Source organism: Festucalex cinctus, chromosome 17 (assembly GCF_051991245.1).
Source record: "Festucalex cinctus isolate MCC-2025b chromosome 17, RoL_Fcin_1.0, whole genome shotgun sequence".
Lineage (NCBI taxonomy): Eukaryota > Metazoa > Chordata > Actinopteri > Syngnathiformes > Syngnathidae > Festucalex > Festucalex cinctus.
Genome location: NC_135427.1, coordinates 8,005,143 through 8,220,060, shown reverse-complemented (window position 1 = coordinate 8,220,060; position 214,918 = coordinate 8,005,143). Strand labels below are relative to the sequence as shown.

General features: G+C 39.8%; 11 protein-coding genes, 1 long non-coding RNA gene and 5 other non-coding genes across 33 annotated transcripts; 9 read left to right on the top strand and 8 right to left on the bottom strand.

Moving 5' to 3' along the window:
• Positions 1–5,303: 5,303 nt before the first annotated feature.
• jmjd1cb (jumonji domain containing 1Cb) lies at positions 5,304–71,482 on the bottom strand. 3 transcript variants are annotated; one of them, XM_077502689.1, is made up of 31 exons: positions 71,100–71,482; positions 43,479–43,676; positions 32,700–32,813; positions 27,623–27,728; positions 27,413–27,537; positions 27,145–27,288; positions 26,158–26,199; positions 24,913–25,183; positions 24,184–24,729; positions 23,770–24,106; positions 22,254–23,187; positions 21,981–22,172; positions 20,884–21,056; positions 20,634–20,781; positions 17,894–20,282; positions 16,784–16,985; positions 15,667–15,881; positions 14,921–15,073; positions 14,510–14,599; positions 14,089–14,213; positions 12,653–12,878; positions 12,349–12,560; positions 11,834–12,157; positions 11,577–11,745; positions 11,399–11,489; positions 11,191–11,321; positions 10,565–10,687; positions 10,254–10,393; positions 7,398–7,574; positions 6,780–6,911; positions 5,304–6,692 (listed from the first exon to the last, which is right to left on the bottom strand). In XM_077502689.1, the coding sequence occupies exons 1-31, from the start codon at positions 71,253–71,255 to the stop codon at positions 6,594–6,596; spliced, it is 8,484 nt and encodes a 2,827-aa protein (XP_077358815.1). In that variant the 5' UTR covers positions 71,256–71,482; the 3' UTR covers positions 5,304–6,593. The 3 variants fall into 3 exon arrangements, with proteins under 3 accessions (XP_077358815.1, XP_077358816.1, XP_077358817.1); XM_077502690.1 differs by lacking the exons at positions 43,479–43,676; positions 71,100–71,482 and adding an exon at positions 36,578–36,868; XM_077502691.1 differs by lacking the exons at positions 43,479–43,676; positions 71,100–71,482 and adding an exon at positions 36,395–36,536.
• reep3b (receptor accessory protein 3b) lies at positions 7,401–85,459 on the top strand. 6 transcript variants are annotated; one of them, XM_077502696.1, is made up of 9 exons: positions 7,401–7,629; positions 9,336–9,447; positions 77,198–77,270; positions 78,594–78,670; positions 80,483–80,603; positions 80,698–80,811; positions 82,705–82,855; positions 83,716–83,849; positions 83,944–85,459. In XM_077502696.1, exons 2-9 carry the CDS (start codon positions 9,350–9,352, stop codon positions 84,013–84,015), a joined length of 840 nt encoding a protein of 279 aa, XP_077358822.1. In that variant the 5' UTR covers positions 7,401–7,629; positions 9,336–9,349; the 3' UTR covers positions 84,016–85,459. The 6 variants fall into 6 exon arrangements, with proteins under 6 accessions (XP_077358822.1, XP_077358820.1, XP_077358819.1 ...); XM_077502694.1 differs by having other exon boundaries at positions 7,401–8,869; XM_077502698.1 differs by adding an exon at positions 41,765–41,835 and having other exon boundaries at positions 7,406–9,447.
• A 1,328-nt stretch (positions 85,460–86,787) lies between these two features.
• On the top strand, positions 86,788–93,260 carry galk1 (galactokinase 1). Its single transcript, XM_077503750.1, has 8 exons — positions 86,788–87,057; positions 87,136–87,358; positions 88,207–88,326; positions 88,858–88,993; positions 90,202–90,383; positions 90,564–90,714; positions 91,772–91,934; positions 92,362–93,260. The coding sequence occupies exons 1-8, from the start codon at positions 86,893–86,895 to the stop codon at positions 92,434–92,436; spliced, it is 1,215 nt and encodes a 404-aa protein (XP_077359876.1). The 5' UTR covers positions 86,788–86,892; the 3' UTR covers positions 92,437–93,260.
• A 478-nt stretch (positions 93,261–93,738) lies between these two features.
• Positions 93,739–112,003, top strand: llgl2 (LLGL scribble cell polarity complex component 2). 2 transcript variants are annotated; one of them, XM_077502269.1, is made up of 26 exons: positions 93,739–93,969; positions 96,835–96,949; positions 97,932–98,029; positions 98,624–98,705; positions 98,823–98,938; positions 99,503–99,661; positions 100,314–100,476; positions 100,571–100,700; positions 100,794–100,848; positions 102,302–102,456; positions 102,652–102,863; positions 103,494–103,561; positions 103,678–103,831; positions 103,977–104,081; positions 104,322–104,417; positions 105,146–105,342; positions 105,944–106,091; positions 106,821–106,968; positions 107,046–107,162; positions 107,301–107,467; positions 107,587–107,851; positions 108,033–108,183; positions 108,261–108,289; positions 108,470–108,517; positions 109,083–109,129; positions 109,584–112,003. In XM_077502269.1, the coding sequence occupies exons 2-25, from the start codon at positions 96,875–96,877 to the stop codon at positions 109,127–109,129; spliced, it is 2,985 nt and encodes a 994-aa protein (XP_077358395.1). In that variant the 5' UTR covers positions 93,739–93,969; positions 96,835–96,874; the 3' UTR covers positions 109,584–112,003. The 2 variants fall into 2 exon arrangements, with proteins under 2 accessions (XP_077358395.1, XP_077358397.1); XM_077502271.1 differs by lacking the exon at positions 108,470–108,517.
• Positions 112,004–112,132: 129 nt separating this feature from the next.
• Positions 112,133–132,379, top strand: myo15b (myosin XVB). The gene is made up of 42 exons (XM_077502268.1): positions 112,133–113,062; positions 113,160–113,217; positions 113,305–113,429; positions 114,575–114,670; positions 114,749–114,984; positions 115,627–115,796; positions 116,043–116,115; positions 116,235–116,411; positions 116,513–116,622; positions 116,801–116,862; positions 117,275–117,359; positions 118,090–118,122; positions 118,671–118,751; positions 119,977–120,074; positions 120,183–120,344; positions 120,718–120,793; positions 120,934–121,062; positions 121,196–121,346; positions 121,693–121,783; positions 121,854–122,103; positions 122,763–122,869; positions 123,068–123,127; positions 123,251–123,326; positions 123,726–123,835; positions 124,332–124,447; positions 124,562–124,703; positions 124,788–124,899; positions 125,900–126,308; positions 127,218–127,281; positions 127,362–127,434; positions 127,512–127,588; positions 127,671–127,747; positions 128,022–128,152; positions 128,400–128,494; positions 128,628–128,705; positions 128,875–128,971; positions 129,137–129,285; positions 130,039–130,169; positions 130,625–130,758; positions 130,835–130,968; positions 131,759–131,899; positions 132,105–132,379. The coding sequence occupies exons 1-42, from the start codon at positions 113,060–113,062 to the stop codon at positions 132,189–132,191; spliced, it is 4,866 nt and encodes a 1,621-aa protein (XP_077358394.1). The 5' UTR covers positions 112,133–113,059; the 3' UTR covers positions 132,192–132,379.
• Positions 132,380–133,463: 1,084 nt separating this feature from the next.
• Positions 133,464–153,125, top strand: tmem94 (transmembrane protein 94). Of its 4 annotated transcripts, none has more exons than XR_013279466.1 (32): positions 133,464–133,626; positions 134,858–135,010; positions 135,260–135,379; positions 135,535–135,662; positions 136,169–136,305; positions 137,297–137,502; positions 138,236–138,387; positions 138,597–138,699; positions 138,800–138,886; positions 139,104–139,220; positions 139,757–139,813; positions 140,081–140,185; positions 141,092–141,265; positions 141,861–142,058; positions 142,661–142,973; positions 143,083–143,256; positions 143,636–143,738; positions 144,509–144,717; positions 145,111–145,292; positions 145,862–145,994; positions 146,112–146,227; positions 146,391–146,490; positions 147,512–147,620; positions 148,774–148,963; positions 149,345–149,422; positions 149,496–149,581; positions 149,680–149,761; positions 149,877–150,040; positions 150,174–150,268; positions 150,576–150,669; positions 150,981–152,205; positions 152,310–152,457. XR_013279466.1 is itself a non-coding variant. In XM_077502647.1 (32 exons), the coding sequence occupies exons 2-32, from the start codon at positions 134,984–134,986 to the stop codon at positions 152,793–152,795; spliced, it is 4,083 nt and encodes a 1,360-aa protein (XP_077358773.1). In that variant the 5' UTR covers positions 133,464–133,626; positions 134,858–134,983; the 3' UTR covers positions 152,796–153,125. The 4 variants fall into 4 exon arrangements, 2 of the variants coding, with proteins under 2 accessions (XP_077358773.1, XP_077358775.1); XR_013279467.1 differs by having other exon boundaries at positions 150,981–152,209; XM_077502647.1 differs by lacking the exon at positions 150,981–152,205 and adding an exon at positions 152,723–153,125 and having other exon boundaries at positions 152,310–152,480.
• Positions 153,126–153,217: 92 nt separating this feature from the next.
• Positions 153,218–163,232, top strand: mbtd1 (mbt domain containing 1). 2 transcript variants are annotated; one of them, XM_077503161.1, is made up of 17 exons: positions 153,218–154,074; positions 155,374–155,578; positions 155,870–156,003; positions 156,078–156,192; positions 156,637–156,719; positions 156,907–157,024; positions 157,615–157,749; positions 157,844–157,932; positions 158,523–158,757; positions 159,516–159,571; positions 159,851–159,955; positions 160,025–160,172; positions 160,335–160,417; positions 160,802–161,036; positions 161,408–161,479; positions 161,947–162,099; positions 162,814–163,232. In XM_077503161.1, exons 1-17 carry the CDS (start codon positions 154,054–154,056, stop codon positions 162,927–162,929), a joined length of 2,103 nt encoding a protein of 700 aa, XP_077359287.1. In that variant the 5' UTR covers positions 153,218–154,053; the 3' UTR covers positions 162,930–163,232. The 2 variants fall into 2 exon arrangements, with proteins under 2 accessions (XP_077359287.1, XP_077359288.1); XM_077503162.1 differs by lacking the exon at positions 153,218–154,074 and adding an exon at positions 154,640–154,880.
• Positions 163,233–166,653: 3,421 nt separating this feature from the next.
• LOC144004723 (uncharacterized) lies at positions 166,654–190,366 on the top strand. Its single transcript, XR_013279432.1, has 8 exons — positions 166,654–166,684; positions 177,144–177,308; positions 177,872–177,988; positions 178,080–178,160; positions 187,220–189,389; positions 189,963–190,053; positions 190,114–190,189; positions 190,279–190,366. It is a non-coding gene; the product is annotated as an uncharacterized LOC144004723 (long non-coding RNA).
• LOC144004720 (hemoglobin subunit beta-1-like) lies at positions 172,352–173,135 on the top strand. Its single transcript, XM_077502176.1, has 3 exons — positions 172,352–172,518; positions 172,606–172,828; positions 172,924–173,135. The coding sequence occupies exons 1-3, from the start codon at positions 172,427–172,429 to the stop codon at positions 173,050–173,052; spliced, it is 444 nt and encodes a 147-aa protein (XP_077358302.1). The 5' UTR covers positions 172,352–172,426; the 3' UTR covers positions 173,053–173,135.
• LOC144004721 (hemoglobin subunit beta-1-like) lies at positions 174,581–175,341 on the top strand. Its single transcript, XM_077502177.1, has 3 exons — positions 174,581–174,743; positions 174,810–175,032; positions 175,130–175,341. Exons 1-3 carry the CDS (start codon positions 174,652–174,654, stop codon positions 175,256–175,258), a joined length of 444 nt encoding a protein of 147 aa, XP_077358303.1. The 5' UTR covers positions 174,581–174,651; the 3' UTR covers positions 175,259–175,341.
• On the bottom strand, positions 175,982–179,837 carry hbae4 (hemoglobin alpha embryonic-4). Its single transcript, XM_077502178.1, has 3 exons — positions 179,526–179,837; positions 176,713–176,917; positions 175,982–176,198 (listed from the first exon to the last, which is right to left on the bottom strand). The coding sequence occupies exons 1-3, from the start codon at positions 179,615–179,617 to the stop codon at positions 176,070–176,072; spliced, it is 426 nt and encodes a 141-aa protein (XP_077358304.1). The 5' UTR covers positions 179,618–179,837; the 3' UTR covers positions 175,982–176,069.
• rhbdf1b (rhomboid 5 homolog 1b (Drosophila)) lies at positions 182,378–197,104 on the bottom strand. 5 transcript variants are annotated; one of them, XM_077502168.1, is made up of 20 exons: positions 196,975–197,104; positions 195,718–195,844; positions 194,853–194,983; positions 194,509–194,655; positions 190,515–190,755; positions 189,179–189,385; positions 188,348–188,470; positions 188,116–188,258; positions 187,510–187,752; positions 187,285–187,396; positions 187,101–187,175; positions 186,042–186,203; positions 185,868–185,968; positions 185,721–185,784; positions 185,523–185,617; positions 185,090–185,165; positions 184,574–184,674; positions 184,157–184,310; positions 182,964–183,187; positions 182,378–182,870 (listed from the first exon to the last, which is right to left on the bottom strand). In XM_077502168.1, exons 2-20 carry the CDS (start codon positions 195,811–195,813, stop codon positions 182,675–182,677), a joined length of 2,691 nt encoding a protein of 896 aa, XP_077358294.1. In that variant the 5' UTR covers positions 195,814–195,844; positions 196,975–197,104; the 3' UTR covers positions 182,378–182,674. The 5 variants fall into 5 exon arrangements, with proteins under 5 accessions (XP_077358294.1, XP_077358295.1, XP_077358298.1 ...); XM_077502169.1 differs by lacking the exon at positions 187,101–187,175; XM_077502172.1 differs by lacking the exon at positions 194,509–194,655.
• On the bottom strand, positions 188,980–189,051 carry trnaa-cgc (transfer RNA alanine (anticodon CGC)). The gene has a single exon. It is a non-coding gene; the product is annotated as a tRNA-Ala (tRNA).
• Positions 197,105–197,637: 533 nt separating the features above from the next.
• On the bottom strand, positions 197,638–197,731 carry trnai-uau (transfer RNA isoleucine (anticodon UAU)). The gene is made up of 2 exons: positions 197,694–197,731; positions 197,638–197,673 (listed from the first exon to the last, which is right to left on the bottom strand). It is a non-coding gene; the product is annotated as a tRNA-Ile (tRNA).
• A 344-nt stretch (positions 197,732–198,075) lies between these two features.
• Positions 198,076–198,169, bottom strand: trnai-uau (transfer RNA isoleucine (anticodon UAU)). The gene is made up of 2 exons: positions 198,132–198,169; positions 198,076–198,111 (listed from the first exon to the last, which is right to left on the bottom strand). It is a non-coding gene; the product is annotated as a tRNA-Ile (tRNA).
• Positions 198,170–198,970: 801 nt separating this feature from the next.
• trnai-uau (transfer RNA isoleucine (anticodon UAU)) lies at positions 198,971–199,064 on the bottom strand. The gene is made up of 2 exons: positions 199,027–199,064; positions 198,971–199,006 (listed from the first exon to the last, which is right to left on the bottom strand). It is a non-coding gene; the product is annotated as a tRNA-Ile (tRNA).
• Positions 199,065–200,124: 1,060 nt separating this feature from the next.
• On the bottom strand, positions 200,125–200,218 carry trnai-uau (transfer RNA isoleucine (anticodon UAU)). The gene is made up of 2 exons: positions 200,181–200,218; positions 200,125–200,160 (listed from the first exon to the last, which is right to left on the bottom strand). It is a non-coding gene; the product is annotated as a tRNA-Ile (tRNA).
• Between the last annotated feature and the right edge of the window lie 14,700 nt (positions 200,219–214,918).

Genomic DNA, 214,918 nt, shown 5'->3' with positions numbered 1-214,918 from the left:
TCTGCCCTTAACTTAAACCTCCCCCCACCCAAACATACACAACGCACGCACACGCACCTCCTCTCCTCTCCTCTCGTTCCCCTCTGCCCTCAACTTAAACCCTCACCCCAATCTTACCCCAGCCATCTCAACCTAGCACATCAAAACAGTCGTTGCCACATTACCTATCACCCACGTACACAAACCCTCATCTACATATACTGACAATCTTTTTCAAATTTTCAAATGACACCTTTCAAGCCCGAATCACAAAATATATGAGAGAAATTTCTGATTCTTTTTAAATAGAGTATTTATTGGTCCTTTTGAACAAACATTTTTTATTTTTTTTTTTGAAAATCAACTTCCACATATGACTTTTGATTTCGTGTCATATTTGATACATCCAGTCACACAATGCTTTTAAAGGGATTCTTCACTTATTTAGCCCATTATAGCAATAAAAAGGTAATATTTTGTCAATAATTAATTTGATACTTTCACTATTTTTCACGTACAATTAGCACATTTAAAAACACATTTTGCAACTTGCGGTCGACTGAAAATGACATCACAAGGGCTCAGGTAACCACTCACAGCTCTCACCTGTTTTCTAGGTTTGGTCATGTGACATTAACAAGCCGAGCTGTGATTGGTTACCAGAGCCCTTGTGATGTCATTTTCAGTCGATGACAAGTTGCAAAATGTCTTTTTAAAGGTACTAATTGTACATGACAAATAATGAAAATATCAAATTTATTATAGGCAAAATGTTTGACTGACAAAAATGGCTAAATAAGAAAAGTATCCCTTTAAATTTGTAAGTAAGCTTTATTTGTATAGCACAAAATTTTAAGGAAATGATAAAAAGGGTGCCTCTTTTTTTCAGCAATCTAGTGATGTCACAAATGTCTTACTCATTGATCAAAACGTTTTGATTTTAGATTGGTTTGTACCAAGTATTGAGAGCAAATCATAAAATAGCAAAATAAAGATTAGAGTTTGTCACTTTATCGTTACAATGACCACATGGACAGCACTGAGTTTTTTTATTTTTTATTATTATTTTCTCGGGAAATTCAAAGATGTTCAGAGAGGTATTCTAATATAAAGATGACAACATAATTTGACGTGCCTTTTGCAATTTAATTTGGAGAGGGGAAAAAAAAAAGCATGAATAAAGGGAAATAATCATCTGTGGCAAAAGCTTCAGTGGCTCAGTTGGTCAATGAGAACAACAAGAACCTGTGGCTCACTTTTTTTTTTTTTTTTTTTTTTTTACAAGGTGCAAATGGAAGATTGCTGCGCTCAAACACGCACATACTTGGAGCCAGCTGTTGTTAGCGCGAGTTCATGATGGTGAAGACACGGCAGGGGGCTGCGACCTCCACACACTGCAATCTGATAGTGGAGGCGGGGCCGGGCCGGGCAGGGGCGGGGCTGGGCGGGAGGTCTCGGCATGCGTCTGATGTTGAACTTTATTCCGGGCCTCACTTTTCACTTAGAAAACTCATAATAGTGGACGAAAAGGTCAGATGGTTTTATTTGTGTGGAAGAAATGCAATCGAAGCACGTTACAAGAACGATCTTTTTTTTTTTTTTTGGTAAGTTGTTTTTTCTTTGAAAAATGTCAATAATACGGAAGTGTAGAGCTGCCATTGGAGTAAACATTTTTGGCTGGCTAGAGCATACAGAAGTCTTTGTTGCAGCCTCTCGACGGTTGCAGAAATGGTAGTTATTACACAAACGGCCAGCAGGTGGCAGCAGAGCAAAGGAGATCAACCAGGGCCATGTCGAAAAAAAGCTCAGTTACTTACAATTTAAAATAGATTTGTGATAACTGATGTAACTTAGCTCTCTTCTAATGCTAATTGCTTGCTGCTGAGGTCAAAATGAGTTTTGAGGCCAAAAAATATATAAAAACAATTGATCACTATCCGCCATTTTGATTGTTTACGTTTGCCTCGAACACTTTCAGGTCGGAACTGGGGAAAAACCAACTCGCATATATCCGACTTCCGACCATCCTCGAATGCAGCATTAGGTCGATAGAGTGGAACACAGAGTTCAAAGCAAACACGGTGAAGCGGCATTTAACTGTTATGCTGCACACAAAGGGAATAAGCTGCCAACGGAAAGTGTAGACGCTTTTAAATCCAGGTCAGGCCCCTGGACTTTGATTTGATTCCAATTCCTTGGAGGTTCCACTCAACTTACAACTTGTGAACCACTTAGACTGGAACGCAAGCTCCAAGCCGCCTCCAATTGACAATGAAGTGAGGCAGAGTGCGCGTGTGTGGTCCGCGCCATTCTGCAGGTACATGCGTATTGTACTGCTTGTCATCGGTCTGTCGCGAAAGGCTTTTTAGGCTCAGACGGGGAGGAGAAGCAGGAAGCTGCCCGCTGTCGACGCGCACGATTTATGACACCTCGTCTTTCTTTGAAGACTCGCTCCTGTTTGCGCGCACGGACCCGAGCCGAGTCTCGCCCCAACGTACGCGCGATCGACCGGCGTCAGTTCACCAAAACGCGGTTTGACTCAAACTGCATTTAAAACTTGATGCGTGCGATGGACATCGAAATGCAAAATGCTGAAATTAGCGTAGGGAGTTCTGCGATAGTGGAAAATCAGTTTACGTTACGAGTGACCTAAAGTTGAACCCTCAAGAAACATCCACTCCTTGGATTTCGGATGCACGCGCACACATGCACGAGTTAATGTGTTATTGTGTTAAAAAGCCATTAACGCGGAGACATGCGGAGTTCACAAGTGATAAGGAAGGTTCGAAAAACAGAAAAAAGAAATTGCACACGTTTGAGTATCCGGCGATACAATAAATACATAGAAAATCAAATCAAGCTGCTCGTTACTGTTGGATAGAAAAAAAACAAAAACTAAAAGGACGAATATGAAAGTGTAAGCTCGAGAATGACCTCTGCCTGAACTCGCTCGGTGAACTGCTGCCTCCATGTACTCCAGTTAACCTATCACGCTCACATGCGCACACGCACACACACCGAGTGGAGACTTCTATAATGGGGAGCAGGATAATATGTGTTTCCAGTTAAGCTTTGAAAGTATGAATGGGCGCTGATCCCAGAATGAAGTCACGTCAGCGAACGACTCCCGTCTCTCTTGCTCGCTCGCCCTCGCGCGATACACGCAATTGCTCAAATGTGTTAGCGTTATGTTGTGCTCATTTGACTGGAAGAATTTGCATTTAACATTACTGACGTGGTTTTATCTCGACGACAGTATCACACTAAATGGAAACTCAATTAAAACCTGTCAAACGTAGAGAGGCGAATAATTTAAATATGGATGTAATCGCAAATACAACTTTCTCCTCGAGACAGGGGAACAGGAATTACTTGCTGAAAACCAAATTAAAGTCCCTAATTCTTAAACCTTTAATGACAAGAATATGTATGGAAGCCCAAAAGTGTCAAAATTCAATTTATAAAAAAGGCCTTTTTGAAATAACTATATACTAATAACTAGGGGTGTTAAAAAAAATCGATTCGGCGATATATCGCGATACTACATCGCGCGATTCTCGAATCGATTCAATAATCGGCAGAATCGATTTTTTTTTTTTTTTTTTTTTTTTTTTTTTTTTTTTTTTTTTTTTTAGGATTCACACCTTGAGCATGGAAGAATGTTGTATGAACGGAACATTAAGCCTTAATATTTTATTTTAATGCTGTTCAAACATGAAACAGATTACAACCTCTATAAGACTGAAATTTCAGATAAATAAATAATACATTTTCATATAAATCTTACACTCTACAAGCTTACTGATTAGTATTTTCTGAATTTGAATGAAAAAAAATCGCAACAATCGACTTATAAATTCGTATCGGGATTAATCGGCATCGAATCGAATCGTGACCTGTGAATCGTGATACGAATCGAATCGTCAGGTACTAGGCAATTCACACCCCTACTAATAACTATTAAATTGTAAGTGAGGCGTTAGTATTATATGAAAAATGTTCATACTGTTCTTTAATATGTAAAAATTATTTTATTTTGATTAAACATTTCACAATGATTATTTTAATGTCATACTTTAAAATAATAATAATAATAATGACATTTAATTTATTTTTCACGGTTTTATAAGATAAGAAAACTTTGTTTTACAAAGTCAGTTTTTATTTCATAATGTCCTTTTCCACAATAGTCTTCTTTTCCATAATGGCGTTTTCCAGCCGAATGACTTGGTCTGTCAATCAAAGTCAGTGGGCGGGACCACCTTTTTGAGACCTCGATCGCCGTGACGCCCACTCCGGAGCCTGACGGAGAAGTTTAACGAGGCCTTTCCGTTATGATCCGATTCTAAACGATTAGCTACTTCTTGGAGTACTTATGAAAAGTGACTTATATCCCGCATCCATGATTTAGCAAGCATGTGACCCCCGCGGCTCCTCATCAGGCGCTAAACTCTCCGCTCGTGAATCGATAGTGCAAGTGCTGCTGCTCATGTCTGTATAAGGGACTCAGCCAATCACGTAACTGGCTCCGCAACATGTCATTTGATTGACAGACCAAGTCATTCGGGCTGGAAAACGCCATAATGTAAACGAAGACCATTGTACAAAAGGACATTATGAAATTAAATCTTGACTTTGTAAAAAAAAAAAAATAAATCTTATAAAACCTTGAAAATAAATTAAATGTCATTATTTAAAAAAAAAGTATGACGTTAAAATAATCATTTTGAAATATTTAATCAAAAATAATATATATATATATATATATATATATATAATTTATATTTTTGTATTTATGTCGATTTGTGTCAGTGCAGTTATAAGCCATATATCTATCTATCTATCTATATATATCTATCTATCTATCTATCTATCTATCTATCTATCTATCTATCTATCTATCTATCTATCTATCTATCTATCTATCTATATATATATATATATATATATATATATATATATATATATACATATTATATTCATAAATTGATTCCAAGCAATTGTCACATTACTACTCAAAAATGATATTTGATCTGAGAATATAGCAATACTAAAGTATGGTTATAGTTTGTGAAACTTGCAGTCACTTTCTTGGGGATTTATTAAAAAACGCTAGCATGCTGTGGACTCAAACAAGGAACAAACTGAATTACACCGCCATCTAGTGGCAATGATGTAAAAGTGCAAGTATTGAGCCTTATTCGAAACGAGTTATTTCTGCAAGTTTGCCAGGGGGATTTCTAGCATTACTGCATGTATTAAACAAATCTGCCCCATCACGCAATCTACTGAATCACATGACAGCACTCAAGTCCAAAAGAAGCAAAAAGACAAGATTTTTTTGTTTGTTTGTTTTCATTTGATAAATCCATTTTAATGGAAAATGTAAAACCCCATTTGGACTTCATTTTACAAAGCATTGTAACACACTTGAAAATTTTGAATTGAAGCAAGACATGTTTTATAAAAATACCTCAGTCAATGTATATATGTATATATTTACACTTTATAGTTAGTTTTTTTTTTAATCTTTTGACTTCAGAAGTTCAACAAAGTAAATCTCAACAAAATGAAAATGAATTATTTTCTTAAATAAATTACATCTTTTTTGTAAATGTCTGTTTTACAGGGAATACTTTTTTTTTTTTTCATTAAATGCAAAACTGTATGAGCAATTATTATTTTTTTCTATACATAATACAACTTTAGACAGTCTTTACAAGAGTTTGGCAGTTCATCTTGAAAAAATGTATTTATGGCATGAGGACATTAGCATTTCCCAAAGTTACAGGCATTAGCTGGTGCATGTGTGCGTCCTCCATCACAGTAGAACCGTATAACACTGAAAACCACGGAGAAGCGAAACAAAGCGGGGGGGAAGAAACAACTGTACAAATCACATTTACATAATGCTTTTTTTGATCTCATTAACATCACATTTATACAAAGCTATAAAATAAATACATCTTCACTGAGTAAAACAAAGTGACAGAACAAAAAAGGAAACAGACGAGGAGACTGCTGACTTAGACAGCTCGTGATTTTTGCTTTGCATTTCCCCCCCTCACATTTTGTTTTTTTTTTTTAGATCCCCCCCCCACCGCCGACCATCAGAAATGACGGTCTTGAAGTTGCCTGCTGCTGGTGATGCTTTTGTAATCAGCAAAATAATAATAATAATTTCAAGAAATGTACTGTATGGGCTCTTGCTGCAGATTTCTTAACCTGTGGTTCAACAGTGCAGGACGCCAGCACCTTCAGTCTTGTCCTGTCGCCCAAACCAGCACGTCGGCTCACGTGAAAAGTCCCACTTAACAAGTCAGTGGCTATGATAAGGCTCCCAACGCTCTCTTTCCCAACATTCTGTTTTATTGACTTTTTTTTGTTGATTTTTTGTTGTCTTTATGATCAATGTAACAGCGGCGTTTTTAACCCCCAGTCTGTCCAGTAGACCCGCCTCTTTTTGAGTTATCACCTCTTGGCACGAAAGGTTTAAGGGGTAAACGTGTGGATTTTCGCCTCTTGCCAGCGACGTGAGTCTCCCCCAGGATCGCGTGAAGCAGCATTCCTTCCTGCAATCACACGACGGCGTCGGTGTGCGCGATGGGACTCGGTTAGGAATTTTCTTCGTCGTCCTCCTCCTCCTCCTCCGAAACGCTCCTTTTCAAGGAACTCACGGCCTCTTTCACACAGTGGTACAGGATGTTCTTCACCTGGGAGGCAAAAGAAGCAATATTCAGCCGTAAGTAAGCGCGAGTGACGAAATAACACAATTTGAAAGGACTGATTTCCACACTCACCTGCAGTTTGTCTTCATAGTTGACTTCTTCATGGTTGGGCCTGAGCTGCTGGGTCAGGTGGAAGGAGTTGGCCACATGCTCGGGAGACACAAAGTCGTTGATGACTTGAACACAGCTGTGAAGGTTCTGGACCTGACGCACAACAAAGATGAGTCAATAAGACGACAACCCCCAAATTTCTTGACAATAATCATGTTCTATGCAGCCACAGTTGTCTAAATATGGTATTCTGGTTAATATTGCCTGAGCGGAATATGAGGTAAGCAGCAAAATCTAGCAGTTTTTATCAGTAATAGAAGTTGGCCATTTTGCCACTTGCTTTCTCAGGTAACAACCAATCACAGCTCAGTTTCTAGAAACAGGTGAACTGTGATTGGTCATTGCCAGAGCCCCGAGCAACTGTGATGTCATCTTCAGTCGACAGCAAGTGGCAAAATGGCCGCCCCCTGAGATAGATAAAAAAAAAAAAAAAAAAAGTCTGAATTTTGCTTTCTAACTCGTAGTGTTAATCATAATGTCATGTTTAGATTAGTAAGGTCACATATATTATTGTCAAGATATGTTTAAAGGGTACTTTGTCATTTTAACGAGTAAACAAAATTGTGTGCGCGTGTTTACCTGATGCATGGAGCCGGCTGGTATGAGAACAGAATCTCCCAGGAATTGAACAACGGTCCAACCCTGCACCCCGTGCTCATCCAATAGCTGCTGCCGCTGTTTCTTGCTCAGGTACCAGCCCTGCTCCCTGATTGGATCCTGGTCCACGGAAACATCCAATCCCTGCTCCTTACACAGCTAACGCGGTCATGGCGGCGCATTTCAATGGAGGGAGAGAAGGAGAGGAAAACAGGTTGAAATTTGGGAAAAAAAAGATGGAGGGGATAGATGACAAATGTATAACACCAGAAACAATGTCAATGATAATGATGGTGCGTAAAATGGGGTCCCCATAACTGGAAGGTCCACTGTTCGATTCCCGCTCCCCTCCAAGTCATCTATCCACTGTGAAGTGTCTTTGAGTGCACATATAGATCTGATCCATTATTATTATTATTAAATTCACTCTTAATACTGTGAGCTGCAAAAATGCAACATGGATCAGATTATAATAACGGCATGTTGTTATAACAAAAACAGTTTTTACCAATGTAATTTTTTTTCCATACTAGTCTATGTGTGAAATGTTGGCCGTCACGACCATTTTAAAAACTCGTTGACCGCTAAAAACGTTTCACGACATATGATAAAATCCCAAAGAATGCCGCCATAAACGTTAAATGACGTTTACTACGTTGTTGTTGTTTTTTTTCCTCTCAATGGGCAGTGAAATGTCTTGTGCAGCACTGCTTCATCATTGTGAAATCAAAAACACCCACTTTATGTGGCCAGCAGATGGCAGCATTGTATCTCTTTTTAATGGGCTCCCCATGAAGCAAATTACAATGAAACATGACGGGTGACGTCACATTAAATCTAATTCACAGAGCGTCACGAAACAAAAAATATATATGTCAAAGTCACTGTTGTGCACAAAATGTATCTTTTTACAAAACGTGTTTTCTCTTATTTTTTTTTTCCATTTTCGCTTTATGTAACTGCCCGTGCGGACCATATTACACATTCAGTCAAAAAAAGTATTTAAAAATAAATATGTATCTATCTCTATATATATATGTAACCCGGAAGTGCTGCACCGGCCCCTGCGCACTGGCGACGTGCTTGACGGAAGTGGGCAGCGGTCAGCATTAGCAGCTAGCAGCAAGCAGCAGAGCACTTACAGGACGCGCTAAAATGGCGGGAAAACGATCCAAACCATATCATTTTCACCCAGAGTAGGAGGAAGATTATTTTTTTGTTTATTATAAATTCAAAACCCGTCTGTTTAATCTGCAAGGGAACAGTGGCGTTGGCGAAGAAAGGAAATCTGGAGCGGCACTTTAAAACTCACCACGGGAGCTACGACAAGGAAGTACCGACCAAAACCGCATCACGCACTGCGAAAGTGCGAATTTGAAAGCATAGCAAGCAATTTTTTTTTTTTTACAAAACCGAAGACCAAGTCTAAAGCCGCAACTATTGCTTCCTATCGCGTAAGTCACGTTCTTGCTAAACACAAGAAGCCATTCAGAGACGGGGAAATTGTTAAGGAAGCTTTTCTCGAAGCAGCGGATAGCCTTTTTTTTATGACTTTCTTTTTTTTTATGACTTTAAAAATAAATCTGAGATTCTAAAGGCCATCAACGAAGTGCAACTTTCCTGAGAGGCGTTTTACTGACTTTGCCTCAAATGAGCCTGTAGCCAGCTATATGTGTTTTCCATTTGCTAAAAATATTGATGTTGGCGACATTGCTGCCAAAGTGAAAACACTTTTTGACATGGAAATCTCCGCACTTGAGGATGAGATTCTGACCTTGCAAAATGACATTGAGATGAAAGCCAGATCAACATTTGCTCAACCTTGGAGAGCATGTCAAGTTCTGGAAACTGCTGGTGGAGGAGAAGTATGCCAACCTTAGAAGATGTGCCTTAAACCTGACCGCTCTTTTTTTTCTACAGATGAGTAATGACCAATGACCACCTTGTTGCCTGCCTACTCCTTGCAACCAGCACCGATACTCCTGATTACGAGAAGCTCGCTGCCTCCTCCCAGTGTCAGTCTCCCACTAAGGTAGGAAGTGATTTCCTTTTTTTTTTTTTTTTTTTTTTTTTTTTTTTAAACTCAGCGCTATACTTGTCTTGTATATGCCCCCCCCCCCCCCCCCCCCCGTATCTTTCATATTAAGGCCAGTTATTATTCATTATGGAGTTTGCCAAGTGTGTGTTGCATGAGTGAGATCAGAAGAGCGCTATCTGATGTCTAAGTGGTTTGTAAAACAACACGAAAAAAAGTGTTGTGAGGTTACAGCAGGCTGGAAAAGATGTGTGAGAGTTTGCGATGTTGACACTGAAGTGGTAGATCTTTGGAGCTTGGCGAGTTGAAAAGTAGATCTTGGGTCAAAAAAAGGTTGGGCACCCTTGCCTTACACTGAAAAATTCACCTTATTTATTCAATGATCCTTGTACTTCAGAGAGACTTGTACATGAAAAAATATACCAGGGATATATATAATTTCGCAGACACCCACAAGAGGGCACCCTAGACTTGCACACCGATATCTCCTACTCCTTAACAAATGCCCCCAAAAAGAAAATCTCGAAGCTGCAAGTAGTGAACCTTCATTGCGAAAGCATATCTCACCCCAGTTCAGGATGTTCTCTATTCTTTTATTGATGTTATTATAACTTGCCTTCCAAGATGAGATAATGTCTGTTTTTGATCAAGTAGTTGTAAAAATTAATTGCACTCTATTATTATTCTCTTCACCACAAGATGGTAAAAATTTCTACACGTTGTCAATTGAAATGACTGCTTTAAGAATTCTGTGTGATGATGAATGAAATCCGTATTTCAAGCGTCTTCTTCATGTTTCTTACCTTGTACAAGAATTGCCGGACTTTGTCCATGTCTTTGTTGAGGTAGATGTGCCACAGTGCCCCCGGTGTTTCACTGGAGTCTTTCAGCCTCTTCCGAACCCCCTCGTCCAGATTGTCCTCTTCCAGACGCTTTAACACTCCTGCAGCCACACGTATTAAAAAAAAACGACATTCATACATTCCATCTATTTAGGTTGTTCTATAAAACCAATTCATTACTTCTTAGTAGGGCCCGACCGATATGCATTTTTTGAGGCCGTTTCCTATGAGAAGTAAACCATCCAAAATAATGAACAGTGTTTGTATTTTACCAGTTTTGGACAAGACTCCGTTGCCTTTGGCCACTCCGACATATACGAGAATAGAGACCACGTCTGAGACTTCTACGTGTAAGTTGGCAGTCCCAAAGTCCTGGTCCTGAGATGCAGCTACACCTACAAAATTAGCGAAGAATTAGAACGACAAATAAATGTTCAAAGAGAATCACAACATATTCTATATGTATACGACGGCTATTCGGCTTTGCGATCAAATTTCCAGATGAACTTCAGTTTTACAGGTGAAATTCATTTGACCGTCGAAAACACGGGTCTCAAACTCACTCCTGGAAGGGCCGCACCGCAGTCCTGCATGTTTTCGAGGTTTCTCTCCTCAAACACAGCTGAATCATATAATGAGGATCACGATCAGGTTCCTGCAGAGCTTGCTAATGAATCAGGTGTGTTTGAGGAGGGAAACCTCACAAACATGCAGGACTGCAGCCCTCGAGGACTGGAGTTTCAGACCTGTGCTCTCAAATTTGAAGTGCATGTCCAGCTAGTTCAGTGTTGTTCTCTACTTTGCATTTAAACAGTCATCTTGCTGTTTACATTTTGAGATCGTACGACCAAGGCGCCACCGAAATACTGATCATCTGATTTATTTCATGAGGCCTTACCATAGGCACAGCAGAGTCTCGGTCCCAAATCTGGCCTGACGAAGAACGACGGCAGATGAGATGCTAGGTTCAGGCTTCCTTCTGGATCAGAGTACTCAGGCAGCGGAAGGTTCTTCATTAAATCATCATACCTGGGGGAGGGATATAAATAGAGATGATTTCTTCCCTTATATCTTATCCAGAAATGTATGAAAGTGCGCGTCCGGACCTTGAAGGCATGAGAGCCATGAACTCCTCTCCGGAAGGCCAGTCCTTCAGTCTGTAAACCACAGGTTCCCCATCCTTGGACTTGAGTCGTTCTTAACAAGTTAGAGGATCTTCGTTAGACTCATTTTTTGTTGTTGTTGTTTTCAATACCCAATCAAAAGGTCGTTGCTTGAACTCACTGGTGATGTCTTCAAATCCATCCCAGAACTCCTTGATTCCTGAGTTGGAGACCACTTGGTCTTTACAATTGAGAAGGTCTCCCTGATGGTCTGCAAACTCCTGATTGAAAGAGTCCGCTTTCCACAGAGTGGCATTCAGACGCTTGTGGATCCCGGACACCAACACAGGCTGTAACAAAAACAAACAAACATGCAAATGACATCTTAAAGATGATACATGTCATGCCAATACAATAAGGAACACAAATGACACGTACCTGGCCCTGTTTCCAGCTTTCTCTAAAGAGCTTCCAGTTATTCTGGTTACGGTGATCTTTGAGCCAAAGTAGTCGTCCGTTATTTAGCCAGCAGTGGGGAATATCTGGGTACTGACTGGATGAATCCTCTGCAGTCTTCTTGTCCGTTTTGCCGTCTTCCGGCACGGCAGGTGCCGGGTTGCCGTTGTTGACAGGGGCGACCGGCTCTTGCTTGATTGACAGCTTTGTGGTGATAGTTTGGCGACTGGCGGGGATTTTGTTCTCAACAACTGATGCGATGATGTCATCTAGGATATTAGGCATGGTCCGTCCGCCTTTGCCCGTCTTGAAAAAGGTACACAATAGATTTCTGGTGATTTTTTTCTGACAATTTTTTTCATTTTTTTTTTTTTTTTTTTTTGACGAATCTGTTACTGACACAGTATTAATACTCAATAATGTCAAATTGCACAAGCAGAGTGACCGTCATCTCCTGGAATACAGGATGATATCTGAAATAATGCTGTTGTGTGCACCTGTGAGGGAGTTGAATAGACCGGCGCAAAGGCGATTCCAGCATCAGTTGAGCCCAGTTTCAGCTTTCCTGCAGTGGTGGTGAGCAGATCTCTGAGAGTGGAGCCCTGCTCCGTACTGTTGCCAATCAGTGATGTGGTTTTACATTGCTGCAGAACCTCTAGGCTGTCCCCTTCTTTCACAGATTTCCCCAGTATCGTAGAGTCTTTGTTTTCTGTTTGAAAATGGAACACGTCACAAAAACATGAACCTTTCAAGTGGTATTCCAATGCACCAGAAGTATTCCGGAGTCATTCGGATACTTGCCTTTCTTTTCCTCTCTGGATTTCTGCTCTGCTAGGTCAGCCAGGAAATGCAGAGGCGACTGGGACTCTGGCGGGGTAGCCGCACTTCCCGCATCGCTGCCCGGACTTCTTCCTCCTCCTCCGTTGGTCTCGACTTTCGTTCCTCCTTGATCAGAGTTCTGTTGACAGCGTGGCTCCGTCTTCACCAGCGACAGTTTGTTGCTATGGTTCAGAACATTCTGCAGTACCTGGCAATGTCAAAGTCAATATCAAAGGTTTGGTTTTGAGAAATTCTTGCAGGTAAAAGCCTCCTTTAGTATGTCTTTGACCGCCATTTAGTAAAATCACGATGTATGCTGCCATTTTTTATTTTTATTTTTTTAATATATCAGTAGTCAGTACAACGTCCAAGTGCAGCGCATGAGTTGTGAAATCAAAAACTCAAAACGAGTTAAAATGCTCGAAATCCGCTGGCATTGGGGGTTGTTTTTCGATAACATGTGGCAGTAAAAGAGTGAAGGTCTATGAATGGAACATGTTTCAATCATAATTGCATTTATTACACTAAGCAAGTGAGTTATTCACTTTGATGGTTTCTTATGTAATGCAGTGGTATCCGCTTTGTCTGCCCAGTTGACAAATTCATTATTTTTAAATCATACATCACTATGTTAATTAATAATCCATGCTGAAAATGTATTAAAAGATTCAGAACAATTTACGTTTGCAGCGCCACACAAATTCGTAGGTTGCAATAATTGCACCATAGCAATAATTGAAAAAGCTGCCAATTAATTTTCTACCACTTACTGACTGACTTTGGGTGAAAGGCAAAAAGTACAACCTGGACTTTCTGCTGCACATTCACATGGCACGCTGACATCCCTTAAAATTGAATGTGAGAATGCTTCACTGCATTCTCCTATTATTTACAGCAGCAAAGAACATATGCATTTAACTAGACTAAGTGCAATTTCTGGAGAAATTGTGTGGGAATGCTGAAAGCTGAATGCATGTGGAATGCTTATGCGGTAAATTGAGGGATAAATTATGAAATGATGACCTCCTGGTTACTGGACAATGCGCTTTACCAACTATGCCAACGAGCAGTATCAGACACATGGTAATGATGATACGTTATACGTATGGAAGTGGGCGTGGAAAGTGACAATTAGAAAAAGTTCACTGTCTGTCCCATTGAAAATGAATGGGGAAAAGTTGATATTTAACGTTGAATTGTGCAAATACTGTAAGTAATGTGGAATCAGACGATATATACCCCGGGAAGTGTGAATTTTTTTTTAAGCAAGTTGAAATTTGAATAGTGTAAATTGGAAGTATCGTTTGAGAGTTTTTACACGGCAAAAAAAAAAAGTGTGGAGAATAAAAATCACAATAGCATAATTGTGGGAATGCTTCATCATTCCCACAATTATTAAGATAAGCATAAGACTGTACCTGCGAAACTCCATTGGTGTTTGGTAGCTTGCTGAGGAGATTGTGTTTGCTGGCGCATGCACAATGCAGTTTGATGTTGTGCTTTTCTCTCAGTGAATGCATGGAGGACACTAAATCAGCCAGGACTGGAAAATAATAACAGAGATGAGAAATAAGCTTCATTGTAGCAAATACGGACATTTGGCTGGCGCAAGTGAGCTTATAATATGCTAGGAACAACAATAATTTGTTCACTATGTATGTTTTTAAATGATGCGATACATGAACATAACTGAATTGTTTAGTTCATTTATGTTGTATTTATTCTCTAACGATCTATACGGCTTTTTTTGCCACACACGCTATTGCCGCACTTGTATGACACAAGCTATCTATCAGTTATCACCATCTTGCGTAATATTGAAAGATGACGAATTGTTACCTGTGCCAGGTATGATCTGCGTTGGCATGAGGTGTTTGTGATCATGAGGCTGGCCTTTGACACATTTCAGCCAGCCATATAGTTCTTTATCTGACAACAACAACAAAAAAAGAAAGAAAAATATTAACTTACACTGTAAACAGCCCCAAATGACACAAATATGACTTTCAGATTGCTTTAATGGACTATTTCACTTCAATTAAGGCTTTTTTTTTTTTTTTTTTTTTTTTTTTTTTTTTTTTTTTTTTTGTGAAAGCTCTTTAATGCGCCGTCGCTAGTGCGTGGGTTTGCAACACAAAGAAATCTCAACTTTGGTTATTTCCCTGTCGACTCATTTGACCTGTTAAGTGGACACATTTGGCCTTTTTTTTTTTTCCCCCCCTCTCATCTGCTTTGCAGTATCCAACTGACCTTTGGAGCTCCTTCTTTCCTTGGCCTTGTAGCAGTCCAGGCAGACAACAAAGCCGCATTTCTGACAGACCCAGTGGATGTTGAATAGTGTTGCCTCACAGGCATCGCACATCTCCCTCACCCCCTTAACGGCGCGCTTCCACACAAGCTTGGCTGAAACGAACACAAAGATTGGTTGAAGCAAAACGTGTTGAAAGAGTCGTACAAGATATAGAGTTGTCCCTCGCCATATTGTGTTATTTTTGCGGCTTCGCTCTATTGTAGATTTATTATTTTTTTTTAATCATGCAAATCTATTTTCAGAGAGTTTTTGCTGTAGTGCACGATTTTGGGTTGAGCATTTGTCCATATGGACGATTTTTACTCCAGATTTATGTTGCATTCAGTTTAAAATAAAATAAAGTTCAGCTTTAATCTAAAGTTTGGGAGAATTTCACACTTGGAAAATAAGCTAATGTGTTGGCGCGCTCTTCCAGTGGCACTTAACACGCAGACTAGCTAGCTAACGGTTCACTCATAAGGCCAGGCCCCGCCTTTAAGACACAGTATGAATTAAAGTCACAGATGCTGCACTTCAGAAAATAAAGACAGTGAGCCCAAGTAGAAATAATAACTGCACCTCTCTATATAATGAAATATATGGTTGCTAATTCACAGATCTCCATCTATAGTTGTGGGACGTAAGCATAATATTAAAAGGAGGGCCGAGTGTAATCCCAATGTGAGTGATTGTGAGGGCAACACACCATCCTTTTTGAGCCAGGACGCTGCCGTATTCTCCATCAGGACCATCTGACAGAACATGTCTCCTATGAAGCTGAGGATGTACTTGGCCGTGGTTTGGTCCAGGTGACTGTCCTCCATTGCTCCAGGGATCCACAGAGCAAGGGCCTCATCGTCAAACTGTTCTGGTGTGGAAAAACCATCCATTCGGATGACTCCGTTTTTACTGTAGGAAAGCCTGAAAAGGGGGAAAAAATATATATGCTTACTATAATCCATATATATATTTCTTGAATCCAGACATCATTGTACAAAATATGTCAAGTTTGCATGTACTTTGCACGTTTGTTCCTGATAATCTGGCTTCCTTCTGCATTCCAAATATAAGCATGTAAGGTTAGTTGAAGAAAAAATGTCCATGTGAGTGTGAACAGTTGTGTCCTGTGACACATGTATAGACAGGGGAGCCCGAAAGGGGGATTGCAGTCGCAGCAGGTCTACAGTGAGGAAAGATTACAAGAGCAGCAAATCCTCTGACAGATTTACACAGTTTGACCCCTGACTGCAAATGTTGCTGTTTATCCATCTACAGAGCCTGTTTAATGGGGCAAGAAAGGACAAGCAAAACATAAAAAAAAAAAATACATTTATGTATGGACAGCTTCATGATTTTTAAAGATTGGATTTAACATATCAACTCCTTCCTAAAATAACGGCCTACATCATTTTTCATAAAAGACGAAAATCTGAACCAGATACTTATATTTGCAGTATCAATCATTTCATTTCAGCGGTAGAATTAAATAACCTATTTAACCAAGGAAGTTGCCAATTTCACCAGAGGTGGTCAGCATCATGAGGAGAAAAAGGAAGAAAAAAAAGAAAAAAAGTCAAAAGATGGCTTGGGTCATTATTTTAAGCCTCTAAAGCGTATGAACGACTGTTAGCCGACAAGCTAGCTGGTGGCTATTGCTTCTCGTCGTGGAAAATAATACCCTAACGACTTGGCGGGATATATTCCAGACACCGGATATTTTCCATCTACAGGGACTTTATCACTGCCTAAAATGTAGGTTGGATTTGTGTAAATACATGTCCTGCTTTTTGATAGATAAATAATCACTCATCGTATACCCTTACCGTCTGAAATAGTAGAAACGACAAAACACGGGAGAATGTGCTGGCTCTTCGCCTTTCTTGCTGCGGATGACCCTGCACTCGCGACACTTTTGCAGATTGGGTCCGATTTCTGCACAAGAATCATCCTGGAGAAAAGACTCCCCCGTTTGCTTCAGCTTCTTCACCTTGCGCCAGTCCTTCAGGACAGAACGCGGGATGCCATCTGGAAAGAAGAAGAAAAATAAATCTTTTATTTATAGTAATTGAAACCTTAAAATATGCCATTCGTTCAATGATGGAATTTTAGTGTTTTAAAAATTGTGTCCTGTACATGGCATCCTCTTATGCATTCTTGAAATCTGCTTTTGAGATTCCTCATTGACCACTGCAACATTTCAGCTGAGATCGCTGGAATTCCATCATTGTTTCTTAAAAGGCATATTTTAAGGTTTCAATTACTATATTAAAATATTTATTTTTCTTCCATCACTCTTGGTTTTATTGCATTGTTAAAATGTTCCTGTTTTTTTTGGAGTCACCCTGAAACACAACAGATGACCTCAGGGTTCCGGTAAATGTTTTCCACTCGGAAGACTTTTTTTTCCTCAGTTCATGCCATTGTGGTGACTTACCCTAAGATATGATTCCCGCAACTGTTTTTTTTCCTCTCATTTCATTATCGTGCATCCTTAATAAAAACATATTTCTAAATACACAACTTATATAAAATTACTACAACTACTATTACTAGTAACTACTAGTTACGTAATTACTTTGTAATTTTAACATAATGTATCCTTCAAATTCCTTCATCGGCATTCAGCTATGAGCATTCCTACGTAATTTCTCCAGAAATTTCACTTAGTCTTCCATAGCCAAAATGCGCACTTTTCTTTTTTCAATATGCTTCGAAATCCACTCCCTCCAAGCATAAAAACGTTTTTGGAAATTTGGGGACTTTTTTTCCGGCGTTTCCATTCAGTTTTTTTTTGCAATTCTTGAAAATTTGACTAAAAATAAGTGGATAAAAACCCATCTAATGAGTCATTCGTCACTAACGTCACAAACTGACTAATTTTATATGTGTGCATCTACAAACATTAGACAAATCATTTGCTATATTAGACTTACTGCTACTGGCCAGTTTGAGCTTGGTTTTCTCTTTTGCAGATCTAAAGATGCCGTTGGGTTTCACATCATCCTCGTCCTTTTCATTGTCTCCTTTTTTCTTGGCCATATCATTCTGTTTCTTCTTGTAGGTCGGTTTGGGCTGACGCTTGGCCCTGCCCTCCATCTTGCTCTCGCTGGCGTCAGAGTCGTCTGCCCCGCTCTCTGAAGCCGACTCGTATGTTCGCTTGCTTCCTCTCCTTAGTGAAGAAGACGCTTTCCTTTCCTCGCCAACTGTTGCCTTCTCCTCAGAGAGCTTCTCTCGTTCTGCTTTGTTTGCAGCGTCCTTGCTCAGCTCCACCTCATTGGATGTGGAGGCGCTGAGATTGACAGTACATGGTTTGATCATTTCTGTCATTGTTGTGGTGCTGGTGACGCCGGGCGATTTCTCGGGTTTCGTACTAACCGGGCTTACAGTAGCAGTCGTGTTCCGATCCTCCTCGGAGTGCCTCGTTAACCAGGCTTTCTTCAGTTTGTGATAATTACTGGCCTGCCCGCCGCTTGTGGGAGCAGGCCCGGCGGACTGGCCATTGTGAAGGGGGCTTGATTTCCCTGGCGTTGTTCTGCCACTTGTTGAGTTGCTGCTACTGCTATCCGCTGAAGATGAGGTTTGACTAGGCGGAGGAGTGGAGTTGTGAGTTTTGTCAGCGGGATCCACAATAAGAGATGAGTATCCGGTTGCGGCAGACGTGGGAACAGTGCAGAGGTTGCTTTTGGATTGGGCTGCTGCCAATGCAGCTTTGTGCTTTTTGAGGTGAACAAAAGAGGGTGAGTAAGCCTGACCAGTGCCAGGACAAGGGCTAGGTTTTGGGGTGAGATTAGGGCTGGGTTGAGGTGTGCCAGGTTGACTAGGAGGAGGCAAAGATCCTCCCGGAGATGAGGTACGCTGCTCATGATGAGATGATACCGAGTAACCCTGCTCAGGGGTCGTTGCCTCACTTCTACTTTGTATAGATGGAGACATTGCAGTCCTATGAACAGAGTTAGTAGTACCGGCTCCCACAACCCCCTGCATGGGCCTAAGTGAGGTCTTTTTATATTGGACGTACATGTCATCCAGGTTAGAGTTGGCTTGAATAACTCTATTAGCGCCATGGTCTCTTGAACGCTCTCCCGCTTTTTGACCTTCCCCCTCAAGTTTAGCTGAGCAAAACCCCGCCAAAGATAATTCCTTAGCACCAGATTTGTTTGCAGGATTGTCAAACTTAACAGACGTCGGTGGGCGTACAATGACGGATGCCATTGCGGCTTGGGGTTTATCTCGCGACACTCCTTTCTCTCCAAAGAAGAGCGCTTGTCTGTCTTGACCAACTCTCCACCCGCCTGATGATGTCATATTCTCAACGCTGACAGCTGAGGCAACAATGGCAGTATTTCCATGACCTTTTACATCCCTGAGTTCGGGCAGTAGCGTGGGAGGCTTTTGTTGCTCGACTGATGTTTTGCTACCAGCCGCTGCTAAGGTAACTGGCTGGATAGGTGTGAGAGTTGGTGGAGACAGGCGTCCACCATAGCCAGTTCTCTCCTGTTCCTTCTCCCGTTCCTTTTCTCGCTCTCTGTCCGCGGCCTCTTTACGTTCAAGCGCATGCTGAGTGGGTGGATGGAAGACGGGAGCTCTGTGAAGAGATGGCATTGCCCTGAGGTTGTGTTGCTGCTGCTGCTGCTGCTGCTGCTGCTGAGGGTGGTGGTGGTGGTGGTGATGGTGGTGATGAGGAGGAGGAGGAGGAGGAGGGTGGTGGTTAGATACTGACGAGGAAGATGTAGAGGAGGAAGGAGAAATAGCAGGGCTGCAGCGCTCCATCCTTTCTACACCTGTGTGGTGTTGATGTTGGGCTAGCGTAACCTGCTGGCTGAGCTGCTCAGTAATTTTCCCTGCAAGACCCTCGCCGCCCTCTGGATGGTGCTTAATTAGGGGAGGTGGCCTCGAGATGGACACCTTGGCGTTGTAGTTGCCTAGCGACAGAGCAGGCTGACTTGAAACAGCTGCTCCAATACTGGCCACAACCCCTTGAGCTCCAACTGACACTTTCTTATAGTAAGAACTGAGATCTTTGGAAGGGTACAATCTTGGGGGCTCATTTATAACACTGTTGGACAAAGTGGTAAAATAGTTGCTCTTTTCTGGCTGGATAATATGGGGATGTGCGTGGCCCGCTTTTGGGCTAAGGGAGGCAAGAGCTGGTATCCTGACAGGAAAGGCGGGATCTCGGCCCCGCTCTCGATCCCTTTCGATCCCAGGTTCACTTGAACGTTGAATTTTGGCAGTGAAAGGTGCCACCTCGATGCTCTCCTTCAGAATTTGCCGATTCTCTTCTTTGTACTTACTGGCTCGCTCCGCTGCCTGAACAGCATCCTTGGAAAGAAAACACGTTAGATGTTAGTTAACTTTTAAAATGTACAAAATAAAACAGGTTAAACAAGGAGACAAGTGGTGCATACTGTAGCTATATTGGTCAAAATAAATGTAAAGGGTTGCATGGTCACTTTCAGAACGAGTATGAGCCGATTTTGAGTACCTTCTGAATCCAAATACCATACCCCAAACCGTTCGGGGGCGTGGTTTGCTAAAGGTCAATTGACTTTCGTGATATACGTCTACTGGCCAACTCATGAGAAGTAATCTAATGAGATCTTAATTGACACATTTAATCAGTATTATTCTGAACCACATTCCAAGTTGAATCTGTATTTAAGCGTAGTTTACCTGTGTATTAGCCAGCCGCGCCTTGTTGTGGGCATCCAAGTAGAGGCGGTGAAGCTGTGCATCTTTCCTGCTGTCTGTTGATTCTTGTTTCAGGTGGGCCAACGTCAAGTTTCTTATTGGATCCGCAAAGCCTCTCTTATCCAAATCTCTAAATCAAGAAAAGTAAGATGTTGCCTTGTGTTTTTCCACAGAATGAGCTTGATTTCAGCTTGTCTCTGACAAAAAGCAAAAATGTATTGTCTCGACTCACTCTTTACGAATATCCACGCTAATCTTTGACAGTGGCGGGCTAGCGTGCGTGTTGATTTTAACAGATGGGCGGTGGGGATCAGCACTGGCTGGTCTTACAGGGACGTGACTCAGCAAACCCAAACTGTCACTTGCACTACCGACAGCTTGATGCAACCATGGACTGGTTGTGTTCTGGACATGGAAAGCACATTGCAAAACAAAGAATCACATTTGTAAATTAAAAAATACAAATTCTCTTTGATATATGTGAATATTACAAAACAAAAATTGATTACCACATTTTTCGGACTATGTCACATTTTTTTTTTACATAGCTTGGCTGGTCCTATGACTGATAGTCAAGTGCTACTTGTATATTTTAAAATTAGAGCTCGGACTGGCACTCAAAGTCCTTGTTCCCTAATCGTTGTCTTTCTGTGCATTGCCACAACCTTTTTCAACTAGCATTAATGCACCACAAGTATTTTCCAACAGCCAAACTACAGTAGAAGATATAATGGAAGAAGAAGAAATAGTAACAGTAGTCATGCATCACCACTGATGGCCACCTTCTTTATAGTATGCTAAAGAAGGTTGTGGTGAGGCACGGAAATTAGATACCAACCACCAAAAGAAAGTAGAAGAAATGGAAGCACAAGAAGAAAAAATTGAAGATGGCAACTATTGTGTGACATAGCTACAACCGCTAACATACAGCATCCACAACATAGATTTACTGTTTACACCAATAAAAGACAATACCCAACCAGGATTCTACCATTGACCACAAGCAACACGGGATTATAATTAATTAAGGTAAGCCATTTTAAAGTAAAGCGGAAAAAACGTTGGAAGTTTCATCCAACTGGTCAGTAATGACAAAGATCTCAACCAAAGTTAGCCTCTACTGTCTTATGTCTACTGTCTTGTCTTTATATTGAAGACAAAACTGAAGATATTAAGTCCTACAAAAAATTCAGTACATTTCAGTACTTCCTTAACGGGCAAAAGGTGAAGGTAACACAAAACTCTTCCTTTAAAAATCAGACAAACAAACAAACAAAAAACCTCAATCAGTCTTACAGGCATGCCCCAAAAGTCCAAAAGTAAACACACCTTTCGGAGAGACACCTCAGAATTAACAGCAACTGAATTTTCAGGGTGAACCCATTTAGCTGTGGGGGGGAGGTTGAGTCCTTGTTGGTAGGAACTTGGTGTTCCATTGGGATACTGCCAAATGATGGGGTAGAGGCCCAAACCTGCAGCTCCAGTATGCGGCTGGGTGAGTAGAGGAGGGGCTCCCTGACCCTGGAAATATGCAAAGGGGTTTTAGTTGACCAATGAAAAACAAGTGGGGGGTATGAGAAATAAATGCCCCTGAAGGCAGACCTGTAGGAACTGCTGTTGATGTGCAGCTCCCGGGTGAGGTAGGGCAAGGTGACCTAAACCTCCCGGGGAGTCCAACTGCGGGTGGCCCCCCAGGAGAGACGCTGTGTGAGGAGGAGGAGGCATGGCTGAGAGAACCCCGGGGGGTAGAAGGTGTGGGTGAGGTAAGGCAGAGGTGTGAGGAGGAGCAAGGAGGTGGGAGGCAGCGTGCGGGTGTGACGAAGGGGTGAGGCAAGGGGAGTGGGGCGATGGCGAGTGGAGGCCGTGTAGGTGAGGATGGAGATATGCCGCCACATGGTTAGAGGAGACGGTGGCGGAGGAAGAGTTTTCATTGTCTGAGCAGATCAGAGCTGGGTCCCTGTAAACAGTGAATGTCTCATTCTTATTGATAATTAGAGGGCTGTTGCTGCTGATAGTACTGCCCCCACCTGACTCTGAGTGAGCTGGTATTGGCTTAAAACCCGATCGAGGAGGCTCAGTTGTTTCTACTTTACTGGACAAACGACCTGATGGAGGGGACGAGGTATCGCAATATCTTGGGATTTTATGTTTCGAAACCTCTGGAGAGGTATTGGGTTTAGGTTTTGTTGAACTATCTACGAGGCCTAAGTTGGGCTTAGACTTGATATGGTTTGCTGGACTCGTGCTAGGGTACAGATGGCTCTGAGAGTTGTTGGGGTGCTGGGCTTTTTGTTTGACGGAGTCGAGGGGAGCTGGGCTAGGGTTTATTTTGGTTTTTGTCAAGTCAGTGGAAAGGACAGTGTTCATCTTGTCAGGGTGTGGCTGTTGATGTTTGCTTTGCTCCTCAGATAAAGATGGACTCTTGATGCCGGACGTGTAGTGTTGCTGTTGATGATGTTGATGAAGAAAAGGATGGGGAATGACTGATTTGTCCTTGTCTGTCAGCATCAGATTATCAGCCATTGATGTTACAGGTCTGGAAGAACACAAGAAGATTTTTTTTTTTCTTAGCTTGCCGTTGTCATCTAAACATTGAGAACAACAAATGAATCCGGAACATTGAAAGTACCGGGTGCAAGGATTCTATGCTTCTAAATAATGTATGACACTGAACAAAGTACAGACTAATGGAAGACTCCTGTTTCAATGTTTGCTGGTCAAGATTGAATATCTGTTTTTCTTTTGCGATCTGATATTCTGTTGGGGAACTTAACTCATTCACTGGCAGCCATTTTCACTGAAGCAACCGCCTTTTTTGACTGCGAGCTGCCCTGCTCATAGTCACTGAGCTGAGCTGCAAAAACAGACTGAGGCGATCGAATCTGGTGCGCGCGTGATGAATAAAAAATGCATTTATAATGAAGTAAAAATCATACCAAAAATGAAAAAAACCCAAAAGAAAACGAAAAGATATATGTAATTAACGTGAATCTTTTTTTTTTTTTTTTATTAACCCGGATTTCCATTATCGCGAGTCATTTTTGGAACGTAACACCCGCGATAAATGAGAGAACAATGTGCTGTAATATTTTTAGAACAACATTCTTTCCGTTCTCACCTGATAGCTTCCGAAGAAGAAAACTCCGCCTTATTTAAACTCCGGCTTGCTATCACACCACCTCCTATTAGACCCTGCTGCATGGCAGGGTCAGTTTCTGTCCTTCGGCCACCTTCCGAGGGTGAAGGTGAAGAAGGAACAGGAGGTGAGGAGACGGGGGATGGATGCAAGGTGAGGTAAGGTGAGAGGGCCGTGGACTCCGCCTTCTGCGAGGCCAGCAGGGCCGACACGGCCTCGGAACTCTCTTGATGCACGGTGGCCTGTGCGTCATCTGTGATGTCAATCACGCCACTGCCGTGGAGGTGGGGCAAGAAAGGCGTCTGACATCGAGTTGAGGCTGTAAGAATCGAACGCTGATCAATAGGTTGTAAATCGTCAGACGGCTGAGAGTTGACATGAGTGAGTGCAATTTACCTTTCACAGTGTTCTTGCTACTCTCTATTATGGTAGCCTGGATGGGGTCGGACGTAAGAGGCGTCTGTTGCCGTGGAGATTGGCTGATCTGCGTCACTGCCACCAATTCCTCCTCCTCTTTTGTGATCATTTTGCTTGATTCCTTCGCCGCCTTCTTGCCATCCTCTGTCGATTGAAGCTCCGCCCATGGGGATAAGCAACCAATGTGAGATGAGGAATCATTCACTTTGGCGGCCTGCATCAGCGTCTTCTCCTCGTCCTCCGTTTTCGAAACGTTTGCTTTCGTATCACTGCCGCGAGTCTTGAATTCGTTCTCAGAGTTTGGCTCGGAGGAGGACGACGAAGACGAGGAGGAAGAGGATGACGATGAGGACGACGAAGAAGAGCACGACGAATGGGCCATCCTCTTGTGCGGGTTTTCGGAGTCACTGCTCTCTGAGAAGTCCGACGTCATGTCTGTCTTCAGTCTCTTTAGACCGATCTTCTTCTCGTCATCTTCACCCTTCCTGCGTTTGTTTACTGCCTGTTTGGCCTTCGACTTTGAGTCTGCGGGATAAAAGAAACAAGATTCACTAGTCATCTTTTTAAAAAAATAATATCGGTACTTGCAACAGCGGCCGATATTGCTATCGGCTGCCATCTTGTGACCTTTTTACTAGTCAGGAACGAGAAATGAGAAGAATAGAAAATTGCCATTAATTTAATGTCATTTTAAGGAAAAAGCCTCACCTTTGCCGACAGCTTCTTCCCTCCTGTCCCGGTCGTCCTCTGCAACGCTGCTATCGGATCCTTTTCTCCGGGACGAGCGAGAGCCGCGCTGCTCCCTCTGTTCCCGTCCGTTGCCGCTGGGAGAATGGTGCGACTGGCTGGATGTTTGCTGGCTTTGCAGTGACTGACTCTGCTGTTGGGAGGCCAGCGTCCCTTGGGAACTCTTTGGGCTGGGGCCCGATGATGTCATGATCGGACGGGGGCTGTTTGCTTGGGCGCGCGTATAATGACTCTGTAAGAAGGGAAGAGTGGGGAAACATCATTCGTTAGCAAAAGCAGGATGCAGACGTTAGCGCTAACGTACAAGTTCAGATACTAAAATATTACACATTTTTTTATGCTTCTCTCACTTCCTGTTCATAAGTCCAAAACAGAAGCCAGCAACGTTCCTTGTGACTCAATCAGCCAGCGATGTGTAACCCCCACCTTGGAGATCTTTGATGTGTTTTTCGTGATACTGACGAATAACTGTAATTTGTCTTGTCAGAAATCTTACTAAATTGTTCTTCCAGTTAGTCAAAGTTTGTGTCATCATTACGCATAGTTTTCAAGGTACCACATTTGTAACGTTGTCACTCATTGCGTGTACATGGTAATCATTACGCAGCCAAGCTCTTCCTGAGCAACAATTGGACTAACTACAACTTTAGAGAGAAGGTTATTTCTTGGATAAAGTGGCCTAAATAAGTAATTTATTAACATAAGAAAAAACAAAAAAAAACCTTTAGGGTCAAACAATGACTAGCGAGAATCATTTGGATGAACACTGTGGCAAAGCACACATTGTCTTATTATAGTAACATTTTATTTTGCATTAGTAGGTTAACCAGGGGTGTCAAAAGTGGGCCGGATCAGGCCGGCAAAGAGTTTTAATCCGGCCTGCAAGATGGGGGTGTGATATCCAAACATCAACATAACTACTAACAAACACATATATCGTTTAACTTCGTTAAATACCTGTGAGGTAAACTTATTGTTGGTAAATCCTTGTTTTTTTTTTTGTTTTGTCAAGGAACACAGAACAGTGTAGTCGGACTACTGCACGATCGATTAAATGAAGTGCAGTAAGTGTTACAAGGACCGTTTGGAACAGTGAAGCCTGTTTTAGCTAACTATGAGCTAGCTGTGATCATCAACAAAGCGCATGTGTGAAGGTGGAGGTGGACACAAGGAGCTTGGGGGTGGTGGTGATGGGTGGGGGGGTACCTGAGTGTTAGCAGTGATCCCGCCGGGTCGCCCTCCCGCCATCTTTAACATGTAAACAAAAGGGGGAGGGGGGACAAACAAAAACAGTGAAATAAATCAAAAGAAAATGTGAGATAAAGAGATTGTCAAATCAATTTTTTTTTTTAAATTTTTATTCTGAAAATAATATGTTCTGTGCGAATCAGGGTGGACTTCATTGACGTGAAAGACGATATTAATCAGAATACCATGTTTAGAATATCGGGGGTACATATTGTAAAGAAAATGTTGACTTGACTTCCCCTTTGAGGCAGTAAAACAAATCGATAGCCGAATATTTTATGGAAGGTCAACCAATTTCTGACTAAATAACAAGCCATGTGTGACTGAACATCAGTAATTAATAATTTTTGGCAGTAATTTCAATTATTGTCTTGTGAACAAAAATACATTATTAGTTGAGTCACATTTTAGTCTAGTCCGATCACTTTTTTTTTTGTTAACAATCAATAATAATATTCATATTTATTAAGAAATTGCAACAAATATAGTTTTAACAAAAATACTGTATGTGACCTTAATTATCAAACAAGAAAAACAAAAATATGATAGCTTGACAAGCACCCATCTTTGATTTAAGCCTTTTGATCTTTCTCTCATGCACAAATATGATATGATATAGTATCTGTACTATTGGGTGTGTTTTTATGCCAAGTTTACATGCATCAGCCTACAAAAATTGAGTCCAATGACTTAAACGAAAAAGATCTTAAAGGGATACTTTACTTATGTAGCCATTTTTGGCAGTCAAACATTAATATTTTGCCTATAATAAATTTGATATTTTCATTATTTTTCATGTGCAATTAGTACTTTTTAAAAAGACATTTTGCAACTTGCTGTCGACTGAAAATGACATCACAAAGGCTCAGGTAACCAATCACAAAATGTAAATATTTTTCAGTAGGAATTTTCAAATCTAACGAATAGCTTTAAATGTGTACTCACATGGGCAGAATTGTTGTTCTGACTGGATCGCGACCTTCGTCTGGAGGTGATGCCAATGTTTTCTCCTTTGAGTAGGGAATGAACCACATCATCCAGAAAAGTCATCTGGATCATGGATGGATCCACATTCTGAGGCTCGAGCACCTAAAAAATGACAACGCAGACCTGAATGACTGCTTTGATATTTTACGTTTGTTTGATGAACTGCTCATCTGTAACGCACGTTCCAATTAGAGGCGCTGTAGAAAACGGATGGATGTGAGGGTACCTGATCATTCATAACGACCATGTTTCGGCTAAAGAGGTCGTGATGTGTAATGATGCCTGTGAACCACTGGGTGGCCGAGTCTTGTCTGTACACACGCACGCGGTAGCCATTCAATGAATAGGGACCTAAATGGGACAGGAAATGTGTTCAATAGTATATTATAAAGAGTAGAATTCCTTCTTGAATACGGCACATACTAGGCCAGCTTACCTTGCATAAAAATCTCCTGCACTTTCTGGTCTTTGAGCCAACCCTTCAATTCCTCATGGAGTTGAGGATTATCTCTTAACACTGGATTCTGACTGTCCACCTCATCCTGAAAGATAAACAAAACGAATGTCAGCGTGTCAAACGCAACATAGTCTGTATCTACAACGTCGATTTAACAACTGATGTTGCTTCATTGTTTACTGCGCAAGACAACACAGTCCCCCTCGCAATCGTCATGGTACAGTCAAAGCTCGGTTTTTCGAACGCTTCTGTTCTCGACCGAATCGGTTTTCGACCAGAAAATTAGAGAATTTTATGTCTCAGAACTCGTCCAAAAAAAATCGTCTCTCGACCAAGCCGAGCGTACCTGAACGTCGCGCGACTCTCTCGGAGGCCGAGCTAACTCGAATGCTTCCTCTGTAGCACAGTCGTATTCACTGTTCGTTTGGAGCAGACCTGTTCATTGTTATTTACGCAAATCTGACTGTTTTTTGCATCATGGGTCCAAAGAAAGCAAGTGCATTTTTTTTTTCCATCATTTTATATAGGATATCTTCTATTAAAATAAAACAGTGTCTATTTCTACCCTTTTTTATTTATGGTAAACAGTAGGGGTGTTAAAAAAAATCGATTCGGCGATATATCGCGATACTACATCGCGCGATTCTCGAATCGATTTAAAAAAAAATCGATTTTTTATTTTTTTTTTTTATTTTTATTTTTTATTTTTATTTTTTATTTTTTAAGAGCTCAGAATTGTTCATTCGGTAGTCTTACCGATTCAACGTCTTATCATCATTGCCTTTTTTTTTTTTTTTTTTTTTTTTTGTGTGTGTGTGTGAATCGATTTTTAAACTTCCATTTTTAATGGTAAAATATTCAACAAAACGTCTGACTTCGGGTTAGGATTCACACCTTGAGCATGGAAGATGGAAGAATGTTATATGAACGGAACATTAAGCCTTAATATTTTATTTTAATGCTGTTCAAACATGAAACAGATTACAACCTCTATAAGACTGAAATTTCAGATAAATAAATAATACATTTTCATATAAATCTTACACTCTACAAGCTTACTGATTAGTATTTTCGAAATTTGAATGGAAAAAATTCGCAACAATCGACTTATAAATTCGTATCGGGATTAACCGGTATCGAATCGAATCGTGACCTGTGAATCGTGATACGAATCGAATCGTCAGGTACTAGGCAATTCACACCCCTAGTAAACAGTATACAGTGCAGTTTATGGTGTAAAATATTAAGCAAAGGTGTGTCTCCGTTAAAGGAGTTAATTTGTGGAATAACTTGGGAACTGAACTGAAAAGATGTAATTCACTTGTTGAATTTAAAAGAATGTTTAAAAGTAAAGTTCAATATTATTATTTAAATCAGATATGAGTTAAGAAGATTGTAGAAATGATTTATTCATTTACTTATTTTTCTTTGATGTATTAATATGAGTGTAATGAAATTTGTATATATGTGTTACTATTGTGTATTTTTATTTTTCTATTTATTTTATTTTTTTATACGAGTAGCATTATATTTTCTTTTATTAAAAATGTAATTTATTATAAATAAGTGATAGGATATGAAGAATAAGGGGTAGGACTGGATAAGTTTTCAACTTCTTCCTACTCCCTTGAACATATACATAGATATTTATTGGATGTTTCTTTTATTTTATTATTTTTTTTATTTTTAACTTTATGTGTTTATATAATTATACGTGTATATATGCATATGTTCAATAAACTTCAAACTTCAAACTTCAAATAGGAAAAAAGAAAAAAAAAAACTTGATAAATTTTTTTAGACTTGTGGAACGGATTAAAATTATTTACATTAATTATAAAGGGAAAAATTGTTTCGGATTTCGAACAATTCGCTTTTGGAACAGCCTTCTGGAACGGATTATGTTTGAAAACCGAGGTTTGACTGTAATATCAAACAAAAAGACAAAGAAAACATTTAACTATAAAGCTAGCACCCTAATATGCAGAAAACGTATGTTCACTTGGGCAGGTCCATCGAGTAGTTGGGAAATTCAGTAGGGAAAAATGTGTAAATTGTCATAAAAGCAAAACTCAGCCTTATTTGCAAAACATTGTTTGAGTTTCCGGGCGATTCACACGACAACGCAAAGCTGCAGGACTCGTGGATGATGCAAGTGGCAGGAAGAGCAGATTAGGAGAAGTCTGGCTTTCATTTCACCCTCCCGGTGTCTCTCCCTCTGCAGTGTTCTACTTTCTCATCTTTGTTCAGCTCCAAATTAAAAGCAAGCACAACACACTAAAAATAGCAGACTGGAATGCAGCCGTGTGGAGGTCACTATCCTATATACATATATTTTGTGCACGTTTACAGTTTGTTGTTGTGAAGTGAATCCAGTCTCAGCTAATTATAATTCTCAACCACGCATAAAATGAACCTTCTCTGTCTAGACGGAATAAAAATGCTACGTTTGAGATCGAGTTCTTTTGCAGGAAGATGTTTTTTTTGGTTCACTCGGTTTTACATGGACTGATGCAGCGTATCGATTTTCTCAGCAGAGCTGTGCCAATACTCGGGCTGGTCAATCACAGTCAATTGGCAATTGTCCGACCTGAATAAAAGAATTGATCACCCCAACTGATCTGCCCAACTTACAAATCACTTTCAAGGTTTATAAAGCAATGTTTTACTTTGTATTATTGGCATTGTGAAACACGTTCAACCATTGACTTTGGAATGTCTGACCCCAATTATGGACTAAAATCACAGCACAGCGATAAATTAAGTGACATACCAGAAAGTTGAACCTTTTGAAGATTTTTTTTTTTTTTTTTTTTTTTTTTGAGGTTTTACATTTCTTTCAACAAAAATTGATGAGAAAAATATGCGCCCAAGTGCCATGCCATGCATAATGTCACAGGAGGCCTCAGATAACCTTGCAAGGTTCAGGCTAGTGCTGTCACGAAAGAATATTTTTAGAATCGACTTGCCACATTTATCTAAATTTTGCATTACTGTACAAAAAAAAAAAAAAAACCCACAACATTTTCCCCCGATTACTGTTTATTTACCAGTTGATTGGTGTTTATTTTGTACTTCGTATTCATTCGTTTAGTGACAGGCATGCACATGGCAGCCAAACTAGTATTACACCTGTCCAAAACCTGAGATCATAAACGGCACGATGTATGTATGTTACAAAAAAAAAAAAAAAATGAAACCACTTGTACGTCATGTGTCAGACGATTGGATTCAGCCCTAGTTTGTGAGTTGTTTTTAATCACAGGTTATTTATTTGTGTTTGTTTTCGGCAAAAATTGGAATCGGCAGGTCAGACTTTTTAAAAGATCGGTGATCGGCCGGAAAATTGTGATCGGTGCACCCCTATATTAAGAACTTTCTTCCAGAACCAATTAATTTCATACGCAGAGGTACCACTGTATTGGTCATGTACCAAAATTATTTGTTGACCGCCAAAAGTAAGTCAATATTTTGGGTGCCGATCTGAGTATAAATCACAAGACACGCCAAATTGAAAAAAAAAAGTGAGACTTATCGTCTGAAAAATACTGTAATACCGACGAATAATCACACATTTTCAGTCATTTCCGCAAGCATTGACTGCAGCAATCTGAAATAAAAAGTGAGACTCTCACTCAATTGAGGCTCCCACTTATATACATGCTTAAGAAGCAGGCCGGGTTGACCCCCTTCAACAGTGACTTCATTGTACAGTTTATGCCAAACAGATTTTAGCCCCCCCTCACAATTCCTCGCTCCAGTCTTCCCGACCGACTGGAAAAACAGAGAGGGGAGTGGCCACACTTTCCTTGCTGTGCGTGTTTGTGTGTGTGAGACAGAGTGAGTAAGAGGACGACTGTTTTTACAGCTCGGGGGTTCAAAGGTCTCCAGAATAGGCAGCTCTGTGTGGAGAGTGTGTGTGTTGTGCATGTGATGTGAGAGTGAGCAAATGGGGGTAGAGTGTACAAACCCTTACTGCTGACTCCATGGTTTAGCCAAGCTCGCACAAAGAGTTGAGAAACAGTCCCCCAAAGTATTCGATTTTTTTTTTTTCCTCTCTGTTTCTAGCATCTGTTTTGAATTTGTCAGTACACCGAGAGCAACAATGTTAGCAATAAAAGTCATTGTCTAACATCTGAACAACTTTCAATACGATAAACGCCATCAGTTCTCCTCATCAGGAAACATTGGGAGTCCAGAGGACAGTGGGTTTGTGTTGTGGTCTGTGGCTCGAGCTTCAAGGGGACGTCGTTCATTTACTGAACCGGCTGAATGGTCGTCAGGCCGGTCCAATACCGCTCCCGCATTGACACGACATTTGAACACATTCCAACTTAAAACAACTCATAAATATTGGTCAGATCCTTTACTTGGGTCAAAAAATTGTCATCTCACATATATATATTTAAGAAAAAAGAAAAAGTTGATTAACCCATAAAGTGGATTGGTCCATTTTTGATCCATAATTGGGTTACTTTTGACCCAACTTTTTAGCATGCATGGGAGAAACTTAAGTGTTATATTGCCTATTGAAAATCTGATTTAAAAAACAAAAAACCTTCAAATTCAAGTAAAACAGTATAACTTCACTATTTCTCAATATATCTCTACAAAAGACAGACAATTTACTTGGCCATATTGAATTCTAATTCCTTATGAAAATGACCCACTTCAAAATCATAAAAGTTTATTTTTAAGCAAACGGAAAACAATGAAGCGAAATTATTCAAACAGAAAAATATGAAGCCATAATGTCATTTAGAAAATAGAACGTGTCAGCCTTGGTTGCCATGGTAACAAGGGACCGCAATAGTTTTCTGTGATTTCACTCGTTAACGCTGAGCTGCTCGATGGATTTGAGACTTTTGCACCTAACTGAATGGTTCGGGTCCTGAACATGTTCAAGAAAGGAGATCTGCAAACTTTGGTCAACCAGTGGAAGCCAGAGTTTGAAGTAAACATGGTAAAGCTGCGTTTAACTGTTGCGCTGCACACACATTCAATACGCTGCCAACGGAAGTCAATTACTACTGAAATGTTTGGTGGTTTTATATACCTGGTATGGTTGGTAGGCTGAATGGTCAGGCAAGAAGTCCAAATGTCTGTCGAGTAAGAATTCCACCGCTGTTACTGATGACAACAGGCTCTTGCCCACCACTGGCTTAAACGCCTGCACGGGAAGAAAAAACACACACACAATTTGGTCAACAAGTAAACAAAAACAAAGTTGCATTATTATGAGAACGAGGACTTGAGAAGACACGATGATGAAGTCAGTAGACCAAATGTCATTTTTTTAAATCATGGGGTAATAGACGGCCAAAATGAAATTACATCACCTAAAAAAAAAAACTAGAAAAGCACAAATGGAGACATGAAGAGTCATAGCAAAAAGCAGTCTAGATGGGAAGGGAGAGGAAAGGAGCTCCAGAGTGATGAATAAATGAATGAAAAGAGGAAGTCTGACAGTTCAAAGGCAGTATGCTCCACTCTGATGATGCATATTTAATATACAGTCCATCAATCGGCAAACACAGCACCAGTGGCTTTATATATTTTTTTCTTCGCAGCTAAATGGCAACGTGCAAACCAATCATAAAGGACGATTAAACCAAACTCGGTTATTATTAACTAGTAATGAACACAAATTTTAAATCAATAAGTTGTCATTTGAGGTCAGAAATCATGATTAACTTGATGCAAAAAAAAATCGATAAATAAAGATAAAGTTAATTTAAATGTTTTGTAACGGTGTCGTCTGCACGTTCTGTTCTGACGTGCAATGAATCTTTGCACTGACCAAAAAACAAAAACACAAAACAAAACAAAAACAGCAACGGGACAGCAACACTTTTTGGCACTGCGGTTTTTTTTGTGTGTGTTTTGAACACTGATTTTGTAGAGACATAGTTTGCTCCTTTGTAAACTGCTGTGTTGTCTTGAGGATTTGCTAAATGTCAGTCAAATGCAATAAAAATAAATATTACAGTGAAAGTCACGACCACATTAACTAGCAGTCATGCTATGTGATCAAGTTCAGTTTAGTGAACGTGTTAGAATAATTTCACACAGAATGTGAATATAAATATAGTTAGCATGACTCGTGATGTCAACTGGAAGTCTAGTATATGGTTGCGCAACTGTCCCGTATAACCCGGGACGCCCCCGTGTTTTAGGCTAAATTGTTACGTCTCGTACGGGACCTCAAAAGTCCTGTAAAATAATTATCGTTTTTTGGCCCCCGATACTGATTCCGATACCCAGCTTTGCGGTATCGGCGATACCGATACCGAAGGTTTTTTTTTTCCTCAACATGAAAAAGCTGTCCTGCCATTGGTTCAGAGCATTCAAGGGCCAACAGGATATCTTAAATCGGCATGCGGTGAACATGTCCTCGTCAAATCCATCACTCAAAGCTGTTGTATCGTCAAGCGAATAAAACAACTTTTTTTTCCTTCTTTTATTTGTCCTTTGTTGGTTGGCAAACTGCATAGATATCTAAACTGTTTTAGACATTGTAACCGCCACCGAGAGTGCACATATTGCAATGACCTTGGGTGCATCCGTCGTAGGACTGCATGCACCAAAACATGACGTCCGAACAAAGACGGTTTGGGACGAATACGTAAACCATTACACCCCTAAGTGAGCATGTGTAAGCAAGGGTTGCTGTTGCTATGATTTTATGGTTGCATAACAAGGTCAGTCTGTCATGGAGCCATGAGAGGGGGGGGGGGGACACATGACCGTTGTGACCCCGCCTTCAAACACCCATGGGAGGCAGGGTCATGTTGTGCAGTCAACAAAAAATATGGTGGTTGTGTGCGCGTAACGGGGTGCGTGTCCTTGTGTGTGTCTGTGACTCTATTTCTGTCCGTCAACAGATACTTCCAGCCTTACAGTGGCAGCACTCGGTAGCCCGGGGAATTCATAACTTTTTCATCTGAGGGCCACATACAGAAAATCAGACGGACGCTATGTTATGAAGAGAAAATTGTCTTTAGTCCTAAAAATTGTACAAATCATCTTTTTGTGCTTTTGCATATTTAGCCTCACAGTGCAGAGGTCGTGGGGTTGAATTCAGGCTCTGGCCTTCCTGCAGGCATTGTAGGTTCACAGAACACCAAATTGTCCGCAGGTGTGGTTGTGAACGATTGTTCGTCTATACGCGTCCCGCGATTGGTTGCCAATCAGTTCAGCGTGTACGCCGCCTGATGCATGAAGACTGCTGGGATAGGCTCCAGCACCCACCCGCCATCCTTGTAAGGATAAGCAGTTCGGACAATAGACGGGCGGATGACTTAATTCATGATCCCACTTAATGATATGGAGTATTTTGATGTTGAGCAGAAAGAAAGTTTTGAGCAAACTTCCATTTTAAGTCCACTGTACTCAACAACCCACACGTATGATTCATCATTTCCTCAGTTCTCTATTATTATTACGGTGCTTTTTTTTTTTTTTTTAACACAAATGACAGTTTAACTGGTGTAGATGGAGTTTTTTTTTGTTTTTGCTTTTAATCCAAACTTCTAAATATACTTTGTTTTTGTTGCGGCAGTTTCTTGTTTTACCACATGAACATCACAAGAGGTCATTTGCGAGAAAACAGGAAACACCCTTGAGAGACATTACATGAAAGTCGCTCATATTCAGGATGTAGACAGTCGTGATGTAAAAAGCTGTTCAGACATTTGGTTATTGAACAAAATTACAGTTTTGTTTTGTTTGTTTTTTTTGGCAGACTGGCAGCAGAACAAAATGAGTGGACGTTCTCTATGTGGGTCACAGTAAAACAGCTGCTTTCCATGACACACACACACACACAGGTTGTACTGTAATCTGCTTATTGCTCTAATACGAAATGACCAGAGTTGTCAAAACACAGCTGCTCTGCCTCTCGCGGCACAAGAAATCAATGCACAATTAAATACCATCGTACTCTCTCATGCACATCCGATGTGGTTTGCATGATACTGTACGTGGTCAGAGAGGAGGTGAATTTAAATTAGCCAAAAATATGTCTATAATAAACTGCAAGTAAACACTCCATGTGGTGTAATGTGAATAAATTCACAACTTTATAAATAACCATTGTTATACAAACAAAACTCTCTAATAATAAGATAATAAGATTTAGGAAACGTTAAGGTGCAGACATATATTTGAGCAGGGTGATCAAGTACCTGCATGCACATATTCACTTGAAAATCTCATTTGATTTAAACGTGCAACTACAACAACACTTATTTCTCATTAATTAATGTGGTGAGAGTTACAGAAGTCCCAGAAGCAGCACAAACCGACAACTTACAAATGAGTTGCAAAATGAACATATCAACAACACATTCAGTAAATAATAATAATAATAAAAAAAGTACTAACACGGTTCTGGCTTGCATAGCTAGCTAGCTATGATCAATTCATCATTCATATGAAATGACTTGGCAATTGACTGTAGGATTTATTGACGTATGATGAACTAATAGAACAGACCAGACAATGCAGAGCATATGATCTTGACAAGCTAAGTATGTACAAAAACATTTCTTTTCTTTTCTTTTTTAAAAAAAACATCCTGAGAGAGGATATTTGTGGTGGGACTAGAGTCGATAGAGAAGCTTGTGAATTACATTTGAGTCACGCTTCCACTGAAAATCCCCTTTTTTCTTTTTTTTTTATACAGCTTCAGTCGCTATTGCTTTGTAAACGCGCATACGGAATAAAAACAAGCAGTAAAACACAACTCACGTTTTGGTTATTTCATCATTTGTCTGTAGAGAGCTTTTTTTTGCTAAATGACACGCCGATACAATAAAGTCTGTCCTTGGAAACGGCTTCACTTTAGTACGTAATTCTGTGGCACGGTTTAAATTCCTCTGACTTAAAAGAAGACTGCGATCAGTTGCAAAGGAACCAAAACTGCCAGATTACCTCTCTCCCTCGTCTTCAAACAACATCAAGAAGCGATGGCTTGTGAAGAAAGAACCTTGGAAAAACCCCAAAAGCTTTTGCACTAAGCAAAAGAGAGAAGCAGAAATACAAGACAGGGTGATGAGGGTATAAAAGGCAGAGGAAGAAAAAAAAAAAGTGGTTTCCTCTTCTGGTAAAAAAAAAAAAAGACAGATGGCCAAGAGGGAGAGAAAGCGAAGCGGAGGACAAGCTATAGAGCCGACATTTTAACGGCTGCTGACGCAAGGAGCAAGAGAGGGAATGGGCGAGAGAGGCGAGAGGGAGAGGGAGGGACCGAAGAAGTGAGGCTTGGCCAACAGCACACGTTTCCCCTCTGCTGGCTTGCTTTCTTACTCACCGCATTCTTTGACTCGCTCTCTTTCACTTTGTCCCACTGCCTCAGAGCTCTTACCATTCACTACTCACATTTCGACTACCCTGCATTCATCGACTTTCATCCACCTCATTCCCGAGGGCTCTGATGTTGAAACAATTGTGGGGGCGCAACTTCCTGTAAGGCGCCCCGAAGTAGCAGTGAGCCATTTGTTACAACACCTTTTGGACTTGTGCAACCAGCTGCCATGTCAAACAAAAAAGGCTAGTTCCGGTCCATTCCGGAAATTGTGCACACAGTTCACGTCAAGGCGTTACAATAAGGTGGCTATACGTATGCAATCGTCCGCCGCCATTAAGGCAGCTATGCTTCAAGTGACATGACCTAAAGACATCCCCATACTAAGTAATGGTTAACCCAATGCCAACATTGTCTACTCAGTTGCTGTTTATATGATGATATGACACTTGTTTATCTCCATTTGCTATCTGACATCTATTTTCAACGCAGATTGTCCTTTGCAGGGTCATGGGGAAGTTGGAGCCGGTCCTAGGTGGGATACATAACATTTCCTTAATGTCATAGGCAAACTGAAAATGCACGATAATATCTCTTTTTCTGATTTAAAAACGTAATAAAAAACAAGCCATCCAGCCGGATCATCCCTTAAGCTCTTAAATCAACAGAAGAATATACAAGCGCAAGTTCAAGATCAGTGTGACCATGTTATCCCTTATCAAAGTTACCATTTGTTGTTTTCACAGCTTACAACGCTGAACTCGTTTTCAAAATGGCGAATGAATGTCCGAGAAGGGATTGCGTTCAACTTCAGACTTCCGAGTTCACAATGCATTCTTACAAATTTCTATTTTCAGGTAACTTTTAAAGATACCCTCAAATGAAATGTTCCCTTTTTGGGGGGGTTTGGTCATAAATATGCCTGACAAAGTCCCCAAGTTGTAAGATAAGTGATCCAGGTTTCCCTTTTCAATGGCCGTTCGTATCAAAGTAGGCCAAATAGCACTTTCAAATGGGCTGTTTTAGCAGGTCGGTTTTACACGTCACTAGCTCCGAAGTCCACCCTCACAATTTGGAGAGTTGGAATGATCCAAAAACATTTTCATCATGTACAGACTGTAAAATAAAAGCATGACTTGCTTTAGTTTGCAGTTGTAAAATGAACTCAGCTCCCACAGTGAGTTTATAAACAACACTCACTGTCTACACTTTGAAAAATTGATTATCACATCAATGGACCACCAAAAAGGTGGGCGGGGGGGGTCAAATGTATGCCATACAATATTTGCCAAATAGGCCTTATTTAATTCCCAAGTTACTTTAAAAACATTTGAACACTTTATAATATGAATGAGTTGCATTCTGCATATCATTGTTGTTGCAGCCCGACATTTGACAAAGCTTCTTTTGGCTCCAGCTGCAGGGCTTGTTTTATCAAATATTTGTCTGGAGGTCACAGAGATGAGAAGTCCCCACGATATCAACACATCCAGCCGACAGATGGATGTTTTATCCAGATAAAACGGGACATAACACTTAAAAATCCAAAGTCACACTGACACGTTACTGTCAAGGCGTATACTGTAAATTATGCTTATGCTCATTGTGATGAAGACAACTTCAAGAACAGGAAGGTGACATTACCGATAAAAAGGCAGCGATCACAAGGTACAAATATTGGAAATGGTGGTTGTGATTCTGTTTATCTTTCATAGAAAGTATGATGATGATCATGATAATTATGGACGACCAAAGTGCAGGTGTCACCAGCCATCGGCATGCCATGCGAATCGTAGCATGCAGGGATTGTTTTTTTGACAATATTGTCATCTGAACATAGCATTTTTCAAAAGCACAGAACAAAAAACAAAAAAAATCTGATTTGTATTCAATCGTTGTCATGTAAACAATACACGAGTCCAGATCAAATTGCCTGTGCCTAGGAGATGAATCTTTTTTTTTTTGTGCTCCTCTTGCCGGTAAAAGGTAAGCTATAATTAAACATGCACACACAGATCACCAGGAGATTACGCCGGCAAGGCTCCATCTGCTCACGGGGGAGGCAACGCAAGGAGAGACAGAGCACATGCTTGGTATACGAGGTGGGGTGTTGCCACTTTCAACTAAACTATCGTACTGTTCGAATCCCAAAGTAACTCGTGAGGAAATCGCGTGTGGTCGTATGCCACCAGCTACTTCAATGGAAGGCAAATAAGTGTTGGTATAGAAGCTTAAATGACAGACGGAAGATTTCCTAGAGGCAGCTCTCAATGGAAGAAAAAAAAAAAAAAAAGCTGCAGATGATGACACACACATTGCAACGTTCTCTTGATATCAAAAAGCGAGCCAGTGACCAGATGACAAGATGTCTGCTGATAGATACTTGAGAGTGTGTGTCATATTTCGTATGAAAGACGGCCACTGTTGCTAGGTAACATGGTCTGTAGACAGTGAAAAGAAGGAGAGAGTTATGATAAAATACATGGATGGTTAATCTTGATATAGGATCATTCAGTTTTTACCCCCAAAAGTGGACAAGGGCAGTCGACTTCCCCTCCATTGATTTAAATGAGGGTAATCGCTGCATTCCTCAACTGGCTACCATTGGCAATTATTTTGCTGATCTAATGATGAGCACACCCTTGGAACATCGAGTATTTACGTCATGTTTAATGGTCTATGAATTTGCAGTCGTTTAAATTTACGTTTGTGACTTTATTAACTCATTTGCTCTCAAAGACGTATAAATATGTTCTATTTGAAATGTTTTAAGTCTCCCAAAGACATATTTATACTTTTTTTTTTTTTTTAATGCTAGAGCATAGAGAAGGCTTTGATGCAGTCTCTCAAACTGCAAAGAACGGTTGAATAAATGGTAGTTACTACACAAACGGCCAGTAGGTGGCAACAGAGTATAAAAGACATATTGAAAAAAGCTAATTTACTCAAAATTCTGAATAGATTTGTGAATAATGATGAAACTTAGCTATATTCTAATGCCAATTGCTGCACAATGGAAACAAATAGACAGATAGAAACATACTTTTTGTTCCTGATGAAAGAAGAGACGTTAAATCTTTCTTTTGGTAGCTTCCATGTTTTTATAGCAATAGAAGACAATAGGGGTGTGAATTGCCTCGTACCTGACGATTCGATCCGTATCACGATTCATAGGTCACGATTCGATTCAATACCGATTAATCCCGAGATGAATTTCCAATTGATTGTAGGGATTTTTTTTTTTTTTACTCAATTTTAGAAAATACCATTCAGTAAACTTGTACATGTACACTGTAAGATTTGTATGAAAATGTATTATTTATTGATCCGAAACTTCCGTTTTATAACTTTTAACAAACAGGTTGTAACCTTATTCATGTTAAAACGGCATTGAAATAAAATATTAAGGTTTAAAGTTCCATTAATATAACATTCTTCCATGCTCAAGGTATGAAAGTTAGACATTTTGTTGAATATTTTTCCATCAAAAATGGATATTAAAAAATCGATTCGGCTGCCTATTGAATCGATTTGAGAATTGTGTGCTGTAGTATCGCGATATATTGCCGAATCGATTTTTTTTAACACCCCTAGAAGACAATATTCTGTGGGCCTTGCACAATCAGTCAAAATACAGGAAAACGGCCAGGAGCGAAGAGAATTGCTTCTTGTGAAAACGGTTGGGAGTGAATGAGTTAACATGGCGGATCTGTGTGTTTGGGCAGCACTTGCATTGGCAATATGTTGACAAATTAAATTTGTATCTATGACATGGTTACATTTTTCTAATTACACATATCAGGGTTGAGCGACTTGAGCAAAACGATCGTCAGTGTGTCTCTTGAATCCAACCTCTGTGTGGTCAAGATGTGAAATGCTTAAAAATAGGACTTCATGCTCACGTTCTGCAGATATTTGTGTGGCAAAATGCTCTCTTCAAAAAAACAAACAAAAAAAAAACAGAGGAAAGTCAGCAGCTGCAATTGCGAAGAGATATGTCTGGAATAAATACTGAACTTTCTTTTCGTTCTCCAACAGGAAAATGAGCAGCTTTAGGGACTTTTATGGAAAATATTGTTCCCTGTAATTGTAATTTGTCTTTTAAAAGTTCATCAACAATGCAATTTTGAGTTCGGTACCGACTGACTGGTAAGAAAAGAGCATCTCCATTCGTAGGGGGCTGACAATGACATTAAAAAGAATCCCGGTTTTAAAAAAAACGTTTTATTTTGTCTAGGGTCATTCATGCCCAATCATAAAGAATGATGTCAACACTCTCCTGTGCCCTTGGATGTCGTCTGGTCATTGGGATTCACATTGTGTCATTGATGGGAGTCTGCACTGAGCTTCCCTAATGAGTTAACCCACTGCTCAGTGCTTGCAGAGAAATGATGTAATATGTGGATCAGCCATGTAATCTCTCTCTCACTCCATCCCCCCCCTCGCTCACGCACACACAAGAACGGCATCAAGGTTAGCATTAGCTTAGCGGGTGCTGGGAAAACTCGCAAAACAATGAAGAAAACTTGCTGGCTTTCGGTCTTGAGGAGGCCTGTCTGATTTTAGGGATATTAAAACTGCCACAATATCGTCGTCGTCATGTTCACGATACTACACATCTGTTTGTTATGATTTTTTTGACAGAACAACAGTATGAAGGGGGCCTAATACTTTTCATTTATTTTTGTGATTGCACCATTCCAAAACGTGGACATTGATTATTTGATTCAAATCTATGACTAGCATACGACAATGTATGTGATATCAGAAAGTGATCTCACACTCTCACAGGAGAATTCGTTTTGTGTGCATTTCAGTGAGAGCGTATGTAGGAGGGGAGCGTGTCAACACAGACTGCAAGTTAGCGACTCGAGAGAAGAACAAACTGGTGAGCAAACGTGAACGTGTGAGTAGGACGTCTGAGTCACTGTGTGAGTGTGTGACTGTGAAGAGAAACAAAAATGGAAAAGGATTTATGTGATTAAGTACATGACATTTTTTTTTTTTTGGTTTTAAACCTGATCGGAATATCTCTGTCAAAAGGAGTGACGGGTGTTGAGAATTTGTTTTCGATTGAAATACATTTGTTAAGTGGGGGTTGAAAGTCATGCTGCCACAAATGATTCAATTTGATGACCAATCAGTCACCCGTTATTTTTGCGGTTCATCAACCGCAACCGGATCATCGGTAAATTATCGCACAAGCAAGCGCTGCTCTTGTATAATCATTATTAGCTTCCACCTTGAAGTGTTTAATGAAGGGATTTGCAAACAAAATAAAGACAATAATCATATTCATTCATCTTCTAATAAACTTTCCTGGCATGCGTTATGATGAAAATGAAAAATTACACTCTCTTCTTTTATCCAAAATAAGAAATAAAACAAAAAGATTTCTACTAAAAATTTAGCCCAAAAAGTGGAGAAAACAAGTTTTTTGTTTTTTTGTTTTTGTGAAAATGCATTTAAATGCAATTACGACTACTATGCTAATAACTTTTGCTTCCACGATGCCTCAAGCAATCAACAACCTTTTCTTTTATAAAATACAAACAACAATGAACATGTGCTTTTGACGACAAAGTGTCAAAACAATCAATCACCAGTGTAAGATTTGACAAACGTTACCAATTATGCACGTTATTCAATAATTTAAACACTCTGTCATCTTTGCTCTCTTTTTAGATACTCTTTGTAGTGGATTTGACATGACAAACACTTTGACCAATCACAGTGTGCTTGAAATGTCATATTTAGACCCTTAGCATTTCCCCCAATGAGGTTATTTTCAAGCCTTTTTTTTTTTCTTTTCTTTTGAGTTAATTTTTCATCTTTCGGTGCCGTTGTTGGATTTCCATTTGCTGTTGCTATGGCAACAGCAGCAGTGTACGAATGAGGGAACAAATACGAGTGGAGGAGTCAGGCGAAAAGAACCATTAAAAAAAAGGTGGAACAACAAAGTGAATCTTTTATCAATTTCTGATCATGTGTCTATGAGCAAGCAGTTTAATAACGCACTGTTTTTCATAATCATCTTAAGTATACCCTACTGAATATGGAGGGAAATATGTGATTCTGCGGAGTTGTTCAATCACATTGCGATAAACTTATCTGCATCATTCCAAAAAAATGTTGACACTATTTATGTATACACACTGAAATGTATTTTACTACTTTCACTGCATGAGAAAAACTGATGAGAGCTATGAAGCAAAACTAGTTGAAACATTACTATGACTCAAAGTCAGATAAAACATCAACACACGTTGCATAGCAGAAATAACCAAACAAAACAGCTTGTAAACATGCCATCAACACAATCATCCTCACATGGCTTCACTCCACAAATGTTAAATAATGATATGGCAAGGCTGCCACTTTCCAAGACAACCATAATGCTCCCGGAAATGCACTTAATACAATTTAAAACGGCCTTCAAAGGTGGCAACGCGGTGAACATGCAGAGCCAGTGGGAACGCTGACTGTTGTGGCGGCTGTGTCATTTCTATAAATAGCAAACAAAGTTCTTACCAGGGCAGGCCACTGTATGTGTTTGGCCTTGATTCCCTGCAGCAGTCCACCTACTCCTCCACCTGCTCCCGCTCCTCCTGCTCCTTCCTTTCTCTTGGCCCAGACCAGCTGGTGCTCGAGTAGAAACAGCTGGAAATCGTCATAGACCTTCACCCACTCTCTCTTCTCCCACTCCTGGTCATCAAATTCCACGTAGACCTGCAACACACGACACAAACGGATCAACATCACAAACAAAACATCTGGCATTTGCGATTAGTCATGTCTACAAGCGATGAATGTCGTGGCGTTATGACCTCACAAACTAATCCTGATCAAGTTTTCACATAAACAAGTAGATGATGTAAAAGGCGAAAATATGAGGACTTTTAACTCATCCACTCCCGGCTGCTTTACTGGATTTTGACTGATTCTGCAAGTCCCACAGAATATTGTGGTCTATTGCTATAAAAACATGGAACCTATCAAAAGAAAGATTACAGTCTCTTCTTTTACCAGGAAAAAAAAAAGGTTTTGCAGCAATTAGCATTAGAATATAGCTAGGTTTCATCATTATTCACATTCCTGGTGAAAACAGTGTCAAAAAGAGCTTGTTGCAACATGGCCCTGGCTGAGCTCCTTTGCGCTTTTGCCACCTGTTGGCCATTTGTGTAATAACTACCATTTCTTCAACCGTTCTCTTTAGTTCAGAGGCTGCATTAAAGCCTTCTGTATGCTCTAACATTAAAAAAACAAAAAACAAACACACAAACATAAATATGTCTTTGGGACACTTAAAACATTTAAAATAGAACATATTTATACATTTTGGGGAGTTGGGGGGGGCAGATTTATCGAAATAGTTTAATTATCCCATGAATGCAACTGCATTACGAAAAAAAAATTCCTGATAGCAACCCGCTGGTTGCTATCAGGAATGACTCCATTCAGGCCAACTAAACAGTATTTATTAGGGTATGTAATGATGTATATGGGTAAGTACCAATATCCATACCTAATGCTATTAAGCCTATACCTGCCTTTACTTGAAGGTATTGGAACACGCAACAGCAGCCGATACAGCCAAACTCTTGTGGCTGTTTTAGAAATCAAAAACTAGAAGTTAGAAGAATAGAACACTGCCGTTAAATTAATGAAATTTTAAGGGAAAATTGGGATATATAATAGGCCCAATTTCGAATGTGCAGTAGAACCGTGATTGATGAATGTCAGTTACTGTCATCGCAGTGATTTTCTTAAAATAACACCCAGATTTTCACAAATATAAATTCTTGATTTTGAAAAATGTTCACTTTATATCACATTAGACTATTTAGGAAAATGAACAAAAACAGCAAAAGATGAATGAATGAGTATATTTTTGTCCATAACACTGTAGTGTATTATATACACATCTGTCTGGAGTCTTTAAGCATGCACAAGCTATCAGCTCCTCATTGTACAGTCGTGCCATGTCCTTTCATTTCCCTGCCCACCTTCCTTCCCCCCCACATCTCACATCCATAGGCAGAGAGCGAGCATGCAACAGAGATCAGCGGGTGCATCTCAAATCAGTCCCCCCCCCCCCCCCTTTGCTGTATCGCACTACTGCAGTCAAACGAGTAATCACTCTTAAGCCAGCAGACAGAAGCGACAGTACGTCAGTCTGTCCTTTGTTTACTGTTCCTGCTGCCTCTCCCCCGTTTGTCATTTACCTCCATCTATCCTTCAACTCTTCCAATCTTGGGCATTACACACCGCATCTCCATCTCCTCTGAATATTGATCAATTTATTCTGTCGTCAAAACTGTCAGTCTCACAGCACAACATAAAAAAAAAAAAAAAAACGGTTGCAGAAACTAGCCAACATTTTGGTTGTGTCCCCGTCACAATACAGGTGTAAAATATAGAGTGCGAGCAGAGCGTCCTGGATGGAGAGGGCAAGGTTGTCCAGCATGGATGACAGCTTAGCCATCATCCGCCTGGCTGCTGCTGGGTCGCGTATGTCCAGAGAGTAACCCAGGACACAGATGACCCCCCCCCCCCCCCCCCCCCTTCACCTGTTTTGTTTGTCCATCCTCTTTTTGTCTGCCAAAAAAATGACGCATGCAAACACCAAGTTGTAAAGTTTCTTTAGGAGTAAATCCCCCTGAACAATGACGGTCCCCAGGCTCCTGTAATGATAGATTTATTCCTATTTTTTGCTCTGTATCAATAGTTTCATAAAATCACTGCTTGTACTGTACATTGGCTTGTACCCCTGCACGACAACCTAAGGAAAAGTTTTCATTTTTAGTTTGTAATAGCTTACTTTTAACCACCGAGATGCCTGTTGGCCTACGGCAAAATACTGAGGGCCAAATCCACTCAATGTTTGTGTAGCTTTTGCACAGCGCTAACCGCTATAAATGGAGCAATATAGGAGCGTCTAATCCACAAAGCACGCTCAGATAAGGATATTATTACTAACTGCACTGCCAACCAGATTGCTCCCCGGTGCAACGGTGTATTTATTTAAAGACAATACCACACATCGCCTGCTTTCACAAACATATGCAGACTCCCCACATTCATATATCAAATGTGAGAAAATAAATGTCATTTATAGGAACGAAAAAGTCTAAACTGGATATCTCTTTTTTTTTTTTTTTTTTTTTTCCTGAAGTGCAAAAGAAGGTGAAGAAGCAGTCACGTTATACTGAACAAATACTCAAATCAAGCAACCACTGGCAAAACCTAGCTTAATAAAACCTTTGCTTTGAATATAGAATTTATACCAAAAAAGATGTTTGTAGCCGGCAACAAAAGAGCAGTTTGCAAAGGTTACATGTAGTAATTTGCTGCCTGACAGTCACTTCGAGGCTTTCAATATTCAGCTTGAAATGTATAAGAATGTAGTCCAAATATGACCTTAGCAATTGTGTATAGACACGCACGCATTTGCACACACACACATACGCACACATTACTGTCTGACATGCACATTAGTGACTCACGTCTTTATGACCTCATCACAATCAGCGAGTAACCGAGCGACTGACCCTCGAGTGTGATGACCAGCGAGTCTACTGTGGTCTGTCCGCATGCATTGTTGTACCCAGCTTAGAAAACATACATGCGACAAGAATGATAAAACTGTCTGTTGCTATAGTAACTGGAGGCAGCAGCCAGCAACGGCTTCACACACACAGTGAGCAGGTACAACAGACAAAAAAAAAAAAGAAAGAAAAAGAACAAAGGAAAATGGAAAACTGCACAAGCATTACTTGTGATGAAAGTTCGGGCTGGGTGATAATTCAAAATCAATACAAAATGTAGGATGTGGCTTTACTTCATTTGATTTCGTGACTAGTCGCCTCAGTGCAACTCTGCAATCACGTTATATTGTGCATACGAACATGACCAAGCATCTTTAATAAATGGATACTTGGCGTACAAGTAAAGCTAGCTAGCTAGCTAGCTAGCTAGCTAGTTAACGAGCTAGCTTTGACCCTCAGCATCACACGTCACAGGGAAGTAAAACAATATGACAATAAGGAGTAGGGTGTGCTTATAAACAAAAAAAATAAAATAAAATCAATACAGCAACATATTGCAGGCCTCTTTGCAACACGTATTGATACGGGAGGCATCAGAATCGATATTGCACATTCATTCAGAGTAGAGCTGGGAAAAAAAAAAAAAAAATCGACCTCGTCAACTTGGTCGACTTTGCCGTGTCCGCGTGGGTTTTCTCCGGGTGCTCCGGTCTCCTCCCACATTCCAAAGACATGCTTGGCAGGTTCATTGGGTGCTCCGAATCGTCCCTTAGGTGTGCTTGTGAGTGCGAGTGGTTGTTCGTCTCTGTTTGCCCTGCGATTGGCTGGCGACCAGTTCAGGGTGTCCCCTTTTTTTTTTTTTTTTTTTTGATTGTTTACAAAATGAGTAGAATATCACGCTAGAATAAATGACAGAATAACCCTTGATATAGCTCGACAATATAATGGCTGTATCTATCTCCGAACAAAAGTCGAAGCAGTTCTGAGGAAGGACGTCTTCATTGCATGGCTATAAATAAATCTCTCGATATTCTAGGGCATGTTTCTCGCTTTCCATTTTATAGGATGGATTTTACTACCCCGTCCGCATTGGTTGTTTGCTTTCAGGTCTCGTGTTCATTGGCTGCGAGCTGCTGTCGTGCAGCCAGCCAGAAAACTGCTCTGGAGTCGTGAGTGACGGGCAGATTATACATCACCGCGCTGCCGCTCACATGCTCTCATAAATGTAGAGGGGTCAAAAGCGTCTTGAACTTGGAATGACAGCAAACAAATGAGGCGATACACACACAAGATCGCTGCCAAAAATGAAGATGTGAAACACCGGATGGGGTTGATTCATCGATGTCAAAAACAAGTCTGATGATGTGATAATCTTAACATCATAGAACAAAATGTAGACTTAAATAACAAAAATTGGGTGCCCTAAGACTTTTGCACAATACAGGAAATATATATATAATTGAAAAGTTGTTTTAAGTCTACCCAAATATTTTCTTTAGGGATGCACGATAATATCGGTGGCCTATAATTAGGGGTGTGCCAAAAAAAATCGATTCATAATGAAGTATTATGAAGTTATAAGGATGTTAATCCCTTTCATATGTATTTGTGTTACCAGTAATTGAGTTTGTTTAACCCCATTTATGTTGGTCTATAATTTATATAATTTTTTTATTTATTTCTTTTTTTAAAACAAACCATAACTTTAAGTTGTGTGTAAAATAATGACTTATACGACGATTCCGTGTACGTTACATTACTCATCTGCGGAACTGCTTGTGAAATTACAAATTTAGATATTTGATTGTGGCTGGCTGATTAATTGGTCCGACATTACAATTTTTTCTTTTAACTTTACAAAGTCGTCTCGTGGGCCGGATGAAACCCCTTTGCGGGCCTGATCCGGCCTACGGGCCGTATGTTTGACACCCCTGCTTTAATGTCATGAAACCGAACCAATGGGTCGAGTCCTACATGTGGTTTTGCTTAAAATAACAATCTGCAAGCTTTTGAGAAGGTTACGGCTACAACATGCGACAGGACAGAGAAGAATAAAGTAGCTGTTGTGAGGGTTCACCGGTATGTAAATAATTTCAGGCAGAGAGAAAGAGACACAGACCGAGAGAGAGAGCGAGCGAGCGTGCACATGAGCTGAAGTAATAGTCAATGACAGCATGAAGAGACATTCCCGTTCCTACAAGGTCATACCAGGAAACGAGGGGAAGAATGAGCAAACAGAGAGAAGAAAGCAGAAAATACTCGCTCGACGGAGGAGGGATAAACGCAACAAGATTGAGAGCAAGAGAGTGGCAACGTAAACAGCCTTCAGCAGCGTGATGTGAACCCCCCCCCACACACCCCTTCAACTCCTCTTCATCTCCTCATATGAAGGATGTGTGAGCCCAGGAGAGAAGAGGGAGGGAGAGGTGAGAGCAAAAGAGGGAAGGAAAAGGCACATCCAAAAATAGCCCAATGTTGTTTCAGACGCATTCCTGGGAAAATACTGGCTAAAACATGCACCTCCAAAGTCATGCACAAATGCTTTTCATTTTAGGCCTTTCCTGATGCATTTTTTTTTTTTTTTGCCAAGCTACCAGTGATGTAACGATATCCAAACATAACGATACGATATTATCACGATATGAAGTAGGGGTGTGCCAAGAAAAATCAATTCATAAAAGAATCGAGATTCTCATTCATTAATCGAATCGATATTTAATATCCAAAAATCGATTTTATTTAAATTAGAAATGAAGAAGAAGAAGGGGAAAAGGCAGTTGTAGCCCACATGCTGTTTTTGTGGAAAAAGGCACTTCAAATATAAAATTAATAAATTTAAGAGAAATCAACAAACGGGACATTCTCTGCCTCTCTCGCTCGCTCTCGCTCACTCTCATGATAATAACATTCTATTAATAGCAGAGTTGTACTGAGACAATCGTTGAGTGAAATCTAGGCCAGCAGCTGCATAGTCTGGGAAGATCCAGAGTCTCTCCCCAACTCAACACCTTCACAGTCCATGATAGAAATCCAATCAAAAAATCAGTAAAATAACATTCGCAGAGATGTTTCTCAGGGTAACAGTTATACCCTAATATATGTACTTTACTTAATACAATATTGGCATAGCGAAACATTCAAACAATTCAAAAGGTTTTAAAGTTTACAATACACAAACTACAAATTAGGGGTGGGCGATATGGTAAAAAATGTCATACCACGAAATGTGATTAATCCGGTTAAAAAAAATGAAATCGTTTGACAGCTCTAAGAAATATACATTGTGTATTTAAAGAAATCACATAACTTTGCCTTACGAAAGTCTGCCGTATTAATGCTAACACAATACAAAACGTAACACTTGTTAGCGACTTACCGTTTTACCGTTTTTTATTTTAATGTTGTTTTGCCTGCCTCTGCAGGCATTTTTGTGAAATTAATTATATTTCTATCAAAACCTGTTTTCCGTCCGATAGGCTGATTTAATCACGACACTTCCTGTTTATCGTGTGCAGTCCACGACATCGGCTAAACGACACACTAGCTTACATGTTTACAGCCATTGTGGCAGCCCAAAATTTTACCCTTGCAGTTTTTTGTTTTTTTTTTGCAATGTATTTGTTGTACATTTTACACTTATGGTAGGACTCGAAGCATATTTGTATTCGTTCACTTTGCAAAGAATTATCTTCTTATTTATCTGTTATCGCCATCGGCACTTTCTAAATTATTGGTTTATCAGTATCGGTTGAAAATAGCATTAACGTGCATCCTTAATTTAAAATGTTCATGAACCCACCAGGGTACTTTTTATTTTTTTATTTTTTTTTTTTCGACTGGTCCAACTTCGAAGGCAGAAAAATAACAGGAAAACCTGCAATACATAAATGTGATGGTGTATTATGATTTCCCTCATTTTATTTCTGGTTCAGGCACATATCTTTTTTTATTTTTTTCTTCACCTCGTGTCTGCACTGTTTACATTGCAAATGTACTTTGTCCTTCAGTGTGACGTTTTAGCATGATGAGTGGCACATAAAATGATTCGATATAATATTGTCATGTTCCTATCAAAGGTTATTATGCTTTGCTTTGATTGCAGTTGGGCAATGAATAATTACATGTTCACGCTGCACGTTTGGCCCACAAGAAGGTGACAACATCGCGATTATAAAGAACAAAACAAAGTTAATGATACCAGGAGGCATGCACCTGATTCTTAATGGGATGATAACGGTAACGTGAGTCTTAATTGCCTGGTGCCCGCTCCAGCATCTTTCGACTCATTATGATTTTAATCAGACACGTTCCTTATGATTGTGGAACCTGTATTTCAGACCACAAATGAAGAATCAAGCAATACATATTCTTGCCAATAATGTCGGCCTGATGTATGACAAATCTTAGTATTTTACAAGAACAAAACTCTAGATAGGCAGACGGAGGTGGTGGTCCCCCGATTTAATAAGGGAGACGGGAGGGTATGTTCCAACTAAAAGTGGAACACATAACTCAGCCGCCCTGGTAGGATCTATTTCGGGGTTCTGGAGTGGCGTGTCCACTGCAAAGTGGAATCGCAGAAGGAGCAAGTGTGGTTTTCAACCTTGCTGACGAGTCGCAGTCGTAAGCAGTGTTTTCTACTTTACAATTCTCTCTTTTATTTACTTTACTAACTCATTCCAAACTGTTTTTGTCAATAGTTTATTGAGGGAAAAATATTTTCAATTTCGATTGTGGTGTAAAGCGCTGTTCATACACCATTTGTAAAGTAACCGAGGCTGTTCATTACCATTTATGTTTACATTCATTGCACTATTAAATAAAAATTGCACTATTTCAATTGAATCCTGTTCAGAAAGCTTAGTTGGCTTAAGATGTTGTTTTTTTTCTTTTACGATTTTATATACATTTTAAATATGTTTTAAATTTTACAAAAATGTTCAGAAATGTGAAGATTCGTCTAATCATGTATAAAAATAAAATAAAATAAAATCGAGATCGTGAATTTATTTTTTAAAGAATCGTGATATGACATTTTTAGCATATAAATACCCGTCACGAGGATGCGTTATGTGGAAGACACTTCTGGGATGCTTTCATCTCATTGATTGTTCAGAGCTGAAGCAGACACCTGATCAGTATCAACCTATCTGCAAGTCCCTCATACAATTTCTCTTATTAATAATTTACGTGATACAAGGTCATATTTCAATGCACACGCATACTCTTGCATCACTGTTCCAATAATAAAACAGATACTTGTCTATTTTCTACTTCACTCTTAGTCAAAAAATAAAATCCCTGGGTTATGCCTATGCAGACAATTATTGACGATATAGTATCGTTAGAGATGTGACCCGCAATGAGGATAAAAAAAATCAAAAAAATCAGAGCCATTGCACAAGCATTACCATAGTCAACCATTTGAAATGCCCAGAAGAAAAACAAAAAAAAACACTATGTTGAAGAGGTAGCCCAAAGAAAACAGCAGCTGTTGACCACAGAAACCTTTTGAGACAACGAGAGCTACAAAAAAAAGACGCTAAAATTTTTTAGTGACATAATCAACAAGCTGCAGAGGGGAGAAGTGAAGGCCGCGTGACCATGAACTGAAGTACTGATACAACAGTAGAAGAAGCAAGACGAAAAAGAAGGTCAGACTACAATTTGCAGAAAGGTACAAAGTCAAGTCTCAAAGTCTGGAACAAAATTGGAAGGACTGATGAGGCACGATTAACCTTCACCGGAGTCGTGAAAAGAACAAGACGTGTTTCTCCCTGTGATCCTAAACATACGAGCTCGTCTGTGAAAGTCAGTGTCAGTCGTGTCGAGCTAATTGACCCGAAGTGACATCAGCGGCACCATGCAAGGCTGCAGTTACACTTTAGGCCAGAGGTGGAAGTCACGAGTAAAAAAGTGACCACCACTGCAGTGCACCTCAGCATTGCTACTTGCTAGCTAGCACCGATAGCCACTAAAAACTGGAGCCTCCGCTAAATGGTGACCACAGCCGCCATACAAAACAATGTCAGCCTAGTTTAACTTTTTTTTTAGCGGCCTCAATTGGCGGAATGAACGCGATTTCAGGACGACGTTGACATCAGAAGTAACAGTTTGTGATGGCAATTAACTCTTACTGCCACACGTTATCAAGAAACAACCCCCAATGCCAGCGGATTGCGACCATTTTAATTCATTTTTCGAAGCAAACAGAATATTGTGTTCTTTTGCTACATATACAACATGGGTACCACATGAAAGATCGCATTCCATTCTTTCATTAGAAAAAAAAAGTATGTTTCTAGTAATCACCATTTGAAAATAGGTCATTTGAGTGACATTGAGCGAAAATTGAAAAGAAAAGATACATTTTCTCCATAACAGTGATATTTCTTTGTTTAGTGACGCTCCGTCAAATTTGGTTTAATGTTACAAAGTAGGGGTGTGAATTGCCTAGTACCCGACGATTCGATTCGTATCACCTTTCACAGGTCACGATTCGATTCGATACCGATTAATCCCGATACGAATTTATAAGTCGATTGTTGCGATTTTTTTCATTCAAATTTAGAAAATACTAATCAGTAAACTTGTAGAGTGTAAGATTTATATGAAAATGTATTATTTATTTATCTGAAATTACAGTCTTATAGAGGTTGTAATCTGTTTCATGTTTGAACAGCATTAAAATAAAATATTAAGGCTTAATGTTCCGTTCATATAACATTCTTCCATGCTCAAGGTGTGAATCCTAAAAAAAAAAAAAAAAAAAAAAAAAATCGATTCTGCCAATTATTGAATCGATTCGAGAATCGCGCGATGTAGTATCGCGATATATCGCCGAATCGATTTTTTTTTAACACCCCTATTACAAAGGCTTTGATCATTCACGTCAGCCTTCAAAACATTCTATTTTATCAGATTGCGTCATGTTTCATTGTAATTCGCAGCTCTAGTTAGGGCCCGAGCAGCTCCCGCTGCGAGGTTAAATAAACTTGATCTACATATGTGATTTGGTAAGTATTATTTTGAAGCTACTTTTCTCACTGTGTTCGACACACAAGAATGCTGACACACAGACGCTCGCGCGCGCTCACACACACCCTCACGTCACATGCTCAAGTTTGGAGGCCAACGCGGACAGACAGCAAGAGCATTGTGTGCATGTGAATTGAAAGCAGCCACAGTGAGCCATCATCAGACAGACTCATCAAGGAGAACAGTTCAGAGTCTTTCGTGGGAATATATCCCAACCCTGACCTGGATCATGCCGTTATTTTGGCTATCTGTACTGTTACAAACAGGTGGGAAACATCTTTTCAAAGAACATTTGGTTCATGATTTCACTGCTTTTAGCAGTTAGCGTTTGTATTTTTAATATTTTTACACGTTGCTTTTTGTGTGTTCATTACACATTGCACGTAAACAAAGAGACCGTGCATCCACGGAGAAAATCACAACCAGTTTGTGCACACTTACGCATGCAGTGGTGAGAAAAATCGCATTCATGTTGTATCAAAATTATTGCGCTACCTTTTCACTTTGTTGGCGCGACAATTATCGACATTATCTGCACAGCAGTCGTCGTATTACTACAACTACCGGTCACTTTCTCTTTCCTTGATGACTCGCCTTATTTTCACAGCTGTCATAACTTTATCATACTATATTATATATCAAAATCATCGAACTCGGTTCATTACTGCCATTTTGATACAAGGTACCGTTACCAACATGTCAATACTTTTTGATGCTTTTCAATACATTCTCAAATAAAAAGAGAATGCAAAAAAAACGACATTATGTACTGACTTTATTTACAGATCGATCAGTCGACAGAATAAAATGCCACAAATACAATCTTTCTATTGCACAAAATTTTAAAATGAATTTAAAAAAAAAATATTTCAAACACTAACATGTACTTATACTGCACTTTAAAAGAACAGTGTCAGAATTCAAAATACGAGGCTTTTCTTATTGCACTTCACTAGTATTCAATTAAAAGTATTGCTATACATAATCAAAATGAGTTATGCACATGAAATTAATGTATTATTTTTTTAGCACGAAAACGTAGTATACTGTATGCAACACTCCATGTGTGCTGTTCTTCTTTCAACGTCAACCTGCATGCTAAATTCTTATAACGGGAGTTAATATTTTTAAATGCTTACATTTCCTTGCTTTGTCCCAAAAAACAATCGTGGTTTCAAATATTGCCAAAATAATCGTGATTATTTTTTTCCCATAATCGAGCAGCCCTAATATGTCATATGTCATATTTCTGTTTCATTCGTACATCCATGCACTCGTCTTGACGGTTCATTTCATTTGCGCTTATTATAGCGTCGCATTTGATGTTTTGAGAAGGTGGCATATTAAAATGAATCAAATTCCGAATTGTCTAGTCGACCCTACTCTCGTCTTGTCTCTCACTCTACACGCGCTCACCTCCCGACTCTGTTTGTTTGTTTGTCTGTCTGTCTGTCTTTCTCTGCGAGATGGTTTGAGGTCAAGTGGCTCACGTGTCTTCGTCTCCTGCTACAGCATGTGGGCTTGAAATTCCACCATCCCACCGTTTCAAATTGCATGTTTCCTGGCTCGTAAACAAGAGTGCACGCACACACCGTCTGCCACTGACACAACACACAATACAACTGTTTGATCCACGTCCAATAAAAAATAAAAAATAAATTAAAAAAAATCGGTCAAATCACGCTGGGTCCAAATTTTCAAATAGGAATTTATTTGTTATTAAAACTGCCACAATATCGTCGTCGTCATGTTCACAATATTTAAAAGGAACACATCTGTTAAAAAAAAAAAAAAAAGTCAGGTTGATTTCCATGTGTGCAGTTCTAGCACCCTCTAGTGACTAGTTTATTAGTGCAATTTAATTTTCATGAGGGATGTTTTGGCCTGGACTACAGAAATGTGACACAGAGCAAGCTAACAACTGAAGAGCTTTGCAACAGCGAGCAGAGTAAAGGCTTGGAACATTTATTCTTACTTCATGCAGAGAAAACAGAAACACGAGCAGGCTGAGCTCACTATGAACAGGTTTGTGCAGATATTTGTGTATGCTGCCTCTTTAATGTGTGAGAGCGTGTACACGCATGTACGTCTTTGGCAGCCATTCAGACATCTGCTCTGAAGGTCAAGTTTCACTTTTGGAGTCAAACAATGTCGAAACGAGCACACCGCTCCCTGACTTCATCTCTTGCACTCGGGGACACGTACATACGAGTTTGTGTCTGATTATGCACACGAGGGCTGCACGATATTGGAAAAACATGCGATATGCGATATAGTTGCTGAACATAGCGATATCGATATTATTGCGATATTTAACATGTACCTAAAGAAATTACATTTTTATGATCTAATGCATGAATTACATTTTTTTTCATGTGGCAAAATAATCAAACTCAATGTATTGGCAATGCACATTTTCGTTAAGTACACTGTCTTCCAACTATGTTTTACATTTGCATTATTAGGGTTGGAACACCCATGGAACTCGGGGCGTGGAAACCAAATACAAAGAGAGGGTGAGGAGGGGATTTTTTTTTTCTTTTTTCAGAGGGTGCAGTAGTGACTTGTATCAGTCAGTTCCTCTCCTCGAACTGACGCCCCCCCCCCCCCCCCTTTTTTTTTTTTTTTGTCATGTTTAATAAATGTCAAACAGGTCAACCTGACAGTCTGACTGGTCAAATCCAGATAAAAGCATAAAATCCCATATCAAACTTATTGCACGTCTTTGCGATATGCATATTGCATAGGCCAATATCGCGATATCAATATTTTTTCGATACATTGTGCAGCCCTAACGAACACATGTAGAAAGACGATTGATTCTAACGCACGCACGCTGACAAATCCTGAATGTTTTTGAACTTTTGTTCACATAGCCAGTCACAGAAACGCGTACAAGACTGCGTCAATAAATACGAGCTTGCAAAATACATCAAGTTCAGCTCCGATTACTGACGAGGCAACATCGCATAATATTCTCGGGACAACAAAAAAAAGCTCGTGTTACAACGTCGAGTCAAACAAATGTTTCATAAGACAACATGTGCACCCCCGCAGAGACATTAGATCATGTTCGTGTAGAATGCATACACGCACTTGGGCACTCCTACTTCGCATTGGAATGACCTTCGACCCCTCAGAGGGGTGCGTTCTCACTGGAGGGCATGATGCCCAATTCCGATTTTTTTTTTTTTTTTTTTTTTGTTAAATCTGATTTTGTTCGTTGTTTTTTTTTTTGCACTCAAACAACGAAGCAAATGTGACTTCTCATGTGAATGCAAAGCAATGACATTGAGTGACGTGCACAAAAAACAAAACAAAAAAACAACAACGTCATGTGGCAGGGTTGACAAAAGTTAATATGGTTCCGAATGTAAAGGGCTCTTTTTTTTTTTCTTTTTTTTTTTTTCCATCTCATAATGCCTCATAAAGTCTCAAGGTGGGAGGAGATCGAAATATTTTGGGGAAATGAGGCGACGCTTATCGACCCGCTCATTTCATTGAGACATCTAAAAACTGTCAAACAAATCACGCGAGTGTCTGACTGTGGCAACCCCTGATCGGACGAGCAGGAAGTCACAACAACGATCTCTCTCTTCGGGTGCGCCATGCGCTGCTGCGGGACGCAATTGACATTTGAGTCGACACAATCAACAGTGCACAAACCAGAAGTCGTAACAATATGCTTCTGTTAAGTCAACAGGAACGTTGGACTTTACACACCAACAAAAATCCTTACAAACACAACATGTTCACCAATGCACACAAATGGGCCCTATTTCTGTACCTGGTGCACTTCAGATGAAAAAAAATACAGTGGTACCTCTACTTACGAACGTCCCTTCATCCGAAATTTTCTAAAAAAAATAAAAAAAATAAAATGACCCCCAGCCATCCGACCTCCCACAAAGAAATAAACAAAAGTTGACCAAAAGAAGCAAAGCTTTCCAAGTCAAGTTCGGAGACCTATTTTCGTTTCACTGAAAACAAAAAGCGTTTGGCATCCAAATGATCCAGGAACGTGTTTGTTTGAGTAACCACTACAAGTTGCCATCACCACAGTGCTTCTTTATCCATTCACAAATCTAATTACACCGCAGGGAATGCTGTGCAACAGCCGCATTTGATTGTGTGACACTCCTAACAGCGGTTTTGCCCTAAAGGCATGTCACGTTTGATTTGTTATTTTGTTCATTTTCTTTCTAATCGCTCTTCCTCCAAAACTCCGCCTTGAAAGTCAATATATGTAACGTGCCCTTATGTCAGGTGATGGAGGAGGACAAACTGGGGAAAAAAAAAAAGTCATACTGGAAAGACTGGCTGCTATGACCAAGTGAATCCTCAAATACGACGCACAAAAACAGAATTTCAAATCCATAATTTGTCTCTTTTAATTTCAACCTTCATCGCAAAACTAAAATGTACTTTTGGCAATTTTTGGCCAAAAATTTTCAGTGGCTGAAATTTTGGTGAAATTTCGGGGCCTTCCATTGTAAAATTTATTTATTTATTTATTTTTAATTAAAGGCCCAGTATGCCGGTTTCACTCAGGAAAATGCACTTTTTAAATACAGGATGTACACACTTGAACTTTCAGTCTACACATCTGGGTTTATGTTAATCTTTGGTGGTGATTTTGAAACCGGCAGACTGTGCCTTTAAATAAATGAATTGCATTAATGCATGTACTACGTAGAAGCAAGGCATTAGAATCAACCAAATAATAACAATAACTTCGAAACAACAAGACAATTTGTTTGAAGACCTTGTCGTAAAAGTGGGCAAAAATATTGTAACTCTCCAGGAGAATACAACAACAAAATATTAAGGTCCCCGTGTAAGAAATCCTTGTTCACACAATTATAATTAGTGAGAGTGATGCAAGAAGCAAACCAAAAGGTATAATGAGGATAACTACTGTAGTCCGTGACTGCGAAAGAGAGAGATCATTGTTGAGAGTCAGCACTGACAATGAGTTCTTAACTATTTGTAACAAGAGTTAGCTTGTTTAATTGTGGATGGCGTTCCGGCCGAGACATGTCAAATACCAAGTCGTGGTTTCAGCAACATGAGCTTCTGTACACAAAATCGTTTTCAGCATTCCAAGCGATCGGTATGCAGCCAACCTTTGTTGTTTTGTTTATTTGTAAAATGATTGCTTTCATTACAATTACTTTGGTGATGCGCCCGGAAGAGCATATGACATAAAACATTTTGCAAGCGAAACATGAGAATCACAAACTTGACATTGACACCGGGATCGGTTGTGTAACTGTTGGTTAACAAACGCAAAGAAGGTCCGGTTTGATACGAGGATTTGAAAGAAACGGAAGTTTGGGAGTGTTGGACTGAGAGGTGATAGGTTGCATGGATGCCCAATCACCGACAAAGGTCGAGCTTTCGGATATGATGCAAAGAAGAAAGTTTTGTGTGCAAGGGACCACATGTGAAAGGCGAGACGATGTACTGCAGGAGTGTTAAATCTGTTTTATTACGAGATGGATAGAAGGATGAATGGAGTCTGAAAGAAGAATGTTGTCGACGTGAAACCAGAGTCAGACAGGGTTGATGATTGTAAAGGGAGAAATTGTGTGATGATTAATAATGTCGTCCGTGGTTTTGCCCGACTGGTGGGATGCGAGCTGGAGGGGAAGAATCACGTTTCAAAGTACAGACAGACCAAAATGTGACACATTAAGCCTTAATATTTTATTTCAATGCTGTTCAAACATGAAAGTGTCTGTTAAATACAGTGGCTCACAGTTTTAAGGCGGAAGTTTCAGATAAATAATACATTTTTCATGCAAATCTTACAGTGTGCAAGTTTACTTTTTAGTATTTTCTAAATTTGAGAGAGAAAAAAATCTCAATCGACTTGTAAATTCATATCGGGATTAATCGTGATACGAATTGAATCGTGACCTATGAATCATGTCTGGTAAATGGTTAAATATATAATATTTTGTCAACAGCACTTTAGAACAGCTGAAGCCGTTGTGACGGCGCCATAAAAACAAAGTTGAGCTGACTAGAAACTACATCATCAATATATCTTTTAAAATATGAAATCGGCCCAAATTAAAGAACTAAATAGTTCCGGTTGATCAAATCAGACGAACAGTTGAATACTGTCTGTAATTGTGTTCTCTCTGCACGACTCAGTTTTGCTGTAATCCAGCAGCAAGGGGGTTAAACTGTGTGCAGCGGGTGAACTCAAAGGAACTGGCCTTCACGTGGCTAAGTCGCTGTTGCTATGGGAGAGAAGCCAGACGGAGCAGAAAGAACAACCCTCTCTCTCTCTCTCTCTCTCTCGGTCGCTCTCTCACGTTCCAATTTTCTGTCTCGTCCGCGTACCCTGCTACACTGCAATCCTAAAAAAAAAAAAAAGCTGCGGATAATGACGACGCAACACTTTCGCCTTCATTCTCTTTAATATTCACTTTCTTACTTCAACTCTCTCGCTTTCTGATTCTATCTACATAAATGTCTTTTTGTTTTTCACTATGCGTATTTTTATCTTACGCTTTGCTCTGATGATTTTTTTTTTTTTTTGCACACTCCTGGCATTCCCCCGATGAGCTTCAAGATAAAGTCACCTGAAATGGTTTTCCGACAGTATTGAAGGAGTTCCCAGAGGTGAGAATGCCACGAGTGTGCAAAGCAGTAATCAGAAAACAAAACAAAACAAAAAACAAACTTGAATCTTAAATCATGTTTTCAAATTTTTTTGTGTTTTTCATTCTTAGTTTTGATGCCTACAGTGAGAACATAAATAGTAATGAGAACATGAAATGACTTGATTACACGAGCTCATGGTTACTATGCCTAATCAAAGCCATTTCTAAGGTTTGCAGTCATTAAACTGCTGTTTTGTCAAATGTATTTGGTGAAAAATGAAAACATTTTGATGATTCTTCGTTGTTTTTTTTTTAATCCAATGTAATACATACAAACACTTCATACAGATTTATGAGTCACTCCAAATATGCGGCGGCGCGCTCGAGGGTGGTTGCGGCGGAGACGTGCTTGGAATGATGATCATGTTTACATCTGCAAAGTTTTGAAGAGGAACACTTTAATTTAATCCCATTTGAAATATGAAGCAAATTGGACATGTGTGGCGATAGTCATAATGATACGAAGTATTGGTGCCGATACCAAGCCCTATTCTCAGGCAGCGTACTCACGAAGTGCGAAAATATTTTGTCCCCAGTAGCTTATTTCACTCTAGACTCCTACAGGCATCTATTGGAATGTAATATTCCGTTTATGACAAGCATACCAGTAAGTGAATTACTCCAGACTGAGAGTCAACTAGTGTCAGCGAGCATGTCAGACAGATATGTCACAAAAACAGGTGAGGTAACGTTGCATTGACCCTGACCAGATAAGAACAAGTTTAGCTGACACACAGACGGATTGTTGCGCAAGAGCTGTTTTCACAAATCCGAGTGAGAGCAAGCAAATGAATAGTTTGGAAAAGGGTAGACATTTGAAAGAAACATAAAAAAATAAAATATTCGACAAATGTGTCGTCAATTCCATTGAGGTAAACATAGCAAAAAGTGCTTTAGGAGGTCACCAGTTCCAAACAACTTGTGCCAGCATCCACGTTACTGTCACCACAACCAGCCACGGATATTTTTAACAAGTCAAATGAACAAACGTTTCATTTCCTAAAAAGATGCCGACTGGAAGCCAATCGTATCGTCCCAAAGAGTGTCAAGTTTTTATTTTTAGTTTTTCTGTCAACTTGTGTTGTATCAACAAATTAAATGTACGTGAACCACGAGAATTGAACAAGTAATAATTAACTCAAAACAGAAAAAATAAAAGAACTCGTCAACCTCATCCACTTTTTTTTTTTTTTTTAATTTCCGTGGCAAAATACTGTCTACAGACAAGCAGTGGTCACTCAAGACTTCTTTAACAGCTGAAACAATACACAGTTTCTGTCGGCTGTAATCACACCAAAAACCAAAACAAACAAACTAGTTGTCCACTCAACTTTTTCTGCCTTCCGCCTGCACTCAGCCGACCCAGCACTGGACGCAGTCACTGAATCACAAATCACATTCTGACACCTTCACAGACAGCAGGAACTTGGAGAACTCGAACATGACTCCACGTGATTCAACTACTGAGTCACTCAACTTTGAGTTGCCTGACACCAAAGCTTTTGGGTTAGAATTATTTTTCTTTCATCATCTATCAACAGCAGTTATTTGACTTAAAAAAAAAAAAAAAAAAAAAACATTTCGGAGCTGCAATATTACGAGAATACAAAGTGTAAAGCGCAGTATACTAACAGCTGTTCTGTAGTGGCCTGTAATGTATTCCCAGGGTTGTCCTGTGAACCTATAGGAGACTTTATGGCCGCCGTATGCAGTGCAATGGAGCCGTGCGTGCCAGCGTGTGCGCCGATATGCGTGCGCTCGTGTGTGTCGGGCTGAAAAGAGATGGATGGGGGAGGGTACGTGCATCCCGCAAGGAGCTGAAGCAAGCAGGCAATTCAGACCATCCTGGTTTCAGATTACATTACGCTTCCTTCGGGAACAGAAAACAACCCAACTAACTCGGGATGGCAACCAAAGTTGTTACTTTTTTTGGGGGGGTACAGACTGATTTGGATCAGTACGACCGAGCACCGATTCCCGCTGGCATTGAAAGAAATAATTGGATGCTATAGAATAACACGGATAAGTGCATTTACTTTAATATAATAAATATATAGCAGTACCTCTACTTACGAACGTCCCTTCATACGAAGTTTTCAAGTTACGAAACTCCTCAACAGGAAAATATTGCCGAAACAAGTTTCTGGATATGAAAGCTCGCAGCTCCCAGAGTTTCCTGAACGCATCATACTTACAGCTGCTCTGCCATTGGCTATTACTGGCATCTTCCCGGCATCCCATTGGCTAAGAGGGACCTGTACCGTATGTGACCATAGATACAAAATAGAACGTGTCTATGTCGCATCCTCGTCATTCGTCCCTCGAGGCCATGAGTTGTTTTGATAGTTTTACGTAAATGTATTAACTCACGGCCGACGAATTTGTGCAACAATTCAAGCAATTGGTGATTGATGAAGGCTACGTTGCACAGTAAGTTTTTAATTGCGACGAAACGGGCCTTTTTTTTTTTATGGAAAAAGATGCCTCGTTTCCATCAAGTTTCGGAATTTATTGAAAAGAAACACCCAGAAAAAGCGTTCACCATTCGGGTGATCGTTCACGATGATGATGTTTGCCTTGGACATTTTTGAAGGATTGTAAAAAAAAAAAAAAAAAGAAGGGCTCCAGGTGGAGGAGTGGATTTATCTCTTTATTTACGACTTCTTATTTATTTACTGATGTAAAATGTATTTACTTGTAAAGAAAAACAAAACAAAACTGTATTCGCACTTCAAAATGTTTGCGTTGTTCTTGTTTACTGCAAAACTGCTGTTTGTTTATGTACAGCACTTTGTATACAGCAATGCCTGTTCTTAAAGCGCAACGTGTATTTGTTTCATGTTTTGATGCATTTTTATGCTTTATAAAACATTTATGTCTGAATTTTGGGAGGCTTGGAACGGATTAGGGCATTTACATGGAAAATGCGTCTCTACTTACAACATTTGCTACTTAAGAACTTTCTTCCAGAACCAATGAATTTCATAAGTAGAGGTACCACTGTAATATAATTTAATATCTTGCCATGTTTAATGTTTACAGAGACAAACGATAACATAGCTTCTAAATGTCATCGTAATTTTCATGGTTTAACACCTTTATTTCTGACTCATTCTGTGCATAGTACATTATCTTGCACTTTGAAGCTGCAGTATGGATGTTTTAGCCTTTAGCAAAGAGTATATGACTCTTTTAAAATCGGTTGCATGCATAGTGTACTGTGTACACTATTTTTGCAAAACCATTGATGTTAATATCCTGCCTCTAAACTCTCTAGCTGAAAAAAAAAGGGGGGATTAAACGTTCGTATTCATCTACTGAAGCTAATGATTTTATTGGGTCTTTTGTAGCCCCAAATTCTGCTCGTTTGCCACTTGGGTGAGCAGCAAAGCATCACGGACGATAACATCCACCAGATGTTTCTTGCTGCACCAAAGAGTTGTGATATGAGGGGGATCAGAGGTTAAACTCGGCCTGTTATTTTGTCTGAGCGGTTACCGAGCCTACGTTTGAGTTTGGAAACTGCCAGTCGATCATGAAAAATAATACGCTGCTATTATTGTGTGTACTAATCAAGCAAAAGAAGAAATATCACCGTAAACCACATGAAGCCACTATACAGCAGCAGAAAATAAGCTTGGAGCGGAAAAAAAAAGCCTTTTTCCACTCGACAGCAACACGACTCTCCAAGTACCTTTTGATACACAAATCTTCATTTTAAATATTGTAACTAAACAACTGTCACCTTTTGTGTGCTAGAGGAAATCAATGAAGCAACAACAAATTGATTATCAAATTAACCAATAATTGTTTTTGATCGGTTAATTGTGTAAAGAGAAGTCAACCCCAAAATTTTGGCCGACGTCGGATTGGTCTATCTAGGCCTTAACATAGCATTCTGATTATTAATATTGCATTTGTGGCATATGGGTCAAAGAGCAAAATCCACTTCAGGAGGCAACCGATTTGGTCGAAAATGACGTCACAGTGCCGAAGAGCTCAACTAATGACCAATTACGGCTCAGCTTCAGAAAACAGGTGAGCCGTGAACGGTCGTTACCTGAGCTCTGAGCAGCTATGATGTCTTTTTCAGTCTACAGCAAGAGGCAAAATGGCCGCCTCCAGAGATGGATTTCTGCATATCAGTCAAAAATGACTGAAAAAAGGAAAATTCTAGTCGTCCATGAAAGCAAAATTATCTTTGTGTTGAATTTATTTATTTATTTATTTTACATTTTATGGACCAAACAAGGAACTGAATCAGAATTTATTTGGTCAGACTGTCTGGAATGTTTCTTTTTTATTGTACTATGGATGTTTCAATTACTTGTCAATTGGAGTTAAATTTAATGTACGAAAGGCGCTATATGAATAGTTTGATTTGATTTCATTTAATTTGAGTGAGAAAGATTGTTGTCTTCATGTCTCTGACACTACATTAGTGTAGCAACAGAGCTAACTAAATAGTAAATAGCGTCCGTAACACATCACAATGACAGTATAAACAACAGAAGGTCGTATGGTCGACGTTTTTATGTCGCATTACGGTAAACAGGCCTCTGATATTGCACAGCTCCACTTAGCGCCACACTTATGAATCGTGTCCAAGATGATGGTCGTGGATTCCATTTTGCGGTTCCACTGACAAAGCAAATGACCCTTAATGTAAGTGAGTCATGTGCAAAACACAAACAATTTGATAAAATAACCAACACTCTGCGACATTGTCAGCAATCAATAATGGCCTCAATGTTTTATTATGACCATCTTAACTATGAATTCCCACCCCCCCTTGCAAAAACCACATGACACGATCACTCACATACAAGATTTGAAACCATTATATTGAACCTACTTTATGATGTGATGTTTCATTAAGCCATTGCGCTTAACTGACAGGCAGGTTTGGATTTTTTTTTTTTTTTGCCTCACCGGCATGTGTTTGTTCTCCAAACAAAAGCTGCTATTCACAAGCCAACGCATGCTCCTGTGCGGCGTGGAAATATCTTGCTTGCTGCATGGATCCTGTATGTGGAAGGTTCTGGCTGTCATTTTCTGCTGATTAGCCACAAATGTGAACGTCGGGCCACAGCCATGAAAGCAAACTGGAAGTGGAGCCACCGTACACACGCAAACGTACAAAGGAGACTGTTATGGAAAACAAAAGGATCCTCTAGGCAACGGCCCAGACAATCTTCTCTTCCCCTTCACTGTTAAACAAGACCATTATGGCAGTTATGTAATATTATGGGAGGTTGCAATGTTAACATTTGTGTTTTTGTGATTCGTTTATATGAGTGATTACTTGCAATAGTTCTAATACATTCCCTATAATTAGTTTTGCATGAAACTTAAGTGATTGAAATTGGAATATTGCCAAACTAGTTTTTGTTTTTCCACAAAATTGTTTTTGTAGTCAAGACAATTTACAGAGCAACAATACATAACAGACACGATGCCAAGTACATGAATCTGTGAGCAATTTCCGTATACAACTAAATTGGAAGTGTTGGTGGAGACAAAATAATAATAATAATAATGACATGTTACCTGTGTTGAATTCAGAAGTCAATGCCAAGCTACGTTTTTGTGCTTGTGGGACCAGATTCCTTGCAACAGAACACACCAAAGCAGGATTCTAAGAATCCTTCAAGGCGGTCACGTAATTAAAGATTAACATGTGAACGATGTAAAGATTAACTCGGCCTGGGCAAACGGGGCTGAAGGATTCTCTGATTGTGATTTTTCTGGCGGATTTTGCGATCTCAAGTCGATTCATGGTTTGCTTCAAATCGAGAATCTGAGCAATATTCACGACAGAGCCAATATTCAATACGTACAGCAACATTAACAAACATGGGAGGAAATGACATCAAAACCATCGAGTGTTGCTACTTCGGCAGGCTTCAGTCCGACTTTTTCTTGTCTTTGAGAAATTTTGAACAGGTACGAAAATTTGATGGCGACAAGAAAAACGGTTTGAGAGTATAAAGAGCCTTTACTAGTATCTTTGCACTGTTAGCAACACTTGAAGGAAGCCTGCCGAAAAAGCAACACTTGCTGCAGGCGCTCAGTGAGATACGGGCTTTTACATTATTCTACTTACTCTACCAACACTTTTTGCTTTCTTAGTGACAAGAAAAAACGTCTTTGCAACCGTTTGCAGCCTTCAACAAACCCTGACAAAAATCCAACATTCGCCACGTTTGCAACCACTCGCAAGACTTTGCCGCTCAGTGAGATACACTGTACCACATACTGAATAAATATAAACCCAGTAGGGCTCTGAGCTCTACAGACTTGAGTCAATTAGTGTTCCTTGTTGCACACAGGAAGTAGAACAAATGTCTGTACGTTGTAAATTGATTCCTCTGTTGAAGCTACGACCAGTGTGAGAAATACAAAGTTGGTAGTTTCACATGATTTTTGGACTCATTGGCTTTAGCTAAAACATTCACAAATGAAATGACTCCTACTGTATGTAATAATAGATACCTTGATTCATATGCTGCAATATTTGTGGTCGATCTGGCCCGTGTGACCCGAGACCCTTGACAGACGCCTAACAGCTTGTCTTGACACACTTCTTCCAATCTAATCTCCAATCCCTCTACACTGTATTTTACTAAGCTAGTTAAGCCTCTTGCTAATGAGACGGTGGCCCATTGTATGGAATTAAACCAGAACACGACTCCGTCTAAATCACATCACAATTCTACGAGGGAATTAGGGAAACTTGAGTGTGCGTTGTATGACACAAACAAATGAACATGCCGTACATTATAATGCTGAGAGGAAGGACGAAGGACCTGACACAATACGCTTGTATTAGACTTTACGCCGCTCTGACTGGCTTGGTCGTGATCGGCCGATTTTTGGCATTCTATGATGGGTGATCGTCTGCAATGTCGTAATTTGTCTGATCGACGACATTGATTGTCTCCGCGAAGCCGACACAATCCTGTTTAGTGTTTACCCTGTTGACGTTTTGTGCCGACATCTTCCATGTTTGAATCCAAAAGCCATGTGTGTATTATTCGCTTCCTGTCTTTCATGACGTATGCGTACGCGACGGTCACTTAGCTTAGCAAGCCCAGTGAAAAACATGTCAGCTGTCGGAGACGGATAAAAGTCGAGCCGTTTGCAAGCTGTGCAACACTGCAGTGTCTCGTGGGGGGACAGTCCACAAAAGTCCACTTCGACACGACAAATTTATTTAGACACCTGTGTAAGGAACACGAGGACGAGCAAGCAAACGGCTAAACGGGCGCAAAGCTAAGGCAAACATTAGACAGCACCCGTCCTGTTGCCACGCGGAAACTTATGGAGTTCATAGTGCTGGCCGATCTCCCGTTTAATATTGTGGAAAACCTCGTGTTTCAGCGTTTGCTAGCGATACTTTGAACCACGCTACGTCCTGGGCACACCGGTCTGAATAAGCTACACATGGATAGACACTTTAATTTTCACTAGGCTAGCGTGCCTTAATTTCAGTGTTAGGAATGTTTGCCGTAGCATTGGTTCCTTATTCGCAGTATTTACTTGATGCTCTAAAGTAATTTGATTATAAAGAGTTGCTGAAGCCATTATTTCTGTCTTAAGTTTTTGTTTCACCTGACGAATTTGCTGACGTAATGAGCGTAAAAAAAAAAGACATTTTCAATCCCAAATACGTCCGATTTCATGTCATTCCGTGTGGGGGTGTGGCCACTCCTAATGTGGGCTAAAGTGTGCTTAGCACGTGACATGTAGCTTAGCCTAGCGGTGTACAAGTCACCCGGACGTTTACCGTCCACCTCGACTCGCCGGCGAATGGATCTGACAGTTGTATCCAGCTTTTGGATCTTCTGAAGTTGGAAACAAATCTTTGGCGTGTCCTACGTGGCTGTACTTGCTTTTGAAGAGGTGCTTCTTTGCTGTAAGGCGTAATTCCACCTTGGATGTCCGCCGTGGGATGCGAAAACTTCTTGTGACAGTCTTTGCTGTCATTCATTCCACGTCATTCAACGTGTATTTTACGATACGTCACGATGATCACGCGACTGTCCAAAATGCCTGATACAGTACGCAAAAATATTCATGAAAAGTGCTATAAATTATTAGGATTCATCACCTGGCTGGAAGCTTACGGATCGACACAAAACAGAGCAGATGTGACATCTAAATCAGATAATTCTCCAGTAATTGTAGACACTAATCAAAATAATTCAGCAGTGAGATGCCTTGAGGTATTTCTTGGTGTTTTGTCACGCCACTCGTGCAGGCACATTGCCTGAAACTCTTAGGCTAAATAAGGGTGCTTTGACTTGGCTAATCCCACTTTCCATTGTGTCTAAACATATGACACAGACTCCGACAAGGGTTACCTCTGGGGAGCTAGCTTGATTTTCACTGTGTCCAGAACTCCTAAAAAATTCAATCAACAAAAGCGTTCCCTCACTCTCGCTCGCCTCTTTGGAGACATTGTAGTACACCACATGCCAACCGCACACAGCACCGCTATTTGCACTCTGAAGCATTACTTACACCTACCGTACATCGTAGCTATTCATAATTGTTGTGAAAAATGTGCTCTTTTTCAGCTGTTAAGTCAAGGATGAAAAGAACGTTCAAAATGTTCGGATCTATTTTCATGCGTTCATAGAGCATAACTGAGCTTTTACGCGGTACCGCTTTTAACCGCGACCCATATGAAGAAATTGGTATATAAAATGGATTCATGGATCATTTTTTCCCATCATGAATTAAATTGATGTTGATTGATAAATGCTTTTATAATTTTGCTACTTGCTACCGTTCAATCTTCTAAAGTTCACTTTCTGACAATATCAACTAATTTAACATAATGGCATTGTGTTCTCTTGTTTGACTGTTGCGTGAGACGAAACAACCAATGAATATCGCCATTCATCACCATAACTCTTCTTCTGCTTCAGAAGTGCAAATGTACGTACACATCCCCACTTTGCTTTGTTTTCCACATGGTGGAAAATTCATCTGAGTGATGAAGAAAGGGAACAATTGCTTGGCTTGTCACAATAACACATTTTGCTTAATGATAAATGAAACCAGAAAATATTGCGATAAACTATAATATTGCAGTTTTCATTTCATTGTTCAACTAATATGATTTAATAATAATGGTATAATAATGCAATTACACTCTTAAAGATAAATAAACATTTGTTTCTTGAGAATATTTAAAAGTGGGATTATATAATGAAAAAAAAATGTAAATACCCAAAATAAAGAATCAAAACCACAAAAAAATAATAAAATAAAATAGACTACCAGTCTCTTAACAAAAAAAAAAAGTACTTGGAAGAAAAAGCACGGCAAACCTGACAACCCAGTAAGATCTTTGTCAACACAAATGCACTTGAATCAAAACTGAAACAATAAATACATCCAGCCTAAAGTGTTTGTTCAACATAGCAATTATAGCATTATTACGTGTCCTTGTTTGACATATACAGCAATGACTGTCGAAACAGATTTCTGGTAATTACACATAATCGTATGTGTTTATGGTATCTTTTCATTAAATCTCTAAATATAGTGGCATGCTGTCAATAGAAATAAAATCTAAATATAATGGGAGCATATGAAGGAACAAATCTCAATCACAACAAACATTAAGTTAACATGTAAAAAAAAAAAAAAAAAATAGACAGGAAGTTGCAGAACTGACGAATAAACAAGCCCATGTTAATAACAAAATGTCCTTAGGCAAAATCTGTGGCAACTCCATTACATTAGAGATTTGAAAATGCACAAAAAAACAATGAAAATCAAATCTTTTTCTTTCTTTTTTTTGCCAATGCACAGTAGCTATATAGCGACAAATGTAATCTGAACAAAAGGGGAAAAAAAGAACAGTGAAAAACATACTGTGCGTTTGCCAGAAAAGGGCTTGTCAGGGCGAATATGTCATTGTTGTAGCTGGCTTTGGCTTGTAAACGCAATATGACAGAGGTAAAGAAATCAAATTGGCTGTTTCAAACACTCAACACACATTATAGGAATCGCAAAAAAAAGCTCTAAATGTGGTGACTTGAGATTTTAGACAATCTTTTCAACGACAAATGCCCATTGTTCAGCCTGCAGAAAGACAGATTGAAGTATTTTTGACGTGAAGCATTCCTGTTCCTTTCCAAGGCGGACAATGTGTAGACATCATGTTTGTGGTTGAACATCATGCTCAAATATCGTGCATTTAATTCATAAATAACATAGATTTTTTTTCCCCCACCACCACAGAAAACCTTACTACCTCGGTCAGCTGATTTGCAACATTACAGCAAATTAAAGCGTTCAGCTGCCTGGTAGTCAAATTCCTTCACAGGCTTTGCAATTGCAGCTGCCATCTGAACACAATAAGTACCAGCTTACATTCCAAGTGCATATTGTAGTTTATGGAGCACTTGAATCGTCAACAGCAATGTGTAGCTACACTCGAACTAATGGTTAACAGTCGTTGCACATATCATATCATAACATATGAAGGTGTTTTTCATTGCGTATAATCCTGTCTAGACCACCGTTGGTTTATTTTCAATAACTGGTGCTGTCTACACCCATTTACTTGCTTTCTCAAGTGATCCGAAGAGCAAACTTTCACATCAATCCGAAGCTTAAAGATGTGTAGCCATTTGACCCTTGACATGTTGTAAGTACAAATAAAATGAGCATTTAAATATATATATTTAAAAAAAAAGAAAAAAAGACGCGCACGTTCAAACACACGCACGCACACCAAAAAATAATGTCCGCCTTACTGCATTGCCTGGCTGGCCAGCCACCAACCGCACAGATTTCTTCCCAATCACTTTGCTTTGCATGTAACAAGACAAGCGGCGAGGACCATCTGAAGTCAGCGTTTTCCTTACCGTCAGGTCGGGATTGTCACTGTCTCGATGGTTCACAGCTCGGATGACACCGGACCTCCATGGCCAGCGAGCGATGTCGCCGATTTCAGGCGACTCGTCCCCGCCGACACAGAGAAACCTCTTCCCGACTAGCTCCGGTCGAGCCTCGAATGCCATGGCCGAAAACCCTCCCTCGGAAGAAAAAAAACAAAAAAAAAACTTCCCAACTACGACGCCCCTACAGATCGACCTATTACGACATTAAAACGGTTTTAATGACGCCCGCATGAGAAAGAAAATGAAAAAACGAACGCAATTCGTTGCTAAATGGGTAAACAACCCGTGGGATTTAAATGTAGTAGTCTCCACCCGCTCGAACGTCAGTCCTTTTTCTCCTGCCTTGGAAAAAAAAAAAAAAAAAAAAAAAAACACACACACGGTGGAACACTGAACCGCATCACAGCTACAATTCATGCTCGTGTTTCTCCGCTGGATCCGAAAGCATTCACAGACCGCAGCACGATAGTGTCCCTCCGCGCAATCGGTGCTATTTTTCCCCCCCAGAACTCAAGATAGTTTGACAACAGTGGACTGTACTTCCCAAGTAATATCACTGTAATTACTGAGACAACTTTTCTGCTCCCTCCCCACAAACACACCCTTTTTTTTTGCGCACTCAACACAAATACAACACAAAAGGATTAGGACGTAACCCAAATATAACGAGGCCAGCATAAAAAAAATTTATAAAAAAAAAAAAAACATTTACAGAACAATATTCTCAGTTGCACAAGTCATATTTTGCGTAGTCAACAAATAATCTTAACAAGGGATATAATTCTTAAAATAGATAGATTTTAATCAGAGATGACTATGTGTCCCTAAATGTGTTTTTAACACTGATTTAACAAAATTATTTGTACTTTTTTTTGTAGCACATTAGGTGCTTGCGACATTTCATTTTTTTGTTTTTAAATAAAAATAAAAAAGATTGTGCAATGCCAATTTGACCACGAGCTGTCGTGATTATTTTTTTTTAAAATGAAGAAAAATTCCACCTCTTGCTGAACAGCACCCTTAATTCATATAAATATTACATTTCTTACTATATTACATAATAGATGTAGTATTATTATCCATCCATCCATCTTCTTCCACTTATTATTATTATTATTGTTATTATTAGGGGTGTTAAAAAAAAATCGATTCGGCGATATATCGCGATACTACATCGCGCGATTCTCGAATCGATTCAATAATCGGCAGAATCGATTTTTTTTTTTTTTTTTTTTTTTTTTTTTTTAAGGATTCACACCTTGAAGAATGTTATATGAACGGCACATTAAGCCTTAATATTTTTATTTTAATGCTGTTCAAATGTGAAACAGATTGCAAACTGTTTGTGTACAGTGGCTCACGGTTATAAGCCTCAAGTTTTAGATAAATATATCCATACAAATCTTACAGTGTACATGTACAAATTTACTGATAGTATTTTCTAAATTTGAATGGAAAAAAATCGCAACAATCGACTTATAAATTCGTATCGGGATTAATCGGTATCGAATCGTGACCATTCGTATCGGGATTAATCGGTATCGAATCGAATCGTGACCTGTGAATCGTGATACGAATCGAATCGTCAGGTACTAGGCAATTCACACCCCTAGTTATTATTATTATTTATTTATTTATTTCTCTAGCATATCAGGTTTTAATAATAATAATAATAATAATATTGTTATTATTAAAATCTGATATGCTAGAGAAATAAATTGAGGGCATAGTCTGAATCAGTGCTAAAATATCAATCAAAAGAGTTTACTTTCATCTCTGATTTTAAAATGTAGTAAAAAAAAATAAAATAAAATGTTGGCCCATGTTATTTCCATCCATCCATTTTCTTGACCGCTTATTCCTCACAAGGGTCGTGGGGGGGTGCTGGAGCCTATCTCAGTATCTCGGAATGCATTTCAAAAAATCAATGCATTCGTGGTTATTTAAATGTGAACGCAAGGACTGAAAAATGTGCCCAATTGGAAATGTACATGATTTTTGTTTTAACTGCCTTGAACACGCACGCACGCACGCACGCATGTGCACACACGCACACTTTTGTATGTATGATAGTACACAAAGGTTTAGACGAGCAATTAAAAACGGAGCGCTCCGACAAGTCGATTTGTGCTCGCCTGTGATCCATCGATGCCATCCCAGACGAGCTATGTGACCGGAGAAGCTCCGCTGGGAATCTCCCGAGCGCTGCTGCAGACTGCAGCAACCGCCTTCATGAATAACAAGTAGCTATGAATCCATCACCCACAACCTTACACATGCTCATTGCGCACAAAGCGCTCGCGTATCTGCACGGAGGCACAAACATGCACGTGCGCATCATATGTAAAAGCTCATATGGTGCACATGCCAAATCTAATTATCGACACAACGCCGTGCTGAAAGATCAATAATGGAGTTTTGATCGTCCAAATGAATTCTTCTTATTGTCAAGCAGTGATGACGTCTGAGTGATCATCAGGTGTCCCAAATGGGAAATGATACAATTTCAATTCAATATTCTGAAAAGGATTCTCTTGAAATAATGAATCTTTGTTCATCTGTATATGCTAGCGACATATTAGTGACAGGCAGAACAATCAAATACTCTTCGTTCTTGAATCCTTTTGGTTAATCAGTCTGATTTTGAATGGTTGTTATGTCGACACAGTATGTGCAAGGGTGCACAAAGCAATTTTATTCATTTTTCATTTTTTTTGCCCCCAACCTGTTGACGTCACTTAGATGAACTTACAGACACTACGGTATTTACCAATTAAGAACTAAATATTTAACAATTCCAATAATTCCCAAAGTCAAAGAACTTTCAAGTTATGAATGGGGTTCATCCATCTAAATATGTTTGTGCAACAGCGATTTGGTATTGGAAAAAAAGTGAATGTATTTTTGTGATGAAGTAGAAATGACTGTAAATCTGGGTTCATCCAAAAATTTTCATATTAAGAGAATTTTCTCAAGAAGATGCATCTTTTGGTATTGTTATTGATGACTATCTGGTTAACTCTATTCTTATCTTCTGATTAATTTTTTTCTACACAAATGTAAATTCTTGAAGGTGAAACCAAATTTCTGCTATTTTCACATTGAATTTCTTTTTCGAAGAGCCTTAGACTGATGAAAAATAGGAATTTAAACTTATTTGTATAATTGACGTGAAATCCCTAGCTTTTTAAATTTTATTTTATTTTATTGTGTTTTATTTTCATTGTATACTGGTTCCTCTTAGAATTTTGTAGTGTGCTATGATATTAGCCATATTTTTTGTTGTGTAAGTTTTGTATATTTCAATGTTTCTGTAAGCCTGTAATCTCATTTGTTGATAAATAAAAAAATACAAAAAAAAGTTTTAGGGGGAAAAAAACGTCACGTGATCCTGACAAAACCTCACCAGCCAATGAAAACTGATGCATGCTGTAAACAGCCTGGAGTGGCCAATAGGAGTTGGAAGAAGGTTAGTTCTTACCGTGACGTCAGTAGCTAGCTGACTTGCTCTGCTGACAGAAAGAAACCGACAAGCAGCGAAGCGAGGAAGATACAAGATAGCTCGTCGTGAATAAAGTAAGTTACAAAAACGTTGAGAGCAGTCGTCCTACGGAATTATATGAGTCATGACTAGCAGAAGAGTGTAAACAGGAGCGACATTTCAAGACAAAATCGAGTGGTTGAAGTGCAGCTAGCTCGCAGTTTCCTTTGGAAATTTGGGCTGAGCGAGCTTTGCTGTGGTTTGGCTACCGACATCACTTCGGCAGTTGTCTACCTTATAAAGCCCACAACTGCAGAGACAAACAACATGGTGTCCTGGATCATTTCAAGAAGCGTCGTGTAAGTACAAAATAACAGTCACTGTTTAAAGGGAACAAAATGTCGATTTTTTTTTTTTTTACGATGTTTAGTGTAAAATGACAGTTGATGGGCGCTTTGTTAGCATACGGGGCTAACTAGTTGTTGCCGAATCCATTTTTTGTATTTTACGTATGTAGGTTCCAGTGGACGCTGTTTTATACGCGTAGTCACGTAACAATGTTATTATACAGTAACATGGATAATGGATATTTTCGTTAGCAACGTCTTGTGATTTTCGAGTCAGCCGAAAGTGATCTTGTTTACCTGACGTAACCGTCCATGTTGTCAGTGAAGTCATCTTATCGTCTCAATTAATTGCATGCGCGAGGTTGGAACTTTTCATGTTGCGACTAAATAAGGAGTGCCAGCTCCAGATGTCGTTCTGAAGATTAACTGGCCTTCATTCCACATTTAAACGACTCTGGCACGATGCTTAGAAAATATACAGTAGTTCTTTTAGTTCAAGGACTGTACGGCTTAATTCGTGAGCCAAGTTGTGTTGCGTCATGTATTTATTGCACATATTCCAAATCGATATGATGTGAAAACAATATTTATTTTTTTCTGGTGATATTATCAGTATGAAATCCCCCATTCCTTTCAACCTGCACGTTCTGTTTTCAAGATGAGTCATTCTGTAAACTTTTTTTTTTTTTTTTTGTAGCACCGGAATTTGTTGGGAAGGGCATAAGGGAGTGGTGGAAAATATGAGCCTCGTCTTTTTTTTCTTCTTTTTTTTTTTTCCCTCTAACCTGGCAAGACATGTCCAGATGATATGGAGCTTATAGATTCTATAGAATCTATTGATTATTCCATTTATTAACCGATTATTTGGATTCATTTTAATTTTGCTTTAGTGTACTACTACAAAAGCACTTCCCTCCTTGATTACTGTTTATTAACCAGTGACTGGTGTTTATTTCATACTTTGTATTCGTATAGTGATTAAAAAGTGGGTGATTGACGTTGTACTATCTTACCGGTTTAATTATTGCTTTCCAAAGTACAAACATATGTTTGCAAATGTCGTATTTTACTAAACACGGAATATAATTACTACAGATATAAGTGAACAAATAGTAATTGTTCACTGATTTCTGCAGTCCTTCATGAAATTATTTTTTTCTCTTAATTTTACAAAGGTGCAACCAACATTTCCTCTAGGATTTATTTCAGTAAGAGATGCTAGGCCAAGCAAAAATGTCAAAATCGGGAGATATTTTTCATCTGAGTACCTGGGGGTGGTGTTGCGCTTGAGGCTAAAAACTGGACCTGGATTCCCCCAACCCTGCTCTCGCAGATCTTTTGCCTGTGGTCTGTTTTGTGTTATCCTCCCCCTGCTTCCATCTGCTTGTTGGTGTGCAATGTCAGGAAGCCAGGGAAATTGACCCTGGGCCCACAGTCAAGGCCCTCCCAAAGTCTTATTTTGTCAGCTGCACGTGAAGAGAGGAGGAATGAAACGGAGGAATCGGAAGGAAAAAGCACCAGCAGTGATGTTGAACAGATAAGAGTTCTGATATGATGGCCCATTTGATATGGCGTGTGATTTTCATAATTTTCATTCCTGGCTCACTGAATGGATTTAAGATTTTAGTGCTAAAGAAACTCCATTTACATTTATTTGCGTGGAATTTGTGGAGTAAGTTGGGATAATTGCAGTTATTTGTTTCCCCCAATACCTCTTTAAAGCAGGAGAGCCCATCCAGTCGATCACAGTCGAATGGTAGAACAGACTGCTCCCAAGTTGACCGACAGGGCTGCGATTACGGTGATATATTAAAAACTTCACTTCCTTCCTAACCCTTTAAAAGGGAGGTGCTGAGCTGTGTTGGCAGCCCAGAATTTTCGCTCATTGGACGGTTCTCTGTGCTCCCAAACTGAAGACGTTGTTGCGATGCGGGCTTGATCCACAAATTGTTTTGAATCACAATGAATGACCTTATCAACAGCAGGATTCAAGGTTGCGGTATACAGTTCTGTGTTATAAATTACGAGACCAGTATTACTTACATAAAGACAAAAACAAAGACCGTATGGCCGATGATTTTGTCAGATGTTTGAAGGCCAATTTAATTGGCCGGCTGATTAAAATCAGTCGGACCCTAAAGCAAATATCTAATAATTAAGCTGCAACGACTATCACTAGTAGTAATATCTAGTCCTACATGATTCATAATAAGCTGTATGTTATTTCCTTTCAGGCTCGTGTTCGGGACGCTGTATCCTGCATACTACTCCTACAAAGCTGTCAAGACAAAAAATGTCAAGGAATATGTAAGACCATTTACAAATACTGTACATTCACATGATGTAGATACCAGAACCAAAAGAAATTGCAATTTTTAGGGCTGCACCGAAATTAAAATGTTTGGACAAAACCAAAAATGAGATACGCTTGGCCAGTTTTTTTTTTTATGTTTTAGCTGTTTTTTTGTTTTTGTTTTATTGTTATTATTTTTATTTTTTAAGCATTTATGGCTACAACTGTGTACTTAGCTAACTAAAGTCAAGGCATTGCAAATGCATCAAGTTCAAACAAATAATAAATACATTTAACTTTTGTTGCATTTGAGGATGTTGGGAAGTCAGACTTATCCCACTCGGATTGTCCTAGTTCCGATCTCAAAGTGTTTGAGACAAAGAGTTAGTACGTTGTGTTCCGTAAACCAACTATGTCAAATAACTAAATTAAAGGAACAAAAAATAAAGAGAAATAAATGTCTGTTTAAAATCTTGCAAACTATGTTTTGTCATTCCCGGTCTCTCTCTCTCATGGGGGTTGCCATTGTTGAGTACTAATAGATTGAAGCCGGTTAGTTTGGCTTCCCAACTCGGATTTCCGAGTTCAGAGGCATTCGTGGCTTTCCTCGAATGCTGCGGAGGCGTGAACATTTTCGAACATTTCGATGTCGTTCAAGCACTGAAACAACAATATGGGCGCACATAAGAATTTTGGTTTGTTTCTCAAAGGAGCACCAGATGCCGTTTCTTGTTGCTTATTTGTTTAATGATCCACCAACCACACTGGATGAACTAACAGTATGGGATCATGTGATTAGCTGATTTGGCACCGTTTTATCTACAGGGCAGCGGACGAGTTTCAAAACAATTTCTGTCAACAACAGCCATACTCAAATAGCATGCTCTCGTTAAAAATATTTTTCCCCAGAACATCAACATTTAATGAAAGGTGGTAGCCATACTAGTAATATATAGTTTTAAATAAAATCAATATCATAAAAGTAGTTTTTAAATGTTGTTTTTTAAGCTCTATTTTCAGAGAGAATGGGCTCAAGAGTATTTTGGGCCATTAATGGTCATTTTTGGGGAAGAAAAAAAAAGGTGTGATCTCATTTGCATCTTTGGATAAACTTATTTGTATGACGGGAAGGCAGTGTTGTCCAAATTCAGTCCTTGAGGGCCACTAACCTGCATGTTTTAGATGCTTCCTGATTCAAAAACCTATTTTGGGGGCTTACCCTCTCTACTGTCATGATTAGGGAAGTTTGTGCCTTCAATATTTGCTTTCTGTATGTACTGTATTTGTAACTAGACATTACATTGTTCAGTCTGTTTTGCCGCTGTGTGTATTTGTAGGTCCGCTGGATGATGTACTGGATAGTTTTTGCCCTCTACACTGTGGTGGAGACCATCACTGACCTTACACTGGCCTGGTGAGTTTGTGTCGAGTGACCTCACATATGACATCACACAGTTTAAAAAAACAAAACACCTGTCCGTAATATCAAAAAGTCTGAGAATCATGAGAAAACGCTGCACATACTTCAAATATTGTTGCATTATTTAAAATGCCGTTTTCCCGCATATTTACATCCGTCCCATGCATGATAAAGAAGTGCATGAATGCACAGAATTGATCAAGTTTTGCAAGATGGTCACACGGGTCTTGCAGCTAGATATAGTGCTGCTGCCCTCTTGTGGGTAAATGTGAAATTGCATTTAGCATGCGCTTTATTCATTACTTTTATGATAGGGGCTGCGGTCCAGATAAAAGTTGATCACAGGCCGCATTTGGCCTACGGGTCGGAATTTGGAGATGTCTGCTGTAAACGATAAGCTAAAAAAATAAAATAGGGTGTTTTTTTTTTTTTTTTACTGTATTTAATTGATTACAGTTTGACAAAAGCACGTAAAAATGTTTCACTTTCACTTTTATTCAGTATATTGAATCAGAGGAAACATGGCAACATTCCGGTTTGACAATACAAATGCATTTAGAATATAATACTAATACATCAAATTATTTTGCGCCGATCTGGGTTTGCAAGCATTCGCCGCTCAGTAAGAAACAAGCTTTAGTGATGATGACTTCAAATAGTGAGCAGTCGGGTTGGCCACTTCATTAGTCACAGCAACATCCGTGTTATTTTACATAGTTGGAAACAGGTTTGGTGCTTTGTTCGTGGAAGATATGCAGAAGATCACGTGGCCAAACCCGGAAAACAGGTTAGCAAGCTTCCCGTGTCTGCCGGAATATCTGGCAAGACAATGGCTTTCATCAAGTGAATGTTTGAAGCCATGATTGCTTAAAAACAAAGTCAAAAACAAAAAAATCTTCATGGCTGATGTCTTGGAACAATGTTAACCTGTACATCATTTATTTATACAAATATTATAGTGAGGATACGCAGTTTGGAGAATGAGGGATTTTATGTAAACACAAAGACTAAACATTGGCTTCTGTCATGTTTAGTAGCTATGTGGTGACATCTAGTGTTTAAAAAAAACAAAACATTTTAGAGCTTCCCACAGGTGCTGCTATGTCACACAAGTCATCTTTGCCATTCACTTGAAGGAGGAAGTGCTTTTAAACATCGGATTCATAATGGAGTCATCAATAACCTTCCAAACTAAAAATATTAACAAGGACACAAGGAACAGATCAGGAACAAGAGAATGAAGTCATCAAGCCTAAAGTGAGAGGACACAGTAAAATGCAAGTTAAAATGCTCGAACTAGTAAAGGTAAACAAAACCCTTTTTTGTCTTTTTAAAAGAAAAACAAAGACTGTAGGTCGGATAAGCTGCAATCAAAATCCAAAACTGTCTTGCAGCAAGTGTTAAAACACAAAAGAAACAACAAACGTTGATGGAAAACCCTGTCAAAGAAAATTCCACCAAGATGGTAGCGCCTTAATTTGGCTGGCAACGCCTACTGCCCGAAGCCAGCTGGGATAGGCTCCAGCTCCCCCGCGACCCTTGTGAGGAATAAAGAGGTTAAGAAAATGGATGGATGGTTGCCCCCTTGTCACGTTGCCATTCACGTTTCACGTGACCAAGCTCCATTCGTTGAAAAGTGATCCAAAATGAACAAAATTACAAACTAAATTTCAACAACCCAAAAACGCCAAAAAAAAATAAAAAATGTCATGACTCCTCGTAACCATCTATTGTTGGCCCATTCTGATTTGGTGACCTGTTCATATTGACTCATTATGCATTAATATGCGTTTTGTCCGTTTGCAGGTTTCCTTTGTACTACGAACTCAAGATAGCGTTTGTGATCTGGCTTCTGTCCCCTTACACAAGAGGAGCGAGTCTCATTTACAGAAAATGTCTGCACCCGCTGCTGTCTTCCCGAGAGAGGGTGAGAAGCGTCGCGGATGAGATTTTCAAAAAAGCTTGCAACGCCTTTGATTGAACGGTCCCGAATGAATGTCCTGTTGATGCACTTCCTCCAGGAAATAGATGAGTACATCGTGCAGGCCAAGGAAAGAAGTTATGAGACGATGGTGAACTTTGGCAAGCAGGGCCTCAGCATTGCAGCAACTGCTGCCGTCACTGCTGCCGTCAAGGTAAGTGCTCCAATGTTATTTCGGAAGAGGGCAGATTTTGATCCGATTTTTCATGGCGCATGGTCTGTCTCTTCCCTGTATGTTTATAATATTCAGCTGTGCTGAGAATGATTTCATTATTTGCATTTTGAGTCGACGGGAATGCTGTAATTGGCAATTTGAGTGGTTTTTGTTTTGTTTTGTTTTTTTTGCACTCACTCACACAAACGCGCACAAAAGCTCCCAGGCAGGGTAGCGAACCCACGTCAACCGGCACCGAGGCCAAGTGACTGTTCCACTCCCCCACCTTATTTTTAACTTTTCATGTCCCTCAAGGCTAAATTCATCTCCCAGTCCGATGATATATATTTGAGTTGCACGCCACACAGAGAACCAACCAGATGGCTCACGTGCAAGGAGAGAAGCACAAAAAAGTGCTGCCTCACTTGGTGTGGCGATGACGATGATGTCATGACAGGAGCCAGCAAGCAGACTAGCATCTTTCCAACAAACTACAAGTCGCTGACATGTGTGTGTGTTTGTGTGCGCGCGCTTACGCATGTGTGCGTGCGTGTCGAATGCAAATGTCCAACTGTGAAGATTTGGGCACAACTTGAGCCACAAATACAACGGTTGCACCAATGTGGCATGTCTGTTATTATCGGTGGATTTCTTTATTATCTGCCTTTACTGTATGATATCAAATTGGTCTATAATGGCCGATAATTATCAGCCACCGATATTATCGTGCATCCCTAATAAGAATATTTACAAAACTGTTGTGAGCAACTGCAGCTTCCCTCACTTGACTGAGTTTCTATACTGACCTCCTTTTTTCCGTAGGGCTTTTGTGCTTCACCAGGCTCTTCTGGGAGGTAAAAAAAATAAAATAAAAATGAATTGCATGGACCAAAGTTTTACAATTTCCACCATTGTTGTCCTGTTCTCATGTCAAATTGATTACATCTCCCATTGAATACATCAATCCATTGTTTTTCATCAACACGTGCCCATAAATAAGTCGACTTTCATAGATTGTGGGTTTTTTTTGTGTACAGTAGAAGACTTAAAAGGGGCATGATTTAAATTTCTGACTTTTTTCAGATTTGTTGACCCCTCTGGCAAAAAGCGGAATGGAAGCCAGCGATGTGCACGCAGCGAGTTAGCGTGCGGTACTTTTATTGTGCATTGCTCATCATCGCATTTTTGCGACGAGGTCTTGACCTTATTAGCAGGAATAAAGAAAGCAGTTGGTCCCGTTTCATCTTCTTTGGTCTTTCCACCTGCTCCAGTATTGATCGCGTCCTCCCACGACGCAGGTTTGCCACGCTCGACAGGTGACAGGTGTTGTATCCATGCCTGCTCTGTCTTCTGACTGGGTGACAAATCCGGTTATTTTAACACTCAAACTTAAATCATGCCCCTTTAAGTCAACTCCACATTAATTGGAAAAGCAATGTAAGTTGTATTAAAGACCAAATCTAACAATTTTGTTTGGAATTCAGGTAGAACTTGACCAACAAACTGTTCGACTTGAGAGTTTCCACTGCATTTGTCCGCATGCTTTTAGCCACTCGACATGAAACCTTTCAACTGCAATAGTATTGGGCAAACTTCCCCAAAATTGTATGAATTACATTTATATTCACCAGTGTCATGTCAATTTTGGAGCTTATCATCATAAAGAGGTACTGTCAAAGCTCGACATCATAAACGACATAATTTTTCACGTGTTACCACTTATGAAAAGTTTGATTTAATACTAGTAGGAGAAGCATAGTGTTAATTGCGTATCGGCAATTGACATTAACTTCATCATTGAGGCTTTTTTTTTTTTTTTTTTTTTTTTTTTTTTTTCCCCCTTGAGAGGCTAATCCGAATGGTATTTTTGGTCTGTGGGCTTTCCTGTTCCAGGGTCAGGGCGCCATCACAGAAAAGCTGCGGAGTTTGAGCATGCACGACCTCACGCAGATCAGTCAGCAAGACGACAGAAGAGAAAATCAGCTGTATCGGTACAATCCGTCCGTCAGACGATCTCAGAGTGCTGACGTTCCGGATGACGCAGGTGTGCAAATGCGCACGCAGTTCACGCACACTTTATCAGCTCATTTTCACATTTGTGTGTACATCGAATACAATTTGGCCTTCACATTGTCGGTCACTTTATGCTGTTTCTTTTTTTTTTTTTTTTTTTTAATAATCTCTCCAGGTCTTAATGTTAAAGTTGTGTGTTGGTGCTTTATATTTTTTAAAAGAACAAAAATGAATCACAGCTACGTTGTTATTATTATTATTATTATTATTATTATTATCATCCAATTGATACAGTGAGTTTGGTGGCAGGGATATTTAAATTTGAGCTCCACACATGATAAGCTACTGTCATGACTCGAGTCATGTTTGGGTCTTGTCTCATGTCTGGGGTCACGGCTGGGTTAAAATTTGAGTGGCGTTCATGACCGTGCGCCGGAGTTCACGACCCCGTTACGTGTTGGTTTTGGTATTGATGTAACGGCATCCACTTTCAACTAGTTTTAGGCTATACGATGTCTGGAGTCAACAGCCAATCAGAGAATTTCCATGTCAGTACTAGTACTCGCATCAACACAAGTTGGTGCTCTGTTTTGGGGAATAATTTTTTTTTTCTGTTTTTCAGAATATTTTTTTTTATGACAAAAAAAAAAAAAATCAGTAAAACAGGGAAAAAAATATTCAGGAAAAACAGAAAAAAAATACTCAAAAAAACAAAACTCCCCCAAAAAAAACATTTAAAAAAAAAATTTTTTTTTAAGTGAATGCAATAAGCTTCTGTACAAACACACATCTTGTGTTGAGGATTGTGAGTAACAAAATCCGAATTAAATTTTGATGAATTGCCAAGATCACGTCCTCACACTTTAATTGTGACACTTTTTGTTTTCCCAGAATACTTTTACGAGCAGGACGACAGGAGCGATGACGAGACCGAGCCGACTTTCTCTGAAGACGAGGCTGTTTCTCAGAGAGGACTGAGGAGATCTCAGAGCGTCAAGCTGACCCGCTCCAGAGCCCGTAAAGATGTAAGCGATGCTGTTTTGGAACAAAGAAAGAAAAAGTCATCGCGAAGATGTTGCCCGAGTGTTCATGATCTGTTCTGTTTTCGCCCCTCGCCAGACTCGATATGGATCGCTGAAGGTGAAAGGGAAGAAGAGACCAGCGCTGAGCTCCGTTAACTATGGAATGTGAAGCGTCTTCTTCTGACAAACATCCATACAACACTGATGAGTAGTCGAAGATTTGATCTGTCTGAAATCTGACTGGTGAATATTTGATATTTTTGTCCACAGTGGAGACAAAAAAGTCATCGCAACCTTGTTCAAATGGCGGATTTTGGATAACAAATGAGATCATGTGGTATCTGTGGAAAACTTTTGCAATGATTAGATTCTTAAGTGTTTTTTTTTTTTTTCTTTTTCTTTCGTTCACCACAACATTTGAACGGGGGAGGGTGGACTTTTTAAAAGCCACTGTATATACGTGTGAGTATTTTTGGTCCATCTGTCTGACTTAGTTCATCACGTAAATATGTATTTGGATAAATTATCAATGGCTTTACGGACTAACAACAACAATATCATTCCTGCCAAAAGTCCTTCATCTTAAGTTGACCAGTTTGAAGTCATTTGTCATCGTTGACAATAATGCATTGTTCAACATACAAACGTATACTGAACAAAACCAAAAAAAAAATGTAAATGCAACGCGAACCCTAACGGCACATTTTTTTGTGTTGCGTTGTAATGCCACAACTGTGGATAATCATGATGGGAGAAGCCAGATGTGTGAATAATATTTCCGAGATACGGCTGTTGTGTACATAGAAAATGTCTTAGATCTTTACGGCTCATCAAAAATGGGAGTGAGAAGTAAAGTGTTGCATTCATATTTTAAATATTTTACTCTTAATAAGTCCTGAACATGTATTATCATTTTTTTTTCATGTTGTTTCTTTGTAACCTTTGGATTTAGAAGGGCTTTTATATTATTAATAGCTGTTTTTGTATATGCATCTCATCCCAAAGCTTTTTTGTTTTTTTGTTTTTAAACGGCTTTTTTTGTTTCTTGTCATCTCAATTTTTACAGTAGTGCACTTGCAAGTAAGTAAAAAAAGCCTTTTTTTTTAAATGATTAAATCAATGTTTTAAATACACTATTTAAAATCGTCGGCCTTGTGATATTTAATCGCTGAGCTGTTAGCATTTCATTTCATTCATGATCACGTTTATTATCTCCATCATTGTAAACGATCCGTATTTTGTGTGCAACGAACACGTTGGTCGTTACTTTGAAGGGATTTGGAGTGTTTTTAAAAATCCAATTGGTCTCCATCATGAACCGCATTATTTTTAGCAGAAATTCTGGAAAAGACGCGGTGCACGTTTGTCGACCCACGTGGACAGCCTCGATTTACAGCACACAAGAAAGTCTGTTACAGATTTTGGCCTTTGCTGAGGTGTCATAACAAGCCAAAAACTTGTCATGTCATTTTGGCCGTGCAATGCACAGAACTGACTAATTATATACCAAAGCTTTGTATACTTAAGAGAAGCGTTGCTCAGGTTTTTGGGTTACTGTTTTGTGGTTACTGCTTTGTAACGTAATAAAAATGGCGCCAGTTTTCTCTGCGCAACATGTTTGTGTCATTGTGTGGGGACTTTCCTTTCCAAGGGGGACAAAACATCACCTATGACCCCTGTGTAAAAGCATTTGTTTTCACTAATTTGTTGTATTCATTTTTTTCCTTTCGGACACATTACAGGTTACATCGATCACATCACATCATTTGCAGCATTGACATCCGAAAGAAGGGCTGACGTTGCAGAAGCCGATGGCTTATTCGAGACCTGTCCCCATCCATCCATTACTAAAACGCATCAGTCATTTACATTGCATTCAAGTAAAGTCAATATTTGCATATGACATTCAGAATATTTGTTCATGTCGAACTATTGGGCTCTTTTTATTTTCCATTTTCAATGATGCAAGTAATTAACTAACTAGAAAAAGAGGATGAGGCAAGGCAAGTTTATTTGTATAGCACATTTCATACACAAGGCAACTCAATGTGCTTTACACAAGGAAAGAACACATAAGCATAAAAAAACAGTAGTTAACATTCAGAGGGAAAAAAAACAAAAACAAAAAAACACTTAATTAAAGCTGTTTACATGAGTACATGTGTGCAGTGGATAAATTTTTTTGAAGACATCTTCATAAGTCATAACATTAGATGTTGAAAAAATTAACACATAATAGTTGAGCTTTAAATTTTGGCAGGCAAAAAATGATAAAAAAGCCTTTTTAATTAAGTGTGATTAATCAAAATTCTAAGATGCGATTAATCTGATTAAAAAACTAATCGTTTGACAGCTCTAATGCACACATGCATATATATATATATATATATATATATATATATATATATATATATATATATATATATATATATATATATATATATGCACATACGCATACACGCACACAATTGTTTTTCCAAATGTCTTTCTTCTTCGTCAGATATTTTTAATGACAGAAAAAAAAACAGGAAAATATCAGAAAAACAGGGTAAAATAATTAAAACAAAAAATTATATATATATATAGTAAGTACACAAGAAACACAAAGCCCCACCCCTTCGTCCTTTTTTTTTTTTTTACAAACTTTATTGAAAATGTTCAATTACAAGAAAACGACAATTAGACAATATAGCCGTCAATTCGTAAAACAAAAGAGGGAATTTAAAATAAAAACTGAAGAGTAAAGAATAACAACTTTCTTCATTGAAATAATTTTACAAAGAGGTTACTTTTGAAATACTACATTTGGAATCGTGGCAAGATAATTATTACATTTATAACAGAATCGTTTAATTTTTATTCTGTGACGAAACAGACAAAAAAAAACATCCAATAAATAATTACATCAAAGGGCTCCCCAAGTGACGTCATTTGCCTATAGCGAATCACGGTTCGATTACACTTGACAGATGTATGTACTTCCTGGTTTGAACTGGACACACTTTGAAGTCTCGTCGCAATTGACTTACTGCTAAAACTTAACAAAATGGCCACTCCGATTCCGAGTTTGAACCAGCTTGTTTCGCAGGCTACTGGTTTGTTCAAACAAATGTTTGGCGACGAGGCTCCGAAGATTGCAGCCTGTGCTCCCGGAAGGGTCAACCTGATCGGGGAGCACACCGACTACAACGACGGATACGTACTTCCAATGGTAACATATTTTCTCGTGACAGAAACATGAAATATTGTGTGACTACTTTGGCCAGTACTGCGCATGTGTGTGAGCCAGGCACTACCCCTGGTCACTGTGGTGGCTGGAAGTGCTTCACCTGGTCGGGAGGCTTCCATTATCACCGCAAGCGAGCATGCCGATGAGCCAAGGAGAATAGACTTGAGATTACCGAATGAGGGATTCTCACCGTCTGCTGGGCTGCCAAAAGAAGGATTGCCACTGGCTCCAGGTTTACCATACTGGGCCAATTATGTGAGGGGCGTTATACACCACTACAGAGGTAAAATACACCAACTCGCACACGCAAAAATAGTTCACATTAAAGCAGTGCTTCTTACTTATTTTCTGTTATAGAAAACATCGCGCCCCACGAAGGAAGTGATTTTGCACATGTTTATTTCCGGTCCGAGTTGCGAACGCGCCCACACGTCGCAAACCGAACCGGAAACAAACTGTTATGCAAAAAAAAAAAAAAAAACAGTCCCGCATCTTCCGTGGCATATACCCCATACAAAAGAAAGAAATATCAAAGAATATCTTTATTAACTTTAACAGAAAAGATTTAAAGTGCATCTGAAATTAAAAAAAAAGAAAATTAAATCCTTAATTAAACCGTCAAAATTGTTTGACTGACCACGTCAACCATATGATATGGAAAAATACAATGACATAAAATCAATAAATGATAATGCATTCAAACTGATCACCAACATTAACCCAGGAGCACAATATAAAAAAATAATAATAATAAAAATAACCTGCAAAACAAAAATCTAAAATAATTTGTGCTGATTTTTTTTTTGTTGCTGTGTGCAAAGTGCGCATGCGCAGTGCAAACAAAACCCCAACAGCACCGAGCGATTGCTCCCTGCGCACACTCTGCCAATAATGAGAGCGCCACTGCCCCCTATTGTAGTGGAGGTGCAATTGCACTTTATTCTAGGACAGTAAAAAAAAATTTTTTAAAAGAAAAAGAAAAAAATTAAAAAGCTCTATGAAATGAGATGGAGGAGCATCTTCTCATTTTCCCCAAAATATTTTGCGTTTGTTGTCGTTACACTTGTGTTGGTATGACAGGATTTATTTATTTATTTTTTTGCTCATCTATGACCATCTTCTTCTGTTCAGCTCACCCTCTGCCAGGTTTCCGAGCCGTGGTGGTCTCCAGCGTCCCCCTGGGAGCAGGTCTGTCCAGCTCGGCCTCTTTGGAAGTGGCCTTGTACACGTTTCTGCAGCAGCTCAAGCCAGGTCAGAGTTCAACACAGGTCAACGTATTAAGTGTATGCTGTTTTTTTTTTTTTTTGATTCAGTTTTCTCAGAATGTTGTTTGGATTAAAATTTGATATTACCTTCTATAATAATTAGGATTTTATAGTTACCTATAGAAAATTGATTGATGGATTATGTAGCCATTTTTTGGCAGTCAAACATGAATATTTTGCCGATAATAAATGTGATATTTTCATTATTTGTCATGTACCAATTAGTACCTTTTAAAAACACATTTTGCAACTTGCTGTCGACTGAAAATGACATCACAAGGGCTCAGGTAACCAATCACAGCTCGGCTTGTGAATGTCACATGACCAAACCTAGATAACAGGTATTTATATATATATATATATATATATATATATATATATATATATATATATATATATATATGCTCAGGATGCATGTAAACACGCATGCATAAGCTTGACGGATTTGTCGCACGGGTGTCAATTTTTTTTTTTTATTATTATTATTTTTATTGTTTTGTTCTTGTTCCTCAAATAGATGACGGAGACAAAATATCCAAAGCAGTCGCATGCCAGCAGGCGGAACAAACTCATGCCGGCGTGCCTTGCGGCATCATGGACCAGCTTGTGTCGGTTCTTGGGTTGGAGGGTCACGCTTTGCTTATTGATTGCAGGTATGGATGGTACATTTGCGTGCGAGTGTATGTTGACGTGTTTATTTTCAAACAATTGTCATGAATTTTGCAAAGACCCCAAGATGATCATCTCCTGAGATGGGGCCCTCAATAAACGAAAAGCAAAACTCAACCCCGGTTAAGTGGTAGATAATGTATGGATGGATTGCAATATTAACCAGAATTCCGTGTTTAGACTAGTGGGGGCGTATTGAACATATTGTAAAAAAAAGTTTTGGGTTGACATCCCCTTTTAATGATTCTATAATTTTCACATTAGAATTGTGTGATACCATTTTTTCTTCTTATCGATGTAACAAATTATAAATGACAAAAAAAAAAGAAGCTTTTTTTATTATTTTTTTTTATTTTATTTTATTTTTTTTATTATTTTTTTATTTTTGTGTTTCTTCAAGTCATAAGGGTGATAACTCCAGAATCATAATTTATGTGTATGTCCCTTCCAGACAGAACTCGCTGAAGTGGGATATGTCTGTTTTTTTTTTTTTTTTTTTTTTTTTTTTAAATCTTATTTAATATGTGGTGACATAACTGCGTTGGCAATAGTTACTTGACTGAGCAAAACTTGAGTTTCTGGTCACTGCTGGTGGTCTATTACCTCAGGTACTACATTAGAAGTTGGCAAATTCCAGGGTATATTCGAACTCCCCAAAACTAAGTCTTGCCAAGTAATTACTAGGGATGTCACAATAAGAGCAACATCGCGATATCGTGATATTAAAACTGCCACAATATTGTCGTCGTCATGTTCACGATATTTAAAAGGAACACATCTGTTAAAAAAAAAAAAAAGTCAGGTTGATTTCCATTTGTGCAGTTCTAGCACCCTCTAGTGGCTAGTTTGTGAGTGCAATTTAATTTTCATTAGGGATGTTTTGGCCTTCTATGTTTCCAATCGATGCGAATTGTTAGATGAAGGGGAACCAAATTTATCAATATTGTTTTATTAGAGATTGTAGCTGGTTTATATGCATTGCTGTTATGTACAAAAGCACAATATTGTGCTTTTTTTTTTTTTTACAATATTGTGATCTTTTTTTAAATATCGCCACTATATCGTGATGTTTGGATATCGTTGCATCCCCAGTAATTACTATTATATTATATTATATTACTACTCATTAGTACAGTTAGAGGAAAAGACCCCCAATGGAGTCAGCCTGCGTCTGCGCTGTCATTGGATGCAGGCCGCTGGAGTCGATTCCCGTCCCGTTAACAGATCCAGGCCTCGTGTTTCTCATCACCAACTCAAACGTGAAACATTCCTTGGCGAGCAGCAAGTATGCGTTGAGACGGGAACAGTGCGAGAATGCCGCCGCCATCTTGGGGAAAGCCAGTCTGAGGGATGCGACAATGAAGGAGCTGGAAGGTTTCAACAACGTTTTTATCGTCTTGATTCCAAACGATTTATGTAGTCAAGCCATCATCATTCTGTGCTTTCCTCATTTCTGATATTATTCTTCCAGTAGTGGTGTCATATGATACAACATATTTTGGTATCGATCCAAGTCAACACAGAGTTGATTGATCGATTCCGTCCGCATTTCAGCATCAAGGGATCATCTCGGCGATGTTGCCTATCGTAGAGCTCGTCACGTAATCGGGGAGATCTCCAGGACTGTCCGAGCTGCCGAATACTTGAAGCAAGGCGCCTATCAAGAGTTTGGCAAAGTCATGGTGGAAAGCCACAATTCCCTCAGGTACTGAAAAACAAATCTTACTGCTGTTCCTGTTCATACATATGATTGCACAGAATGAAATAAAATTGTCGGCTAAACCGTGAGAAGATGGCCAGAAGTAGCAATATTGCAGTTTTAGCAGTAGGTGCGTTGTGTGACTATAAATAGTATCATTTAGCTATTAAATTGTTAGAAGCACATCTCTGCATAACACTGTATCTGAGAATAGAATATCTTTATTAACTCATTCACTCCCAAAGACGTATTTATACGTTTTTTTTTTTAGGTTTTTGTTTGCTAGAGTTTTTGTATGAAGGCTTTGATGCAGTTTCTGACCTGAAGTGGAAGCTTAAAGCGATGGTAGTCGTTACAAAAAAAAAAAAAAGTGTGCTTCATCTGTTTCATTAATGGAAAAAACAAACAAACTAAAAAACGTATAAATACGTCTTTGGGAGTGAATGAGTTAACTTGGTAACTTTATTAACTGTAACAGAAAAGATTTAAAGTGCATCTGAAATTCAAAAATCAAATAAAATCCTTAATTAAACCATAAACTTTTTTTTTTTTTTTGACTGACCATGTCAAACCATATGATGCGGAAAAATAAAATGACATAAAATCAATAAATAATAATGCATTCAAACTGATCACCAACATTAACTCAGGAGCACAATATTTAAAAAAAAACAAAAAACAAAAAAACAAAAAAACTAACCTGCAAAACAAAAATATATCAAATAATTTGTGCTGATTTTTTTTTTTTGCTGCTCAGTGCAAACAAAACCGCTACACCATCGAGCGAATGCTCCCTGCGCACACTCTGCTAATAATGAGAGCGCCACTGCCCCCTAATGTAGTGGAGGTGCAATTGCACTTTATTCTAGGACAGTAAATAAAATTAAAAAAAAGCATGTTCCCCGAGGTCAAGTCTCGCCTGGGGGCGAGTGGGGCGGGCCCCCTTGGGGGGGGGGCAAATACGTTTGTTTTTGTAATCTGGCTGCAAATGTGCAAATTTTTGTTGTTTTCAATTTCTCATGTTGGTTGTGATGACTTTCTGGCTAATTTCCTGTTTTGTCAGAGATTTATACGAGGTGAGCTGCAAGGACCTGGATGATCTGGTGGAGGCTGCTATGGAGGTGGAGGGCGTGTTTGGTAGCAGGATGACAGGCGGAGGATTTGGAGGTTGCACAATAACCTTGCTGAAGTGGCAGGTCATCGACAGGACTATACAGCACGTGCAGGTAAATTACAAAGTGCATAACAAGAATTTGTTGTCTTTGTGTTACTCGACTATATTTATAGAGCACCACTGCCGCGTACAAAGTGCTGTACGTGGAACAAAATGTACAACAACCGACAAAACGGTTCAAAGCATACATTAATAACATAAAAACGGCAAATACCAGAAATCACAAAAACAATATCAAGTCTCATGCATAAAACAAAACAAAACGTGTAAACACGTCTTTGGGACACGGGTAATATTTCAAATAAAACGTATTTCTACCTTCTTGGGAGCTAAAGAGTTCATAAAAGGCTTCAACAATAACGTAATGTATTTTTATGTACCTCTATATAGTTACAGTACCTCCCTGTAGATTTGTTGTTTTATCTGCGGTTTTTTCGATGCTGATTGTGTGTGCGCGTGTGCACTTTCCGTTCTTCCAGGAGCGATACGGCGGAAGCGCAACTTTCTATGTTGCGACTCCTTCGGGGGGTGCTCGAGCTCTCCAGCTGTCCTGAATCCCGCCAACGCGCAGAAACGACGATTCATGCTTCCTGATTGGCTCCCCCAATGAATCCCATTGAAAATCAGTGGAGCTTGAAGACGTTTGCTGGTGATGACGTCACAGCCGTCATTTCCGGCACGCTGGACGGCAAAAATAACCACTTGCATCTATTTTTCTAACATTAATCAACTCATTCACTCCCAGCTGATTTGGACTGATTTTGCAAGGCCCACAGAATATTGTTCTATTTGTTATAAAAAAAAAAAATATGGAACCTAACAAAAGATTTAGCATCTCTTCTTTCATTAGGAAAAAAAAAAAAAAAGTATATTTTTATGTTTCCGAGCAGACATGCCACGATGAGCCAGTACTAATTTGGAGTCAATAGGTCACATGACCTAGAAGCTATTGAGTATTAATATTTACAGAAAGAAAAAATAAATAAATAAAAATAAGTGGAGATCTAAAATGAAAAAATACGATGTGTGTGTCCGGATAAGTGGTAGAAGACGGACGGACAGATTTTAATGTGATTTTAATGGACTATGAATGTGAGCGAGCCGTTTTGAGTGCACAGTTAAAAGAAGTAGTCATCATGATTACTATGATAAAGATCGATTATTAAAATGATTATTCAATATTTTTATTACATTGCTAAATGACACACCGCTTATTTATTTATTTATTTTTTCCAGTTTAAGACCACTTATTTTGAGAGGGAGTGAGTGAAAGAGAGAGATGCAGCGTCATTATCTGTGACGCTCCCGCCCCCTCAGTTCCGTCTTCGAGCGTGAACCGTGATTGGTCAGAAGTGAAGGCACAGCTCTGCAAACATTGGACGGTATCTCATGTCAATCAGAGTAACATTGTTGCTGCAATACCCTCTCCCCAAGTCTGTATAAAATGAGAACGTGCCACTTCAACGTATTTATTTATTTATTATGACTTTTTTTTTTTTTTTTTTTTTTTTTTTACATATTTGTCAGAACTGTCAAATATCTGTTCTGTGGCCGAATGTTAAATAGGGTAAAATAGTATTGTCAGGGATATACAGGTCGTATGTTAATTAAAACGAGTGTGAATGAAGTAAAACGTCAACTTGAGAGGCAAAGTAAGTATGTAGGCGTTCGGTGGTTTACAGTCCATGTTTTAGAACTTGGCATAAACATATCTTCGACCGACTCTTTCTGACAAGAAACGGGGGGCGGGGTCTATGGATGCGGAAGTAGTAGTTTTTGAGGTACTACTGTTGAAGACAACGAGAGGGAGGGCGGAGTCTATTTTAAAGCTGCTTGTCTCCGAGGAACAACTTTATTGAACCCGGGGGGGGGGGATACTTCTTTACCACTTCGCGTCTAGTTTTCTTTTGTTTTGGAGTTCTTTCCGCCCACCGTGTAAGCTCCAGACGGGCATTGTGGATTCTTTAACGTTCTTTCCCATTTATTCGACAAGACGAGGGAGAGCCGTCTCAAATAACCGGATATTGACACTTCAACATTCTTTTAAAACGGTGAATATCTTCTCGGCAACGGCCGTTTGGATTCAGGTGGGTAAAGTACTGCCATACATCCATTTTCTATACGGCTTATAGCGTTCGGGGTAGCAGGGGAACGTAGAACGTCTTTATTGGGGGCACAGGTGTCGGTTTATTGGCAAGTACAACAAGTTTTCTTCGGATTCAGAGCCACCTGTTTCTCTTCTACAATAGAACACGTACAAGGCAGGAGGACGTTCATAGACCAACTCAATTGCTAACTGGCTAACCTTATCGTAAGCACGCCCACTAAACTTGGCAATATTTGCAACTTTCACTTGCACACCTGTGCCATCCCAATATCATATGGCGAGGTTTTGGTGTATGCTATTTCATATGTGGGTGCACAGTGGAGAGAATGAGATTATATATTGATATGATGTAAATTGGAAAAAAAAATAAAATAACATAAAATCTAAACTGTAAAATGGTGGGCTAGTCTTAAGGGATTTGGGGCCTTGTGAAATAAATACATCAATAAATAAGAATAAAAGTCTGCTTTGGATCCCTCCACATTATTGCCGCAAATTGAAAATACTATTTTTCTCTGCCACTTTGTACCTTACGGGTCGTCATCAAACCTCCAGCCACACGTCCCCCACCCAACTATACTTCGCCCTTGACAGTGAACTGCTGTCAGCCAACAGTCCTGCAGACGCACCGTTTGGACAGCAATGGCGTCTTGAAACGCTTTTATTTTGAGTTACAATAACAACAACAACAACAACAACAACAAAACAATGGAATTGACAGTACTCTGCTAAGCAACGCTAATAAAGCTGGAGGAGTAGTTGTGGCAAATGTTGCATAATGACGGAAACGTCCTCTGGTAAGGTGTGTCTCCCCAGCAGGTATACTGCTTTGGGACAATGCTCTAGTTTCGTGTTACTGTGTAATCATGCATGGTGGTGGTGGTGGTGGTGGTTCGGTCATTTGGAGAATATTTTCATTGCGTATAATTTTTTTCCAGCGAATGCACAGAAAATGCAGGCTTTGTTACTGTACTTGAGTAGTTTTTTACTTGTATCCATTACATTTTAACACGAGTATTAGTGATAGACCGATTATCGGCCGGGCCGATTATCGGTGCCGATATTTGGCATGTTGACATCAGCTGAACATAACGGAACTATTTAAGTGCGAGTTTGCTCGGTTCGCAATTGGCTTGTGTAATTCTTATCACTTTGATCATCCAGCTCTCCCGGCAGGAAAGGGACGATTACGTTTGTGGGAGATACGAGAGGCAGGCATGGCCAACCCGGCAATAGTCCCAAAAAGACTGATGTTATTATTGTCGTTGTTGTTGGTGTTTTATTTTTGTATTTTTTTATTAATTTAATTAAAATTTCATTTTATTTTATTTTTTTTACCAGCGGACAGATTTATTTATTTATTTATTTATTTTTGACAATCGATGCTGTCAGTTTGACTTAAGTGAGTTTCACTTTGGATTTTTTTTTGCAGATATTTTGTCACCCATAAAAAGTGTGGAAATTACAGAACCCGTTACTTGATCTTTAAAAATTAAATTGCCCACATTAAATTATCCAGAAATTTTCAATTTGCACTTTTTTTTTTTTTTTTTTGCTAAATATACTGTATCTAGGCATGAGTGACACAAAAAAAAAAAAAAAAAAAAGGTGTGTAGAGCTGAAAGTCATTTTGTGACCACCTCATGTTTCGAAACCTGTTCCCTTATGGAGCTGTTGAACTGGTTCTACTCTGCTGGCATGAAAATTGTTTGTTTTCAAGATAGCGATTCCGGAAAGTGCTACTCATCATTGCAGCGTTTTCGCCATGGGGCGAGAACAGCTGATTCTCTGAGTCCATAAGTTGGCATTTTGTCATGCACGGTACTACGCCATTACGGGACAGGGAGTAGGAACTGAATTACTGAAGTAATTCCCAGGTAAACATATGCACTCATCCGTAATTATTTATAATTTGAATTAATCCATGGAAAAGTCAGTTCACACTCAGATAATGCTGTGTGACATAGTTTGTTAGATGGATTATGATACTGATATTTAATTTTAGTTCCTGATAACCATTAGGGGTGTTCCATATCATACCTTCTATGATGCTACCAGTGTATTTTTTTGGGCGATAGGAATTTGAAATTGTTGTGAAATTGACGTGGCGATGTATTCCATAACGTCATATGTCATGTTTTCCATTTCAGTTTTTTTTTGTTTTGTTTTTTTACAATATTGTGATCTTTTTTTTTTTTTTTTAACTCATTGACTCGCCGCCATTTTCACATTTCGCAATCCCATTCGTTCCCGGCAGTTTGACTGGATTTTGACTGATTTTGCAAGGCCACAGAATATTGTGTTCTATTGCTATAAAAACACGGAACCTATCAAAAGAAAGATTAAAGTCTCTTCTTTCATCAGGGAAAAAAAGTATGTTTCTATCTGTTTCCGTTTTGCAGCAATTAGGATTAGAAGAGAGCTAAAAGTTTCATCAGTTTTCACAAATCTATTTAAAATTGTAAGTAATTGAGCTTTTTTTCTACGTGGCCCTGGTTGATCTCCTTTGCTCTGCTGCCACCTGCTGGCCGTTTGTGTAATAACTACCATTTCTGCTACCGTTCTTTGCAGTTGAGAGGCTGCATCAAAGCCTTCTGTATGCTCTAGCATAAAAAAATAATAAAAAATAAAACGTATAAATACATCTTTGGGACACTTAGAACATTAAAAAAAAAACGTATTTACACGTTAGTGGGAGCAAATGAGTTCAATATCGCCAGTTATCGTGATAATTATTGCACCGTGACGTTCGTATCGTGATATCGTATCGTGGTGCTTGGATATCGTTAGAATGTGTGTCACGTGAATGTCAAAATAAGCGAACCGCTCTTTCTCCTTTTCTCAGCGCGTAAGTGGGGCTGAAGGCTCCACACTGTGAAGCCGGGATGAAAAGGTTCAGACGACATGGCCAAGAGTCCCATCGAGATCGACTGAAACAGGAGCTCTTCCAGTTTAACAAGGCAAGTGACAATGTGCACACACAAATTGATGAAAAAAAATAAATATTAATAAGCTTCTTACTTCTGCTTTCTGGAGTTCTACAATGCAATTGATCTTTAGCGAAAAATGAAAAGTGGCATTATGGCATTAATAGCTGCTCGGGCCCTAATAACAATGCAGCATATATTTGTCGGGACTGGGTTGTATTTTACAATTTGAAAGTGTGCATAATTTCACCAGTTACTTCATGTTAAAAATTAGGCAGCTCCGAATATGAAAAGAAAAATGCGCAGAGCTGTCACCGTTGTCTTACAAATGCAATTATGCCATAATGTCGTAGTGACAGAAAAATGACCAACACAAATCAGTCACACGTTTTTTGTTGTTTTTTTTTTAACAGTACAGTACATATTTTATTCTATTATTATTATTGAATTGTTATAAAATTACCGTATCAATGACTAAAAAAGAAAAACATTTAAATTAGGGGAAAAAAGTTGCATGTTATTCCAAATTTAGATATAAATTTAAGATATAAAATGTGCAATTAATGAGCAATTAATCGTCAGTCAATTATTGAAGTCATGCGATTAATTACGATTAAAGGTTTTAATTGACTGACACCTCTAGTTTGGACATTATTTTGTCATCCATCTTTTTGGAATGAAGTTATATATAGATGCCAATGCCTGCGACTTGTAGTGACAAACAGGAAAAGTAAATAAAGCATTATATGTCAGCATAAAGTATTATATGTCAGAAAGTATACAACTAACATACATGCTCACTTTTTGTGACATTTTTGTGGCATGATTTTTATTTTATTTTATTTTTTTTAAACTTCTATAATAGGTGCGTTGGCTCAATTAAAAGGTTGGGAATAACTGATGGAGAATATAGACGGGTTATTTCCAACCACTTTCAGACATTCAAAGGTTAGTTTTTCCTATCACTGCTCACCTCACGCTTGACTCGTGTCTTCACTCTCTCTCTCGTATGCAGACTGTGGAGCATGGATTCCCCCACCAGCCCAGTGCGCTGGGCTACAGTCCTTCTTTGCAGCTGCTCGCCATTGGCACCCGCTCAGGAGCCATCAAATTGCATCCTTTTTAAAAAAAAATTTTTTTATGGCAGTTTACACTGAAAAAGTTGTAAAAAAAAAAAAAAAAAGGTATATTTGACATTTATTTAGGTGGTGTCTCTAGATCAGGGGTGTCAAACTCATATTAGCTCAAGGGCCACATGGAGGGAAATATATTACCAAGCGGGCCGGATCGAAAAATAATATAATATAATATAAAAATAATTGACGTCAATTATAGACAGGTTTGCGTTTTTTTTGTTTTGTTTTGTTTTTTTGAGTTTTTCCTTGTCCCAAGAGCCAGCTTCTGTAGCCGGGGGTCGGTCCGCCAAGGTCTCCTCCCTTGGCTGCCACCCTGCCTACACTGCACCCGACCCCTTTGGCCCCTCCCACCGGTGGTGAGATAAAGGGACCTGACGGGTATCGTGCCAGCGAACTCATGCGTCAGTGTTCTATCCACTGACCAACAGAGGGAGTATAATATTAATAATATAGTAATACAATTTGGGCAATTTGGGTCCTCCATAGACATGCATCAGGAAGGTCACAATTGTGATTGTTTGATGTGATTGACTTGAAATGTGGTCTAGTGTTTCCATAACTCAAAGGACAGGTATGGAGCCCCGGGCGTGGAGTTTATGGGTCTGCATGATGAGAATGCTGCAGTCACACAAGTGCACTTTCTACCCCACCAGGTACAGATTTAAGGAGTGTTTTATGTCATCTATATAATTACTGTCAACACTGTTCGGGATATTGTTATATGATGGCAATATCTGATGTATGTTCTATAATACATCCATTTTGTTTAGGTCGAACTGGTGACTCTGCTGGACGACAACAGTTTGCACATGTGGACTTTGCGAGCCCACACGGGACTTTCGGAGCTTCTCGAGATAGGACGCTTCGCTCTCACTGGTCCACCTGGGTAAAAAAAATTGTCAAATTCTGTCCACAGCCGCCCTCGTGTGGATAAACGGTTCAGACAAAGGATGGAAATGGAGTGCAGTTTAACTTTTAGGCTTTGGTGAACATGAATCGGATTTAAATAAATAAATACTGTACATGATTTTTCAGCCCTTTTATTAAAAAAAAAAAAAATAGATATTTAAAACTGCAAAAGAAGCAAAACAATGATTCAATTACTTGTTTGGACCCTAAAATGGCAGAAAATGTGCAAAAAATCCATATGTCACATCCATATGCACAGGGTGGGAAATTCGAACCCAAATCTAGTCTGAAAACTATTGGAGGCTTGCAGGAGTACCCATTGTGAGCAGTTACGATATTAATCTACTCATTAGATGATGTTTCAGTCATAAATGGTCAAATAAAAAGGCTATTGCAAAAATGTTGTGGGGCAAATTAATACAAAAAGCAGCTTCAAGAAATGTGGAAGGTAGGAAGACCACTTTGGTAGAAAAGAATTTGATACACTTAGGGACCATTTAGAAAAATGTGTCATGTTAACATGATTTCCTCTCCTCGTTAGCGCCCCACCAAGTGTGACCAGAGTGACAGCAGTGCTCGCCCACTCGTCTGGGGAGCTGTTGCTGCTGGGAACGGAGGGGGGGCATGTCTTCGTTGTTCAGGTGCCTGGCTTCAGGGAGCTTGAAGAGAGGAACATCAGCCTTGCTGAAATTGCCAACAGGTGGGAAAATACATGGCTGAAAAAATAAAACTAAAAATCTTTCTAACGCTCAATGTTTTTAAGGGACACTGTACTTTGGTCCTATGCAATACAATAGTAATGGACATGTAATGGTATAAAAACCAACTTACATTTTGGTGACTTCAATTAGCGAGCTGTACCTTTGAAGATGGGCTCTTGATTAGGAAATAAATATCATTTTGGGGAGTGCCAGCAACCATATGAAATCCGTGTTTTGTTTTTATTTAACCGTGCTCCATCAGGGCTTATTGCTAGAAACTGAATTAAGGCTTGTAATTTTTATTTTTATTTTTTTGTCTTGGCTTGTTTTGTTTTGTTTTTTTTGTTTTTTTGTTTTTTAGCCTAGACTAGTTTAGTCAGCCAAAGCGGATAACCTGAGTGCAAAACGGGGAAATTGCTGATTTTGACAGCTCTAGTTACAGCCCTACTACTGAGTGTGGTATATCGCCTGCATACCACCTGGTGCTCGCACCCTAAAAACACGTATTATTAAATTGACACATTCTGGACAATGTCAATTAAATAAAAATCAGGAATGTTAGCCCTCTGTGTGGGGTTTGATGGTGGTGGTGGTGGGTGTGTGGTGTCGTTTCCACGTTTATATAAAGAAACGTGACTTCTTCTCTTTCAGTGTACCAGATGATTATATAGGACATAGAAGTTTAGAACATGTCGAAGCCTTACAGGAGAACCCAGCCGACCCAAATCACGTTGCTATTGGGTATGGACGAGGTCTTATTGTCATCTGGGATCTTCAGAACCGGCGTGCCATCCAGCGCTTTCCGGCTACTCAGGTAAGGACGTGTTGTGCAAATCGACAGAATGCTCAATGATTTGCTCAGTACATGAAGCAAATATTTGTTTTTTTGTTGTATCCATACGCCACAGCAACTGGAGAGTGTGTGGTGGACGGATGACACAGGATACATTCTTAGTTCTCACAGTGATGGAAGCTATTGTCGTTGGACATTTGGTGAGGAAGATGGAAATGAGGTGGAGAAATCAGACATTCCTTACGGTGAGGACGCCGTTGCCCGACTTTCCTAGACGGTTGGACAAGAAACACGTTTTCCTGGACGGGGTGAATCAATTGATATCTTTCATCCTCCAGGACATTTCCCTTGCAAAGCGATTTCTAAAATAGTTCAGCTGCCTACAAAGGACGGGTATGTTGTCTTGTGTTTCACTCATGCTTGTGTGCTGTATATTTTCACATGAAAAGGAACATTTTTTTTAAGAAAGAATACAATACGAAATAATATGATTCAATAATTGCTTTGGTGAAAAGGCCTCGTAAAAATGAGATACTTTTTAGAATTTCGCAAGCTGTGACAGCTCACTAGCACGACCCCCCTTTTTTCCCTCTGTTTCATGTTCTCGATGAAAAGTAAAAGCAAAACTTTTTTTATTTGCTGAATGCTGTTGCTGTGGATACGCAGTTTGCCAAGAAAATTTATGCTGATTTGGTTGGCCAGGCCTGGCCAAAAACAAACAAAACAAAAGGCGCTTGTTCCAATATTCATTCTTGTCATTTTCTAACAGGTTGCAAACTTGCATTGACTTTCTTATTCATCGTAGTCTTCGACCTCTTCTTCTTCTTTCTGCGCGACTTTCGTTATGTGAACTCTTGTGTTATTTTAAAGATGAAAACAGGGTAAAGTATCGCTACCGGCTCTCCCATTCCATTCTTCCCTCACTCGTGAACAAGACCCCAAGATACTGGAACTCTTCCACTTGGGACAGGATCTCATCCCCGACCTGGAGAGGGCAATCCTCACTTTTCTGACTGAGTACCAGATTTGGAGGTGCTAATTTTTATCCCACCCACGAAACACTCGGCTGCAAACCACTCGAGTGAGAGTTGGAGATGAAGCCAGAGATGCAATATGGAGGCCTCCAAACTGGATCCCCCCTCAATGCCTAAATTCTGTCCATAAGAATTATGAACAGAATTGGTGACAAAGGGCAACCTTGGCGGAGTCCGACTCTCACTTAGTGTCAGCTATATGGACCCAACTCGGACATCGGTTGTACAGGGACTGAACCGCCCGGATCAAGGACTTTGGTAGCATTCCCAACAGAACTCCCCAAGGGACATGGTTTAGATTTAAAGTCCACAAAACACATGTATACTGGTTGTGCGAACTCCCATGCACCCTTGAAGGACCCTGTTGAGGGTGCACTGCTTCCCTTTCCTGAGATGCCGGATGGTGGACCAGAATTTCTTCGAAGCCGTCCAAGGTCGTTCTCCAAGACCTCCCATGAGTTTTTTTGCCTCAGTGACCACCAAAGCTGTGTTCTCTTGGCCAGCCGGAACCCACCAGCTGCCTCTGGAGTCCTACTGGCCAAGAAGGACCGATAAGACTCCTCCTTCAGCTGTAGTGTTCACGGGCTCGAGGGTTGCTGCCTTGACGGGCACCGACCATCTTACAGCTTCAGCTCCAATCGGCCGCCTCAACAATGAAAGCATATGGTCCACTTGGACAGAATGCTAAATAAAACGTCAGTCATCCCATGAATTTTAGTTGCGCGTCATTAGTACGTTTGAAATGTGTTCAAGTTTAAAGTTGTTCTTCTTGATCTCTGGAATGATTGCCTGACGTGTGTTTTTGTGTGTAGGACACCATTCCTCTTCTTCAGTGGTGGAATGCCCAGGGCCAGCTTTGGGGACAGACACTGCATTACTGTCATCCATAATAAAACGCACGTCGCCCTGGACTTCACGTCCAGGATCATTGACTTCTTTGTCATCAAAGATGGACGACTTAACACTGGTAGTTAGACATGCAGAATCATCACCAATTTCAGAATTGTAAACATTTTGAAGGTTTCACACTTGATCATGATGTCGCCAGTTTTACTATTTGAGTGTCTTAATAATAAACTTGTCTTTAAGCGTATCAAATATAGCTTGGGCTAATTTTATTTGCATGCTAATTGCATGTGCCATCATGACTTTTCTTGCCCAGGGGATCCCAGCGCATTAGTGGTCTTGGTTGAAGAGGAGTTGGTCGTGATTGACCTGGAGGCAGAGGGATGGCCAGTCTTTCAGACGCCCTACCTGGTTCCACTGCACAGTTCGGCAATCACCTGCTCACACCATGTGTCTGCCATCCCTCTCAAACTGTGGGAGCGAGTTCTTGCTGCCGGAGAGCTACAGAAGACAAATTACTCCAAAAGGGTACATGATACAAAAACTTGGCAACTTGTTGTTGTTGTTTGAACTAACATCCGTGAAGAAAAAATGCCTGCGATCAGAACGCGCAATTTCATTCTAACAGCAGTGCCCTGAGTTTGTGACTAAAAATAGTATTTAGTCAAACTTATTCAACCGAACAATGATTTGCGTGTTTGAACAGAAGATGGCTCAGAGCAGCTGGCTCTGGCCCAAGCAATTAACTAAACTCATCGAGCTAATGAGTCAATTATCACTACACGTACATACTGTATTTTCACGACCATAAGGCACACCGTATTTAAGTATTTAACAATGTAAACCGTGAGTTCAGTCATATTTGAAGTATTTGACTCATTGGCTCCCAAAAACATATATGTTCTATTTTAAATGGTTAGGTGTCCCAAAGACGTATTTAGACGTTTTTTTTTGTTTCTTTTTTTTCTTTTTTTTTAATGCTAGAATGTACAGAAGGCTTGGATGCAGCCTCTCTACTGCAGAGAACGATTGAAGCAATGGTAGTCGTTACAAAAACGTCCGTCAGGTGGCAGCAGAGTATAAGAGATCAACCAGGGCCATACTGTACAGTATATTGACTGACTGATCACTCTTCCACACTATGTTCTCTCTATTCAGCCATGGCCAATAACCGGAGGGCAGAACTTGGCCCCAGATCCTCCACAGAGAGATCTTTTGCTCACAGGGTCAGGTCAACCTAAATTGTCTATCCTGTTGTGAACCATATCTAATCAGTAAACAAAGATCACTCCATTGTTTTGTTTTTTAACAGTATTACATTTGCCTGTTACTGTATGTGCAGCCATGAAGATGGAACTGTGCGCTTCTGGAACGCCTCAGGAGTCTGTCTGTACCCCATGTACAAATTGAGCACGGCTGGCGTCTTCCACACAGACACTGACCCCAATGACAACATGCATTTTGGGGCTGAAGGGGAGTGGCCACCTTTCAGAAAGGTGTGTATTTGATTCCTTTTCTTGATGACTTTCATTGTGCCTGAATCTTAAAAAAAAGAAAAGAAAAGAAAAATGAAGTAGACATTACTCCAACTTACACTATCATACTGATGTCTGAGAATTCTGATGACATTTTTGTGTCTAGGTTGGCTGCTTTGACCCCTACAGTGATGATCCAAGGCTTGGCATTCAGAAGATCAACCTTTGTAAATACAGTGGTTATCTTGCTGTGGCAGGAACAGCTGGACAGGTGAGATTCCAGTTTTATGTTGTCTTGGTAAAGCTCTGTAAATCACTATGTAAACACGGTATAGGGATCCGAGTGCCTCGGTGATTTTGGGAGCTACAACTGACAACAATATAAATGCATCACTTTTGTTTTTGCTGCTGTGGTTACACGGTGGATGCACTGAAATAGCCTTTGGCGACGGTTTATAGTAAGAGAGCACAGTAAATTATGTCGAGTAATTTTGACTATTTGTCTTTGAAGATTCTGGTACTGGAGCTCAATGACGAAGCAGCAGAACAGGCGGTGGAAGCCAAAGTTGTGGATTTGCTGCTAGGTCAAGAAGGTTTCCGCTGGAAGGTAATCAACAATGTGGTTACAATAAAAGAAAATGCACGGTACCTGTTCCTCCTTGAATGAACAGTACGTACAGTTGTGAGAAAAAGTATATAAACCTTTTTAACTAATTTATAATGCCAGCTGTTTTTCTCAAATAGACAGCCATTTTTGGCCATTGTGACTCATTTTTGAAGGCCTACAGAAAATTGAGTTCTGTAGCTATATAAGCCTAACGTTGCTCTTGCAAGATGAACTCTTGCTGTGTTTGTGAGTTCACAAACTCCGGAGAATACATCTTGTACCGAGCCCGTTGAGTTCCACCAGTGTTTTCGGACCAATCACAGAGCGACATTGTATTTGGGGTAGGATGTGCAGCTGTGACAAAACCAGGAAGCCAGCGCCGACGCCGGGGCTAACAAACAAACCTAACATGGACGGTTATACGCTTCAATTAATTCCAGCTTTGTGAGATCGTCAACACATTAAAGTCATTAACGATCTAATTTCGTCATTTCGCCCGCCCCGACACCCTGCGAACGCAATTGGCAGAAGGAAATGATTGGTCCAACACACTGGGAAGGGAAGAAAAAGACGAGAGGATGGATGAGGTTCGCCATAACGAGACAAGGGCAGAAACCAGGAACGGATGACAAACATCAAACACAGACAAAAACAACAATAACCCCCAAAAGTAAACAAAAGCCCAACCACACGGAAGCAAAACTTGACATGTTCTGTTTGTCTTTTAGGGGCACACGCGTCTCGATGTTCGAGATGAGCCGGTCCTTTTTGAGGCAGGCTTCCAGCCCTTCACCCTTGTGCAGTGTCAGCCGCCCGCTGTGGTCACCGCTCTTAGTCTTCACTCCGAATGGAAGCTGGTCGCTTATGGCACCAGTCATGGCTTTGGATTGTTTGATTACCAACAGAAAAACAATGTCTTCATCAAGTAAGGACACACTTACAGAACGTAACAATTTTAGACTTTTAAAAGTAGGATCGGGCGGTATTAAGATTTTGACACCGTTTCACCATCTCCTCATCACACCGGGTTATACGGTAATATCAGCACATTTTTCCTCTTTAGTTTTCTGGGCGTTACATTTTGCGATTTGGGTGCTCCATGTTTGCAATGGCAATGATTTTTTTTTCTCTTATTAGTTTTTAAAATAGTTATATTAAGTTGAAAACAAGTACACATTTACATTTTCTATCAAAAAATATATTTATATCTTTTTTTTTTTTTTTTTTTTTTTTTAATGACGGTATTTAAAGTGCCACCGTTTCTATTTTTAGACACCGCGGGATACCTTATTACCGTATTACTGCCCAACCCTATTTTAAAGCCAGTGTGATTAAAATGATGGTGACTAAAGTGGAAATAAAACGGTATCCATCTAACCGTTAGATTTTTACCATCATTTCATCATGTGCGATTACTGGTATAGCTTTGATATTATTTGTTGAATTTTGATGCATTACTCATGTCTTTATGTTGGTGTCTTATTTGCTATGTGTTGCAATGGATTTTTTTTTTTTTTTTTTTCTAGATGCACTCTAAATCCCAGTGACCAACTGGCCATGGAAGGTCCTCTGTCCAGGGTGAAAAGCATAAAAAAATCACTCCGACAGTCCTTTAGAAGAATCAGGCACAGCAGAGTCTCACTACGGAAACATCACATCAACAATGCTACCAAGGTAGAGAGAAAAAAAACAAAAAACAAGTTAAACTGCTTTTCTGAGATGGAATTTCTTCTTAGATAAATAACAGTAATCGACATATAAAAACCTTGTAATGATTCATTTATTTCCAAATTTCCAAACAATGTTTATTTGAAATTTATTTTTTTGTTACAAACATTTTTGCTCTTGGAAAAGCCCCCATCCAAAGTGGTAATCTGTTGACCAAAAATACATTCATGAAAATAAAATGTCACTTTTTAGCCATATAACTCAAATTTTGCACATACATTCAAAGTCCTCGCAGACTTTTTATTCTGGCAGCCACTGATTGATTACATATATAACTGAAAGTCTTTAGAAAATAAAGAAAATAGTATGTTTGTGAGTCCCAAATTTACATTTGTGTCAGTAGAACTTTGCTAATATAATTAGCAAATTTACCACAAAGACAATTTCTTTGTCATATTTACCACTCTTTACAAAATAACCAAAAACAACGTGCTCATAAAACAAAACAACATTTTCAGTAACATTACTACAAATAAATCTTACTCGATCCTTCCGTAGTTTTTTAGTGAGCTCACAATGCCAGAAAATATGTGACACAGTTTCGGGAAAAGCTAAACAAAAGGAACAATATCATTTTAAAAAATTTTCATGAAATGCTCTACAGGTTAACATGTTGTGTGTTTTTTTTTTATGTGTGTTTGTTTTGGATTGCTGTTCTTGCCATTGCCAAAAAAGCTCCAGGAGGCAAACGCTCGTTTGGAGGCGGAACTGGCCGAGATGGAGCTGGCTCCCGTCCAAAGGAAGATCGAGGCTCGTTCATCGGACGACTCGTTCACTGGTCTGGTGCGGATAGTTTACTTTGCCGACACCTTCCTCTCAGACAGTGAGTCGCCACATTCAGCAAAGTGATTTGAATACATAAAAATGGACTCATCTCATCGCCATCTCTTTTTCTCGTAGGTTCGCATAACACGCCTTCCCTTTGGGCGGGGACCAATGGGGGTTGCGTTTATGTATTCATACTCCGTCTTCCTTCTGTCGAGCACAGGACAGATGAGCCGATCACGGCACACCCCGGTGAGCCATTTGAGTCGGGGATGCAATGGATTCATAGTCGTCCGTCACCACCTCCAGTGTTGTCACAACGTCACAAGATCTTGGATTGTCTCATTTGCGTTTTGATGTGTTCTTCCCTCGTTTTGACTCTTTTTGTAGCGAAAGAAATTCAGCTGATGCATCGTGCCCCTGTTGTTGGCCTCATCGTATTGGACGGTCACGGCGTTCCGCTCCCAGAGCCGCTGGAGGTGGCTCATGACCTCGCTCGTTCGCCTGATATGCAGGGATCACATCACCTTGTTGTTACGTCTGAGGAGCAGTTCAAGGTGAGATCATACAAAAAGCATTGTTTTTTCGATCACCAATACTGGCATATTTCGATGTGAAATAAATTAGAAACCAATCCTACCTCAGGATACATCCGTGTACTTTTTGTTTTGTCCAGGTTTTCACCCTTCCAAAAGTGAGCACCAAGACAAAGCTGAAGCTAACGGCCGTTGACGGCTCCAGAGTGCGGCGCGTCGGTGTGGCCTGGTTCGGCAGCAGTCGATCGGAGGATTACGGCGAGAGCGACCTGGTGGTTTTGACAAACCAAGGCGATCTTCACGTGATATCGCTACCGGGGGTTAAGCTGCAGGTGCGATTCCCCTGCATCCGCAAAGAAGACGTCAGCGGCATCGCTTCCTGTGTCTTCACAAGACATGGCCAAGGTGAGTATTGACAAGTCTCCATCTCAAGAAAAGAAAAAGTCTCTTACTTTTTAAATCAAGTCATCAGTAAAGTAGGGGTGAACGAATTGAACCGTGACCGATGAATCGTGATGCAGATCGAATCGCCAGATACGAGGCCATTCGCACCCCCGCAGTAGTACTCGTTGCTGACTCTCCTCAGGCTTCTACTTGATCTCGCCCTCCGAGTTTGAGCGCTTCTCGCTGTCCAGTTGCTTCGTCGTGGAGCCTTGTTGTCTTGTGGAGGTTCCACTCGCTTTGGGCGCCTCCATTCAAAGTACACGGAAACTCGATGGATCGTCCTCTGCCCTCAGGTTTGGTTGATCAAATAATTGAAGATGTTTGCCATTGGTTTTAAAGACTGTTTTTTTATTTTTTTATGGTACTCTAGAGAAACCAGCCAACAAGTTGAGGATTCAGGTAAAAACACAAACTTTAGCTACTATACAGTATCAGGCCTCAAGTGCACATGATTCCCCCCCCAGAAATTCACTCTGTTTACATATCCAGTTGGTAAACATTGTTCTTGCGATAATGGCCTCACTCTCTCGTTCCTGCGACTCATTGTGCTCATTTTGCTGCTGCCTTTTTGCGTTCCAGATATTTCCGCTCGGCGTGTTATGGAGCATGCTTTGCTGAATGATGAGAGTGAGTACATTTAGATCTCATTATAGGGATGTCGCAATAAGCAATAAATCAATTAATTGCACGATAATAAAAATGAGCTTGATAAGTTTGCCGGACTCGATAATTCTCTCCGTGCGTTTGTTTACGTACGTCAGCAACATTTGCTCTGCTCCGTTGCTTCTCTCTGTCAAGTCACTGCTCGCTATCGTGCCAGCTCAGCCGGCACACCCGCACACGCAAACATTGAGGGGAAAGCGGCTTTGAAAAGCAGTTTTAACATTTTGGTTCGCATGTGTCCCATCCGGTATGGAGGACCAAAACTGCCAAAATTCACAATACATAAATGACTAAATAAATAAATAAATGCCTAAAAAAAATAAAAATAATGATGAATATAAAAAAAATATATAATTCGAAAATTGTATCTAAAAGAATTAATATAAATGGAAATAAATCCGTTTTTATTTTCACTTTTAGCCATTTATTTATTTCTTTAGTCAAATGTTTTTAGAGCACTTTTTTTTTTCCGAGATGATGATGATTGCTTAATTTATTGATTTATTATTATTATTATTTTTACTTACAGAAGTGCTGCAGGAGATCCAGAAGTCACTGGAAGGTGACCAAGTTTAGGTATATAACAAATTACTTCCAAATGTCTTGACACCACACTCAACCCAAATTAGAAGTTTAGTAGAAATTCACGTGAGAACCGATTGCCTTAAACTCAGTTTTTAATTTTATTTTTTTACACATGCTAATACTTAATGTTAAGCAGTAAAAAAATAAAAATAAAAAATAAAAAATAAATTCTTAATTACTTTGTCCACACTCTAGTAGGGTTTACTAGAAATTCCCGAGGAAACCGATTTTCAGCTTTTTCAACTGGAAACAAATTTTCAGCTTTTTCATTTTTTACTTATTTCAAATCTGTAACTGAACAAAGTGCGGTAGTAGCATAACAAAAACAAACAAACAATCAAAGCATGAACAAATGCGTTCTGATGCAATGCTGTTATATCGCTAAAGATGATCGCGCACATACCCCGAAACAAATAAATGGTCCAACTTTTCTTTCTATCCGCAGATTAGTGAACATTCAATCAGCCCAAAAAAAACATGGCAGTCCTGTACCAGCAACGACCCTTGGCCTTTCAGAACCACTACATTTGCCTCTGCGACTGATGCACCCAAAGATTCTCAGGTCCCTTTCTAATCTTATACTCAATGTTGTGGATGAGCATGTGCTAAGAGGGCCAGTTTAGCAGACGTCTTGTTTAGTTTGAAGACAGAAATTGAAGGAGCAGAAGACTAGAAAACATGCCAGTGGCCGTTTATTTCAATGCTTTTTGTTGTTGTTGCCGTTTGCAATTCAATTGCCATGTTTTTGTTTGTTTTTTTAAACACAGAAAACTTCCATTTGCAGTGTCTCACACTGGAACGCCTTTTTTAGTCATGTGATGCCTTTTTAAAATTTAAAATGGAAAAACCCATCGGGCCTGTTTAAAAAGAGACATAATAACGAAAATGGACTTTGCTTCGTTTGACTCTGCCGTCTGCTTCCGGGTCAGAATCGCAAATGAGAATGTGTTAGCCTAACCTCGCCTACCTGGATTAAAAAAAATAAAAATAAAATAGGAAAGCCTTCATCAGTGTCAGCGAGAACATGCTAACTTAAATGAATTCATTTGTTGAGGTAAAAGGTTGTGTTTTACGATTTCTTAGACCTTGTAATAATTTTGATGAAACGTTTTAAAAATTTATATCGTAGCTTGGTTTTCATTTTCTTAATCTGACTTGAATTGATTTATGGTCTGTAGGTTGAATTCATGACGTAACTTGAAAATTATCAGCGTGCATTTAGTGCATCTCAACCTTTTGGTGCAGTTTTCTTTCTTTTTTTTTTTTTTTTTTTTTTTTTTTTTTTTTTTTTTTTTTTTTTTTAAATCACTGTGTCCCACTGTGAATGTTCACTTAACATTCTTCCCTCCTGTCCGCTTGGTGCAAGCTTTGTCAAATGTCCTCATGGCACAGCTCTGATGCAAATCATAAGCGACGCACTTGGAGGGGACAAAACATTTCTATGGGGTTGTTATTTTATTCTCATTTTTATGCAAATGCATATTGTAATTCATGAATGTGATTTTTTTTTTTTTAAAGGGAAGTCAAGTCAAAAGTTTTATTTACACCTCGACAACGTGCATCTTCTGTTGAAAATTGCATGGGAATGTTGAACGCTGAATGCTAATAGCTGAATGTCAAGTTAAGTTTAATCATATCAACATGCCCACAAGTTGACACGACCAACGATATCCTGTGATCGAACCACAAAAGGGCAAGTAAAAAAAAAAAAAAAACATGGGGGAAAAAAAAAAAAGAAACGTTGAGAAGGGGCCGCAGATGTAAGTAAGTCGGGGCAGCTATCTCCTTGGCGTCAACTTCAAGGTGATGGTCCGCCCTGGGTCTCATTCCGGCCAACCAGCGCAAAACCTGAAAAAAAAGAGGCATCCAAATCGGTCACTGACGCCCAACTCCCTCTCTAAGCTGTGGAGAAGTGAGGGAAAGAAAGCAGGCCCGCATCATTCAGCCAAATGCAAGAGTTAAAAAAAAAAAAAAAAAAGAGTCTTAAGGACACGACGTAAACGTTTCTGCAGAGGTAGCTGCTCTGACCTCTGAGGATGGCACGTTTCAGAGCACTGGAATCGAAAACGTGACTGTGAGAAGGATGCAGTTGGCGCACGAAGTCGTATTTATGTCGCACGAAGCCATACACGCGTGGACTGTCGTCGGATAGTCGGATAATCTGAGATTCGGAAGCAGTTGACAAGCCGGCCAGTTTGAAGGCCCTTCGCCGATGTCCGAGCAGCGGTACGGCCACAGACGGTCAAAAATCCAATTGCTGGGCGTGGAAAGTGGTAGGAGACTTATAACAGTCCCATTGAAAATGAATGGGGGGAAAAAAGTTTAGATTTAACTAAATATCAAATAAATATAAATTGTGAGGAATATGGAATCAGACAATATATACACAAGATGACGTGAATGTTTGAAGAAAGTTGAAATGTGAACGGTGTAAATCGGATGTATTGTGTGGGTGTTTTTGCACTGGAAAAAAGTGAGGAGAATACAACGCGATAATAATCATTTTGAATAATGTTAGACTAAAATGCAAGAATAATCGTCTTGAATAAATTAATTAGAAATAGCACGTGTTCACAACGTATTGTAAAGAAAACATTTTGACTTGACTTCCCTTTTTAAGATATTTTAGTGCAATCTTGTTTAATGTAAACATTATGTGACTTCATTTGTACATTTTGGGCCTCTTCTAAGTGGGGTGTTGCTCTTTAGGTTGTACAATAATATTTTGGTAATTTCTTTTGTAAAATATCGGCTATTTTAGTATGGAATATATTTTTGAAGTGAACTGATTTAAGCCTATTTTTATTTTTGTGATGTCACACTACAGTTTTCTTGTGGATAATTATAGCATGCTTTCTTCTCTCATCTGCGTCTGTTTTTCTTTTTATGCAAGGTGAGTTTTTTTGTATAGCACATTTCAGACACAAGGCAACTCGGTGATTTACACAACGAAAGAAGCATCAACCAACACTGTAGTTAATATTCAGAGCAAAGAAGAAAAACCAAAAGTAGGTTACAAAATGAATTAAAAGAACATCCGTTGACAATGTTAAAGCATACAGCAAACTTTGAACACATTAAGCAGAAGGAAGTTTATCAAAAATAATTAAAAGGGGAAAAAAAAAACACAATTTACAACTGTTTAAAAGACCTTATTTCAGGGGTGTCCAAACTTTTTCATTTGAGGGCCACATACAGAAAATCAGAAGGACGCAAGGGCCACATAAATGTTATGAAGAGAAATTGTGTTTGGTCCTAAAAATTGCGTTTTATTATTATTATTATTATTATTATTATTATTTGCACATTTAGAAACGTGCTACAGTATATAAAACCAATTTTTTGGTAAATCCGAATACACCTTATGACCTTGCTGTCAAGTATTGATCATTTTTTCAAAAATCTATACTTTTGGTCAGTCAGTGGGTGTCATTTTTACAAATTATCCACCAATCTAAAGTGTTGAAAAGACTTGCTCTCTTTAATGATGCAATGTTAAAGGTTGAAAAAAAAAAAAAAAAAAATGGCGTTTTTGGGATCTCCTGAAAAGTGATGATTTTGGAAGTTTAAGGTTTTCGAGATACATATCTCGAAATGAAACTCCCCGACTATTTGAACCTTTGGACTCTCATATCGTGTTGTACAAAGGCCGGGCATGCGTGCGGGTGTGTCAGGAGCATAATACAAAGCTGCTCCTACGTATGTATACGCTCACATCTCAAAGGAAATCGGAGTGACTTCATACGAGCAGGAGATCTAAGGATAAGTTATGCAATGAACGTTCTTCGATGGGACGCATCTTCATGGACTCGAATTGATTACTGATCACTTGTTTTATATTCCTTTTGAGCTCATTCCTGACAGAAAGAAAACAAAGACCGTGGGAAAAAAAAAAAAAAAAAAAGCTTCCAGCTTTCAACAATGGTGAGGCAAAAACACGTTTTCGGCTCTCAAATGTAAAATGCAACTCGATGGTATCCCAACAATACGTAACAATATTTCTGATGTCATTTCCCGGTAGGATGTGGGGATGTTGGAGATCCCTGCCGAGCTGTCGGCAAGGTTTCGCAGGGCAGCAGGTGATCGGAAAGGGAAAAAAAAAATTAAAAAAATACGGAGAAGGATGTTTAGCCAGGTTGTAATCGCAGTTTATTTGCTCCAAACAGGGTACCGACAGGCGGCAACAGTGACGGAGGTCGCACCTCCGCAGGTGAGGGCAACGCACAACCTCTCTCTGCCTCAAGATGTCGACCGACACCCGTTCTCGCACTACGTCAAGTCCACGCTAAAGGTCAGAAACAGGGAAACCTACTCAAGGCACGTGCACATACGTCAATCATTGACTTTTTAATGCCTAGAACATTTTTCATTCCTTTCTGCCTGGCTTGTGTGTTTGTTTGCAAAGCGTTGCGTAATCACCGTGACAATCTTCCTCATTGCGAATGAATCATTTACTTGTTGGGGCATTTTTTTATGTTCGTACTTTTTTCTTGGTTTGGCCCTTCATTACTCAAGCTGATTGCAGTAAAAACATTTCTCATACATTAACACGCATTTTCTTTTGTAAGGTTTTACCAAATTGCTGTTCCGATAAGTGATATTGACAAAGTATTGCACGGCAACAGTCGTTGATGTTTTCGAGGTTTCCCCTCCAACACACCTGATAAAGTGGACAGTGATAAGTACAAGATAGTGCTGGGTGATACGGCGAATATGTTGCCGTGACGATAGAAAAATGTTTATCGTACCCCTTCTTACCTATCGTCTCTATTGTCATTTACACTCTTTTTAGACAAAGAAGTACAAGGGAAAAAAAGATGAAAATAGGGATTCAGTAATATTGAAAACAGTTCATGTCAAATGACATTTAATTCATTTGCTCCCAATAACGTGTAAATACGTTTTTTTTTATGTTGTAAGTGTCTCAAAGACGTATTTATACGTTTTTGTTTTTGTTTTTTTTATACTAGAGCATACAGAAGGCTTTGATGCAGCCTCTCAACTGCAAAGAACGGTTGCAGAAATGGTAGTTATTACACAAACGGCCAGCAGTAAATCGGAAATATTATGTTGGCATTGTTTGATGCCAAAAAAAGTGAGGAGAATAACTCGACTAATAATAACTAGAGTAAGTGCAATTTCTGGAGAAATTGCGTGGGATTGCCGGAACCTGAATGCTAATAGCTGAATGCTCATGAATGAAATTACAGAGTAATTAACTATTAATTACTCGTAATAGTAGTAGTATTACTAATAATTATGAAGTAACTTGTAGTTTAATGACAAATAAAAAAACATCCATCCATTCAAAGTCAGTAGTCAGCAGTAGTCACCCGCCATAAATTACTCGTATAGTAAAGTTCTGTCATTTTATTTATAAGCAATTTCTATACCCCTCTTTTACATCTTGATGGGGAAAAAACAATCTCTCCACAGGATACATGGTGCCAACCCCAGGAAAGCTCACTCCAAAGAGCCCTGACCCCTCTTCAACCAGATGATGCCTGCACTGCGCTGGAAATTTATAAACTGGTATAGGAAGGACGACGACATACGTAATTTTTTGCTTTTGCCTTGTACAATTTCCAATCCAATTTTTTTTTTTGTTAGATCATGCGGTTCACGGGTGAGTCGGACCTCAGCGACTCACAGGAGCAGCTACTGGGGAACTACATCATTGAGAAAGGACAGACGCGACCTGCCTTGAGGGATGAGATCCTGGCCCAGCTGGCGTACCACACGTGGGGCCTGAGCCAAGAGCAGCAAAGCCTGCAAGGCTGGTTGCTGCTGGCCTGCTGCCTCTGTGCCTTCGCTCCGTCACCAGAACTGGAAAAACCCCTCTTAAAGTAGCTGGAGTATTTGTCTTGTCCTTTATTCCAGTTGTGTCTCATCCATCCATCCTAATCTAATCCCATCCATCCAACCTTATCTCTAATCCCTTCCATCCAAGCTAATCTCTAATCCCATCCATCCAACCTAATCTCTAATCCCATCCAATCCAACCTAATCTCTTATCCCATCCAATCCAACCTAAACTAATCCCATCCATCCAACCTAATCTCTAATCCCATCCATCCAACCTAATCTCTAATCCCATCCATCCAACCTAATCTCTAATCCCATCCAATCCAACCTAATCTCTAATCCCATCCAATCCAACCTAATCTCTAATCCCATCCATCCAACCTAATCTCTAATCCCATCCAATCCAACCTAATCTCTAATCCCATCCATCCAACCTAATCTCTAATCCCATCCAATCCAACCTAATCTCTAATCCCATCCATCCAACCTAATCTCTAATCCCATCCATCCAACCTAATCTCTAATCCCATCCATCCAACCTAATCTCTAATCCCATCCAATCCAACCTAATCTCTAATCCCATCCATCCAACCTAATCTAATCCCATCCAATGCCATCCAATCCAATCCAATGAGCAGGTCATGTTCAAATAAATTCTGAAATAAGTATTTTTTCCCATTCAGGTATGTATCAGAGCACGGACCGATGGAGTACCGCTCACTGTGCCAACACAAACTGCTGACATCTATGCAACTCGCAGGCTCCACTTCACGTATTTATCCCCCAACGCAGCTGGAATGGACCACCAACAGAAGGAAAGGCACGATGCTTGTAGATGTGTATACATTCGACGGTAAGACAATGTCGGTCTCTCCCACAAACTAACAATTGCAAGCAATGATTAATTGAACTGCCCTTGCACAACCATTTTCAAGGCTCATCCTTGAAATGATCATCAAACGTTGATGCAACTCTCATCGTTATCATTTGTGTTTACAGTTCACCATATGTATTTCTATTCATTTCATTTCTTTCTATTTGATCCTAATTCAAATGGACGTCCGTCGTTTTTGGAAATGCTTCATATCGTCACTTGTAGAAGAGAAGGTCACAACTGAAGTGGAGTCGTGGACCACCGGAGAAAAGCTGGCCTCGTGGCTTCTCCATGACAGGTGCTTCACAATGTGTCGATATGAGTATATTGACAGCAAACAGTCTCTGCATGAACACATTTACAGTATGCAGGTATTCTGTCCATGTATTCAACCAATTATTGACTGAGATTTCATAGAGGTGTGATGGAGGCAAGAGAGGGCTGGTCTGTGTCCCTTCTGACTGACGATGGATGGTCCGATTTGGCTGGATCGGACTTTGTCATGGATCTGCTGGCCGGAGCTGAGGCGGACGTCTTGCCACCAGGCACACCCTCGTCGAACAACTCTGATTATCTGTTCAGTGACGGCGACCGGTATGCTAGAAGATAGACTTTATTTATGGCGCTCGTTTCGAGATGTATATAACAAGGAATAAATCTACGGTTTCCCTTCTCTCTCCTTCTAATTTTCAAAGGACACCAGTTACAGATCTTGATGACTTGATTCCACCCGCACCTGCCACTGAAGCTCCAGGAGTTCCTCATTTTCAGGGAATGCCATGGGGAAGAGACTATCCACAGGAAGGTATGGTAGTATTTGAAAAAAAAATATCAACATGATTCCACCACTTATGATCACTTGGTTATATTTTCCTCTATGTGGCTCCTGAACTAATATGAACATACAGCGCACACTGATGTTTTTCATGTGGGTACCCATTCACATTTTTATTTTTTTTTATTTATTTTTTTATGATCTATAGGCCAACGTCGACAGATGGACGCCTATGCTGATGACTTGTTTGACCTGGACCAAGGACAACCGGTTAGTGTGATCACAATGAAAAGGGAGGTTTTTATTTGCCTGTTCCTATTAAGCCTGAAATTTCAATAAACACCACAAATAATTCATTTCTATGGCACAACCGATTTTAAAGACCGATTCACACAGGTGGCTGTCAAAACTTGTCATTGATTAAATTTCTTTTTCAAATGAATTCTGATCACCCTGATCATAAAAACGGAGCTGATTCTTATTTCTCAAATTTGAATCACCTGAATTTTGCTGGGCGGCTCGCAGCTGACTAGTTAGCACGTTTGCCTCCCGGTGCTGAGGACGCAAGACCGAGTCCGGGCTTCATTCAGCCTTCCTGGGTGGAGTTTGCATGTTCCCCCCGTCTCACATGGGGAGGCTGAGCCGTGTGGATAAATATGACCAACGCATTTGTTTTCTGTAGGACATGGACAGAGTATCTGTGCTCAACCGCAGGATGAGAGGTGGAGGAGGCATCGGACCCATGCAGCCTGCTTTATACAGTCATGGTACAACACCAGTGCCACAAAATGATCTGCTGACCATAAGTTACGACAGGGCAGGCTTCATCAATCCTGGTCCTCGAGGGTCGGAGTCCTGCGGGTTTTAGAGGTTTCTGTCCCCAAACGCACCCGATTCACATAATCAGCTCTCCAGTGAGATCTGCCTGTTAACAATCCTGATCTTGAGAATCAGGTGTGTTGGAGGACGGAAACACGTAAAACCTGCAGGACTCCAGTCCGTAAGTAACCTTGCCCTGCAAGATGAATTCTCGCTGTATTTGTGAGTTCACAAACTCTGGACGAATGGGAGGTGCAATTAATTCTGTTCTTGCACAATGAGGTAAAGATGTTCGTGCTGCCCCACCCCTTTGACGAGAACAAAGACATTTTCATCCGCGGCTGTGATTGGTCAAAACGAACGTGCACAATGCCGCACGGTCCAATCAGCTTGAAGTATTGTCCAGAACGTTCCGCCTTTCCCGACCCAGACTGATTTTGTGGGAAACGCCCTTGAGTGAATCACAATTTCACTCTGGCTATTGCCAAGTTAGTCCTTAAGGATCAGGACTGAGGAAGCCTGAGTTACTGCACGAAACATACCAATTATCTAAACGCTTTCATCCATCCATCCATTAGTCAAACCGCTTATACATTTTATTCTATTTTATAAGATGACATTACTTTCACGCTGCTGTTATAATGATTCAATGTAATGGGAACTCTTTCTGTTTTCTAGGTATGCCAAATTTAATGCCAGGTTATCCCGTGGGTAAGTGACTGAAACCCTTAAAAGTTTTCAACCTTCATATTTTTCATCATTCTTCTGATGAAACACTGACTTATAACATTATTAACAATATTATTGTACTTAAAAATAGCACTTTCTCTTCAACATATGTTTAGTAAGCCTGATGTATTCGCTTGTCTGGTTCAAACATATTGACTTGTCGAAGCCATTGATGCAGCATACTAACGGTACCACACACGCGCGCAGCAAGTTTTTTCAAATAACGTACGTTATGCTCCAAGATTCCATGCCGTCACACTGGTTCCATCCCATTCAAACCTATAAACGTCCGAAGTGAGTTTCCTTTCTACCGCCAAGCGTCCGTGCAAACTCTGTCTGACTTATATCAGTGTATGATTGCTGTTTCCTTATCATTGCTGGGCATGTTGTCCATCTACTTGTGTCTCTTACTACTATTGATATGTTCTGTTTTGTGCTTTTTATTTGTTTCGAGTTTGTCTCTCACCAAAGATGGTATTGTTACAGATGTGTCAGTATTCGTCATTAATCTCGATGTGGTTGATGTGTAGGAATGCCAATCAGCCCTTCAATGCCAAACTACGGTACAACTCCCATGATCCCAGCGATGACAGCCATGCACACGATGCCAGGTACGGGCTCAGCATTTCAATTCTGGACTTGTCTATTGATTGTTAGAGGGCTACTTTACCAATATGACCATTTTCAGCAGTGAAAAGATATTTGGTGACTTCATTATTTTTCATGTACAGCAGCCATCTCTTTAAAAAAACAAACAAACAAAAAAAAGTGAAAAGAGCCGGCTCATTTTGGCTCTCAAACGGCTCTTTTAACTTTAGCTTTTTCTTTTAAATATTTACGACAAATTTACCATACATTTTGATAAATGACTTGGTGAACTAAATATTGCACTCTACTGACTGCAAATAGCAACAATTATCAAGCAAAGAAAGTGTTTTTTTTCCCTCATTTTATTGAACATTAAAAAGGCTCCAAACAAGCAAAAAATAAAAATAAAACTGCAACCAACAACAATCAAATAACCAAAATAGTGAGAAGTCATTTAACTGCAACAGCAGCAGTGAACAAAACAAACATTAGCTACTCACCCGGTCCAGGATAAAAGACCTTGCTTTATTTTAAATTTGCATTAAAAAACAAAACAAAACTAAATATATCAACTTGGACGGGCTGATCCGGCTCCGTCTCTCATCTGACTGGAATCAATTAATGAAAATGTCTCCACATGTTACTGCGTTTTCGGCTCATCTTGTAAAACCGCGTTTGTGTCGTCCTTTCCTCTCCTGTTTTCTCCTCCTCCTGTCTCTCTCTGTCTGCGGCTGCGCAGACGAGGCGGAGCAATGTGCTCAAAAAACAACTTCCATCTGCTATATAGGCCTGTTAACATCCACTACATACGCCTGCTAACGTTGATAGCATGCTAACGGACGAGCACTAGCATGTTAGCGAGCTAAAGATGCAGTGTTTATGTAGATGGACGATCCGGATACGCGGACTACCTTGATTAACTCATTCACTGCCATTGACGGAAAAAGACGTCAAATGATGCATTTTTTTGCTGTCTGGCAATGAATGTGTTCAGCTTTTTTTGAGCTCTTCAAGACAACACCATGAGACCAAACGGCTGGACAATTCACTCGGCGATATATTCGCCGACATTTGCTTGTCACGACAAATTCACCAGAACAATCAAGCAGTCCCGAACTAAGTTGATCTGGGTAAACTAGCAGATAATCACAGGGATTATTTTGCCACTTCAACTGCAGGCTATGTTAACTACAACGTCTTAGTACCTTTCTGTTTAGTAAAATGACCTTGTGTATATTCTGCACATAGGCATGATGATGCCTCAGGCTCCTGTTCCCTCAGTCACTGACTCCGTGCAGCTGGCAGCAACACAGCAAGCCCTCATCAACCAGCAGGCTCTGTTGATGGTTTGTATAAAAACACTTTTTAGTCTTTTTACCACATGATTTATTCATTTATTTTATTTTTTTATCTTTCTCTCTATTTCCCATCTGGTCCCTGGTTTCTGTCTGTAGGCCCAGCAGATGACGATGCAAGCAATGACTCTTTCCCAGCAGCAGGTACAAGAGCAGCAGAGGTTGAAGGAACGCGAGAGGAAGCAGGAAGAGCAGCTGAGACGCACGATCACATCTCCCCAATCTCAACCCGCACGGCAGCCGAATCCACCTGTGCAGAAGGTAAACTACATGACTAACTAATAACCAGAGGCCGGCATTCTGTTATTGAAAATACCGGAACGCTCAAGGGAGATTTTTAGAAGTACCGGACCTCCGTAAAACAAACAAAAAAAACAAACGGATTTACACGTTATTGGGAGCAAATGAGTTAAGTAGCTTAAAGCCACCAGAGTGTGAATGTGTGAGTGCATGAATAATGTATCCACTCTAAAGCATCTTTGAGTGTCCAAAAAAGTGCTATATAAATCGGATCCATCATCATTATTATTATTATTATTATTATTATTATTAAAAACGAATGGTTCCTGAAAAGGATACACAGTATAAAATGGATTATTGAATGTATTAACATATTGTCGTTCGTTTCTAACAGCCACAAGAAGTGGAGTCACATAATCGAGATAATCCGCAGTCTTTTAAAGATAAAAGAAAGTACTTCAACAATATTGGTGAGTGGACTGATTAAAAGAATTAGAGCGTTTTTATGTAATCAATGAGGTTCGCCAAACTGATTCAAAAATGATCATCAAAGTCAAAGTAAGTTTCAAATGTAACTTTGCTTTCCTGACATATCACTCTCAACCTCAAGGCGAGTCCAACACCCAAGTGCCCGCCTCGACCCCGTTCAAACAGCAGCAACAGCAACAGCAACAACAACAGCAACAACCTGTACCATCAGCCCGGCCATCTCCTCCTCCTGTAGCACCTAAACCAAAGGGTAAGAACACAAATCAGATGCAATATATAGATCCATGTATCTTTAAAAACCCATAGATATCTAGATGATTTTTGATGAAATTACCTGTAACCACTAACCATGTTTTAATTTATTTTGAATTGTTGTTTTTTAGCTGCTGTACTGAAGAAGAGGCCTGTTCCTGACGGCAAACCAAAAAGTCCAACCGCAGCTCCTGTCTCTGAACCAACCTCCAATATTCGGGAAATCATCAAAAAGTTCAATAGTCGACCTCTGCCAGAACCCAAAAACTTTGAGCCTATTAAGTATGGACAAAATTATGCAATTTTACTGGATTTTTTTAATTTTTTAAATGAAGAACAAAATAGGCCTGCCTGCAGACACAAGTTTAATTCTTTGTGTTTATTCTATGAGCAAAGCCATTTTTTTATTTTTATTATAAGAACATGTTGCTAGGAGTCGCTAAATGTCATAATTGTAATTTGCATAGTAATCGTACTTTCATATTTTCATTTTTTTAATATATTTTTGTTTGTGGTTTCCTAATGATGAAATTTCCCTTTACTATGGCTATGATTCATAAATAGTTTTCATTTAAAAAAACAAACAAACATTCTTAGTAGGTTTAATTTCTTGTTAATCACTTCACAGAGCTCCTACAAGACAATTTATAAAGAAGGTAGATCCCAAACAGGAAGCGCTCGCCAAACTCAGAAACAAAGCACCGGTGCCGCAACAAAAGGTAAGAAAAGATCAATTACGACGTCAAGGAAAATTGGAAACATTTAACACTCGCTCCTCACTGATTGCAGAAGCAGTGGGTGGTCACGTCACCAAAGGAAGATCAATCTCCCCCGCGCAGTCCGTCCCCGCGGTCGTCTCCTCCCTCCACCATCGGCCCTCGCGTCATCTCCAGTAACATGAGGCAGAAGCAGCGCTCCCTGGAGGACTTGTTTGGCTCACAGCGCAGACGACCCGTTTTGCCGCCTTCCCCTGACTCCCCTCCACCTCCTGTACTTCACAACATCCCTGATCCGCCGACCACCCTTGCGCCATCGCTTAGTAAGTCGCCCACATTGTTATAACTACGAGTCGCAATTTCAAAGAATACATTGAAACTGAGATATTTACAAAGAAAGACGGACCACTTTGATTATCGTAAGCAGAAGATCTCGCGAACCCGCGTTCAACTCGCAGAATGCGGGCAAGTCGTTCTATCCCATGTCATGTACAATCACGGTGTCACGGCAAAATTAAATCACCACGTAGCAACAAACTAGAAAGCGCTACCAAAACCAATACAACAACTTGACCACTAACTAGCAGAATAATTATCACGGAACTTGCATTTTAAACGCCCTTTCAACCGCCAGTGCCACAAAGCATGCTGGGAGCGCCTCCAAGCTCCCAGCGACGCTACACATGCTAGCATGCTATTAGCAGTATGCTAAAACTAGCGCTAGCACATGCTGGTTTTTGAAAAGGCAGAGAGCAATAACAACGTACTCGCGTTGCTTTTGATCAATCACAAATCCCTCAAAGTCCTCGTCTTCTGTATCCGTAACGGACTGGGCAAGCCAATGGCTAGTTCGCTAGCTAGCTAGCTAGTTTCCATTTGAAGTGTACTTTTAATCAGGTGAAGCACATTGACTTCTGACTGAGCTACTCTATCGAAATAAAACTGCCTTTTCCTTGCCTTGATTCCATTCTTCCGTGAATAGGTCTGATGCCAGAGGACGAGAGAAGTCCCGCTCAACTTTGCCGTTATTCCCCTGGTGTTTACTTCTCTTACAACATCATGCCTGGCAAACTCTTCCTGCGCAAAGAGGTAAAATACGTACACAGCGGCGTTCAGAAAGGAGTTTCATCTAAGGCTGTCGATTACTGTATATTCTTATGCTGCACGCTAGGGCACAGACACACGCACACACATTAGCTGGTTTGCTTTTTCCAACAGAAAAGTTCACTTCTTAATCACTTCAATAACGAAATATTAACACGGTTTTTTTTTTTTCTTCTTCTTCAGGTGTTTTACCCCAAAGACATGTTTAACCAACCCTATGTCCTCAATCTTTTATATGAACAGGTTAGTACAGACAATCTGGTTATCTAAATGTCTTCAATTTTGTGTCTTTCCTGCTCCAGTTGCTTGATCGCTGATTTGAGAGACGACAGACTTGTTCCTAATTGAGTGTATTTGTTTGCATAGATCATGAGGGACACCTACTCTGATAACTGCGTGAGGATAAGCAGAGAGGAAAGAAAGAAAATGAAAGATCTGCTAGGTGAGTGTGTACATGCGTGTGAATGATCTGCTTACAGAGTCACTTACAGGTAAAGGGTTGGGAACCAAAAGCTGTCCCATATGCACACGGACGGAGAGCCGAGCCAGAATAGGATTCAAAAATGTGAAAATTTTCACGCACAGTTTCTTTTTTTGTGGAAAAATGGGGACATTTCATTGACATAATGCATTTCCTAGACCCTTATCCGAACCCCGACCATAACCCAACTCAAAGCTAAACTCTAAAACAAAAAACTCTAAAACTCTTGACCTCATTCTGTTGAATAAAGATGTAGTATGTACAAGACCACATGTTGCAACAGTACAAAAAATAAATATATGTGTATGTGTAATCTAACTTGCAGTACGTGTCATTGTTGTCCCCATTTGTCCTTGATAGCAAATCTTAACGTGGTGAGCAACATGCAGGATGACAACATGAAGAAAAGGATCGTCATCGCTGCTCGGGACAATTGGGAAAACTACTTTTCACGATTATTTCCTGTCAAGGTAACGCTTTCATCTTTATTGACAGTATATTCCAAGAGGTCGAGCTGTGTTTATTTTGGAAGAATGACGTTTGAAAGCATGTCACACAGAAGTGACGTCATTTAGCAGCAGCCAATAGGAAAACACCTTCAGATGACGTCACTCCCATGCTGTTTTTTTTTAATATTGCGCACAAGTAATACACATTTAAGAAGAAAAAAAATACTGAAACTAACAAACTAAACTAAAACTAAGCAACCCTGAAAACTAATAAAAACGAACTAAAATGAAAACTTCCAAAACTATAATAATAACCCTACTGCCATATTACAAATAAATTGTTTTATATACTGTAGCATTTTTCTAAATATGCAAAAGCGCAAATGAATTATTTGTACATTTTTTAGGACTAAACACAATTTCTCTTCACAACATTATCTGGACGTGGCCACATGTGCGACTCCGACCTCCAGCGCTACTCACCCACTTTGTTCATCCTGTGTGTAAATAATTGCAGTCCGACAGCGGTGATGCTCAGATTTTGGGTGTGTCTCATCGTGGAATTCATCTCCTGAGGATGGTTGCAGCGTCAGGCATCGATCCAAAACACCTCCGCCTACTTCAAAGCTACAGGTAAACATCTATTGGAACACTAAAAGTTTTAAATGATCCAGAAGTACACACCGACCCGATTTTGTGCGGGTATTTTGTCGTACCGTAACTTAGCTTGGTTGTGCATCTGAAAAGCTTTGCAGAGTTGCTATCGGTTGAACTCGGCGGCGCAAACCAAGTCCGACTGGAGCTGACAAAAGAAAACCTGCAGCTGCACTCCTCCAGAGCTCCTCAAATAATTGCTATGCTTCAATTCTTCCACAAAGAGCACGTGAAGGTATGAAGTGCCCTTTCGTGCGTCGTATTCGTTAGCCCCAAATGTCTTTTTTGTGCTTTTAATTCAAGCTCTTTGGTTCTCCAGAATTCTGACCACGTGGTTGCCCTGAGGAGTTTTGTAACAGACGACAAGAGTTTGCTCAGCTTCAGCAAAGGGGATGTTATCAAGTTACTGCCGATGGAGACACTTCAACCGGGTAAACATTGCTGGAACCTTCTAGGGGCCGGTTCTTGTTAGCTTTATAGGTTTGGTGGCCACCATCAAAATTAAGTATGCAAAATCTGGATGTTTTGTCGTGGTAAATACGGGCGCTGACTTCGGTGAAACTGTTTTCGGGGAATATTTTTTTCCTACATTCCAGGGACTTGTATGAAGAGAGACTTTCAGTTAGGATCAGAAACATCTTCATTCGCCAAGTATTTTAATACACAAGTAAAATATTTTTTTTTCTGGTAATTGGAGCTAATCTACTGCAGTAAAACCGAATCTACCGATTAACAAATGATCTTAGGTGAACTCTTTGACCGCCAAAAACGTTTAATAACGATCAGTAAAATCACGACGTATATTGCCATAAACGATAAATAATGTCAACATTTTTAAAAAAAAATCTTATTCTCAGTGCAACGTGTAAGTGCAGCACTGCCTGGTCAATGGGTTGTGGAATCTAAAACACTCTAAACTATGGCCAGCAGATGGAAGCATTGTACCTCTTTTTGTCAATGATCAAAGCCTCTGTCATATCAAAGTTTTTCTTTGATAACGTGTGGCAGTAAAAGAGTTAAAACACGTATATATATTTATTTATATATATTCATTTATTTATTTTACCATTTATTTTAAGTGTGAAATTGGAAAAAAAAAAAATACAACCAATGTAAGCCCCACTTATTTACGATCAAACCACGCCCCATTCTGGTTTAGGTCACGCCCATTTCCAGTTTAGGCCACGTCCCCTCCGAATACAGATACGGATAATATAGATACAGATAGTGACGTACTCACTCGTCCCTAAAGGGAAGGAGGTGCTTGTGTCCCCAAATGGGTCTGCAAAGGATATTTTGTGTGCTCCAGTCCAACATTGAACAACTCGTAATTTATCAGTGAACAAATGAAATATAGAAGGCAAATCACGAGATAATACAATGTGCCATTGAGTGTGCAATTAACTGCTCCTCTCAAATAATTTATTTCAGGTTGGCTTTTTGGCACAATGGGAGGACGCTCGGGTCTTTTCCCAGAGGAGCTAACGCAGCCGTCCGCTGCATTGGACTATCATTATCTCCAACTGGATCGAAGAGATGACCGGCGGAAAAGCACGAGAGGTGCAAGAGCGTCCGGTCAGCAAAACGAAACGCCGGTTCTCACAGGCAAAGAAATTGATAACATTGATTCCCCGTGGAGTACTGCCGATGACTCGTCCCAGAGATCAGCGCAAAGATCCATCCAGGGGTCACGTCAGGAGTTAGAGATGCCAAACGATGAGTCAGAGTTCCAGAGAGATGTCTCGTCCCAGAGATCAATACGGATGCCCGTCCAGGAAGCCATTCAAGACCGAGACATCCACATGTCGCCAATGGCTGAATTTGCCATGAAATTCTTTCGGTACTGTATGAAATACACAATTACACGCACTGCCACCTTAATGCAAAACATGTCTTCTAATAGGAGTACTATGGGCTTGTCTGGGCAACTGTGGGAAAGAGGCGATGACGATAAGATTATGAAGAGAGAAGCAAGTTACTTTGTGTTTTGTATTTTCACAATATTAACTTCTCTATTTTCTGGATGGTGAATATTCATTTTCCTCTTCTTGATTTGCTTAAACCGACAGGACTTGAGTGACAGCAAAGAGAAATATATTTCTATTCAAATGATTCCTTGCACATGTTCAATTACTCGGGCTGTGCAATTCATCGAAATTCAACTACAATTTCGTTAATAAGTAATTTTTGAAAAATCTTCCAATACAGTATTAATATATTGATTTCGTGCAAAGTTTCATGAGCTTTCATCCATGTCAAAACCCCCAAAATCAGCATTTTTTTTTTTTTGGGGGGGGGGGGGGGGGGGGGGGGGGTAAACAATATGTTGCCACGGTAACAGTATTTCACAAAAAATGACAAAGTTCGTTTTTTCAACGTAATGAAGAGCCGAAATGCTCTTCCGAGCAAATATGAAGTTCACCTGGTTAACCCGCTATAAGAGAAACATTTCAAGAAAATCCTAATGAATCGGGCAAGACGTTATTAATCGGTTTTATGTTGCTGATACAGTCCTGGATGAATGAGAATATTAATCACAAGCAACCAAACTGTTGAGATGGCGTTTCCTTGACTGTAAGTCGCGCGAGACTTGTCACAGTTATGTGACGTCAGTTTGGGAAGGAAGTCTAAGTCTAACCCACAAAAATCTTCAAAACAGCAATAATAAACCTCCAATATGAGTTTTCCATGAAAAATGGTGGAAATATTGAGATTTTAATATATGTTTATCTTTGCCTGTTTATCAAAGAATGAAAAATGACGGCTCAAAATCAAGCGTCGAGACTTTTTCTGAGGCAGTTCAATTCACAGAGGTAAAAAAACAAACAAACATCGATAGCAATTTCTTGTAAATCATGCAGTATTTTCAAAAACACATCTGATGGATTTGCAGGTGCCCATTCAAGAGTCCCTAATTCTCTACAATCATCTTGACAGCAATGACTTATCAGTCCAGTGCTTTCGGAGTAAGTATAATTGTGTTTAAATGTTTGTTTGTTTTTTAATGAAACATTTAAGTCTAATAATCATGGCTTCTTCAAAGATGTGATGCAGTTCATGGGCGATGCAGCCATGAAAAAGCGTAGCACCCAAAAAGACTGTCTGAGTCATATCTTGCTGGTTCGTACTCGTATAATCTTACACAAAATGGACATTGGAAAACAAAGAGAAACATGTTTTTTTTTTTCTGTTCTCTTTTCAGCTCGGGAAGGAAAAAGAACTGCTGAGGGATGAAATCTACTGTCAAGTTATCAAGCAAACCACCAAAAATTACACAAAGTGAGTTTTGTCAAATTTGACACTTGAAGGCGATGTTATAATTAAACACAAGCAGTCAATTAAGCCTACTAAACATTTTAGCATTTCATTTCTACTAACAGTTTTTAATATGGTGATATTTGAAAAACCACCAAGTCCCCAACCAATATTTCATTCTTTCAACCTACTCATCATTTTCCTCCCTGGCTTTTACCCATACAACTCGACATCTTTTTTTTTTTATGAAATGCTTTTTCAATCGTGGAGAAGTTCACATTCATGTTTGTATAAACAGATCCAGCAGCATTCTAGGCTGGCGTCTGCTCAACCTGATTGCCGGGTTCTTCCCTTGCTCTGGTCATCTCAAGCCGTATGTTACACGCCACCTGCATGACATCGTTATGGACCAGGAACACCCTTACCAAGGTACGACAATCTTCATGAGAGACGATTCATTTACATCATATAGAAGTGTGACTACTTTTTGCTTTTTAGGACATAGGGACTATTCTCACATTCATGGCTAAGTCCGTTTTTTTTTTGTTTTTTTTAATGGTTTCTTAGGCTGGAAAAAAATTAATTTCCTGGTTACAGTGTATGTACAGTATATTTGCTTATCAAAAATAATGCAATGTAATGTCTGTTTTGCTTCCCACCATTGTATTACTCTCAGAGCTGGCATCCGTGTGTCAAGATAACCTTCAGCGATCTCTCAAATTCGGTGGCCGTCGTAACATCCCTTCACAAATTGAGCTGGAGGCCAACGTGGCAAGTCGACTTACTGCTTTTTACACATTGGACTACTGTACAAAATTTGCTGTTTAAAAAAATAGGCGGGGTCAAACTCATCTAGCATTATTTGCAGCTGTAATTTTTGTTGTTGTTTGTTTTTGTTTTTCAGGCTGGCAAATCCTTGCAGCTCATTTCTATCCAGCTTCCAGGACAGGTGGAATTCCCCATCAAGATCCATAGTTTCAGTGTAGGTGTTATTTTCTCCCATCGGAGGATGATAGGCTCGTTCATAGTTTCATTTGGGAAACGTTCACATTATCTGATTACTCAGCGTGGCCAAAAAGGGAAGAAAAAAAACAAAAAAAAGAGTATTGTGATCCCTCAGACTGAAATGATTTGTGTTGTTTGTCCTCAAGATGGCAGCCGATGTGGTCAACGAACTCTGCAAAGACATGAGTATCTGGAATCCATCGGAAATGAAAGAATTCTCCATCTTCGCCAACCGACAGCAAGGTACAAGAGAGCTACGGAACATTTGATTTTGACGTGCTCCTGTTTGTTTATATCGTTCATACTGCCTGGGGAAACTGTTTATGTCATGGCGATTCCTTCATTTTTTGGTTTCTCTCAGATTGTCATCTGTTGTAAAACTGATGAAGATGTCACTGTCACTTTCAGATGGAATGGTGCGCCCTCTTCATTCCAGTGAGTACCTGATGGACTTTTTGCTGGATGATGGCTGCATCTTCTTATCATTAAGAAGAGTGCTGTGGCAAATCCCTCTTTGTTTCAACAATGATTTATATGTGGACTTTCACTATCAACAGGTAAGTGGCCAGTTTCTGTCTCCCATATTCTCAGTTGCAAGAATTAGTCAAGTAGTGATGGGATTTTTTGGCTCTTTTTTTTTTCGGTGATCCGGTTCATTTGGATTGGCTCATTTGGCTCTCAAACGGCTCTTTTAACTCGAGCTTTTCTTTGAAATATTTACGACAAATTTACCATACATTTGGATAAAATGACTATGTGAACTAAATATTGCACTCTACTGACTGCAAATAGCAACAATTATCAAGCAAAGAAAATGTTCTCATTTTATTGAAGAAATTAATAGGCTCCATACAAGAAACAAAATTTAAAACTTCAACCAAAATAACAATCAAATAGTAATTTAACTGCAATAGCAGCAGCGAACAAAACAAACGTTAGCTACTCACCTGTTCCAGGATAAAAGACCTTGCTTTATTTTAAATTTCGACCAAAAACATAAAAATAAATAAATATATCAACTTGGACGGGCTGATCCGGCTCCTTCTTTCTCTCATCTGACTTGAACCAATTAAAATGTCTCCAATTGTTACTGCGTTTTCCGCTCATATTGTACCGCGTTTGTGTCGTCCTTTCCTCTCCTGTTTTCTCCTCCTCCTGTTTCTCTGTCTGCGGCTGCGCAGACGGGGCGGAGCATGTGATCCGTGTGCAGTACCACTGCACTGTTATCGCTGTTAATTTTTCCTGCATGTTTAACAATTCATAATGAAGAATCTCTCTCTCTCTCTCTCTCTCTCTCACTCACTCTGTAGCTCAAGGATGACTACTTAAACGGGCTTCTCCGGCTTTCTGCAGCTGCAAACGGGTCCTCGTCACCCCAGCAGATTGCAGAGCTGTCAGCCTTGCAGCATTTGTCCCAAGGACTGAAAATCGAGCTCTCGCCGTGAGTGTTTCTGCAGCGATTTGATATGTTGAGTTGGTTCCACTACGTTCAATCATTTTTCGACAAAACGTATACCTGGTCATCATAACGCATTACCTCATATTTTAGCAAACTCATCCTACAGAATTGAACCAATCATTTTCAAACTTTTTTCTTAAGATGCTAAAGATGAAAAGGTGTTGAAAGCTTTTTATGTATTTGTATTTTTATGACATTGTTTGCAAAGGTAAATGATGTTGTTTTTTGATGGTCTAAACATGGGTGAAAACTTAAACTTGTGTCCATCATCAGGTGATTAATAATAATAATAGTAATAGTCATTTGATTATTTGATGAAATAATCGATAGGATAATCAATTTGAAAAAGATTCGATTGTAACAGCATTAATTCCCAGTTGGTACACAGACTTACAGTACATGACTGCTGGTTTTGTTTTATGTATTTCTCTTGTCAGTTTGGAAATCAAGAAATACTTGCCAGCTCAGGCGGGGCAGAACGCGAGTACGGATGAGATCCATTCTTTGTGTTTGAAAATGCTCGAAGCCACGAAGTCTCTCAGCCCACTCGATGCCAAAATACAATTTATAGGTCGGTATGAAATTGCTTCTATTCTCTCCATTCCTTTAAATGATTTGAAATCAAGTTGTTTGTCTACTTTTTGCAGTGCTTCTGAGTGATCAACGTCCGTTTGGCTCCAACAATTACTTGGCCCAGAAAGTCAGCCACCGTGCATGTCCTTCCCCCTGCATGGTCACTGTCAACCATGATGGAGTGCAATTTCGTCATCCGAAAACACAGGTACAGAATGCCAATCGTCTATTTTGCAATTTTGAACTTCATTGTTTTGTTAAAGGTCCCCTCATATGTGGGGATGTAACGATATCCAAACATCACGATACGATACGATATGAAGGTCACGATACGATAATTATCACGATATTGTGGGGGCGTTGGCAATATTTAAAAAAAGATCACAATATTGTAAAAAAAAAAAAAAAAAAAAAGCGCTCATACTAAAAAAAGCACAATAATGCAAGCACACATTGATGGCTTCACAAGCAAATTAGGTTCCCCTTCATCTGACAATTAGTATCGATTTGAAACATAGAAGGCCAAAACATCCCTCATGAAAATTAAATTGCACTAACAAACTAGCCACTAGAGGGTGCTAGAACTGCACAAATGGAAATCAACCTGACCCTTTTTAACAGATGTGTTCCTTTTAAATATCGTCAACATGACGACAACCATATTTAAATGTAAAATTTCAGCCACTGAAAATTTAGGGGAGTTAGGACAAAATCACCACCAAAGATGAACATAAACCCAGACGTGTAGACTGAGAGAAAGCTAAAGTGTGTATACATCGTGTATTTAAAAAGTGCCTTTTCCTGAGTGAAACTGGCAGACTGGGCCTTGACCTGAACCTGCTAAGTGGATCTCCCTTCAAGTCAACAAAAAATGATGTGATACAACCTCTCCTCGTCTAAAACACTTTCTCGGGATTACGGTCAAGTTTGCGTATTCCGCATTCAACTGTTGTTGTAGTCAGATCAAAGGTGCAAATCTGTGTGTCTTTCCTTCGCAGGAGAAAGTGTTTGAAATTCATCTACCAGATGTTCAGTCCATGCGGACCGTGCGGCCCAAAAAGGCAGGCAAGCTTCCATCGATGGACGTCACTTACGGTTCGCCGAGTCGGCCCCAAAAAATAACGCTTCATCTCAAACAGGTGATGAGTCAAATTGCTTCCTTCCGTCTGGCATCACTTTGGACCTTTTACTCAGTATTTATTGAGTAAGATCAGTTGTCTCAGTTGGCTTCAGGATTTAAAAACTAAATAAATAAAAATACTTGACGTTGCATCATATGTGCAGTCAACAAGTTGGAGCTATGTTGTCAAATTTTTTGTTCATCACCTTGATTGTCTCTTTTAGGCCAAGGAGCTGTGTCACATCCTTGCAATTATAATGGAAGAGTTGATCCGCCCTTCAGTCAACAGCTCTGTCTCAAATCGCCAGTAGACACTGTTATTTTTGTTTTGTTTATTCTTTCATCTTAAATATAATTCAACTGTGTCTGTATTGAAGTTAACTGATTGACCTACAATATACTATAAATGGACAAATCATCTTATTTTTTTCACTTAGTTATGGCGAATGGTGATCATGTAAGACAGGTGAATAAGACAATAAATAAAAATAAACAATGAGATTTTTGTCTGACTTTCCTTGACACATATTTAGTTGGGATGTCACGATCAGGGCAATATCGTAATATCATGATATTAAAACTGCCACAATATCGTCGTCGTGTTCACAATATTTAAAAGGAACAAATCTATTCAACAAGTCAGGTTGATTTCCATTTGTGCAGTTCTAGTACCCTCTAGTGGCTCGTTTATTAGTGCAATTTAATTTTCATGAGGGTTGTTTTGGCCTTCTATGTTTAAAATCGATGCTAATTGTCAGATGAAGGCTCCAGCACCCCCGCGAACCTTGTGAGGAGCAAGTGGTTAAGAAAATGGATGGGTGGGTGGATACACTTGAAGTTAAATGAATAAAGGAAAATAAAAAAACAAAAGACACCAACACCGATAAAACAAGGAAATGGGCGTGTCCCACGGCATTGCTTGCTGCGTTGCTGTCGTCCAATCAGATCACGGCCCCGCTAGTCCCAAGTCGTCCGGCGCTGCAGAATCACTGCCGAAAGGCTTCTAAAAAATGGTTACAACGGAACCGCTCGGCCCCGAATGAGTCACATGGAGACGCTAACATCCGGGGACAAAAAAAATAAATAAAAAATGCCGCTTCGAAGCGCCATAAGTTTATTGTGTTGTTAAATGTTTGCTATGTTTTTGCTTTTGTTTTCAATTTGTTAAATAAAAAAGCAAAAAAAAAACAAAACCAAAAACAAATGCTGTTGGTGACAATTTCCTGTAATTGAAAAAAACAAACAAACAAAACTAGTTGTAGATGTTTGTATTGGATGTTTATTTTTTTTTCCATTTGTATTCCACTGTTAAAAAAGTAAATAAATCATATGTGATTACACAAGAAAATGGGGATTGAAATTGTTGGCTGCAAAAACAAAAATGTTATGTCTTTCCAGGCACCATAGTGTCACCATAAGAAAAAGTGCATGTACAACTGTTGAAACAAGATGATGTAAACTATTTTTTAAGTATGATTTTATTTTATTTTTTTGTCGACGAAAAGCTGACCTGGAAACACCACTCCAGCATTGTGGTAATTTGCTTCATTTCTGCTGCCCAACACCCCAGTCCGATAGGTGGCGGTAATGCACTAAAAGTAGGTTTTGTAAAAAAAAGAGGAAGAAGAAAGCTACACAACATGGCGAACTAAACATAGGTAGTGTTTTGTAGGTTATTACCTCTTCGTTGAACAAAGAGAAAATAGTGATAAAATATCCGGACAAGGCGGATGCAGTCATCGATGGGTAAGTTCAAGGACTGCTGCGGTTTATCGAAAGACTACTGGTGTTAATGCTACTGCGTATTGTTCCTTGTACTGTACACTGTGAACCCTGCGCCAGAAGTATCAATAGCGAGCACGGACAAAAAAAAAAATGTGAATGGACCATTGGCAGCTGCGGGGAAGCTCATTTTTTTTCTTGTCAAATTATTAAACGTGTTTATTTACTCCTGTGTTTCCCAACCCTGGTCCTCGGGGCACACTATCCAGCCTGTTTTCCCATGTCTCCCGATTCCAACGCAGGTGAGGATCGTTATCAGGCTTCTCCAGAGCTTGCTAATGAGCTGCCATTTGAATCACCTGCGTTGCAAATAGAGAGACATGGAAAACAAAACGGGATGGATTGTGTGCCCCGAGGACCAGGGTTGAAAAACACTTGATTTACTCTAATTTTTGTCTTGTGAAGAAGACTAGCAAATGGCTTCAACAAAATTTGGTCGCCAAAATTCATATTCAGGGCTCTAAATTTTTTATTTTTTTTTGATAACCGGCCAACGAGATTGTAGGTGGTTTATATGCATTGCTGTTATGTACAAAAGCACAATATTGTGTTTTTTATTTTATTTTATTTTTTTACAATATTGTGATGTGATCACAAGTAGGGGTGTGAATTGCCTGGTACCTGACGATTCGATTCGTATCACGATTCACAGGTCACGATTCGATTCGATACCGATTAATCCCGATACGAATTTATAAGTCGATTGTTGCGATTTTTTTTCATTCAAATTTAGAAAATACTAATCAGTAAGCTTGTAGAGTGTAAGATTTATATGAAAATGTATTATTTATCTGAAATTTCAGTCTTATAGAGGTTGTAATCTGTTTCATGTTTGAACAGCATTAAAATAAAATATTAAGGCTTAATGTTCCGTTCCATTCTTCCATGCTCAAGGTGTGAATCCTAAAAAAAAAAAAAAAAAAAAAAAAAAAAAAAAAAAAAATCAAAAATCGATTCTGCCGATTATTGAATCGATTCGAGAATCGCGCGATGTAGTATCGCGATATATCGCCGAATCGATTTTTTTTAACACCCCTAATCACAAGAATCCATGTGGGTGGAGTCTGGAACTGCACTCTGCATCCAGGGTTTACTCCCCAGAGATGCTGAGCGAGTAATACTTTTTTTAAAATATTTTTTTACATCATTGCACCCGCTGTCTGATTGTTCCTCCAAATTGATAAAACATCTGCAGACTGACCGGGGGGGCTACCCGAGTGTGTGTGTCCAAATCTGGACCTGCCTGGCATGCATGGACGGGAATCTGTCAGGTGATGCTGACTAGTGGAGAAGCAGAGCGTGTGGCGTAGTTGCCGTTCCCATGGAGTCAAAGGATCATATGAAACAGGTGAGTTGAGTCGCTTCCCAGTGTTGTCATGTAGCCTCGTTTGAATGAGCTCCCTTTCCTGCTTTCGCTGCGTGCGAACGTCACCAGGTGGGCCACGGCCCAACTTCTTATAACCAGGAACTCCTGGTATCAGGATTTCAAAGTTGTTTTGCTTTTTGGTCTGAAAGCCACGACGACAGTTAAGCTCTGTTGGGCCATATAACATGAGATAACATCGTTAATTGTTTTTCTAAAACTCTTATGTTCTAGGAGGAAGATCCCGTTGCGTTGGGCTTGATGACTCACCAGGCTCTGGGGAAGCTCAGAGATCAGCTTAGCAGCCTACTGGACCACCACCAGAAGACGGCATGCAGACGGGCCTCTGCACAGGTACACGTGCATATTTATTTATTTGAGTACTGTATGATGCGATGTGGTTGGAACGTGATGAGCGATGTAACAATAGCCGACCATCACAATACGATATGTGAAAATATGATATGTGAACCTCACGATACGGTCTTAAACATCCCGTGTTTCCACAGGAACAGTGGGTACAGAGCTTCCTTCACCATGGCAACCGCCATTCCTGTCTCCACTGGCCGGGAGCTGCTCTCACGGTGCTGGTGGCACTTGGACTCGTGTGTTGCTACGGCAGTCAGCCAAAGGGCAGGTATTGCATTTGAAATCCAGATGTCAAACCATTCAATGTTTTAGGCAGGTTCATCACATCTTAGAATTCTGATTCATTTCATCACTTCAATGAAAAAAAAGGCTTTTTTTAGCAACATTTTTTTGCCTGCCATTTTCAAAGAGCACCTCGACATCTAATGTCGCGGCGGCGACCTGTGACTGGGCAAGGGAAACGTTTTTCTAATGATTGTGTTCATCATGAGGAGTCATGTGAGCTGTGCTTAGTCTGGTTCCTCATCTAGGACCTGTTTGGCATGGGTGACCCTGCCAGGGGCATAAAGCCCCAGACAACGTAGCTTCTAGGATCAGTGGGTCACGAGAAAAAACAAACAATGCGTTAACTACATCGATGTGATGGACCATATTTTTTTGCATACTATTGAAATTAATATATATATTTTTTAAATGAATGAACATTGAAAAATGGGAAAATCGACACACTGTGTCTACGAAAGATGATTCATGATTTCACTTTTAATTTGCTAGTTCTGGCAGTGAGCATTTGAATGCTGGCGCCCTCCTCGTCCTTTTGCTGTTGAATCTGATGCTGGTCCGACGACAGGAGAAGCTCAAAAGGAGCGAGATGGTTCGCCGTGTCAAAGGCATCATCACGCAGCTCACTGGTAAGTCGGGCCTTTCGCTCCCTGTTTAAGGTTTTTTCGAGCGATTGTCTTCATTTAGGGTTTCGGTTGAGCTGGAGCATGTATCAGCTGACTTTGAGGTGAGGGGTAGGCTTAAGTCAAGTCAAGTCAAGTCGTCTTGATACCCTCAAGGAAAAAAAAACACTGTATTCTGAAATCACAGTTGGACAATTCTACACCTTCTTAGGTGTAATTTGACAACACTTAACTCAGTTACTCCCAATAACGTATAAATACGTTTTTTTTAATGTTCTAAGTGTCCCAAAGACGTATTTATACGTTTTTATTTATTTATTTATTTTTATGTTAGAGCATACAGAAGGCTTTGATGCAGCCTCTCAACTGCAAAGAACGGTTGCAGAAATGGTAGTTATTACACAAAAGGCCAGCAGGTGGCAGCATGACAAAGGAGATCAACCAGTGCATCTAGAAAAAAAGCTAAATTACTTCCAATTTTAAATAGATTTGTGAAAACTGATGAAACTTAGCTCTCTTCTAATGCTAATTGCTGCAAAACGGAAACAGATAGAAACATACTTTTTTTTTCTTCCTGATGAAAGAAGAGACTTGAATCTTTCTTTTGATAGGTTCCATGATTTTATAGCAATCGAACACAATATTCTGTGGGCCTTGCAAAATCAGTCCAAATCCAGTAAAACAGCCGGGAGCGAACGGGATTGCGAAATGTGAAAATGGCGGCGAGTGAATGAGTTAATTGATTCTAAACCTAGTCGATAGTGACAGTGAGTACCCCATAAAATTATTTATGCTGCTATTTTTGTTGAGTAAGTTCAAAAGTGTTGAAGGGTGAGAACTGTGCGGTGGCACCCAAAAAAACAAAAAAAATGCCCTCTACTTGACGGAAACTCACTATTGTGCTTGGGCGTGAAACTTAACACCCACGTAAAGTGTGGGACCGCCGTACCACATGACATGCCTCTTTTTAATCACATCTTATGTTCATCTACCGCAGATTACCTTTCCAGTTGGGGAGGCGAAGTGCGGTGGCCGCCATCGCTGTTCCCGGACATGTATACGCCTTCCTCGCCGTCGTGGTCACTTCATTGGACATACCGCGACTCCCAGTTGGTTAATCTGCCCGTCAGTCTACTTGTGGAAGGAGACATCATCGTTCTCAGACCTGGCCAAGAAGCATTTGCATCTCTTCGAGGAATCAAGGTTAGTGTTGGACAATGTTGCGATTCATTTGCGATCGTTTGCGTGTAGGTTGAGTCAACACTTTTCTGTAACAGTTAACGTATTTTTCCGCACTATAAGGCGCACCTAAAAGCCTTCAATTTTTCCAAAAGCTGACCATGCGCCTTATAATCCTCATATATGGATCAATATTGAGCCGCAACAGGTCTCGCTGTCAAGACGCTATCGGTGACCCTGCACGATCGGCGACGCGCATTGCGCAGAAGATCCCGCCATCTTGGATTGCTAGCTAATACTAATACTTTAGCTCAGAGAAAATGTATTTGTTCATTTTGGGAGTGAATGGAGTTGTCACAAAGCTGCTTTGTAATCGATTCATAAAGTTTGACTGACCTGTCGGACTGTTTTGTTGACATTCCCTTTAGCGCAGCACCATCTAATGGATGCATAATGTAACCCCAGCCTCTACTTTAGCGACTTTATATGGAAAAAGTTTGAAAATATGTCATTCATTGAAGGTGCGCCTTATAGTCTGGAAAATATGGTAAATACAATCGATTTTTTTGGATATTAAATATTGATTCAATTAACACATGAGAATCTTGATTCTTTTATGAATTGATTTTTTGGCACACCCCTACTGTTTATTCTCTCAATTTATACCACCCCACTGTGTTCCAAAAAAAATCCTTCCGAATGTAACCACACCGCTTTAGATCCCATTTTATTTTTTTTTCTATTTTTTTCTCTTTAGGATGATGAACACATTGTTTTGGAACCTGGAGATTTGTTCCCGCCGTCCTCTCCATCTCCTCCTGCGAGAGCAAATGAGAAAGTAGGACCCCAGAAGCCGCAACAACATCGTCTCTTCAGAGTTGTCAGAACTCCAGTTTTAGACATAGTCAGGTACTTTGATATCTCATGTTTCTACAGTACGGGGCTTATTTGACGTGTATATGTCAAAATCTATTTTTATCCCACAATACTTGTCCATCGTGGATTATACTTAGTGTGATATTTCTTGCTTGTATGAAACATCAATGATGAGACAGACAACACAAACAGGGAGTTGAATTGTTTTAAATTGACCCCTCCCCCATTTTCCATTTCAAAAGGGATAGTTTGGAGTTTGCAGGATCCCGTCCAGTTACAGTGCTCGACAATGAGAGGTTTACGGTGCAGTCCGTCATCACCAAGCTTGTTTGTCCTGTTGTGCTCGTGAGTCAAATCAAGTTGTTCAACTTTTCTTCAAGCATGTGAAACCCCCCCTTTGCCTCTCTGTACCTTCTATTGTGTTTTTTTTTCTTTCTTCCTATAGGGTACATTCCTACTGGTTAACTCCATACGCTACTTTTGTGACGCACCCAACCTCACCCCCAACCGCTACAATTTTTTGCAGCTTCAGGTAATTTTCAAAATTCAAATGTTTTTTTATCCCAGTACTGGAAATATGTCAAATGAGTCTTGACAAACACTCCCAAACAACTTTAACATCCTTACTCTGTCATTTATATATCTCATTGGTGTATAGAACTATTGAGAATGAATCAAGTCATTCAAAATGAGGCATTAAGCATTTTTGTTTTGTAAACGTAATAAGCGCAAAGCGTTGCATTTTCCAGTTGATGGGTGTTGTGCCTGTCTTGCCGCTGCTATTCCCGGTCATGTGGGTGCTGGTCAACGCCTTTGGAGAGGCAAGGGTCCTTGCAGAGTTCAGCCATGTGTCTCCAGCCGGATTGGTGAGGAATTCGCAAACAAAACAAAAAAAAACCACTTAATCGTGCACAAGCACCTTTTGAAGTTGGACTGACTCAAAACCCATTTATCTCTTATCTGTGCTGTACTTCTTTGTGCAAGGGAGGGGGATGGGGTGCTGGAGCCTATCCCAGCTGACTTGCAAGAGTCAGGGTGCTCCCTGAACTGGTTGTTAAGCAATCACAGGGCACATATAGACAAATAGCCTTAAAATCTTACACTTACAATCACGCCTACTAGGGCGAAAGGGAGAGAAGTTTTTTTTTAGTTTTTTTTAGACCGGTAGACTGGGAAAATTTTTAAGTGTGTACATCCTGTATTTAAAAAGTGCGTTTTCCTGAGTGAAAATGGCAGACCGGGCCTTTAAATGTTTTTTTGTTTTTAAATGATTATTATTGTTATTATTATTATTATAAACTCCGACTCTGGATTCCAGGCAGGATGCTGGAATACGTTTGAAACATGTTTCCTTGGAATGTGCCTCCTCACGGTTTTGACTGGACTTATCTTTCCCCCCTAGCTTGCTAAATTCTCCGAGGACACTCTAAGCAGCTACACTGAAGTGGTTCCCTCGCAGGTATAGAACCTCTTGTTGTCTGAACCAAACCCCAGTCACCTGGCTCCAAATGTCACCTTAAGCTACCTGCCTGTAATTGTATTCAGCGATGTTGCCCTGTGCAACGAGCACAGATAAACACTGTTGTCGGCCCAGCCAATAATTGGTCTATCCAAATTTCTACACATGAAATGTTTTTGCTTAAAACCCTGATCTGGACTTGTATTGAGATGACAGCATTATTTGCACATTATTTATGTATGTGCGTGTGTGTGTTCATGTGTGCAGGAGATGATGCTTTGTGTGTGGAGACACTTTGTTGGCGTACTGAAGGGAGAGTCTCAGACACTTTGCTACACCTCCAGTCTTCTACACACTCTTGGGTCTGTCACTGTGAGTATTATTTTGCTACAGGCAAAAGGGTCTGCATGTCGGCGACATTAGTTTTGAGCGAGACACAAAAATACATTGTTTGGACACAAGTGTCGATTTTGAGATTTCTCCAAAAATAGCCTAACTGAGGTCTCTATTATAATTTCCCAGCAGCACAAAAGTTACAATTGTAATAATAATAAGAAGAAGAATTGTAATTGTAAACTCGTCACTGAATCAGTGGTAAAGCTGGTGAAGAAAAGAGGAAAGTAGTGCGCAGAATTATTGAATTTAAAAAACGTTTTTTTTTTCATCATTTTAGATAGGATATCTAAATAAAAGTCTATTTCTACCCTTTTCTATTTATGGTAAACAGTATACAGTACAGTTTATGGTGTAAAATAGTAAAAAAAAAAAAAGTTTTTTTTTTAGACTTGGAACGGATTAAAATTATTTACATTAATTATAATGGAAAAACTTGTTTTGGATTTTGAACAAATCGCTTTTAGAACAGCCTTCTGGAACGGATTATGTTCGAAAAACGAGGTTTGACTGTATTATACTTCGTGTGATATTTTTTGCTTGGTTAAAGAAATTAATTACCGCCTCACCCCAGGCTGACGGTACACAACTGCCACCTAGTGGCCATTTCTCATAATTCATTTACACCCACTCTTTTGGGACCCGAGGTTAATAAGTGTGAAGGGACTTTGGGTGTGCAGAACTGAATCCTCTGCAATTCATCTGATTCACCTCCTGTTATCTGCTTGATTACTCGCCACATTTTTATGTTAATCTGTTTGAGTTTGATCGCCAGTTCGATCTAGTCAAAGATCTCATTATGGCCAATTTATGCAGAAATACAGGTAGCGTGATTCCAAAAGGATCACATAACTTTCTCTGGCAAACTGCATGTTTGTGTTGCAGGTATTGTGTTGTGTGGACAAACAAGGCATCCTGTCGTGGCCTAATCCAAGTCCCGAGACAGTTTTGTTCTTCAGCGGAAGAGTTGAACCATCGCAAAATAGTCCGGAGGATCTTGTCGATTGTCTGTCAGTGAACTCTTACTGCAAAGTGGAGACAGATGAAGACAAGGATAAGGTTTGTACTGTCCAAATGACTAAATGATTAGCATTGCTGCCTCACAGCAAGCAAGTATGAGTCTGGTTTGGTTAATTTGTGCATTTTTGCGTGGCGTGTTTTCAAATGGGTTTGCTCAAGTTAAGGATATTTGGCTTCCAGGTGAAATTTATGGAAACGTTATCCAGTCTCCAAAAAGCCGTTCCCTGATGACGTGACCTCAATGAGGTGGAATATCGTCGTTTGTGAATTTTGCCGTTAAGCTCCTCGTTAGCGAGCAGCAACTTGTGCAAAAAAAAAAAAAAGTACCGAAACATCTAACAGTCGGACATGTGCATTCAAAAGCTTAGAGAAGGTCACATTGAGTTCACCTGTGAACGTTTCAATGCTTTTTAGGCTCGTCCTGAAATTTCACCTGAAAGCCAAATATCCCAAACTTTTTGTAAGCTTGTCCTTCATAAATCAAATTCATCATCAGAATTAATATGAGTAAAAAGTTCACTCAACTCAACTTTGTCGATATAGCACTTTAAAACAAGCATTGCTGTGTACGAAGTGCTGCACGTGAAGCAGAAATCGGTCATTCGTTTCTTCCCGTGTTTTTACTGCTGAACAGAACCAAGAGGTGGAAAGCCTCCTCTGTCTGCCGGAGGAGCCCACCACCCAAACAGGGGAAATAGCCGATCTCCGAGCGACGTCGCAGGATTCAACTCATTCAACAGATACACAAATGCAGTGGCGCTCCTGCCAACACAACCCCGTGTCCAACGTGAGCTTCGGTCACCATACGGAGGGAGAAGAGGAACAAGCCCAGGTGACATTGGAAATTAAAACTGCACTGTTTTATCATTCAAGTTAGCTTGCTTAAAATTATTCTGGCACTCAAACACTGGCGGACAGAGGTGGCAAATCCAGGTTCAGAAAGTAAAAACCCTGCCACAGTTTGGCTTTAGCACCTGACGCTAGCTAGCTAGCTAGCTAGCTCACAAGCAGGTAAACGAGCACCATGGGAGCTAGCTTGCTAAAGCCAAACTGCGGCAGGGTTTTTACATTCTGGACCTGGATTTGCCACCGCTGCTGGTGGAGCCAGACTTTTCGAACTGGGGGGGCAATGTGTGTGTGTGCGTGCGGCGTTCTTGTACATAATACATAGTGAGGACCAAAATACACTTTATCCAGCAGAATGAGGACATTTTGGCCGTTCCTCACTTTGCAAGACCCCTTTTTGGAGGTCAAGACTAGGTTTTAGAGTTTAGGTTTGAATTGGGTAATGGTTGGGATTAGGGTAAGGTTAGGCTAACCCACCCCAGCCTCCCCTCTTACTCCACCAGTGCACTCAAGCGCCAAACAATTCAACATCATATTCTGCAATACAAAGTAATACTGTCTATGTGTCTTCCATCTCACATTTCCCAGGAATTGCTATTGGGTTGCCGAGAAACGGAGGCAGAGGATTACGTGTGTGACTATCACCTGGAAATGTTGAGTCTGTCACAGGACCAACAAAATCCAGCAAGCATTCAGTTTGACGACCTGTCATGGCAGTGCCACTTGCCGTCGCTGAAGCCGCTGGGCCTCAACATCATGCTCAACCTCTGCAACAACAACGTCACTCAGCAGCTCTGCTGCTTCTCCGACCATTTGTCCAACATGGCGCTGCAGGAGAGCCACGGCAGCGTGCAGCCCGTTCACGTTCCCTGGGGTCTCTGCGAGCTCTCCAGGCTCATAGGTAACCACACCCACAAACATTGATTCTGCTTTGAAAACCTACACATCAGAAAGTCAGATTTTTGTATGAGATGTACACTTTTTTTTTGTTTGTTTGTTGTGGGTGTCAGGGTTCACTCCTGGTGCAAGAGAGATGTTCGAACAGGAGGGCCACTTGGCTCTTTACCAGCTGCCGACTGGAGAAACGACGAAAGATGTTCCCTCTCGCCGCTTGCATTACTTCACTAAACGCCAGCCCCCCATCTCCCATCTCATCTCCCTTTTTGTGCGAGACTCTTCCTCAGGTGAGTTCCAAGTCAAGTTGTTATGACGGGTTAACGTCTGATGTAACTGATGTCATCAGCATGTAACCAGCAACTATGCGCTGTCGGGAATCTGTGATCCCAAATGCCCCATTACCAAATTCCAAATTGTAGCAGGTGTTCCAACCTGAACAGGAAGCGTTACGCGAGTACATAACTAAGTCACTCGCTGTCGGTTTGATCCACCTTTCATCTCCTCCCATCGATAAATATAAGTCTCCTCAACCAGCAAAAAAGGGGCTGGTCATCAAGTGCCATCAATGTGGTGATGTCATTAGAAATGACTTTATGAATCAAGTTCGCTTACTTGTGTGTATTTTACAGATGTAAATGTTTTTCCACTCTTCTTTTTGGTTTGCAGAGTGTGTCCAGATGTTGTCACATGGCTCAGCTGACCTCATCTTGGAGGCCAGCACGGACTTTTGGGATGGTGCTGACATTTATCCACTTTTAGGTTCTGACAGGTACGCACATTTTTTTTTAAATTTTTGCTGGATTTTGACTGATTTGTAATATACTATTGCTTTATAATCATTTGGGATGTAACGATATCCAAATGTTACGATACAATAATTATCACGATATTGTGGGGAGGTTGGCGATATTTAAAAAAGGTCACAAAATTGTAAAAATAAATGGACTCATACTAAAAAAAAAAAAAAAAAAAAAAAAAAAGCACAATATTGTCCTTTTGTACATAACAGCAATGTTATTATTATTATGTTGTTGTTGTTGTTGCTAATGTACGCACACATCGAGTTCCCCCCACATATTGACTTGCTTCACAGGCACATTAAGTTCCCCTTCATCTGACAATTAGTGTAGATTTTAAACATAGAAGGCCCAAAACATCCCTCATGAAAATTAAATTGCCAGTTGTTTTTTTTTAAATAACGTGTAGCAGTAAAAGAGTTAACAGCGGGCTTATTCATTTGATAACAACTCTCAATAGCTGTGGATATATCTTTTTTTAAGATGGCTAATATCATGTGGACCCATGTAAAATGCACTTAGATGCATTTGTAAAAACCTGGCCCAGATTTCGCATTGCTCATAAAAACACTGGACAATTTCACGGTATATAAATAAAGATGACTTGACTTGACCAACATGCGACAGATTGTACGTTGGATGGTGCATTTCATAAATGAAAAATACTGGCAAATTATAAACTGTACTAGAGCATCAAATCTTGATCTCGATCCAATCTTGTCGCCTCTTCTCTTGTTTGTAGGAAAAAGATCCTGGACTTCTACCAACGTGCCTGTCTGTCCGGTTACTGTTCAGCCTTTGCCTACAAACCCATGCAAGGTTCATTGTCCAGCCAGTTGAATGGCAAATGTGTGGAGTTGGCCTCTGGGCCCTGCCTCTTCTCAGGGCTGGAGCTGTCTTTAACTACTCCAAACAAGCATCCATCCTGCAGGAACAGTTGGAGCTCAGATGGTAGGTGTGTCAAAAATGTCAAAACTCCATATCGATACCCAGGAAAATACTCAATACCATTTTCAATATCATTAATATAACATGAACATAACTGATTTGCTTCACAAGCGTCGTACGTTCCCCTTCATCTGATGATGAGTGTGGATTTTAAACATGGAAAAGGCCAAAACATGCCTTGTGAAAATTAAACTGCACTAATAAACTAGCCACCAGAGGGTGCTAGAACGGCACAAATGGAAATCAACCCGACTTTTTTTTTTTTTTTTTTTAAACATCTGTGCTGCTGTTAATATCGTGACATAATAACGACGATATATTACGGCACTTTTAATGTCATGATATTGCCGTTATCGTTACATCCCGAGTAATCACCAATGTTCCCTTTTCCAATAGAAGGCATAGGTGAAGGAATGGAATGCGACGATGGCGTGCAAGCCCTGAGCGGCCAGATCTTCATGGGCATGGTCTCGTCCCAGTTCCAGGCCCGTCTGGATACAGTCCGACTCATCGACGCTCTGATCACGGCATGCATTCGATTTGTTTACTTTTCCATGGAGGATGAACTCCGGAGCAAGGTAAAAAAAAAAAGTACTCAAGCTCACTGCATGTCTTTTTGTTGTTACATCCGTAGCAAAGTGTTTCTTGACAGCTACGAAAATGTTTGTTGTCAACTTGGTCTATATGTTTGACGTCTGATATTTAGTTCACCAGTTGTTTGCGTTTCAATTCGCCAATTCGACTACTAACTCGGTTACTTTTTTGAGCAAATAATGAATACAAATGAGGTGTGCAAAAATAATTCCTTGATTGTCGACGACACCGCAAACAGGTTTGAGAGCTACAAAATTGCAGGAGCTCGAGGTGGAGGAAGACCTGAAATAGGAGGAGAACGTACTCAAAGAAGAAGAGGAGCGAATTTATCAAATGAACACTCGTGCAACGCTTGTTGATCATTTTATCAGCCATGGATTGACGCTGTGCGAGGCGAGACTAAAGGTTCAGACCAGTTGTAAGCAGATTTACTCCGGCATCTGTCATAAGGACCTTCCAACAAGAAAATTGGTTAAGGAAAAAAAAAAAAGTGTCAATGAAGATATTGTGGGCGGCACGGTATGTATATAATTACGCAATTTTGTGTGTGCAGGTTTTTGCAGAGAAGATGGGTTTAGAGACCGGTTGGAACTGTCATATCTCACTGACTTCCAATGGCGACAGTCCATGTGAAGGAGCGCCCGCCAGCCCTTATCATGGCTCCCTCCATGAAGACTTGCACCAAGGTCACAATGTGGTTATTACACGTTTTAAAAAAAAAAGAAAAGAAAAATAAGCGTATATCAAGTATATTCTCTGGTGTTACTGATTGTCACCTTCAAATGTAATGAAATATGAATCAGATTCTCGAGATGAAGCAGAAGGTCCATTGCTGCAAGAGGAGGAGGTCCATTCGGACCTCGCAAGTTTCCAGCCCACAGACAGTGATGTGCCCAGCTTTCTGGAAGATTGTAACCGGGTAAACAATTATCTTTACATTTTAAACAATTAACACTTAACAAAAGGTCAATTTTTTTTTAAATAGCCAGTAATAACTGCAGTTTCTGTGGCTTATCCAACAGGCAAAGGCTGAGTTCCATCCTGGCTTTTGACTCGATTTTTACTGTCCTGTTTGTCATTAGGCGAAGCTTCCGCGTGGCATTCACCAGGTTCGACCTCATTTGAAGAACATTGACAACGTGCCTCTGTTGGTGCCACTCTTCACTGACTGCACTCCCAACAGTATGTCCTCTTCGACCGCATGCGTTTCTGCTGTCAAATCAAACGAAACTACGTATACTTTAGTTGAGGAAGAATCGGTTCATATATTTTTTTTGGGTGGGGGTGGGACTCTGTCTGTCTCAAGATTCGATCCGATTTGATTATGATTTTTGGCTCTTGTGATTTTTAATTCTGCTTCAATCTATAGTTGTGAAAAAGAATCGCCATGATCTACTCCAGAGGAAACAGAATGACAAATGGATACATTGAAGTGTTTTTTTTTACATTTATTAAGTTTTTAATTGTAAGGAAAGTGCCTTTTTTGTCCCACAAAAAAAATAGCATGTGGGGCGGCGCATGTGAGCCAAAATGGAGTAAAAATGGAGCAGACTTTTGCTCATTTCACTTTAAAAATAAATAAATAAATAAATTCTTGATCTTTTGATACACAAATGTGTGTATTTCTTTCAAGCACCTGTTAATGGATAAGCTACAGAAATTTAAGTTTGATGGCGCCGGCGACAAGTAAGAAAGATTCACTTGTATAGCGCTTTTCACAGACAGAAGTCACAAAGCGCGTCACGAAAAGAGGACATCCTCATATAAAGCAATGTAAAATACAATGCCATAAAACAGAAACCTATATTTATACCGTATATATAGACGTGTATAATACATGTATTTACAACTCAACTTTATTTATATCAGAGTAATCCAAACATATGTACTTTTTATTTTTTTATTTTTTTTTGTTGATGTCGTCTATATTCAATAAAAGCAATATTGTGCAATGAGTTCAACGAACGATGATGTACTTTTACAAAAAATACCAATCAGGGCAACTCATTGCATTCTTCAGAAAAAGAAGGCCCAAATGGTGCTAACCAACTAAAGATGTCGCCATACGCAATTCATTTGTGTTGTATAAAATTTGGGTGGCGGGAATTAACTCCTGATATTATCTTACAAATCCTTGTTTAGCTAAAATGATTTCCCAAGAAAACAATTCATATTGACTGGTGTGATTTGTTTTGTTTTGCAGCTATGTGTGAGATGATAAAGATTATGCAGGAGAACAGGGAAGTCACATGCTGTTTGGGAAGTGCTGCCAATTTCCGCAACAGCCGCCTTTTCCTGCAGAGTGACCTCAGGTTTGTGAACACGTGGGGACATGCTGCGCTTCACCAAAGAAAATGCTACAATTGACCTTTAGCAAACGAACGCCCAAAGTCCGTCAAGCTCAGCTCCATTTCAATTGAATCTAGATCCATAAGACTTCTATCCGCTGGCATAAAAACATACCAAAAAAAGTTCAAACAAGTAAAAATGGTGAAACAATGTCCTAAAGGATTGTGTAAGTCGGACACGAGGTCCCCCCTAGAGTTTGTCATTTCCAAATCCAAGAACAAAGCTGCAGTAGTGTCTTCAATTAATTAAACGGTGTGTATGGCCTCACCCCCAGCTAAATGTCTCCCAAGATTAAAAAAATAAAAAAATCATTCCTTCTACATTTCTTCCAAGGTAAGAGTACAGTAATTCTATGTGCTACAATAAAGCCATATCTCTAACTACCGGAGATGCTAAAAGCTAGTTTTTAGCTCTGTTGTCAAATTCAATTTCGGTCTCGAGACGAGATCATCCACAAAACTGGACATCAAAGTTTTACCGTATTTTCCAGACTACTTTTTCCATGCGCTCTGGCCCCTGCGGCCATGCAATGTGCACAACGGACGGGCGGGTTCTGAGGCTTGGCATTGGGAGGAACACACTTCCACTTTTAACCCCAAGACATAATTGATTTGTCCAAAACTGCATACCGAACTAACCAAAAAAACGTCAGAACAAAACCGAAGATCGAACCGAACCGTGGAGTTTGTGAACCGTTGCACCCCTAAATACTGAATATGATTTACTGTATATTTTCAGGATATCATTATCATTGGCCAGTCATCGTCAAAATCAGTGATTGTTGTTTACCTCAGACTTAACGTGATACCTGTGTGGTTTAGACTTGATGTGTTTTCTGCATATTTTTCATATTACATTACTTCATATTGACCCTTTCACCTTGATCTTGAAGATATCACGAGAGTATTGCTCCAAAATCACTCACTGAAATCTATAAACAAGTTAAAACCTATTATACAAGTATGGAATTGTGTAAAAACATCCACATAAGTAATGTATGAAACCTGGATGATAACTGGAATATTGAGTTTAACAGAGCTTCAGTCTGACATCCTGTTATCATTTAGCAGTACTGTTGTCAATTTAACTTTCCAATGTGTGCTGTCCCTCTGACAGTATTGCTTTGGATCCACTTTACCCATCGCAGTGTTCGTGGGAGACATTCAGTTACACCAGCAGGGGTGCGTTCAACAGGACCACCGAGGGTCTGAGTCCTCTGAGACTCGCGGGACAACTCAATAGTCTTGGCTGCTCTGTGGCCTTTCACCAAGGAGAGAGCGTCAGTATGACCAAGCTCATCGAGCAGGTACAACACGCACGCACGCACACGCACACATGATTAAACAAACAACAACAACAAAAAAGTATTTCCCAGACGCTAGAACGAAAGTCATTTTCTAGGCACTTTCTGAGAGCTATAACTAACCCTTACACTAAACTCACTCCCCAACCAAAACCCAATTCAAACCTCTACTCCAAAACCAAGTCTTGACCCTCAAAAAGAGGTCTTGACCACCAAAATGTTCCCCAAAGATCAAATCGGTCCGCGTAATGGTAGTTAAACCCGGAATAACACGTGTATGGGCCCCATAATGTGACAAAGACATACACGCACGCACGCCAATAAAGTGTTTGACATTTATTTGTCCTTTTTTTTTTTTTTGGCTTCTGTTTTGGTTTGTTGCAGGCACGACACACAACATACGGCATTCGCAAGTGCTTCCTTTTTCTGCTGCAGTGCCAGCTCAGTCTAGTAATCATACAGGTCAGAGAAAATAATGTTGTTTTTGCCCAACAATAAATACAGGTGAACTTTAAATCGGCTCTTTTCGCTGCAGTTTTTAGCCTGTTTAGCTCAGCTCCCTCCTCCCATGAACACCACGGACATCCTCTGGCTCTCCTGCTTCAGCTGCCCGTTGCTAAGGTAGAATCCCTTTTACGAGACTTTAGAGTGCTATTTTGACATGTCAATGGAAAAAAAAAAAAAAAAGAACTAAGCATGAGTTGATATTTTTTTGGCAGCTTGTCTCTTCTGGGAAAGCCTCGAGATAGTTCAGTAATGACTGTTGCCACAGGGAAGAACCTTCATACCATTCCGAAGAAGGTAGGGTGCCAAATGCCGCTTTTCCATCGTGACCGCACGGCCGGGAATGCAAAAAAACAAAGTTGGTCTGACTTATCATATTTTCTCTTTTTTTTTTTTTTTTTTTTTTTGCTAGACTCAAAACTACTTCCTTGGCTGCTTTGTTTTGAAATTTGGTCCGACAGTGTGTGCCTACTTGCTGGCCTTTGGATTCACACTGCAAGAGGTCTGTCACAGAAGCGCAAACTTAACCATGCTTGAAAACGCCACTGGCAAATGCCTGCATATACTCACAGCCAGGTAAGAGTTGTCATGCAACCTTGTTATTAAGCAACTGTTAATGGATCACCTTCGAAGAGGAGCGGCTCTCATATTTACACAGTTGGGGGAAAAAAAAAAAAAAAAGTGTCGGTAACTGTTTGGATTCGTTTAGCTCTTCAAGCCATGCACCTTGTTGGTTCAGCGAGCTGTCAAATGGCCTGTTGCTGACGCAAAAAATCATGGCTGGGTTCTTGGTCTTACATACAGGTAGGTCCTCACGCTTGCTGTCAGTTCAAGTGATCACGCATGCACAAGTCTGTTTTCCAACAAGATTATCATATTGCAGACTCGTCAGACCACGCATATGCACCGCTAACGATTCAACACGTCAATTTAGCTACTTGCGGACGCGTATTTAGCCCATTTTTGGGGGGTGCTTCAGCAAATGAAAATCCACAATAAAGCGAATCCGCAATAGCTGAACCGCGAAGTAGCAATTGGAAGGCTGTCCATCGTCGTCAGAAGTTCTTGGAAGTGACATAAGCAATCCTTTGCCCCCCCTTTCTCGTTTCAGTGGTGATCTCGCTGAGCTATGTCCACCGTTCTCAGTCTCTGTGGCAAAAGAGTCCTTTCAGCAATTCCTGGTGGTGTCTCACTGTACCTGTGGTGTAAGTCATAAATAACCTCCTTTGCATCATCATGTATCAAATGTTTTTCTAATCTATAAAAATCCCTATCGTTTTTTTTTTTTTTTTTTTAGTTAATATATACTTGTAGCTGTAGCTACAGCTTCTACAAAATGTAGCCACGAGGGGGCACAATCCAGTGTCTTTTAATAAATGCAGAGGGTTGTGTCAGGAAGAGCATCCGACGTAAAACTTTGGCCAAACCAAAATGCAAATCAAATATATGACTTCCATACCGGATCGGTCGTGGCCCGGCTTCACAACGCCCGCCATCGGTGCTGTTGACCTTACAGGGTGCTGGTGGAAATTGGACGACTGGTTGGTCGGAGAAGGAGAGGAGGACGGTGCATTCGTAGGAAGAAAGAGAAGAGGAACACCACGAGTCGAGGACTTAGAATAGGGACTTTGATTGTTGTTAGTATGACAGGAAAAGGTGGTTGACATGATGCAGAGGAGGAAGGTGGACATACTGTGTGTTCAGGAGATCAGGTGGAAAGGGAGCAAAGCTAGAAGTTTAGGAGCTGGTTTCAAATTGGTTTAAATAGGAAGCGAAATGGAGTAGGAGTTATCGTGAAGGAGGAGTTTGTTAACACTCGCCGCCATTTTCACATTTTGCAATCCCGTTCGGCTGTTTTCCTGGATTTTGACTGATTTTGCAAGGCCCACAGAATATTGTGTTCAATTGCTATAAAATCATGGAACCTATCAAAAGAAAGATTCAAGTCTCTACTTTCATTAGGGAAAAAAAGTTATTTTCTATCGGTTTCCGTTTTGCAGCAATTAGCATTAGAAGAGAGCTAAGTTTCATCAGTTTTCACAAATCTATTTGAAATTGGAATTAATTTAGCTTCTTTCTACATGGCCCTGGTTGATCTCCTTTGGTCTGCTGCCACCAGCTGGCCGTTTGTGTAATAACTACCATTTCTGCAACCGTTCTTTGCAGTTGAGAGGCTGCATCAAAGTCTTCTGTATGCTCTAGCATAAAAACAAACATATAAATACGTCTTTGGGACACTTAGAACATAAAAAAAACAAACGTATTTACACATTATTGGGAGCAAATGAGTTAAGAACGTCCTGGAAGTAAAAAGAGCGTCAGATAGGGTGATGAGCCTGAAGCTAGGACTCAAAGGTGTGATGATCAATGTTGTTAGTTGGGTATGCGCCTCAGCTGGGTTGTGAGCTGGAGGAGAAGGAGAACTTTTGGTTGGAACTTGATGAAACGATGCCGAGCATCCCTAGAAGTGAGAGAGTTGTCATTGGTGCAGACTTCAATGGACATGTTGGTGCAGGAAACAGAGGAGACGAGCAGGTTTGGTATCCAGGAGAGGAACGCAGAAGGACACAGCCGGTGGTTGATTTTGCAAAAAAAGGATGGAAATGGCTGTCGTGAATTATTTCTTCCAGAAGAGGCAGGAACATAGGGTGACCGACGAGAGTGGAGGTAGAAGTACACAGGTAGACTACATCTTGTGCAGACGGTGTAATTTGAAGGAGATCGGCGACTGCAAAGTAGTGGTAGGTGAGAGTGTAGCCAGACATTTGACACGCCTCGTAAAATGATTTGAGGTGGTCGTGGTCAAGTGTCAAGATGTGACTGATTCTCCTCTCTCCTTCTCCAGTCTGCTCACTCAGATTGTCCAGGCCACTGTGGATTACCAACTCTGGCATGACCGCGGCAGCCTCCTGAACTTTGGTCTGGCTGACATACCTCTGCTTGGTTGGCTGCTGGTCTTTCTGTCTCTTCTGCTGGTGGTGGTGGTCAATGAGGGGGTCAAGCTACATGAAATAAGGTCAGCATATTCAAGTTGCAAGTTGAAATGAAATGAAAGTCATATTAATTATAATTGTTGGAGTCATGGTTAAAAAAATAATAATCACAGCTGATTAACAATATGTGTGATGCTATTTGTGTAAATAAGCAATAATAATGCACAGCCGAAAAGATCATGTTGGCAGATAAAAGTAGCAATGTTCAGCGCTAAATGTCTTAATCAATTTTGGTTTGACTTTTTTTTTTTTGTGTCCATTTCAGGGTGCGAGTTCGCTACCAGAAGAGACAGAAGCTGCAGTTTGAAACAAAGCTCGGAATGAACTCTCCATTCTGATCAATCACTTTTGGGAACTTGATCACTAATTCTTGTCAAAACGACGACGAGCCAAAGGAGGACATTGACCACTATTTAGTAATACAGTTGCAAGACATCCAAAAGTTTGGTTTGGGTTTGGTTTCAAAGCTAAATTGATAAACTGGATGTTTTATCTTTTGGAATTCTGAGATGACAAAATTATATAATTCCTGCCTTTTTTTTTTTTTTTTTTTTTTTTTAAAGGTAACACTGAATTTTTCTCCCAAAGAGTCAGAATCTGTTTAAGTGCTACCAGCACTGAGTAATGGAAGTCTGAATAAAAAAAAAAAGAAAAAAAAAAAAGATGCATTTTATGTTCATCTAATTATTTTTCACATCCAACGTGAATGTTTTATTTATGTTATATATGTTGGGGGGGGGGGTGAAAGAAGAGACTCTAATCTTTCTCCATGTTTTTATAGCAATAGAACACAATATTCAAAATCCAGGAAAACAGCTGGGAGCAAAGTGGGTTGCTTCAGTGAAAATAGCTGGGAGTTATAAACAAGCCAAATTTCTTAGCCTCAGACGTAATTCACAAATAATTTCTATAAATATTGCGAGTATAAGCGAATTTCCTAATAGATGGATGGACAATGCAACCAAAAAATGTCGAAACACACCAGTCAGCACTAATTGTCATCCAAACAAACAGAGATATTCTCCAGGATCGTTTTCTTCATGAATCGATGTGGACTTTTAATTCAAATTACTACATTTGAACTTTGGCTGATGTCTCAGAAGATGGAATTGTAAGCCGAATGTGATCTTCAAAGTTGAGGCTGATTTCATCTCTTGGCCTTACCTGCTATTGGAATTGATATTTTAACACTTCCTGAAAATGTCAGGTTCACATCTTTTTCCCAAGGTACTGGTTGCTGTGGACATTTGAAAGATGCAAGTAGCAAAACTTTAAAGCCCTTTCTCTCAAAATTAGAGATTTCAACCTTCCAACATTAAAACTGCTATAACGTTGTCATTTTTTTTTTAGGTATATTTTTGTGTTAAATTATTTTGAAAAAACAAAACAGTCTCAACTATTTAGCAGCCATTAAGTTTGACCAATCACACGAAAGTAGGTTAAAGTTGCGCATGCGCAGAAGCGAATATAATTTGTTGATATCCTGTTTGGTTTTTTAGTATTCTCCGAGGCTTTGCTCTTTCGAGTCCCCAGTTCCCTGCTAGCGTTTGAGAGTGGATGCTCTAGTCAAGAGAAGGTCATCTATATGAGGGGCTAATGGAAGACGCACGGGATCTGGTGAGTAAAATCAACATTTCGGGCCGCTACCGTACGAACAACAACGTTGTGCATACTTTCGAGGATCCTTTGTTGTTATCTTATTTACGGAAGCTAGTGAGTATCTTTGATCTGCTGTACAGTCTCATCAGTCTGCAAAGCTCTGGAACATTTCAAGATATGTTTTTAACATCACCTCATAATCCCAAAACTTGCGTGAAGATGTTTTTGTTGAATGAAATGATGGTGACTAGCAGCTGTTTAAAAGGTTTCCACTAGCAAGCTATGCTAATGCTACTTAGCGTTGAGCTGATTGTGTTTTGGCGTTTATTTTGTATTTATTTTTATTCATTTGTTATTGTGAACGGTGAGCCAACTGTTACTTAAAAAAAAAAGAGAGAGAGGCGCATTTATTCTAGACTTAATGCAAAAAAAAAAAAAATAGTTTAAGCACTGGGGTCACCGGTGTTGGAAAAAAGCAGGAAGCGACGATGTTAAGCAATTTAAACTTCCTGTATCTGAGGTGCAACGGCAGCTGCAAAAATAATTGGGCTGTCTTTGTTTCCTGCTGACAGAGTGCAAATATTTCCTCATCTGTGTATTATCCGATTTTTTGCACTGGCAATAAATAATTTCCCAGAGCATGTCTCAAATTTGCTGCTGTGCCCAGACCTTGTCAGTTCTTTGAGCACATGTGGAAGACCTGAAAAACTCATGTACCGCCGTCCACTCCACTGGTAAATGGTAGCAGTCTCAAAAGGTGCTAAACCTTGCTTAATTTCTTAAAGTAGTGCTTCCCCCTTGGAGTTGCCTCAGGATCTGAAAGAGTAAGAGGCTGTTCCAAGAGTTTTCCTATCATGTAAATGTACTCTTCCATCTTGTATCAGTGTATTTTTCTCACATTTTATTTGCTCCCGTTTCAGCATTAGCCTTGTACTAGTTTTTTTTTTTTTTTTTTTTTTTTTTTTAATGTGTATTACTTGTGCGCAATATTTCAAAAACACCATGGGCATGATGTCATTATTCCGGTTTATATCAAAATAAATCTACTAAAAATCACATTTAAAATTATCCACAAAATTAATTACCAAAAGACTAAAACGAAGGACATGTTTGCTATAATTATAGTTAGTTTTGTAAACATAAAATGTAGTTTCTGTTAGTTGTCGGTTTTTAAAATAGCATTTTCGTTTTTATTTTATTTCGGTAACAATATTGTTTTTTTTAAATTTTAGTTTTAGTTTTTCAGGTCCTAATTTTTAGTTCCTGACTGTAAAAAGTAATTGTAAAAATGAATGTTTTTTGTTTTTTTAATTGAAGGCTGAACGCACCCCACGTTCAGAACGAAAGCGGAGGGATTCGTTTGGGATGTTTGATGGCTACGACAGTTGCAGTGAGGAGTCGACCAGCAGCTCGAGCTCAGAGGACACCGAGGATGAGGTCGTATCCTCTCTCCCTGCCGGTCTTCCCATCATCAAGAACAATGGCCAGGTCTATACTTATCCTGATGGAAAGGCCGGAATGGGTTTGTACAAAATGTTGTATCATTTATTTTATTTCATCTTATGTTGTTATTTAGAGATTTGAGAGTGCTGTTTGAGCTCATGTGATACAAACGCCCATTGGAAAGGGAAACATGGAGCGTGCGGGAAAAAATAAAAAATAAATCACGGCTCATAGTCCGACAATTACGGTAATCACGTTAGCATGATGACCCCGCACTAAATGAGCATAATAAAAGTTAGTGTACAGTGCTACAGTCGTGATACGTAAAAACTGGGCTGCATACTGAACTGAAGTTTTTTTTGTGTCGCAGCCACCTGCGAGATGTGTGGAATGATTGGAGTCCGAGATGCTTTTTATTCCAAAACGAAGCGTTTCTGCAGCGTTTCTTGTTCCAGGAGCTATTCTTCGAATTCGAAAAAAGCAAGCATATTGGCCAGACTCCAGGTAAGGTGTTTTGCTCAAATTCGCATCCATGTACAACGCTCAAAACATCGTCCTATCTGCTTGCGTTTTACTAGGGCAAGCCTCCGACGAAAAAGGCAAAAGTCTTACAGAAGCAACCTCTCGTGGCAAAGTTGGCAGCTTATGCTCAGTACCAAGCAAGTCAACAGACCCAGGCCAAATCCAAATCTGGTATGTCGTTCCAGTGATGATGGTTACAAGTGGGCTGCCGAGATTAGTCGTACGTAGACGGCTAATTTAACTCATTCGCAATGCCGTTCGCTCCCGACTTTTTGACTGGATTTTGACTGATTTTGCAAGGCCCACAGAATATTGTGTTCTAGTGCTGGGCGATATGGGGAGTTTTTTTTTTTTTTTTTTTAAATCATGATATACCACGATATAGTGCAGTTCTTCCATGAACAATTATACAACATCCTTTGCTTACATTTTCACACTTTTTTTTTTTTTTGTACGTAACATTAATGAATGTCACAAATGAATCCAGTAATGCTGCAATATAAAATAATAAATGTAAACGGCAAAATAGTTTTGTGGCAGCCATTCTCAAGGATCTCAGTGTTGTTCTTTTGAATCTTGTGCTGCAATTCACACATTCATACGTGTTTCGTCTAGTGGTTCCAGCTGAAAGCTTTGACTGGGGACAGTATATCTGGGTCAATAACACAACGGGCGCTCCAGTCAGCTGTTTCAAGCATGTAAGTATGAACAGCTTTTTGAAGACCTTGAAAGGGTCCATATCCTGCTATTTTAAGCCTCTTCACATTGTGATTTTTGGTGAGGAGTCTGCATTTTATTATGGATAAAACCCCAAAAAAGTTTAGTTTTGCATGATACGGGACCATTTAAACCAATATTATTCATTCTTCATCAACACTTTTCCAGGCCCCCATGGGGACATGCTGGGAAGATATTGAGGAAGGGGTGAGAATCGAAGTGCTCAACTCTGATACCAACCACGCCACGAAGGTTTACTGGATAGCGGAAATTGTTAAGCTAGCAGGTAAGGCAACTGCTCGTTGAATGCATTTGCTGCTCGTTGAATGCATTTATGTTGTACTGTCTACATGTTCACATTTAGTGTGTTGATACCAAGTCATTCAATGTTGTTTTTTTTTCTTTTCTTTTCGCCATACTAAGAATAATTAGGCTTAGAGGGGATCGCGCCTTTGCAGTTGGCGGGGGTCTCCCTTTGGAACGCCCTTCCACAGAATATTAGGCAATCTCTTAAAAACCATCTGTATTCTTCGGCTTTTGGTGCACCATGAGACTTGTTTTGGTGCTTTGTGGTGTCTGCTATATTTTTTGTTCTGAATTTGACGTTTGTTTATTTAATTATTCATTCATTCACTTACCTACTTTTGTTATTAATTTATCAAAGTAAATGTTAATCACTTGCATACTTTTTTGTTCTTATTTTGCTTCCTCTTTATCTGGACTGCATGACCGATTCCTGTTTCATGTGCAGCACTTTGTATACAGCAATGCTTGTTTTGAAGTGCTGTATAACTAAAGTTGAGTTGAGTTATTGACGATATGCTATAATCGATTCCAATAGATATCTCCGTTTTTTTTCCGTTTTTTTTTCTTTAGGGTTTAAGGCCCTCCTTCGTTATGAAGGTTTTGACATTGATGGCAGTAAGGACTTCTGGTGTAATCTCTGTATTCCTGAAGTTCACCCTGTGGGATGGTGTGCTTCCAGTGGAAAACCTCTTGTGCCACCAAAAAGTGAGACGAATCCCATCAAGCTGTACTCGTCTTTATGAGATGTCTTCTTTTTTGTTGTTGTTGTTACATGGGTGTTTATGCAATATGTTTGCAGGTATACAGCATAAGCATTCTAACTGGAAAGCATTTCTTGTGAAGCGACTCACTGGAGCCAAAACACTGCCACCCGACTTTAATGTCAAGGTGAGATGGAAACAGTAATTAAGAATCAACTTGGATGCCATATATGTATATATTTTATTTTTTTATAATATGTGACCCGCTCCAGCAAAAGGCTCCACATGTGTTTTTAGCTTAGCGGCTAGCTAGCTAGCTAGCCCCGCCCTCATCACATAGTATTTCGAAAAGTCAAGATTTTTTTTTTTCCCCTGTCATTGGCTCGGGTCTTGACATGGTCCAGGTCAAGTTTGACGCAAATTCGATGAAACCTATTGGAGAAGTGGGCAAAAGTATGCCCCATTTAGTAAATGTGCAAAAATCAACAAAAATGGGACATTCAAAAATTTGTAGCTCACTTCCTGTTCATTTTAGCAGATGGGTCCAAGAGACTTTTTTTTTTTTTGTAGGTCTTGGGCTCCCTCATACACCTACAAATTTTCGTAAATATTTGTTAAACGTACAACTGGGGCTGCTTTGTAAAAAAATTCTAGGGGGCGCTATTGAGTCATTTTTGTAAAAATAGCACTTATCCACGCTAAAATATTTCTCATGTTGCCAAATGTGTAAACTGTTTTACATGTGTTCATTTGTATACTTTCTCACTTTGATGGTAGGTTCATGAAAATACGCAGTTCCCCTTTAAGAAGCTGATGCGGGTGGAGGTGGTGGATAAAAACTACCTGTGCCGGACGCGAGTGGCCTTGGTGGAGCAAGTGATCGGAGGTCGGCTCAGGCTGGTCTATGAAGAGAGCCCGGATGGATCCGATGATTTCTGGTGTCACATGTACAGCCCTCTTATTCATAATATTGGATGGTCACGAAGCATTGGACATCGCTTTAAAAGATCTGGTGGGTTGAGTTCAGTGTCCCTCGTGTATTATTTGGGGTGGGGGTGGTGGGACAAAACAAAACAAAGAATCAAACATGTTAATTTCCATTGGCGTTAGCCACACGCCGTTGAACTGCTTTTCATCTTACCTCTCCTGCCGCACTCACTTCATCCAACTTATGTCCCTTAAATCTTTTTCCCTCCCGTTACTTCAGGTGTGCCCCAGGGATCTGTCCTGGGGCCCCTCCTCTTCATCATCTAGCTCCTCCCCCTCAGCAATATTTCCATAAATTTGACATTAAATTTCAGGTATATGCTGATGATAACCAACTTTATCTTCCACTCTACCACCCACCTCCCTTCCGGACTGCATCTCTGAAATAAAAACTTAGTTTTGACAAAATATCCTGCAATTAAACAGTAACAAAACTGAATTCTTACTCATTGGCACCAAAACCACCCTCTCAAAAACAGCCGGTTTTTCCATCACCATTGATAACACCTTTATTATTATTATTTTGTTGTTGTTGTTGTGTGCAACCATGAAATAAAATGGAGTAAATTCAACACATTGTTTTTTCCAATGTAGATATACGAACAAAGATGCATTCTTCGTAGTAAATAATTGGTCAATGGACTGTTTTTTTTTTTCCGTTTTTTTTTTTATCCAATTTGTCACCTGAAGTAAGATTCTGTTGTCAGTTTTGATTACAACTGTTATCTTCCCATTATGAAGCCATCATTAGTTATAGCACTAACTCCATCCAATGTTTTACAGACGCAACAAAGAAAATTGAAGGTCAACTTGATGCCCCCCCACAGCTTTTTCAAAAGGTAATATAAATAACGTTTTCATTTTGTCTTTTCAAGTTGTCAGTTTTGGTTTGAATGTAAAATCCACATATTTTCACATTCTAAATCAGAGGTCCCCAACCACCGGCCCGCGGGCCACTTTGGACCGGCCCGCGGCGGCAGCACAGTTGAAAGAATAAAAGAAAACATATAAATATATATATATATATATATATATATATATATATATATATATATATATATATATATATATATATGTGTATGTGTGTTTATTTGTCTAATTTTATTTTTCATCATCAGGTTCGAGACGTTGAGCAAGGTGTGGATTGGTTCAAGGATGGCATGAAATTGGAAGCGATTGACCCACTCAATCTCTCCGCAATATGTGTAGCCACTGTAAGAAAGGTGAGTGTGTTCTCTGTTTTAGATATTTGTGCAAAATGTGAATTAACATTGCGATCATGCTGTCATAAGGTGTTGGCAGATGGCTATCTTATGATTGGGATCGATGGTTCTGAGGCGGTGGATGGATCAGACTGGTTCTGTTATCACGGCACTTCACCCTCCATCTTCCCTGTTGGTTTCTGTGAAATCAACAACATTGAACTGACCTCCCCTCGAGGTATGGTATGGTATACCCTTCTTTCTTTCATTCATTCACATCTTTAAATTGGTATTTGTCATTTAAAAATGGCTCGGAACCATTGAAATTGGATATTCTGAACGTTAAATTGACAGCTTCTTCTTTTTTTTTTTTGTGGGTTCAACCTAATCTCTCCTCCAGGGTACACTAAGCTGCCATTTAAATGGTTTGACTACCTCAGAGAAACCGCTTCGATGGCTGCTCCTGTTAAGCTCTTTAACAAGGTAGGCTTGTGTTTATTAAGGTATTTATAATGAATTATAATTCAAACCATATATGGTTGGCACTTTCATGTCCGTCCGTCCGTCCGGACATTGGGGTTATTTTTTATTTTTTTGTTATTTCAAATTATGCAAGTAATTAACTGATGAGAGTGCTGCAGCGGATCACAAACAGTTGAAGACGTCATAACTTCAAAATGCACAAAGAATTAACACAAAAGAGATGCTCTTCAAATTTGGCTTGCAAAAAATGATGAAAAGCATTTTAATTTTTTTCAATTGTTCATGTTTGGTTGCATAATGGAAAGTCATATAAAGTCTAAAGTGAGTCTACGTGTGTAACGGGTCCAATTGATTGTTTCTTCACTCTTCATGCTACCTTGATAGGAAATTCCCAATCACGGTTTCCGACGAGGCATGAAGCTGGAGGCGGTTGACCTGATGGAGCCCCGTCTGGTGTGTGTCGCTACAGTGACAAGAATTGTCCATCGGCTATTAAGGATCCACTTTGACGGCTGGGAAGACGAGTATGACCAGTGGGTTGACTGCGAGTCGCCCGATCTTTATCCCGTGGGTTGGTGTCAGCTGACGGGCTATCAACTCCAACCTCCGGCCTCCCAGGGTAAGCGTTTGATTGAACTATAACCAGCCCGAAGCCGAAATAAAAGTCACTTATTGCTTGCCATGCAGTGTAGGATATCGTTGGGCTTCAACTTTGTCACTTTAAAAACGACATGTAACACAAAGTACAAAATGAATATTGATAAACCAAAACTATCTGGTGAAAAGCAAATAGCAGCGCAGATGTAAAAGAGCAACTACAAATGAAACGATGTTAAAAGACATAACATATACCAAAAGCTCACCTGCAGCCGCGCTCAGAACCCAAAATAAGAGTCACATAAAACGCAAAGGGCAAAACAACCAAAACCCAACACAACAAAAGCTCATGAAACAGTGATTCAAAATGTTAATATTATAATTTTGTTTCAGGTACCAGAGAAATGTCTCAGTCTCTCCCCAAGCAGAAGAAAAAGGCCCAGCAGTATAAAGGCCAAAAGAAAAGTGAGTCATTTTTCTTTGACAAACACTTTTTTAATGTTTTACTTTGCTGTTTTCATATTTTTCTTCTGCTTTGTATGGTTAGGTTTGGTTGAAATTGTAGGCTGTAGTATGCGTTTAATGATTTAATATAGTGTGCTGAATGTACAGCTTGATCAAATCGGCAACGTTTTTTTATAAAGGCCTCAAGGAATTTCTTCTGAGGTATATTGCACTTTGTGTTTGTTTGAGTTTGTATGATATACAAGATTGTCTGCCCAAAACTGTTTTCAGATTTTATTAATAGGTACAAATTCAACCTGAACACAATTCATACCATCTGATATTATGAGGAACATGCTAAAGCTGCTGCCCTCTTGACCCGACCTCGGATCAGCAGCTGTAAATGGATGGATGGATGGGTGAAATCTTTGTCCGTTTGTCATCCAGTGAGCGTCTGGTGACTGACCAGAGTTTGGCTTGATGTTTAGAGCGGAAGATTCCAGTTGGTCGGCGGCCCTTCAGTCAGGCAGGCAGGAGGAGAAGTTTATCAGGGGATGAAGAGCACAGTCCTCCCTTTTATCATGTCGAGGCGCCAACTCAGCTCCAGCTCCGAACTCACCTCCACCAAACCCATAAATCAGGTAACCACAACAAATTGCTATAAAAGCATGGAACCTACCAAAAGAAAGATTAAAGTCTCTTCTTTCATCAAGAAAAAACAAGTATGTTTCTATCTGTTTCCGTTTTGCAGCAATTAGCATTAGAAGAGAACTAAATTTCCTCAGTTTTCACAAATCTTTAAAATTGTAATTGAGCTTTTTTTCTAGCTGGCCCTGGTTGATCTCCTTTGCTCTGCTGCCACCTGCTGGCCGTTTGTGTAATAACTACTATTTTTTTCACCAGTTCTCCGCAGTTGAGAGGCTGCGTCAAAGCCTTATGTTTGCTCTAGCATAAAAAGTGGGACACTTAAAACATTAAAAAAAAAACAAAAAAAAAACGTATTTACACGTTATTGGGAGCAAATGAATTAACAGGAAAAAAAATCTTTTTGGTCATATGGCTAGGTCTCTTGATGGCAGTGGTGGTCTCTTTCCATGAGGAGGATGTGATTTCCTAGCAAAGAAGAAGCGAGGAGTGTTTGTGGAGTTGTGAAAAGACGATTGCTAACCGGTGGACGCTAAAAACAAGCTAACTACTTTCAAGCAGCTCACGCCTCACATTGGATACCTTTTTAAAATTGCATATATGGCCAAATTCAAACCAAATGGCTGGGGGGGGGTGAATGAGTGAACTGAAGCCAAAGACTATCGGGGTGTGACCATTTTTTTTTTTTTTTTTGTGTCACTGTCTTGCAGACTCACTCCGAATGAAGGAGGAGATGATGGAGGCGGATGAGTTCAGCTTTTCCCAGGGCACCTCTGATCAGGAGAGCAACGGCTCAGGCACATTCTACATTAAACAGGAACCCTGACCTCCGGGGTTCAAACCAGGACAAACAGGAGAAGGACCGCTCACTGCAGGAATGATGGAGAATCCGCGTGAGTTCAAATTACCTTTTTAGATACATATTTCCGATGGAGAAGTAAGAGGTACCGAAGAGAAACGTGGTCAGTTCCACATCTCGATTAAAAAATTATGGGCATCCTTCGCAATCATTTCCATAATGTGTATGGATTACAGATGTTATGATCTCCTTTCACTTGTCTGAACATTCAACTAAGCTATTTTTTTATATAACAATATACAATAAAAAAAAACAACTTTTCTATGTCTACGCCATGTCAATTTCAGCTGTCCCAGGCCTGCATAAAATGTGATAATTATGTATTTGAGGTAGGTCTTTTTTTTTTGTTGTTGTTGTTTTTCTTACATACGTATCCACTGAACACAGAAATTCTAATTTGCCTCTGAGAAGCTGACACAAGGGCAATTATTTAATGTAATGTTTCGTTTTTTTATTTTTATCTTTTATTTATTTTTTATTTTTATTTTTACCCGGAACGTAGTTGAAATAGTACTTGAATTGTTTCATGTGTTTTTGTCTTCATGTAGTTTTTTTTTTTTTTTTTTTTTTTCTAACTTGGCTTTGTTGACTTTGTGGTGAAACCTTAAATGTAAATTCAAGTGATTATTTTTGATTAGTAGGTGGATAATGCTTTACAAGTTAAAAGTTCATGTATTAAGGTTTTTTTTTTTTTATGTAATTGAATCCTCCAAAGTACTGCAAATGCTGCATAAAATTGCTCAATGCCTATGAAACGATTCCTCTATACACCAGAGGTTTTCAGAGCCACATTTATTTCTAATTCAGCCGTTAACTACAAAGAAATCTTGTAAAATTTTATAAACAAACATTGAATTCATATTATTGTTAGATTAATTCTTAACTGCTGGTACTCAACCATTATATCGAACAGCAATAGACAAAAGTTTTATGAAAAGATGTCAGTAATTGAAATACCCACTCGTAATTAACATAGCACAGAATAGCCAGTGGATTTGTTAATCCGTAGGGACCAGTTGTCGTTAATAATTTGTCCAACAACATTAATATGCATTGACATATACAAATATATTGACATGTAACGGTTTGGACGCACCTTCTCATGCAATGCGTATTCTTTATTTTCGTATCTATTTACATTCTAACTTCTCACTGAAAGCATCAATAGTATGAATGAACACGTGCAGTTATATACTTTCAAAAAGGACATTAATGGAAAAAAAATTGGAAAAAAAAATGCATCGCCAGTCATTCAGTTTTGCTAATACTCATGCAATATGCCATTGCTACTGTATCTTGTTTCACCACATCCGTATGCTTAACAGCTAGTTTCAGATTCTGTTGCTGTTTTTTTTTTTTTGTCCACTCTGCACAGGACGCTGTGTGATTTGGTTCCGGCAGAAATGCCCTGCAAGTGATTCTCATTTCTTAAGTAATCGTGTTGCGAGTAACGAGAAGAGCTCAACTCAACGTTCGGTATGATCGTAGTTTATCTGGTCATGTCTCTGTATTTACGTATTCATTCGTACAACACGTCTTCCTGATCGTTGCATCCGATTGGGTGAAGTGAATGTTTCTTACACTGATTGATGAAAAATATTAAGAGATAAAAGTAAATAACACGCATACTTTAATCGTTTTGGGCGACGTGGCTCAGTGTTGGAGTGGTCGTCTCCCATTTGTGAGGTTGTGGGTTCGATCCTGTTAGATTTGGGCTCTTCGTGACTCGATAGATGACTTGAGCTAGGCCGTTGTGTCTTGGCGCCTTTCAATCTGTCTGCATTCTGACATGCGTATCCAGTAAAAACCAGTTAAAGCCATCAGGCCACACATTCTCACATGGGGGGAAGTTGAGCCGTTCGCCCATGTGGGCGGGCGGCCTAGACAGTATAAGTGCAGGGACGATTTGGAGTAGATCGGTTCCTCTTCCGCATACTAATTAGAAGAGGGCTCCGCAGCTGTGTACTCGATCTTTCTGGCATCCAGGAAACGGTTCAACTGAGGAATTGCAGCCGTCAGGTTATTACTGTTAGTATAATATGGTGAGCATTAAGATACAAGAACCAGTGGAAGTTCCCACCCAGAACTTTACAATCCTCACACCTGGTGACCATGTCGAAGTGTCCTTGAGCAAGACGCTGAACCCCCGATTTGCTGCCAGTGAACCTGGCAGCGCCCTGCATAGCTGGTGCGTGAATGGGTAAAATGTGAGGCATTGTAAAGCGCTTTGGGCACCGTTTGGCGTAGATATCGCTATATAAAAAGTAATCCATTTACCATAAAAAAAAAAAAAAAAAAAAAAAAAAAAAATCATAAAAAACACACAAAGGCTATTACTTTGGAATTGGATGGTCGAGGGCGCAAAGGCGGAACTTGCGCCTGTCAGCGCAAAAGCCCAACGCTAAAAAAAGATTAGCTTTCGGGCAGCCGTATAGTTTATGGGTGCGCGAAATTAATCTAGTTTTTACAGAACAACTTCAGAGTGAACGAGGTTGTTTTTGCTGTAATGTCCTATTTCGCAGATCTGGTCAATGATGTCATTGATCGAGTGAGCAAATTGTCATTACAGGCGATCACCGATCATGCCTAAAATGCCAAAAAAATAAATAAATCGGCCTGTCACGATTAAAACAGATTAGCTCGGCTTAAAGTCTACTTAAAAAGAAAAAAAAAAAAAGTCTCTTTGTGTGCCCATACCAAATGGCCCCATAGAAGACCAGTGGTACCCATTATGATGTGTTGATGTGCTTGAGCTATTTACATTGAGAGTTATTGTTTTGTTGCTTGACCTCTTACTTTTGACAATTACTACTTTCTTTTCTTGGATACTAACGGGTCTCTTTTTAGGTGGTTTACATTGAAACAAATTGTGGTGCTATCTATCTATCTATCTAGCAATCATTTTATTTTATTTTATTTTTTAAAGGACTTGGTGAGATCATTCCTATAAATATAATCTAAGGTGAAAAATTTCTGATGTAAAAACTATATTTTGGATACAAATATTAAAATTAATGTCTACTACCTGAGTGATTAATTTTCTTATGAATTTGTGTTATGGTTTAAGTTTTACTAGATTGTGTAAATATATCAATGCTTTAACAATGTATTATTGTATTGGCTGCAATTGCTGTTTTCAGGTATTGCAAACTGTTTTTCGCATGGATGTTTATGTTGTGATTTTTTTTTTTTTCCCGCCCCCGAAAAATTTTCTTTTAATTTGAATAAAATTCCTAATGACAATGTATGATGTGTGTGTGTTTTAAATGTTCGTGTCTTGGTTCGACAAACCTGTACATCGTCTTCATTGCTGCTGATTTTGTTTTTTTTTGTGTGTTTTTTGACGGGGGTGTGATGACATTTTAATAAAGTGAAGTAGAATTTTCAAGTTCTTTGGGTTGGGAATTATAATTTTAAGGAATCCAAGATTCCAAACAAGATATTGAGAACATTATTAAACAATATTTCATATCCACTCTTGTCTTATAGAAATTCTATTTTAAACTTGTTTGTATTGTAGCAAGTGGCACCTTAAGGGGTCGCTGTTGCCCATCAATTAAGGTTAAATGAGAGCAGGTGTGCGTGTGCGGTTCTATTTCGTCCCTCCCGACCGCCAGGTGGCGGTGCTGTAACCAGCACGGAATTCTCAAAGCGCCAAATTGAGTGGAGCACCAGAGTGACTGTCGGGCTCGCACGTCGGCGCTTATGAAGAGAGACTGTTGGTGAGTGATTTTAAGTTTGTTTGTTTGTTTGTTTTGAGTGTGATACTCTAATAATTCTTGTACAACGAGACTATATGAGGCCATGCCGACGTAGGTGTTACCCGAGTGCGTGTACAGGACTGTCTGTGTGGTTACGACGCACAGGTATTAACCTTTTTTAAACATGTTTTGAAATGTGTACATGACTGTATAGTTATTCTGCACTGCACCTGCTGTCCTCTTTAGAATTATAACTGTCCTATGCCAACTATTTTATTTGTATTTTATTAATATTAATATTATTTATAAAAAATAAACGAGTTGAGTTGAGTTATTGTCAGGTCACTTCCCTCAGATGCCCGAAATTGGCCACGGTGGGCCACGCATAGGCTTTTATAGTTTGTAGTGTTGAGTGCCATATCGGGTGTTGTTTGCAGTGCTGTGATTTGATATTGCATTTGATTTTATTGGAGCGCTGTGAAGATTTGACGGTTTTGTTTGCCACACGTACTTTTTGTGACCTATGTGGTTCACTGTCCATGTTAAAGCCGCTCAGTATGTAAATGAAGGGGAAAACCTATTTACGTTTTGCTAAATAAATGATATGACTAATCTGACTCCAAGCTCGTTATATGAAACACGGCACTACAACAGTATAATGGACAAATACATGTTATATGAAAAGCCCTAGTGTTTTTTGTGTGTGTGTTCTGTTTCATTTTTGTTGTATACTGGTCCTTATAGAATATTGTAATGTGCTATAACAAAAGCCGTAATGTTGTGTATATATTTGTTTTTCATATTGATGTGTATGTTTGAAACATTTGTGCAATTAAATCACTACTCAACAGTAAATTTTGAAGCAAAGATGACTCAGTGTCCATGACTGACATTGATTTAAAAAAAACAATACTTTTTTTCGCATAAGGTTTTTGAGAGATTTAACCAAATACCAAATCAAAAGTTGACATACACTTGTAATGAACATAATTTCATGGCTCTCCCGAGCTCCAAGTTATTTCTATAACTTTGTTTTTTTTTTCTGTGATTGAGTAATTGGAACGGCCACTTTCTTGTCACAAAAAAAAGATTCATTAATTTTGTGTTCTTTTATGACTATATTAAACCCCAATCTGGCATTCTTCATTAAAATTGTCTGAGCGTAAAACAGCCACAAGAGGGCGGCAGATACTTGTATCAGTTATCAGTACGAGTGCCAACACTTTCCCTAATCACATTTTGACAAAGAACATTTAGTGGAAAATACGTTGATTGGACATAATACTGATAGTTATTAGGCACACTGTAGACACAACAGCATCTGTGCGACACTGGTGAACAAAAATTAACTGTACAAATGCCATTTTTTTCAGGGAGTGATTTTTCAGCCATTTCATCCCTACAATAAATTGAATGCTATATAATAAGTCCAGACAGTCTCAGCCCTTCTAAAAGCTTCCGCATCTTGCCCCTCATAAACTCTTTTGTTGTTTTGGCAGTTTGTTTGAGGTTTTTATGTCGCAGCATTACACAAAGATCTCAATGTCAGTTTTAGTGTCGTATTTTCATTTAATTGGCAACAAAATGTTTCTGGAGATTTCTGAGTATTTTGTTTCTGTGTTACACATTAATGAAGAAGCCACTACGATCTTAACCTTCTAAATTATAGCTTGATAATCATTTTTTTTTTTTTTTTTTTTTTTTAACACAATATTGTGAGTTTGTATACAGTATCATGATCTCTTTATATTGCCACAATATTGTGATATTTATCGTACCATGAGAATTATACCGTGATAACGTATTATTACGTTTGGCATATCGTTATATACAACAACTAAGTATTGTTGATCCATGTACACTTGTGACATCAAATGGCAGTTATGCAGCATAATATTCATTGTGGCGTATTCTCTTTATATTTAGAAATGTGTAAGTTGTCGTTCTATACTAATTCATAAGTACTTGTTTTCATTTTTACTGCATAGTTTTATTAAATGTGGCTGCCTTATCTTGTTTCTGTATATATTTCCTCTTCACATGGATCTATCGACAAAATGTTTTTATTTTGTACTTTACAATATATTTACTTTTTGAGTTGGCAAAAACCGAACCTGTGAACAAGATTGTGGTATCTTAGTAACAAAAACGTGAATTTTTGCAGTGGATTAATGGGCGGAGGAGGGGGGCGCCCCTGAAGATAACGCCGGCGTGGGTTTTCGAGATAACGCTAAAAACATGAAAAGCCCAAAGACATATTTGGAAACGCTCAGTTAATTAGGCCACAGGTGTAATTGTTATTTAAAAATACTGTGTGTATTAATTTGAATAATCTGTTCAATACTATTATCGTAAATAATAAAAAGATGCTAAATGTTGCAGTCAAATGAAGAATAGCACGGAAAATCTGAATGTTTATTACAACGGTTGTGATGGCGGGTCTTTTTCAAATGTTGCCATTGACAAAACACAACAATTAAAACCATAATTTGACAATATGTCAATCAGAAGTTCCTCATTTTAAGAAAATGCCACACTAGAGCAACCTTCCTTCTTCTGTGTGTCCACTCTGAAGCATCATAGGTGTTCAAAAAAAGCGCTATATAAATATGATGCATTATTATAGTAATTATGTGACTGCTGCGAAGCAGTCACATATTAGTATCCATCCAGGAAAAGCGTTTATTATTATTATTATTATGTCTTATTCTTCACATTTTTTCAGACGAAATGCGGGTCGTACCGTAGAACGTACCGGCACAAGTGAGGTATCAAAAGATGCGTCTCGATTTGACTCGGCGGGGTACCATTTTTTTTCGGAATTTCGAGTTACCATGGCGACGCAATTCCCCAAAAAAACCCCCAAAAAGTCCCATAGGAATGAATGGAGAAGGGGAAAAAACCTCCACAAATTTAACACCTTTTTCGAAGCCACGCTGCGCGCACATACATTGACCGACCGAGACGATTTTTAGCTCATTTTGTTGCAATTTTTCCCATCTTTAGCTCTGTGTTGAAATTTTTTTTAAGAAATGTAAGCGCTCCCTCCTGTGCGGGTTCAAAGACAGGGTGTGAAATGAAGAAAAAGAGGCTCTTTCCATTAGTGTGTATTGCGTTTGCTAGAGTGGAGCAATCAGCGCTAGAGTGGAGAGACAAAAAAAATTCTTTCCAAAAATTTCACTTCAACTCGTCACCGTGGCCACAATATTTGCTCAGTAAACATCAAATTTGGATATTTTGTAGTCACAAGGGTCTTCTTTCTGACAAACCCACTTTTGTGCGGCAAAGGTGTCATTTAGTACCTTTTATTTGACTTGAAGCGAGGGGAAGTCGCACTTTTTCGCCCATTGAGCCCCATGTTATTTTCGCCGCCTTTTTTTGTCATTTTTTTTAAAAGTCACACGTTTTCAACCTGCTCTAATTTGGTCATTTTTTATCCGATTTAAAAAATGAGAACATGCTTGCGTTCCCCAAAGCCTTGCCGTTCTAACGGGGCATTTCTGAAATCTGTATCTTAAACCGTTGAGTCGTGAGAGCCTTTTGTTCGAGGTGTGCGCTTTCTCATAGAACTCAATTGAAGCTAAATGTTCGCCCACCTGGTACTTAGGAAATGTGTGTGCGTGAATGCGCATATTTGTTAAAGTGACAGTAACCCATTTTCAGTTTAGTGATTATGGCTTAACTTCCACATTTCTTGATCAATTAAAACCATTCGAATTTTAAACTCTTCAGATCATTCCCTATTTTCGCTTAATAAAAAAAAATCAAAGCACAATATAATATTTTTGTTTATGAAATGTAATGTAATGAACTGCTATTTAAATGGTGCTTTTTGAGCTATTCTGCCCACTCTCTCACTTCTGCACAGCAACTGCCTCAGCCAATCAGAGCTGCTTGTTGTCATCCACGCCTGGAATTTCCCCACCACCGCCCACACACAGTGGCGGCCATCTTGGCCAGGGATTCTCACATTACTGTCCATACAGAGCGGCGGCCATCTTGGCCAGGGATTCTCACACTACTGTCCATACAGAGCGGCGGCCATCTTGGCCAGGGATTCTCACACTACTGCCCATACAGAGCGGGGGCCATCTTGGACAGGGATTCTCACACTACTGTCAATACAGAGCGGCGGCCATCTTGGCCAGGGATTCTCACACTACTGTCCATACAGAGCGGCGGCCATCTTGGCCAGGGATTCTCACACTACTGCCCATACAGAGTGGCGGCCATCTTGGCCAGGGATTCTCACACTACTGCCCACACAGAGTGGCGGCCATCTTGGCCAATTGTTGAGGTGCACCCAGGATTCTCGGCCTCTGCCCACATGGAGCGGCGGCCATTTTGGTCAATTGATTAGCTAGGCCAGGGACTTCAGCACCACTGCACACACACAGAGTGGCGGCCATCTTGTCCAATTGTTGAGGTGCACCCAGGATTCTCGGCCCCTGAGTGGCGGCCATCTTGGCCAATTGATTAGGTATGACAGGGATTGACCTAATTTCAACAGGAAGTGACCCAGACAGACCTAAATTCAACAGGAAGTGACTTAATTTCAGTAGGAAATGACCTAAAATGACCTGATATCAACAGGAAGTGACTTAATTTGAACAGGAAGTGACCTAATTTCAACAGGAAGTGACCCAGAACTGACCTAAAATCTACAGGAAGTGACCCGATTTCAACAGGAAGTGACCTAATATCAACAGGAAGTGACCCGACTTCAACAGGAAGTGACCTGATTTCACCAGGAAGTGAGCATGCTAGTAGTAAGTTAGCATGCTAATGTTAGCTGAGCATGCTAATGTTACGTTAGCATGCTAATGCTAAGTTTTTTTTTTATTTTTTATTTTTTTATTTTTTTTTTATTTTTTTTTTTTAATTTTTTTTTTTTTTTTAATTTTTTTTTTTTTTTTAATTTTTTTTTTTTTTTTATTATTTTTATTTTTTATTTTTTTTTTCTAATGCTAAGTTTAGCATGCTAATGCTACGTTAGCATGCTAATGCTAAGTTAGCATGTTAATGCTAATGCTAAGTTAGCATGCTAATGCTAAGTTAGCATGCTAATGCTAATGTTAGCTTAGCATGCTAATGATCATGCTAAGTTAGCACGCTAATGCTAATGTTAGCTTAGCATGCTAATCCTCCTGCAAAGTTAACATGTAGGAAGTGACCCAGAGTGCGTTCGGCTTTCCGCCTTGCAAGAGTCAGCAGTCACATCCAAAATTTCCACGGGAAATTTTTTTTTTCTAGTTATTATTATTATTATGTGGATTTCTATTTTCTGTTGTAATTGATCAAAAATTGAGAGTGTATGTGCTCAACAAATTCATTCTACCAACACATACTGTGCATATAGAAACAGATTTGGGAATTCCTGCAAACTTATATTTCTAATGCTTTATTATCATTGTTCATGTTGATAAATTAATTATGTAAAAATTATATATGATCTTGATTTAGATGTTGCATTTAGTTATTTATTTGCATTCTTAATCAGAAAAAATATTTGTTTAATCTCTGAATACTATTTAATTATTGTAAATATCATATATAAATATAAATAAAAGTCTGCTTTGGAAACATCCAGAAAGTTCTAGAAGCATCTGTGGCCTATCTGAGGCTTTCCATCTGCAGCCTATCATAGCGGCTTCTCCTTAAGGGCGGGGAGGCCGAGGAGACGTTTAAATAGAAGCGCCTCGTCACTCTCCAACTCCATTCAGCTTTTTCTCCAAGCCTGAAGCAAACAAAACAAGCGACAACATGGTTGTGTGGACTGAACAAGAGCGTGCTGCCATCAGCGGCATCATGGGCGGCCTGATCTACGAGGATGACGGCCCCAAGGCTCTGATCAGGTACGGCGAGGACCCCGGTTTTTTCCAGTTAAACTAAATTCCGTGAAAAATCCTCCTCAAGTAAACCACCTTTTGTCGGTTTTACAGGTGTCTGATCGTCTACCCCTGGACCCAGAGGTATTTTGGCTCCTTCGGCAACCTCTACAACGCCGAGGCCATCAAGAACAACCCCAATATCGCAGCCCACGGCGTCAAGATCCTGCACGGTCTGGACCGGGCTCTGAAGAACATGGACAACATCAAGGAAACTTATGCTGAGTTGAGCGTGTTGCACTCTGAGAAGCTGCACGTGGATCCCGATAACTTCAAGGTAAACAAACATCTGCATGAATTTTAAGTTTGTCAAAATAAGTACATAAATAGCACAGTCGCCCATCTCAATGTGTTTATTTGTGCCCCGTCTAGTTGCTGGCTGACTGCTTGACCATCGTCATCGCCGCCAAAATGGGAAGTAGCTTCAACCCAGACATTCAGGCCGCCTGGCAGAAGTTCTTGGCCGTGGTGGTGTCCGCTCTGGGAAGGCAATACCAGTAAATCCAGACACTCGAAATGGGGATTCGACATGTGCTTTCATATGTTTGTCTTCTCAAAAAGAAATAAAAGCCCACAAAAGCAAATTGGTGCAATTGTTTTTTTGTTTTTTTTTCCCCCAATGTGAGCAGATTTTTACACACTCCCATCTTGTTTATATATATATATATGTATTAAGGTACATGTACATGAGCAATTGTGCAAAACTATAGAATATTTTTTCCATAGCATTTATTCTGTTTTGGGTCACTGGTTGAGCTGGCTGATTACACTCAGATAAAGTATTCACTTAGCTTCTTTGCTTGTAAGTGACACTTTTTTTTTTTTTTGAAAAAAATAGAGTAGTTTAAAAAGTAATAATTATGCTCTGAAGTTGTCTCAACATCCACACGAACCTCTCAAAAAAACCTTTCTAACATCTCAATCAGTGGTTCTTAACCTTCTTGGTGTTATGTGTAACTTGTAGCATTACTCTCACCCAGGGTCAAGATAAAGTACATTTAGTCTTTTTCTCCAATTTTCACATTTATCAATGTCACAAAGTGTACCAATCAAAACGACGTCGTACTCGCAAAAGTGTGTCAGAAAAATTCCAGGACTGGCGTCACAAAACAAATCCACTAAGTACAAATCCACTAATAAATAAACAAAACAAAAAAAACGTATGTCTAATTCACTTTCTAGATCCTCTCTGCCATAATTAATATACTCCTGGAATGATTATTCAGGAACCTCAAAAGCTCTATTGCCAGGACCTTCTTCATGTCATCCATGTACTAAAAGTCCTAGATCAGTGTTTCTCAACCTTTTTTTCAGTGACGTAACCACTGTGAAATGTTTTTCTCGGCTAGCACTGCTGCAAAAGCTGACAGTTGCTTGTCCATTTCGGCGTGTAAAACCTCTAAAGTCTTCGCCCATGTGAACGGCCGGCGGGATCACCGATCAAACATAGAATAGCAATACAACATGAAATAGATGTGAACAACATCATTTGACTTTGCAGCATTGTGGAGTAAATCGTTTTTACTAGGCTTTGTTGTTGAAAAGTATTGCAAAGTTTGAACGTATTGATAGTCATTTGAACAAATTGATGACGTTGTTTTTACCTATTGGTAACGTCATTCGAATGTATTGGTAATGAAACAGACTTCTGCATGCCCAATCGTGGCATTACCCCCGTGGCATTCTGGGAAATATGTTTAGCATTTTGCCGGCAATACGTTTGAATGACTTTGCCAACTTATTCGAACAATTTTATCAAACAACTTTACCAAGAATTTCGAACGACTTTGCAGTACGTTTGAATGACATAGCCCAGTCAAAAGTGTTTACATGACTTCAAGAAAACTTTAAAATAGCTTGTTTCTATTTTTGTTTTAGCTTTACTTTTTTAATATGCATGATAGTATCAAAGTTTGAAGCATGCAGAAAGTTCTAGAAGCATCTGTGGCCTATCTGAGGCTTTCCATCTTCAGCCTATCATAGCGGCTTTTTTATATGGGCGGAGAGTCCAAGGAGACGTTTAAATAGAAGCGCCTCGTCACTCGCCAACTCCATTCAGCTTTTTCTCCCAAGCCTGAAGCAAACAAAACAAGCGACAACATGGTTGTGTGGACTGACCAAGAGCGTGCTGCCATCAGCGGCATCATGGGCGGCCTGATCTACGAGGATGACGGCCCCAAGGCTCTGATCAGGTATTAACTTCAACTCAATTCCACGCAAATCCTCTTAAATGTGACCACCTTTTGTCGATCTTACAGGTGTCTGATCGTCTACCCCTGGACCCAGAGGTACTTTGGCTCCTTCGGCAACCTCTACAACGCCGAGGCCATCAAGAACAACCCCAATATCGCAGCCCACGGCGTCAAGATCCTGCACGGTCTGGACCGGGCTCTGAAGAACATGGACAACATCAAGGCAACCTACGCCGAGTTGAGCGTGTTGCACTCTGAGAAGCTGCACGTGGATCCCGATAACTTCAAGGTAAAAAAAACATCTGCATCCATTTTAAGTTTGTTAAAGTAAGTACATAAATAGCACAGTCGCCCATCTCAATTTTTTTTATTTGTTCCCCGTCTAGTTGCTGGCTGACTGCTTGACCATTGTCATCGCCGCCAAAATGGGAAGTAGCTTCAACCCAGACATTCAGGCCGCCTGGCAGAAGTTCTTGGCCGTGGTGGTGTCCGCTCTGGGAAGGCAATACCAGTAAATCCAGACACTCGAAATGGGGATTCGACATGTGCTTTCATATGTTTGTCTTCTCAAAAAGAAATAAAAGCCCACAAAAACAAATTGGTGCAATTGTTGTTGTTTTTTTTCAATGTGAGCTCATTTGTTTATCTATTGCCTACATGCAATAAGGTTCATGTCCATGAGCAATTTTTTTCTCAGCCGTTCATTTTTCATTGCATTTCTTCTGTTTTGGATCACCGGTGAGCTGGCTGACTTTGGGTGACTACAGCCAGATAATGTATTCAATTAGCTTCTTTCCTTGTAAAAGTGACACTTTTTTTTTGCTTGATAAAAGATATATTAGTTTAAAAAGGTAAAAATTATGCTCTAAAGTTGTCTTGTAACATCCACACGACCCTCTCAAAAACTCTTGTCGCCATCTCGATCAGTATTTCTGGTGGTTCTTGGTGTTATGTGAAAATTGCAACATTACTCTGACCACAGGTAAAGTTAAAGCTCCAACTGCCATACAATATTTATCAATGTTCCAAGGCCGTAACTAAGTGTGCCACCCGAAACAACCTAGTACGTACTTATACAAGATGTGTCGGAAGAATCGCAGGACTGGCATCACAAAATGGTGAATGGACTGAAGGCAACTTTATTTGCATGGCACAATTTGCGCGCAAGGGATTTCAATGTGTACACATTACGACCGGCCATCCTGAATCACGATTTAAAGTACATACAGTACATCGTGTCATTTTCCACATATTTTATTATAACAAATACATCCATAAATACTGTACATTCAATTCAGTTTGCATCCTGCGTACGTTGGCGGAGTCTCATCTGTATTTCTCGGCTAGCACTGCTGCGAAAGCTGACAGGTACTTGTCCATTGCGGCGTGTAAAACCTCTGTGAAGTCTTCGCCCATGTGAACGGCCAAGGCGATGAGCATACAGTGGGAGAAATGCTGCAGGGCAAAACGAGAAAAAAGGAAGTAGAAGAATGTAAAAATTCATCAGTTCATTGCAACTGTTAGCATTCCTTATGGCACAAAGCTTGGAAGTCAACCCAAAAATTGTTGTTGTTTTTTTGACACATTCTATGCCGCCCCACTAGTCTAAATATAGCATTCTGGTTAATATTGCGTTAGTAGAATATGAGATAAGCAGCAAAATTCAGTTGTTTTTATCCATCTCAGGGGGCAGCCATTTTGCCACTTGCTGTCGACTGAAGATGACATCACAGTTGCTCAGGTCTCAGGCAACAACCAATCACAGCACAGCTTCGGAAAACAGGTGAGCTCTGATTGGTTGTTGCCTGAACCCCGAGCAACTGTGATGTCATCTTCAGTCGACAGCAGGTGGCAAAATGGCCGCCCCCTGATATTGATGAAAACGGCTGGATTTTGCTTCAAAACTCATATTTCAAAAATGTAATATTAATTAGTCTAGTCTACTCTCAGTACAAACTGGTACGGACACCTTGAAGTTGGACGGGTCTATCCGCAGCAGGTAGGCGTGCAAAGTCTGCAGAGGTGCCAGAGTTTCATTCAGCTGGCTGATATTTTGGGCCCCCTCAGCTATGGCTTGAACGATCTTCTTCCCGTGGGTGAAGAGGTGATCGGAGCCTGGACTGATGTCCAGGTGTGAAAAGTACGTCTTGCTGCCGGGAAAGGTCGTAAACATTCTGTAAATCACATTAGACACACAAATCAATCATAAAAATAATGTATTCATCCTTTTACTCTAAATTTGTATGACTTTTTCTAAAATGACACACAATCCCATAATATCACAGGGTATTGACTGTGGTATTATGGCATTAGGGGCCCTTTGGTGGCAGTAGTGACGGAAATGCGTCAAAGCGGTTCCGGTCAAAACGCGCCCAAAATAGCATCTGTCTTTGTTTCCAGCCGGTTCATTTATTAGAAACACATGGCTAGGAACCTTTGATGAGCATTAGTTTCAGTAGTGTCCGACTGGAGATGACACTACATCCTTTTCCTGGACCGCGGACTTCAAATCGTGAGCCACGTCACACGTCTGCTCCACGACTTCAGAAATTCGTCGGATTTGAGGTAAGTTGTGCTGAAATAAAATATACGTGCCGTCTTATTGTGTACTTGTGTCGCTCACACGGGGAGATAGAATTTCTATGACGAGCATTTTTGAAGCTCTTTTACGATTTCGGCTTGTTGCTAGTATGCTGCAATGCACGTAAATACGTTTTATCTCGACGGTTTCCGGCACTCGCACGCGTTTTATGTACAAACCGTCACACTCTTTACCATCCTTAGACATTATAAAAATAACGTGTTGCATAAAGAATGTCATTAACTGTGTGTTATTTTTCTGTAGAACAAAATATGAGCACATCCTCTGTTTGCAAATTGCGCAGATGTGTATCTTGGTCATTCCACACTGAGACACGTTTTATTTACACAATGCCACATCTGTTATCTTATGTAGACATTACAAACAATGTGTTGCATAAACATTGTAATTTCTGTTGTTTTTACTTTTCTATGTAATGAAAAATGAACACAGCAACTATCCAACAGAAGCAACTGTATCTTGATGGTTTTCCACACAATCTATTTTGAAATTATAACCATAATTTCTGTTCCTTATTTTTCTGCAGAACTAAAAATGAACGCTTTTTACGCTAAGCAAGTTCCTCCTGTAGAGAGTGATGAGAGTGCTGTCAGTGATAGTGATTGCAGTGATGAGGAGTACACGCCTAATAAACCAGCTGAAGGTGAGTTTGTGTCAAGTTTGAGCTTGTTTGACATCTACTGAAAAGATAAAAATGTTTGGTCTTTTCTAAAGTGATTTGTTTTCTGCACCAGGTGATGAGAGCAGCAGCAGCGAGGAAGATGCTGATGGGCCACCTCCAACCACCAGTGCTGCACCTGCAAGAGCTACTACAGGTAAAAGAAATAGAACACAGATGCCTTGGAGGACTGTAAAACTGTGGGCCACTGGCCAGTGTTGGAACCTGCACGGCAACGTTGCAAAATCTCAAACCGTAAAGGGGCAGTCTGTTTTCAAATGTGCCAAGTGTAATGTACATCTGTGCTTAAACAAAAACAATAATGGCTTTTTTTTAAATTTCACAAGTATTGAAAACGGATGACTCAAAAAAGCATGTTCAGATGTTTTAGCTTAGTTGACCGTTGTTGTGAATCGGCATCATACCTAAATGTATGCATATTTTATATGCTATATTCAAATGAACACTTTTAACTTAATTTAGCATCTATATGAAAGTAATAACACACCCCCCAAAATTTTTTTAATCCTTGGAAAAAAAAATTGTCTATATGGGGAAAAATATGTTTAGCACTTGGTCTGCATGTTACCAATACGCTTGAAAAGCTTTACCAAGACATCCAAACGACTTTGCAGTGTACGTTTTGAACGGCATAAGCACAGTCAAAACGGTTTATGAGTGTGATAAGCGTCCACCCCGACTTCCATAGCTGTTTCGGAGTGGGATGATTGCGTTCATTTAATTGATGGCCATTTACTATGACATGGAAATTGACATTATGCAAACTAGGCTATGACATCATTTAGCAACTGCTAGCGACTTTTAGGACAGCCAATAGCTACTTTCCTTTCTGGGATGTTGGCAACACTGCAAGTTCCTTGAAATGCTAAAGATGCTAACCAATACAAATGTTCTCAATGATCTCAGTGATTGTAAAAGTACTCCGCACAACAATCGCAGGGTTAGCATTGACGCTAGTGCTAGCACGACATGACAGTTGTCCATGCTAGTCCACCAACGTTCTTAAGGTCACGTTAATAGCTGTTAGAGCTTAATTTTGTGTACTGGTATGTTCTTTGTTCTCACTAGGACAATTCGGTGTACTAGAAGCATGACGAGGGCACAATAGCAGAAGAACAGGTCTTATTAAAACCTCACTGCCCATCTAGTAGCCCCTTTATCAAGGATTTCAAATAAATGCTTAAGTGGCTTTCTATGAATCCATTTAGCATTTATTCAGTATTGTGATATAGTAATCTTATGCTTTGTATTCACTAGACAACTTTGGCATACTCATAGTACAACTAAATGTTACTATTGAGGCAAAACTGAACTAGTTAACAAGCGTGTGCTCTATAATTATTTGAGTTAACATCTAGTGCTCAATTTTTGAGGTGAGTCTTTTTTGTCACCATTTCAAATACACCAAAACAATGATCAAAATTACACAAATGTGACATCATCAACATTGTCCTTATATACATGTAATATAGTACGACACAATTTTTGTGCTTGCACCTACCGAAGAAGCGCATCAGCTCCAATGTATTCAGCCGCAGGAGTCAGTTTGGTCCAAACATCTTCAAGTAGCTCTTTCTCTTTCTTGGACAGCATTGCGAGCACTTGCACATGAGTAAAAAAATAAAAATAAATAAAAGTGGTCCACAACTGTCTGTCAAAGTGAGATGCAAAAATTGGTGTTAATTAACCGTTTAATCACGACACAAAGTAAAAAGATATCATAAAGAGGTTGGATTATTTCTTCTTTCTGAAGTAAAGTAAGTAGGAATAGTGGTGAATGGGTGCACAGTAGTCCGGGGTGTTTTTCTTGGTCTATGTTATCGGAGAACAACATATGGGTGGGGGCTGCATGCATCTGCGCTATCTTCTGCCTGATGTGCATCACTTTCATGTGTCTTTATATTGTGAATTATGTGAATATGAAACAAAATGGCAGCTGGCGTGGAGTTTTCATATTGGGTGTCATCGCCAGTTCACTGGTCGGAAGTGATCGGATCGTTTCTGCACCCAATGAAGCAGCATGTGGCTCATTGTGCAATGTTATTTAAATATGTAACAATTGTAAGCTTGCCATCACAAGGTGGATGATCAATGTTGATTGTATGTGTGCAATATCTGTGGATGCTATTCCAGGGGTGGAGCTGCGTGGTGGCCAGAGGCCTCTTTCGAGAAATGCATTTGCTGTTTTGCTAAATTCCCGAATCAATTCGCATCAGCGTTCAGATGCTGTAGCCAGCTTAAAAAAAATAAAATAAAATAAAAAAAATAAAAAAAATAGTTAGTAACCTTTCTTTAAAACTATAGCTCCTGTCATGCATACATTTGTTGGGCTTTGTGAACATTCAACAACACTCATTCAACATTCACTTTCAATCTTCCTACAACCAAATACAGTTAGGCCCAAAAGTATTTGGACAGTGACACAAGTTTTGTTATTTTAGCTGTTGACAAAAACAGGATGCAATCATTTAATCAATATAGAATTAAAGTGCAGACTCTCTGCTTTAATTTGAGAGTATTGACGTCCAAATTGGAGCAAGAGTTTAGGAATCACAGCTCTTTAAAAGGTAGCTCTCTTTATTTATTTATTTATTTATTTATTTATTTATTTCCAGGGGACCAAAAGTAATTGGACAATTGATTCAGAAGGCTGCAAAAAAATAAAAACATGGGCCCTTCCCTCATTAACCTGTCAAAGGAGCTCTCAATAGGAGTGAAACAGCCCATCCTGAGGCTGACAAAAAAAAGGACAAAGCCATCAAAGAGAGAGCAGAAATGTTAAGAGTGGCCAAACCAACAGTTTGGTACATTGTGAAAAAAAAAACTAAATATACTGGTGAGCTTGTGCGTGGAAGACAACAGTGGCGGATGATCACAGAGTCCTTTCCAAGGTGAAGAAAAAAACGCTTTCACAACATCCACTCAAGTGCAGAATACGCTCCAAGAAGTATGTAAGTCTACCATAAAGGCATCTCAAACGGAGGCAAAGCATTTGGTGATGTTGGTTCCAGACTTCAGGCAGTCATTGCCTGCAAAAGATTCTCAACAAAATATTGAAAAGTATCATTTTACTTTTTGTGAGGTTTATGTGTCCAATTACTTGGAATAAGGAGCATTTGCATAAAAATAGCTAGAATTCCTACATTCTTATTCATATATTTTTGTTCAACCTTTTGAATTAAAGCTTAAAGTCTGCACTTCAATTCCATTGTAGTCGTTTTCCATTTAAGTCTGTTTATTTATTTTTGTATTTTTTGCATGCAGGGCCCAAATCATAAAAATGGTGTCACTGTCCAAATACTTTTGGGCCTAACTGCAGATGTAAAGCAGAAAAATATTGCTCAGCAACTTTTTTATTTATTTTTTTATTTTTTTTGCTGAGCAAGTTTTTGCAGATAACGTTTTGGAGCCGCTGCTATCTGCAGAAGCTGCACGGGGCAACCAATGGGTGTGAGACGCACCGACGGCCTCTGATACCGCACGAGGCTCTCGTGGCCTGACGTTAATGAGCGCACGTTCACATGCCAGCGACTTTATCAAATATTCACACAGCATTCATATCGTGAGTCAGGGGTTCTGCTGCCAATATTTGATGAGCGCAGGGAAATGAGCGTGTTTATTTCACCTTGAATCGCAAAGTGAAAACGGCATTACTGTACTTTCATTAGTTTACATGAGAAGATGGTTGAAGGATTGCAGTTATTACAGCTCAAGTTATTGGCCACAAATTGACAATTAAACAAACAATACAGAATCTGACCTCTTGCATTACAGCAATTACTTCCTGTACTCGATTATTTTTTTTAAATAAAATTTCATTCACACTTATTGTATGAATAAATTAAAGCAGGAATGGGACACCAACACTGAGTGGCACCTGCTTATTTTATGTATTTTTTTTTTCTTTTTTAAGTGAGATATTTTTGAAAAATAACAATTGGTCAGGGGGATTTTATAAACATGTTTTTCTGCTAAAGAGGACCACCGAATGGTTGGGATTCGACACCCTTCACAGTGGTTATTTTGCATGATCTAAAATATGACCTATTTTCAGCACAGGTGATGTCATCATCAGGCGATAGCAAGTGGAAAAATTTATTTTGTAAGGTATTAGTTGTACATGAAAAATAATGAAGTTATCGAATTAATTCTGGACAAAATATTAACTTTTTACTACTGAAAATGGCTCAATGTGTCACGTATCCCTTTAATTATTTACTTATATTGGTTTGCATTTTTGTGCTGCCCTTGAATGATGTACAGTATGTGGTTATTTTGTTGAATTCAAAACATTTGTTTTTGTGTTAGGATGTTGGATTTTTTTTGTATACGTGCATTGAGAAAAATATTATCAAAATGAAATTTATTAAGAGCACATATTTTGCCTATACAGGATATTAAAGTAGAACAGTTTTCATTCATCTGAGTTAAGAAGTGTGCAAAAACAAATTCAAAAACAGAAAATTTGAGCCACTGGCCAAATCAGTCATAACATTTTAATGAAGTGCTTCAAGGCCTTTGGTTTGAATGTTTGGACAGGCAGGCAAAAAAAAGGCTTATTTTCTGACAAAATGTCTTCATTTCAAAACGCTGGAGTGCAAAACCCGTGTCCACGCAGACGCACGGTGGATTCAAAGCAGCCAGCGTGGGTCAAAGGAGGTTTGCGTTCAGGTCATATTTCTCGCAGAACTTGTCCGTGATGGGGATGCAGGTGAGGTACTCGCACCAGTCGCACTTGACGGGGTAAACGTAGAAGAGGACGGCCAGGGACGAGAGCAGAGCTGCGAAAACCAGCAGGAAAACACAGATCTGGACCCTCTTGCGGTACATGTCCGAGCGCCCGAAGCTGAAACAGCGGAGAATTGTAGATTTTTAATCAGAAGGCGGGGCGGGTGTTTTAGATCAGAATGTGGAGATCTAATCTTTCAGCCGCGCCCACCTGATGTACGGCAAGAAAGCGAACGATAAGAAGAATCCTGAGACGAAACCGCAGACGTGGGCGAAGTTGTCGATCCAAGGCAGCAAACCGAAGGAGAAGAAGAAGACGGAGATGGCAAAGAGCTTTCCAAACGCCCGCCACGGCCTCTCCAGGATCTGCCAGCTCTGAAAGAGCTCCACGAAGAGGCACGCCAGGATGCCAAACTGGCTGCCGGCGGGGCCGACCTCAACCCATGAGAGAGAAGTGGGACAAAAAGACGGAAAATAATTCAATAGGAAATATGTCACTCATTCATTCAAAGTTTTATTTATTTGAGTTTTACTCTTCATTACACTGACAGGAAGGAAGACGACGCGTTTGGTCACCCTTTGCTAGTACGCTCTTACAGGTAGACTTTCTTCAAAACGTTTGCATTTCTGTGGGAATTCATTCCAATTCTCATCCGCTGCCTTTGTTTAATAAACGGCATCAACTTGCACCTGCACATTTGCAACGGTTCGAAAACCTTTACAGCAATTACCACCTCAAAAAACAAAATATATTTAGCTCTCCCAAGTAGAGTACCACCGTTATGTGGAAGCCCATTCCTGCCAGTAAAAAAGAAAACAAATTATTGATTGATTTATTGATTTATTTTACACACGTCAGAAGCCCATTTCCGCTAGTGTTTTTGGCACTTTGGAAAAGACTTAAAAATAATAATAATAAAAAATGATTTATGTGGTTGGAAAGGAGAGAGACAAAACTGCTCAAGTATATAATACCTTCATAAAGTGAACTTATAGATTCCTGTTGAATGTGATAATGTACTTCATGTAACTATTTATTTTGCATACATACCATAATGATTATTAATTATATTAATATACATAAAAAATATATAGAGAGAGGGCAGTTTTAGTCTTAAAAATTAGATTTACTGAATTTATGTTAAATAAAACAGAACTGTACTTAAAAATATGCAGCTGCCGCACTTGAGAATTAACATGCAAAGTAAAAAAAAAAAAAAAGTACAGTTATAGATTTAAAAAAAATGTTTAAGCGGAAGCATAGCTAGTCTTCATCCAATATTTGTCGATATTTTGTGCTTTACAGGTCTTTAATTCAGTGATTCTTTTTGCATACCTCTGAAGCGAGCCCGCGTAACCACTCGTGATACCACTTTGAGATTAGATCACATTTATGTCGTGTACCTCTGCTCTGTAGGGCAGAAAAATGGCTGACGCCAGGTTTCCTGTGATGCCACTAAACATGTAGATGATGGAGATCCGCAGCCAGCCAGCTAGCTTTTCCAGATCTCGAAGCACTGTCATTTGGAACAATACTGACACCAGGCAGTGAAGAATCCTACAGACAGACAGCAAAAACTGGGCTTAAATATTTTGCAGCTGCAATTTAAGTGCACTTCATACACTATTTATTAAATTTTTTCAGCAGATTGAGTTACTTTTACCCAAGGTTGGATTTATTATTTTGACCTATCGAATTTGGCTGAAGCTGGCCGCCATTTTGGGCAGTTTTGTTGTGTAATAGATGTACTGTAGTCACACACACTACTTTTAAAGAGTGGAGCTCTTTAAAAGATGAACCAAATGAGATAGTAAAGTCACCCAGCGTGAAGGAAGAGGGACAGCCACAGTCGCGAAAACTGGTCTGGGACTTCAGGGTTGAGGAAAGGCAGAAGGCCACACACGTCATCCATGCACGCCACCTAGTGGAGAATGAATGACAACGCGAATACTAATGTCATATATGGAATGGAATGGACTGCTTTAACTACACCATATGGTGCCCAAAGCCTAATCACATATAGTGTAAAATGTAAATTAAAAAAACAACAACACTAATTTCCAATGACAAATGTGTTGTTGTTTTTTTATAAATGACAAAAGATTGCCAGAACCCATCTGTTAAAAACTCAACTGTCTAATCATGATCTGATCTGGTGTTACCATGGTAACAAAGGCCACCCTGCTCTGCTTATTACAGTAGAAGCTAGTTAATTGTAGATTAAAGTTAAATTACTCCATGTTGCTGTTTTAAAGGACAATTCAAAGAAACATATTTCAGTTACTGGAATAAATCTTAAAATTTAGTATGTGTGTGTGTGTGTGTATGTAGTCCACCTGTGAGCAGAGAGTGGCTTCTTCATGGAAGTAGCCGTGCATGAAGTCGCAGTACTCTCTGGAAGTGATTTCACATCTACAAAATATTATACAGACGGAGATTTTAATCAGTATGCAAATAGTAGTGGTTTAGTAAGGATATAATCTAATTTGGAATATTAATAAATATGTTAAAAATACAAAGAAGAGAAATAAAAATGTATGTCAAATAAATGCATAATAAAAACAATATTTATTTAAAAAAATAATAATTCAAAAATTTGAATTGCTAACATGTTTACTAGAAGCTCGTGGATCACATCGATTGCTAAGTTAGCCTGGCATGCTGTGAAACTTACCTCAGAATACTTCTACATTACATTACTACATTAAATAAAAAAAATAAAAATAAAAAAGTTATGCACTGTGAACTTCCGTGACATTGGATCCTTACCGGCCTTTGGTTCCAATGCAGCAGGGCCGGCCCGTGATGGTACAATCTATGTGGGGAAGATTGGTGTGGTTCACAAAATTGTACCGTGTGCAAATCTGCAGGTCACACATAAAAGTAGAATATTGGAATAATTGTACAAGCGGTGGTATGTGAAAGAATCACTGTATTTAATGCTCTTTAACGTGTCATTGTACTCACTGGCCACTTGGTGATGTCTTCAGGCCACTCGTGAGGAGAAACAGAGGCAGGCTCCTGACAAATTCTACAAAATAAATTGAGTGGGGCGACATTTTGCAGAAACATAAGATGCAGTAAATAATAACATCCACATCAACTTGATTTTACCTGGGATCCTGATGGCAAACGGCACCATATTGACGTAGTTCACCATTCAAATATGGAGCACTGGGGTGCTGAGGCCACTTTACCCACATTGCCAAGGTGGTCTAAAAGAGAGGAAATAATACAGACTTGCAGAGTCAAATTCATGAGTAAATATTTGAAGTCAGCGGCACTGACCGAGCACTCTTCCTGCAAAGTCTGCAAACATCCCGAGCGATCGTTCCTCACGCAGCAGCCCGACTTTCTCTCTTGGACCCTCGTCTCCTGCACCAGCTTGTGGATCTCTCGATCCTGACGCATGCATGGAGAAAATTTGGCTCCCAGATGGATCAGTGCCTCCTTGCAGAAAAATGGAAATGTTTTTAGACAAAATTAAAACATAACTTATCCGATCCAAAATGAAAATATTATTGTTATAATTGCGAGTGGAATAAGTGATAAGCAAGTTTTGTTGACCAAAATTTTTGAGTATAAATTTTGGTTAAAATGTGTAGTTGGGGAAAAAAAAAAGTTTGTTGACTAAAAATTTTGAGGAGTATACATTTTGGTTAGAAATTGTAATTTAAATAGGAAAGAAAAAATGGTTTGTTGACCAAAATTTTCAGGAGTATACATTTTTGTTAAAATTTGTAGTTGGGGAAAAAAAAAGATGGTTTGTTGACAAAATGTTTCAGGAGTGTACATTTTGGTTAAAAATTGTAGTTAAAAAAAATACAATCGTAAAAATGGGTGGTTTGTTGACCAAAAATTTTCAGGAGTAGAATTTTTTTGTTAAAAATTGCAGTTAAAACAAAAAACAAACAAAAAGAAAATAAGAAAAAATATATATAAAAAAACAAAGAGTTTGTTGAACAAAAATTTTCAGGAGTATAAATCTTGGTTAAAAATTGTAGTTAAAAAAAAAAAAAAAAGATGGTTTGTTGACCAAATGATACATTTTTGCGGTTCGCTATTTAGCGCCCTGAGTTTTTTTTTTTTTTTTTAGACCACTCACAATCCGTCCGAGAAACCAAAAAATATAAATGACCAAGTGAAACAGGACAGGAATGCCTGGCGGTTTGCTACTTAGCGCCTCGAGTTTCTTAAGACGGAAAAAAGGTAACATGAGGAAGGAGAGATAGGAAAACAAACAAAACCCAATCTGTGCTCCTTTAAAGAGGAGCACAGTATGGACCTGGAAAAAATATATGCAAAGTTGTGTGTTAGAAGATAATTGAAAATATCACAAATACTCACTGAGCTCGGACCAATCCAGAAATTTTCTTGTTGCACAAATTTCACATTTTCGTACACACCCTTGTTCCTTAACACCTAAAAAAGTATTTTTTTATTTTTTTATTTTTTATTTTTTTTAGGAAAGCAGCATTACTCTTTTCTACTGAATGTTTCCTGGGGACAATTCAACAAACATGTTACTGACCGAATCCACCGTTTCATGTTGTGAGAAGCCCACAGGAGCGATGCCGTGGATGCTGACAGCCAGGATGGTGATAAGTAAATGGACAAATGTGATCCAATAGCTGAAGAAAGGCCTGGTGATGTATTACAACATTAGTCAAAAACACCACCATTTCAGATTCTGTAGTTCTTTTATTTTTTTAGTGTTTATACTTCTACTTCAACTGTGGAGAATCACATTTCTTACCTGTGATCGTCCATGTCGTCAATCTGTCTCTTGACAAAGCTGTCTATTTGCTTTCGGTACGTTCGGTTGGTGAGCCGGCCGACCATGCCGAGCCCGTAAGGCCTCTTCTCTCGGGCGAACAGCTTTTTGACGGGCACCGCGATCCTTTGCCCGCGCCGCCGACTCCCCACTTCTTGGTTCAGTCGCACCTTGGGTTGGACGAGTGAGCCGGCTTTTGCTTTGCGCCATCCTCTCTCTAATGGCCTGGAAATGAGAAACAACAACCACAGCTGCAGAGGATACCATAAAAACTGCAGAGGCCCCAGAATTGAGCCTTGGGGAACACCATATGTTCGTCCGACCACTTTTTTTTTTTTTGCTCGACATACAATGAAGAGATTACAATAGTGAAGAAATCACACAACGTACAACGTGCGTTTGATGCAGCATCTGACATGACGAGGTGGCTTAAAGCAATGGTACTCAATGGGAATTTATAAGCTTTCTTTTGGAGGGTTCCATGTTTTTATCAAAATCCAGTAAAACATCTGGGCGCTAAGGGGTTAGGTTGCCTCAGTGAAAATGTCTGGGAGTGAATGAGTTAAGAATCTCTGCCTGAAAACTCACAGCATCAGGTGACTCCTCTCCAGTTCGTTCCTATCCAGCGCACTTCCAGTGAGCTCGCTCTCATCCGGCTGATGGCGCGCGGCCTCTGACGCCGTCTCAAAAACCTCATCTGCATAGCTGGAGAGCTCATCGGGCAGACCCTCCTAAAGCACACAAAAACACGATCAGGAAAATTTCACTTTGTGACAGTTTTCCGATGAGGAAATCATTTGCATATGCGGACAGTGCTCACCCCAGTGAAGAACGATGTGTCCAGATCATCAGGAAAATCTACGGTATCATCTTCAAAGAAACTCGGGGACAGGAAACTCCGTCTGCGATGTCGTCCTGCGGCGCCGTCGCCTAACGCACGGCCCTGTACACGCAGATATCGTTAAATGTGCGTGGTTGTATGGCAGCAGTGAAAAAACGTTTCATGTGCCACTGGATTAGCACTGCACTTTGGAAAAATTCCGTAGCAGATAACATTGATAGTCCATGAACATTGGCTGTGCATGACCATCTGAACCATCTGCTCCAGCAAACCAATCCAGCTCGATAAACATATATTTATCGAGGATTTTTTATTTATTTTTCTTGGAAGATACACTGAAAGGAAATCCCTTGGATTTATATGTACTTCATTGTAGAATTTATCAGGAATGCTGCGTTGATAGGATGACAGAAAATTGTTAGAAACTCCCATCATGCTGTACTGTGAAGTTTTTGGAAGAATTATTACATTTATTATTACATTTATACATGAGGTTGTGCAGTGGATCAAAAAATGTTGAAGACGTCCTTATAACATTTAAAAGTAGCATTAAATGTCATTTCACATTTTTTAAGAACAAAGATCATTCTCAATAATGTCATACAATAAGATGGAGATGCTGGGGATTGAACCCAGGACCTTGTACATGCGAAGCACACGCTCTACCACTGAGCTACATCCCCAACGTGCTCTAATGCCAGGGTTTGCATAGCAGAGTTTGGAGGAGGAAAAAAAATTCACCTGGGAAACAGGAAAATCTTAACAAATAATTTTTGACAAACAAAAAAATCTGTGTGTTTTGCAAATCACCTTCATCAGTGCCGCGGCGGCTTTGAGGCTCATGACGGCAACGGACTCCCGTTTGCGTCGCCGCGGCAGCCTGCTGAGGGCCGAGCGGGAGCTGGAAAAGGAGCAGAGGGAGGCCGTGCAGGCGTTGGTGGGAACCGGGGGCACGCCGAAGCCATCTACCTCTTCCGTCGTACGAAAGGGCCGACCACGAGCAAGGGGGTCCACAATCTACGTGAGCACACGAGACAAAAATACATTTACTGCTAGCCAGTCAACAATCAGTTAAAGTTAATTGGTTTATGTGTTACTATATGATCAACTTTTGCTTCAGTTTGACCCGACAGTGGTGCCTCGATTTACAAATGACTTGATTCAAAAATCAGCTTTCCTCGTAATGTATAGAGCCTTCCAGCTGACGTCAGCGCTTAGCTCCCACTGTGCCCTCCCGGAGGGTAAACATCCCATAACAAATGAATGCAGGAAGCTTGAGTTTCGGCGATCGTTTTCGTTAAAAGGTGAGAAACATGTCAAGTGTCACAAAAAAATGTCCCGAGTAGGACACTACATGACTGCAAATTATTGAAACCAGTCGTTTGAAGCCGCTAGCTACAGAAAAAAAAATAAAAAAAATAAAAGGAGTTTGTTGAGCGGCAAAGTGGAAATGGAAGCCTAAAGTATGTTGTTTTTGGTTGAAATAGTATTTCGATCACTACTTTCATGGTGTAAATTGTCATTCATTTGTAGCAAGTGCCACCTTAAGGTGTCGCTGTTGCCCATCAATTAAATTAAGGTTAAATGAGTGCAGGTGTGGGTGTGCGGTTGAAAACGCCAAATTGAGTGGAGCACCAGAGTGACTGTCGGGCTCGCACGTCGGTGATTATGAAGAGAGACTGTTGGTGAGTGATTTTAAGTTTGTTTGTTTGGAGTGTGATGTTTTAATAATTGTTGTACAACAGGACTATATAAGGCCATCCCGACGTAGACGTCATCCGAGTGCGTGTACAGGACTGTGTATGTGGTTACGACGCACAGGTAGAACCTTTTTATTGTTTAAAATGTTGAATATCTATTTTAAATATGTTTTGAAATGTGTACATGACTATAATTTTTTTGTTTTACAGTTATTCTGCACTGCGCCTGCTGTCCTTTTTTTAATAGCAATACAAAGCAAAAAAAAAAAAAATCGACTGCATTACTTGGAAAACGAAATCATTCAAATTAAGATACTTCTCTGTTTTTAAATGAATTAATTATAACATTGTAGCAATTGCAGATTTAGACCGTAGTGGTTCAAATAAAATAAGTTAATAGGTCTCTGAAGCAGTAATAAAGTAAAAAGTCCCGGGTCGTGGCCTACCCTCTGCATGCCATGGTGATGGTGATGGTGATGGTGACTGTGGTGGTGGGATGTCAGGTAGAGCGGAGGAGGGGTCTCAGTGCTGGCCAGGGAGAGGTTGTCCTGGCTGGGCAGCTCCATGCCCCTCATCGCCTGAGCTTTCAGACCCCCGTAGAGATGACTGCAGTGCTGCAGGCTCTTCCTCCTCCATCGCTGGCTGCTGTCACTGTCCTTGCTCACCCCAAACCAGTCGGCCGTACCCCTGGAAAGAAGATTAGAACTGGTGAATTATTTTGATCAACTGGGTTTTTTGGTGAAAGCTTTTCACAGAAATGTTAGTAAGACACCTGGGTATTGTTTCCCAGTGTATGTCATTGAATAGGGAAATATCACTTCACTTTTTGTACGATTCAATTAGTCAGACTTAGTAGAGACTTACGAAAAAAAACTAGACTCCTCTGTAAATAGTGAATACCTTTGTGTATCTATCAACTGTGAGGCCATAGTGGTGAAATGTTTGGAGAGAAGCACACTCGGTTAATAAACACAGAGCCATCATCATGAAGGACGCCAGCTGGAGGAGCCTTTTAAAAACGAGTTGTCCTTCCAAATTCATTCCACACCAAAATCAGTCATAAATCCAGAAGACCATGATGCACCATATTAATTCAGAAAACAAACACACTCGTTGTGAATGAATGGCGGTTTGGATTACGTTTGTTTGTGGGTGTTTAGATGGGCAGGTATGCACACAAGCACCAACAAGTGCAGATTTCATTCGCTCACACGTGATCTAAAATGGACTACGCGCAAAGGTCTAATAAAAATGTATCACCCGGCAAAGGATAAAAACAAGTCAAGTTTTTATGTCCTTTGGCGAGGGCTGGCACCAGGGACAGAATTTGCGTATACACACACTGGTAAAGATCAGTTAAAAAATGGAAGGATTTGTCATAAATCTTTTTAGTTTTCATTTGAATGCTGAATGTTGTTTTGGGGTGCAACAAGCATGATGTGACTCAACATGCCCCCTCTCAAGTGGGAAATATTTGACTCAATTATAGAAAAGAAAAACAAAATGGTGGCCCTAAAATCAATCTGGCTCAATACTGAGCTGATGACACCCCACACAACCTGCGCATAGGGAAGAGGGCACAACTACTTTCTATTATGGAAGAGAGAGTGAAATACAGCAGATAGCTAATTGTTAGCGATCCAAAAAACAAAATAATACAAAACATTTTTAGATTAGGCATATTAGCAGTAACCTTGGTAACATTAACACGTGTCTTTGTATTTAAAACAATTAAGCACATCGTTTGAAATTCACAAATGTATAGAAGATATGCTACATGTATCTAAAACTGCCCATGAGTTAGCTTAGATAGCATGCCACTGTCACTATAAGCGTTAGTTCCAACAATTTGTCATTTGCCATACGTTACTAACATGTGCCATTGTCAATAGCCTCGTAGCCATCCATCCATCCGTCCGTTTTCTTGACCGCTTATTCCTCACAAGGGTCGCAGGGGGTGCTGGAGCCTATCTCAGCTGGCTTTGGGCAGTAGGCGGGGACGGGTACACCCTGGACTGCTTGCTAGCCAATCGCAGAGCCTGTAGCCTATCTAAAAATTCCCATTTTGTCAAAGTATAATCAATATCAGCATGATTCGTCATTACGAACATATCGCATAGTAGGTCAGTATCTACTTTTAAGTATCTAAAAGCTAGTATGTCGTCGTCGCTAGCCTTGTGTCCAACCAATTCTATTTTGTCAAAGCAATAGTAATATGGAAATATCAATTTGACAGCATTAATGAAAAGTATGTAAGTTGGAATGTAAATAGAATGCGTTTATTGCATAGTACGTAGCAAAGAGAGTTACCGTAGTTAAGGTAGCGTAGAAGTAACTTGTTTGCGTCCAACAAAATTTGTCTCTTTATAATTTTAATTGAGGGGTGGTTTGAAATTGGATGTTATTGTGGAACTTTATTTAGTGTTTATGTGTAAATTTTGTAAGTGTTTTACTTTTGCTCTATCTTTTTGGTATTTTTGCGCTTTGGTAGTCCAACACAACATACCGGTACTACACTTTTGCTTTATTTAGACTACTCCATTGGTTTATGAGGAGGTGACTTAAAATTATCCTCACTAGATGCTTTAGGCTGAAACCCATTGCCAATATATATACATGCAAACTTAACTTCAACCTGTTAAATGTAATAATTGATGTTGAATACCGTATTGAAATACATTTAAAAAAAATTATTTTCTGAGCTGGAGTCTCTCCCACCTCACTTTAGGTGAAAGGTCAACGGCTCGCTGAAATGAATCTTGTTCAACTCTTTTTGCCCACGACGTATAGTGACAGGCAGAACAAGTGAATGCTCCTCCACCATCTTTTCTGTCAAATGACTCCCCCTCCCCTGCCTTAGTAAAGCCAAAGCCTACTCACCTGTTGACGGAGCCCCAATAAGGGTCCTGGCTGCGGCTCATACCTGAGAAAGGCGGCGAATATGGTGCTTTGTCACCTCCATGACCAGCCTGGTGAACATACAGTCCCCAAAAACTATCCCTTTTCAAGCCACATCCAAAGAATCCAAACCGATTTCTGATTTCCCGATATCCGGGTCAGGGCTACCTTCCTTCCAGTGGGGATAATCAGCACATGTCCAGACGCTGTCGGACATCCACAGTCGGGCTCATTTAATCAAAGGTTTGAGAAAAGCTGGCATCAGCAAAAAAAAAAAAGGAGATGAGGAAATCCCAGACGTCCAGCAGCTGGACGCGCTCTTTCTGCGCACAATGGGAGGGATGATCCGAACCGCTCTGACTTTTATGTCGGGAGCACGCAACAACAGAGTTTCTGTCTCAATGTGTGAGAAAAAAAAGTGTGTGAGAAGTGTCAGCGGCTGGCACGCCTCCCACTAGTCACCCGAAAAGGATCAAACTTCCTGGGAAAACAAGACGAGCGTCTCTGTTCCTTGTCAAAGTCAATGCGGTTCCCTCTTCGGAGCCCCCCGCCGTCAATGAAGTCTGTGTGTGAGTGAGAGTGCATGTGTGTTGCTCTGCCTTATTGTGCAAGAGTGTGCGTGCACGCGTGTGTGTATAAACATGAGTTCTGACGCTAACATACCAGAACTCCAGATTAAAAAGGATGGAAATAGGAATCACACATTAGCAGGGCGGAGAAGAAGAGGAGGGTGGGGACAGAGTCTTGCCTGGACATGACGCACGCATGCGCGCGCACGCTTGTGCTAACATGAGCAACTCACAAGAACATGACTTTAAAAAAAAAAAAAAAAAAAAAAAAGACATCTTGTCATGGCTTTGCTTCAAAAACAGGCAACTTTTTTTTAATCCTGAAAATATTTTGTCGTTACTATATCAACCTCACAAATATGAGGTTGAGAGTTTGAATCCAGAAGTTTAGTTGAGTGGCACTTAACACATTCACTGCCATAGACGGCTATAGACGTCAAAGATTTTTTTTTTTTTACTGGACTGGCAGTGAATAAGTTAAGGCCACTCAAATTGTTAGATTAGGCCTCTCAATGAGTAGCTAGGTGACTTGAGCTAGGCCGTTGTGTTGCTGTGAGCCATCCTGGCTTGGCGCCTTTCTATCTATCTGCACTCTGGCACACTAATCCAGTTGCAACCAGTTAAGACCATCAGGTCACTTATTTTCACATAGGCTGAGCCGTCCCCTGTGTGAGTGGGCAGCCAAGACCGTGCAAGAGTAGAGCCCATTTTGAATAGATCAGACCTTCTTCCGCGTTCAGCGGATAAGGCTCCACAGCTGTGCAGTCGATTTTTCTGGCATCCAGTAAATAGTTCAGGTGAGAATATGCAGTCTCCTGTTTGTTATTATTAGTATAGCAAGCATTCAAGATAAAAGAACGAGTGAAAGTTCCTATCTGAACAAACCTCTGTATACGTTCTGGCACTCACTGTAAGAGTGGTTTAGTTTATGAGATTTAAAAAAAAATAATAAAAAAAAATCTGCTTTCTGTACCTGATAATCTGTTTGGGTATCGACGAGCGTCGCCGAGTCAGTATTTTGGGGATGCAGGACCGCCTTCGGACGGTGGACACCCTCCTGGGGCACCGTCGGCCTTTAGGGGGGATTGTGTTGACTCGCTCAAAGTGCACTTTTTTCTCACTGACTCGTTGCCAAAAAGAGGAGAGACAAAAGGGAGCAGTACGAGCACATCAGGATTAGAGAGCGGCGAAATGGCAGCAAGAAAAATGGAGGAAGTTAAAAAGTTTGGAAGATTTTATTAGTGAAGAGGAGTGAATAACAAAGGAGGACAAGGCAGTCGGGAAGGTTGTTTGGTCGCGTGTGTGTGTGTTTCTAACCCCTTGGATGACGTCAAGGAGGGCATTTGTTCCAGAGGAGGTCTGAGGTAGTTTCTGGATGCTTCTAAGGCAGCCATGCAGCCCTGAGGGTTTGCTCCCGGCATGCTGACACTGCGCTGGCGTTTTAGTGACTGCAACACACAATTACCAAACAGGAGCTAATAGTTAGCTTGTTAGCATCGTATTAGTTTTCATGAGATGAAATGATAAACGAGTGGTTCAAGCCTTACCCCCCCCCCCCCCCCCAAAAAAAAAAAACAGCACAAATTGTCATGTTTACTTTTATGTAGGAAAAATAGCACCATGTATTTTATGAAAAATATACAATAATGACTAAATTGAATAGAATTAGTTTTGTCCCACTGCATCAAAAATAGTGGCCATTGTGCTGCTTCTTCTGCTGTGCCCGCCTTGGCCACCTGGGGGCAGTATAAGACAGAGAGACAGATAAACAGTACAGACCACAAAATAGACGCTAGTTGCTGCTTGCTTTTAAGCTAGCCGACGGAAAGGCTCAAGTGTGTTTTTTTTTATGTTAAGTTTGATACTAAACTTCAACTGAGAATGGCAAAAAAACAACTTGTGGCCTCTTTTTTTTTTTTTTTTTTTGAAGAATTGTTCACTTTTTTTTACCCCCCAAGTGTCGCTTATGTAAGTTTGTTGAGTTGAGTTCACTTACACTATGTCATTTCTACACTCGCAAGTCAAAGTGGGAAAAAAAATATCAGAACGACTGCTCTCTTCTTGAAAAATTGTAACGTTGAGTTATATCTCAAGGTACCACACACCACTGTATTTAGAAGTGAGAAGAAGAGTTTCAATTTGTCAAGCAACAACGGTGTCCAATAGAAATGTAGCACTTAACCTCTTTTTGTATGGATGTGTTGTCAGATGTTAGCTGGATGATTGGGATGTCCACTTTGAGGCGAGGTGGCTTATTCCTGGCGCCTAGCTCAGCCATGTTACTAAGTGTCACCTATGGCGGCGGACAGCTGGAAAACAAAGCAGCCATTCACCAGGTAAGACTAGAACTCACAACCTCGGCATTGCTGACCAAATACACCACTTGTGCTTTAAGTAACGTTGCGTTAAACGTTGCGCTGGGCTAGAAAAGTTACCACCTACAGAAAGCAAAACCTGTAAAATATTCTTGAGACCAAAATGGGGTTTTCGACTGAATCACTTCCAGTCAAAAAACACGAAAAAAAAGAGAGAAAAAGAATAATTGAAAAAGTATCTTATTTGAACACAACAGAATCTAATTTCTGTAATCATAAAATGTTTTTGAAAAGACAATTGGGATGAAAAAATGGCTGGGAATTGGCATAAGGACTAAAATGTCTTGCCAAATCCCATCTCCAAGGTCAGTGGTGCTACCCACTGAGTCACCCAGCCACCCACATAACTGCTTCTGCTTTCTAAGAATGTTACACATGAATTCAAAAATTTCCAAAACGTGCCCAACTTCAGTACTTCACCCTGACTAGATCCACTCTTCAAACAACTCTCAAAAAGTGAGAACATGTCAATCTGTTCAATATCTACACAGCGAGTGGGGTAGGAAACCAACGCAGCATTGTTTGTGTGTATGGACCATTATTTGGCAAATGGCACTTCATTTATATAGCGCTTTTCCATCTCACACGGCCCTCAAAGCGCTTTACGTTTTGACTACCCATTCACCTACTGATGACGCAGCATTAGGAGCAATTGGGGGTTCGGTATCTTGCTCAAGGATGCTTCGACGTGGTCACAATGGCATGGGATCGAACCCACAACCTCTGGGGTGGGAGACGAACGCCATACCACTGAACCACGCCGCAAGCTATAATCACATGCGGAAACTTCAGTGGCAACGTGACTGTCAAATTACCTCAACCTTGAATGAAAATATATTAAACTATAGGTTATACATATACAGTATAGTATAGATGACCGAGCCCATAGTCTAGTAATACTTAAAAAAATAAATACAAGTAAAGCTAAAGTGTAATTGGATTGCATTCACATAAACATAAATGTGCAACAGTGCAACCACATCCTTCCGCTGACACGGTGACATCAATGCTCCTAAATGCACAAGCCAAACTGCAAGCATGCTTGCAGCGTTGAAAACACTCACTTGGCACTCGCTTGCTTGATCTTCTCAACTCTCCATCAGATGGGTTGCCTCTTCTTATTTCCGACGTCCATCCATCCGTGACGCCATCATCTCCCTTTCCCTTTTTCCCCACATCTGTGGTGGGATTTACATGACAGGCAGCTTAGAGGATGTAATCCGCATGGCCCACATGACATGCCTGCTGCGTTGGGCTCATAGCTCTGATTGGACAGTTGATGCTTTGGAGTGTGTTCAACAACACCCGGAAGGAAGTCACATCTTGTCACTTGCAAGGTAAAAAAAACAAACAAAAAAAAAAAAACTCATTGTGGCTCACAGACTAAAGTCAATTCAATTGTGTCAATTCCGTCCCCCTGCCAAGTAAAGATGTTTTGTCGCTATAAAAAATGTGCTTAGTTTGTTCTAATATAACAAAACAAAGCACGAGTTGTGCAGATCTTAACAGTTTTGTGCTGTGTGACATTGTTACAACGCCCACGCTGCACAGTTCTAAGTACGCTCCAGCTCACATCTGGCCCAGATGTTAAGTGTGTGTGCAAGCGTGTGAATGTGTGAGTTTGTGTTCACCATGACAAACAAAATAGTAATGGTACCTTTCACTTTGCTCGTCACTGAAACGCTATCTTTCAGGTGTTCAACCATTTGTAGTTTCAAAATGTCACCTGCTCCAGGTGAGGCTCGAACTCACAACCTCGGCATCACTCTGCTGGTTACTGTCTTATAAGTACCGCGCGCTGACCGATTGCGCCACTGGAGCATGTTCTCTGAGTTGTCGAAGCACTGTTTTAGCATAATTTACCAAAATAAAGCCGAGGTGGTTTAGTATTATTGGTCTCACACAAAAGTACAACATCAAGCCGGTAACATTTTGTTTTTGGTAATAAAAGTCATGCTAACAAAGCAAGTCATACTAGCAAATGCATGTCAACTACGCAGCTAGCCTTGGCACGCGTTTTATTTGGGCAAAGACACAAGCGAGTGGAAGTGGTGAGTGAAGTGAGGCTACATTCGAATCTTGCTAGCAGCTTCAAGTTTGCAAAGACAACCTTAAAATTGCCTTATGACCACTTATGGTATAAGGAGCCACTACAAAACATGAACTGCTCCAGGTGAGGATCGAACTCACAACCTCGGCATTCCTCAGCTGGCTACTGTCTTATAAGTACCGCGCGCTGACCGATTGCGCCACTGGAGCATGTTCTGTAACTTGTGGAACATTGAACTAGTGAAAGTTCCTAAGTCAACGGAGATTTCACAAATATTAGCCACTCAAGAGGATTCAACATCAAGCCGATAATATTTCATTTGTGGCAATACTCCATTATGTTAGCAATGTTGAGTAGTAGAATGTGACTATGGTACATTCAAATCTTGCTTGCAGATTCAAGCCTGCTAAAGCTATTTTACATTCGTCCTATGACAACCATGATCTTTTGTTATAAGGAACCATGACATATAATAAAACCTGCCTTCTCCAGATGAGGCTTGAACTCACAACCTTGGCATCACTCAGCTGCTTACTGTCTTACAAGTACCGCTCACTGACTGATTGCGCCACTGCTGTTGTCGTTTTTAAAGCTTGTCGAAACACTGATTTAGTGATTTCCATTTGTCAGCCACAAGCCACTCAAGATGATTTACCATTATTGGTAGTACACAAAAATACAACATCAAACCGGTAACATTTTGTTTTTGGTAATACTCCATCATTAACGAGTCATGCTAGCAAATGCTATTCATGCTAACAAAATGCAAGTCATGCTAAGCAAATGTGTGTCCAGGGAGCTAGCTAGCCTTGTCACGCATTTAAGGCGGAAGTATTTATTTGGGCTGAGACACGTGCGAGGAGGGCTGGGATGCGAATTGGGGCCACATTCGAATCTTGTTAACAGCTTCAGGCTTGCAAGCACAACCATCAATTTGTCCTATGACCATGACGCCTTGGTCAAAAGGAGCGGTTACAATCCGGTTCATCTCAAATGCTCAAAATTCTAACTGCTCCAGGTGAGGCTCGAACTCACAACCTCGGCATGACTCAGCTGGTTACTGTCTTATAAGTACCGCGCGCTGACCGATTGCGCCACTGGAGCACATATTTATCTCCCACATGAACTACAATTAGAGATTCTGGATTATTTGACAACGAACTGTTTTGTTTTAAAACAGAAGTTGGAGAGGTTTGGATTGTTAGCATTACATGCCCTCTTAACCTTTGCATCAGATATTCAACAACGCAAATCGCACCCACGCTGATCTGATGAAGTCGTACAAACAGGAAGACGAGAGGGCAGGAAGGAGTAAACAAAGATGCGGTTTGACCTTTGCTGGGCTGACTTTTTGAAACCCGAGACAGATGGCAATCAATAACTTGAAAAGGTAAAGTTGGTCTTCAAGTTCAAGTATTGCAGAAGCAATGTTTGGATTCATTATTGATCACGCTGTTCTCGAGAGGTGATGAAATGATCGGAAAAAAACAGGTGAAAGATAACTGAAGCAAAATGGGATAGAAATAGCAGGATGTGATAACTTTACGTGAATCTGTTTGTTGTTTAACAAAACACAATAGCACAAAGTCTTTAGAGCCAAGCAATACATTATAAGTGACATGAATCATTAATTGTGTGTGAACAAAATGCCTAAATTGAAATTGTTGACCAAAAATATTAATCAACATGTAAAAAAAAGACCAAGTATTTTGTCTTTTCAGCAGAAATATGAACACAGAAAAAGTGCCGAGTCATGTTAATTTCGTGAGAATACATTTCAAAAATCTTTTGGTAACCTTTCAATGGAAAAACATACAACCTTTTTTCACCCCCTTTAAAATATGACTTGAGGAAAATTATTTTAAATATTAATATTACATATTTTAGTTATACTCATTTGTATTGAATAATTATGATCCCCTGAAGGAAAATGTAATTTACAGAGTGATGCATAGTTTTCTTGCATGATTTTTGTTTTTGTTTTTAGTACACATACGCAGAGATCCATTATATAAATAGAATGAGGAGTCATTAGATATTAAGTATACTTTCAATGAGGTTTTCTGTAATGCTGTCAGCTCTTCAGTAACTACAATCGGCTACTGCATAGTTATAATATTTAGCTGTGGATCCTTGGGCACAAGACTCTTAAGATAAATTTAAATGCTCCAGGTGAGGCTTGAACTCACAACCTCGGCATTTCTCTGCTGTGTACTGTCTTATAAGTACCGCGCGCTGACCGATTGCGCCACTGGAGCGCATACGTTGAGGTGTGGAAACTAATTATAAAACTACATAAAAGTGACCGTCTACAATTTCAAAGAAAAGCACCACATAAAAACTCAATTTTGATACAACAGCAGTGTTTGACTTTGACTTCTCCAGGAGTCCCTGCAGTACCATGAGTGGCCTCTAGATAGCAACAAAAGACTAACCGTATTTTACCCCATGCATCATTCACAACAACATGTTTGGCTTGAATTATTCAAGCAGAGGGTACACTGAACTCTCATTGGTGCCCTCATTGCTCCCTGTGTGTGTCATGTGCTGTGTTTGTGTGCGCACGCTATTGTCATGTAGCACGTACACACACACACACGCGCGATTCATTAAGTCTTGTCCGTAAATGAGTCTGTCTAAGTGTGTACTTGGACCAGAGAGTTGCACTGAGAGGCTGAGCAGCATAAACAGCGAAAGCACTGATTTGCATCACAAGGAACAGCAACATCATCACCCTGCTTCAGGAAGGCCGCGTATCTCCCCTTAAGGGATTCAAACTCAATTAGGGATACTTAAGTTTTCTTGTTGCAGTTATTTATCTGTTGTTTTTTTTCCCTTCCATAGCCTGCACACCAAATGAAAAATAGAATGATGGAGACCTTTGCTTCTGTCTAGCCACTGTTATTGATTGTCCTAACGTCTGACATTTCACTATGTGGTTGTTTGAAGAGTATATGAGTATATCTGCAAAATCATAGGCCGGCCGCACATCAAATGACAATGCTGAGGAGCGGGACAGTCAGGACAAAAATAGAGATGGCAACTCACACCCCTACTATAAAGTCATAAATGATACCGTTGATGTCCATCCTGCTAGCCAATGGGCAACCTGACTTTCCTACTACTGTGGAAAGCCTGCCGGAGCAAATATAAACCGATTCCTGATAACCTGACTCACGTTATAGTCCACAATCACCATTTTGTACTCCACCCTCAACCTTATTTCCAGAAATGATCTCCTCTACAAAGTCATGTCTCCTCCTCCTGTCCGCTGCACGCCATACTTTCGTCACTCAATCCTCATTTGGGGTCTCCAATCCCCCATCAGCTATCCCCTCCTCCACCCCCACCTGCAGACCTCCATTACGGCCCCTATAGTGATGGTAATAGCACATCAAGAGGGTGCTATCCACGAGCCATTGATCAGCATCAAACAAGACACGATTGAGACACTCCCCCCTCCCCTCGAATATTCACCACGTTCACATTAAAATCCATATGAGAATTCATGTAAGAGAAACAGAAAATTGAAAGTTGACCCTGAAACGGGACCCCCGTCAGCTGGCCAACAGGTGGCCACTGACAGACCCTCTCTCATCATTATGCCTAGTCTAGAACAACACACACACACACACACACACACCTCCCCCTTTTGATTGGCCTACTTCACCTGATGGTCTGGGTGCTGATTCTAGTGCGTGTGTGTTTGTGTGTAGCATGAGGGTGGGGGAGGGGCAAAGCAGGCCTGCTATGCACCTGTCTGCAGATCCCACCTATGCCCGGTTCGATAGAGAGTAATCTTATAGGCCCCCTGAAACCACATGGTGGACACCAGCTGGAACGAAATGAACATTTGGACTCCCCAATATATGATCAATTTCAGGTTAATGCCTATATTCAATTTTTTTTGATAAGTAAACAAAAATAAACGAAAAATACAAATATAAAACGTAACATTTTACATATTTAATGGACACTGGTTAAATTGACAGTGGGTGTTTATTTTTTGTTGTGTTGGCAGAAGCGGGAGTGCAGTACCTGACCAATTTGTGTATTTCAACGACGTCCAACTCGCTGCCGAGAACAGCAAGAATCCACTTGACTTTGATGTCCACATTTCAAGGTTTGTAATTGCCTTTAGATATCATAAGAAAGCAAATACTAATTAAGAAAACAATAGGCAAAAATATTTTTTTACTAATCCACAAGTACAATATGCTGCAATTATGTTTTTTAGATAGAAAGGAACATAAGGATGAAAATAAAGAATAAAAATGACTTACAGAGCAGAAAGTAATTTTAACCATCATTTAACTTCTCTATTATTATCAGAAACAGTACCACGATAATAGCAATTATACTGCACTTTGCAGGCTGAGCCTTCATCTTCAAAACATATTAAATCAAACCCCCATTTCCACGAAAGTGTAGTTTGCACAAGGTAAAAAGACACCAAGCTCTTACGCGTTGCATTGTCCTATTGTCTTTCATGGAAAATTTTGATTTTTGTTACGTTCCACCTGGTCAACGATGGGTCAACAGAGATGCCAACGAAGGGGCCATTGTGTCCAGTGTAAGACAAGCAGGGCTAATCATTGTACAAGGCGAGTCCGGACCTGCCTGAGCTGTCAGATGACTTGTGGAACATGCAAAGTTGAGGACGTACAAACAAACTTAGTTTGCTGTTGAATTACCAGTTTGTTCACAAGACGCTGACTGCCTTGACCTTATAAGAACAGACATAATGTTCAATTCTCTGACAATTTTCGGTTCCCAACATAAAAAAAAATCAAAACTTTTTCCACCCTTAATGTGATTTATAAACACCTGAGGTAGAATCACATTCAAACTAATGTTAAATGAAAGTTTTCTGCCACCTGTCACTATAAAGTCCCACTGATTTAACTACCTGGTTTCATTGGATCATCAAATAATCTCCCCAAAAAAATTGGTGGAAGCAATAATGGACAGTTTCAGATACTAGTTCCACCACAACAATCTTCAGTTTTCTGTGTGCTGACTCCCATTTAAAGCAACTGTAAGGAACTTTCAGTTTACTGATTATGGTGGTGCCATATGGACAAAAGTGGTATTGTTATGTCTGAAGGAAGACCAGATTTCCTATGAGGACAAGCGCTTTGCGTCATTATTTTTTATTTATTTATTTTTTTTAAGCTCACGCATTCAACTAGTTTTAAGTCGATGTTTCATCAGAAGAGTTATAAAAATATTTTATTAAGGTTGAAAAGTTCCTCAGTGCGACTTTAACATCCCATTTGTGCACACTTTTGCAACCACATTATTTTAGTTGTTTATTTTTACTTCCCTCGAAGTAAGTCGATCGCAGCCATCACTGCCCCTTAACATTGTCATAAGCCAGTCATGCCCTTTTAGACTGTTTAAAGGGTAATCTTGGAAAGTAAAATAAAATACTCAAAATATGCACTATAACGATTACAATTAAGGCAAAATAAGTTGGATTAATTCTACTAAAATCAGAAGAAACAATCATGTCATTGGCTCGACAACATTACAATTGAATTGTCAAAGAAAATAACGGGTGATATTGATTCATATTATTTTATTTTTTACGTGGCTCATTCGAAAATCTAAACTATATAATATAGTCTGCAAAATGGTCATTATAAAGGTGTAGTGTATCCATTTTCTCTGCTGTCGTATGTTTAAGTGAGTGAAAGCAGTGGAAAATTCCACCAGGCGACCCCATGCCACCAATAGATGACCAGTCCTGCAACATCTTATGTCAATACGTTTAAAGGGATTAGGGCAAAATCAACGGCAGCCTCTTTCCTTCTGGTTGCATATCAGCGGATATCCACAAACATTCGGCTTGTCGCTCTAATAAGACGCAGTAGGAACACACACAGGTTTATCTTCAACCCTGCTTTACTGTTGGTCACCTGCGTCAATAATAGTTGGATGTAACTCTTCCTCCAGATAAGCGCCTCGCTCTTTGTTCTCTCATGTCTCTGTTTCATGGCGTGACAAACGAAAAAAAGCCAATAATTGTGGCTGTATCGTGTATCACGGCGTTTGTTTGGCCGTTGGGTGTATGTTTGTCCTTGTAGGAATTAGCCGAGAACACGCGCTTGCCATCATCTTTCATTTCTGACAGCCTTTGTGGCATCGCTGGGGCAAGTTTGGACTTGTGCGAGCGTCCCTCCCAAGGTCTAAGGCATGCGCACGCACGCACACGCACGCAGGCACACAAAACACACTCTTCTCCAATCAAAGCTCGTGAATGCCGCACGACAAAAATGACTGATTTTAAGAGAAAGCGGCTCTTGAGACGGGGCCAATCATGTGCGCTTGCTGCTAAAGAGGCTCCAGTCGCCCCGCTAACTTGTCTGATCTCCAGTCATTAACCAGGGGAAAGAGGGTGACATTTTGTTGTAGTGTTCAGTGCCCTTTTTTGGGGGGCAATTATCTGCAGGATGGCACAAATCCAGAACCTGATTGCTGTTCGTTTGACTTTCAGCCATCCATTTTCACTTCTGCTTATCCCGTTCGGGGTCGTGGGTAATCTGGAGTCTATCTCAGATGACTTTGGGTGAAAAGCAGTCTTAAAATGGTCACCAGTAAATCTCCCATTCAAAATTTTTTCTGAACTTTTGCCTCATCTTTGGATCTGAAATCCAAATGTTTTCAGCATTCTAGTGTTGTAGTTTTCGAGAATGAAAGGAGCTGCTTGGAATGGCCGTGATTGACGTGTGAAGCTGTGAGTGCTCCCGCAACAGCCCAACCCTCCCAAAATGACCAATATTTGGTCTAACCTCGCTCAGCTGGGTTATTCCACTAGCAGCGAAGGACTCATACGAAGATAGAAACCACAATATTTAATTATCTCTTACTTCACTTCAACTAGGACAGGGGTCTGCAACCTGTATCGCATTTCTTTAGTTTCGCGCCTGAGAGATGACCAGTAGTTTTTTTTTTAATTACCTAAAAATGTCCAAAAAGTGACCATAAAATGTCCAACAAGGAAGAGGAAAAGTGTCAGCCAATTCAAATGTTTATGGCAGAAAAGAAAACGTTCAAAAAGTAACTATAAAATGCCCATAACAAAAAAAAAGAAGAAATTCTAAAAATGACCATAAAATGTCCACAAAAAGTAAAAAAAAATTTTTTTTAAAACGCAGAAAATAACATTTTTAAAAAGTAACCATGATGTGTCCAAAAACAAAAGAAGAAATCCCTAAAATTACAATAAAATGTGCGCAAAGTTGCCCCCCCATAAAAAGAGTCAGTAATGTGCAAAAACAAAAGAACAAATCCTGAAACTTTCCACAAAATTGCCAAAACAGTCAGAAAAATGATTTTTAAAAAGGCAGAAAATAAAATGTTAAAGAAGTAACCATAAAGTGTCCAAAAAGAAAAGAAGAAATCCCGAAAATGACTATAAAATAGCCCCAAAAGTCAGAAAATTGATTAAGGCAAAGAGAGGAAAGAAAATGTTGAAAAAGTAAACGTAAAATGTGCGAAAACAAAAGAAGAAATCCTAAAATCACCATAAAATGTCAACAAAATTGTGAAAAATGTCAAAAAAATATCGAAAAAAAGGCAGAACGGATGTCAAAAAATTACAATCTGTCCATAATATTTTCGCCCCACCCCGAAATGTCTGAAATTTGACAGAAAGGCAGAAAAGTCTAAAAATGTATGAAAAATTGTCCCCCCCAAAAAAATCCAGAAAGGGCAGACGAAAGGTAGAAGAAAATGAATCTCAAAGTATTGGAGGCTTCATATTGTTTTGTTTATAGTGCAGCTCTAATTAGCCCTCAGTCCATTAAACAAACACACAGTTGTGTTCATCCCTTTGTTCAAATGTTTTGCGGTTCCAGCCAGATATTTTGTTATTTGGCCTAAAATGGCTCTTTTGACTGGAAAGGTTGCTGACCCCTGAACGAGGAGAAATCAACAGCTTGAAGCGAGCATGCTTCTTCGCCTCTTATTTGGAGACCTGTGAAATTTGTGGTCTTTCAATCTTATCTAATGAATGTGTGGGTCTTATCTGTTCTTGAATATTAGATCCCGCAGGAGGATCAAATGCAAGTTTATTCAGTGATGCAGAAATGATGTCCAGGCAGATCATTTTCACTCTCTAAGCATTCACGCAATTTACTCACATCAATAAATAAGTCATTCCCTGTGCTGCCTACTGTGATATACATGGCATTGATATGAAAATTCTGTGATCATCATGTTCATTAGTTGGTCTTTTATCTCCATTTTTTAACCATTTTGTTAAATACTCACACACAGTACATAGATAAAATCATGTATCTGTATAGTTGAGAATGTGTACGATAAACACAACAAAATCTTCCCACAATATGGTTACCAATCAAATCCCACTTTGAACAATTTGTCCTAAATAGTTTTTCTGTCCTTTCAGTCTGGAACTCCAACCTTCTTGGTACATAAACCCCCTCCTTGTGCACCCCAGTACATAAACCCGACAGTTCTACGTCCCTGTTAAGCAGCGCAGTCGACACAGACACAACAAGGTTGATGCTGAGTCGGCAGGCCCGCCGGGTCCTTTATTAGACGGGGTGGTTTGCAGTAGTGAATGGGCCCCTGCCAGTAGTCTGCGGTGGTCGGAGCTATACACGGCAGGCAGCTATTGTTATGGTAAACCGAGCTTTGAATGGAAGAGGATGGGCAGGACACACAACACATAAAACAGAGGAAAACACGAGGCGGGGATAGAGGGCAGCAGCCGACCACCTCAGAGATGGCACATATGGAAGCAACCTTTTATGAGGGAGCTCAATTCACTTGTTCATTACCACTCACACTATTATGACCACGACATACCGAAAATTGACTTCCGCTCTAGCTTTCATAAAAACGTCTGTGTTGACCCTTAGCCTCAATTCTGTAAAATATTTCATGACCAAAAAAAAAACCCTGAAAGCTGGTTGTAACAGAAAAACACATCCAATGGGTTGTAATGTCACAAATTAAAATGAACAAGTGAATTTCATTCCGCGCACAGCATCGTTAAAATGACAAGCTGGAGCGTTACATATTGGCCCAACGATGCGTTGAACATCACCACAAGCACCCAAACGTGCGCTACAATCAGAAGCTCCTTTTGTTTGTCATATTATCATTTTATTAAGAAAATATCAAGGTATGCAGCACATATACAATGTGTATTCCTCGCACTCTAATGTAGTAGTGGGCAAATTTGAGTCTTTACATGACCCGGAGTCAGACTTCAGTTAAAATGTATTTATTATCTCGTTAAATAATGAGCTCATGGTGGTATGGATTTCATTGGTGAGTTAATTTATGTGGTTAATGAAGTTGTGGTTAGTTGTTTGCCCCTTTGGTCTTCGTCCTATAAGCTCAGGTCAGCAGCTGCAGTTTTGTATGTAAAGTGGTGTAAATGGTGCCTTGTGACAAGCAAATTGATTAAAACGCCTATTCCACCACGTCTATAAATCATTCACCCAAATCCAGTTTGACGATCAGCATATCATCATTTCGTAGTCAACAGCAGGCTTTTCAACTGGAAACAATGGAGACATCTTTGTTTGTCAGCTATTGAAGCTGAATTTCACATGTATCAAAATAACAATTGCCAGTTTATGGAGACACAAAGCGTTTGTCATCTGGCTGTCTTGAGAGCGAAGGCTAAAGAAAGGGTTAAAAGCCTCTGTCTGCCCGATAATCCTCCACCGCTAAAAGCCCTTCAGAAAGACGTGACGTGTGAGAGGTAATCAGTAAAAGATTCAAGTGTGCCGGAGAGAGTGTGCACACCCACACACATATCAGTGAATGGGCAAAAAGGGAGGGAAAAGACAGAGTAGAGGAGGGAAGAGGAGAATAAACAAACCTCCTCACCCTCTTTTTCTCCCTCTTGTTCAACCGCCGTTTCTCCTCCTCGCTCGTTTGCTTACTTCCTGCTGCCTCGGTGCAGCGTGAGAGTCAGACTCTCGCAGGTTTGAAGTTCTCTCGCCTTCAAGCACGCGTCACCGATCAAAAGATGGCGAATACGCGTTTCTCCTTTTTTGTAGGTGTTGAATTCCTCTCCATCTTTCCGGTAGCTCAAAGCTGTTACTTTCACACTGAAGCACCTTGTGTGACTGATGTAGACATACATTAACGGAAAATGCCAAAACTACAGATTTTAATTTACTCATTCACTCCCAGCTGTTTTACTGGATTTTGACTGATTTTGCAAGGCCCACAGAATATTGTGTTGTATTTGTTATAAAAACATGGAACCTACCAAAAGAAGGTTTAGCATCTCTTCTTTCATTAGGAAAAAAAAAAGTATATTTTTATGTTTCCGTTTTGCAGCAATTAGCATTGGAATATAGCTAAGTTTAATCATTATTCATAAATCTGTTTAAAACAGTGGAGAAAAGAGCTTTTTGCAACATGGCCCCAGTTGATCTCTTATATTCTGCTGCCACCTGCTGGCCGTTTTTGTAATAACTACCAATGTGTCAATCATTCTCAGTTCATAGGCTGCATCAAAGCCTTCTGTATGCTTTAGCATAAAAATAAAAAATAAAAAAAAACGTATAAACGTACGTTTTTGGGAGCAAACGAGTTAATAAGACTTGTTTTTATTATTTGTGTTCATTCCACTCTAACTTGGTGTAATGACAACATTTAATCTCCAATGTGAGTGCGTGAAACCCACTTTAAGGTGGTACAATTGCTACATAAGTGGTCCCTTTTGTCTCAGTGTTGGTGCTATTGAATTTCGTCTTTGCATACAAAAGAAGAAAGCATGCACGCACACAAACACACACCTCCGTGCCAACTGTACTTTGCGGTATCGTTGGCCTCTTCTCCACCGCCTCCCGGAGGAGCAGAGATGTTAACTAGCATTGCTGGGGGGGCTGAGGCGAGTGGTGGTGTTTAATAGCTCATGATTACTCTGGAGAGGGGAGCCCATAATTACAACCACAAATGATTTCACGCCCCTCGCCCCCACCATGAGCTCTGATCCTAATCACAAGGAAGCACAGAAGGGGAGTAGCAGAGGAATTGGAGTTCGGACAAAAGAGGTTCCCCCCTTTGTTTGCTGACAAGAAAGGGCAAACATGAAATTTCGAGTAATGCAAAAAATAAATCAAGTTCTGCACTTTCAGCACCAATATAGACTGTAGAACTATAACATGTGATAATCATTTTATTTATATATATACCAACTAGGGTGGGCCAAAAGTAGCGTTACAGTCATGCGTGCTCATTCCTAGCTGTGCCATGCACACTTCGGATTCAGCCATTCATCGTTGTAGCTCCAGCGAGGCCGGCTGCAGAGACTGATGAAGATGAATTCATACATTCCCGACGGGATTTACTTGAAGAGTTTCTAGTTAAACTCCTTGTAAAATGAGTGCATTAACCTTCTCGGGTAAATATCATTCCATTTTTACAGTGTAGGCAATCAGAAAGTAAAACTACCTATAGTCCGTGTTTATTCATCTTCCCGCCAGTGGCTCTTCCAAGTTTGGCTACACACTGAGTTAAAAAAAAAAAAAAAAAAGTTAACAGTTTATGTATTTAAATGAATCTCAATAGTTAACACTTTCATTTGAACTACTTCTCAGTTTTTTATTTAAAAGGTTTAAAGTATCATAGAAATTTCCTTCCACTTCATGATTGGGACACCAAAAAAACAAAAACAAAAAAAAAACTAATTTTCCATCATGTGGCAAAAGGTTCAATGGTGTTAATACTTTTGCAAGGCACCAAAAAAAAAACAATTTTCTGTAATTATTTGAAATGTGGCAAAAGGTTCAATGGAGTTAATACTTTTGCAAAAGCACTATATAAAATGTATTATAGGAGTGTTTAGAAAATTGACGGAAAATAATATTACAACATTGACCAGTTATGTAAAAGTGACGTTAAAAAAAAGAGATATTGACCATTCCAAGTAAAATTGTATGGTTATTGAGAGAGGCTTTTACACTATTGTGCATCAAAATTAAGCATTTATGTTATTATGCTAAAGCTGAGAGACATTTTCACTCACTTTGTACTGTGTTCGAGATATATTTTGAATGACAAACATTCTCACAAATGCTACTGCGCTTCATACAAGATGTTCCTATTGGTTAAAAGTGAGAGAATGATTCCCAAATAATGTTGTGTCTCATGTATATTGCTTGAACAAACACTAAGACTTCTTCATCGTCCACTCGTCACTGACAAAAAAAAAAAAACACAATGAAGCAAAGATGCCTCAACATTGCAGTGCATTTAATGAAATTGCTCTGATGTCGTCCATAACCCATTTCACAGTTCTGATGACATCATTAACATCGTTAAGTTTGGGAATGATAAATTTCAGTCCTCAATTCAATTCTTTCTATTGATATTTTCCCCATGCTTAGCAACGGCATTCAGCGGAAGGCACATGCAATTTTTAGACGGCAATCACAATTTCTCGTCAGTTACTCAACAAGCAAAATAAGAGCCACCATTTACGCAACTCGCAGTGGGACGCACCGCTCCTGCCAGTTTTCTCTAATAAAGCCTCGTGACGTCAATCTTCTGAGGGTTTATTTGTCATTCCTCCTTTTATGTCCACTTCTTTCAACAGTTAAATGTAGAAGACTGCCTTCCAAATGTGAGACAATAAAAGCACAAAAAGGACGTCGTTTTTTTTGTTTTTGTTTTGAACGTTTCCACCAGTTTAACGTCTTTTTAACTTTTGTGATCGTGGGCATGACGGTCCGCGGCAGACGTACAGCTGCGCATGCGATGCAAATGCTTGAACAATCAAAGTGCGTTAGCATTCCGCCCGCATGGCCCGTTTGCCCGTGCCATGCCAGCCAGCCAGCTAGGCACACAAACGCACAATAGCCAGACTACATGTCCTTAAAGGAGGTCCAGACAAACAGAGGAATGTTGGGAGAGGACGGCGCAAAGCGTACGTCTGCCCACATCAGCCGGCCCTCAATAGAGATTGGCCAGGAACGCGTAAACTGGCACCGCGGGAGTGAAATAGTAAAATGGCTCTTCTCTTCTTCACTTTTATTGTGACTCTTAAATCTGAAAGGGAAAATGCCGGAGCCTAAACCGATTTCTGACACCTAAGCCAAGAACTGGCTCGCATTTGCATTTTACTGCTTCGGCGAGCAATCGGTTCATTTCAACATCACTTCGAAAACAAGGAACAATAGCGTGAGCGAGACGTGGTAGAAATCTTTATTTTTAATATGTCAGCTCAGTTTGTCTATTTGTTCGAAATTTGCTCATCTAAAAAAATGACACTCATTTTCTTGCACCCGTGCTATAAAGGAGCTATATTTCATAGCCGACTTGGGTGTTCGTTGAGCTTGGTTGATTCTTTTTGTCGTTATGGTTTCATATAAATCAGGATTAGTCCACCCCACAATGGACTTTCAGCCATCTATTGAACATCACAAACAGTCAAAACTAAAAAATGGAAGCACATACGGAGAAGATGCTAGCACTGAACTGCATGAATTTCAGATGTATTACTCCATAAAAAAAACACTTTATTTCCTAAAGTTGTCTTTTATAATGGTTTTATGTCTATATTTTACAGTGTTTTTTCTAAGTTAAACTTCAGTATGTAACACTTTTTTTTTGTAATGTCTTGCTAGGCTGAAACAGATTTGACCAGGATTCACAAAGACGCATGATCAGGGGTGCAAGGCGGTCTCCAATTCCCCACATCGCGTCATCCACAAGTGAGTACTTAAGTAGACTGCACACACATTCATGAGGGGAGCTGCTTCGATTGGGCGGGAGTCAGCTGCGTTCTCTCCCACAACGGCGCACAATGGGGCAAACGCCCTCTTCTTTCTGCGCGAGTAAAAAGAAATCCCAAAAGAAAGAAAACCACCCATTCGCACAGTTAAAATGGACTTGTGGTGGGCACGAAAAAGGGTCCCTATAGTTTTTATCTGGCAAGAGAGGAGAAATTGCACAGAGCAGTTGCTGTCCCATTTGTACTAAACATGAGCTGCCTCAAAAATTGTTTACAAATTGTTACGTATCGACGCTTTCTGAAAATAATCGACTGTCGTTTTTTCAGATTTTTCAGAAAACACAAATAAAATGAACCATTCGCACCATGAGGAGATGATTTAGGCAAAAATTAATCATTTTTGAAAAAAAACAACAACAAAAAAAGGACTTCGGCAGTTATTTTAAGAAGGTAAACAATATTAGAGACTTCATCTGAATGTGGTCATGTGACACTTGCAAGCTGATCTATGATTGGTCATTACCTGAGCACTGAGCAACCGTGATGTCATTTTTAGTCCACGGCCAATGACAAAATGGCCGCCCACTGAGATAAATAAAAATGGGCGGATTTTGATGCTCAATTCAAACGCAATATTAACAGTATGTCATGTTTAAACTAGGGCTTACATAGAACATTTTTAAGTAAAGAAAGTTTTTGAGTTGACTTCCCTTTTTTTACATGCATACATAAATATTCACATAACAACAAACAATAATATGGGATTATTAGAATATAATTGCATACGAATATTTTTTATTCCTTATCAACTGCAGCAACACTGCTTGCAATTTATGTTTCGTCTTGAGATGTTTGAAGTCACACACTCAGTTTTCTTTCTCTTTCTTACCCGTCTATTGCGTTTTTCTTTCACCTTTTCCCGGCGGAGGCATCGGCTCGCGTTGTTCTCCAGTGGCTAATTTGACTGTTCTCCTTGCCAGGCGTGTGTGTGAGCAGCACTTCTCCCTTGCTAGCTGCTCTTAGACAACATAGTTCTTTCTTCTACAGTACATACAAACAAAAAATGCAGAAATAATGCACACAAGCGCACGCACGAGCGTACAATCACAGGCTAGATGTGGGTCAATATCTGTTCTTTTTTTTTTTTTATGCATTTCATTCATATAGGCGTAAGCATTTTTGTGGCTTGTAATGATATTTAAAAAAATGATTTGCAGTAATGCTGCTTTAGTGGCAATGATGATTACAAGATAAGGTCACTGTGTGTCTCGTCCTCCTTGTGGCTCTCCGCCTGACTGACAGGCGGACAGGCATGAAGCTGAGGCTAAGCAGCGATTGGTTCCAGCAGGCAGCGTCTAATCAGCCGTCAAGCATGAGGCTCTGAAGTGGCGCCGACAAGCAGGGACGCAGCACACTCACCGCGTAATGCATATGTATCTGCAGACACAAGTCGCATGCAAATGCAAAGTCAAAACGGCAAAGGCCACGCATGCGTTGGTGAGTGAATATGCATTAAAGCATCAGACATCCAAACCGATAGCTATCATCGCGTCCTAATGGGACCGATTTGAACTCTGAGAAACAGAGCACAGGAAGTCTTTTGCAAGGTGGTAACGTAGAGTTACGCACACAAACACACAATGCTGATGCCTTACCTGTCAGAGGCAGGTGTGGTCTCTGAAGACCCAATCAGTTTTAATTAACCCCTTGTGGTGGAGGTGGGATGTCGTGGGGGAGGGAGGAGGCGGAGTGCCGTGTGGGTGAGAACAAGAAAACCAAGCGAGGAGAAATTTCTGGTTGTCATCAGAAGGAGGCGTGGGTGAGAAATGGGAATTCACGCGTGAACAAAGAGCCTGGGTTTTAAAAAAAAAAAAGAAAAGAAAAAAAAAAGGCTGAAGCGTAAAATAATAGAATAGATGTTAGCACATCTGCCTTCCAGTCGAGAGGTCCCAGTTTTTAATTTTTGTGTGGAGTTTTCATTTTATTCCGGTGTTCCGCCTTCATGACCACATTCTGCCTAGCTAGCTAGTTATCTAGTAACTTTCCATCTATTCTCTGTCTATCTAGCTAGCTAGCATCTATCACTTTATCTAGCCAATGTCAAGAACGGAGAGTACGCTCACATGAACTCGGCAAGTAGACCGTATTCGAGAGCGTACAGTCTCTTTCCGTAAAATGATAAAAAGGACATTTCCCATGACTCTTAGATGCTAAAACTAGTTGTTGTTCCGTGACTGATGACGTTTTACAAGATCACAAGGATGAGAGAGTAGCCTATTTATCTGGAAAGAACTTAATCATCTTTACTTGTCATGTACGCACACATACATGAAATTCGACCTCTGCATTTAACCCATCACTGTAGTGAACACAGTATAAACACAATGTCAAAAAGTAAAACAGCACTAACGTCGCCTTCTTTTCTCGATTTGGCATGATAAATGACTAAACATATCGTGAACCATCCACCTCAGTGAATCAGAAGGTTTTGGGGTGTCGTTTTCACACACTAGACACACGCACGCACGCACACGGGCATATTCATTATTGAAAGGTGCGTGGTTAGAGTGATCAAGACTTGGCAGATAGGGTGTCGCGTCACCGTCATCCTTGCATAATTAGAGGTGACTTCCTGATAGCATAGTGAGGTCATGGCCATCAAGCAGGTGTGGTTGTGAGTCGCCGTTAGGTAAAGCAACGGCTCTATTACAGTCAGAGAACCATTGTGTGCCCATCATGAAGTCTTCCATGAGACACTATTGTGGGTAGGCCTATCTGAAGGAAAAGCTAGATTAGACTGCATAAAAATCCTGTGTTTGTGTTTTTCTGCATGTGTCTGAACCTACCCGAGTACATGTCTGTCAAAATGGTGTGCGTGTGCGGTGTGTAGCTCCCCCGGTGAGACAAATGCTTCAGTGGTTCACAAAGCAAATCGCAGCTAATCAAATAAGAGCCCTCAGTAGTGTGCAGCAGACATTGCGAGAAGAATGGAAGAACAGTTTGTGTGTGTGTGTATGTGAAGGAGGGGGTGGCAATCCAGCGACTTTAAGAGGTCTTGGATAATACACGGGGGTGGAAGGATACACACCTGCACAGCCTAGCATGGATGGATGGATTTTTGTCACTCATACACACACGGATTTCGTTCAAATGCACGTCTTTTATCTAAAGTTCTTTAAATACCCTTGGCTTTGCAGCTCTTTAATTAGTGGCCTTGTGTTAGATT

Coding starts and splice junctions, on each gene's coding strand:
- reep3b (XM_077502696.1), top strand. CDS start 9,350: ATGACCACCTTGTTGCCTGCCTACTCCTTGCAACCAGCACCGATACTC. Junction 9,448..77,197: donor AGTGTCAGTCTCCCACTAAG/GTAGGAAGTGAT, acceptor ATTTCCTTTCAG/GCTCGTGTTCGGGACGCTGT. Junction 80,604..80,697: donor TGCTGTCTTCCCGAGAGAGG/GTGAGAAGCGTC, acceptor CACTTCCTCCAG/GAAATAGATGAGTACATCGT.
- jmjd1cb (XM_077502689.1), bottom strand. CDS start 71,255: ATGGCATTCGAGGCTCGACCGGAGCTAGTCGGGAAGAGGTTTCTCTGT. Junction 15,882..16,783: donor CGTTTCTACTATTTCAGACG/GTAAGGGTATAC, acceptor CCCCCTTTTCAG/GCTTTCCTACAGTAAAAACG. Junction 12,158..12,348: donor TCTATTCAACTCCCTCACAG/GTGCACACAACA, acceptor ACCTTTTTCAAG/ACGGGCAAAGGCGGACGGAC.
- galk1 (XM_077503750.1), top strand. CDS start 86,893: ATGGCCACTCCGATTCCGAGTTTGAACCAGCTTGTTTCGCAGGCTACT. Junction 90,384..90,563: donor GACAATGAAGGAGCTGGAAG/GTTTCAACAACG, acceptor TCCGCATTTCAG/CATCAAGGGATCATCTCGGC. Junction 90,715..91,771: donor GAAAGCCACAATTCCCTCAG/GTACTGAAAAAC, acceptor CTGTTTTGTCAG/AGATTTATACGAGGTGAGCT.
- llgl2 (XM_077502269.1), top strand. CDS start 96,875: ATGAAAAGGTTCAGACGACATGGCCAAGAGTCCCATCGAGATCGACTG. Junction 103,562..103,677: donor AGAGATCTTTTGCTCACAGG/GTCAGGTCAACC, acceptor CTGTATGTGCAG/CCATGAAGATGGAACTGTGC. Junction 105,343..105,943: donor AAAAACAATGTCTTCATCAA/GTAAGGACACAC, acceptor TTTTTTTTCTAG/ATGCACTCTAAATCCCAGTG.
- myo15b (XM_077502268.1), top strand. Junction 128,706..128,874: donor TCAAGATCCATAGTTTCAGT/GTAGGTGTTATT, acceptor TTTGTCCTCAAG/ATGGCAGCCGATGTGGTCAA. Junction 130,969..131,758: donor TTCGTCATCCGAAAACACAG/GTACAGAATGCC, acceptor TTTCCTTCGCAG/GAGAAAGTGTTTGAAATTCA.
- tmem94 (XM_077502647.1), top strand. CDS start 134,984: ATGGAGTCAAAGGATCATATGAAACAG. Junction 135,011..135,259: donor CAAAGGATCATATGAAACAG/GTGAGTTGAGTC, acceptor CTTATGTTCTAG/GAGGAAGATCCCGTTGCGTT. Junction 141,266..141,860: donor CAGATGAAGACAAGGATAAG/GTTTGTACTGTC, acceptor ACTGCTGAACAG/AACCAAGAGGTGGAAAGCCT.
- mbtd1 (XM_077503161.1), top strand. CDS start 154,054: ATGGAAGACGCACGGGATCTG. Junction 156,193..156,636: donor CCAGGCCAAATCCAAATCTG/GTATGTCGTTCC, acceptor TGTTTCGTCTAG/TGGTTCCAGCTGAAAGCTTT. Junction 157,933..158,522: donor CACCCGACTTTAATGTCAAG/GTGAGATGGAAA, acceptor CTTTGATGGTAG/GTTCATGAAAATACGCAGTT.
- LOC144004720 (XM_077502176.1), top strand. CDS start 172,427: ATGGTTGTGTGGACTGAACAAGAGCGTGCTGCCATCAGCGGCATCATG. Junction 172,519..172,605: donor GGCCCCAAGGCTCTGATCAG/GTACGGCGAGGA, acceptor TCGGTTTTACAG/GTGTCTGATCGTCTACCCCT. Junction 172,829..172,923: donor TGGATCCCGATAACTTCAAG/GTAAACAAACAT, acceptor TGCCCCGTCTAG/TTGCTGGCTGACTGCTTGAC.
- LOC144004721 (XM_077502177.1), top strand. CDS start 174,652: ATGGTTGTGTGGACTGACCAAGAGCGTGCTGCCATCAGCGGCATCATG. Junction 174,744..174,809: donor GGCCCCAAGGCTCTGATCAG/GTATTAACTTCA, acceptor TCGATCTTACAG/GTGTCTGATCGTCTACCCCT. Junction 175,033..175,129: donor TGGATCCCGATAACTTCAAG/GTAAAAAAAACA, acceptor TTCCCCGTCTAG/TTGCTGGCTGACTGCTTGAC.
- hbae4 (XM_077502178.1), bottom strand. CDS start 179,617: ATGCTGTCCAAGAAAGAGAAAGAGCTACTTGAAGATGTTTGGACCAAA. Junction 176,918..179,525: donor GGAGCTGATGCGCTTCTTCG/GTAGGTGCAAGC, acceptor TGTGATTTACAG/AATGTTTACGACCTTTCCCG. Junction 176,199..176,712: donor TAGACCCGTCCAACTTCAAG/GTGTCCGTACCA, acceptor TTTGCCCTGCAG/CATTTCTCCCACTGTATGCT.
- rhbdf1b (XM_077502168.1), bottom strand. CDS start 195,813: ATGGCTGAGCTAGGCGCCAGGAATAAGCCACCTCGCCTCAAAGTGGAC. Junction 185,969..186,041: donor CTTTGCAGGAAGAGTGCTCG/GTCAGTGCCGCT, acceptor CCTCTCTTTTAG/ACCACCTTGGCAATGTGGGT. Junction 185,166..185,522: donor TGCATTGGAACCAAAGGCCG/GTAAGGATCCAA, acceptor AATATTTTGTAG/ATGTGAAATCACTTCCAGAG.